The sequence below is a fragment of the Acomys russatus genome, chromosome 15 (assembly GCF_903995435.1).
Source record: "Acomys russatus chromosome 15, mAcoRus1.1, whole genome shotgun sequence".
Taxonomy (NCBI): domain Eukaryota; kingdom Metazoa; phylum Chordata; class Mammalia; order Rodentia; family Muridae; genus Acomys; species Acomys russatus.
Genome location: NC_067151.1, coordinates 56,801,907 through 57,090,264, shown reverse-complemented (window position 1 = coordinate 57,090,264; position 288,358 = coordinate 56,801,907). Strand labels below are relative to the sequence as shown.

The 288,358-nt window shown below is 45.3% G+C and overlaps 5 protein-coding genes across 5 annotated transcripts in view; 3 read left to right on the top strand and 2 right to left on the bottom strand.

The window, feature by feature from the left end:
• Mnd1 (meiotic nuclear divisions 1) overlaps window positions 1-7,178 on the top strand; it is a 57,623-nt gene extending 50,445 nt beyond the window's left edge. The window contains exon 8 of the mRNA XM_051156846.1: window positions 6,947-7,178. Coding sequence (XP_051012803.1) covers window positions 6,947-7,053 — 107 coding nt within the window. The 3' untranslated portion in view covers window positions 7,054-7,178. The remainder of the gene's footprint in view (window positions 1-6,946) is intronic.
• Window positions 7,179-47,683: 40,505 nt separating this feature from the next.
• Window positions 47,684-179,976, top strand: Tmem131l (transmembrane 131 like). Its single transcript, XM_051157365.1, has 35 exons — window positions 47,684-47,849; window positions 48,445-48,515; window positions 55,943-55,986; window positions 113,881-113,949; window positions 120,383-120,506; window positions 121,375-121,491; window positions 122,022-122,138; window positions 138,661-138,738; window positions 138,936-139,089; window positions 140,549-140,607; window positions 140,870-140,978; window positions 142,977-143,067; window positions 143,492-143,645; window positions 144,291-144,461; window positions 145,807-145,876; window positions 146,932-147,049; window positions 149,264-149,405; window positions 150,842-150,951; window positions 151,919-151,991; window positions 154,499-154,626; window positions 156,167-156,309; window positions 157,068-157,254; window positions 157,675-157,860; window positions 158,556-158,705; window positions 158,988-159,610; window positions 162,403-162,551; window positions 164,581-164,705; window positions 167,301-167,458; window positions 168,479-168,661; window positions 171,419-171,497; window positions 172,762-172,844; window positions 176,374-176,494; window positions 177,370-177,461; window positions 178,543-178,682; window positions 179,197-179,976. The coding sequence occupies exons 1-35, from the start codon at window positions 47,726-47,728 to the stop codon at window positions 179,470-179,472; spliced, it is 4,818 nt and encodes a 1,605-aa protein (XP_051013322.1). The 5' UTR covers window positions 47,684-47,725; the 3' UTR covers window positions 179,473-179,976.
• Window positions 179,977-224,259: 44,283 nt separating this feature from the next.
• On the top strand, window positions 224,260-230,366 carry Tlr2 (toll like receptor 2). Its single transcript, XM_051157364.1, has 2 exons — window positions 224,260-224,481; window positions 227,986-230,366. The coding sequence occupies exon 2, from the start codon at window positions 228,001-228,003 to the stop codon at window positions 230,353-230,355; it is 2,355 nt and encodes a 784-aa protein (XP_051013321.1). The 5' UTR covers window positions 224,260-224,481; window positions 227,986-228,000; the 3' UTR covers window positions 230,356-230,366.
• A 1,953-nt stretch (window positions 230,367-232,319) lies between these two features.
• On the bottom strand, window positions 232,320-251,397 carry Rnf175 (ring finger protein 175). Its single transcript, XM_051156917.1, is given in 7 exon segments — window positions 232,320-232,446; window positions 238,275-238,408; window positions 242,010-242,126; window positions 246,619-246,730; window positions 249,508-249,519; window positions 250,089-250,231; window positions 251,374-251,397. Coding segments are annotated over 7 exon segments (669 nt in total).
• Window positions 251,398-288,298: 36,901 nt separating this feature from the next.
• Sfrp2 (secreted frizzled related protein 2) overlaps window positions 288,299-288,358 on the bottom strand; it is an 8,026-nt gene continuing 7,966 nt past the window's right edge. Inside the window, exon 3 of the mRNA XM_051157363.1 lies at window positions 288,299-288,358. This exon is cut by the window's right edge and continues 818 nt beyond it. The gene's annotated coding sequence lies outside the window, so the exon portion shown is untranslated.

Below are 288,358 nucleotides of genomic sequence, written 5' to 3'. Positions count from 1 at the left end.
CGTAGCTGAAGTGCCATGTTGGTTTGCTTTTCTTTGGCCCTGAGGCAAGTGTATCTGAAGCCTGCAGTTTCGTGTGTTTGAACTTATCCTCCTGTTGGAGTTTCCCGGAGCCCTGAAGGTTTGTCTTCTTGGTAGTAAATATAGCTAATATGTTTTGAGGACTCTTTGCTGCTTTACTGTAATGAGTGTCTGGTGTCTCCTTACCTTATCTCTGTGATAATCCTCTGGGTAGATGTCATTACTGTCCCTCAGTTTGAAGAAGCAGCCAAGGCCCTAAGGAGTGCAGGGCCACACATGTATTGTGCCACAGGAATTAGGCCCCGCTTTCTCACTCTTCTTTTTGAGCCGGCTTCCTTTTTCTGATCTACACCAAAGATATTCTGCAAAAGTAGGAGTCAGTGGGCCACTGTGGCCCCAGGTGTGGTGGCGTCTGGCCGACAAGCTTGCACGTGGGAGGCTGAGGCAGGAAGACCATGAGTTTAAGGTCAGCCTAGGCTGCACAGTGAGTGTCAAGGCTCACTCTCCCACAAATGCGTTATGTATATCTTAAGTTTAGGAGAAAGTAATGATGGTTGTGATTTACATACAAGTATAATTAATAATATTAAACCTGCCAGAAAGTAGCACTGACGTTTCCCAGTATTTAATAATAAAATGGTGGTGACTATGCTTCTCTAACTAATGATAGCCTACTTCTGCCCCCTCCACCCCACCTCCCCACTGCCCCACCACCCCTCCCATCCCCCAATCCCCCACCCCCATGTTCTAGTCAGTGTCCTTGTGCTCCCTGGAGGATATACAGAGAGGGGAGAACTGTCAGGGCTGTCTCAGGTTGGCCTCTGGAGAGCAGGCATGTGTGCCAGGTTTTCTGCTGTTGGTCCAGGCCTGCATTTCACAGAAACGTTAAATCTCGTTTTCCCTTAACCTATTTTACATAAAACAAATAGGAAATATTAATGAAATTTTCTTTGGGTTCCTATAAAACCATTATCTGTCTGTCTGTCTGTCTATCTATCACACATCTATCTATCTATCTATCTATCTATCTATCTATCTATCTATCTATCTATCTATCATCACTGAGGTTTCCTAAACAAAATACTGCTTTAATGAAGAAAACTAAAGAGAAAAAGAGCAGACATTGAGTCAGGTGAACTATAAGGTAAGTGAGAAATGCATTGTGAGGCATGGTGACACATGTTTGTAACCCCAGCATTCACTAGTTGGAGGCAAGGGGATCAGGAGTTCAAGGCCAGTCTTGCCTATATAGTAAGTTCAAGTAGCCTAGGTCACTCACTAGTCTGCATAGGACCTTCTTTCCCAAAAATGCTAACAATAGTAACAGTGATAACACATGTGACATATAGGCTTGAGAAATATAAAATTTTGAGTGTGAAAATGAAGTAAGTGGCTTTATGGATTCAAGATGAGATGGGTCAGGGGAGTAATGCCACCAAACTGAGGATTAACTCTGACCTCCACACGTACACCATGACACACATATACTTACCTTCTCCGTAACATGCAACATTGTGTGTGTGTGTGTGTGTGTGTGTATGATTTTTCCTCCAGTAGTTTTCAAGGGAGCAGCACAGCAGACAGTAGGAAGAGCAGCTTATGCATGTGGCAGAGAGAAGCCACTCAGCGTCTCGTCTCATTTGCTCAGAGACCCTTTGAGCTTTTCTGAGCTTGTTCCTCATCTGGTCTGGGGATAATGCCTGCTCTCATTTTGAGGGGATATGTAAGCTCTTCAGCATGGTATTTTACACATGTACTCCTCTTTCTCTTGTTCCTCAAGAGAACTGTAAATTCCAGTTGTTAAGTAAGATACTATGCATTGTTTTCTAATTCATTATAAACTTCCTAACTATCATTTGAAAACTGTTAGAACTATTTTCCCTTTGTGGTTAGTTGCAAAAACAAAACAAACAAACAAATAAACAAACAAAAAATCCTGAGAGTTTGAAAATTTGTAGAATGTTTTATTGTTGTTGGGGTTTTTCTGTTTTGGTTTCTTTTGATTTTTTTTTTTTTTAATTTTTTTTTTTTTTTTTTTTTTTTAATGAGACAGGGTTTCTTTGTGTAGCTCCAGCTGTCCTGGAACTCACTTAGTAAACCAGGCTGACTTCAAACTCTGGAGCTCTGCCTGCCTCTGCCTCCTGGGGGCTAGAAGGGCTGTTTTGTTGATAAGAGAATTAACTATTCAGAGCTGTATTTCCCAGGCTCTGGATGTGGCCCAGCTAGCATACTGCTCAGTATATATAGAGTGGAGTTGAATCTGAGCACCAAATAAAACTCTGCGTGGTAGAGAACACCTCCAAGCCCAGCCCTCTGGAGATAGAGGCAGGAAGGTTAGAAGTTCAAGGTCATCTTACACTATACAGTCCATCCCATGTCAGCCTGGGCTAATGACCCTGTTTCAAAAATATTCCCACTGAAGGCAGCAGCTTACTCTTTATATAAATGTGTTAGGAAAAGATGAAGATAAGATACCTGAGAAAACTCCCTGATTTCAAAATGTTATTTATAGGAAAGATTATCATATTTTTAAGTATCAATTAAAGTCTGGTTTCTTTTTATCCAACAGTGTCCTTGAAATGTATCTAGAACTAAGACTCTCCCGACTAGCAAGATGGCTCAGTTGTTAAGAGCACTTACTACTCCTACAGAGGACTCAGTTTTAGTTCCCAGCACTTACACAGAAATTCATAAACCCCTACAGCACAGTTCCAAAGTATCCAACCCACTGTCCTGGCCTCCAACAGCTCCTGCTTGCTTATGGTATAAATATATGCATGCAAGCACAGACACATATACATAATACATACATTTTGTTTTATTTTGTTTTTTGCCACAGAGTTTCTTGGTGTAGCACTGGCTGTTCTTGAACTCACTCTGTAGACCAGGCTGGCCTTGAACTTAGAAATCTGCCTGCCTCTGCCTTCCTAGTACTGCAATTAAGTGTATGTGCCACCATTGCCCAGCTAAAAATAGAGTTTTTAAATCTTATTTTATTTTTAAAGATTTTTTTGGGAGTGCTGTGTGTGGATTCTGAAATAAAATTCACATAGTTGGCTAAATACAGAGTGACCTGCAGCTCAAAGAGCCATCTACCCTGCACTGGGAGGGGTTTATCTTCTGGCAGTGGGGGAAAACCTTGGTAAATGCTGAAAACATATTTTTTAAAAATATAATGTGTTCTGATTATGGTCTGCTCCCCCAAGTCCACCCAGATCGTCCCTACTTCCTCACTTACCCAAATCCATATTCTTTCTTTTCTCTCTCATTAGGATGTATAGAAACACCCTAAAAAACAAAATAAAATAAAATTACATAAAATAAAAATAAACTAGAATAGGACAAAACAAACAAACAGAAGAAAAAGAGCCAAAGACATGCCTCTAATCCCAGCACTTAGGGAGGCAGAGGCAGGGGATCTCTGTGAGTTTGAGGCCAGCTTGTTCTACAGTCCAGGACAGTCAAGACTACACAGAAGAACCCTGTCTTTGGGCAGGGGAAGGAGAGGGAGGGGGACGAAGAGCCAAAGAAAAGAATTCAAACTCATAGGCATAGAAATGCATTCACACAGACATCCAATAGAAACAAAACCAGAAACCAAAATCTGTAATAATTTTAAAAAGAATACCTATTGCCTAATGATTGATTAACTTTTAAAAGTAATTTATTCAGATTATATCCCAATTGTTATCCCCTCACTTGTATCTTCCTATTCTCCCCCAACCCCCACTTTCACCCTATTGCCCTCCCCTAGGCCTATGAGAGAAGGGGACCTCCTCTCGTACCCTATGATCACAGCCTATCAGGTCTCATCTGGATAGCCTGCTTCCCCTTTCTCTGAGTGCCACTAGGCCTCCCCATTAAGGGGAGGTGGTCAAATAGGGGACACCAGAGTTCATGTCAGAGTCAGTCCCCGCTCTCTACACAGCTGTGGAGAATGCACTGTCCGCTGGCTGGATCTGAACAGGGGTCTAGGTCTCCTGCATGCATTGTTCTTGGTTGGCACAGTAGTTTGTGTAGGCCCCGTGCGTCTAGATCCACTCTCTGGGTCCTTCTATTTCCCCATTCTCCCATACATCTCTCACCTAGAGTCCCAGTAGCAAGTCCCAGTATCTGTCCCAATCCCCCACTGAGTGAAGATTCTCAGAGGACATCCATGTTGGGCTAGTATCCAATTATAAGTGAGTATACACCATGTGTATGTTTCTGGGTCTGGGTTAACTCACCCAGGATGATCATTTCTAGTTCCATCCATTTGCCTGAAAATTTCAAGATATCCTTGTTTTTAATAGCTGAGTAGTATTCCATAGTGTAAATGTACCACAGTTTCTTTATCCATTCTTTGTGAGGCATCTAGGTTGTTTCCAGGATCTGGCTATTATGAATAAGGCTGCTATGTACATAGTTGAGTATTGCCTAATAATTTAACATTTCAATTTATAGAATGAGAGATTGCCCAAGGTTTTAAATATAGACCAACTGTCTCTTATTAATCTTTTGTGACACTTTGCATCTTATTTCACAAATTGCATCATAATAAATTCAAGTAGTAGAGATTTAGTTTTCTGTGCTAGGAGTCAAAAGTCATCTTAGTGCATGAGGTGAACAGACTTAGTGACAAAATCTTGCCCATCTTATTCCTATGTTGACACTGAGTGTGAAACCGTATGAATTGACAGGAATTCTGTAAATCTTAAGATTGTTTCTTTTAAAAGAATAATCTCTGTCCATTTATTAAATTATGCACAATAGGAAAATTACGTGATGGGAAATGCATTGTCAGGATTATATATGGCACTGTCTTAAGAAAGCCCAAGGAAGGCTGGACCATAGGCATTGCAGTGTGGCTTTGTTGGTGCTTTTGTCTTTGGATGTTTTCTTGTCCTTAGTGTGAACCAGGAGCTCTTTCTTCAGAGCTGCTGAATAACTTGCTTTGGTGCCTATTGTCTCCTTCCCTGACCCAGGGTCACAGCCTTGTCCCACAAGCCACCTCTAGTGTGTGTATGTCCCTGTTTCCTGAAAGTGCTTCCACATCCGTGGGGCCTGTCCTGGGAGGCATGTGATGCTGGGTCCTTTTTCTCTGATACACACACACTTTGGAATTGTTTGGAACTATGTTGTAATGTTTCTTCTGTGCCATCGTAAAGCACACATTCTCCACATTCGGTAGTATCTGTGTACACTGACATGTGTCGTCTGCCTCACCTCTGTACGTGCTCAGCCATAACTGGCCAGGCTTCGCTGGCTGCATACACAGATAAACCACACACAACCCAGCATGTCCTGGAGGGCCTCATGTTGTGTCTTAGTATCCTCACATCATGAAAAATATGTATTCACATTAGGTTGCTATGAGAATAGAGTTATTTAAATATTTGTTGGCTTTCTGTATATAACACGTTCATATAAAGAAGTGTTATTTTGTTAGATTATTGATTTTTTTAAAGATCTTCATTATATTTTTTAAAATATTTTATTAATTTATTCATATTACATCTCAATTATTATTCTCCCATTCCTCCCTCCCTCCTGCTTTCTCCCTACTCCCCTCCCCTATGACTGTGACTGAGGGGGACCTCCTCCTCCTGTATATGCTCATAGGGTATCAAGTCCCTTCTTGGTAGCCTGCTATCCTTCCTCTGGGTGCCACCAGGCCTCCTCATCAAGGGGACGTGGTCAAATATGGGACACCAGAGTCATTATATATTTTTTAAAAATTTAACCAAAGACTGCACTGCTCCGGGCCCTTCTCTCCAGCTGGGGTACAGCATGGTTTGTTCCACCTGAATTCCAGGTTTATATTTATTTGATTCTTGGAATTGCACTTCCATGGTCGGAGCCTGTGGAAGAAGCTCCAGCCTCCGGTGTTGATTTGCAGGATGGAAGACTACATACTACACGGTAGTTTCAACAACTAAAATGACCATTCTTACTAATCTGAAGGCCTAGGTCCTGTTTCCTCTGAGGCCACTCCGCCTTGCCCATGGCTGCCTCCCGCTAAGTCCTCCCAACTTCTTCCTCTGCCATCCCCGATCTCTCATTGTCTCCAAGTCATAAAGATGCCAATCAGATTTGGTTAGGTCTACCTTAATGACCTCCTTTTAACTCGGTCATCTTTTTAAAGATTCTGTCTCCAGAGCATTCTCAGGTAGTGGGTTAGTGGCTAGGAGGAGTAACGACATGAGCCAGCCCCAGCACTCAGGAACAGCTTGTTTTAATCTTTTACTCATTTTTTTTGCTACTAATGCAGTGTACTCTGACAGACTTGGAAAATGTGTGCCATTGTTCTTGTGTTTATGGAAAGCATTTTAATTATGAATATATACTACATGAGAAATACGTAGAATTGAGGTTGGGGAAGGCTATCATCCTTAAGCCCTGCTGTCTTTGCACAGGGTACCATCCTGCATCCCTTGCTGCCAAGCACTGATGCTGAGGAGCAGGACTTGATCTCCCTTTTGTTCCTGCCCTGAGATCCTTCACTGGAAATCTTTTTATACAACTTGAGGTTCCCCTTTGGGATAAATTCCTTTAAGTAGGTGCAACCCTTTTTTCAGTGGTACAATGCAAATTCCCTGTAGGGATGTCAAGGACACATCTGTTTCTATGTTATTTTAAGAGCAGCGCCCTTTCTACCCCTCTCACCCAGTTCCTCAGGCTGACCTGAGTGTCTGGAAGCCATTACTCTGAGGGGAGGAAGGACAGAGGCCTGGGAGAAAGTGCTTCCTCTGAGAGCAAGAGCAGCAGAAATGCTGAGGGGTGGAGCCTGGCCCCTGGTGGAAATGTCTGTGCTGTTTCTCTTTGGCAGCAGCATTCTTAAGTAGCTGAGCACCTCTAATGGAAGCAAAGCGAAAATAAAATGATTACATTAGAATGTTTTATGATTGCCTTCTTGATTCTCAAAAACATTTTTTATTTTTTTTTATAGATAACATATTTGCAATAAAATCCTGGGCCAAAAGAAAATTTGGGTTTGAAGAAAGTAAGATTGACAAAAACTTTGGAATTCCAGAAGACTTTGACTACATAGACTAAAATGTTTGGTGGTGATAGAGGAACTGTGTGCTTATGACTATGCCAAGTTTTAACCATCTAACTGATGGTACCAAATTACCATCTATCTGTTCACTGTTCACCAGTCTACAATTTTAAATAAAGTGTAAAATAAAGATATTCTTTGCCCTTTTTTGGTAACTGTATTCCACAGTGCTCACTAAAAGCAGAGCAAGCAAAGCCACCCACCCCATTCAAGTCAGGTTACACAGGGTTCTTCAAGAGCAAAGTCACAACATGATGGAATTTCTAAGTTCCATTCAAACACTACATACTGAATTTATTTGAATGCCCTGTCACAAAGACAGATTAAAACGTGTGGGTGCGTGCGTGCGTGTGCGGGGGATGGGGATGGGGGCGCTAGCTTTAAAACTAAAGGGTTGTTTCATTGTATCTATATACTTAGTGGAAATATGTGTGATTGACATTCAGTCTGCTGCGTCACCTTTGTAAATTGCAAACTAGAAAGTACAGCAATTTAGCTAGACGTTGTGGGACACCTCTTTAATCCGAGCACTTGGCAGGCAAAGGCAGGCGGATCGCTGTGAGTTCGAGGCCAGCCTGGTCTACAAAGTGAGTCCAGGACAGCCAGGACTATACAAAGAAACCCTGTCTTGAAAAACCAAAGAAAGAAAGAAAGAACAGCAACTTGTTCCTTCAATTTAGAATTATGTTACAGTTCCTCAGACATGGAGACTACTTTGTTCTAATGTTTGTACCTTTCTCCTGGAAAGAACAAGCCCATGGCCCAGTGTCTTGACTCCTTCACAAGATGTGAGCGCTCCCTTCAGGCCTATTAAAAAAAAAGAAAGAAAAGAAAAAGTTTAGTCATTTGTAGTATTTGCAGACACTACAAAATGAAAGATAAAAACCAGTATGGCCAGGCCCACTACCCATGCCTTAGTATCGCTACGCTATCCAACTCTGGCATTCTTTTCAGTTACTTGAGTAAAGTGCGCCATATGTCTGAAATGACCCAAATGACATGCAGGCCATGTGCTACTGAATCCAGCCTTTGTATTTTCAGGAGTTGCTCTGGGCCTATTTAATCCCTTCCTGGCTGTGAGCAGTGCAAATTGGTCCATCTTTCTTTGTTCTTGGGACCAGTTTATGTTGCTAGGGCAACAGATCTTCTCACTGGATGAAGAACCTGATGTGTGAAATAGAAACACAGAGCTTAGCATAGCCCCTCATGCTTTCAGTCATAGCACGTGGGATACTGAGGCAGGGTTTCTGGGTACAAAATGCCTACAATACTAACCGTGGAATTCTTAAGAGTTTCCAGAACTAACTTACCATTTATTGCTTCCTTGTTTAAACTGTATATATGTTTTTTTTTAAGGCCTTTTTCTCATAATCACTGAGGTAATGTCTGAAAGTAGTTAAATTGTGAATGAGTGATTATGGCACTCCCCTCAGCCAATAATGCGCTGGTAAATGTTTAGTGGCTCTGGAAGGGGCATGCCACTGATACAGTGTTGGTGGGCTATAAATACATGGTTAGGTGGTTTGTACTGCCAATGTGATGCTAATACAGAAATCCCTACTCAAGAGTGGTATGTTCTCAGGTGGTTTCCAGAAGTTTAAAAAATATTTTATTCATATTTGACCACCTCCCCTTGGTGGGGAGGCCTGGTGGCACTCAAAGAAAGAATAAGCAGGCTTCCAAGATGAGACTTGATAGCCTATGACCATATAGTGGGGGAGGAGGTCCCCCTCGGTCATAGACCTAGGGGAGGGGAATAGGGTGAAAGTGGGAGGAAGGGAGGAACAGGAGGACACAAGTGATGGGATAACAATTGAGATGTAATCTGAATAAATTAATTAAATTGAAAATAACATTTTTTTTTTTTATGGGAGCAGGCAGTGCATGCCTCACCCTTACATGTAGAGGTCAAGGACAACTGTGAGGAATTGATTCCCACCTTTTGTCTGCCTTGTTGAGTCAGTCTCTCTGGTTGCTTCTGTCTCTCTGTGTATTTCAGGCTAGCTGAGAGCCTCCCGTTCACGCCACTGTATCTGTCCCCCACCTTGCCAAAGACTGCAGGGTTGCAGCCACATGCCACCACAGCCAGCGTTTTTTGGTTTGCTTTTTAAATGAGCTCTGGGGATTGAGCTTAGGCTTGTGTAGCAAGTGCTTCTATGGGCTAAGCGATCTCACCAGCTGTTTTCGAGGGTCTATTTTTGAGACAGGTTCTTACATAGCCCATCTGTTCTCAATTGACGTAGCCAAGGATACCTCGAACTCCTGGTCCTCTTGCCTCAGCCTCATGAGTGTTGAGATTCCAGGCATATATTCTGCCTCATGTGATATTTCCACCCTTCAGATACAGTAGACACAAATAACCTAAAGAACAGAAGTACTAATAAAATGTAGGAAAATAATTCGGAAATAGTCAATTTTCAGTTTTGATTACCCTTTCATAAATACAATAAAGTCTGTTCTAGACGTTATGCCTGATCTTCATGATGGCTGTTTGAAAGCCAGAACTATAGAACAGCCGGCTCCTCTGCTGCAGCACATCACTGCTGTTCATCTGTAGGACACTTGGGCTTTCACTGTTGTGTAGAACTGGAAATGCTGATAAGACCAGACCCATGGGTCCAGGCACCCTATAGGTAATTTGATAGTCTTAGGCTGCTTTTTTTTTTTTTTTTTTTTGTCTCAACTGAAGATGTGTGAGCTACATCTTGAGTTGACCTGCAGTCCTATGGCATGTAATCTAGAACCTAACCCAACTGAGCACCTCACACAGCAGTTGGGAATCTGAGAGCTACCTGGCCAATCTCCTTGTTATCTTGTATATCTTTCAAATAACATCTGTTCGAATTCTAAGAGAATCTAAAAGGAATCTCCTGACAAGTCTCATCGTTGTCCCAGGTCAGGTCACGTTACTGAAATGATCTTTGGAAGTTAGACAGGGACCAGGGCACTCTGCTAACTAAAGTGTATATGAGTTTCCTTGTTTGTCATGTCACTGGTGGAATATAAGTTCTTGGTCTGCCACAGGTAGATGCTGTCACCCCTAACTCTAATCACATTAAGAAACTGAAAAATTGGCACAATTGGTAGACCCAGTAGCAGTGCTCAGCACCATGTGGGGAGCTGTGGCTGAGCCAAGTGTCCGGTGTGTGCTGAAGCTGTCAAAGATTGACAGATGGCTGAGCCTTGTTCAGAGTGATGCATGTACTCCCTCCACAGACCAGCATCCACAACATTTCTGTGCCAGGAGGAAATGGCCCACTTAGTGAATGTATGCATAATATGCTTACCCAGGATTGGCTTCCGAACAAATGAGAAGGATATGACCTAGGTCAGGTAAGGTGCTGTGTTCTTCTCGGGTACTAAGGTTGAGTTTCAGGGTTGACTTAAGTTGGTAAACAATCACCCTGAAAGGTAAATTCAAAGTACACTTTGACTGTCTTTTAAATTTTTTTTTAGTTATGAATATAAATGGGAAATGAAGATGAGTAGCTTATAAAGCCAAAAATATTTGCTATTTGGCCCCTTAGAAAAAGCTTGCTTGTTTCCAAAAAAGTCAACCCCTGGCAGCATGTGTAGACTAAATATGATCCACAAAATGGATTTAGTTTACCCAGCTATACTCTGTGTATGTGTGTAGCCTAGTATCTTTCTCTATCTTTGTCTCCCTATCATCCCACTTTTCTGCCTCACAGGGCTGAGGTTACAGATGGGTGTTGGGGATCTGAACTCAGGTCCACATGCATGCAGATTAAGTACTCTATAACCACTGGCGCATGTCTTTAGCCCCTATTTTAAATTTAAATTAGCTGCTAACTATGTAGTGTCTCATTAAAATTGAGACTTTTTTTCAAATTGAATGATTTAATAATCCTACCGGTATCAAACCAGAAGAGGATAATGGAACTGACTTCAAGATGCTGAGGTAGTGAGTTCATTCTCCTGAGGAGCCACGTGCACCCTCCCCCACAGTTTATTCTTCTGAACTTGGCAAACTGACTTGCAATTGGATGTTAGTTTCATGTCCAGAAAGAAGTCTTGTTGGCATTTTGCATTAAGTTTGTAAATCAGAAAGAGAACCAAGTATCTAAGGAAAAAAGGAGGCAGGGCTATTTTTGTGTTTCTTCAAGCTTTCTTCTGTGTTCTTTCAGTATTTTTGTCATTTTTTTTTCCTTCACATGTTTCTATGTTCCTTAAGGGATTTGGGACATTTAATTATTTGTTTCTACTGACAGGAAGCTTTCTCTTGTATTTTATCTTTTAGCTGGCATTATTTATATACCTTAAGGTGATTGTTTTTACATATTAATCTAATTTTATTAATTTCTTGGTGGTAAGTATGGAACTTGGGAGTGTAAGGCAAGTGCTGGCATTTATAAGCTGCACCTCAAGCCCCTGTGTGTAAGTTCATGCTTGCTGCCCTAGTCTTTATCTAGCACTATACCTAAATATAGCACTCAGGGTAATTTATAAAGAAGAGTGTTTTATTTCGCTCATGGTTGTAGAGACTGGGAAGAGGCACAGTGCCAGCATCAGCTTGGTATCTGAGAAGGCCTTCCCCACCCCCCTTTGGGGTTTTGTTTTGTTTTCTTTTTTCTGAAACAAGAGTCTTAATATGGACCTTTGGCTACCTTGGAACTTACTATATAGACCAGGTTGGCCTCAAACTCACAGAGATCTGCCTGCCTACACCTCCTAAGTGCTGGGATTAAAGGCGTGCAGCATGCCCAGCTCCAAGGTGAGGCCTTCTTGCTGCATATAGAGGTATGAGTTCAGATGACAGTTGGATGCTGTGCCCACTGAGCAAATGTGATGCACAGGTCCATGGCCAGTTTTCTAGTACTGGGTATTTCTTCCTGTGGAATGGGCCTTAAATCCAAACATAAAATGGTTGGTTACTCCTATGCCATCTGTGCCGTTATTGCACCTATCTTGCCATATTGGTTAATTCACAAGGCTCACAGCTGGATAAGAATGCTAATGCCCTCCCCCCACCATCCCTCTACCCTGGCCAGCTAAGCAGCCTGCATAGCACCTTCTAGTACTGTGAAAGCTAGCCAGCAGGAAGGAAGCTTCCTGGTCAGTACCAAGTTGATTTCTCCATGTCTTATAACCATAGAAGAACATTTCTGAAGTATTTTTGTTTATTTATGTTTTGAGTATTTTTTTTAGACAGAATGCCTGTTGAGTTTATCAAAGGCTTTTCTGCATTTCTGTCTGGAAAATGTTACGATCTTCTTAAATCTACAGAGGTAAAATGATAGTAATATGTTTCTTACCGTGCAGCCATCCGTACTTCCCTGACATAAAATTTTGTTGGCTGCAGAGAATTGTTTTCTTAATAGGGTGTTGAGTATATTTACAATGTTCTTGTGAAATATCTTTTATAAATTTAGTACCCATGTTATATTTGCTTCCTAAAAGATATTTGGACGTTTTATCATTTCATGTGTTCCAGAACAGTTTATGCAACATCAGGAACATTTTGTCTCTGAAATATTCAACTATAATTCTAAAACAACAAAAACAAAAGTTATGTCACTCCATGTGTATTGCTCATACTGTTTGTCTTCCACTTAACACATGGTAGACATCTCCACATGTGAGCCCACAGTTGCATTCTAGTGTGTCTTATGAAGATGTAATGTAAACTTGTTGAACCAAGATTGGTGGACATTTGGTTTTCGTGTTATTTCAGACTACATTAAAAGAACATTTCTAAACATATCTCTTGACACATTTGTGGGAACTCTGAGGATGAATTCCTTGGCCAAAAAAAAGTTTCTATTCACAAAGAATTAATTTTCTAAAAAGAGCATGAGAAAGACAAGGCAGAGATGAATACTATAGAAAAGATGAGGAAGGGCTGTGACTTTGAGGCCTTGAACATCTCCACAGAAAAACCACCTCCAAGTAGTTTATTTCTAAGTAATTGATTTTGTTTAAAATATTTGTTTAAAATTATCTGTGAACAATACAGCATTTTATTTAGTTTTCTTTAGTGGAATAGTAAATTTATTATTTTCCTTGGTCATTAGGCTGAAGATTGGCACTCAAAAGTCAAAGCCTAAGTGTTTTCTGAAAATACACTAAAGTGCACCTCTTCCCACCATGGAGACTGCATTTGATGCAGAAAGGCTGAATTATTTTGCAAGCCTGAACTTGGAAGGCATCGTGTTTCTCATAACATTTTGAAAAGTAACTATGGGAACTTTTAAATCATTTAAGTTGAACAGATGTACATTTTTCGGTCCAGTTGTGGTTGTTAGCATGTTTAAGTAACTTGTCCTTTGCCTGTGTTGTTTCCAGTTCTGGTGAACTCTGGACACCCACATCTGACTGGCTTGACCTTGCTTACTGAGTTTCCATTACAACTATTTGCTTTCATTTTTAGGTCTACTAGAACAAATATTTTGCCTCTACAAATAACTCCAGTAAAGTCACTTTGCATCTACAGGGTTGAAATGGCCTGTGTTCGTTTGTTTTTGTTTTTTTAACAGACCAAAAAAAAAAAAAAAGCATATTATATGGCAGTGTTTTTCTTAATGGATCCAGAAAAGTTGTCTTCTTTTTGGAACTGTGTCAACATTTCCTGTAGTATGGCTTCAGGGAACACAGTGTCCAGATGCCACAGTTATTTTGCTTAACCATAATCAAGTGTTCAAAGAGGCGCTCCAATTTCTCCGGCAGATGGGCGTCAGGAGTGGAGTGCAGTGTTGGCTATACTATAAGATTGTTCTAGGAATGAGCCTGGAATATTGGCACTGAATGTAATCTCAAGAGACAGACGGCTCTCTCAGCACTCAACAGAAGCTCCCTGAGGGCATGTTGAGTTTTCATCCCTTTCATCCAGGTAGGCCCAGAGGGCCTCCCCCAGTATTTGACATGTAAGAGTCACATGATAGTTTCCAGCCTCAAATGGCCTCTCACTGTTGCTTATCAGTGATTTTACTGTTAAGTTATAATTGGCCTGGAACCAGGAGACTATAAGGCAGCTGTTATTTTTCAGGCAGCTTTTCCTCAGTCAAATGTTTGCCAGTCGGGCCTCCTCCTGTCTCAACCATACTTTGCTGGATTTGCTCTCTTAGAATTTGTTGTTGTTGCTTTAACTTGAGCGCTTCCTGCATAATTGGACTTCCTAATCTTCTTAGCACAGTTATACTCTACTTTCCTATTTATACTAAACTCCTCCGTTGCTGATGGTCTGCCTGCTGGGTGCTGGGGATGACACTTCAGCGGCTCTCCTCTCCCCGTGCCTGGCTCCTGGGAATTGCCTGAGTTTTCTCACCACCTCTCCCCAGTGTTGCACTAATCTCCATTTTTCCAGACGGGAAAAATGCCATGCCTCCTTTACGTCCTGTTGCCTTAAGGACAGTGAAGTTGTTCAGGTCGTTCCCCGCACTTGTTATCCACATGGTTTTTATGCTTTTTTTCTTCACTATTCAATGTGTTTGACATTCATTTAATGCCTTATCTTTGTCGAACATTGCATTGGATGCTGGAGACACAAGGGTAAATGAGCAGGCACAAAAGCAGCGTGAGCAGCGTGACGTACAAAGGGGGCTGCTGAGCTCGCTCAGTAGGCAAAGGCACCTCCCACCAAGCCTACTTAGCTGAGTTTGGTCCCTGGAACCCACATGGTGGAAAGAGAGAACCAACAACCCCTGACAGTTGTCCTCTGACCTCCGTGTGTGTACTGTCGCCTGTTGTGCCCACACATGGATGTCCACAATAAATAGGTGTTTTTTAAAAGTTTAAAGTATGAAGGAAGCCGAGGAGAGCTTGGTAATGGTATTACTGAATGGGAGCAAAACTTATGCATAGCACTAGGGGCGCTTAAGGGTCTGGACCGCTAGACACAGCACTACCTCCGAGCAAGAACTCCTTTGGAAGTTAGTCCCTGTTCTGGGCCCCAGTACTTGATACTTCTTTAGAAAAACTATAACTTTTATTTTTATTTCATTTATTTTTAAATTTCATATGTAAACTGCATATCATTTCCCCTTGTCTTCACCAATTCCTATGTCCCTCTCCTCCCTCTTAAAGCTATGGCCTATATTTAAAAATTGTTATGGTGTATGCATATATATCGTATTATGTATAATATATAAAATGCACATATGTTATATATGTGTTATAATGGGTTTTATATATAATATATTTATGACTATAATATATATTAATAATATGTAATTTATATTACAATATAATTAATAGAATACAAATATAGTTATTAATATAAATGTATAATTATAAATATAGTAATGAGTGATAAATCTATAACATATTAATTGTATAATATACTATTAAGTATATGTTATATATACACATATACTTAAATATATATTTTATGTAACTTTAGGCAAATATAAAATATGATTACCTATGGGTTTGTCAAACATCTTTAGTGTTATCCTTCTTCCTTCCCTCTTCCTCTGTGTTGTCCTAACCCCCCTCCCAATAAAGCCCCCTCCACTTCTCCACCGTCATGTCACCGGCTTTTCCCTTCCCAAGCCCACCATGCCCACAGTTCCTTTAGTCTTTTTTGGTTTCTGTGGTTGCTCCATGTTGTACACTCACATCTGAGGAGTGATAGGAGCCCCAGGCGAGAAAGCATGTGACATTTGTCTCTCTGGCTCTGGGTTTCCTCATCCAATATGATATTTCCTGGACCCATCCATTCACCTCAGATTTTTATGATTTCCTTTTTCTTTACCACTGAATAGTATTCCAGAGTGTATGTGTGCCACATTTCATTACCAGTTGAGGGACATTTAGCCTGTTTGTATTTCCTGGCTTGTGAGTGGAGCAGCAGTGACACAGCTGAGCAAGTATCTGTGGACTCAGATGTTGAGTCCTTTGTGCATATGCCAGGGAGTATTGTAGGTGGGTCATATGGTAGGCTTACTTTTAGTTTTTTGAGAATTCTCCACACTGATTGCTGGAGTCTCTGTTCCACCAAAATGAATGAGGCCCCTTTTCCCCACATCCTCTCCAGAATTCATTGTGGAAGCCACACCTTTTAAATAAGCATAAGAATTTTAAATAACAAAATAGATATACTTAAAGTAAGTTATTATTGCTCAAGATCTCCACAGGCCAAATACTATGTTTTAATAAAGGTACATCACATATGTGCACATACGTGCATAGTAATAGTTACTAGCTTATGGACAGGAAAAACTAGAAGGTTGCCGAAAATTACTGGCAGGGTTTGTGACAGGGAGCGATTTTCCCCTTTGGACATTGTTTGTCTGGAAGCAGAGTTACAGTGCAGAGAGTCTAGAGATGCTTGCCCTTCCGACCCCAGCTTTCCCATGCCCCCCTTCTCTGCAGTGCTAAGCAGTTAAGCTAGTTCCGTCTCTTCCTAAGGAGTCGTTAGTATGCTGGTGTTGTGTTCTGTGCAGGCCGACCTTCTGTTGACAGCCACCCTTAAAGGCACACTCTAGTCCGGTGTCCTTTGAGGAGCCCTCTGCAGTAGTGCCCAATCCCATGACCTGCCTGAGGCTGTCGTCTGGGAGGAGCCATCCTTAAATTGCTTTGCGTGTTGCAGTTGGGGATATCCTGTATCCATTAGATTTCTAGACCCTTCATCCTCAGGTTGTTGCATAGAAGGCCCTCATGCTCTTGAGTCTGTGATGTGGTGAGGGCTGTCGGATGGAGAACCACGCGGTGAGCTCCTCTGCTCCCTGGGACGTTCCTCAAGGCTGGGAAGCAAGTAGAGTTGGGCTAAGTTCTGGCTCCCGAGTATGAGTTTAGGTTAGTTACTTAACACCCCCAAGCCTTCATGTTCTCCCCGTTAAATGTTCTTCAAAATGGTTTCAGAGACAGTGAGAGCATTTGGAGAGTTAGGCAAAATAATGTGAACCCAACAACTGACGCTGTTCCCTAGCCCAGGCAGCGTGCTCAGCAGAAAGCACTCCTGTTCTGAACAGAGCAAGTTCTTGTTGGAAGAAAAGAAATCCCCATCACTGAAGAATACCGTGGCAGAGGTTACCATCAAGGAAGTGCCACCCCTGGGGCTGAACTCTCCCTCCTCTACACTCCTGCCAACCTCAGCACTCCTCTTGGAATCAGCCCAAGGGAAGAAGGGCCCAGAAAGTGTACTGTGGAAGCTGGAAACCCATTTTCTTACAGAAAAGCATTGTTCTGCCTGCTGGCTACCTTCATAAAATCACTTACAGGCTCTTTTGGCCATATCTGGAGATCAAAACCACCACGTCTAAAATTGTCTCTATGGGAAACTATGTTCCCAGCTCCTAACGACAGACTTAGAAATGAACTATTGGAATGCATCTTGTTTGGGGACAGACTGTGGGTCAGCATTTGTGACTCATTGTCAGTGAAAGAGAAATGGCATTTATTGCACTGTCTCTGAAACCTATAGCACACACATTTCTCTGAGGTTATCAAGGGTCTAAAGTTATTTAAAATAGCAACCATGTATAACTAACACATTATTCTGACGTCCGGAATCTTATATTTCAGCTATTAACCCAGCAACTAAGATGCACTTACTAGTGCTCTTTAGACGTCTTCAGAATTTACTATTTTTAAGGAAGGTAGAGCTCTGTGCTTTTGCATGTTCCTCTGTTGGTTATATAACTGCAGGCTGAAACCCTGTCCCCCACCCCTTCCCTGCTCCAAGGCTTCTCTGCCCATGTTTGGTAACTGTTTCACAGCAGATTCTGATACGGAAGCAAGCCAGCAGAACCCTTATTCGGATGGGCTGAAAGCTGAGCGGCTCAAGACATAAGAGCTAAGACTCTCCTGCAGGGGATGTAGCTGGGCAGTATGATGCTTGGCTGGCATGGGCGAGGTCCTGGGCTCCATTCCCAGCCCGGCAAAAAGAGATGTCTCCTGTGCAGTGAGTCTGCGGATGCTACCTAGATCCTCACAAGTGGGTCTGGATCAGAATTGTTGAGGTTGTTCTAGATGAGGTTGAAGAGCCACCAATACCCCTCATCCGTTGCCTCGTTTTAAATTGCTCTAGGTCCCAAGAAAACATTTTTCTAAATGCCTTCTTTTCGTTTTGTGTGATGATCATGAAAAGCATCAGGCATGCCTTTCCTTCTTTCCTCATTCTTCCCTTTTTATTATTTATTTATTTATTTATTTATTTATTTATTTATTTATTTTATTCTTCCCTTTCTTAAATCCTTGTAATTATGACCAGAGCAACTTTCAGGTCCTCTTGGCAGTCTTAGCCTAGGCTTACATTCAGCTGAGCTATGCTTTAAATTAGTCTCCCTGGGATGGAGAAGATAAACCGCAGACATAGGTAGCAGGCATGAATCCCCTTTCCGCCGCCATGGCTGCATCCACACCCATTCTCAGCATTATTTAAGAGCTCACAGTAAAGCATGGGAAGACCTTTCCTACCAGAATTTGCCCTCCTTGAAGGGACAGCTGCAGTTTTCCCAGAACTGTGGAAACTGAGCAACTGAAACATTTCTACAAATGAAATTCTTGGTCCACATATGCACACACACAGACACACACAGATACACATATACTTGTCCATGTGTGCACACACACGTACACACAAATACAAGTCTCTAGCCATTTATGAAATGCCTACTTTACATCAGTCACAAAGATGAGCAGCAGAGTCCTAAAGATGATCTTTGTGCAAAGACAGACACTGGAGTGGCAGTTCCGGATCAGGACATGCTGTAATAAAGATTTATAGATGATGCTGAGGGATCCAGGACAAAGGCAGTCAATGGCCAGGGCATTTCAGACCGCCTCACAGAACAAGGAAGTCAGGGTTGGTTCTTAAAGAGAAGGTACTCACAGAATACCATGTTATTCTTTATAAGTACGTATTATTATTCATTAGCTTCAAATAAACATCAGAATAAAGGCTGAGGGGGTCCTCTGCAATGGGGCTGACAGTGCTGGGAAAGCCATAGATTGAGAGTCCCTGAGGAGGCAGCCTGAGGACCTCACAGGTTCCCTGTTTAGCATGTCAGTGTGGAGAGAAATCTGGTCCTTCCATTCATTCTTTCATTCAGTGAGGACATATTGACAATCAAGGTCTCAAAAAGAGTATGCCTTCCTTTGGAAGACACTGAATAAATGCCCTCCGTAGCAATTGTAATAGGTATTATGGAGGGCACTGGAAAGGTTTCACTGAGGGCTGTGGATTGGAGTGGCAGTTGGAAGTAGTTTGCGTGGGGGGTGGGGGGACTGCGGGGGCGTGTCATTTAATTTGAAACATAATACAGCCAATGTCATGAGCACTAGTGATGGTTTCCCATGGGAAAAAAAGCCTGGTTGTGAAAGGAAGAGAATGTCAGAGCCCCATGCCCATGGCAGGAAATAGGTTGTAGGTAGGACCAGAGTGGTAGAGCTCTCGAAAGTTTTAGAAACTTTAGTAGGTCTGGGACTTGGGAGGTAAAACAGATTCCATGATTTGGGTCTGGAGATTTGGTTTGTAGAGTGCCTGCTTTCTTTGCACACATAAGCCCTGGGCTCAGTCCTATCTCCAAAAAGAGCTGAGCATGATGGTACATGCCTGTAATGCCAGCACCGGGGACAGGGACACGGGAGAACCAAACATTCAAGGTCATCTTCAGCTGCATAGCGACACTGGGGGGATCAGCCTGTCCTACATGAAACCTGTCCCGGGGGAGGAGAGAGAGGAGGGGAGCAACAGAGACAGATACACACACAGAGCCAGTAGTTAAGTAAAATAATTAACATTTTCAGACTTCCTGTGGGATGGAGGTCAGGTAGGTGATGAGCTAACTGACAGTTATAGATCATGCAGTTCTGGCTGGGATTAAGTTCAGTGATGCCATTAAATTTTTAAATGTCACTCTGTCTGTAGAATGGTTGTCAGTAAGCTTTGTAAACCTTATTAAAGTGTTTTATGGGAAGGGGAGTAGCTCAGTGCTTGCCTATGGTCCACAGTGCTCTGGATTTGCTCTCAAGTACCCATAGACTGGGTGTGGTACACCACACCTGTAATCCCAGGATTTAGGAAGATGAGACAGGAGAATCAGAAGCTCAGGGTCATCCTCAACTGTTAGTTCAGTGCAGCTAGCAGTGTCTGAGGCTGAAGTCTGTGATTGCTTCACCCTATCAACTTTGTCCCTGTGTGAGGGCAGCACATCACGGTAGGAGCACACTGAAGAGCACTTAGCCCATTACCAGGATCAAATGAGAGGTCGAGAGTGAGCCCGGAGTCCTGCAGCTCCCTTTAAGAGTACACTTTTGATGATCCTAAAGCTCCTACGGGGTCTTACCCCTTCAAGGTTGTCCCACTTACCAATAATATCTACCTTGGTACCAGCCCATTAACATCCGGACCTTTGAGGGACATTTAAGATAAAAGCCATGGGAGGGTTCTGGTATGGATGAAGTTGGTGGGGCCAAGATTGGAAGAGGGTATTAGTTGAGTTTATTGTAATCATCCGGGTAAGAGGTGATGGGAGCTTGGAGCAGGCCAAGGAGGAGGTGCACAAAGACCAACACAGTGGCAAAGACTTCCTGTGGGATGGAGGTTGGGTAGGTGATGAGCTAGCTGACAGTTACAGGTCATGCAGTTCTGGCTTGAAGTAAGTTCAGTGATGCTGTTAACTTTTAGTACAGTTGAATGAAAGTGCCATTTAAAATTCGGAAGAAAAATAATAGGAACAATTCTAAAAGCCCTTTTTATTGGTGTTTTGTGAGACAATATCTTTAGTGCTGAAGGCTTCTGTTTTGTTCATTCATTCATTCATTCGTTCATTTGTTTATTCCTGGTGGAGCTGGAGGGGGACTCCAGGGCCCTGGAACTGTGAGGAGAGCATTCCACTACTGATGACGTCCCAAACCATTTTCATTTTTCCTCTCTTCCCTGAGAATTTGTACTGAAAGCCAACATCTCCAAGACCCCACTTTCCCTCCTCAAGACAGAGCAGCCTCGGAGGGACCTGCACAAGTTACTGGACATTTTTTTTTATCACCTTCAATTTCATCATGATACATATACCATACTCAGAGTCCTTCATTTTCCCACTGACCCATTTGGTAAGCCTTTCTTTGCTTGGTTTGTATAACTAATTGAGTCTGTTCTGAGTAGGCAGCAGAAAAAGTTATGTTAGGTACTGATGTACACATACACATGCTTATACACACACACACACACACACACATGCACACACACACATGCACACATGCACACACCTGCATGCAACCTGCCTATTGCAGGTATCCATTTCCAGAGAACTACCAGGGCATTCCTCATGAAGTAAGTCCTCCTTGGCATGGTGCTTATCACTAGGGAAATGTCAGCTGTTGCTACTATTTTTAAAATCCTTTATGTTAAGAAAGAAAGAAAGAAAGAAAGAAAGAAAGAAAGAAAGAAAAAAAGAAAGAAGAAGAAAGAAAGAAAGAAAGAAAGAAAGAAAGAAAGAAAATGGGTCCAAACAGATAGTGGGTACAAAGCTTCTTTGAACTAAGTTCATGTCTGAATATATATTCATATCTTCAAAGCAGATTCCTTTTCAGAGTATCACCTGGAGTGCCAGGTTATAAGAGAACTGGGAATCCACCAGTGACTGGGACTCTAAGGGCTGTCACAGCCATAGTCCCGTGTGCCATCATTAGAAAGTCAGCTAGAGAGACAGAGTCTGGAATGATAGCTAGAATGCAAGCAGGTGATTGTAGGTCCACTCAGGAGCCAAACCAAACCAAACCAACCCAACCCAACCCAACTCAAACCAAACCAACCCAACCCAACCCAACCCAAACCAACCCAACCCAACCCAAACCAAACCAACCCAACCCAACCCAACCCAAACCAAACCAAACCAAACCAAACCACAGTTTTGCGTCTTCTGTTAATGGTGGTAATTCCTTCTGCTTTCACTTTCTTGGTCATTAAAATTGGAAAGCAAGACCCAGACTAGAACCTGGCTGGTGATCCAAGACCACATGAGGATTTTTTTTCTTTTTTCTTTCCTTTTCTTCCTTCCCTTTATTTTTTATTTATTTTATTTTATTTTATTTATTTATTTATTTATTTATTTATTTTGAGACAGAGTCACTATTTGACCAGGCTGACTTTGAACTCAGAAATCCACCTGCCTCTGCCACCATACCTAGTTGGGAAACTCTAATCTGGTAAGGTATACACGTTGTATACACTTTGGGATGTGGATGTGTGTGATACGGGTTTGTCACGCTAGAGCTCCAGAATGAAAATCTGAAGAAATGAGCCTAAGTGCCAAGGCCAGAGTCCCCCGAACAGTCGCCTGAGGTGGCATTTGAAGCTGGCAGAAGATGGGATTTTCTTTTTATTTATTAATTTTGTGTTTTTATAATGGTTTTGTTTCTGGTGCTAGACATGGAGCCTAGGGCCTGATTTGTGTTAGGCAAGCCCTCCATGCCTAGCCTATTGGCTGGATTTGTTCATGATAGGGGGCTTATTATTATTATTATTATTATTATTATTATTATTATTATTATTATTATTATTATTATTAATGATTTTATTTCTTCTTAAATCTGTGTATGGGGTGGGGTGTGGGAACACAAGGAGTCCTGGGATGCTAGAAGAAGGCATTAGATATCCCACCGCTGGGAACCAAACTCTGGTCCTCAGCAAGAGCAGGAGCCCTCTGAAAGGATGAGCCATTCTCCAGCGTGTTTGTTCGGTGTGCGGAGATGGGGTCTTGTTATGTATCTCTGCCCGGATACTTGCTCTGTAGCCCAAGGTGGCCTGGAACGTACAGCAACCCTGCTTCCTTCCAGCCCTGCGGCACGGAGATTACAAGTCTGTCCCACCACCGTGTCCTACAAGCTTGCAGTGATGAAGGCCATGCTGGAATTTTTAGCCCTTTAGAGGCAGCTTACCCAATCCATGGGCTGTGGCTCAGAACATCAGTGGGCGCTAAAGCTGTCCCTATAAACTTTTCCTTGAGAAGCCAGAGGTGGCAGTGAACAGGTCACACTGGCCAGTGGATAGACCTGACGCCCCCTTGCTCAAGGTCTCCGTGGTGCAGTTGTACCAGAGTTAGCCACCCAGGGCTGGGAGAACGAAGCTGAACACTGAGAATGGAGGTTAGAGTTGTTTGGTACAGAAACAGCTTGCCAGCACCCCACGGGAAACGGGACCCACAGAGAAACCAGCATGAGCAGGAGACGGGAAAGAACCCGGAAGTGTTGGGGGAAAATAAACGGGGGCGGGGAGAGGAAGAGGAGAAAGCCTTCGCAGCCCTTGGGGATTTCTGATGCCAGCGGAAGTAAAAGCCGCAGAAGCAGAAAGAGGAACAGGGCCTCAGAAGGCGGTATTTCCCAGTGTCCACTCCAATCCCCTCCCCCCAAGGAGCAACCACATTAGGAAAACGAATGAGAGGAAACGTCCAGGTTGTTCTTGAGACCTGACTTTGAGGCAGGATGCAACATTCTGTTTAATAGAGTGTTGCCTGGGTCAGAACGACTGGAGAAATTCCTAATCCAGAACGTGGGCCTTCAGAATTCAGGGGGACCTGGACCTTCTATCCAACTTTAAAGCTAATACTTGGGGGGGGGGGGTGGAAATGTGGGGAATTGAAAACCTTTCATATCATGTTTGTGAGGAAGGGGAGGAGAATAGAAGAGGAGGAAAGCAACATCAAAACTAAGTCTTCTAGCCGGGCGTGGTGGTACACGCACTCGGAAGGCAGAGTCAGATGGATCGCTGCGAGTTCAAGGCCAGCCTGGTCTACAAAGCGAGTCCAGGACAGCCAAGGCTATACAGAGAGACCCTGTCTCGAAAAACAAAAACAACAACAAAACCCAAACAAGCAAACAAAACAAAAACTGAGTCTTCTAGGAAGTTATTTTATCAAGAACTTAATTCATGCTCAAGGCGAGTCATAAAAACAAACGGTGCGCCTCCACCTGCAGCTGGCAGCTTGCAGCCGGAAGCTGGAGCATGGGAAAGTCGCTGTCAAGTTCCCAGCTGCTAGTTAAAAGCTACGCACTAAATAAAAGCTCATGCAAATGAGTCGTGCCCCATTTGGGGAAACAAGCATAGATTAAGACTGTCATCAGCCAAGAGTCCACACTTTGTAAAATGTCTTAAATTGTGGTAAAATATGCAGAGCATAAAATGTATCCCCTTGACTATTCTACAGGGTACAACCAATGGCATCAGTTATAGTCACATTGTTGTGCAGCCACTGCCACCATCCAGTCTTCAGAAACAGTTGCATTTTCTCCAGCTGAAGCTTGGTGCTCATTTAAAATAGCTCCCCGGGCCCAGGGTGGTGGCTGAGCAGTTAAGGACACTTGTTGCTCTTTTGGGGACAGGGATTCAAGTTCCTAGCACCCACCTGGTAGTTCACAAGTACCTTAACACTCTGTTTTGGTTTGGTTTTTCGAGATAAGGTTTTTCTGTGTATTCTTGGCTGTCCTGGGGCTCACTTTGTAGACCAGGTTGGCCGCAAACTCACAGCAATCCTCCTGCATCCACCTCCCCAGTGAGTGCTGGGATTAAAGGCATGTGCCACCATGCCCGGCTACTTTAACATTCCTAACTCCAGTACCATGGGATCCATTGACCTCTTCTGACCTCTGTGGGCCCCAGGCACACATGTGGCAGTTATACATACATGTAAGCAAAACATGCACCCACATAAAATAATAAACTAAACTAAATATTAAGATTAAGGACATCTAGACATTCCCGCCTCCCCATCCCTCCCTACTCCCCCCCCCCCCCACTGGTGGCCTTTCTGCTTTCTGTATCTGTGAATTCGCTAAATCCCTTCCATTAATGGCATCATGTGCTACGTGTTCTTTGGAACTGGCTAATTTAGCATACAAGTCACCTATGCTACAGCATGTGTCAGCCTTTCCTTTTTTTTTTTTTTTTTCCCTTCCTTTTTTATTTTTTATTTTTTGTTTTTTTTTTTCGAGACAGGGTTTCTCTGTGTAGCCCTGGCTGTCCTAGACTCACTTTGTAGACCAGGATGGCCTCAAACTCACAGAGAGTCACCTGCCTCTGCCTCCCGAGTGCTGAGATTAAAGGTATGTGCCACCATGCCCGGCCAGCCTTTCCATTTTAAGGCAGAATGAGACTGTACTTTTTGAAGGAAGCGCATGATATAAAAATCTTTCTTTTAGAGATGCTCTGTCTCACACCCTCTCCTCGCTACGCTTAGGGATCATTGTGCACGAGCGGTTGGAGAGATTAAAGAAGCTGTGACTGTGGGATTCCAAGGTAGCGGTGTTTCCAGACAGAACAGGGCAGTTGTGGCAACGTGCACAAGACTGCCACCAACTCATGCCAGACAGCACCCCGACGCTGAGAGGGAGGTGGGCAAATGTCTACTCCTGCTCCAGGACTTGTTGGCAGTTGATAGCTGCTGTGAGGGAGAGAGTCATCTTTCTTTGAAGGTGAGGCCCTTTGGTAGGTCATGCTCTGGAGGATGGTGCTACCCCTAAGAGCATGTGGGCAGCACAAGTAGAAGCTGAAACGTCTAACAAAGAAAAACGAGGAAGACACAGAGTTGGGGGGGTAGGTCAGCGGTTGATCTGGAAGGAGTTGGGTAAGCGGGTGAATATGATCTAAATACACTGTATGAAAATTTCAAAGAATTAATTAAAAATGTGTGACTTTGTATACTGCTTCATGCATTAGCCAAGTGCAGGCGATTGCTGTGAATTCAAGGCCAGCCTGACCCACGGTGTGAGATTCTACCTCAAAAAATGTTTTTAAACTCAAAGCATATGTGTCCGTGCCATGTTTTAATTGTCAGAGCAGTGAGCTGGCGTGGTGGGGTTCACTAAATTGCAAAGGTGGCTGGAGGCCGATTTCAGTGTATCGTGGTTCACAGCCCTCTTCGCTTTCTGGATTGGGTCGTTTTCCTGGTTTTCCTTTTTTGTCTTATTGTTTGAGATGAAGCTTCCCAGTGTTGCCCAAGCTGGTTTTGAGCATTCTGGGCTCAAGCTGTCTGCCTAGGTCAGTTTTCTGCGTACCTGGAACTACAGGCATGTTGGACTAGACCTGGTTAGAGAGGGGCTTTTTAAGTCTCAGTGACAAAACACAAAATCCAGACACTTTTCTTTGCTAGTAAGTGAGACGGGCACCTTTGTCCTGCCTGTCCAACAACAGGGTTATGCTTCTTCCCAGCCTGGAGTGAAGCTCTGTGTGGAGGCAGTCAAGAGATAGTTATTGGTCACCAGTATTTGTGTGTGCGTCTGCTCCTGACTTCCGGTCTGAAAGCTTTCTTCTAGGACTTGGTGTCACTCAGTCGTAGAATGGCTACCTAGCACACGCAGGGGCCTAGCTTCCATCTCCAACACTCAGTCCAATTTCTACAATTTCCATTTCTCCTTTTAGTAGCCCTTTGCTTTTCAGGAAAACCAAGAATATTACCAGAGACTTTAGAGAAGCCGTGGGATAGTATAGTTTAAGTGCTTTGAAATAAGAATTTTTCTACAAATGACATTACTTAACATTTAGAAATATGTTAACTGTAGTTTTCTTTCATTTTGTGTGTGTGTATGTGTGTGTGTGTGTGTGTGTGTGTAACTTTTTGTACTCCTAGTTACTTGGAAGGCTGAGGCAGGTGGCTCGTGAGTTTGAGGTCAGCCTGGGCTACATAACCCTGTTCCTCAAAAACAATTTATGGTGCTTCAGATGGCTCAGTAGCTAAGACTGAGTACTGCTCTTGCAAGAGGACCTGAGTTGGGTTCCCAGCACCCACATATTCTATGTATTTACAATAGGTAGATCTATGTATCTGAATATATAGCTCAATTATAGAACATATACTTAACATGGGATAGGTCCTATCTTATATCTCCAGTATGAAGATACAGTATAAAAATATTTACCATTTGCCGGGCGGTGGTGGCGCACGCCTTTAATCCCAGCCCTTGGGAGGCAGAGGTAGGCAGATTGCTGTGAGTTTGAGGCCAACCTGGTCTACAAATTGAGTCCAGGACAGTCAAGGCTACACAGAGACACCCTGTCTCCAAAAACAAACAAACAAAAAATTACCATTTGCTAGTCGACTGCTGGTGGTCAAAGAACATTTTTTTGAAACTTCAAAATATTTTAATGCTCACAAAGATTCTTCTTTGCTTTTTATATGTCTTATTCAAAGGGTAGTCCTTAGGAACCCTTTGCCTATCAATTTCCAATTTCCAATTTACTTTGAGACTCTACAGGAACATATCCAGACATGTGTGTGTGTGGCCAGTCTCTGCTCTTCTGTGATCTCTTACCCTCTCAGGGTCATGCTTGATTCTGCACTTCCGTTCGCTCAGCTAAGTGACTTCCGTTCTGCTGTGAAGAGACACCTTCGTTGTCGCCCACACAGTTGCCACAGTAGTTCTCACAGGGTTTCTCTCAACCCACCCAGAGTTATTTATATCATCACTTTAGCTTTGAAATCTGGTAGCTGCGTCTGTAAACTACTTAAAACAAAACTCACCCAGGGTTTCCCAGAAGAGGCTCTGGATTAGAGTCATCGGTGTGAGAAGCACATAGGTTCTGGATGGGCTGCCAGCTTCACTCTCACTCTCCCTGCGTTCCCACTCTTAGCCTCTATCACCTTAGCCAGAGATAAAATCGTCTTAAAAATTAGTTTAGGTTAAGGGTAACAGTTCTTCCATGGTTCTTTATGGTTCCCATAGTATGGCACTGTGGTTAAGGGTGGAGGCCTCTTAAGCTACATTTTCCAGAGAAAATTCAACTTCACATTCCTGAGTGATTGTTGCATATCCTGTTAGGTGGTTGGTTTGCCTATTTGTTCAGAAGTGTTGCCCAAAGTATACATGAAAACTACATGGAAGCAAAGGCACATGAGCAGCTCAAGAGTAAGGAGAGCATCAGGACCGTCTTACTATTTCACGATGCTCATGCCTTCTCCCTACGGGATCACTTACATAGGGGTCCTTACAGCTCAGTGGTAAGGCATTTGCCTAGCATAAGCAAAGCCCTGAGTTCCATCCCCAACACCAGAAAAAATGAAAATTGAAAAGGGCAAAGAAGAGGAAGGGAAGGCAGTAAAAAGAGCAAACAAGTCTACCTGAAGGGCACATGGGTGAGAGGGTAGTGAACTCTGCCTTAGATGAGCATTGACTACTTTGAAAGCTACAGAAGGTTCCAGCAGGTGAGAACACCTGGGCCTCACAGCACTCACCACCTGTGGAATTGTGAAATCTGCACTTACGTATCTAGCTTTATCGCTGTGCTGTTCTCGGGCCAGTAGTTAGGGACATTTAATGTAGCTCGTGGCTGTGTTTCTCTTAAGTGTGATTGTTTTGCATTGTGAGTAACAGTAAATGGGAAAGAAATGGGCAAGTTACTGCGTGTAGACAGATCAGCACAGCAAAAAGATGGAATTGGCATGTTTAGTGCATTTTCAGGGAAGGCAATTCATTCCTGGTGTTTGAGGGGGCTGCAGAGAGGGCTAGGAATAGACCAATGCTAGAACTGTGGCCAAGAATCGGTGTAGAAAGCCTTATAGGCTCTGCTGAGAATTCGGACTGTCTGCTGAGGTCCCAGGGATACCTCCAACATGGAAGATCAGCCTGTATTTTAGAGGGATCTCCAGCATCAGCATCCAAAAAGAGATGCTGGAGGTTCCCGTTGGCTGTTCTGTGAGCGGAAAGAGGAAGGCCAGATACTGAAGAGAAAACTCAGTATTGTTATTAGAATTCAGAGGGTGGAAAGAGTTGAAGATCATCAGGTCTCTACTTTGGCCTTGAACATTGTGCACAAAACCAAGATATGAGGACTAAGAAGAGAAGCAGGCCGTGGGAAGGAGTTGTTAAAACAATTCTGAGCGTTGTGAGCTTGAGGAGCTTCCCCCTCCCAGGGAGAGCCATTGTGTTTGCTGTGAGATCAAGCCCTGAAGAGAACTTGGAGTCAGAGGAAGAGTTTGAGTGAGATCCTCAGAGCCATTTCATCAGCTAAGAGACATAGAGAGATGACATAACAGAGAAGAGACATGAGGGTGGGAACTGGGGGATTCTGTGGTGGTTTGAGTGAGGATGGTCCCTACAGGCTTATATATTTGAATGCTTGGTCCCCAGTTAGTGGAACTGTTTGCGAAGGATTTGGAAATGTGGCCTTGTTGGAGAAGGTGTGTCACTGGGCGTGGCCTTTGAGGTTTCTAAAGCCCATGCCAGGCCTAGAGTCTCTGTCTCTATCTCTCTCTTTCTAAACCTTGTAGATCAGATATAAGCTCTCACCCACTGCTCCAGCACCATCTCTGCTTGCCTTCTGCCATGGTGGTCATGAACTCACTCCGAACTGTAAACACGCCCCAGTTAAATGCTTCCTTTTATGAGTTGCCTTGGTGGTGGAGTCTCTATACAGCAATAGAACAGTAGCTAAGATGGGTTCCTTTTCCCCTTTCAAATGTTCAGTGCCTTCTTTCCTCTTAAAAAAATATCCAAACACACCAGGCCCTCGTAAGCGGAGATGACACCATTTGAGAGGTCCTTCGTCTTCTGGAACTGTAAGAGCTAAGCTGGCACTAGTGAGTTCAGGAGTGTTTCTCTGGGAGTTGACACACGTGGCTTAAGTAATACAAACACTTGTAGAATCAGCTCACCTGGGCATTCACTAGCAGGCCTTGAAATGTCTGCACAAGTCCTCGGCACAGGGGCCGGCGCAACATGGAACAAAGGAAATGCTTGCCTCAGCATCCAACCATGGCCATCGCGAAATCCGGTCACTGTTAACAGAGGATGCTGTGATGCCAGTAATCTAGGTAGTTTCTAGTGGTGACAGAGGAGGAGAAGCAAGGCTGGAGACAGCACAGCTGGAGTGTGACACTGGTGAAGTCTGGGTTCATTCAGGCTGGGGGAGCCAGGTAGGAATTCATTCATGTTCTTGGTGAAGAGGAAGGGGTGAGGAGTCAGGAGCTGTGAGTCAGGACTTGGCTCAGTCAGTAGAGCAATAGCTATGCAAAGTAAGGATGCGAGTGTGGATGCCAGCACCTATGTGGCAGCCAGGAATGTCTGTGTGCATCTGTAACCTCAGCCCGGGGAGGCAGACACAGGCACATGTCTGGAGTGTGATGGCCAGTGAGCCTGGCTGAATCCAAGAGGTCTAGGTTCAGTGAGAGACCCTTTCTCAGAATAAAGAAAAAGTGCAGAGTGATAAAGGACATTCAGTGTCAGCCTCTGGCTTCCACATGCGTGCACACTCACACCCCTCCATGCAGAAGTACACACACACACACACACACACACACGAACACATAGCACACATATACACAGCATGCAGAAGACACTCACACATACATGAACACATAGCACATTTATATACCAGCATGCACAAGTATACACATACGCACACTTGAACATGTAGCACATATATCAGGTATAACCACATGCATAAGTACACACACACACACACACACACACATGAACACACAACACACACTTCTGCAGGTACACCCCCATGCACAAGTACACACACACACACACACACATGAACACACAACACACACTTCTGCAGGTACACCCCCATGCAGAAGTACACACACACACACATGAACACACAACACACACTTCTGCAGGTACACCCCCATGCACAAGTACACATACACACACACATGAACACACAACACACACTTCTGCAGGTACACCCCCATGCACAAGTACACACATACACATATGAACATATAACACACAGATACCCCCGTCTCTCATTAAAAGTTGATGAATATGAAACCTTAATGAAAAGCAATGACGGAGAAAACCAAATCAACATTGAATATCGTTTTGTTTCAATAAAGCATTATAGACAATTCTTTAAAGAGAATATCACAATTATTTTCCTGTGTATATGTTTAGGATGGGCTTTCTGGAGGAGGTGGGGCAGAAGCAATGGAAAAACTTCAAATGGGCAGAGGAAGAAGGGGCAAAGATGGTTAAAGACGGGGAGGAAAGGGGGCCACAAAAGAGCAAGCTTGTCTGCAAAGTGGAGTCATCATTGGAATGACAGTGAGCATTTTACCAAATTGGCCATTAAACAAACAAACAAACAAACAAACAACAAAAACCCCTAGAGTTGCACATTGAATTTTATCATGCCCTCAGTTGATGGTGAATCCGTTCTTTGGGCCACTCAGGCCACAGACCTTAGAGTCAGTCTTGGCTGCCCCATCTTTCACTTGCCAGGTCTTTTTTTCTCTTATTGATCTTTAACAGGTTTTTTTTAAATTGCTGTTTATTATCGTGTGTGTGACTTGTGTTTCTGTGTATGATATGGAAGTGGGTGTGGGTGTGCCACAGCACTAAGTAGGGGTGAGAATACAATATGGAATCCATTCTCTTTCCACTTTTACGTGAGTTGCCAGTATCGAATTTAGTTCAGCAGGCTTTCATGCCATCTCACTGGGCATATAGTTTGGAAAATCTTTTTTTATCTCCTTTTAGATCATATTTGGAGCCCGACTGCCTCTCAGCAGCTCCCCTGCTAATGCCTGGTACGAGCCGCTGCAGCCTCTGGCCTGGTTTGCTCCACGGGCCTCCTCGCTGTGCTTCTGTTCCACCTTTGCTGTTCCCCACCTGCCTTCAACAGCAGCACACCAGCCAGACGGGTCCTCACTGAGTGTACATCAGATCACGTCACTCTGTTAAAACCCTGTTGTGGCTCCTCAAATTATAGCAGAGTAAAGGGCACAGCATGTGCTGTGGCCTCTGAGGTGACACCCCTCCCTCCACCTATCCCTCTCTGATCCCCTCTCCAGGCCTGCCCCCTTTCACTGCTCTGTCCCTCACTCTGCCTGCTGAAGTTTCAAGGCCTGTTGAGAGTGCTCTTTCCTCAGAGAGCTGTGGGGTAAAATTTGCCCACATGCTGTCTTTTTTTTTTGAGACAGGGTTTTTCTGTGTTATCTTGGCTGTCATAGACTCACTTTGTAGACCAGGCTGGCCTCGAACTCACAGGGATCCGCCTGCCTCTGCTGGGATTAAAGGCGTGCACCACCACACCCGGCCCCCATGTGCTGTTTCTTTTTTTAAATGAAGCCTGCCTTTGCCTCACTGCTTATACTTGTGTCTGTCCGTACTTAGCGCTTCCACGGCACCACCCAGTAGCGCTCTCCTACAAGGAAGATCACCTCTACTTGGCACGCAAGACTGTTGAGTGTTCTAACCTCACAGCTACAGACCTCCCTCCTTCCAGAGAATCCAACATCCTGGCCTGGGACTCACTCAAGTCCATAACTCCTTCTAGTCAGCGTGTCCTGGCAAACACTGAGCACAGTATCTACTATGGCCTGAATGTAAGAGCGCGTTTCTCAAGAGGGACTTTCTTTAGGTAGACTTACATCTTGCCATTTAAGAAGATTCTACTTTCAGTGTTATAGAAACTTGACTTTTCAAGAAATGAAAACATCTATTAAGCAGAGTTAATTGTTCTCTTCTGTTTTCTAATCTTGTGCGTGGCCTCCTCCACTCTGACTGAATGACGCCTTTTGAAAAATACACAAGGTTGTGTTTCGTTCATTATGACCGTGTGTATTCTCTGTCATTTTCATCCCCTAAAGTACTGATTTAGCAAATAAATAAATAAATAAATAAATAAAAAATCGAAGCAACCTGCCTATAGATGCTCATTAAAATCTTAACTTTTTCATTTTGTGGCTAAGCATCTTGGCTTGGGCTCTCCGGGAAGCCACTCTGCTGGTGGACTATGATGCAGCCCTGGTCACCAAGCCACCGAAGGCCAGTAGATTTACGGCCTGTTATCAAACACTTCTTTCACATGGGTTTGGGCCAGTATGCAGTTAGCCACATATGTTTGTTTATTAGCTGGCACTAGCTAATAAAATTGGGGAAAACAAGACCAAGCCACTGTCACTCCAGCTCTTTTACATATGGAATGAGATTTAATTTGAAAATATGCAGAACTCATTTCTATAAAGCTTTGGCAGTTTACCCTCTGGCATTAGCCAATTTATTGAGAATCATTAATTACCACCCTATGTTCCATGTGTGCATATGTGGCTGTTTCTTAGGAGCTAATGAGGAAGTGTTGCATCAAATGCATGGATTTTATATTTCTTAAAAAATGCCAAGGGCAGGTTTTTAAATCTTCTAATCAGAAGAAATGAGCATAGGAATATGTTATTTAATTAGCTCAACACAGCCATTCCATAATGTCTACATATTTTGAACTGTGTGTACCATAAATGCATATTATTTTTATTTGACTATTTAAAGATGTTAATTAAAAAAGAAGGCGTTACATGTTCAGCCTGTTAAGAAACAATGTAGACCTTGTCAGGTGCGAATTTTTCTTGGGATGCAGAAGTGCAATCACAGGGCTGATGACTTCTGAAGGGACGAGGTCACCTTCCCTGTTGTCTTCAAGACATCCCCAATGCCACTGGCTGATGTCCCCTCTCTTTTTCCATTGCCCGTTCTCAGTGGTCCCCAAAACGGAAGTCCAGTTCTCCCGTGGTTATTGACCTACAGACTTTACTGTAGGCAAGAGATAAGTGAACGGTAAACTCAGGTTGAGAAGCTGAGCTAGCAGGGAGCTGAGGACATGTGACTCTTTTATCTGTGCTAGGAATTCGTTCATGGATTAATTGCTGAGACTGTTTATACAGCATTTGAAACGCTAGACTTTCTACTCCCAGGAGATCCCGGTCAGACTGTTTATGTCTCTCACCAGTTGAGCGAGAGTCACTTTATTATTTTAAATGGTCCCTCCCATCTCATCCCATTTCCTGATAACCAACCTTCACCAAGAGACTGGAACAGACAGCAGCAACTAGCCATTGGCGAGAGTGGGGTTTTTAAGCTACCGCCCCCTTCTCCTTCCACGTAGAGAGACTTTTAGAAGCTGTTTTGTGTTTGCAGGGGAAAACCATAAGAGGCGGGCATGTAGGATGAACGGACTCAGCCTTACACCAAATTAAAGGGAAGGCACGCTCTGTTTCTCCGTTACAGTTCACTGTCCCAGAGCTTTGGGTGTTTGGAATGCAGCCTATGCCCTGTTGGCAGGAATTTGGAATCAATTTACAGTGTGTGAGATGCTAACACATGTTCTGGATCAGGGGCAGGGAATGTTCCGGAGCTGTAACTCTGTCTTCCCATTAGCACAGAGTCTTGCAAACTTGAAGCTGGAGGGGGGCCTAAAAACACTAGGCTCAGTGTGCATGTGTCTGCTTATAAACACAACACAAACACAGACCCAGGACGAATAAATTGAGGTCATCAGAAAAGATTAAAAAAAAAAAATCCCAACAACCCACCTTTATCAAATAGATCACCTGGCGTTTAGTAGGGACGCTACTTTTTTTTTTGAACTAGAAATATAGCTGTGTGCACATTCGCATGTGTGTCTAGTGTTACAGAGATGTTTAACAACAGCTGGAGAGCACATCTGAGACTCAGTGGTGGCGAGAAGAAATCCAGCGGAAAGCGTCCATTTTAATAAGGCACAAAAAGCACATGTACGAGGCATAGACAGTGTAAGCTGAAACTTGATACCCGCGAGGCATGAGGTAGAAGCTGAGTCTTGGCTCTAGGAGGTAAACATTCAAGTAATATGCAAGTGCGTGTAAGCGCACGCAGGAGGGAGGCATCGTTCAGCAGCCTTTGTGAAACCCAGTGCCAAGGCTCGGCAAACAACATGCAATGCCATTCTTCGAAAGATGGAATTTGCACATAATGATCAGAAAGAATTATTTAAATCTTTAAACTTGTAGCGTTCTGGACCCTTGTAATGAACGTCTTGTGCTTTCACTTTATGTAGGTACACATAGGCCTTCTCTGATGATTGTCTTGACTGAATGAATGAATCCATGACCATATGACTTTAAATATCCAGACTATAAAAATCATTGCGTGAATCATAATTGGTTTGGTGTTTTTAAAACATTTCACTAATTCACAACACAATTGACAAGTGAGTCTGAATTATGTATCACCAACATTTTGCCAACAAGAATCTGATTAATTTGACAGTTAAGCTTAGTTGTTTTGGGGTTAAGATGTTTTTATGTCTAGATAGATGTTTTAAGTTGATAAAGATGGGATATGATAGATATTGGTTTACATTCAGAAATTTAGACTCACCAAGATAGGAAAGATACTTTCTTCAAGGTTGCTAAATACAGATAGCCAAAACACTATGAATGTAACATTTATGTAATTCTTGATTGTTTCATGGTTCTTCTTGATGTAGGTAGTTTATTGTGTATATATATAATAATATAAATGTATACGTAAAAAATAATAAAAAAGAAAAAAAGAATTTGATTAAATAAATGGTCAAAAAGCATAGATTCAATTAGAAGAAAGACTATTTTATCATTTCTTATTTGAATTTAGAACTATAAGAGTTTATGAACTGAGTCAGGCTTGGGCTGAGGCAAGGAGATTACGTGAGTCTAGGAATTTGAGGTCAGCATGAGCAACACAGGAAACATAGTCTCAAAAACTGAAGAAACAAACAAACAAACAAAAAACACAAAACAAAACAACAACAAAAAATAAAAACTGAAGAAACAGAGACGAGGCTGTAGCACAGCGATAGCTCTCGATCCATGGTACTGAAAAGGAGGAAGGCTTGCCTGATGTGCTCAAGGCCGTGGGGTCCATCCCCCGCACCACACAAACCAGGTGTAATTTAGAAGGTGGAGGCAGAAAATCAGGAGTTCAAGGTTATCCTTGGCTAGATAGTGAGTTTGGAGAAAACCTGGAGTACATGAGAACCTGTCTTTTAAAAAGGGTGGGGGAGTTTATAAAACCCATCTCTTGATTTGAGTATGTTGTCAAAGAATGCCTTGGCTAGCTTTGCAGTCTCATACAGAGTGACACTCTAGTGTGTTAGTCACTTTTTTGTGTTGTGACAAAATGCTTGAGAAAATGACTTAAGGGAAGACATGTTTTTTTTTTTTTTTTAATTTTTTTTATATGAATGTTCTTTCTGCATGTACACCTGCACACCAGAGGAGGGCATTAGAGGGTACAGGTGGTTGTGAGCCACCATGTGGTTGCTGGGAATTGAACTCAGGACCTCTGGATGAGTAGACAGTGCTCTTAACCGCTGAGCCATCTCTCCAGCCCCAAGACATGATTATTTTGGGATGGTTTTGGAAGTTTAGGCTCAATGTCCCTGAGCTCTTGTTTGTCATGAGGCAGAGCCTGATGGAGTGAGTGTAGTACAGTATGACAGAGATGGCATGGCAGAGCAGGTGCCATCACCTCCCGGCACCCTGGAAAGCAGAGAGAGATAGAGAGAGAGAGAGACTGAGGGACTGAGAACAATGTATAGTCTCCGAGGACCTGATCCTTTCAACTAGGCCCCATCTCTTAAGTTTCCACCATAGTCTATGAATCTATGACCTCATCAATGAATTAATCTATGCATGAGGTCAGAGCCATCATGATCCAATCATTTCCCAAGAGGCCGACCTCTGGACACTGCTGCATTGTGGACCAAGCCTTGAACATAAGCATTTTGGCGGCAGGTGCGGGGGGGGGGGGGGTATTTGGGACCATACCATAATACCTTCAGAGTGAGCATTACAAAGCATTTTCCAACCAGCAAAATGCTTCTACACACCTTATCCATCCAAACCCTGCCTACCTGTTCCCCCTTTACTTAAGCTGTCGTGGCTGTGGTCAGAAGTGTCCGGTCTTAATATGTGAGCATCAGTTTCCCAGAGGCCTGACTTCATCACACCAACTTCCCTGACAGCTAGGGCCATCCTAGCCATTCCCAGTCCAGACCCCCGCTCCTTTTGAACTGCTGACCTGTGCACCAATTTCCTGCTATAGGTGTCTGGACTGACCTGCTCATTAGGAGAGCAGAGAAATTCAATTATTCTTTTTCTCCACGTAAGTGTGCCACACCTTGCCCACTTTCTTCCTGATGATCCCTCTCCCAAGCCTTCCAGTTTATCTCCCTCAACCATGCATTCCTTTGCAAAAGGAAAAAAAAAAAAACATTATGGTGTGTGTGTGTGTGTGTGTGTGTGTACATGTGCGTGTGCAGGTGTGCTGAAGCACACCTGTGGAAGTCAGAGGACACTTGTCAGAGGCTACTTCTTGTGCTATGTGAGTCCTAGGTCTGAACTCCTGTCCTCAGACTCAGCAGTAAGCGCCTTTACCTTGAGGTATCTCACTGGACTTCCTGCAAAGGTAACACCTTAGACCATCTGATAGAAAACTGAATGCAGAATTGCTCAGTTCTGCCTAGGGTTTTGAGTAGTAGATTGTGTTTAGATAAACACCCTCACCCATGTTCACCCTCCTAGATGGAGCCCAGTTCTCTTTTCCTCCTTCACAAACTGCTCATTCTGCCTAAAGTCAGACCTCTTCCTCTCCACATTACCTCTTCCTGTCTACAGTATTAAAATATAGACATGTGAGTGTATATATGTATATTGTCATCAAATGCTTTCTCACTGAGGCTGTCAACGTGTTCTTTGTTTTTTTGGTTTTTGTTTTGTTTTGTTTTCTACTTTGGGGCTTTGCTTGGGATGTTTCCAGTTTGATCTCTTACAAATGTCTTGTAAAATATATTTAAATTATTTTCTCTAAATTTCTAATAACTACTATTGTGTCAAGGGTATGGCCATTTTTAGGGCTTTTCTTCAAGGAAAAGGACCATCTCGAATTGTCTGTGGAACTATAGGAATGGAGTTCTTCAAATCCCTCCCAGTACAACATTCCACAATATTTCACCTTATTTTCTGCTGTTATGAACCTAATCCCTATAAAGTGACACTGTTGAGACTGGAACGATTGACAATTGTCATGAGTTAAACCTTGGGGTTTGGTCCCCAGCACCAAAACTAAATAAGATAAAATAAAATGCTACTGCAGCTGTCTTGATTTGCATGACCAAGTCAGGCAATATAAAAATATAAATATAAAAATATAAAAATATTCAGGGAGTAGAGAATATTAGTTAGTGGGTAAAAGTGATTAACGTGCCACCGTGGTGACCTAAGTTCCATTCCTAGAACCCACTTAAAAAGCTGGATGTGGGTGGCACATATCTGTAATCCCAGCATTTCTATGATGGAGTCAGGAGATTCAACCTGAAGAGGCAGAGGCTGCAAGATAGACTCTGCTGCTGCTGCATCATCAGCATCATATCATCATCATCATCATCATCATCATCATCATCATCATCATCATCATCATCATCCAGCTGATCCAAAAAGCTGTCCTGTGATCCCACATGAGCACCTCCTAATACATACTCTTTCTTCTCTGTCTGTCTGTCTGTCTGTCTGTCTTTGCCTGTCTGTCTTCTCTGTCTCTCTGTCTGCCTCTGACTCTAGCTCTTTTCTCTCACATACACAGGTAAATCTTTAAAAAGAATTCAGGACTCAGATAATCTTCAATATATAGTAAAAATTTCAGGATGGGTAGAGTAAGTCATTCCATCCTATCTATTGGGAAGACTTGGAAGGGGCATGTGGGACCTTTAACTGCTGTTTGGCAATACTGTCACTGCGGTAATGTTCATACACATTTCCTCACCCGCTATAATTGCCAATATTTCTTGGCTAATTAATCAGCCTTCAAGCTTCAACCCAGTATACCACTTCCAGCTTAAAGTGCTCACGCCGAATGAGGGCCCTAGGGAGGGGGAGGGGGCTGTAGCCAGCAAGAATGGGAGCCAAAGTCCCCTGAGCCCTAGACAGTGCTCCTTTCCCCACATCCCGTGCTTTCCACTGCCCTCTGGACATGCAGATGTGTCAGGAATGCAGCTGTGATGCTGGAGTCCTCCCCCACAGCCTGCCCCCAGCAGCCCAGCAGCCAGGTTGCTGAGGTTCCTCCTCCTGCTGTTTCCGACTCTGCCCCTTGGCTCTGAGCCACTGTTCCCAAGACTCTCTTCAGGAGCTGGGCTCTAGTTTGTGATGCTTCCTGCTGTTCCCTCCCCGCTACTGCTGTCAGTGGAGTTGCCTCGGGCTGAGTCTCTGCACGCCTTGTTTGGCTACCTTGTTCTTTCTAGGCTGAAAGGCTGTTTCTCCATGCACTGGCCACAGGCAGCCATGAGGATTGAGTCAGTTGGAATCACTTTGCTGTGCAGGTGAAGGCCCTCAGTAGTCATGATCTGAGGGGTACGTGTTTAAAAGGGTGTGGAGTCAGATGCCATATTCTTTCCTTCTATGAGAGTGTCCTTCTCAGTAACTGAATGGGAAATCCTATCATATCTATAAGGGCATATTTTATATTACTTTTTAGACAGACAGACAGACACACACACACACATAAGAGAGAGAGAGAGAGAGAGAGAGAGAGAGAGAGAGAGAGAGAGAGAGAGAGAGAGAGAGAGAGAAGAGAGAGAGAAGAGAGAGAGGGAGAGAGAGAGGGGCGGGGGACGAGGTACTTGCACTGGATTTAGCCTATTGTAGCAGAATGCCTTGGTGTGTTAGTCACGGGCTAGATTGCCTGGGTTTGAATTTTGCCTCTGCTATTTAGTTCCACAACAGAGGGAGGGTCTCTTGATCTCTGCCTAGGTGAGCGTTTGTTTCTTTCATTGGCAGGGTTAATTTGTTGTTGCTTTATTTTATATAGGCGTATACTATGTGCCCAACCTGTTTCTTACATCTCTTTGTTTAGAGTTGGGGAGGTGCTCTGATGCCCAGGTTGGTCTTCGACCTCTGGCATGGTCCTCCCCTAGCTTCCTTTAGCAGGAACTACAGGCCTGTGCCACCGTGTCTGGCTCTTCCTGTTCTTTAAGTTTTGAAAAGAGACACTGATCATAGGAAAACGGGCAGATCCAACCTTACCTAAGTTGTCCCATTCTCAGTCAGTGGTAAGCAGTTGAATATGTGCTCGGAGGCAGAGTAAGGAAGCCTTATCCAGGCAAGGGTGACTGTGACTTAACTGTGTCAGATGGGAGAAGTGAGGCATCTGTGAAGGCCTGGTGTTGAAGTCGACTTGGTGACAGCCTTTTATGAGCCATCATTTTTGTTTTTTTTCTGCAGTGCTCATCTAAATGTTCTGGCTTTGCCTTATTCATGCCCCCTGCCTTTTTTTTTTTTTTAGATTTTTATTAACATTGCCAAGTGACACTAGACTGGCTTGCCATGAACCAAGGGGCGGCAGGGGTGGGGTGGGGTGGGGTGGCGGTGAGAAACAGATCCTCTCTATCACTCCCCCTTCATAATGTGTGGCTACTCTACGCCAGATCAGCAGGTTGTTATTTGAACTTTATGTGTGAGCCCAACATGACTGTAATTGGAAGGCACGCCGATCCAGGAAGCTGTGAGGTTGCTCGACATGGTAAATTCTGAAGCAGTAAAGATTGATGGATTTTAAAAGCTCAGGTTTCTGCTTTTCAAGCTATCAGGTTAGGATGGAAAAACCACTCAAGGATAGAAGTGGAAAGGACCGCAGAGGCTGTATCATTTTATGACTTTGTTTTTAAGAGGCCATGGAGGTGAAGTGTCTTGTAGGCTGTAAAGCATATTACAGGGAGATTATTCAAATGGGTTAAGTCAGAGAGATGGGCATTTAGTTCTGGAAGCTGCTATATGCTACATAGTGAGCTTGAGCTCCTGCAGCTGGGGTTACAGGCTTAACTCATACAGTACAACATGCCTACTTCAGCTAAATGGAAAGAAGAAACCCACAACCTCTGTTCCTCAATATAATACTGCTTCTGGAACCTTGGAACAGTCAATGACCGGAAACTGGCTCTATGGTTCTGACACTCTCTTAAAAAATGGGCCAAGAAAAAAAAAAGTGTGCTACATTTCTGGTGCCGTAATGTCGTTTGTTTGGTATCTCCAGTTACATGCTTTTTGTTGTTGCTGGTGGTGTTGTTCTTGAGTTTGAACCAGGAGCCCCAAGAATGTCAAGGCAAATGCTTAAAGACCATGGCTCAGCAGTGGTCATAAACCTTCTGTTCACTTGAGGATGTTAAGGAGAACTGCCCCAGTGTCCAAAAGGATGGATTAAGAGCTTGTTTTGAATTCTAGCTTTGCTGACTTATGACTGAGCAATCGCACCTTGCTTGTCTGTGTGTGGAGGCACAGGTTAGCATCTCTTCCCATTCCTTTGAGGCAGTATTAGGGGGCACACGTTAGAGAAGTGGTCAGGTCGTTAGGGTTCTTATGACTGGAATAGGAAATGCCCCCATAGGTTGCTGGCTTGGTCCCCAGCCACTGCTGCTGTTTGGGGGAGGTGGTAGAATTTTTAGGAGCTGAAGCCTAGCCTCTCTAGTTGTCCTCACCTGTCACAGTGGTGAGAAAAGCCACTAACGTAAAGGGGGGGGGGCCCTCATGAATGGGATTAGTGCCTTGTAAAAAGACCTCAGAGGGCTCCTTGCCGCTTCTATGGCAGGAAGACATTAAATACAGAGCATTTAGGAACCAGGAATTGGGCCAGACACTAGATCCATGCTAACTTCAGACTCTTCCCTTCAGAACTATGGGGAATCAATCTGGGCCATTTTTAAGCCACCCAGTCTAGAATATTTTGATATAGCATTCCTGAATGCACTAAGACATTGTGTATCTATTTCCCCATGTGTAAAATAGTAATGGTGTCAGGACCTGTATCCTATGGGGTTATGGGAAGGATGGAATGAGTCACATACAAAGAACTTAGGGCAGGGCTTGGTGCATGACAGGTGTCGTATGAGCATTTCTAACATCGTTCCTCGAAGCGCCAGTTGAGTTGCCATACTTTAACGACAGTTCTCAGCCTGTGGATCTCAAGTCCTTTGGGGGTGGGGGTCACAGGTCAGGTATCCTGCACATCAGATATTTATATTACTATTCATAACAGTAGCAAATTACAGTTGTGAAGAAGCAACAAAGTAATTTTATGGTTGGGGGGTCACTACAACATGAGGAACTACACTAAAGGGTCACAGCATTATGAAGGTTGAGAACCACTCTCAAAAATGTAAATGGTGACGGAGGTGAACAATTAGGTAGCATTCCCAGTGGAGGGCTACGCCTCACGTTGTAGTTTACGTAGGATCTTGAGTACTAGTCTTCCTAAGAGCATGTTACCAAGACACTGCCTCCGTCCTCTTGCTGCTCTCGGACAGTTTATCTAATTCCAGCATCAAGGGAGAAAAACAAGTGGGGATGGCAGTGTGGGGATCTATACAGCTTGATTCCCCAAGTAGACAGTTTGCATCATAACGTGAACGTCATTAAGTTAATATATTTTCTACCTTATAGGGATAAGTGTCTCAGTAGACCATGAGCCAGCATGCATAAAAGTCCCTAGAGGGACGAGGTCTGTATGTTCAGAAAGTTGTATGGAGAATCAAAAGAAATATATGGCAGATTTTTACTGAGTTTTACATTGTAATTTACCAGAGGAATGGCATGTGGGTGGGCCATTTTGTAGCTAGCTGCAGTTCACTCCACAAGGTTAACAGCTGTAGCTGGGGGTTCATAGGGTTTTCTAAATCTACTACAAATATCCTATGTCAAGTAGAATTAAAACCTGATGTTTAAAAAGGTTTCTAATTTATATTCTTGTCTCTTTGTTGTCAGGAGACAGGATGGTGAGACGAGTAAGAGGTAGTTTGAAGAGGAGTTAGTTGTTTCCCCTCCCAGCCTTAGTTCTAAATAAAAATAAGGGTCACAGTGCTAGTCCCATCAGACTCTTAGGAAGTGTATAAGACATGTCGACACCGTGAGTTTCCAGCAGAAAGAAGCACCCCTGCCAGCCATAGTTCCTGTCAGTGAGTCTGTAAATGAGGTGCTATGGTGGTTTGAAGAGGTTTGGCGCCCCCAGACTCATGTGTGTGAATGTTTGGCCATAGGGAGTGGCACTATTAGGAGGTGTGGCATTCTTAGAGGAAGTGTGTCACTTTGGAGGTGGAGCTTTGAGGTCTTAAATGCTCAAGCTCCACCCAGTGTGGGTTTCAGTCTCCCCCTGGCTGCCAGCCTGCATGCTGCATGCTTCCTACTATAATGAGACTAGACTAAATCCCCGACACGGGAAACCAGCCCCAGTTCAATGTTACCCTTTTTAAGAGTTGCCAGAGTCATGATATTTCTTCAACAGCAATAAAACTGTCACTAGGACAGATGCTCTGCTTGCTTCAGGCATCCTTGAACTAGGGCTCAGTGTGGCTAACATCAGCCCCTCTGCCTTGGGCACTCCAAGCACAAGCAAATGCAGCAGCACTCCACGAGTGACGGATTGCAATAGTCAGATGTGGCCATTAGGACAAAGGGGTTTCAGTAGAGAAAACAGAAGGCGGCAAGGGCTGTTGAAATGGCTCCACGGGCACAGGGGCTTGGTTCCAGGCCCGATAACCTGTGTTTGGTTCTTGGGCACCCACATGATGGGAAAGAGAACTGGCTCCTGGATGTGCGTGTGAGTTCAAGGCCAGGCTGATCCAAAGAGTGAGTTCCAGGACAGCCAGGTATAGAGTAAAAAAAAAAAAGCATAATAAAAAAAGATTAAAAGACGACAGAAGGTACAAAGGCTCAAAAAGATGGCTCAGTACCAGTGGGCATGTGGAACATGCAGACCACGGAGATGAAGAGCACATGGGTTGTTGTAAAAGTCAGGAGGTGGGCACGGAAAGATGTCTCATAGTTCTTGTAGGAAAACTGTTCTCTAATACAAATTCCGTTCCCTACTGCAGAAAACTGCTGGGGAGCTTTGCGCATAACCCGAGCTCTGTTTTTTTTAAGTGGCCATTCTGGATCTGGTACAATTGAGATGTAAGGAACATGGAAGCTGAGAGACCAGTAAAGGGGCATAGAGGCACCCGCGTGAGAGAGCGGGGAGCGTGTCCTGGGCTAGCAGCGACGGTGGAAACGCAAGGTTTGGGAAATGTTCTGCAAGTGGACACAGGGGTTTTTTGTTTTTTTGTTTTGCATATATTTAAAGGATATGAAGGAAAGGAGAATTATATAAATATGACTCCTGGCTTTTGGCACAAGGAATTAGGTAGATGATGAAACCATTAACTAGAACTTAAGACTAGGACGTAATCAGTTTGGATAGACGGAATTAAGAATTTGAGAGATTGTTAGGTTTGAGATGCTTATAATACAGTAAGCTATTGATGACAAGCAGGCAGTTGCATTAAGAGTGGAACTTCCAGATAGGCTAAAAATTTGAGACTCATCTCCATATAGACAGTAGTGACACGGGGCAGTATGAGTCCATTCAGAGAGGGTATAAAGGGTACAGGGACCACAGCCTAAGACCCTTGCTTTGAGGTTGGGCATGGGAGGAAGAGGCTGCCGAGAAAACTGTATCAAGTCTTAGTTCGATTCTTACTGCTATCACAGACTACTCCAGACTGGGTAATTTATAAAGAAAGAATTCCTAAAAAAAACAAAAACAAAAACAAAAAAACCCAAAAAAAACAGAAACCTGGGAAATCCAATATGCCTACTTGGTGCATCTGGTGAGGACCTTCTTGTAGGACAGCCTGAGAAAGGAGAGAATTATTAATAATTGTCCACACTGGAGGCTTCAGGGGGTGAGATGGGGTGAAGTTAGTGGTAGCCAGTGTGTTAATGAGGTGGCTCAGCAGGTAAAGGCAATTGCCTCTAAACATTATAGCCTAGAGTTCAAGTCCTGGTACCTGCTTGGTAGAAAGAAGGACATCCTAGGCTAGCCTTTAACGTGGGCCTCCCCCCACATACACTCACGTAGACATATGCAAATAATAAATGTAAAAATGATTCTTAAAAAAAAGTCATAACAGCAGCGTTTGCACCTCAGGAATATAGGACTATCGCGTCTCCGCCTTTTGGCCAAGGTCGAGTGTGGGAATATAGGATCACAAATTTCTACCCTGCGCATAGGCATTTCCTATCCAAAGCTGAAGATTATATCCCGGCGGTGGTGATGGCTTAGTGAAACTCTCTGTCTTGTTTCCTTAGGGTGAAGCTGAAAACTTCTGGAGAGATGGGCCAGCAGAAGGTGGCTGCATGTACAGGAATTACTCTGATGTCTGAGTAACAGTGCCAATAAACAGGTAATTCATGCATTTAAAGTATTAGGTATAGTATGGCACGCCTCCACACTGGGAATAAATCACAGTATGATTTCTAGCATTTATTGAACACCTAATGCCAGATTTTTGCCATGCCTTGTCTCATTTTATCTTCGTGGTCCTCTCTCACTTGGCCTGTCTAATCGTCTCTAGATTAGGAGGTTGGGCTTACCACCTGAGTCAATTTTATGTAGGGCGTGTTGAGATGTAATAGGTGTGTAGACTTGTTTTTCATCTGTACTTAATTAAAAGTACGTTAAAAAGCATTAATATCGTGGATATTTTGAAATAACAATCGGTATCATTATTGTAGTCTCGTGGTACTGGGGAGTACAGCCAGGGTCTTGTGGATGGGGCAAGGGCTGGCCACTGAGCTACATCCCCAGCCTTCTTTTCCTTTTTAATTTTGAGGCAAAATCTCCTAAACTTGCCTCCATGGTCTTTTCATGACCTCCTTTGCCTCCAGGATGGCTTTGAGAGTGTTCTGTTCTGTTCTCCTGCCAGAATCTAGTAGCCAGAATTTATAGGCCTCAGCTACCAGGCAGAGCTGAGTGTGAGTTCTTTGTTGTTGTTGTTGTTATTATTATTATTATTATTTGCTTTTTGCCTTTAGCTTATGGTGTAGATTTAACTGAAGAGAAAAAAACCCTCAAAGTTAAATAAATAGAAAGATTTTCCTTAAATTCTCAGCTCTAACCGTCTGTGACTCTTATCTACTCATTGACAAGGGGATAGCAGAAACAGGTGTCATCTTTGGAGAACAGTTTTTCTTCAAAACATGGAAGCCACTTAACGGGGCCATAACTTTCCTTTGTTCATGAGTCAGCATGAAGCACGCCTCCAGAGGAGGCCAAGTGGGTCAGATTTATCTAAGACGACAGCTGTGTGGTCCTGCATCCTTCTCCAGCTGCATGGCGCTGCAGATAGATGCTTCTGGCACAGTGAGCAACACTCAACCACCCACTTTGTAAAGACCTCAACCTGACGCCACCAGGCTGCTAACCCCACCTCCCCAAACCTCTGGTAGGAGAATAAATGGGAGCAGATGGCCTACAGCAATATTCTCAGCCTTTTACGTAATTCTCATCGATAGTGCGGGACTTCATTAGTAAAGAAAGGTAAAATAACTTAAAAATTGGTGGAGTTTTACATCATGATTTTTAAATTAAACCTGTTAACTGACAATGCTTACTGTTTTCGCAGTATGAGAAGATTTAAGATTAATGTACAGTAAATAAATAGGCCTGTAAGGGAACTTCCCATTAGAAACAAACTGAGAACACCTAATGTGGGCTATGTAAGTGTTGGCTTTGTGGTGCTGTGTGTGACTTGAACCCAGAGCCTCCCCTGTGCTAACCAGGAACACCTTCAACTCAGTTCATGTTCTTTTTTTGTGTGTGTTATTTTGTTTTGTTTTTGAGGCTCTTTAACACAGTGAGGGAATGTCAGAGTCTAAGGGACAAATATAAACAGAGACGTGAAATAAAGAGGGTCACAGGGGATCTTTGCTAGGGACGGTCCCAGGCAATCCAAAAAAAAAAGTAAGAAATTGGATTTGCTCAAGTTGGGCAAAGCAACGTGACTTTTTCATGTGGACATTTGCTTTTATCAGATGTCAAGTATGGCAAAGAAATCAGGTAGTTTAACCTCGGTCAGAGTTAGGTCCAGGCAGCACGATTGGGTCCATAGTCTTGTATTACTACCAAGAGAGCATCCGTCATTCAGTTTATCTGACCTGCTATGTGCCCACGTTTTTTCCATAGTCTAGACTGGAAGGCTCCAGAAGCAATTAAACAGACGATCAATGTAAGCAGACAGGTGTTCACCATCACTTCCTGCAGCTCACACTCTCTGAATTTCATATGAGCTACATTTGCTGCACACAGCAATCAACTTAAAAAAAAAAAAAAAGGCAAAAAATACATTTCCAGGTAAGACTCACACTACTAATTAAATTTGGAAACCGGCAGGCGACCAAGCCCTCCACTTCAACTACGTTTAGTAAGGGGCTGGCTTACTTTTGCAGACTGATTCTGAAGGTGGGTACATCTGCAGGGTCTAACCTACGACGAAGCTCTCCCACCTGTCACGACTTGGACAGTCTCCACAGAGGGCGCGGAACGCATAACCGCCACGCGGCGCTGAGGTCAGCCTCTCGGGTGTTGGGAGAGCTTTTTATTCTAAATTACAGACCTCGCAGCCACCGGATATCCTTACTGTATAACTGGCAGTAGCTATGTGGCTGCACTCGCGTTTCCTGACAACCACAGCATTATTTCCGCTAATATCCTGTTCAAGGCCTCGCTCTGGGCTACAATTCATTGCCAGGACCCCTCCCCACCCCCCCGCGCTACTGCCCCTCCCCCTCACTGCGGCCCGGTGTCACCAACAAAGAGAACCCCTTGAAAGTTCACGAGAACACCCTCTCCTCGTGGGCCGCGAGTCCCGGCCCCTCGAGTGGAGCGCTGGGGGCGGGGGGGGGCCCTCGGGCACGTGCTGCGCGCCGAGAGCGTTCGCATTGTCCTCGTCCCTCCGCTCAGCGCCGCGTTCCATCCCCTTCTATCTGCCGAGCACACGCACTCCGGGGGCAAGCGGTGCGCCGGCGCTGAGCAGCAGGCCAACAGCTGCGGGGGCGGGGCCAACAGCGGGGGGCGGGGCCGGGGCGCGGGGGCGGGCCCGGGGCGCGGCTAGGCGGCCGCGGCGCCAGCAAGCGAGAGAAGGAGATCGCTGCGAGCGCGGCGAGCACCAGCATGGCGGGGCTCCGGCGCCCGCAGTCCGGCGCCTACCGCCGCACGGCCGCTGCCGTGAACCTTCTGCTGGGCGTCTTCCAGGTCCTGCTGTCCTGCTGCCGTCCGGGAGGGGCTCAGGGACAAGGTCAGCCCGTCGTCGAGGCTGGCTGTCCTCGCCGCCCCGCCCCCCCTTTCTTTAAGGGAACTGTTGAAATCTGTGAGCGTTTGCGGAGGAAGGGGACCCGAGAGGCTGGGGAAGACCGGTTGCTGCAGCCCAGCGACCGCAGCGTTCCTCTCGGCGGCCCTAGGCCGGGCCAGGAGCGGGCAGCGTGGGGCTCGGGGACCGCTAGCCGCGCGCGTCCCGGAGCCTTTGTGCGCGGGCCCCTGCGCCCCGGGCGCATCCCCCGCTTTGTGTGGCGCGCGGGTGCCTCGCCGCGCCCGGCTTCCTGCAGCTTTGTTTCCCCCAGCCCGGTGGCCCGGGGGTCGCTGTGCCTGGTGCGGCGGCCTCGCCCCGTGGTCGGGACCAAGCCCTCACGCCCTCTCCTCTTTGAGCGACCCTAGGGCCGCCGGCTGGGCATTGTATTTGCATCCTCGGTTCACCCCTCCGGTAGCCTCCCCCTGTGAGAGGAGAAGGAGACTTGTTTGGGGGCAGGCGGGTGGCACGGGGGACGGGGAAGGAAACAGGAAGCGTTTCTTTTCCGTGCATTACAAATGCGATGTGTTTTTTGGTGTCCGTGCAGCGATTGAGCCCTTGCCGAACGTGGTGGAGCTGTGGCAGGCAGAAGAAGGGGAACTCCTGCTGCCCACTCAGGTGAGGAGGACCAGGTGACAGGGCGGGGGTGTGCTAGGGAGGAGAGGCCTGGAGGTTGCCGGCCTTCCCCCAGTGGCACAGGAGCACTCCGGTCACTTTGCAAGGCAAATAAACGGTCGTGCGGAGCCCGAACACCTGGCAACGGTGGCCCTTCGGCCTCCTCCCGCGCCATGTGACAGGGTGTGTGAGTCAGGCCCGCCGCAAGTTCAGAAGGTGGGTGCTCAGGCCACCGCAGGAGCGTTGTGTGTCGCACAGCCTTGCGCCTGGCTAGTGGCGGGTTCCTTGGCTTGCTAGTGGTCCAGGGTGGGCGGAGGACTTGTTTGTGGGTCTACACTGCTGTCTCTAAGCATTCGGGTGTGGTGTGGATGGCAAGTGGCTGGAGGGACAATGGGAATATTGATTTCATAAATGTTAGTGAGCGGTACTTGCTATTAGCCTAAGTAGCTTTGGGATGAAGAAGTAGTGACTTTAAAGGAGTGTAATCTTGGATTCTCTCCAAGTGTCTTTAATTCCTGTTAGAATACACCCACTTAAGAACCTGAATTTCTAGTTTTTCACCCCCCCTTCCCCGCGATGATACAATGATTACATGTGGAAAAATAATTGCTAACGTTTTATTGGGAATCTGTAGCGTAGAGGGCTTCAGGCTGCAACGGATGTGGCACTGCAAAGCTTTTGTCTTCAATTGAATGTTTCATTGACTTGCAAAAGGTACCCATTTAAACATAATTTGCATGACTGTTTTTCAACAGCATCACAGTAGAGACCCAAAATGCATTTTTGGGGGGGGGGCGGTGTATGTGTGTTGAATGATAAGAGAGCATTAGCTTGCCTGTGGTACATTTCAAAGTGTTTATTACTTCCCTGCCCGGGCTGGTGGCAGCATTAAAATCTAGATGTTGAAGTCTACCTTCCCTGCAGTCCCAGGCCTGCCGTTCCTCCGCTTAAGGGCTGGCCTCGAGATATGTGGAGTATTCATTTTGACCAGGGCTAATGAATAGCAGCTTACAGGCAGAGAGGTGGTTTGTTTATTTATTTATTTATTTATTTATAAGATAATTTCCCAGCTCTTTCCTGAAGGCTGACAGGCTGCAGGAGAAGCTGAGAAGCAGCCTTTCTCCTAAAAGTGTATTCCCACATGGGTTTTTAACCCTTGATCCTAAATAATACATCTGTGTTTGAAAAGAGAGGAAGTTAAAAACAAAAACAAAAACAGCAAAACAAAGCAAAACCAACAGAGTCAGAATCATCTGTGACTGAGAACCTACACTTGGCACTTGGTGTGTTTACTTTAAATTGTCATATTTGTGAATATCAGCTGCTCAGCAGTTGAGGCATGAGTGACCTTTGACCCAGAGAATTTCTTCACTGTGCCCTGTGCCTGTAGTATGCCAAATGCCATTCCTGGTCCCTACTCCTTGGATGCCAGTGACACTTTCACCACCATCCTTTTGTTGTCCCTCTCCCCACTCTGCGTGCTTGTTGTTGTTTTAAAATAAGTTCTTGCCATGTTGCCTCAGATTCCTCCACTTGAGCCATCCTCTCTGTTTCATTCCTGCGTTAGCTGGAGTTATAGGAACGCATGTCTTCCATTGGACCTTGATCCAACCACCAGTTTTACCAAATGAGAGTGTCTCAAAGTATCTAGGGCAGCAGAATTTGCAGGCCAAGATACAGGGTTGTGCCTTTGCATTTGGGTTCAACTAAAGCCTTTATGTCTGAACAGGGTAGTGATGGGGAGGCCAAAGCAAACAGGAAAATAAATTATAGACAATACCTGTTTCTGCCTCTGTGAAAGATACATTGTTTGTGCTCAGGAGTAGAAATGTCAAGGCCTATGGTGACGCTAATTACTTCGTTTATAGGCTCAAAAGTAATTTTATAAAATGGTTAGTTTCTGGCTTGATTTTATTTACTTGCATAGTGCGGTTTGTTCTGATTAAAAAAAAAAAAAAAGGGTAGGGTTGAGAATGTGTCATTCCAGAAGTCTCGCCATAGAGACCGATAGCCAAGGTATTCTAGCCAGTGCTGTGGCGAAAGTGAAACTGGAGCTCACAATAGTTTTCCGCACATAGCATCTCTGTATGCATGCCCTTTAGATACTGTCCCACTGCGCACATGCTGCCTGGGCAGGGAGGAGGGCGTGTGTGTGCCTTAGATACAGACTGTTCTAAAGGAGTTCTTTCAAAGAACTTAGAATTATTTTCAAAAGGTTTTCTTGTGGATGTCACAAGAGTCTGTGGAGAATACTTATTGTGTCATGTACATTTTATACCTTCCATTCAGGAAGACTAGAAAATGGCTTTGGAACCTAAAAGTTGTAGACCAAAGGTTTGAAATTGGAACATCAAGATATCATGTTCAATGAACAATAGAAATTCCCAATATTGATTATTTACAGTTACTTATTTGGACTTTTTTTTTTGTTTTGTTTTGTTTTGTTTTTAAATGAGACTCTTAACTGATAAAGAAGTTCTTACTTTCATTCATAAAAGAAAAAAAAAAAGTGAAGTCAGCCAGAGGTGGTGCAGGCCTTTAATCCTAGCACTTGGGAGGCAGAGGCAGGTAGCTCTCTATCAGTTCAGGGCCAGCCTGGCCTACAGAGGGAGTTCCAGGACAGTGGGGGCTTCACAGAGAAATTCTGTCCCCCCCCAAAACCTCAACTATTCAACAAAAACAAATCAAATCAACCAAACAGACTAAATGTTACAAGCTGCCAGACCCTCTTTGTCTCTTAAGTGTCTAGGTATGAATTCTGGTGAGTCCCACTCAACCTGTTAAACTCATCCTTTTATTTGTTGCTAAAGATTGAACCCAGGGGCTGGAGAGATGGCTCAGAGGTTTAAGAGCACCAGCTGCTTTTCTGAAGGTCCCGAGTTCAATTCCCAGCAACCACTTGGTGACTTACAAACACCTGTAATGAGATCTGGTGCCTTCTTGTGGTGGGCAGGCACACATGTGTGTAGAATACTGTATAAATAATAAATCTTTAAAAAAAAAAAAAAAAAAGATTGAACCCAGGACCTTCCATGTGCTAAACACATGTTCTAGTCACTGGGCTGTATCTGGACCCAGCATACCTCTCTTTTTTTGTTACCAGTTTTCTCATCTGTAGAGTCGGATTTCAGAGGAGTTCCAGGTTGCTTGTCGTCTTGGTGGTTTCTCGGCCAACTCATAAGCTTGGTCATGGAAAACATAAACACTTTCCCTTGCTGAAGGGGCTGAACCAGCGCAGATAACTCAGTATGATAGGCTGTGTGGTGAAGCTGATACTGATGTGTGTGTGTGTGTGTGTGTGTGTGTGTGCGCGCGCGTGTGCGTGCGTGTGTGTGTGTGTGTGTGTGTGTGTGTGTGTGTGTGTGTGTGTGAGAGATCCAGAGCCTTGTGCATGTTAGGCAAATGATAGCAACGAATTAGATCTCCCAGCCCTATTTATATATTTTTGTTATGTAGTCTCCTGTGGTATAGTAACACTAAAATTTATTTATCACTCATAATGAGAGGAAAGAGAAACCCATTTGGTTTTAATGTTAGACTTACAGGTCCGCCTGCCCCCTCACTGTCCAGCACACTGAATCCAAAGTGATGTTGATGGTCCAGAGACCACAGAGGTCTGGTCTTCTCATTAGCTGCCTAGTGGTAGCTGCCTTTGTGTAAGGTGACAGACTTTGTGCACCTTACTGATCCATGTAATGGAGGGTGACAGTCCCTTACCCTGCTCTGGCCTTTGGGCCTCCTGCAGTCTGACCTTGTCTCTTTCTCCTCTCACTCCTCTGGGACTCACCCTCTAGCCTGGGTCCGGGCCCACTGAGTCCAGTATGTTGTCTGTGGTGTGAGCCATGGCACACAGGCACCTCATGCCTGGGTCCTTTGTGAGGCTTGGATTGCTGTGCGGTGGCCATCATCTCTTCCTTTCTGAATTTCTTGTGGTGTTTTGATAACCATGTGTGCCATGGTGTCCCTCCTGGGCTTCCATACAAGAGTCTGATTGCTGACGTTCAAGGGTTCTGCTGTGGCCACAGTATTTCTTATGTAGTGGGCATTCAGTCGTCACACGTGGCGCCTTTGGAGGAGAGGCAATTGTCATATCTGGCCCTGCTTCTTATTTGTTGCCGAAGATACTCAGTCCTGAAGATGGCAGATGAAATGCCTAAGTGTTCACTGGCCTGCTATTGTGAGAACCACATTTGCTGCTGATTTCAGCAAGAGTCCCCCAGCCTTCATGGATTTACTCATGACTGTGCAGAGTGGAGATGGAGATGGTTGGGCTGGCATGGGCCTTGGTGGGCCTGGCTTGGGGCTCTGATGCCCACCCATGTAGTCATTGGCACCACACAAGTGAATGTCCCTAACTTAGGGATAAAGAATAAAACTTTGTCTTTAAAAATACCATGTCTTGTTGATCCACCCCACCCCCACCCCTGCCCCCTTAATTCTGAGGGGGTGGCTAATAGAAATTGGCAGAAAGTGAAACCAGAAATGGTACAGTGAACACGTGTTTGTTTGTTTGTTTAATCCCAGGTATAGTGTTAGGTAATAGCATGCAACTCCGAATCAGTGAATCATTAACTAGCATTTGGAAAACTTTTTGTCAGAGAGGTTTATTTTTGGCCTTGACAACACTGAAAAATAAGCATCATTTAAGCGCTGTGTTCTTCACTCATAACTGTACCCTGTAGAGTGTAAAGAGTTTTGCCTGGATTTATAGCTAAAGACAGCGAAGTACAGTGCAACTAAATAAATCACCTGCTGCGGTGAGGGAGTCTTCGCAGGGGAGGATTTGAACCTGGGACATGTTTAGCTCCAGAGCCTGCGCTTTTGGCCATGATGATGTATTTCAGTGCCACCGGACCAGCACTGTGGTAGTAGTGGCAAAGTGCCTGTGTTGGAGGGAAATAACTTGTTCTATGAGCTAGAGAAAGTTGCTTAGAAGTTTTCAGAGACCCCGAGAGCTATTAGCATCTCAGAGACAGCTGGGTTGTACTGCGCCTGCTGGCTGAGTGCTGTTTCAGGTGCAGGTGGTGATGCAGTAAACTGAAACCCCTGCCCCTGACGCCCGTGGCCTCAGAATGGGGCATATGGATGATGAGTGAGACGCAGAAGAAGCACGTGGTGGTGATGCCGTCCGTTTGAAGAGCGTGTGTGTTGTATGCAGACCGGAAGAGACAGTGATGGGGATGTTTGTTTTGCTTGAAGAGGTTCGTGTCTTTTTTGAAAAGATACGTGAGCTGGTCCTTGCAAGCAGCCTGGGGTTGAAAAAGCTGGTGCAAGGGCCCTGGGGCATCGGAACAGGTAGGAATAAAAAGGATTGGATCTTATTCTTTGAGGGCTTGGTTTTACTGAGCAGATAAAGCTAGTAATGCCTGGGTCAGTCTTCAAGTGCTGAAACTAAGAACGGAGAGGAGGGCAGTGTCTCCCAGAAGGCTCACTTAAGGCCTAAGGCAGAAGGGGCCCAACCCTGAGTATTACATGGTGGACAATGTAGTTCAGTTTCTACTGTGACATTTTAAATTGCAACCAAGAGCCTGCTAATCTCGGGGGGGGGGTCATGGGGGCATGGGTGTGTCAGGGTCAGTGCTGTGCTGGGTGGATCCTTCCTAAAAGTGCTTGGAGTATATCTCATGAACACTAGGGAGCTCTGGGAGCATTTTCCGTTTAACAGGGTCTCACTGTTAGCCCAGACTAGTCTGGAAACTCTCTACCCTCTTGTCACAGCTTTTGGGTCAGTCATCCTCAGGCTCCTTGTAGGGTACTGAGCAGGGACTCTTAGGAGGGGTCTACTGTGGGGGGTGTGGCTAGGAGTGATGTGGAGGAAGATTGATATTGATTGTGTTGGTGTTTGCAGGATAGACTGGAGGCAAGCTCCATAGCGTAGCAAAAAGCCCTGGAATGGTATGGTAGTACAGGCCATTACATTGATGGTGGCCTAGTGGGCAGGATAGAGGATGGACAGAGCTGGATTTCTTGTTGGAGGTGGAGGGAGGGGAGCAGTAAAGGGTTTACCTAGGGGTTAAGCACTGTGATGGTGCCCTCAGCAGAAGGCGGGCTGGCTTTAAAAAACAAACCCAGAAGCTTCTCTGCAGGCACTTCTGACACTGGCCTGTCTGTGTTCGCTGGGGAGCGGAGCATGAGACTGTGGAAGTAGTAAGCAGTGTGGCCTGGCTGCAGAGTCACTGTTGGGACTGGCTGCTAGCTTGGTGCAGTGCAGAGCAAAGCTTGCCTAGGAGGCTGGAGGCTTGGCCTTGGAGACAGATGGGCATGGGCGCAATGTCTGCAGAGTGACTGAGTGAGAGGTGGGGCAGCCCCTCTTGACAAGCAGTCTTGGCCTTGTGATTTCAGTGTGGGTTAACATGCTGCTGCACTTGTTTTAAAGGCTTTATTTACTTTTACTTATGTATAGATGTTGGCGCCTGATGAGATCCAGGAGGCTAGAAGTTACAGGTGGTTATGAGCTGCCTCGTGCGCCGGTGCTGGGTCCTCTGGAAGAGCAGTAATGGCTCTTGACCACTGAGCCATCCCTCCAGACCCAACATGCTGACGTTGTAGTGCAGAGGACCTAGGACTAAGAAGCAATACCTGGGTGGGGCTGGAGGGTAGAGGATCAGCTACACTAGGCCAGAAAGGAGGAGCTAGTAAGTTGGGGCACCAGATGCTCCAAGGAAGGATAATGCCACTGCAGGGAGCCTGGGGGGGACACTGGCTGCTTACTGGCCTTGCCTTTGTTCAGTGTCCGCCCCGCAGATGTTTCAGTTGCCTTTTCCTCCTGCCATACATGGAAAAACTTTTAAGAATGGTGTTTACTTAGTTTACAAAATCAGCAGCCTTTTTATTGATGTCAAAGTATATCTCATACTCATTAACAGCATTCTGAGCTAAACAATGTCTTTTGTCTTCAGTGAAATTACTATTTATTATTTATTTGTTCTGGAGACAAGGTCTCACTATGCAGTCTTGCTGGCCTCAAATTCACTCTGTATACTATGCTGGCCTTAAAAAACTGTGTTTTTAAACCAGTAGGTTATTTACTTAACTTACATACTGAAGTAAGAGACCACTTTGTGTCAGTTTATGGCTTTGTATTGCCAATTATAACATCATTTTTAAAAAAAGGATTTTGTTTTTGTTTGTGTCTGTGTGTCTGTATGTGAGTATGTACGGTGCCCTCATAGGCCAGGAGAGGGCATTGGATTCCCAGGAGGTAGGGTTACAGGTTCTTGTGAGTTGTCCGACATGGGTGCTGGGCACCAAACTTGGGCCCCCTGGAAGAGCAGTGAGCACTTGTAACCACCGATCCATGCCAGCAGTGCCCAGCACACGACCACTGTAAATCTCTGTTGACTGTTGTGCCGGTCACTGCAGCTCACCATCCCACTGTTGGTGATTGTGTTTCTTTGAAACGGTTGTTAATGGATGTTCTTTTACCACAGGGTGATTCTGAAGAGGATATGGAGGAGCCCCCTCAAGGACAGAGGTAAGGAGAGTGGGAGCAGGTCACTGCCCGCCAGGCACGCTGCCTCCCTGGAAGTGTCTCTGTATATGTGTTTAATATTATCTATAATGTGCCTTTCTCTGACCTCTTTGACCTCCATCTAGTATACATTCTTTCGTCATTAATCTGGTTTTGTTTTAAAATGGTACAGAAGACTGTTGCCAGTGTTCCCTTGTTTACCGTGCCCCAGCCTTGCTTTTCCCGTGGTATATTTATGCTTTCTTTCTTGTTCAGAAACATCTGTTGAGGTCACACTCTGTGCTCAGTGCTGAACAGAACACACAAAACAAGACCTGTATTGCCTTGTATTGTGTATAGTGTGGCAGTCAGTGATAAGAATGCGGGGTCGGTAGCTGGGTAGTGGTGGCGCACACCTTTAATCCCTGCATTCAGGAGGCAGAGGCAGGCAGATCTCTGAGTTTGAGGCCAGCCTGGTCTACAGAGCGACTATCAGGACAGCCAGGACTACATAGAGAGAGCCTGTCTCAAACAACCCCCCAACCCAATTAGGTTCTTTTCCCTGCCATTGTGTGTGTGTGTGTTTTAATTCTTATTTATCTATTTAGTTTAGTGTATTGCTGAAGATGAAACCCTGGACCGTGTGCATGTTACACACACCACCCTTTTCTTCCTAATTAGGACTAGTTTTAGTTTGTTCTTCTTCTGGAGACAGGATCTCATGTCGTCTGGGCAGTCCAGACCTTGCTCTGTAGCTGGCCTCCAACTGCGCATGCCTCTGCACACTGGGTGCTGGAGTTAGATGTGTGCACCGTCACACCCAGCTTGGGCAGTTTCTCTCTGTCGGTTTTCTTTCTACAAGTCACATTTGTCCCTTTACTCATTAATTGTGTGCGTGAGACAGACAGACAGCCTGCGCCCACGCCCTGTGGAATGTTCGTGGAGGTTAGAGGACGTGAGGGCGTGTTCTCTGCTGCCACTGCGTGGGGGCTGGGGTTGAACTCAAGTTGTTGTGAGTGAAAGCAAGGGCCGAGCCATTTGGCAAGCCCTCTTGTCAGTTTTCCATTGGCTTAAAGGTATTGGATGGCACATGTATGTATATATCAGTATGTGCACTCTAATGTGTATGTAGTCTGTATATTTGCTTATAAAGAGTGAATTAGTTTCACTAAGTGTAGTATTCACATTTATTGCTTGCAGGATGCTCCATTTTCTGTTTCATTTATTTCCTTTAAAAAATGCTTGCTACCTCCTAGCACTTGGGAGCCAGTGGCAAGCCAGTCTTTGTGAGTTCAAGGCCAGCCAGGGCCACATAGAGAGAAGACTGTATCTCAAAACAAAGCAAAACAAAATCAGGAAAACAATGGTTGCTCCCTACACTTCTTGGTAATGACTGCATTGAGCTGTAGTTCATTTTCTGTATGGCTTACCCATTTAAAGTTGTAGCGTGTTCCCAGTTGTACAGTCCTCACAGCTTTAGAATGTCTCTGTTTTCTCCAGGACGCCTTCCCCTTCAGTGTCAGCCTCTGCCTTCAGGCTCAGTAGCTCGTGGCTCACAGTTGGATCAGCCTGGACTTCATTTTGCTGGGGGCACTTATTCCAATATTTCACTGTTATTTTTGTCCCCAGCTGCTTTGCTTTTAACCCACTTTCTGGCTGTTTTTCTTTTGTTCAATTTCTTTGTTCGGCTTTTTGGGCTTGAGATTTTTTTTTTTTTCCTGATGTGTGGTGATTATTATGACGCCGGTAGAAGGCTCCTGTTAGTATCCATTTCTAGAAATGCAGATTCTGGAGTTGTCAGAGTTACCTCAGTGCGGTGTCACATGATGGCTAAATTAGTCGCCCACCCATTTATGAACTGTTTATTGACTATCAACTGCAGAATTGTCATTGTTCAGTTGATTTCTTAAAAGTTTCTTCATACCACTTTAATATCTTGTGACTTTAAAATAAATACGTGAATTGGGCATGGGAGCATTTGCCTATGACCCTAGCACTTGAGTGGTAGAAACAGGAGGATCAGGAGTTCGGGGTCACCCTTGGCTCCCTCCCTGAGGATCTCATGAACGACACAGAGCCACATCCTATAGAACCAAAGCCGAAATTAAAATACACAGAGACTTGCTTTTGAATAGACAAAAGATTCACAAGAAGGTTACAGAGACACAGAGAGGCGGCTTCCATAATTATTACCTTCTTCTAACACTCAGGTACATTTATGACTGAAGCCAACACTGGTATCTTACTATGAACCAAGTTCTGGACTTTATTTGGTCGTCATTAGTGTTTTTCTAATATCCTTTTCAGGGCCGAGTCATCAGCGCTGTTCAGCGGCTTTGCAGATTGTCTGCAGGTCTTCCTCGCGGGGCTTTGGCTCTTCTCTGTTACTCAGCCTCGTACATTAGTACAAGGGCATGAATATCTATGCTTTGTTTGAATCCAGTACATTCTTTTTTTATAGACAACATTCCAAAGTTCCTCACCTGCTAAAGGGCCTCTTTGCTTCTGAGTGTGAGCAGGTGTGTGGATTTGCCTCTTCTCACTCACTTATTTAGTAACTCATGTGAGTATTCATGCTCCTGGGTACAGCCCAGCACTGGGTTTCCCTTCTGTTTTAATGCCACTCATCCTTAATCATAACTATGAAGTTATTAGTATCACTTTACACCTTTTAATAGCTTTTTTTTTTTTTAATCACCTTAAGAATTGCACCGCAGTACCAACTTTTAGTGACAGATGGGCTTGGAGTCAATTAAGCTGTCACTATCAGTTCAACAAAACCATCCATTTCTGTCTAGATACCCTGGAGTAGCTACTATTAGAACAGCTGGAGACTAGAGAAAACAAACTGGAGCATAAGCCAGTCTGCTTCATGAGAGAGCGTGGTTGGCACCACCACGCATCACTAGAGAGAATCTAGGTGCTGCACCGCCAAGGCTGCCTGACGGGGGGCCTGACCAGGGTCTTGCTCATTCTGGAGTGTGAGGCCCCCAGAGCAGCTTGCCTGTTACCTCACACTGCAGCTGAGGAAGCCGGCAGTGTAATTGGCCGCGGTGAAGACTTTGTTTGTGTTATCTTGACTTCATCTTCCGTGGAAGCTCTGTAATTGTATTTGGTGGCACGCCAGGAGAGCACTATCTGAAACCTTTCTCCCTTCTCCCCTCCCCTTCCCTCCTTTTCTCCTGGGTGTTCTCCGATAGCAGCAGTAATCTACTCCTGTGCCCAGAAGTGAAGAGTGCTCTGGGACATTCCTGACAGAGTGACCGCAGCGCTCACCTGAGTGAATGCCCTCTGGGAAGCTGGGCTGGCTCCCTAAATGCACGTCTCCCTGACAAGCCTTTTTGGAGCACAGTAGTATTTGATAGGAGCCGAACCATTTAAGAATCCTAAAGAATGAATAATGTTGTTATTTTAGTTTAAAAATGATGATAGAAATCACAGGCACTTCCTGGCTGGAGACTGTGTCTGTGGATAGCTCTACTCTACCACTGAACTGTATGCTCTACTGAAACAGTTTAGAGTCAGTCAGTTAAAGGTGGATCCTGAGAGTCGGACACCAGAAGACTCCTGCTGACCTCTCCACAGCTGAGATGTGCAGTCGTTGGCAGAAGCGACTGCATCCTTTGAGTCTGGAGGAGATCCCTCAGCCCCAAGGCCTGCTGGGAAGGGAGCTACTTTTCACTGTTCTCTGTTCTCCTTCAGAGAACTGGAAAAAGGTTTGCCATTTGAGTCTTACTTGTTATCCAGGGTTCCATTGTGGGCATTCCTTTCCTCTTGCTCTGACATCTCCTTAGGTGACCTCCCCTGCTGTCTTTTTGTATTTCTTCTCTATGAGAAAAGACAATTTCCAATCCCTTTCCCACTTTCTCTCCTTCCCTCTTTCTTGATCACTCCCCCACTCACCTTGCGTTTGTCAAATGCTTACATTGTCACCAAGTTTCACCCCAGCCATTAAACCTTTGCCTTGTTCTAATATGCATGCATGCGTGCGCACGTGCGTGTGTGTGCACACACACACATATGCACGCATGCACGCACATACACACACGTGCACACAGGTATATGTATATATGGCAAACAGATTGTACCTTCTGCCCAGAAGTCTCACCTAATGTCTACTGATAGCTCTCTGTAGTCTTTAGGCGCTTCAAAGCTAGTGTGTCCGGAACTGAGCTCCTGGGCTTCTCCTTCGGCTCTTCCTCCAGCTTCGGGCCCTGGGTGAAAAGAACACCCTGGTCTAATGGTAATGTCAGCATGCTATAGACAGCAAGGCACAGGGTGACTGACGGCTTCTTTTACTCCTTTCCTTCCCTCTCAGGACCAGCAGTCTTGGATGTGTGGCTCCACTTCAGAGAGTCTGCTGCCTCTCTCCAGCCAGCTCTTCCCATCCCAGTGATGTATTGGCTCCCGCTTGCGATCAGCCTTTTTTCGGCCAATTACTGCTGGGTAGAGTGCAGACTCCCATGCAGGCACAGAAAGTCATTTGTGGTTGAGGGTCTTGTCCGTCTTTTCCATCTTTCCCTGATGTTCTTATTTCCTTTCAGCCACATGGCTATGTGTCCTCTCTGCAATTTCCTTCCTTCCTTCCTGCCTTCCTTCCTTCCTCCCTCTTTTCCTCCTTCTTTCCCTCCCTCCCTTCCCTTCCTCCCTCCGCTCTGGCTGCCTTCCGGAACCCTGCTGTATATAGCATGCTGACACTAGTATTAGGCCAGAATGCTTGCTCCTTGTGGAAATTACCTTTGTGGTACCCGAGGTCCAGTCTGATACTCCTATTGATTCTTCAGTTCCAGGCTCAGTAACTCACCCAAGGAAAGGCTGCTAGATGCAGTCTTGCGTGATCATGCTTTTCACTATTAGTCTTTTAGCTCGATTCCATGTGTTTAATGTATTCTCCACGTCTAAGCCTCAGCCAGTCATTGCTGTTAAAGCCACAACTGTTATATCAGTGGCACAGGTTGTGGCTTTAAATTGAGCTACTGCAATTGTCACGTATTTCAAGAGACTGTCCACCAGGTCTCTGCCAATGTCAGGTCCTTGGTGCTTTATCTAGGGTCAGGGCACAGAGAGTGGTGCAAAATGAGTGAATTTAGCTATGGTCATCCTGGCTTTGATAAATATGAGGATTTTCTTTGACTCCAATCAGCCTTGTCATTTAGGTTTTCTTAATACAATACAGGCTTTTAACAGGGTTTGTGCCATCTATTAAAACTATTCTCTAAGCGCAAAACCTTTTCAAATATTTTTAAAATTTATGTTGTGTAATTTTTAGCAACGTTTTCATCATTTATATAATTATTCCTCTTTAATTGAAATAAATTACTAAAACAATGTGCTGGAACCAGCAGCCCTTCATTTGATGTTTTTAGCTATTTAAATACATCTTTCCACAGATTCTTGCAGTGGCTAGTTTGGTATGCATTTGCCATGTCATAATTTTTTAATCCCTAAAGAATTAAATGTTAGTCTATAATAAAAATAAGGAAGCCACTTCATTAAATGTCAGTAGCCTCTGGAACGAGCAAGTAGGACTGTGGCATAAGCGGTTGGGTTCGTGTAGATGTGGTGAGCTGTCCAGGTCCAGTCAGAGACAGACTGCCCCTTCCTCCCCACGCCTTTAGAGAGATGATTTATCTCAAGACTAAAGGGCGTTCCATTTGCGCCTCTGTGGCAGGCTGGTTATTTATTACCACAGGACACACTGTTCAGCTTCAAAACCACTTTACAGAGCCCATTTAGCAGATGGGCACTCTGTAGCGAGAGCCAGGCTGAGAGAGAGGCACAGCCCAGGAAGACATGCCCGTGGAAGGGAGAGCCTCCGCCAAGTCCCTTTGAGGCAAGAGCCAGGGCCCAGCTGGGAGTCAGGCAGACACTGGGTTTTAAGCCTTGGGAACCGGATGTCAATGTCTTCAGGAAATCTCATCTCTGGGAAGGGCTGGACTGATGTTCTGGGTACCGGGCTGCTGTTATGCAGTGGGCATCTGAATGGCTCTACATCATGTTACGGGGTCCAAGGGGCTGTGAGGACTGAAGGCACCGCTGACGCACCGCTGATGACATCACAGCGACAGCACTGATTAATTCTGCAAAGGTGTTCTAGGCTGCTTTTGCTTAAGATAGTAGCACAGCCTGGGATTTCTGTACTTAAAATAATTTCCCAAGGCAGTATTCTCTGTCTAGGAACACCAATATTAAGATAATGGGGGCTCCTGGGAGCTCGCTACTCTTTTATTTATTTATTTTTTTAAAGATTTATTTATTTATTATTATGTATACAGTACTCTGTTTGCATGTACTTGCAGAAGAGGGCACCAGATAACATTACAGATGGTTGTGAGCCACCATGTGGTTGCTGTGAATTGAACTCAGGACCTTTGGAAGAGCAGGCGGCGCTCTTAACCACTGCGCCATCTCTCCAGCCCTCGCTACTCTTTTAAATGAATTGTCATCAAATTATTAGTTTGCTGTTCAGAGTTTTGCACATGTGAAATTTGAGTCTAGAGCATTAGTGTCTGTCCCCCACCCCCACCCCGGCCCCCACCACAAACATACGCCATAGGAGAAGAATGTTGTCACAAATAATTGCTGTGGTAGTCTAGACAGTATTTCACAGATGCTGTGGTTAAGAGCTCTGGCTGCTCCTCCTGAGGACCTGGGTTTGATTCCCAGGAGCCATACAGTGTCTTAGAATCATCTTTAAGTCCAGTTCCAGGGGACCCCGAGCCCTTCTTCTTGCCTCTGCAGGTACCAGGTAACCACTTGTGCATAGACACATGTAGACAAGACAGCCATACACATACAACTAAGGAAAAATTATTGAGAAATTTCAGTTACAGATCGTTCCTATTCTGGAGAAGGTGGCCATACCTACTTCTTGCTGTCCCCTTCTCTACGGTGAACCTCCTTCAGTCTGTTTAGAGCCTTTCCTGCTTTTCACCTCTCTCTCATCTCTGTGTTTTGTTCAGAGAGAATGGCTCTGTGTGATGTGCTGCTGCCAGACTGTTCTCTTGCAGGGAGCTGATGGGCCCTCGTGAGATGCTCTGAGGTGCCACCACTGCAGTTGCAGGTAGTCAGCAGAATGTGACAGCTTTAGTGACAGCTCTGCCATCATGTGTGGTCTCTGAATAGACCAGATGCAGTGTGTGTAGTAGATAGCTCATGTCATTCTTCCTACACTACTGACTCAACTTGGAAAGTCAGTCTGCATTGCCGTTAAATGGCTGTCCAGGGGATAGTGAGTGAAGACAGGTGTGTGTGTGGACTGGGACTTTTTGGTGAAGTCTTCTAAAACAAACAAATAAAAAACAGGCCATGCTAAACCCAAGTAATCTATTAACATTGGATGTAAGTAATTGCCCTGGTAATGTATCATGTGGTTTACAGACTGTTGTCAGATTTGGTGTCCATAGGTAGCCAGGTGGATATGTGGTGATATTATTTTACAGATGAGGAAAGATGTTCACAATTGTAAAATAAGGTTACAGAGCTACGAAAGCACAGAATTACACAAGTGTCCTCTTTCTGTGTATGCTTGTCTGCTCTGGTGTTGAATGCAAAGGAAAATAGGTCAGGAAGCATCTTCCCACTTGGGTATACTGACAGTGTGCTCCTGTGGGGTGAAACCACATCCAGGATTGAGTTGTGGAAGTGATTTTGTTCTTCAGATAGTTCTAGAAGAACCCCTGGAAAATACGAACCTTCTCTTCGGATCGTCTCAGAGGTGGATCTTTTAACACGTGCTGGATCTGAACTTTAATTTTACAGTCTTGCTAAACTGTAATCCTCCATGAACATTCTGCTGTGTCCTTTTGAAATAATCTGGAAAATTTAAACATGCATAGTGGCACACCAGGACTGGGCAAACCACGTGCCACCGTGGTGCGTGCGGATGAGTTGTCCTGTTGGCTTGCTTTGCTTTATGGTTATTTTCAGCAGCAAGGAACAGAAAACCCTGACTCAACGAGCTCCAACAATAAAGGAAGCGTCATGTCACCTAACCAGAAGCCAGGGCAGGGTGGCTCTGGGTTGGTTCACTCAGCAGGTTTCTTTCTACCTGCTGGTTTTGCTGTGCTCAGTAGACTCACATTTGCAGGCCTCATCCGGAAGGGCAGGTTAAAATAACCTCCATCTGGCGCCTCTTTCTCAGTAGCACCCTTAGGCATTTCTCCTTGTATCTCCGAGGTCACAGATGGATCTGTGCCCATCATGACTCCTTACAGGCCTAGGCAGTGGGGAAACTGCTTGATTTACCTCAAATCAGGGGTTAATCTCGAGGGTGTTGTGGTCATTGACCACAACCAGGGCTTTGCCCAAGTTGGGCCAGGGGCCTGGGCAGTGGGAAGCCGGCAGCAACGTTGCCTTACCAAGGGAGGGACTGGGGCCAAGTGTCGAGTGAGCTACCGACTCAGCATTACCTGGGAACTTGCTAGACAGCTGAGTTCTCAGACCCCACCCAGGTCTACTGAGTCAGAAGCTCCAGGGGAGAGGCCCAGCCATCTGTGGTAAGGAGCCCTCTGGGTGATTCTGATGCAGGCTCCAGCTTGAAGCGTGTTGGTCCAGGGTGAGACGTCTAAGGCATCGCATTTCAAAATTACTTTTGTTGACAATTAAATAATGAGAAGCAGAGGTGATCTCGCAGGGTCAAGCAGTAGGTAGAAATTGGGAGATGGTGGTTGTTATTCAGTCTTGCCTGTCATCACTGGCCCTGGGTTTTACCAGATCAAGAATGCGTACATGTTCTCGTCATACGATCTCCAGTGTGAGCCTTGAGTGAGCCTGGTGTTCAGCATGCCTTGGCATACTGGTGAGCAGGGGGGTTACGCTACGGCCCTGTAGCTTCCAGCTCAGAGCTGGGAACCTCTCTCAAGCAGTCCACTTATTATAAAGGAGGTGTATCTGGCAGAAAGCACTGGCCCGATAACAAAAAGGCTGTTATTGGGAGGGAGTGGCCACTCATAGTACAGGGCAATGTGTATGTCCAGGCTGTTTCCTGTGGTGTACGGCAAGGATGAAGGGATGAATTAGGGAGGATGGGGCCGGGGAAGGATATCAATTAGGTAAAAATTGCAAGTGTTCTTAGAACTCAGAGGAACCGGGATGGCTCAAATCAATACAGGAACCACTCAGACTAAAGGGGACATCCATGTTCCCCCATCATCTGCATCTCTCTCCTCCCCCCAACCCCACCCAATGACTCAGGGTGTCAGGAACTTGGATGGTACTGGGGCAGGCTGGGGCCCAAAGGAGGCAGCTGGGAGCTATAGAGGAGCAATAAAACTGGGACAAGGCTTGTCTTGTGTAGTTATGTGGGAGAGGGGACTCCCCAACTAAACCATAGAGTGGGGATTCCCTGAGGTCCTTCTGCAGTACTGTAGGAATGTTTATTTGCCAGCTGAGGAAGCTGGGTAGAGTAGGGTAAGAGTAGGAACCAAGTTTGAGTGTGGGGTCTTGTTTTTCTAGGGCTGACGTCAAAGTACCACAACCTGGTGCTTGGAACAATAGCAGTGTATTCTATCTGGGTGTGGAGATCAGTCTTGGTTCGGGCGCTGACAGGGCTCTGTTCTTCTGAGACACTCAGGGGTCCTTCTTTGCATCAGCTGCCTGGCAGCTGCATCACTGCGCTCTCTGCCTTTGTCCCTAGGTGTCTGTTGTTCTTGGAGGATGACCACACAGTTTAACTCTGTAGGCAACAATAACTTATGAGACCTTGTGAGAATTCCCTCCCCGCCACCCCCCCCCCCCCTGCCACCCCCAGCTCACAGGAAATAATCATTTGGTACTGGCTTACGCTCACACAGCCAGGCTGCACAGTTTCACATCAGCTGCACAGGCATTCCTGAGGATTTTCTTGGCAAAAAGTGAATGGATCTTCTTTCTAAATTCTTTGCGTATTTGTAGGAGCGTATGCAAAGGAAATGGCAACAAATTGTGAGCGCTGAGAAGTTCTGTGTGTGTGTGTCAATTGTGAGAAATTACGTGGGAAGATTCAGGAAAAAGTATTTGAAGAGCAAGTAGGCAAATCCTTGAACTCAAATCATGCTTCTTTAACTAGAGTTTAGAAAGACAGGACTGCAGACGAAGCTGTGGGTTGTGTGTGCTGAGGTGTGAGTGAAAGATCTTCAGCCCATCCCCTTAGTTACCTGCCCGTGGAGGCCTGCTGGCCCTGTGGATCCTGTGGGCCATTCCTAGACGTGGCTGAGGATCCTTTTGTTGTTTTCTGGAAATGTTTGAATCCTAGAGGTGAGTCTCTGCTTTCATGCATTTTAATGACAATTACCCAAGGGTGTTACCTCAATGTCCATAGTGAAGAGCTGCTATCTATCTAGAGTTTAAACCCTTAGCCTGGAATCTGTTTTTAGGTGGATAAATGCCACATCCAAATTGCCTGTTAGTTGGACTTTCATGTAACTTAATTAGCAGCTTTGTGTTTGGGGAGAAGCCTATCTCTGATCCTGAAATTGGTTCCGGGTGGGGTGGTATAACTCCTGGGTAATTAGGTGCCTTCACAGCGCCTGCTTTAGTCATTAGAGGCCATGGGCATTTGGAGGAAGAACTGTGTGTGAGAGGTGGAGAAAGCACTTGGCCTCTCGTCCTTAATCTTTTAATCCATTCAACCTGGGTTGTAAAGTGAGGCTTCATTTTAATTAGAAAGTATATTTAGGTGGCTTGGAAGGGGATTCATTAACTCACCACATTTGGGGTTTAGTTGGTGGGGATCCTATCCCTAATTGCCTGCTTAGGCTCAGGTGAAGGCATCCTGGGCATGGAGGCTCAGAGCCCAAGTTCTTTGAGTCTCAGGGCAAACCAAAAGTCTAGGTTAAGAACTGAGCCTAAAGCCCAGGCAGAAGCCAGGCGAAGTGAGTTTAGTTTAGGGATGTGTCCTGGATCATGCCTTTGTAGACTTCGGAGCTATGATGCTAGCCTGTGGATTAGGGTTTGTGGCAGATTGGGTGCCAGTAGCTTGGACTCATGAGTTTAAGGCCTGCTCACCTAAATACTATTTACATTTTCTTTGTATTTCCTCTTTGGGACTGGGAGAGAATGGAGAAGGGAAAAAGCTTTGCAATAGACTCAGCATCTGTGACTCTCAGCAGAGGGAAGTGCAGAAGTACATTAGGGAACTGTGGAGCGGAGGAAAGGCCGTGTGGAGGGGATCTCGGTTTCAGGGAAGGAAAGGCCGTGTGGAGGGGATCTCGGTTTCAGGGGGGTTTGGCCACACATGCCCTTTCGAGATTCTGACCAGGTAGGTGGTGATTGTGGTCTCGGTCTAGGGATGTGAAGTCCCCAGTGTTTCTTGAATTGTTTTCTCTGTGACCCTCCTCCCCCACTCTTTCTTTTTTTGTCCCTCTGATTATTCATGTGAAGCCTGGCGTGGTGGCACACACCTGTATCCCAGCACTCGGAGAGGCAGCGGCAGGCAGATCTCAGGACAGCCAAGGGTACACATAGCCTGTCTCGAAACCAAATACATAAATAAATACAATGAAGATTTATTCGTGTGGCCAGTAAAAAGAACTTTTATTCACATAAACATGTTTATGGACAGCATGGGATGCGTTGTCATATTAGTTATCGCATTCTCGTTTGTGTAGTTTTAACACCATTGTGTAATGAAAGCCCTCAGCACACTTACTATAGTCTGTGTATTGATTTTTAGTGGTACCTTTGTATAGTATGATTTTACTTTAATTATCATTTTTTGATGTGAGGATTGAACTTATGTGTACTGCTGTGCTTTCGAGCCCTGATTATTATTATCTTTTTTTTTTTTTTTTAACAGAAAGTTACTTAGGCTATGTTACTTTTCTAGCCTGGTTTGGAGATTTTTAAAAAGAGACATAATAAACATAATAATAACAGTAATAATAAACACCGAGCACTGTGTTTCAGGCCCTGGGCGAAACAGTACATAAACATTGGCAGGTCTTTTCCTTGTCGACACTTTGGAGAAAGGTACTGCGGGCTACTTGTGGCAGCACATCAGCATACTTCACTTCCTTTGGAAACAGGAAATTATCCTGCTGGATTAGCAGACTTTAGCATACCTGGAGGAGTGGCCCCCAGCGCAAGTGGCCTGAACCCCAACCTGCACTGGTGCCCTTCCAGAGGCACGCTCTTCTTACGTAAGCAAAGGCCTCATGGTCAGAGTGGGCTGAATCTGTTCCCTTTCCACAGTTTGAAATTTTATTTATTTTTTATTTTGTATTTTTTAAGGAAAAAAAAAAATGGCCTAGAGTGGCATTGAACTCGCTGTGTAGTTAACTGTGACCTGGAACTTCTGATCTTCCTTGTCTGCCTCTGCAGTACTGGGATTGCAGGCATGGACCACCATGCTTCGTGGGGGCATTTTCACTATAACGAGGAGCACATACTCCTTTTGTAACTCACCAAAAGTTGTTTTTAAATTAAAATATTAAAGATCTGCCCCCGCTCTTGGTATCCTGGTTCTCCTGAGTGTTTTTCCTCGCCAGATTCTCATAGCCTCAGAAAGCAGATGGCTCAGTGAGGGGAAAAGCAGCTTGCCATCTATATTATTTTCTGTTGCTATGATGAGATAGTATGAACAAAAGCAACTTACAGGAAGGAGTTTATCTTGGCTTATTTAATTTGGGTTCCAGAGGGAGAGTTCACAGTGGTAGGAGCTTCGCTTCTCCCCGCAGATGCAGAGGCTTAGGGCTGAGACTGAAGTGCGGTGAGGAAGCCATCAGACTGCGTCCCTCGTGTGTGCAGACATTAATGACAATGTAAATGGTGTGAGCATCGCTCCTCCAGCTTCCTGCCTTCTCTATCCTAAGATGAGGGAAAAAAGCATGCTATCACTTATCTGCACTTATCCCAACGTTGCTAATGACATAAAGTGGGAAAATGCAGGGTTAAGTTACAGAAACTTTGACTCGGTATAAAAGGACAGGTGGGGTTGTTCTGTTCGTTTGCTTATTTTTCTAAGTATAACTTAGCTCTGGGTTGCAAGTTAAAATGTCTGTGATGGTGATGGTGACTTATGTCTAGCTTGTAGGTGCTGCACTGTGATTAAATGCATTAAAATGTTTGTATCTCTTTAGTTCATCTTCAGATTACAATAGAAGTTTGGGTCTTGAGATGACGCAGCAGGTAAAGGCATTTGCTACCAAGTCGAACCAGCTGAATAGGTTTCCGGGTTCCACATTGGCAAAAGGAGAGAACTGACCCCTGAAAGTTGTCCTCTGACCCTCACATTCACATGGTTTCTGTCTTATCTGCCACCCTCTAAACTCCACTTTTCTCTCTTTCTCCCTCTCTCTCTCTCTCTCTTTCTCTCTCTCTCACACACACATACACACACACACACAAACAAACAAACACAAACACACACAGAGTAAATTTAACAGAAATTTTTTTTTGAGACAGGGTTTCTCTGCATAACAGCCCTGGCTGACCTAGAACCTGCTTTATTGACAGGCTGTCCTCAAGCTCATAAGGGATCCTCCTGCCTCTGCCTCCCAAGTGCTGGGATTAAAGGCGAGTGCCACCATGCTCAGCCTGATGTAACAAAAGTTTTTTTTAAAAAGTAGTTTATTAAAACTAGAATTTTAGTTAATCCTTATTCAAGTTTTTATACTTTCCATCAATGAATTTTTAATTAGATTTGCAACAAGTACTTCGAATCCTTGGGTTAACAAGTGTCTCAAGATTTTTTTTGTGTGTGTGCTGCTGTTGTTGTTTTTTCGAGGCAGGGTTTCTCTGAGTAGCCATGGCAGTTTTGGACTCACTTTGTAGACCAGGTTGGCCTTGAACTCACAGGGATCCACCTGCTTCTGGCTCCTGAGTGCTGGGATTAAAGGCGTGTGCTACCACACCTGGCTCAAGATGGTGTTTTAAGTCTCTCAAATCAGTCAAATCTATTTTCTCAAGAAAACAGGCATTAGAAGGCTGTATGAGGAAGGGGGGGTCTAACTCAATAGTGGGTGCTTGCTAGCTTGTGTGATGCTCTGGCTTTGGTCTCCCGCACTGCAGAAACAACCAAAAGAAAGTCTAATGGAGATATCGTCTGTGTTGCATGGTTGTTAGAAAGCCCCTGAAGCATATTGGCCAAATTAGTAAGTTCTCTGTGTTCAAGCAATACGTGTAGCTTTGCGAGAACAAATGACTGTGGCTGCTCTAAAGTAAGGAGCACTGGTGAGTTGAGCTTTTGTTTAGTCCTTTTTACTTACAACCGTTCTGGCTTTGTCATACATGGTCCTGGTCATAGGACAGAAGTGGGGACCAAGGCTGGTGAGTTGTGAAGTAGTAAGTTGGTGAGAGCCATCGCCTGAACGCTACTGACACTTGACAAGAGAAAGAGGGAGCAGAAAGTAGAAACTGAGGCAGGGCCAGGATGCTTTCTCCCGGGAGCTCTGTGGCGTGGGCTGGCCTGTGGTCCAGGTGGATGTGACTGACTGACTGAAGCAGGACGTTGCTTTCCGGCCCCAAGGTAGAGGAGCGGCACAGTGGCTTAGGCTTACTAGTACTCAGGACTACCTGGCCTTGACTCTGACATCTGCTTGTCAGCTGGTGACAGTCTGCTAAAGCTTTGTATGCCTTTGTTTCCCTTTCTCTAAAACAAGGCCACTGCTGTGTTTCTGTGGAGTTTGTGGCTGGCAGTGCATGGTACAGTGTGGGAACTTGAGAGAGGCTCCTCCTGTGGACCTCTGCATGGAAGTAGAATGAGTTTATAGCACTGTACTTAGAATAGGAGCTATCCGCTTCATAGATAGGCCAAAGATTAGCAAATGTATTATAGACAAGGTTAGAGTAAAATACTCAAACAGGAAGTATGTTCATAATAATGAATCTTTTCAGGAAAAAAATTACCCTTGCAACCTGGAAGACTTTATTCTGACGTGTTCAATATTTTTGCTCACTGTGTTCCGCAGTAAGATACATTTTAATTTCTTCTTGTGTTTGCACATGCATGTAGATTCATGCATGCCATAGCATGCTTGTGGAGGTCAGAGGTCAACTTGTAGACGTTTGTTCTCTCCTTCCATCATGTGCCCTGTCAGGCTTGGTAGAAAGTGCCTATACCCACCAAGCAATCTCACTGCCTCTCAACCAGCCCACACCTCCCTCCCGCCAGGATGCCTTGACTTAGAGAACACTTGGTAGCAGGAGAACCGAATAGAAAGGTAACTGCCTAAATTTAACCTTCATCAAGTTCCCTTTGGCCTGAATCTGTGGTCCAGTGAAAGTCCTTCTTGCTAGGCTGCCCTTTCCCAGTTGTAGACTTGGTAAAGGCTGCCTTGCCTCAGGAAGGAGAAGTTGTCTTCTAGCAAAAGAGTGATGCTGGAAGGACACTTAATGGAAGGCATTTGGGGCTGTTGATCAGGAGGAGTCTAAGAGTTGACAGCAGCTAGTGGGACCAGGGAGATGAGATGTGTGCTTAAAGTCCGGGGTGCAGGGACCCTCCCACCAGAGTGTCTTGTCAGGTGTCTCTTGGCTTCAGTCTGGGGAGGTGAGAGTGTCTGGGAAGAACAGTTGCTGTCTACAACAAAACCTTGAAGCTCTCTTGGGGGTTAATAAGGATGTGGCTGTACCCCTGCTTTGGGAGTGCATATCAGCCCTAGATGGCAGAGAAATCTGAAGATAATTCCTCGAGTGCCAGCAAGGCTGTAGAGTGGCACGCTAGCTCCACTTCAGGGAGGGTAACGGAATGAGAAGGTTTAAGACAGTCCCACTCTTAGTCACGCACCAGACTAGATGAGACTAGATTTAATGGATAAGAATTCTTTAGAAAGGTCTCACATTATACTTGCCCACAAGTGGTACCTTAGAAACTTGCCCTAAACTAGCATAGGAAAACAAGTCCAAACATTTTAAATACCCAAATGCTTTATTTAAACTAAATTCTATCCAGAAGCTTAAGCATACAACAGATAAATAAGGGCTGTTCTGTTACAGTCGGGAAGGGAGGCACACTGAGGCAAAAAGGTACTTGTCGCTCAGGAACTGCCTCTTCTCTCTGTGTTATTCTGTGACTTGATGGTACCCAACCCCTCCGCGGCCACACAGATGGGTCTCAGTAGGCTCAGCGAGCCCCGTCTGCAGGGGGGAGAAGCTGTCTGCAGCTCACAGGTAGATGGGAACTGGATGATGGCTCAGCCCCTGCCTGCTTTTGTGCTGTGCTTTCCACTCTACAATATTTTGCCTGCATTGGCAAATGTTTTTCAAAAGCAGAAATACTTAAATGTTACCCACTTTTAACTCAGAGAACATTTAAAAAAATGTACATTGTACATTGACCATCCAAATAGGTTTATGTCCCTAGGTTCAGCTCTTACGGTGTCCTTAAACCTTTTGAGAGTACAGCTCTCATGTGAGCAGTTTGTCATTTTTTGATCCGTCAGTTCTCAGCACAGCTCCCTTCCAGTTGCCTGCCCCCTGTTAGTCTGGAGGAGGGGGGGGGGGCAGGAGACCAAGGGTGGAAGTGTGAGCAGCTGTGGGCTGCCCTGTGCTGGATGCCCCTTGCTTTCAGCCTTCCATCTACTCCCCTTGGGCACAGAGGCAGGGAGGGGCCCTCCCTGCTGACCGGTAGCGTCTCCTCATAGTGTACTTTGGCAGAAGGCAGCAGCTGCTGTTGAGTGGCCAGGAGGTTCACCAAGGCCAGCTTCCCAAGCTCCTGCTGCCTCCCACCCCCACTCGTGCCCATCTCACGATTTAACATGATCCTGTAGCGTGAGTTTTCATAGACTGGTTCACAGAACTACTTTTCTTTTTGCAAGGTGCGGGAACAGAGGCTACCCAGTCCTTTGCACTGTATTTGTGGCTGCTACCTGGGGACGTAGGGAAGGAGGGGCTGAGCAAATGTGTTCCCCACTTGTAGTCTATAGTGTGAACAGCAAGGATGGGCTCCTGTGGCTCTTGGGGCCCCTGAGTGTCCTCACTCTGAGAAAAGCTGGACTTAACTCTTTGTCGTCAACCTTTCCCAGCGTTGTAGGCTTGGAAGCCAGTCCTTAGGACAGAATTTCAGTGTGGGTTAGGCCTGAGCCAACCAGTCAAGGACTGGAAGACTGTACCTTGTGTCTTGTGAGCACTGCAGCAGGTGGTGAGCTCCTGGCAGGCTCTGTTGCTCAGCTGTCAGCATGCAGAACTCACAGTCATCCTGAGGGGTTGGGATATTGCCCAGCCTCTCTGCCTGTGGCTACTGACCTGCAACAGCACTAGATGTGGCTACAGCAAGGCTTTAGCACATCCTCTCCAATGTGTCTTGTCAATCCTCTGCCAGTGAAGACATAAGTCTCGCTGTGACTTCCTGCATTACTGTACCGTCAGCTTCAGTTGGGTGCCTTTATAGGATGGGAAAGTTGCTGCACTATGCTGACTTGGATGAAAAATGTCCCCCATAGTCTCTGGCATTAAATAATCGGTCCCCAGTTGGTGGCACTGTTTGGGGAGGCTGAAGATGTGTGGCTTTGCTGGAGGAAATATGTCTGTCCCTAGAGGCAGGCTTTGAGATGCAGCCATTTGCAATTTGCTCCGTGCTTCGTGCTTGCAGTTCTAGATGTGAACCCTCAGCTTCCTGCAGCCATGCCCTTGCTCGGGCATCCTGGATTCTGACCCTGGCAGTCTTAGGTGCCTTGGCCGTGGTGCTTTATTGCCTCAGTAGAGAAGCAACTGATCCAGTCTCTGAGGCTGGCTCTCCCTGACTGAGCCTCTCTCATTGTCAAGGATGCCCTGTGAGTCAGAGCTCACATTTGTTGTTTGGGCTTTCCAGCCTTGGCCGCAGTCTCTGGCTGAAGGGCAGTTCGTGCTCTGCCAGAGGGCTTGCCATGCTGGGCTAATTTGGACAGTTACTAGGTCTCTTGTATTGGTTGGTTTAATTGTATTTTTAACTTTCCCACACTAAATCTTTCCTCCCTCTTTCCCTCTAATGTTTGTTTGGTAAAAACTGCTTGGTTTTGTGTGTGTGTGTGTGTGTGTGTGTGTGTGTGTGTGTGTGTGTGTGTGTGTTTGTGTTTGTTGTTATTGCTTTGTTTTTGTTTCAGTTTTCAACTGAAAAGTTGAAGTTTGGCCAGAAGTGTTAGAGCAGCACTAAACAGTGCCATGTGTAGAGAATCCGTTTTGTTTTCTTTTTGTCTTTCTTCTCTCTTTCTCTCTCTCTTTTTATTTTTTATTTTTGGGTTTGGGCATTATTTGGGGTTAGACATTTATTATAGTGAAATCTGAGACTTCATTGGTGCCAGCTGTCTTTTCATTTTTTTTTAATTTAAATTCAATTTTAATTTAAAATTACACATGTATTTTTGCATGGGTGTGTAAGTATGTGGGTGTTACTTGCCTTGGTGCATCTGTGGAGGTCAGAGGACAGCTTCTTCACCATGTGGGTGACTGACTGGGATGAGACTGAGCTCAGTTCCTCAGGCTCCGTGACGAGCACCTTTACCAGATGGGCCATCTCCCCTGCCTCGTGTTAGTTTTTATGGCCAAACAAACTAAAAATCACCAAGCAGACATAATAATCTTAGGCTTTCTTTCTATTTTTTCCCACAGAATAAGTTCTTTTTCATAATATATTCTTAGGTAGTTGAATGCATTAAAAAGAAAGTATTTGTGCCAGACCTGGTGGTGCACACCTTGATCCCAGCACATGAGAGGCAGAGGCAGAGATGGGCAAATCTCTGTGAGATCTAGGTTACCTTGGTCTATGTATAGTGAGTTTCAGAGCAGTCAAAGCTACATAGTGAGACCTTGTCTCAAAAAAAAAAAAAAAAAAAAAAAAAAAGAAGAAGAAGAAGAAAAAGAAAAGAAAGAATTTGCCTTGGAACTATCTTAGCCTGTAGAGACCAAAGAAACACAAACAGACATCACCCCTAACACACACACAGTTTTCGTTTTCTTTCATGGAAAAATTGATATCAAATGACCAGTGACTTAATTTCCTTTCTCCAAATCCTATGTAATGACAGGACAGACTTTAAAAAAGACGCTTCTGTGACAGAACCCATGGGGAAGAGCCTGTTAATGGAGCATTTCAGATCACTCTGGGTGACAGGAGCCGGGTGCAGAGCCTTAGGGATACAGCTCAGGGGTAGAGCGGTTTCCTGTCATGCGTAAGGACCAGGTTCCTTCCTATTGTGCCTCGCTGCTCATCTCCCAAAGTATAGGGTGGAGACAGACTGATGAAGGAAGCAGGGAGGGGCTGAAGCACGGGAGTATTAGTTGAGGGTGCTCTATATGTCTGTGCGGTGGGTTGAAAGACTCCCATCCAGCATGTGGTGATACTAGGCTCAAAGTGTTGTTTGTTTGTTTGTTTTTATGGGGAGGGGTTACTGATAAAAATACATCTGGGACATCAGATTGACTACTCTGAAGGCTATGACACTTACAATGTCCACCTCACAGGGATTTTGCAATTATTAAAGTAAAAACTCTGTGTGTATGTGTATGTGTGTGTGTATACACATTTATACACACACATATACATATCCCCTATTGTATTTTTGGCCCATCGTAAGGGCTAGTTGTGTGTGTGTGTGTATGTGTGTGCATGTGTGTGCACATGGAATTACAACTGCTGCATTAGCTGTCACTGCTGCACTAAGATGCTACATTAAGCATGCCACTGAGGTTTGGGATTGATTTCATGATAAAAAACACAGAGGTATAAGCACTGAAGAAGTTTACCACTAGACTGCTTATTCTCACAGCAGCCTCCTGTGGTCAACAAGGTTGCAGCTTAATTTGTCTTGAAGTCTAAAGAGGTCAGGTCTCCAGAGGGAGAAAAGAGCTGGAGTAGGATTTACCCCGTACCCTTTTCCAGAGAGTAGCTCCAGTGGTGGCGGCAGGGAGAGACAGAAGTGGGATGGGGCACCCACGAGTGTGCATGCGCATGCACGCCTTCCCTAACAGTCGTAAGGTTGTGTCTGACTTCTGCGGTAGGCTAGAAGAGAGCTTTCCTTTTGCTAAGTGTCTAGCTATAAATATCTTTCTAAATTTGGGCACAGTGGCTCATGCCTGTAATTTTAATGCCCAAGAGGCTGAGGCAGGAGGATTGCCTCAAGTTTGAGGGCAGCCTGGGCAACAGAATAAGATTCTGTGTAAAAGTATGAAAGCTGGACAGCACTTAGAACGCTGAGGCTGGCAAGCCTCAGGGCCAGCCTAGGCACATAGTAAGAGCCAGGGTAGCCGGGACTACTAAGGAGTGACGCTCTGTCTCAGAAAACAAAACACAACAAAAGCAAAAGCAAGCAAGCAGGCTTCTCTTTGTGACATGAAAGGGAAAGTGGCTGGGTTTGGTGCCTAGCATTTTCTTTGTTGTAGTGAGTCTATATATCAGCATTGCCTTTGTCACAATGAGCCTCTACTCACTCACACACCCAATGTACACTTCTAGAATGCTAACTCTTTAGGCCCTAACACCAAGGATCACTGACTTACTACCTACAGTTTTGTTGACAAAGGAGTTTTTATTTGGCATTAAACTCCCAACACTTTTAGTATAGTTTAATGCACACTTAAAAGGGTTCTGTTGAAAAAGTTAAGCTTAGGATTACTTTCAAAGAGACGTGTAGATAAAAAGAAAACTAGAAGTGACTGAGTCCACCTCTGGAGGTCAATGTTAGTGACAGCAGCTGGCAGGGGATAGTTTAGATGGCTCTGGCAAGTCCACCAACTTCTGGTGTCATAGCGTGCTTTTTAAAGCCTACTTCAGAAGTGCTGTGCATCTGATGGTTTCCTGGAAAATCTATACCTTTCTTTAAGAGGACAGCCGACAGTCCATTCCTTTTCCCTATTCCTAGATGGGGGCTTTCTAGAAAGAAGTTTCATTTTGCTGGGCAGTTTTTTTCCTTGATTCTTGCTTTTCCTGACCATGTTTATTTTTGTTGACCCAAATACTTGAGATCTATTTTTACATGCAAAACTTAGATGCCTGGAGGCTAATCTTAATATAAAGTAAAGCGTGCAGGAAAACAAGAGACGTGGAGTTGCAGCTTCTCCCTGGAGCTGGGAGAGCCTTTGCTCATTCAAGAAGCTTCTTAAGAACCTTAGCACTTGGCAGGTGCATGCTCACTGCACTTGTTGCTGTAACTTCTTGCTTAATTCATGTTCTTTCTTACTCAACGTTCAGAGATTTGCCTCTTCTTTCTTGTCTCTGGGTCACAGCATAGTTTTAAAATTGCCTGTAAACCAGGACAGGAGTACCAGTTTGAGTAGAAGAAGGCTAAATTTACGCTGCGTAAAGTGAGTATTAAGATGAAGCAAGGGCCTGGGGAGATGGCTCAGTGGATGAGGGGCCTGCCTGGGAGCCTGAGGACTGGGGTGCAGACCTCCAGAACCCCACATAAAGGCTGGATGTGCACGGGAGCTACCTGGAATCCATGCCGAGAGGCAATGCCTGTACAAGCCAGCTCGACTAGCTGGAACTGGTGGGCTCTGCTTGAGACTGTGCCTCAGGAACTATAATGTCAAGTGACCGAGGAAGATACTCAGAGTGGACCTTGGGGGCCTCTGTATACATTCACACGCATGCGCCCCCACACACAGCATGCATGAAAAAATACAATGAAAAACTAAGCAAAACGAGTAGGTTGCCTATGAGTTACTCTCATTTTCCAATTAGTAGTTATTTGTAATGACTTCTCTTTAAAGCACCATGGCTTTGGAAAACATGTTGGATGGAAATAAAATTGGATGGATGGAGGTATCCATGATTAGGAAGAAGTACTGGGTATACCGTAAATTGATTTGTTTGATTCTATTTTGTGCCTGAAGCTAGTTAAGACACCGGATGGGGCCCTGAAGCCTGCTAGAGATGTGACTGGGGCAAATGGTTTCCCATCACTTCAGGCAAAACAAGGCTGCTTACTGTCTTTCCTGGTAGCCTTATTGTGAGACTGTACTACGATTCTGGTTGTGACTTTGCTTTTAAAATGACTAAGGATCAGGAAAATGGGGTTACTTTACATAAAAATCGTAGCTAAGGCAATTTAAAAGCTCACTATTCTGATTTCTTCAACATATAATAAAACCGTTGCTTTTAACCATCGTAAAACACTAGGTGTCTTTTTTTCTCAGCAAAAGGAATCTCAGTCTGTTCGAGTTGCAATTATTTTGTTCATTGGTTAGACTGGGTTTTAATTTAGATTTTTCTTATAAATGATTTTTTTCTCCACTTAATCTACAGAACCAGCAGAATACTATACTTCTCTTAAGTAGGTTTTGAGACTTGCTTCACCAAGAGCCGCCTTCATATTTAGTGAAACGTAGGCTACCTGAGGGGTAGAGTGCTTGGCTTTTTTACAGGGTCTCATTTGCCGTGCAGGTGGGTGCCTGCACCTGAACCCCAACTTGTTTTTCCAGAGTGACCAGCCTTCAAGAGCCCATCTTGAAATAGTCACCCTCTGAGATACTGGCCTCAGGACTTAGATATGCCTTTTAAGGGAAAGCGATTTACCTCTTAACACAGACTGAAGGGGAAAAGAAAATTGTTGTGATTCTGTTTGCATTCTTACCTTCTGTAGAGGTGCACTCTAGATTCAGAAAATGGGAGGTGACGTCATGTAAGCACAGAGAAGTTCTCATTAAACGGGGCTTGAGAGGAGCTGGGGACTTGCTGGAAATCCGGGGCGGACCCAGAGTTCATTGCATGAAGAGTGCTTGGGCACAGCAGAGGGTCGAGCACGGGGATGTGGTTGTAGATTTTGGGAGCTTGACTTATTTCCTGTGACATTAAAACCTTTCCATGAAGTCAAAAGCAAAAATCAGAATTTTGTTAAAGTAGAAGACAGAGGAGAACAATTTACATATTAGCAGACTTGAAGGAGAGAGAGAGGAAAGAGTGGGGTGGCACTAATGCCAAAAAATGTTCTGCAAGTCCAGTAATATACTTTTAGAAGAACCCACCAAATCTTGGGAAGATTATCACTTCTGAAATATAGTTCTGTAAAATATGAGCGTTCACAGATGAGAAAAAAATGCCTTCTCAAAAGACTCCTGTAAAAAATTGAGTGTTTTTTAAGGGCAAGAGAATTAGATCGTCATCATATTTCTCGAAGTGACATACAGAGCGAGGCACAGGGGTGTACCAAGGATTTTATATTGAGCCAAAGTGTTCTTCACTTATCAAGACCAGAAAACAGCCTGTGCAAATGTGGGTATTCAGTGTCTTTGAACCCTTTATAGCAAGTGTGTAAGAGAGCGGATGTGTTACCTTCCCATTGCAGAAACACACCTGAGTGAGCACTAACAGAGCTCACAGTTCTGGAGGAGTTAGTGTGACAAGGGCGCATATCATGGCAGGAGCACATCGTAGACGAGGAGGCTGATCCCTCATGGCAACTGAAAGGGAAGAGGAAGAGGAAGGGGCTGGGTCCCAGTGCTGTCAGTAGCGGCGAATGGGGAAACTAATTGAAGATGGTTTTTACCTCTTTTGTTGCTTGGTGCTTCTCAGAATCTTTCACTGCATGTGCTTGCTGTGTTTGGACTGTTTTCTGCGCTGTGAGTCTTGACTTTCTAAAAGAAAGTACGAAACAAAATAAAGGCATAAGAACCATCAAACCATGTCATCTAGACTCTTGGTGTGAAGATGTAGCCTATGACTTCACTTCCGTCACTTAATGAGATGCTGCTGTGCTGGGTGATATCCTTATATGTATCTTCCCATAACATGCTTTGTAATTGTACACCATATCGCCCACTGATAAGATTGGTTATTATGATATTTTTGAAGGTTTGCTTGAATTGTGATGTGTAAATAATGTTTTGCTTTTTTTTTTTTTTTTTAAAGTCTAAAAAGATGGCATAGATTCCTACAACATTTGATACAATCTCTGATGCTTTTTGTTAAAATGTCCTGGGCTTTGGGTGTAGTTTAGTGTGCTTGCTTATGGCTTTAACCCCCAGTGCAGGAGGGGAGAAGAGGAGGGAGGAGAGGGTGGGGAAAAAAGAAATAAAACCAGTTAACCTGGATGAGGCTAAAAATTAGAATAGTGTATCACCCTACCACAATAGAAAGTAGGTTTTATGCTCGAGTATTGATCAGTTTAGTGGGTTCCAACTCTCACCCACTCCTCAGAATCCCCTAGGAAGCAGTACTGAAGCAGCCATGGGCTGTCACCGTTGGAAACTCATAGCTTTGCAGTAGCTTTTGTAGTAGAACGGCAGCCACTTACGGTGCCTTTATTTTGATCTTGGTTCTTGGAATATGATCTGTCAGGAAAGGGAATACAGTGTTGATTTCATAGAAGGCCCAGTTAAAGCTCAGCTTGTGAAATGAAATGGGATGAAAACATTTTCACTTACTCATTGGTTTTTGTGGTGCTGGTGATGGAACCCAGGGCTTCCACGGTAAGCGTGTGCGTTACCACTGGACAGTATGTATGCAGAACAATTGCTTTCTATTAGAGTTGGATAATTTAAGAGAGGCTTCCTCCTCCTCCATCTCTGTCATTTCTATTTGCTTTTGAACTCAAGGTCTGTTATTCTGGTGACTTAGAGCTGTGGCCTTCAAGCTGGAGGCTGTACCACTGCAGATATTTGAAGCCTTGAGGGGACACCCAGGCATCTGTCATTTAGGGGAATCCGTGGCTGACACCTAGACCGTGGGTGCTCTTAGTCCTGTTGACCTTGTTGAGATGTCTATGGCCTACAGGCATGCTGGTTGCTCCCCACCTCCTTTTCCAGGATGACCCTCTTCCAAGGGCGCACACTTTTAGCTCGCCGCTAATGGCCAGGGCACAAGTGCAGAAGTGTAATACTTTGCAGCTGCCAAGAACGTGAGTGACTCTTAATGATCTGGGAAAGTAGCGCTTTGCAAATAAGTTTTTTGTTCTTGGCTTTCAAGAACACAGAAAGTGGCTTAATTGCATGGTCAGCTGATTTTTAAAACCCGTGAATGCATTTTACTTGAAGGAAATATCCTTTCCCATTTTCATCTGCCTAGGTCACATCTGTAAGAACTAGACAGAACAGTAGAGTTCTAAATCTAATGTCATTCCAGCCATTAATCAGTTTCTACTGAGAATGACCAAACTAGGACATGTACCACCTGTTTCACCACAGTGCACGTATCCAACCACATCTTGACTGACTTTGATGGTATTACACCTCAGATTTCATCCATTTGCAGATCCTTATTGCAGAGAAATAGGATAGGGTAGACTTCTACCATAGAAATGATAGTATGGAGGACTGTGTGGAAAGTCATTGGAAAGATGAAGTCAAAGAGAGGCAGTTAGGCACCGTTCCTGGCTCTTACTGAGCTCTTCCGTTTATTTCTCTGAATAGACGCTGTATGGGAAGTGGCCGTGGCTTTCCCTCCACAGTGAATGCACTGAGTGAGGAACAGTTTGACTTACAACTCAGAATGTACAGTGCTACAGGAAATACATTCATTGCAACAATAAAGACAAGGACAATGGAGTTTAGAATGTTAACTTAAAAATGTTGAAGGAGTGCATAGGCCCCCCTCTTCCATTGTTTTTGGTATTATACAGACAAGATTATAAGGAACCTTGGCAAAGGCTATCATGAAGGCAGGAGGAGAAGGAAGGTGGTGAGTGTGTATGTGTATTTTCCTTAGTTAAAAGGGGATCTGATGGGACATCTTAACGCTCTAGTTTTTTGTTTTTGTTTTTTAACAAGTAAGGCCTAATTGCTCAGCTTTGAATGGATCTGAAATCTCTGCTCTAAGATCATTTCTGCTGCCTCATCCCTCATCCCTGGGCCTTCTCCAGGCTGTTCTTGACATCAGGAAGTCTGCCTTCGCCTTCACCTTTTAGGCCAAGTGTGGTGGTGTGCACCTTTAATCACAACTCTTGGGAGACAGAGGCAGGTGGCTCCGAGTTCCGGGACATCTGATGGACCTAGTTATTCTAGGCATGCAGGCTGTTGCCATGGTCACAGGTGTTGATTTGACCCACCTGGGCCCTTTTTCATCTTCAGCTGGTTTTCTTTTTCTTCTACTGGTTTGTGTAGGCTTCGGTCTCTCTATTTTCTGTCCTTCATCGCTCCCAATTACCAAAAATTCTATTCGCTTTCCCATCCCTTCATTTTCTTTCCTCAGCCTTTCCATTTGTCCAGTCAAATCTGTAATCTTTTCCAAAAGGATAGAATTTACTGGCTTTTCTATGTCATTAGCCTTTCTTCTAATCCTTCTAAGCATGAAATATTGTAATAAAAGGACAACGAAAAAACAGAGAATCCCCTCTAAGTATAAGGCAGGAAAGAGTTTTGCAACGGCAGTAGAGACTTTGCTGATACCCTGAAACAGCATTTCTGTACCTTCGAATTCTGAATCTTCCCTCATACCATTAGGGACTGTGGAATCCATCGGGCCCCACTTTGGGCGCCAGATGGGTTTGGATATCATAGAATCATAGGGATTGGTGATGGACAAAGGAAAGTACTAGATTCCAGGGGCAGGGTGAGTAGTGGTCAGGAAACTGGCCTAACCTGGCTGGGTCACTAGCAGGCTGGATGTTTTGTTGGTCTGATGTCAGTGTTAGCCTGAGGGGAAAGAAACTGATGTTTGTCTTTCCGGAGCACCTTTGCATATTGCCTAAAGAAAGCTGGGAGGCCTGGCCTATGATAAGTTTGTTTGCTTTGGCCCAGGGCCTGTGCTGAGTAGGATAGTAGCTTCCATTTATGATTTCTGTTCTTGGTAGTTTTGAAAAGACAACCCAAAGATCTTTATCACATGAGGATGCTCAGCTTGAGCTAGAGTGGAGAAGGTTAGCTGGCTGTTTCGTCCTGGGGCAGGCAAGGTGTTCTGGAAGCAGGCTCGTATTCTCATTCCCTGCTGAGTCTACTAGTTCTGTTTCAGGGATGTGTAGTGCTGCACACATTGCCATACTGCGAAGATATTTAAAGATACATGTAACTCTTGGCAATATTGGTCTCCATGCAACAGTGTCTTCCTACTTAACCTCAGCTCCAGTTCCTCTGCCCCCATCTGAACCATGGCCAGACTCCAGAAGGAGAACATGACAGTGGTGATGTGATGCTTCCAGAGCAGGTGGTCTAAACATCATGAGGAATTCAGGGACACCCTTGTGAAACCAATGTGTCCTTAGGCATCTTAGCAAAATGTCACCTCCGTCTGACTGTCATACGGCACAAAGCTCCCAGTTCTGACAAGAATTACGGTAAAAACTCTGTCTTCATTTACTCTTTGTTCCCGAGAAGACTTACAGCATCGTCAGATGATAACAGTTTATTGAATGTGAAATGCTTATTCTCATAATCTGTTTTAAGGTAACCGATCAAGTCTCTGTCTGACTCTGTAGCTGGTTGTGTTCTTTCCCTGCCTGCTGCACTGTGGGGAATCGAACTCAGGTCCCCGTGCATGCTAGGCAAGTGCTGTACACTGAGCTGCACTTGAGACCCCATTTCTGTCACCTCCACTGTTAGGGATTTTAAGTTGATTTCTTTAAGCAGCCGTTTTTTGGGATACCATTTTCCCCAGATACTACGTGGCACGGCCTTTGGTTTCATTTAACTTTGGTTTGAGTTCTCGCTTAGCCTCTTGCCCTGGATGCCCTTGGCTGCGTATCTGCAAGCTTTGATCTCCTCCTGCAAATTGAGATTTATGGTCCCTTTTCTGGAGGCTGTTGGAAGGCTTACAGGACTCCCAGTGCTCCTGACTCTTGCAGAGGCTTTCATGAGTGACCTGCTGCGCTCCTCTGGGACCTCAGTTGCTTTTTATTTGGCATGTGTCTCAGCTGAAGAGAATTGTTTTTCAGGTGATGAGAAACCAGCCAAGAATGTATGGTGGTATTAGCGGAAGGCCCTGTTTAATTTTCTAAAATGGAAATAGTTTTGTTTTTTTTTTTCTTTTCTTTTCGTATAAAGGTTACAATCATAGTAGTTTTGTTGTTGTTTTGTGTGTTTGGTTTGGTTTATTGTGAATCTCTGGAAGGCCCCAGATTCTTAGGCTGTCCTTTTGTCTCTGATTCCCAAGTGGCTGGGATTATAGGTGTGCACCAGCTTGCCTGGCTCCATAGGATTTAATAGGTAATTACTGAGTCCTTGTTTCTTCTCATTCTTTAAAACTTGACCAATGTTCTCTTGTTTTACCGTTCCCCTAAGACTGGGAGCTAGGCTCTATTGAGGTGGGTAGCACGGCTGTTGCCCTTGCTTTGGGTTTCCATTTTGAAAGTGAGTCTTGTTGTATAGTTCAAGTTGGCCCTGAGCTTATACAGTCTTCTCGTCTCAGCTCCGTGACCTTGCTTTGTAATGAGATTCTGAAGTTAGTGCTCACCCAAGCATGCTTAGCAGTTAAGTTTTAGAAAACACTAAAATATAAATAAAATGAGCACTGTCGTAAAATACACAGATGACCACTGAGGTTTTAAAAAGCTTTTACTGACTTTTTTTGGTGTCTGTTTAGGGGCATGTGTGCCATGGCACCCATGTGGAGGTCAGAGGACAACTTGCAGTCACTGCATGTGTCTGAGGGCTAAACTCAGGCTGCCAACTTGGCAGCAAGACCCTTTACCCATTGAGCCACCTTGCCCTCTCATGTCTGAATTCTTAATAAAAATAGCTTTATTTATGTGTTTTTGCAGTGGTTGGTATGAAAAATCAAAGCCAGTGCTTGGCAAGTGAGCTGCACTCGGAGCCTAGGGGTTTCTTTTGTTGTTTAGGTATTTATCTCATTATTTTATGTGTATGTATGTGGGCCTGAGTGTATGTTTGGGCACCATGTGCCTCAGAGGCCAGAAGAGGCTGTCAAATCCCCTGGAACTGGAGTTATAGGCAGTTTTGAGCCATCTTATATGGGCGTTCAGAACCAGACCCAGGTCCTCTGCAAGAGCAGCATATGCTCTTAGTCCCCTCCCTTTCTTGTTTGAAGGACTCTTTGTAGCACAGGCTGGCCTTAGACTTTACACAAAGCCGAGTCTGGCCTCGAATTTCAGATTTTTTTTTTTATTCCATCTCCCAAGTGTTGGGACTTACAGAGGTGTGCCACCATGCCCAGTTTGAGTCACATTTTTTCCTGATTAGTTATTTTGAACTTCTCTTCATGTGTTTCTTGGCCATTTGTGCGTGTTATTTGGAACATCCTTTGGCATTTAAAAAATCGGGTTAAGTGTTTTTTGTTGTTGATGATGCATATACCATAAGGTTTTAATGTTTCCTGCCAGAGTCGCTTTGTATTAATGCAATATGCTATACTTTCTTTCTCTCTGTGGTATGTTTTTCCCTGTTGGGGATTAAACTCAGGACTTCAAGTACATTAAACATATGGTCTACCACAGAGCCATGCTTTCATGCCTCTACTTCATGTTTTTAAATGGATTCTATAGAATCTTGTAAGCTACTTTTTAACGTTAGTATGCTGTAGCCATCTTTCCAGGCCCATATATTATTATATCATCTTTTACAACTACTTTGTAGTTCTTTATATGAATGCAGTATAATATAAAATCTTACTTATTTGAGACAGATTTTCTTGGTGTAGCTTTGGCTATCCTAGAACTCACGCTGTAGACTAGGCTGGCCTTGAGCTCACAGAGATCCACCTTACTTTGTCTCCTGAGTGCTGGGATTAAAGGCATGTGCCACCACCTCCCAGCTTAAAATTGAATTCTTTATATATGAGCTTTATTTGATTTTTCTTGTTTTCTTAGATTTTATGTTTTGGTGCCAGAGCTTTATTCCTGCCCCACAGATGCTGTACCACTGAGTCCCACCCCTGACTGTACAGAGACTGATCTGAAAGGAGAAAGAGAAGCTCCGCCCTACATATTTGGGAGGCCATACATCTCTAGGAGGCTGGGATTGCGATCACTAGACTGACGCGCAGCATCTTGTCAAATGCCCCCACAAAAACTGTTTCCGTGTGCACTGCCCTGCCTATGCCTTGGTCATTAGTCTCCCCACCATCTTCCCCACACTGGCTAGTAGAGTAGGATTTTTTTTTTTTTTTTGGTCTATTTTTTAAAAAAATTCAATCTAGGGCTGGAGAGATGGCTCAGAGGTTAAGAGCACTGACTGCTCTTCCAGAGGTCCTGAGTTCAATTCCTAGCAACCACATGGTGGCTCACAGCCATCTATAATGAGATCTGGTGCCCACTTCTGGTGTACAGGTATACATGAAGACAGAGCAATTGCATACATAATCAATCAATCAAAAATCTCTTATAAAAAATTCAATCTAAAAGGTCTAGTTAGGCACTGTATGCTTCTTTTAATTTGCATTTTTTATTAAAATTAAGCTGGTGGAAGTAGGTTATTTCCTTTGTTGAACATGTTATCCCTGTGTTGGGAATTACTTCCTGTGCCATGAGGATGTTTCCTGTGCTGAGAGATTATTCCCTGTGCTAAACATGGAGGCTTTCCTGCCTCTTCCACACACAAACACCTCCTCTTGCCACCTCTTCCCACAGGTTCCTTCTAAGGCCATGGGAGGCTTCCTAGGGACACTGACATGGCTGTACTTCTCACTCCCCACCTCTGTAAGCTTACCCAGCCTAGGACACGGTGCCGAATACAGTATTGAGTGGGACAGAGGCCACCTGTTAAGTGTCATTAGCACTTTTAGCATTTAGACTAGGGGCCCGTTGTTTCATCTGTGGCTTAGTTCCTACAAGGCTCATGAAAGTACAGCAGCAGTGGGAGACATATTCTGAAGGTTTTAAGTCATGACCAGCCATGTGTGTATACTGTGTGTTGGTGCAGTCTCCGTGTGCGTGTACTGTGTGTTGGTGCAGTCTCCGTGTGCGTGTACTGTGTGTTGGTGCAGTCCTCCTGCGTTCTCAAACTGTTGGCCAGAAGTAGAAAAGCCTAGTTTGGTTAGTTCCTGTGTTGACCCAGCAGAGTTACTTAATTTCCTAAAGCTCCTTTCCTAACTAGCCGTGTGGTCACCTCCTTTTATTATATTTATAAGTGTTCTCTGTGGCTTGAAAATTTGTCCAGTGTGGGTGGGGTGCCCTCCATGTGATTTGTGTATTAGTTTTCTGATTTTATTGTGAGCAAACATTTTACAGCCCATAAATCTAATGACCTTTGGTGGGACAGACAATTTCTGCCTTGCTTTTTGTGAGAATGGAGACCTGGAGAAAAGAGGTGCGAGTGTGTGGGGCTTTCATGCACTCCAGTGGACAGATGGGGTCAGGGCTAGCCAGGGCTGGCCTCTGCAAGGCTCCCCCGGCACCACGGAGGCCAGCCCCACGGCTGTGGCACTGAGCAATTTGGAGAGGAGGCTCAGAAGACAGTGTCCGGGCATAATAGAATGCAGTGGGAACCAGTGGTAATACGCACATCAAGGGTAGATATACAGAGAAGATACAGCACGGGAAAGGCGGGGCCCAGTGTGGGACTCTGTGAAAACGAGCAGACATGGTTAGCTGAGGAACTGTTCGTGGAATGGCCAAGTTTGAAAGCACACTAAAGCACCATCTTTATGATTGCTGCTTTGCTTCTGTTCTGTCATCCTGAAGAGCAAATGGGTGTGGGGTAGAACCTGCATGATGCTGCAGGGGAGGGATGCTGGAGAATGACTCTCGCGCGCAGACAGGAAACAGTGGCTAAGTTAATGAGAACTAGAAGGTATACAGCAGTTTCAAAGAGACCGTGGCGGACTTTTGTAGTTAACTTGTCTGTAGGGAGTCAGTAGCTCTGTCTTGGTCTCAGGACATCTTTCCAGGGTCCCTGGGGGGTACCCTCACCATACGTCAGCCTTCTCAGAGTCTGGGGACCATGGGAGTAGTGAGGGACCTTACTCTCTGGTTTACTTGGCTCTATTTCTATATTTTTTAAAACATGGCTTATCCTTTTCTTTGGCTTTGATTGTTTTGAGCCAAGTTTTTTTGTTCTGTAGCTCAGGCTGTCCTGGAGTGTAACATGAAGGCCCGGCAAGTCTCAGGCACGGAGCGAGTGATCCCCCTGCTTCGGCCTCTGGAGTGCTGTGGTTACAGGCGTGCAGCACCACGCACAAGCAGCTCTCTGTCTCCCACGAGCGGCCTGTAGTCTGTGCTTGCATCCTTTTTCTCCCCACTTTCTCAGCGGGCAGAGTGCACATGCCGATGACCTGTTTGGGTGGTGGTCGACTGCATACGCTTGCCTTGGGAAAATGGAAGGTCAAAGGTGAATGAGAAAGTAATGGTAGAAGTCTGAGCTTTGACAACTGGATGGCAACGGTCTGATGTCATGTGCTGCAAAGTGTTCTCTGGGTTTCTTGCCGGAGTTCCGCCTTCAATAGAAGCTGCCAAAAATGACCTAGTGGCATAGTGTGCTTCTATTTTCTGTTAAGGACATCAAAATGCCACTCGAATCCCAATGGGTAGTTCTGTTCATTTTACCCTGTGCAGGTACTGAGAGGCTTTACTTAGACTTTATAACCAATATCAATAGAAGAAATAAAAGGGAACCACGGGCAAATGTAGCCTGGAAGCAGGTATAGGCATTTAGTACTGTGAATTTAGCAAGTTTTAGAGACTGGGATGAACGAAAACGGGGCCGGAAGGCAGGAGGGTAAATGGCTACGGCCCATGTATATTGAACTGCATATCAGGCTTGAAGTGAGATCTGATGACAAAGGCGTGTTGTCCTTTCAAACCCTGGGAACTCTTACAAGCACTTCAAGTGTGCGCTGTGGGCAGGTCAGAAACTTGTGGATGCTTTAGAGAAATAAGGAAGTTAGCTAGCCCCCCACTCCCCACCCCCAGGGAATTTACACATTTCTACACTTGAAAGCAAAAACTACCAGGGAGAAGCCCTGACCTTCATGCTGGGTGAATGCTACTGGCTGTGGTCAGGTCAGGGGAAACACTTGGCTGAAATTCTCATGAGAACCTGCAGCCAGGACCTGTGTGAGCTCAGGGAGCTAGTCTGCTTCTTCATCTGGCCTAGCTTTGGGAGTAGGGTGTGCTAGAGTGTTTGAGTAAGCACCACCTTTCTCAGGCCAATTTTACAATCCAAGATTTGCATTAAGAGTGACTTAAATATGCATTAAAAATAAGCTCAGGTTGAAAGCTCAGATTTCATGCATTTTAAAAATAGATACCTAGCCTTTAAATATCTGTTGCATACGGTAAGTAGCAAATTGGGAAGGCCCAGGGGACTTGAGGGAAAATTTGAATAACACCCTCATGGGAGACTAGGACAGGCCAGCTGTGAGCTCTTTAGGCCCCTCTTTCCCCCTGACAGGGTTTCAGCTTGGAGCAGCTCTGTTAAGGGACAGGTTCATAGGTGTGCCAGTGACTCTTGACTGTAGTGGGTTGACAGTGAAATCTGAGGCGTTGTTTTGCCTTGAGGGAGTTAATAAGAAGTGAGTACCCTGTCCTAAGCCCTTGTAGCTTCCGCTTTTCAGTTGGGACCTCTGGATCTGGCTGTTAAACCATTCTTCACGTCCCACAAAGCAGGTGTTCAGCATGTCTGTTTTATGGGGAAGGATAGGAGGCTTGCAGCCCACCCTAGGCACCCAGGCCTTTGAATGTGTAATCTAGGGAGGGGTGGTCATGGCGACTCCATGCTAGGGAGCAATGCTACCCACAGGTTGGCAGTGTATCAACCCAAGCCACTTCCTAGATCTGTGATCCTCGGCTCCTATGATGAGGACAGGTCCTCCCCGTGTAGGCTCGCCTTGTAGTCTTTGGAGGAGTGGGGTGGTAATAACACGGTCAGATGACGTGTGCTTTGGACACGTTGAATTGTAGCTGCTTCTCTAGGGAACTTTCTAGGCATTGATCTAACAGACAGGGCACTTTCAGATACATGCTTGCCTTATATATGGAAACCAGTCTCTTATTTTGTATCTTTAAAAAAATGTTTATTTGGGCCTGGTGTGGTGGCTCACGCCTTTAATCCTAGCAGAGGCAGGCGGATTGATGTGAGTTCGAGGCCAGCCTGGTCTACAAAGTGAGCCCAAGGCTACACAGAGAAACCCTTTCTCGAAAAACGAAACAAAACAAAAAGTTTGTTTGTTTTATCTATGTGTATGTGCCATGGCATATATGTGGAGGTCAGAGGGCAGCTTCTCTCACTCTACCATGTGGGGTTCAGGGATCAAACACATGGCCTCAGGCCTTGCTTGCCCCAAGCACCTTTACAAGCCCCTCACTTTTTCTTTTTTTACTTATGTTGCACATATGCTAAGCAAGTCAGTGTTCTGCCATACTGTTGAGTATATGGTTATCTTCTAGTTTAGATAAGAGGTATCTGTTAAGGCTGCTCTTTATTTCTAGTTGTAAAATGTCTAGACTATCAATGTACCATTCGAACCACTTTAAGTGTATAGTTTGGTATCGATGACTAGACTGTTTGTTAGACATCTACGTTACCGTCCCTTTCTAGAATTGTTTCTATCTTGCAAAGCTAAAATTCTGTGCCCATTACACAATAATGACTGCACAATGTGGTGACACTTCATCTGTAATCCTGGCACCTCAGAGCCTAAGGCCTGTTCAGGTCCAGGCTAAGGCAGCCTGGGCTACTTAGGGAGCCTGTCTCAAAACAACAGCAATTAAAGCAACCATGCAGCCCAGCTACTCCCCCATTCTCTGTGCTGTCGGCCTCTGGCAACCACCATCCTTCTGTCTCTGCGATTTGACTCTTCTAAGGACCTCGTGGGGGTGGACTCACACAGACGTGTGCTTTTGGGACTGGCTTATTTTACCTAGCATGTCTTTAAGCATTATTGATTGTGTGTTTGTTGTTGATGATCATTTTAAAATATTTTGTTATTGAAGTAGAAACCTGTTTGATTTGTGGTCTTTCAATAGTATGGGGAACAACAGAGAGATTCCCTAGCCCACATGTCTGCTAAATAGCTCTTGCTGTTTAGAATGTGTTCTTCTCCAGGGATTTCATTTTAGAGTAGTGTAGTGGAGAGTAAAGTCCCACGCACAGTGGTAGGTCTGGTTTCTTCAGGCACAAAGAAGGCCATTGAGCGTGAGCTTTTCAACAGTGAGAGGTGACATCTGCGTCTGCAGGGCAGAAGTGGAAGAGCTAAGGAGAGGTGTGGAGTGAAGTGAGAACCTCAGCTGCCCTTCATGAACTGGGACCTTCCCATCTTTGAAAGCCTGCTTTGTGGGTTTTGAGTTCCTGTTTTATGCTCTTTTAGTTGAAACTTTCTAAGTTCATAAGTGGGGATGGAGAACCAGCTTTCATTAGGTATGAGTGTGAGGGGACATCTTAGTGCCATTGCTTTCTTCCAAGGCAGGTGTGTCGGGGGAGTTGTAGGTTTAATTCCCCGGGAACCACACCCAGGCTGGAAGTGAAGGAGGCCACGGCCAGCCCTCTGCATATCAGGCAGCCCACTCAGGGCCTCTTCCTGGAAGTCTGCCCTCCCAGCCCCCTGCTGCTTACTCTGCCCAGTGCTCCTCTTAGTTGCTGCTAGTCAGAGGGAGTTCTGCAAGAGCCAGGGCCCACTGGCACCTAGTATTTTGTAGCCTGGTGCTGTAGTAGATGTTTCTTAGGCTGAGTGAGTAAATGGCAGTCTGCCCAGAATGTGGCCGTTCCCATGCTCTTCTATACCACAGTCCTCACTCCAACTTTGAACACTGGGTGTGCTTCAGGCCCTACCTTGATTTACCTTTCTAGTGGAAGTAGGGGAGATGCCTGCTTCTTCCCACCAGCATGTGGGTTCCCCCAGTCCACTCTGACCTGTCATATAGCTGTTCATCATGTGGCTCTGTTCATCTTGTGACACTTCTGCTCTGTTGCTCTCAGTACTAAAAACCACTTAGATTGCAGGGCTGCCTATAGTTTCAACTTTTGTGCCAGTAGCATGCTATGTTAAGATGTGACCTGAACTTTGGCTATGAATATGATTATCAAACATTCTGTCAGGCACTGACAAACCCTGTGGCTACCAACTGCCTGGCTTATGCTAAAGTATTGGTTAAATTGAGGAGTTTCGTACTGTCTGGCCCCTTGCAGTCTGTGGCATGAGGTATTTATTTTCTATAAAATGTAAGCCTTATTCTCAGCTTACTGAAAGCTCTTAGCGAGGGGGAACAGTTGCTTAAGAATGGCATGGGATGGGTGACAAGCATAACGGACTTTAACATTTGAAAGAGAATAGTTCTTCCTTCAGGCACGTCCATCCTGAGGCTAACAGGCTGTGCATGACCAAGAGTAGCTATGAATGTAGCCCAGCCACAAAACATAAACTTACTTAAAGCATAATACGATTCTCTTTTGCAACTTGATTTTAGTTTTGTGACTTGATTATATAGCTTTTGATCATGGTCCCGTTTCGGTGTCAAAGGAAGGGTTGGACGTGGCTGGTAGAGGAAACAACTCTATGAAGCTCAGACCTGAGGTAAGACAAAAGGGAAGTCTCTGAGGAAGAACTGCAGTGTTGGCATATGCGTGCACTGATGGCTATCGTCCTTTGGCTGGTGCTTAAATGGGTGCACTCCTGAGAAACTCTCAAAAAGGAGGCCACTTGCTCCTAACTGGCTTCCAGTGTCAGAGTTGAATTTTCATATGTTCACTAATTTCTATTGATAGGATTATAGAGGAAAGTCTGCGGGCAGACTTTAAAGGGCTTGGGCATGTAGCCCAGTGGTAGTGACCAAGCATACCCTTTCTGTCTGTCTGTCTTTTTCTCTTTCTCTCTTTCTTTCTCTCTCTCTCTCTCTTTTCTTTCTTCCTTCCTTTCTTTCTTTCTTTCTTTCTTTCTTTCTTTCTTTCTTTCTTTCTTTCTGTTTTTCAAGACAGGGTTTCTCTGGGTTGCCTTGTTTGTCCTGGACTCACTTTGTAGACCGGGCTGGCCTTGAACTCACAGGCATACCCTTTCTTGTCTGAGGAGATTTTGTGAAGAAGTTCAGTTTCCCACTAGTGCCTTGGATTGCTGGGTATGAGTCTGGGGCTTGGTTTTCAGCTCTGCTCATTAACTAGATCCCTGACTTTTGGGCCAGAGCTTTCGGGTTTGCATTTCCTGGCCTGGAGAAGAAGAGATTTACTTCTGTGATCTCTTAAGGTTGCTTCTGCCATAAAACCCCAGGGTCATAGGTTGAGTATGATTTTCAGCTGTGCCCCAGCCTTTGTGCAGCATAGTCATTGCCGTTATTTATTTGTTGCTGTTGGCTAGCATGCCACTCTTCCATTATAACATGGTTGCCATAAGAAGAGACAGCGACAGCTTTATGCTATAGCCCTAGGAGTGTGCCGTGGAGGAAAAGTGAGGGATGCTTTTAATGCCTTCTTAACACAGCTGCTGCCCTAGTCTTACCCATTCTCACTTATTAATTGGTTCCCCACTGAGCTTTTCTCTGAGGCAGTGGTCCTCAGACACTGAAGTACAGGAAGGTGAGGTCAGGCCTGGTGAGCCTGGGGCTTCTGAGTTAGGGATGGCTGGCGTGGCTCTGAGATTGCATGCAGACCAACACTGCTTTCTGGACTAAGGTGTTTTCTGTGGCTCGCTGTCTGTCGTTTACTTAGCCCTAGTTCTGGATGCTTAGCATGATCTGAGGGCTTGTCCTTACTGCTGCTGTTGGACTGAGGTTATAAGGTGAGGAATACCCCTCTTCCCTTAGCCCCCTGCTCCCTCCCTCTTGAGGCGGCTGAGGCTTGTACACAGTTGTTGTACTGTGACCTGCACTGTAACCCAAGTTGCTGTAAGAGGCTGAGGAAATGTGGTGTGAGCCATGGACTTGGCGGCAAAAGCTGTGGTGATGGTTACTGTTGATCCTCGTGCTCTGGGCTCTGGGTACTTTTGTCTTTGTGTCCCTTTTGTGGGGACAGGGCCCTAGACACTGTAGCACTCAGTGTTAGATGAGAGGTTATCTGCCTCTTCCGGAAAGGTCAAACAAAGGCCCCTTTTGTCAGGTCAGGTCACACTCTTCCAGGTTGCACCTGTGACGTAACGAGCATAGATAGGACTTGTGACTGAGACAGCAGGAAGTGAATCTCATAAGGTGAAGAGAAGGAAATCTTGCTGTGGTTGTAGGAGAATTCACTCCCACCTCTGCTCCCTGTCATCCGTTAAAACTGGGCAGATCAAAACAGGCCCACCCTTACAAGCTCTTCACTTTAATGCCTATTTTTTGATATTTTCAGAATATTTTCACAACTTCTGCCCAGTGAATTAGAACCGGGTCCTCTTCTGTTTGAGGAAGCAAGGCTGAGGGAAAGTAGCGGATGTGGCCCTGCTAATCTCAAGCTCTTGGCCCCACTGTTGAGGCTTATGCTGTGATACTGGGGTCTGGCTGTGACCTCTGCTCGAACATTGCTCTCACGTGCCTCCGTGGACCACCTTGCCTCAGTTTCTTTTTTTGAAGAGCCCCCTGTTTTTCTCTGTTTTGAGAGGCTTCTTTAATCTTGGTCTCTGACACTCACGTCTTAGTCTTTGGCTGTGATGAAAGACACTGTCCACCCAGCCCTTGACAGCATCCACCCTGGAGAGCTGCACAGATACTGATGGGGTTTTCAGCTGGGAATGGAATGATGTGGCCTCGGCCTGGCTCCAGCACTTGGCATCAGATCGCGTGGACTGGGCTGCGGCTTGCCTCTGGGTGGGGGACTTAGGGGTGAAATGGGAGCGCGCTGAGAGGGGAGAGCAAGCATAGGAAGGCAGGGCAGAGCAGGGCTATGAGTGAGCGTCCAGCAGCTGGCAGCGATGGACTCTGTGGGATGCGAACATTGATGCTCGATGCATCATTTTTCAGTTACTAGAAAAACTATGTGGCATGTTTTAAAATAGAATGAGCAGGCTGGTCTCGGTAATGCCCATAAGCCATTTCACTGAGGGAAAGTGGGGCAGTGAACATGGCAAAACAGTAATAGATGATAGACACTGCTAGGGCTTAAAGACAGTAAAGAGGAAAGTATTTACTTCTGAACGTGAGGAAATAGCTTTCTCACTTTTCTCTTAATGGTTCTCTTACTTTCTTTAGAGTAACGGTCTCGCTATTACAGCACCCCTGCCTGATCCTGTCACACGTGTGTGTCAAGCTGTCAGGCACAGCAGCTATCATGCAGCTCAGGCTCAGAGTTCCCGAGACAAATGGACATGGAATGGGGGCTTCCCACCACCCCCGCTGTGTGGGCTGGAGATAGAGACTCGAGGTCAGGAAAGGGCCACCAGCAGGGGTGTCATTTCCAACTGTATGTGTTGTGGGTCACAGCAGGCTTCAGATTTTTGCACTGTTCCTGGAAGCCAGCTGTCCTGTAGAGTCTGGCCTGGGAAGGACAGACATCCAGTCTGCTGTCCAGAGGGGCAAAAGAGCACTCAACAGTTGCTGCTTCTGAAATTGTCTTCATGTTTAATTTTGTCTTTGTTCTTGGGAGACATGACACTTAACCCTGTGACTGTGAACTTGGACTTTAATCTAGAAGATGGAACTGTGCTTTCCCATGTACAGGCACCTGGCCTTGCAGTAGTGAAAGAGATGATTGGTTACGTTGACTTTTCTGTTTAAGAAACTTGAACATAACATGCTTTTGAAGTGTAGTGGGTGGAGTGGAATTCTCGTACAAAAGAAGTGAAAGTAAACTTTCCACATAAGCTGGTGGGTTCTGTGGGTGTACCTCTTTTGCCTTCGGCATAGCTAGAAGAGAAAATGTAACTCACTGTGTGTGTTTCCACTTGCTGAGAGTGAGTGTGTAAAGAAAGAAGACCTGTGTGGACTGACTTAGAAGCAGGCACTGCGGCTACGAAAGGGAGTGAGTTGAAAGGCATGAAAAACCAAAGAGGAAAGAAAACTAAATTCCCAGTGGGAATTTTAAAGTCAAACACAAGTATAAAACCAGATCTGCGTGATAGTTCCTTCCAGGAGGGAGTAAGCTAAGGAACTTAGGGGCAGCCACGTGCGATCCACGCTTGAGCTCTCTAGTCTGAATCCTTGCGTCATTTGCTTCAAAGATTTTCCCTTACTTCCTCCTACCCCTTCCACAGAACCTGTGGGGGGCTCTCAGTGACATGCGCCCACGTTTTGAAATCACTCTTGTGTGTTGTCTTAAGTAATATGTGACTGCAGGCGTGGAGTCTGGGTTGTCTCACATGGTGCACACATGTCCCTCTCAGGAGAACTCATTCTTGCTTCAAAAACAGCGTCAGTATTTCAACTCTAACTAGCTCCCAATCAGTATTTGTGTCCAATGTTTCATTTGCAGAATGTAAGATTCTTGCTGTTTCTCATTCATCTTCCTTAGATCTTCGCTGCCTTCCCTCCCCCCTGAGAAAACACACTCCATGTGGCTTAAGAACTCTGTTTAAATCTTCTATTCATTCACTGCCAAGAAAATGCTGCTTGGGTGTTGACAGATTTTAATAATAGGATTAAAAAAAAAAATGTCCAGCATAGGGAGACATTAATTCTATCAGCTCGGTTGTTTTAAACAGGGGAAATCACAGGGATTGGAAAGTGACAACTTATTGGAGAAGTTTGTAAAGATGCAGACACACTGCGTTCTGAGGAGAATCAGAGAGACAATCGAGAAGATGCTGTCAGATAGCGCTTGAGCCCGAGTTAGTGTTTCTTCGTAGGAAGAGAAATAAAAGAAAGCCCAGAGGGAGTAATGGATGGAGAAAAACTGCTTAACAAGCAAATGCCTACAGGGTCTGCATTCTTCTTGAGGCTGCTGGCAGGCTGGAACTGGGTTCTGGTGACTTCTTTAAAAGGAATTTAATAGAGTAGGTTCTGATGTATACAGGGTCGGGGACTCTGGACAGCTGACACAGGACCAGAAGTAGAGGTACCTGGTCTTTGAGTGAAAGTGAGGGCAGGATCACTTCTAGGTGGTTGAAAAGAAGGTTTTAATTGTAGGTATGAGGGAAAGAAGAGCCAGAGACATCTGGAAGGGTCCAGACTGAACAGGTTGTGAGAGGAGGTGGAGAGGGGGACAAAGGGGAACAGGAGAGGAAGAAGAACCAAGAGAAGTGTGGCCAAAAAGGCTGGGTTCTATAGCAACCAGGAGGTGGGGGAAGGGAAGCAAAGCTGGGGGTGGGGCTGGAGAGGGTTAGGCTGGGGGCTAGGGTGGGAGTGCTGAGAGGTACTTGTCGTACTGGGAGAGTCTGGCAGCCACCATCTGTTTTGATATGTGAAATAGGCACACACAGATCGCTGTTTGTCTTGAGTTTCTTTGGGATCTAAGTCTTGGGATGACTGCGCCCTCAGTACCAGGGTGTAGGATGGATACCTTCCAAACATTTGAGAGGCACCAGCCACTGTAGTCCTGGGCCAGTTCCTTATGATTCTGGAAATCTGTCTTGGAAGCTCAGCATAGACTCTGTTTTTGTGAACACATCAGTGACCTTGTACATACTGAATTCTCTGGATTAAATCTGTTTCTATTCCAGATAGCTAGCTTGTTTGCATGCAACCCCTTTCAGAGTGAAGACTATTGAAGTGGGAAAGAGCGTCATTGCAAGCATCTTAAGTGAGGATGGATGGATGGTTGGCAGACTGTAGAAGCTGGATGCTTTGAAAAAGGAATCCATCTGTCGCTCCCGGATTTACACAGTCTTAGTTCAGTTTTCCTAATGCGCATCGTGGAATTGCTTAGTGAGACACAGAGTTCCAGACTTCATCCCCAGAGGTTCTGATTTGGGGGACCTGGTGTTAGTTACCCTTCTGATTGTGACAAAATTCCCGAGAACATTGGCTAAGGGAGGAAAGATGAATTGGGCTCAAGGCGTCAGTGATTTCAGTCTCTGGTCCAAGCTCCAAGTCCTATGGCATGGAAGGACACAGTGGAGTAAAGCCGCTCACGTGATTGGCAGCTGGGAAGCAGAAAGGGGGAAGGGTGTGGACAGCAGTGACCCACGTCCTAATAGTCCACCAGCTGTAAACCGGTCAAGGGACTAACCCTCATGACACGTTTGTCTCTCAAAGCCTGTTAGCTAGCAACTGACTTTTAATACATGAGCCTTTAATGAAGGTAAAGTTCATACCCAAATCAGGTTTCTCTGGCTGTTCTGAGGGATGGCCAGATTGGATGCTGTGGGCTGCATGTTTTAAGGGATTCCACTACAGAGAACTGACGTTCCTTGAGTTAAAGTAGTTAAATCTGTCACCACTGCCAACCGGGCACAATACTTCCGGTCGAGAGTGTGCAGGAGAATGAGAATGGACTCGTCTGTAGTGAGAATTAAAAATGTCACTGAAGGCTAGTGAGGCGACTCTGCATGAAAGGATTTGTCCTGCAAGCCTGGCAACCCGAGTTCAGTCCGAGGAACCCACGCAAATTGGAAGCAGAGGACCAACTCCACAAAGCCACCTTTGACCTCCACACATACTTTGTGCCATAGGTGTGCCATCCCATTGGACACAATAATAAATAAGTAAATACTTTAAAATGCCAGTTTGTTGTGCATTTCATTATACATTTTATTGTATAATTATTTTATTATATAAGTTAGCACTGGTGTATTTTAATTACCTCTGTTCTAGCCAAGGGAGGCATGCAGTGGAAGGTCTGTAAGACAGGAACTGCTTCCTGAGCGATTCAGTGGAGCCCGGGGAACTGCGCAGTGGTGCGTTGGCTGAGCTGTGGAGGCTGGCTAGCTGCAGGGCCCCAGGCCTTGCCGTGGGCTCTGGGGCAGTCCTCTCCCCACCTGGCTTCCTAAGGGTACATGCTAACAGATTACAAAGGACAGCACCTATGTTCTGTCTTAGTCGCACCTGCTTGATTAAAACTGATGAGCCCTTCATGATGGAGTCCTTGTCACAGCAGGGGTTGCATGCCAAATGGGTCTCTACTGAAGGGCAAGGCTGTTGGCTCTGTGCAGCTGCCAGGCGCTGGAGATTAAGCGGGGTGGTTTTGCACTGGGATAATAGGCAGGAATTAGCTGCAGCTCACAGAGTGCTGCATAATCATGAGAAATGTGAAGGGTGTTAATCAGACGCATCTGCATAGGGCGGTTTCATTGTATACAAGAGGAGGGCGAGTGTGCTTCTGCACACACAGATGCAAGGTCTGTAGGGCAAGGCTGGCTGTGTGTGTGAGAAGCTGCATCTGCCACAAGGGCTATTCTTTCCCACACCGGAGGCAGAGTGATTGAGTTGGGTGGCTGCTGTGCAGACATACTGTGACTTCTCTCTTCTTCTTCTGTCTTAACACTGTATTGAGATAATTCACATGCCATACACAGTGCAACTTGGCACTTTGCATTTGATTTTTAAGCATATTTTTAGGGTTGTATAGGCACTATTACAGTCTGTTTAGATTTTTGCCCCTCCTAAAAGAAGCTGTTGGCATGTGTACGAGGCCAGAAGAGGGTATTGGAACTCCTGGAGCTGGAGTTTTAGGCTGTTGTGACTTGCCCTGTGTGAGTGCTGGGAACTAGGCCCGGGAGCTAGAGCCAGAGCAACAGGCACCCTTAACCACTGACCCATCTCTCCAGCCCTTGTTTATAGTTTTAAGTATTCTTTCTCTCCTTTTTCTTTTTAGTGGAAACACTTCATCTTGGGGCTTTTCAAAAGACACATTGCTCGGAAAGCAATTGTTTCATAAAGTCACTGATGATTTTAATATTATAGAGTCCCTATTTTACTGACTTTTGGACCCACCCTCATGACTTACATTGTAGCTACTGGCTTCATATACCTAACCCTAAGTTGGGACCATCTCAGTTTCAGATGGGTTTACTCATGTGCCTTAAGCACTGGAGTTCACTTGTTCTGGCATCCTGAGATTAGAGGCTTGATGCATGAGGACGTAGTTACACAGCTCTTGCCACCTCATTGGCCGCAGTCTCTTACTTCCGAAGGGACTAGGTACGCGGGCACCTTAGCAGCGTGAGCCTGTGAACTAAATACTGGGCCTCCACCCAGCTTGCCTATGGGTTTGTGTAACTGGCTTTTCATCATCACTCTGGGATTGTAAATTATGAATGATTGATTCACAAAATGAGACCAGGAGAACTCGTAGGGTTGTGCAGTAACTTGTGTTGCTGCTGATCTGGTGGGTTAGATCCCCCACGAATCTGTTGGTTGTGAACTAGTCACAGTCATGCACCCCAAGAATAAAAGAGGGGATGACTCTTACCCTACAAAACGAGTTGAGGGAGGGAGTGTACAGTAGTGACCACAATGTGTGACCAACCGTTCCCTGGTTGGATGAGATGCATCATCCCCTCTCCATGCGGGCCATGGAGGCGTGCAAAGGGGTGTGCAAGCCACTCACTGGTTCAGCCTGCAGTGCATTCAATGAATTACCAACGCAGACACAAATGATCTCACTCTCCATTCATAAGTCTCATAAAAGGCCACTGGAGCGTGCTGTCGTGGGACCGTCCTTTGCACTCAGGAGCGCCTTGCTTTTCCTTAATCTATATAGTCTACATTTGCTGTGCGCTCTCCTTGTCTCCTTCTCTTATTTGCCATGGGCACCAGACAAAGGAACCTGGAAGGTGCTGGCTCAGGGCAGCTTCGATCCATAGTCCCTATGCTAATGAGCCAAGAGAGCCTCCTTCACGATCAGAGAGCCTGTATCAGGTGGATTTGAGCCAGGACTGTACTTGGGTGCAACTTTCTGAAAGCATTTTCAAAACCAAGGATTAGCCACACTGTCCAGAGTCACCTGTCACTCCAACTTCAGCTGTGCACCTCAGGGTTGCGGCATTTGTAATCATCTGAGTCATTCCAATGTTGTATATCCTTGCCATGATTAGAGTGTGCGTGGGTGTGTGCACATGTGCGTGGGTGTGGGGGGGTGAGTGTGGAACCTATGTCTTGCACATACTAGGCAAGTGCGTTACCACAGAGCTACATTACAAACTCAGTCTTGACATTTTGAAAAAGTTGAATAAGAAATATCAGTTGCCTGTCATTGGTTTTTAGAAACACATTTTTATTCATTTTGTACATTAGATTTACTAAAGGGGGGGGGTTAAGGTTGGAATGGTAAACACTTTTCATGTGTGTTGTTCTTGACATGTTAGGATGAGACCATTTCATACTGGAAAGTGAAAAAAATATTTTGAGGCTGGAGCTGTGATTTTATAAGGCCATGTCACCATTTGGAACACTTGTCTCTTACTCAGCTCACGTTGCCCTCGGAGCGACTGTTCAGAGCACTGAGGACACACCAGTTTGCCCTCTGCGCGCCTGTTCTGAGCACTGAGGACACACCAGTTTGCCCTCAGAGCGACTGTTCTGAGCACTGAGGACACACCAGTTTGTGTAGGTCTTTGCAGCCTGACAATGGGAAGTGGAGCAGCAGTGACCTTGAGCAGACGCAGTGAACCTCAGGGACGCTGGAGGCGCAGTGTGGACTGGGAAAGTAGAGGCCAGAGTGTGGGTTGTGGGCCACACCTGTGGGTACAGGCATCTTTTCAAAGAGTTAAAGAAGGGAGGACATTTGCCATGAGATTATCCGAGTGGAGGGTTCCTGGGAGAGGGACAGCTGCAGCCAAAGCCGCAGTGCCGGGCCTTGTGTGTAGCCGTAGTGTTCTCAGGGCAGACCGTGGACCGAGGAGGTGAGGGGACTGAGCTGGGTGAGGGCCCTGGTGGACTGTGGCATGGATTTCATGGAAGGCCCCTCAAAACAGGGGTTATCTTGGGGATGCAGAGTGGTACATTGACCAGGTTCAAAGTGGGTTTTAGAGGGCTGTACCATCAGAGTCGAACAAGCCCTAGGGAAAGCAGCAACCAGTACCAACTTGCTGACCGGCTGCATTGAGTGGTGGTAAGGCCCTGGGAAGGTTCTGCCTAAGGTTTGAAATCAGATACAGGTTCAGGTGGGATGGATGTGGCATTAGTGTCAGGGGTGACTACAGGGTAGGACCCTTTGTGAGGAGGTGGCTGAAGCAGCCTGGTCTTAGCTGTCCATCTATGGGATGAGTAGGCTGGGCCTGCTAACTTGCTGAGAGCCTGGGTGTTAGCGGTGAGAAAAGCCTAAAAACTGATTAGTCAGAGACCTGAGGTGGTAAGACCGAGAGGACTGGGCCCCCATGTACACACAGGGAAGGGACAGCCAGGAGCCAGGGAAGAGCACCCTGAGGAGAGAGCAGGAATTGGGTCCTGCTGGGTGCTCTGGAAGGAAGAGGACCCGAAAGGCGGGAGTGTGCTGTGTGAATCCACGCAAGGGAATAAGGGCAGGCTGTACTTAGGAAGTTTGTACTTTCTATTCCCCCCAAAGTTTTCAAAAGACATGCCGGTCTGAATATAATATAATATAATATAATATAATATAATATATATATATATATATATATATATATATATATATATATATATATATATTTTTTTTTTTTTTTTTTTTTTTTTATGTTTTGGACACAGAAGCACGTCGCAGGAAGCACAGTCACAGTTTTTAGGAAATTGGAGGAAAGGGAAATGTAACTATGTTCCACTCACTCCAGCATTGCTAAGAGTAATCTGGCAACTTCTGTCTCATTTTCCCTTCATGTGTTTCTGCTTTTGTTTTTGTTTCTCATTGTGATCAAGTTGTACACAGCAGTTTTTGCCTCCTCACAGTAGCACCTTTCCCTTTCTCTCCCCTCCCCTCCCCTCCGCTCCCTTCCCCATCCCCGTTGTCAGTTGCTATTGTAGTCCTCTCTCTTGCTGGAGAGTAACGGAGGGATCTAGTCACATCCTACTGGCTGCTGGATTTCTCCAGCTGCCCGGGTTGCCTTTGTGGGTATGGGGGCTGGCCTGCTGTGAGGGGGGGGGGAGCAAGAGCAAGTGGGGCCTGCCTCCTAGGGATGGGGACTAGCAGGCCATTCTTTCTTTTACAGCCTCTACAGCAATTACACTTCAGCCCTCAAGGATTTGAAAGAAAAAAATTACAATTTAAAAGGAAAACTCTGGGTGCCCGATTTGCATATGAGTGGCAGCTGTATAATTAAGAACAATTAAATTCCCTGGCTGAATTGAAAGGGAGGCCCCAGCCACTGTTGCTGGGTCCCTGTGGAGCACAGTCTGTAGCTGTCAGTTCCCTGGAATTCAGCTGGCAGAGTGTTGCCCTCTTCCAAGACTCTCCTTGTAGTCAGTGGAATTCTGGAGTAGAGGCTTGGTAGCTCTCCCCACTTGTCTGTCTCCTCTGTCTTCCCTTCCTCACAGGTAAGGGCCGACACACCACCTGACCATTGGCTTTCTTCCTTCTGTGGCCAGATAGGTCTTCTTTTGCTGAAGGTCTGGTCACAAGACCTTTAGTCAGTTTCTGCACATTTCTCACTAGCCCCAAGCTCCCTGCCTGGGATTCACTGATACTACTGGCCTGGGAATTTAGTTCTGTTTTTTTCACCCACTGTGGTGTGTCCCATGGACATTTTCCTCCCAGTATTTCCAAGGAAGCAAGGCACAGTTTTCTAGGTTATTTCTCTTCCGGTTTTACAAGACTTTGTATGTAGAATAAGGATGCAACTGCTTCCTGTTCACTGTCCCAGGTGAAGGAGGTACTGGATGCCAATAAGCCCAGCTTATGAGCAGTCTCTGAAAGGTAGACTCAGCTGTGCACTTACTGATGAAGCTGCCTTAGTTAGACGCTGTGATGACCAAGGCAGCTTTTGGAAGAAAGAGTTTGGGGGAGTTACTTACAGTTTTACAGGATGAGTCTGTGGCCGTCACACCAAGGGTTCTGACAGTAGGCAGACAGGCATGGCACTGGAGCATACATGTGTTCCGTAAACAGGAGGAGGGGAGTGGGGAAGGGAGGCGGGGGGGGGGGGGGATGGTGAGAGGGGGGAGGGCAGTGGGGAGGCAAGGAGAGGAGAGAGCATGCTAACTGGGTCCAACTCAAGGCCCAGCCCCTCAGTGACGCACTTCCCCAGTAAGGCCACACTTCCTAATTGTTTCCAAACAGTTCCACCATCTGAGAACCAGACATTCAAATATATGAGTCTGTGGGGGCCCCTCGCATTCGAGCCTCCACGAGGCTCCCTTCTAGGACTTTGTGTCTATAAATCCTTTGCAGTCTCTTCTCTCTGTGGTGTGACATGCCAGTCAAGGGTAGCTTTCTACTCTTTACTCCCTAAAGTGTCTCACAGAGGTTCTTGCGTTTGGCGGAAGTGAGGCAGAACCCTGATTCTCAGCCAGTGTATGCAGGCGCTCAGCACTTTACCAGAGCTGTGGATGGCCACAAGCATAGTCAGTGCAAGGCAGCACAGACCATCTTTCTCTTCTTACAGGTTTGGGTTATGTTTGCATTAATGCAACTGAAAAGCTCAGGGTCTGGAGACCATGAAAGTCCGGAATGGCCACATCTCTCTGGTGGCAGGCAGATGCTGTAACTGGAGTTTGCATAGGCCCAGTGCCTTTGTGTAGTGGCTTCTGGCAGTTTCTGTCATTAGAAAAGGACAAGAAGTTGCCTCAGTTGCAATTAAGTGTCTTGGTCACATCTCCCATGAGAGACACAGAGCTACACAGTTGGGGCTTCGGGGGGTCAGCGTCCCCTCTGCACACAGACTACTGTGGCTTCTTTCCTCCTCTGATATTTATGGTGTGTCATTGCATAGGGAAGAAGCCATGGCATTCCTGGAAGCCTCCCTCAGCTTCCAGCCTGATTCCTAGAATGTAGATCACCGGCTGCACCCGCATTTAGAGGAACCGTGGACATGTACCCAGCTAGGACCCCATTATGTGGCAGAAGGAGAGTCTGGATGATGTGAGAGACCCAGAGAACAGTCTGTCACAGGCTCTGGTCACCATTGTATGGCCAAGGGGACATTGCTTTAACATAACAACTTTCTGAATTAACCTCCTATCCCCACTATTTTGTATTAAGGAATACTTTTCTTCTGGGCACATTCTAGACCCGATTCTGTACTCTTTGAGTTTTGTATGGGAGAAAATTGCCTTTAAGCCATTCTGACAGTAGGGTTATTGCGTAGACGTGACGTTGGCGGTAAGTCAGGCTGTGTGGGCGAGTGTGTGACTGGTGTTCACTGGGCAGCGCACATTCCTGCCGCATCCCTACCTATTTATTCACTGGTTGGTCTGAGGTTTAATCACGGCCTGAACACTCCAGCTGCACGCATAGCTGTGCCCTTCATTACTTGTTAAAACATTACTTTCAGAGTATATATGTATTTTTTTCCTGCAGAAAGGAGTTGAACTTACTGTGACCATATTGTGCAAATAATTCATAGAAATAAGAATTGGCCCCAGCAGAGTGAGACTTCGAGCAGCATTTTTGCATTGTGCAACACTGTCATAATTGCTGTAAAGCCATGAGGCTGCTTCGTTCACTACGGTCAAGCAGACCGTGAGGACCGCCCTTCAAGAAGCAGTTAGAAAGCTTAGAAGTGTTCACTAGATTCCTCAGGCAGTGCTACTATCACTCTGTATAATTGACTCAACGTGATTTTGATAATTTCCTCATGTTGGGTAAGATCCTAATGCAGGTAGGTAGACGAAGTAAACATCCATGGCCTTCTAGTCCTGTATTATTATAAAAACAAGTCCAGCGATCAGATTGATTCAGGAGCTTTTAGGTGTTCTTTTTAAGAGAGGCAGGCTCACTGTTGCCTTTTCATCCCGGTGATAAATGTTCACAGTGATCTGCCCATAGGGAGATTGTTTCAGAGGTTTCATCCCATGGCCTGGCCTCTCTGGTCTGGGGTCTCTGGGACATCAGTACAAGGTGATGACAGAGTTCCAAAACCTTTCACTTCTGGCCACGCTTCCTGTGGCGGGCGGGTGGGGGGGGGGGTGCGGGGGAGAGGGGAGGATGGCTCTAGAGAGGGAGAAGAAGGCAGTGGAGTCCCAGCGTCTCCTCAGCGCCAGGCCTCCTGTTTCCTAAACCCTATTTCTTGCCCCTTTAAATTCTGCCACTTCCCAGTGGAGCCATAGGCTACAGACTATGCCTTTGGAGGACTTACCCAAACCATAGCGGTCACCTTCAAGGAGCTGTAAGTAGTAAAATTTATAAGGATACTTTGGGGACTGACTGTGGCTCCTCTAGTTCATGGATGCATTGCTTGCCTTTACTTAAGAAGGAAAACAAAAAACAAAACAAAACAAAACAAAAAAACAAAAAACAAAAAACAAAAACCAAAAAGCCCTGTTCTTAGTCTCCTCACTTTTCTTGCTCTCTGTGGGAGTTTGTGCACTGTCTCCTTTGCTATGTGTAAGATTATGGCTGCAGACATCTAATACTAAATTATGCTTTGTGCTACCTAGAACCCAGAGTTCTAAGGAAAGGCAAAATGGATTTGGTATTTTGCACATTGTGAAATCATAATTCAAAATATTTTAAGATGATAGGTAGAATGTTGCCTCTTAGAGAAATCTGGAGCAGGAGGGAAATGTGCTCCTAATTGCTGCACTGTTCTTTGACAGGCTTTTACAGTCCATGTGGCTACTGGAGTTCTTTACAGCATGCAGAATGTGCTGTGACTAATGTGTTAATATAATGGCATATTTTGAAGTTTTTTTGAATTGCAAATACAGCGCTTTTTGAAAATAAAGCCCTGACAGTGTGAATGAAGAAAAGGGGACTTAAGTGGTGTTGAAGTATGAAATCCCGGGAGACGCCCTCAGAACCACTTGCTTATGGAATTAAGGAAGCTTACAGAAACGGGGTGCCCGTATGGCATCCCTGTGGGCACGTAGGCAGGCCGCTTAGCAAGGTGAGCGTCTCACACACCAAGTTCACTGCCATCTTGGGTTCCACCTGGAGGTGCTGGCAACTGCCCCTCCAAGAGGCGGTTCTGGTGCAGATGGGAGGTCAAGCCAGGAGCCCCACAGAAGAGTGTAGGCCACAGATAAACAGGGCTTGGGAAGTGAATTAGTTAAACCTCGGAACCTAGAGCTGGCTGGCTTAAGCAAAAAAGGAAATTTAGTGAAAAGATGCTGGCAGCTGACAGAGTCTCTGGGAAGAATTAAGAATAGGCGAGGGGAGCACAAACCAGAGGACGAGTGCCAGAGAGAGGAACCTGCTGGGGACATCGACACCTTTGGCCCTGACACAGCTGTGTTATTGCTACTGTGGTTGCCTAAGGGGCAGACTCTGCCTTCCGTACTTTTCTTTTTGTCGCTTCAGTGCCTTATGGCCTACCTCAGGTGAGTCAGTCTGGTCAGATCTTGATCATGTGACAGTATCCTATCTGCTCAGAAACTGTAGAGCAGAAAGTCTACAAATGCTGTCAGGATGGTACTGAATGACCACCAAGTAACAAGTGTCTTTGTGACGAATCAACAAAGTCTTAGAGATGGCAGACCTAGTGTTTGTGACGAATCAGCAAAGTCTTAGAGATGGCAGACCTAATGTTTGTGACGAATTAACATAGTCTTAGAGGTGGCAGACCTAGTGGGTGTGTAGGAACCCTTGGCCAGAGTAAGAGAATGCAGAGGAAGAGCCTTATTCAGTCTTGCGCAGAGATGCACAGAGACAGGAGCTTGAGAGGGGAGAGACGGTGCTGCAGCTGCTACAGCAGGAGGGACTACAGGAGCAGTTTCCTAGAAACCCAGGGAGGGCTGCTCCAGAGGTGGCAGCCAGCAGAGCCATCAAGGAGCTCAGCCCTTGACTTCACAGCTTGTGGGTCACTGGTGCCCTTAGCAGGAGAGCAGGGTGGCTTGGTGATAACAAGGAAAGGGCAGGCCATGGAGCCAGGCTCCCCAGTGTACGTTCACATCCCATCTCTTTCCCTGGAGCAGGAGGGCTTTGGTAGGTTGTTGAAGCCCTCCAGTCATTTCCTCAAGTGTGAAATTGGAATGTGTGCCAGCCAACTTTCTGTTACTGTGGAAAATACCTGAGATTGGCTCATGGTTTTAGAGGTTCCTGCCAGTGACCAGGTGGGGTTATTGCTTGTATGTCTCTTTGGACATTCTGGATGTCAGTGGTGGGGAACATATAGAGAACAAACTGGCCATGACCCACAGACGACGGCTGCCTTCAAGGACATATTCTCAGTGACTGAACCCCTGCTACTAGGCTTCACCCAACAACTCCACCACCTCTCAGCAGTGTCACTCTGTGGGCAAAGATGTTAGCACATGGGCGTGTGGGAGGTTGAGGACCCTAACTGTAGCAGATGACGAGTGTCCACACAGGGGAGTACAATTACGTGTGATAAAGTGCGGGGCCAGCATCTGGTGCTCAGCTGCTGTCATTGTTCGTCAACACTTAGACTGTGAGGGGCAAGAGGGCTTAGAGAAACATGGGAGGTCAGGGGGCTTAAGTGACCAGGGCACAGCTCTCTTCATTTGTATGTGTAGGAGAGAAAAGACAGGGTAATGCTGAAAATTTCCCAGAGAGGGCAGGAGCCCAGGATCCATCTGGAAATAGTAGCTGGCTAGTGAGTTAGCCTTTGACAGAGGAATTCTCTCTGTGGAAGTTATAGATGTGAGGATTTTCATCAGCAGTTGTGGGGACACATTAGTGGAGGTCATTTGTCATGGCTTTAGGAATGCCTGGCTGCCAATACATTGGGGCTGCCTTCAAACCCAAGCCTTTTTTATTTTTGTATTCATTTTTTAATCCCTGAGTGTATCCAGCAGACCCAGGTTGCGCTCTCAAGCACTTTACTCACTGATGTTCTCTCCATGTATCAAGGCTTTGACCGTGAGACCTGAGGCTTTCTACAGTAAAAGAAACTAAGAAACCATGTTCTGCCAAAAGACCTGTTTCCCCACCGTGGGGTTCTAACATGGAGGGAAAGCCAGGTGATTACAAGCGCTGCATTAATGCTGTCTTCTGGAATCTAGATGGGAATGTTATTTTTTCATGGAATAATTTGTTCCTTCTTTTTGATGCATTTGCTTTGTGAAAGATGGATGGGCCATCTTTCTTGGTCATCCCTACTTCTCATTCTTATACATTGGCCAAAGCCATTGCTTGGCTTTTTTTTTTTTTTTTTTTTTTTTTTTTTTTTAAATTTTTATTAATTTTGTGTGCTCTCTAGGTATTGGAAAGTCTGTTAAAAGGTAGCAGCTTGGTAGATGGTAAGGCTTTGAGAGCCACTGGCGGAAGTAGGGCATTGAGGAATGTGGAGACCAGGTGCCGTCCCTGCGGCTTCTTCCTGTGGGCAGTCACTGTTGTGTCAGAAAGAGAAGGCCATCCTTGGAAACAGTGCCCCATCTCAGGTGAGTGGCCAGCCGTAGGAGGAAAGCGTGGCTGGCTCTATCTGCTGGAGCACCTGAGGACCTGGCCAATACCCCCAGTGGTTCCACAGAGCTTTCCTGTGAGCCACCACGAGGTGCTGGACCATCTCTGCTCCGCTGTCACCCACTTTTCTCCCACTCACCTCTTCCTGCTTCTGTACTTTTCTCAGTTTTTAGATCTTTGCTGACAGCCAGCTCTTCTGGATGTGGCCTCCATCCAGTGTCCAGCTGTGGGAGCTGTCCGTTGAGGTCCATCTCATACAGTCCCGTTCTTTGAAAGCTTTGCTGGAGCTGGGCCTGGAACTCAGTAATAGAGTACCAGCCCAGCATGCGTGGGGGCCAGGATTCCAGCTCAGTTAAAAAGAAAAAGAAACTTTGGCTGTTTTTAATTTTTTTTTTTCCAGGAAAGTAACCTCATAGTTTGCCTGTTGGCATACTCACACACTGTGGGCTATGGCCTGAGGGTGGCATATTTCTTAGGCTGCATGCCTGTCCCAGTGCTGCTAGGGTTGGGGCCAGACTCACTGGCCCTGCTGTTCCCTCTGGAAAGGTGGAGTATCGTGTTTGATCAGCTGACAAGCCATCTGAACAGCCAGAACAGATGGTTATAGTTGATTCATTTCCATGTCTAAGCTGCAGGGCTGTTGTTTTTAAAAGGGTACATGTGACATCAACACCTAGGGCGGCTTTTTCTAGGAGTAAAGAGTCTAGGTTTCTGCACGGTTCTGAGATTGTCAGCTGTCTCCAGTACAGTCCATTAATTTTGCAGAGGAGGAAACTGAGTCCTGCGCTGTGGGATCCTGTGGCAGGTGTGCCAGGCTTGTGTCATTTCTGATCAAATGTCTTTTCTCTTGGACTAACCACCTTTTCAAGCTTCTCTTAATTTACTTTTGTTTTATTTGGCTTTATTTTATATGAGTAGAGAAAAATCCGGCCAAAGTTTAGAAAAAAGAGAAAGACAAAATAATTTGGATCATTTAGACTAAGTTAGACCTTTAGGAAAAAAGTATGAGATACCCTGATTTGGGACATTTAAATAGTGATAGACTTTTTAAAAGTGTGAGATGCCTTGATCTGTGTCATTTAGATGAAATAGACCTTAAAAAATGTGTGATGACTTGATTTGGGTCTTTTAGACTGAGATAGACACTATTTTAAAAGTGTGGGATGACTTGATTTAGGTCATTAGACAGAGATAGACCTTAAAATACTGTGGGATGCCTTGCAGCTGCTGAAAAGGTTCTGTTTTCTGCACATGGTGTGCATCTTTAAAATAAGGACTTAAACACCAGGTCTGTAGATCAGAAGCAAAGCATGCTGTTAGCCTGCACACAGCTCTGGGTTCATTCTCAGCCCCCATCATCCAGGAAGGACCAAGCATGTGAGGAGCAGGTGGTCCATAACAAGAACTCCTGTTCTTTGTGGCGTTACCACCTGGGTTTCCATCCCTGTCCCTGTCCCTGTCCCAGAAGCAGAACAGCCCCTGTGCTGTCCTCTTTTAATAAAAAGTGTGTCTTAAAGACACAGTTGGAGTACGTGGTTGCCTTTCACAAGATGCATGCACTCACTTTGTGTCATATGGGACTCTCCTAGAATAAGAGAGGCCAGGGGAGACTTGCCATTCCAGGATGATGGGTAAGATAATGCTGGCTTGTGAAAGAACAGAGCTGAGAAGATGGCTCATTGTTCATTTACCATAGCCTCTGAGGCTTATTTCTTTTGAGGGTGTTGGTTTGGAGATGACTTTGGCATTTCAACCACAGTATTAAGTTCTTAGCACTGATAATTTGAGGATATATTTTGATGTCCATCTATGACTAAAGCCTGACAACTAGCTACTTACCTTTTCTCCTTAGCTCTGCACCACAATAGTGAACGTAACAGTTCTCTGTGGCTCCTAGAAGTCCGGGACTTTCCCCACCAGCTACCCATGGGCAGTTCTGCAGGAGACACCAGCTGGCGTCCTGTAGTCTAGTTCAGTTCTTACACTGTCTCTGGTCGGACCCTGCAGCCCAAGACTACAGCCTCCAGGCCTCCTCCCCACTTGAAGTGCCAAGCCACAAGCCCTAGTTGTTTCGCCCACACTTCTGACCCACAGGTTGTAGGCAAGGTTCTCATGACCTGCCAGGTTTTTGATACATTGGATAGAGCAACTCACAGAGGCCAGAGAAACTTAGGTTCACTGTTGTATATAAAGGGTATGACAGGACCCGCCTGAATCAAGGCATAAGGGAGGCAGGCAGGCAGATGTCGCGCCCCCCGCCCCCCATGGGCTGAGCTGTGGTGTCTCCATGCATGCGCATAGGTGCAGATAAGCTGGGTGGAGAGCCCAGCAAGGCCTATCTGTTCACTCTCCTCACCAAGTGTAGCCCAGCTTTCTCCACACTACCTGTAAGACCCCTCAGGATGAGGGAGGTCTCATCCTAAAAAAGGACAGGTCAGAGAATGTCTTAACACAGGGAAGAGTTGGTTTCTAAGAATTTCTGTGACTTTAGGGGGGAAAATCACTGATGGGATTTTGTTTTTTCTACTTAAAGTTAGAGAAATTTGGGTGTATTTCTGCTGTATTACTTTATGTTGGTTCCCCAGATGCCTGATTTTTGTTTTGCTTTTTGTTAAGCATATGAAGTTTCTGTGTTTTGGGATTTGAAAGTCTGTTATGTGGGAGATAGTCCAAGTCTGTGTTTTGTTTGTTCTATTCATAGGCAGTCACTATGAATAGAAAGTCACTATCACTCCATTGGGATCTCTCCATCCAGAGGCCAGCATGGACACTGAGCCCAGTGGCCTCTCCATTTGTTCCCCCTTTTCTTTTTCATTAGATGAATGTCATCCTCTTTGTAATATGACCCTGTAGTCATTACATAAGCCATGTTCAGGCATGAAGCAAAGGCCTTGTCCTCTCACTTTATCTTCACAACAACTGTAAGCTAAATACTGCTGTTTCCTGAATTTTTTTTTTAGATAATAAAGCGGGCATTAACAAATTAAGGTAGTGGCCCACTCAGGACAGGAAAGCAATGGCTGTGGGTGTGGGACCACACTTGTTAGACCTCCACAACCCAGGCTGTGCGTCAACAGGCTAGGCATAGTTAGTTCCCTGGGTAGGTCACTTGATGCCTTAAATAGGATAGTGTTCTTCTCTCTTCCAGTTGCCACTGGTCTGAGTGAGAATTTTGGCTCCGTGTCTTTGTGCTTTGTGACCTTGGGAGTTGATGAAATCTTTTTGACTTCATCTGTCCATTTGGAAACCCGTGGACAGGTGCAAAACCTAATGACCAGCCCAGTTCTCGGCGCCCTGAACAGGAAGGAACTGCTCTTCATTGTTAATGCAGCACGTGTCTGTACCTCTTGAAGGGCTGCTTGTGGGTCTCCTGGAATGCTAAGCCTTGGCCAGCTTGGTGTAGAGTAGGTACCCACCGTGGACCTCTGAGGCTTTCACTTCTGTTCTGCAGGCAGCTTGTAGTCTTACTTATGAGCAAGTCAGAGCACTGATGCTGGTCCTTGGGGTCTGGCGGACTCCATTAGGTAGCACATCTCTTCTGCATCCATTCTACTGGGTGGACAAGTTAGGGAGACGAGACCAAAGTGTCACATTGATTATTGACACAGCTGGTGTTGGAGACTCAGGCATCTCTAACCGAGAAAGGACATTTTCAAAGGAAGAGTTAGAGGAGGAAGGGCGTTTGATGGATGCAGGGAGAAGGAGAAAGAAAAGACTGCACCTGGAGTTGTGAGTGAGGACCATGGTGCTGGTTCTCCATCCCCTCCACAGATTGTACTCTCAGGAAAAATCAAACCCTGGCAACAAGATCTTCTAGAGGTCACAAAACTTACTAACTGGCAGAATTAAAGTCCAGATGACCAAGGCGGGACCAGCTTTTAGGGGGAGGAAAAAGAATGGCAAGATTCTGTTACAGAAAGCTATTCTGAGTCTCTATGCAAGCATGCTCACTTAAGGAGCGTCTCCTGTTAAACACCTCCGCGTTATGTAACTTGCAAATCGCCGGCTGCCTATCTGTCTGTCTAACTTATCTAAGTGTTTATATATTTTGTAATATCTATTATATTTTTCATTTACATGTGTTTGGTTTGCTTTTCTATTGAGTTGATCTATAGAAATTAACTTTTAAAGTTTATTTTATTTTATGTGTATACGTGTTTTACTTGTATGTATGCATGTATATGTAGCATGTGTGTGCTTGGTGCCCAAAGAAGTCAGAAGGGCAGTCAGGTCTACCGGAACTGGAGTTAAAGATGGTTGTGTGTTGATAGGTAGGTGCTGGGAACTGAGCCTGCATCCTCTGCAAGAACAGCAAGTGCCCTTAACTTCTGAGCCATCCCTTCAGCTCTGTGACTTTTCAAGGGAAATTAGATCACAATAATGAGCAACAACTGCTCAAAATGTGACTTGGCTATGTAAGATGTAACGATTCTTATTCTTAAAAGTATATGTCACAAATGATGGTTCGTATCTGTAGTCCTAGCACATAGGGGCTGAGACAAGATTTGAGACCAGCCTGAGCTGCAGAGTGAGTTCAAGCCTAGCCTGGCCTACAGAGTGAGCCTTCATCTCAGGAACCAACAAAACTAAATGAATAAATCCAGACCTGCTTGGAGATTATGCCTACCTTCAGGAGTTGGCCTGGCTGTGACACACTGGCTTTTCCCTGCTAACTATTGGCCCAGTGAATTTAGGGGCCATAGTTTCCTTAGACCTAAGATACATAGCCCTTTCTTTATTCGGGGCATATGAAGATAGGCCCATTACCTGATTTCATGCAGAAAGAAGCCTACTAATCATTAACTGGGGCTCCATTTATGTTGCCGTCCTGCTAACAAGATCTGTACATTTGATAACCATTGTACTAACTGTAAAGAATGTTGTAAATTTTTGGAACTCTACTTCAATTTATAAGAGAGTACACTTATATCTCATGAATTTAGAGTCACTGGCCTAAGTACATGATTGCAGCATCCAAAATTTAAAACTACAACAATTAATGTCTCTTCTTTTGTCTTCCAGCTTCTCAGAGAAACTGTTTATTGGGAAAGGCTTACATTTTCAGCCGTCAGTTCTAGATTTTGGAATACAGTAAGTTTTCTATTACAACTAAACTCATCTTATTTGTATTAATTATCAATATATCTTTTAGAAATGCATTTTTAATTATATGTGCATGTGTTGGGAGGTGTGGGTATGTGCATATGAGTGCAGATGCCCACAGAGGCCAGAAGAGGATGACGGATCCCTTGGAGCAGGAGTTACAGGCAGCTGTGAGCTGCCCAGTGAGGATTCTGGGAGCTGAGCCCCAGTTCTCTGCAAGAGCAGCTTGAGCTGATAACCTGGTAGTCCTGCCCTCCCTGCGTTTTATATGGTGATATATACATAATGCCATATTCTAAGCAGGTTAATAATGTAAAAGGAGCCGGGCAAGGTGGCGCCTTTAATCTCAGCACTAAGGAGGCAGAGGCAGGCGGATCACTGTGAGTTCGAGGCCAGCCTGGTCTACAGCCAAGGCTACACAGAGAAACCTTGTCAATAATAATAATAATAATAATAATAATAATAATAATAATAATAGTGGTAGTGGTGGTGGTAGTAGTAGTAATGTGAAAGGATGCCAATCCTGAGACTTGTTAGAAGAGTATCTTCATGAGAAAGAGAGAGAGAGAGAGAGAGAGTGTGTGTGTGTGTGTGTGTGTGTGTGTGTGTGTGTGTGTGTGTAAACCTTGTTTTAAGCCCTTTCCTAATTGTCTGTTGTTTGTTTTGCTGTGCTGAAGATTGAAGTTAGGACCTTGTTGTCCATGCCAGGCATATGTTTTTATGTTTTAATACTGAGGTGTACCATCGGCCTTGCTTAGTTACTTAAAGATGTGCTTAACTCTGTTTGGTAGTGGCTAGACTTCAGCAAGAAGTCAGTGTTAAGCCTTTGTTTTTCTAGAACACGTTGAATTACTTTATAATAGAAAAATTGAATATTGATGGTTTCTGAATTCTTTTAGGTCAGATGCAATTGTTTCTCTTTCTTGCTGTACCTTAAGGCTGGAAGGTATACTGTATTGTTAGTTACTGAGGTCAGCTGTGGACATTTAGGTAGAGAAGGTGAGATTAGCTACAAGGAGACTCACAGTGTTAAGAACCATGAAATGAAGAAGCCCAGGCGTTGAGATTGCACGTGGAAGAGGAGGAGGAGGCTGGAAAGGAGGCAGCTTCGAGCTCTTGTCTGGGATGCTGTTCCAAGTGTAAAATCTGTTATTCAGTCCTTGTCTGTAGAGGGTGGTGGCCAGGAAAAAATGCGCCTTCAAATTAGCTTTCTCAAAGCTCCGTTTGGGCTCCCAGGGCCTCTTCTGTGCACTTTAGGAAGAGCTTTTGTGAGTTCAGGGAAGGCTGGGCAAAGTGACTTGGTGGTGAAGGGAGCGCCAGGGCCAGTGGGATCCAGCACCTCTGTGCACTCTCCTACCAGGCCTCTCATTTCCTTCTCTATTCTTGAAGGTTAGACCAACAAGGAAGGGCTGATTTGGAAATGAAATGTCTTGTTGAGCTTTTTTAAAGGAGATTTGTCTAAAATTTCTAAAAGGAGGAAGAGAAAAAATTAAGGTAGTTGCTGACTTTACAAGATTCTAGATGTCTGAATTAATTACTTAATTATTTAATTACTAACAAGGTTTTGCACTGTAGCCCTGGCTAGCTTGAAAAGTCACAGAGCTCTCCTCTGCCTCCTGAGTGTTAGGACTAAAGGCTTTTGCTTGTAAAGGCCCGGACTAGTTCGTATTGAATTACTTTTTTTTTTCTTAAGATGAAGAAATTTTTTAAAGACTGAATTTATAATCATTTAACTGATAATATAAATGATTTATAATCTCACTAGCTTCAAGTCTGAGAGAATAGTTTGCACAAGTTTTTCCCCCTTGAGGAAAGTGAGTGTGTGTGTGTGCGCGCGCAGCACTATTTTAGAGACTGTATTTTAGATTGGTAGGTATAATGAAATGGATCATGGTGAATGGAACCAGCATAGAAATAAAAAACATCCAGGGTTAGGGTCCTGACTGTCATTTACTCTTCTGCATCATACAGTCCTGCCATTTGGGAGCTGGAGAGATGGCTCAGGGGTCAAGAGCACTTGCTACTTTTTCATGGGCTCAGTTCCCAGCACACAAATGATGACAGTTCACAGTTGCCTGTAATGCTAGGCCCAGGGGAGCAGACCATCTTTTCTGGCCAGGCACTAGCCAGGCGTGTGATGCGCATACATACATGCATACATACAGGCAGACATGCAGGCAGACACTCATAGACATAAAATTAAAGTATTTTTAAAAATTCGACAGTTGGTGAGTGTGTCGTTATTAGCCACATGCATTAATTGCTGGTTCTGCTGTCTACAAACCATATTGAATGATTATGTAAAGGGCTTTGGTTTGAAAGGGTTACTGATTTATAGACTTGAAATGCCTTTAGATGATTCAGCTACGCTGTGTTAGTACTTTACAGTTTTCAGTGTGTGGTTGTGTTTTATGTCATTTGAGTTGAGTTGCTTTGTTGTTTTGTTGGAGATAAGGTCTCACTCACTAAGTGGCCCTAGCTAGCCTGGACCTCAAGTAGACAAGGCTGGCCTCAAGCTTGTGGTAAACCTCGTGGCTCTGCCTCTGGAATTCTGGAATTCTGGACGTGCAGTACCTGACCCTTCATCATTTGAGTTTCCTTGAACCCTGCAGCGATAACCTAGGCAGGCATTGTCTGAGCACGCACATCTCAATTTTAAATGTCTCTGTACTTGAGCACGGGACACAGAAGTCTACACATGTGTTGCTTGAGCAGTGCAGTTTGCCCAGGGTCACATTACAACAGAGGGGGGGTGTGAAACCCAGCTGTCACTCATCATGCTAGCTTTTATGGTAGTAAATTGCAGACTGTCTGGGCTGGAGAGATGGCTCAGCCATTAAAGTCTAGGCTCACAACCAAAATGCAGACTGTCATTTTCTTAAAGTTAAAAAAAACACCCTGTGAGCATATACAGGGGGAGGAGGTCCCCCTCAGTTACAGTCATAGGGGAGGGGAGTAGGGGGAAAGCAGGAGGGAGGGAGGAATGGGAGGATACAAGGGATGGGATAACAATTGAGATGTAATATGAATAAATTAATAAAATATGTTTTTAAAAGGCAAAAAAAAAAAAAAAACAAAACAAAACAAAAACTCCCCAAGACTGAACTTTAGTTTTATTTATAACACACTTTAAAAAGGCACTTGTGATTTCCTTGTTTCCACCCACCTGGCTGCTTTATCATTATTAGACCAGAACAGGAGCCGATTCCCTCGCTTCCCTGGTCCAGCATTTGCCCTTGTTACTTTGGTGTCAGCCTCAGGCGACAACATACTCTCTCCAAGCTTCAGTTTCCATTTCAGATACAGAATCAGGATCTTGTTACTACTTTGTGTTTCTTCTGCTCCCTGGGAGCTTACCCTGAGGGTTAAAATTCTGCTGGTTCGAAGACTAGAAGTGTTAATCATTCATAAATTTTCATCATTCTTTTGTCATATTAAATTAATAGATTATCTTCCAGTTGTCACTACCGAAGGAAATTCATACCCTTTTAACACATGTAAAAATAGAATATTGAAAAGTAGGATAAAAATAGCCAGTGGTAAGGAGGCTTCTGTGTCAGCTGGGATTCTGGTGATTGCAGCCACCCTGCTGTGGAGAGCACTGCCATCTCTCCTTAATGTCTTTCCCTGTGTTCTTGGAAACCAGAACACTTGTGTTCACGTATGTGAATAATATGTAAAGAATTGGAAGACAAGTTTACATGGCTTGTGGATTGGTTGGTGCCTTTTGCTTAAGGCCACTGAAGTCTTCATTCATTTATGGCAAGAAAGGCAGATCTGAGCCCTTATGTTTCTAGTAGGGTTTTGTTGTTTGTGTGTTTTGGTTGTTCTCTGTGTAGCCCTAGCTGTCCTGGAGCTTGCTCTATAGAACAAGTTGGTCTTGAACTCAGAGATCCACCTGCCTCTGCCTTTTAATTGCTAGGATTGAAGGCATGCGCCGCCATACCTGGCAGTAAAAGATTTTTTAAATTGAATTATTTGGGGGCTAGAGTGGTAGCTCAGCAGGTGAGAGTGCTCGCTGCTCTTCCAGAGACCACAAGTTCAGTTTCAGCACCCATATTGGGCATCTCGCAACCACCGTTAACTCCAGCTCCAGGAGATCTGACACTCCTGTTTGAAATCTGTGGGTATCCGCCCCTGCCCCCGTTCCCCCATCCCAATTCATACACTTGTGACATACACTCACTCAGATGCATATACATACGTATAAGTGAAAAAGTAAATTAAAATTTAGACACCAGGAGAAACAAGGTTTTAATCACACTGATGTGTGTTTTATAAGTGGAGGTCCTAAAATACTTATTATTTAAAATACATATCAGATATATTAAAATCTTTCATTAAGATAACTGTTTAGAAAAGTCACCATGAGAGTTGGGACAAAATGTCCAAACACTGAACGGCAGTCACACGGTGTTTCTTATGAGAGAAACAACATGCATATATTGTTCTTGCTTAAGTGAACTTTTCCCTTTTTGAGGCAGAGTAACCCAGGCTGGTCTTGTCCTCAGTCTCACAATCCTGCTAGAATAAACAGCACATCTTTATTACTAGAAAAAATGGAACAAGGTCTAAGAAATACAAGCATAACACACGAGGATCTTGCTTAAGTTGGACTGTAGGTTTCCTTGGGGGCCATACTAATAACACCTGCAGATCTGGGTAGCTGCAGAAAGGAGTGGAGTGCAGTCCAGCAGGCTCTGCTGCAGCCCGATTGAGCTGGGGAAGTCAGTGATGGACAGCAGGAGTCAGAATGAAATGATCGGACCCATTGCAGACGGGTGGGCTGGAGGCCCCTCCTGTGCTCCATAGTCTCCTCGCTAGGCCGCCAGCCAAAGCCTTGATGTGACGGCATCTCCATTAGATCATTACTGGGTGGTTGGCAGGAGGTTTTCAAGCTGTGTGCAAAGCCTTCTGCCTGTACAGGTTTTTGTTTTCCTTTTAAGACAGGATTTCCCTCTGTCCCTCAGGCCTGAAACTTGTGATTTCCCCAGCGTCAGCCTCCCAAATGCTCTCCCAGCCACTGTATTGAGCTCCATGGAACCCCCCACCCTCACCCCCACCCCGGCCTTTCCTTTCTTCCCACTTAAACATATCATAAATTATTTACCAAAAAGTTCAGAATGAAGGTATTCTTGTCCCAATTTTGAGAGTAAATTAAAATAGGCATTAAGGAAGGGATGTGGGTTTCTGTGACCAGTGCCCATGTTAGCTTGTTCCAAGGCTCCGAACACCACACGGTTTGATTCCCTCATGTTGTTCTTCTGCCCAGAGTTGTCATCTCCATACACTAACGAGTCCTGTGACAAAGGGGAAGTTCCCCTGATACTCCTTGGATACGTGCCACCATTTAATTTCAGTGATAACCTTTTGTGCACACACTTTTCAGCTTAGGAGGGCAGGCTCAGAGCAGCTCTTAGGTGGTGAATGCAATTTCTCATCTAAATAGATCTTGATTTGAATTAGAAACCCTAGATACATTAGTACATGCCAGAGTATGTTTGGTTTTTATAAACAAACAAACATGAAAGCACTTAATAACCCAGATATGCCGAATTCTTACAACATAGAAACAGATGGGGTGCTAGTTAAGAGCACTAGCTGCTCTTCCAGGGGACCCGGGTTCAGTTCCCAGCACCCCCATGACAGTTCACAACTGTTTGTAACCCTAGTTCCAGGGGGCCTGACACTCTCACACACACATGCATGGAGGCAGAACACCAGTGCACATCAAAATAAACAAATAAATATTTTTGTTTTTAAAACTGTTATGTATTAAACGTTTTATTTCCAATAAGATTTGATAATTGTTTTGAGAACTTTTCTCTCCAGAAGGGGTAGGAATTCAGTATCCTACTAAAGTCCCAGTGATAAAGCAAAGTATGATTTCACCAAAGGGGACCCAGTGAGTGTCTTGGCTTTGCTTACAGACCACGGATGAAGAGCTACTGACAAGAGCATGGGTAGCCCAAGCAGCTTCACCGAGAAGTCCTTACCCAGCATGCACTCCAGCTCCCCAGGGCTGTGTAGACAGTGCCTCCTCCCTTCAGGTCTCCAAAGACAGTATACTCCAGCCCCTGCCCATGGTCACGTGCAAGTGTAAAGAATAATTTCCCCAGCCCCTCCTTCACGAGGGAATGCCAGCTGTCAACAAGCCAGCTGTAATCTTTTGCCACCAGACACAGCTGAACTGAGGGTGATGGAGGCTTCTGGCCCTGAGGCTAGGACTGTCCACCCTGTTTCCTTTTTAACTTTACAGTGGACATGGATAGCTCTCTGGGGTTAGGTATGTATAGCCTAAGAGCTGTAGCTCAGTGGGGCACATGGCACCCCGGGGTCAGCCCTTAGCATAAGTGCATGCGTGTGAATATGTGTGACACTGGTAACCACAAGCACCTTGCCTCTCCACCTCCCCAACCAGGTTCCTGGGGCGCCCTGCAGCGAAGCTTCTCCATGCCTACAACCCCAGCAGGGACAGTGAGGTTGTGGTGAACTCAGTGTTCACAGCTGCTCGACATTTTCACGTGCCACCTGTCCACTGCAGGGTGAGTGTTGGTGACTGCTTCTCTTTCTGCTCCTATCCCCCTCTTTCCGGCCCATGTTTGCATTTCCTAGCTCTCTGTTTGCTCTACGTGTACTGTTTGATCCATTTTCATAATTTTGGTGGCTCTGGGTATTTACTGGGGAAACATGTTTTTAAAAGCTGTAGTAATGTCTGTGTGTTTAGCATGGCTTTATCATGGCTGAGAAGGCTCACATAATTGCTCTTAAGGTTGTCATGGATGCTGAGGCTTCTGAGCCTCGTGCTGGGTTTAGAGTTGTACCTTCTCAGACTTTGTCAGTCAGAGCTCCTTGTGGATGCGGCTTCTGCTGTAGTTAGCTCGTGTGGCGGCAGTGCTGCAGCCTCTAGTCCTCTGTCGTCTTCTGCTCACCTCGAACGTCACTAAGCTCTTAGCTATTTTGATTATTATGTCTGCTTGATGTCAAGAACTTTTCACAAACTACTGAGACCAAGGCAATGTTAACGGAGAGCCCTTCTATTTTTGGTTTACACGGATAAACACTGCCTGGGTTCGAGTAAGATCTTGGCATATGTAATAGTAAATCTATACAACTGTGCATCATCCTCCATACTTAAATAGAAACAGCTACCTGAGATAAAGACAAGTGAACCCTTGGAGAGAGTAGAGAGGGAAGACACAGGACTCCAGTCTGGAGTGGGAGAACTGGGCAGTTATTTGCCCTGAGTTGGCAGCTGTTCTCGTGGTGACACAGATGATCAGTTTGGAGAGGCTCAGGACTTCGTGATGTTGGTGGAGGGGACAGGATGTGCAGGGAACTGTTTGCAGAAGCAGTCAAAAGGAAAATCCGTGCGCACTGTTCCAGATGGCTAACGAGGTGCTTTCCTTTCAGGTCGTTCCAGCGATGGGGAAAACTTCCTTCAGAATTATTTTCTTACCTACCGAGGAAGGGAGTATTGAAAGCTCTTTATTTATTAATACCTCCTCACACGGAGTCCTTTCCTATCATGTAAGTAGCTTGTCCTTTGAAGTGTGTTAGAACGAAGCAAAAACTATGTGCCATGCGGTTTTTTAGAATAAAACCTAGTAGGCTCTTCTCTCAGACAGGTGTGAGGGCTGCTCCAAGGGCCTCTCTGACACTTCTGCCTGCCTCCTCTTGCAGGAGTTATTTGTGGTCAGGAGACACTGCCATGTGTATGGCCATCCATCCCTGGGGAGTTCCCTGCAACATCACTGTTCAAGTCAAGATACTGGGAAGGGTGCATGTGCTGGTGTTCGGAGAACAGGGACCTTAACCCAAGTATGGTACCCGGGGCAGCCTAAACATTCAAGCACCAGAATCTGTTGTTTGTGCTTAATTCTCACCAGGTTCCACTAAACACGTTGGTCCCACATCAGAAGAGGTGTCCCTGACAGGAGTTTTACTTATAAGGAACATTTAGGGTTTTCGTAGCTGATGTTGGATGTGCTGGTCAGCACTGTGTGCAGACAAGGCATTCTCACACTGACAGACCGCGTGTCTCTTTCGCTTTCCTGCAGGTATCTGGAGTGGGCGCTCGCAGAGTCTCTACCGAAGGGTCTGTGGAGCCGCTGCCGAACGCGTACTTCCTGCTTCCGCAGGTCCAGAGTATTCAGCTTTCACAGACACAGGCACAGGTCATTTTAATAGAGCTGCTTTGAACTAACTTGTAGAATATGCACAGCCGCATCTGTTTTACGTGGTCAGTCAGGGCCTGGCTATTTTGAGAAGTCTTCAACTATGGAAATAATACATGCGTTTAAAGTGTCAGTGAAATCCTTGCCCTTTTTTTCCCTTTCTTTCTCCCTCCTCCCTTTTCTTCCTTCCTTCTTTCCTTTCTTTCATTTCTGTCCTGTGTGTGTACGTGTGTGCGTGTGTGTGTGTGTGTGTACATGTATTTGCCTGAATCCAGGGCCTCGTTCATGCTCGGCAAGTGTTCTTCTGCTGAGCTGTAGCCAATTCTACATACTTAATAACAGCCTAGAGCCGCCATGCCACAGTTTTCTGCCTCTATTGCTGCCATATAAAATGGTTGTTTCTTTACTGTTAAGCACTGGGGCTGTGTGCTCATGTTTCTTTACTTTCCATTTTGCTCATCCATTTCCTTGGCTATAATTTCACAGTGAAGCTGTAGTCATGGACAGACCATGAGCTGTTTTACAGGCCTTGTTAAATCTTACTGGCTGCTCTTCAGGAAGACAGGAAGACCCATTCTAGAGCCACCAGCCGTGACAGACTTTCCAAGATGTTTACCCCCCCCCCCCTTCCTCTTCCTGCTTCTTGTCCTGCCTGGTCATGGCTTAGAGAGGGAAGCACTTGGTTTTTTGGTGTTTGAGACAGGGGCTTACTCTGTACCTCTGGCTGGCCTGGAACTTGCTATGTAGACCGGCCTGGTTGCAAATTTGCAGAGATTTGCCTGCCTCTGTCTCCCGAGTTCTGGGATTAAGGATGTGTACAACCGCACCCTGCAGAAGGAACACTGTTTCATGTTTTAATAATTCTATATAATTGAAAACTCTTTTCATGCACATGTCGCTAGCAGCTTACAGAGCTTTGGTCCATAGCTGCCTTTTTTACAAACTACAAATCATTTCCTGCTTAAAACCCTTCAGTGTGTTCCTTCGGGTGTTACAAACTTACACCCATTCCTCAGTGCTGCCCTTACCCTGTGCAACCTTGCATGCGGAGCCCGAAACCAGGGCCTTGTGTATGAAAGGCAGACACTGTGCTCCTGAGGGGCCGCCTCCAGCCCTGGCTCTGGATCGGCAGTCCTATTGCACACCACCTTCTTCTCACCTGTTAAGCTAGTCCCCCCTGGTGGCTTATGTGTGCCATTTGCCCTCACCGCATGTCCTCTGCAGCTGCAGTTTCCCCAGGCCTCCCCTCCTCATCTGTAGTTTGTCCTTACTGAACCTCTCTCAGTTCAGGGGGTTTCTATGGTAGCTGTCCTCTCTTCCCAGCCTGGCTCCGGGTCTTTGTTAGGATGTAGCAGAACTACTTTCCTTCCCTTCCAAGCACACATGTCATGAGTTGGAGAGGTGGCACAGTGGTTAAGAGCTGATTTCAAACTCTCAGTACCCACACAGAGAGCCAGGCATGTATGTCCCTGTGCCTGTAACCACGGTATGGTGGGGATAGTGACAGGAGGATCACTGGGGCTTGCTGGCTACCATATAGCTCCAGGTTCCTTAAGAGACCCCGTCACAACTAAAAAACAAAACGATGCAGGGTACCTGGCATCATCCTCTGACATACATACAACACCTGTGTGCACAGACATGTTCTCCTACAGCACGCACATGCACATGCACACGTGCACGCTACATAATATGATCACATCTGAACTTTGCTCCACTCTCCATGAAAGCAGTGAGGGCTGATCCAGTTTTCCAGGAGGCTCCCTTCGCCTCACCAGGTGGCTGTGGCTGAGACCTCTCTGAGTTGTCAGTAGGCTTCGTGGCTTTCCTCACTGGGCAGTTTTCTGTCCCTGCCCTAGGCCTGCCCTGGTGATAAGTGACTTGGCTTTTCTTGATCCCTGTTTCTGCTCTAGCAGATACAGGTTTGAGCATCTTGATCCCAAAAATGTGAAATAGAAGATGTTCAAAAATCTCACACTGTCTGGGTATGGACATAGGATGTTCCCAGTAGGAAATTTCACACATGATCTCACATAATCATTTACACTTAAAACACATACACACTAAAAAATTGTATATATGAGGTCCATTATGTAATGTGTACACGAAGTATAACTAAATTTCATGTTTAAACTTGAGTACCTTCCCTAATGCATTGCATTATGTATATGCAAATATCCCAGAAATAAAAAATGGCCTAAATGTTTCTGGCTATGCACATTTGGGAAAAGGGAATTTTAACCTATGGTTTACTTTCTGCCATTTTTTCTTTTGTACATTTTAGCTTATTTTAATAGTTTTACTGGTGTATAAGTGACACTGTAAAATCTATCCATTGAAAGATGACAGCTAAGTGTGGTTAGCATAGTCACAGAATTGTGGATGGCCATTACTTGCTTCAGGCACTGGTAGCTGTATGTGAGGGGTTAGTAACTAAACTGTCCAAACGGCTGCTCCATTATAAGGGAGGACTTTTATTATGAGTAAGAGAGAGAGCATCCAGAAGCACCTGGAAGGTTCCAGAGCAGAGGGAAAAGAAAGACTGGACATGGCCAGGTCTGTGTCAAGGGAAGAAAGAACAGTGACAAGAATAGTGGGGACAAGGAGAGGCAGAGAATAGTGGGCAGAGGTGTAAAGAGACCCGGGATCTGAGGTTTGAGGGGCCAGGAGGCTGATGTGTGGCTTTGAAATGTATGACAGGTGCTTGGGAATGGGGACTGAGGGAGCCTGGAAGCCAGCATGGACTTTGATATGCTGATAGCCACCACAGGGATGTGTCAATGGAGAGCATGTGTCCCCTTCTGCCAGAGTCAAGGGAAACACTCATTTGGGGCACTGGGAATGTGGTTCATAAATTCCTGAAGAACACTGGCTTTTCTCTGCCAGAAATCCTTCTGTACTCCAGCTTGAGATCATTTCTGCATGTACGCACTGCCTGAGACCTAGCAGTGGCCACGCCCCATGGTTTGTCTCTGGATTGGTCTCTTCTGCACACTTCACATCAAGTGGTGCTTTGTGATTGGCATCGGTCCCTTAACACGGACTCAGGTTTCGTCGACACCTTTCCTTTCCTTGTATTGCTGAAGAGCATGTCGGGGCACCATCACCCTGCGTGTACCTTCAGTTCCTGTGGGTGGTTAGTGTTTTGGCTGTTATGAATATTGTTACTGTAGGCAGTTGTTTGTAAGTGTGTGTGGAATAGTATTTTTCGTTCTCTTGGATCTTACTTTCTATTACTTTCATTACTGTGATGAGTCTGAGCCAAAAGCAACTTGGGGAAGAAAGGGTTTATTTCATCTTACAGCTTGCATCACGAAGGGAAGTTGAGGCAGGAGCACAAGGCAGGAAACTAGAGGCAGGAACTGAAGCAGAGACCATGCTGCTCACTGGCTTGTTCTTCATGGCTTGTATAGCTTGCCTTCGTATGCAAGCCAGGACCAGCCCAAGGGCAGCACTGATAATAGTGGCTCGAGCCTTCCCACATCAATCATTAATCAAGCAAATTCCCCCACAGACTTGCCCACAGGCCCATCTGATTAGGGCACCTTCTTAATTAAGGTTCCCTCTTCCCAGATGGCTCTAGGTTATGTCAAGTTGACAAAAAAAAAAAAAAAAAAAAAAAACCCTAACCAACACAGATACAGACCTAGGAGAGTAACTTGTTAAGTAATATATTTTAGGAGCTGTCAAAACCTTTTGAAAGTGCTTACATCACTTTATAGTGCCACTAGCAATGTTCATCAGCTTTGCCAAAGCTTCGTATCTGTCATCTGATCTCTTTTTAAAGCAGCCACTCTGATGTTGCGCCAAGTCATTTGATTTGCATTTCCATAATGGCTAAACCGAAGAGCATCTTTTTGAACGCACTCGTGTATTATTTGTGAAGAAGTCTCTGTTTATGTAGCTTGCCCTCCCTTTAAATACTTGAGGTATTTTGTCTGGCATGGGGTAGGATGGGGGTGCATGCATGCCATGGTGGAGGTCAGAGGACAGCTTCGTTAAGCTGTTCTCTCCTTGCCCTGTGTGGGTTTGGGGTTTTCAACTCAGCCTCCAAGTGTTGGTCTATCTGACTGTTCCCTCCTCTTTTTTAATTTTCACTTTTAAATAGCTTTTTAAATGTAGATCAGAATGACTTTGGAAACTCTACGTAGCCAAAGATGACCTAGAACCTCCCACCCTATTTTCCCTCCTGAGCACTGGAGTCACGTGTGTGCACCATGCCCATGTGTATGATGCTAAGAGCAAACCAGAGGCTTTCTGCATGCTAGACACCTGAGCTACATCCCTCTTTCTTCCTTTTTCTCATTTTAAATTGTGTTGTCATTTCTTTGTGAGAAGTATAAGCTCTCTGTCCTGGAGGTTTGACTTTTATTTAATTAAGTTCATGATTTGTAAATAGTTTTTCCCACTCTGTAGATTGTGGTCGTTCCCCCTCCCCCCTTATTTGTTTGTTTTTCGAGACAGGGTTTCTCTGTGTTGTAGCCCTGGCTGTCCTGGAACTCACTATATAGACCAGGCAGGTGATTTGCCTGCCTCTGCCTCCCTGAGTGCTAGGATTAAAGGCATGTGCCACCATTCTGGGAGTCTTCTGTTGAGAGTATTCTTTGAAGTACAAAAGACAGATTTTGATAAAGTCCTGTTTGTCTGATTTTTCCCTTTGGTTAGTTATATTTTTAGTATCCTACTTAAAGATTATCCAAGATAATGCAGTTCCTCTGTCCATGACCAGTCTGACTTCAGTCTTGTGACTGGTGTGAGGAAGATGCCCATGGTCCTGGGGCTCCCATCCCATCTTCTGAAAGGCAGTGCTCCCACACCAAGTGACCCTCGTCCATTGTCAGCCTTGTCATCATTCCTCCTCTTTGAGTTGTGGGGTTTCTCCTTCACTTTTGTTTATACGGAGATTTATGGCTTAAGTCAGCCTCTTTTGGACATTGCTCTGTCCACAGTCAGTCTGTCCATCCATCAGTCAACAGATACTTCTTGAGTGTTCCAGTAAATAATTAGGCTGTGAACAAAGTACAGTACCTTTACTCTCTCTCTTTTTTTGTTTTGTTTGTTTTTTGAGACTCACTTTGTAGACCAGGCTGGCCTTGAACTCACAGAGATGGGTCTGCCTCTGCCTCCCAAGTGCTGGGATTAAAGGTGTGTGCCACCACCACCTGGCCAGTACCCCACTCTTGTGCTGAATGGATTTCGAAGTTTGTAGACAAAACTGGTCATTTGTCAGAGAGTGGCACTTAGGGCTAGCGCAGACATCTGAAAGTGTTTCCCAGAAGTTCCATATTTCACTTTCTCTTATCTCAGCCAGGGTTAGGAAAAGAAAATTCTTAAGATCTTTTTAAAGCTCTTATTATATACTTGAAAGTAAAATCCTACAGAATGTAAACCTAGGAAAGATTTATGGGATCTCTAAGGATGTATCCCTACTGTGATATCTCCGCACTGAAGCTGTTTGCTTGTGTGCACATATGCTCCTCGTGGACCCGTTGTTGCCAGCTCATGTCAAAAGGAAAACATCATTTTAAATACTGTCTGCGTGGGATTTCTACTTCTGCTAATGTTGCTCTCCCAGGGTGGAAGGTCGTGTGTAGGAGGTCATAATTTCCTCCAAGGGGTTCCAGGTGGCCAGGACTCAAGGCACAATTGTGGCCTTTTTCATTTTTTTATTTTTTATTTCCTGGTAGCAGGCTGGAAAGCATGTCATGCACAGCTGAAGAGTGAGATGTCTAGACAGAAGTGAGCACATCATGAACTTAAAAAAAAAAATGCCTCTTCAGGTAACTTCAGTTTGTTTAAGGAGAAAATGAGATGTTAAGAAAAGAAGTAGAGTTATTTTACATGGCTCAATTAAGTCATATAAAAACTGGGACCAAGATGATAGAATGACTGAAAAATGCTTTCCGGCGAAACAGGAGATTCATAGAAATGTTGTTTTTTGTGTATGTGGCCTGAGGTGGGGTGTGTCTCTTTGGTAATGTGATCACCTGTGGCTTATAGGCAGAAGTACAAGCTCCCTTAGCTTTGTTAAAACGCAAGGCTGTCCCTAGCCAGGCCACTTTCTCCATGCTTGGCGTGCCTGCCTCTTCCTTCTGAGCTTCTCATCCTCCTCAGAGCAGGCCTTCCCCTTTCTGCCACATCCTCCTCCCCGCCCCCACCCAGCCCTATTGTAATACTCTGCTTCCTGCTCTTCCTGGGGGCACTCCTTGACAGGGCCCAGTTTGTCATTTTTGGAATGTCCACATCAACTCACTGGGTAGTGCATTGAAGGCCCCTGAGTTTTAAATAGATAGGTGAGTCAATGGCAATTTGAGCCGCGATCCCCAAATAGCACATGTAGCGGTCGCTCCATCCAAGCTTTGCAGAGCTTCACCGTCTCACCACACCCATACACACCCCCACCCCACCCCACCCCCTGGGGCTGACCTTCAGCACACTTACCAACACAGCCGGAGACTTGGCCTTATTTTAGAAATTGTTGAAAGGACTTAGAGTTTAAATTACTCGGTTGGAGTCAAGATTAGATTAAGATTGCAAATGACAACTGAGCATGCTTTAATTTTTTTCGCCAGATGTAGTAACTGTCATAATGATTTTCCTCTGTATTGAATTATTTCATGATATAGGAAAGAAAAATGCCAATAAAAATTTTTGCAGCATTTTTATTAATGGCAACAAAATAGAGAACAGTTTAAGACTCCACAGTGGAAAAAGGATTTGGCCAATTGAATTGTCAGCTTAGCAGCATATTCCAGCTCCTTCCAGTCTGATTAGGAGGTCCAGGTGGAAATACTTGACAAGCAGGAAATGCCCAAGGTTGACTGTGCTCTCACAGTGTAGCTGCGTGGTGGGTAGACTGCTAGCTGACCAAAAGGCAACACTTTTGTGTATGTCTTAGCTTGGTTTTTATTGATGTGATAAATTCCATGGCCAAAAGCAACTTGGGGAGAAGAGGGTTTTTTTTTTGGCTTATATATCCCAAGACCACTGAGGGAAACCCAGGTAGGAACCTGGAGGCAGGAACTGATGTGGAGGTCGTGTAGGGGTGCGGCTTATTGGCTTGCTCAGCCTGTTTTCTTATGCCATCCAGGACCACCTGCTCAGAGATCCCGCTGCCCCCAGTGAGCTGAGCCCTTCCTATCAATTATTCGTCAAACATATGCCTTACAGACTTGCCTACAGGCCGGTGTGATGGTTTCCTTATTCCAGATATTCCTGGGTAGCTTGTGTCAGGTTGATAAGAAACTAACCAGCACAGTATATCTTGCAATTCTGAATAATTAATATATGATTTCATTATTACCTTTCCCTTTCCTTCTTCCAACCCCTTTCATGGTCTCTTTTTCAAGTTTAAGACCTCGTTTTTCTCTAATTATTACGGTTATATATGTATAAATATCACATGACTATATAAGTGCGATCTGCTGAGCCTGTTTAATGTAGCTTGAATGTGTGGTCCCAGAGCTGACCACCTGGTATTGGATAACCAATCATGGGTTCATCCCTGGGGAAGCCTGATTCTCCGCCTCTCAGCGGTTACTAATTGCCTATAGCTGTTTGTTCAGGGATTGCTCCCATGAAAAAATATTTTTTAAAATGTTTTCTTTAATGCCTTCTTGAATCCAGGCTACTCACACACGGAGAATGTCTTATTGATTTATTTGGTCAAAACATTTTTTGAAACGTGTTGTCCCAGTAACCATTTGTGTGAAAGGCTAAAAAGAACTTAAATTTTTGGAATTACTATAAAACAATGATTGTCTAAAGTGACATTAAAATATGGGAAGCCTAGAGAAGTTATAATTAAAGTGAATTTATAGTATATAGTTGTACTGTGCACACACACTTGTGCATGGTAACACACTATTGTCTAAAAAGAATGTTTTCAAGATATTTTGTGTTTGCAGAAATTATGAATTTGCACAAAAACATGGGAAACAAAACTAGAGAAGTGAGAAGTAGAGCTTGGAGTTGAGGGAGGGTGAATTTAACCGGTGTTTGCTGGATGTGTGTGTGTGAAAATACCACACTGAACACTGCTGATAAGTGCTATGCGAGGAGCATATGCTAGTGTGCTATGTAATGATATGCTAGTAAAAAAAATACTACAAAGCACAGCCATATTTGGCAAAGGTCACCAATATTAATACCTGTTGTCATCTGTAATTTTCTAGTTTGTGTGTGGATGAGGGATAGCTCCCCACCAGTGACCACGTTGCTGCACTCTGTGGTAAAGACACTTTTTTGGGATGCGTGCTGTCTAACACCCCTCTGACCAGGAGTTACTAGCCTTTCAGAACTGGCGCCGCCTTTGCTGTCGGAGCTTGATGTCAAGCCTCGTGCCTGCCAGGAGCAGGTGCTGGAGCCCCATGGGAAGATGGCCAAGGAGCTGCTGTCGCATAGCTACCTTCATGGGTGCTGATCCCTGTCAGTTTAGTATGACAGTCAGTGGTGGAAGTGCTAAAGCCAGTGTGGGGAACAAGACTTGAGAAGGAATATTTTTCACTCACACTTGGACAAAGGAGAAATGGAAAGGGCACATTTTTCTTTTTTAAAAAATGTATTGCAAAATTTAATCTAGGATATGGAGGGGGAACATCGAAAATAGGGAAAGTCTACAGGCCCCATAGTGGTCCTGGTCTCCTGACTGTCCACATGATTAGTTGAGTGGAGTGAGCAGTTTCCTGAAACACTTCTGCAGTTTAGATAAGGCATGTTTATGTGTTTTCCTCTACCAGATTATAAGCTATATCAAGCTTTATGTTCTAACTAATAAATGACACAGTCTGGAAATACATACACACACAAACACACACACACACACACACACACACACACACACACACGATGTATCAATTGCATTTATCAGCAGCATTCAGTGTAGTATATTGATGAAATGGTAACTGAACTAATTATTAGATAATTAAATTACCTTAAAAGGAAATTATAAGCTGTTTGTGAAATTATGGCCTACAGTTATTATTTTTTTTTTTTTATTTCAAATATTCGTTGTATTAGAATATGGTAGAAACTTCTGTTAGAAGACTTCCAGCTGTCTCGTTGGCACCGTTTCCTGACTAGTTCTGAACCTCGTGCATGTGAGGAGTCAGGAGATAGAAAGCTAGGTATGGTTGAGCCAGACATGGAGGAGGATGCCTTTATCCCAGCACTCAGAAGACAGAACTCTTGAGTTCTGGCCAGATCCTACCTCAAAAGCGGGGAGTTGAGGGAGCCAGGGGAGCCAGTACTTCAGCCATGGAGAGCCTGAGGTTAAGAGTTGAGGCCAACCTGGGCTACACAGTGAACCTCCTGTCTCAAACAAAGTCAAAGAAAAACAAAAGAAGAATTAGGGGGAAAAAAAAACTCCTTAGCACACATGACTGAGGCATGCTCGCCCTTAGGGTGAACTACTCTCTCTGACCACAAGTCAGGCCACCTGGGCTACTGGAGGGCAATTTGCAGCTGAAGGGGACTCACTCACCCTGTCACAGAGAAGGGGAAGCTGCCTGGTACCCTTGCCGCACAGCAGCCTAGCTCGTTGCTCATAGCGAGGAACCATTGTGCCTCCTGAGAGGGCAGGAGAGCTGGGGAAGGGATTCTCGTAAAACTCCCCCAGTTTTATAGTCTTGGACCAGGTGACATTTACAGAGCTAGAGGAAACCAGCCCATGAACTCCCACCTTCCTGTGCCTGGGTCTTGTTTTTTTTTTTGGGGGGGGGGTTGTTGTTGTTGTTGTTTTGTTTGTTTCTGTTTTTGTTTTTTTAATATATTTTATTAATTTATTCATATTACATCTCAATTGTTACCCCATCCCTTGTATCCTCCCATTCCTCCCTCTCTCCCATTTTCCCCTTACTCCCCTCCCCTATGTCTGTGACTGAGGGGGACCTCCTCCTCCTGTGTATGCTCATAGGGTATCAAGTCTCTTCTTGGTAGCCTGCTATCCTTCCTCTGGGTGCCACCAGGCCTCCCCATCCAGGGGACGTAGTCAAATATGGGGCACCAGAGTTTGTGTGAAAGTCAGTCCCTACTCTCCACTCAGCTGTGGAGAATGTCCTGTCCATTGGCTAGATCTGGGTAGGGGTTCGAAGTTAACTGGATTTATTGTCCTTGGCTAGTGCCATAGTTTGGGTATGACCCCTGGGCCCAGATCTGCCTATCATAATGTTCTTCTTGTAGGTTTCTAGGATCCTCTGGATCCTTCTATTTCCCCATTCTCCCATGCTTCTCTCACCTAGAGTCCCAATAGGATGTCCTCCCCTCTGTCCCACTTTCCTGGTAAGTGAAGACGTGTGTGTGTGTGTCTGTGTGTCTGTGTGTGTGTGTGTGTCTGGGTCTGGGTCTGGGTCTTTATATTAGAAAAACCCACTAGGTAGGCTGAAAAGGGGCACTATGCCCAAGCTTGAATGCTCTTTTGCTTGTCCTACCCCATCCGTAGTCCTCAGCTATGATTTCGAGGCTAGCTTGTGAGTTTTTCCTTAGTGAGGTCGCACCATAGCACTAAGACACTCCTCCGAGGGCTAGCCTGCCCTATCCAGTGTTGGGTGGCACTAGTGGAGAAGGAGAACCCCAGCCCTGGCTGCCTGCACGGTGGTCATGGTTCTGTGCAGGTGGCCTCAGGTCAGCTAACCTCCTTGTGACTCAGTTTTGGCTTTTTGTTTTGTTTTATTATTGTTTTTCAAGACAAGGTTTCTCTGTGTAACCTTGACTGTCCTGTAGACCAGGCTGGCCTTGAACTCACAGCGATCTGTCTGCCTCTGCTTCCCAAGTGCTGGGCTTAAAGGCGTGCGCCATCACTGCCAGGCTCCTTGTGCCTCAGTTTATCCATTAAGTGGAATAGCTCTTCCTGGTAGAATCAAATCGCTACTGAATATATCAAGCCATGTAAAGAGCTTAGAACCAGTTCCTAACACACAGGTAAAATCTGTTTGTCAGGACTTTAAAACAGGCTTCCAATATAAACCTTCTATTATGAAACTCTCAAGGAAAACTTTCAAATTCAGATTCAGTCTTCTGGCAAGGCATGGAAGTTTAAGGCTACAGACCCGTATCAGATTATATTGGTCTGGGTTCATAGACAAAGAATTTGAAGTCCTTCCTTATTGTCTTTGTCTTGTCCAGAGAGCTTCCCCATGCTTGTGGGCAGCTGGGGAACCTTTGCTGGCTACATCCAAGGCTCCCTCTGGTGAGAGTTGAGGCCAACCTGGTCTATACAGTGAACCTCCTGTCTCAAACAGGAGTGGCCGTCCCAGGATCCCTGTGCTGACAAATGTTTCAGTCCTAAGGTTCTCCTGAGCCTCTCTTACGTCCTAGTAAGATAGATCCCCAGGAATATCAGAGCATTAGTCTTACAGGCACTGGAAGTAGAAGACATGCTCCTCCCTGCTCTCTGGACAGCCAGCCTGAGCATATTTATTCCCAGTGTCTCTCGTGTGTCCAAGATGGGGAGGATGGAGACAGCATCTTGTCATCACTGGGGTTTTTTTTTTCAAGCCCAAAGCCTTTACACATACTGCTCGGTGGGTGGACATGACTGTTGGTGAGGAGGCTTGTTGAGTACTGTGGAGTTGAGAGGAGCCACCTATCAAGGAGGTGGCTTCCGAGGCACTGGCCCCTCCTTCAGTGCTCGGCGCAGCAGCTACCTTTGGTTTCTGCCCCACAGCTTTGTGGGTCTGCTTATTCCTGCGATATTCAACTGAATGGTGTCCAGACTCCATGAGTCCCCAGGCTAAGATGTGGGGTGCACTGGACTCACGTCACCTCCCACTGTTGACCCGGGAGGCTTCAGATCTATTTCTTAGGGACGGTTTCCCATCTATACCACTTATTTGCAGCCAGAGAGCTGCCCTCAGCCGATTCCTGAGGGGGCCCAAGAGCCCAGAGGAGGGCGTCATCAGCCTTCGGCTCTGTTCCTTCTCAGGTTGGAGGGAACTTCTCATGTGGGACAGGAAGTGCTTTGCTGCCCATGCTCTTGCCCTGACCCCCACCCCCACCTCCGCACCCCCTACCCCCATGATGAGCAAGGCTGTCACGTGGCTTTCACTTTCAGTAGCAGGTAAGTGTGCTTACTTCACAAGCCTAGGATCTGGGGTCAAATCCCCAGCATCACAAAGACCTGTAGCCCTCTGCTCTACCTGGGTGGACAGGCGCACTGCTTGCTGGCAGCCAGCCTTGCTCCAGATTCAGTGTGTGACTGATTCACAGGGATAAGGCAGAGAGTGAGAGAGCAGGTTACCTGCTGTCTGTCCTCTGGTTTCCACACGTGTGCCCCAGGCCTGCATACATGTGTCTTCCCCCAACTTTTAAATAAAGAAGAAGAGGAAAGACTGACTTTGCCTCTTGTTTTCAGCCCATGAACACATGGCTCCCAACATGTTGAGCCTGTGTCAAGACAAGGCAGTATATCATGGTGTGTGTGTGTGTGTGTGTGTGTGTGTGTGTGTGTGTGTGTGTGTTAGGACAAGACAGCTGTTTACCTTGTGGTGGCCAGGAAGTAAAGGGGTAGGCAGTGGTGCCAGAAACCCCTTCAAATGGGAAGGGGCCAATTGTTTGCACAATGTAGGCCACTTGCATGTCCATTGATCCACCTCATTACCTAAAGATGACCTCACTCTAAATTGCTTGCATCTGTTCTTCAAGGTTTCTGGCAAATTTGTGTGTTGGGGAGGGGGGTGGTGGACGGCAGGACGAGGCAGTAAATGTGTGTGTCCCCCATCCCCTCTAGGTTCTAAACTAATTGTTACATTAGATGAAAAGAATTTGAAGTATTTTTGGAACAAAAATATTTTCCTTAGAAACCAAAGGAGTGAGGAAGAGGAGTCCCCTCTTCGCAGCTTTAATGTGGGAAAGCCACTGTGGAATTAAATTAAGGAAGCACATTAACTGTGAGTGAATAAATAGGAGGCAACCGCCTCTCTCCCCTCCTCTGTGCTCACTCTGCCCACAGTGAATTCAGTGACTCTCTCCTAAGGGTGGACGTGGGGTCCTAGAGTAATGCGGCAGGGGGCTGGGGCTTGACCTTGTAATTTGTAGATTAACCTCCTTTCTTTAAGCCAAAACAAAACAAACAAATTCCAGGCTGCTGTAAGTTTGTGCTCATGTTTTGTGAGTGTATCTGGCAACATAAGTAAGGTTTTGGGGGCCTTTGGGATGTTTTGGTTTGATTGGTTGGTTGGTTGGTTGGTTTTTCCTCCATCAGAGGATAGAAGCTAGGGGTGCAGTTGAAACAGAATTACCGTTTAGTATCAGGGAGAAGCAGTTGTGCTGCTTCTGTTAATTCAGCTGAATCTGTCCATCAAACATTGAATGATAGTTGGTCATAGCGTCTGGGTGAGAGCTGTGTGCCAGGAGCAGTACACCAGGATAGCTCTCATTTTCTACAAGGCCACTGCTGCGCAGACCTGGTTGTAACAGCCTCATGTGTCTGGGCTGCCAACTGGAAAACCTCATGGCTTGTACAGAACTTATGTTCCTACTGATAGGCATGTTGGCACAAAAGATGTAGTACTTGAAGCTGTGACAGTGCCTGAGAAAAACAGCTTGTAAGGTTGGGGCTTTCAAGTGCCTTGCTCTTGTGGCCTGGGTGACTGCAGTGAGAAGTCTCCTGTCCTCGCTTTGTCATCAGGGGGCTGTCAGAGTGACTTAGGGCTTTACTGCTTTGTTTTCTGTTTTGTTGCACAGTCTCAGAACTTCACAGTTGCTCCTGGATGTCTCACGGAGTGGACGGAGTTGACTTCAGTTCCCAGTTCCGTGCACTCCTTTTGACCACAAAACCACAGGCTCTGTATCCAAGGGGTTAAAACCATTTCTGCTTTCTTGAGTATGGTATCTTGGGATGGCTTTTAAAATCTTATATGTGTGCTGGTGAAGTTCTGGCCTGTGATGTACAGAGGAAGAGTAAGCTCAATGTATCCTGGTTTCTTGCACAAAGTACTGGTTTGCCAAAAGAGCTCCTCCCACTAGCTGCCTCCAGGACCTCTGATAAGTCATTGACCCCTCCAAGCTACATTTCCCCCACGTCTAAAGAGAATACCACCATATTCTTTTTTAAGAAAAGACTGAAGATATGTTATGCACAGTGGGAAGTTTCAAACATAGAGAATTAATTGTTTGTTGGTGTTGTTGGTTTTCTTAACTGCCCAGGTACTTTGGATTAGGAGGGGACAGTTGTCCCGTTTTGCTGGCTCTTTTAGGTTCTTTCAGGGGAATTTGCAATACTTTCATTGTGGTTGTTTCAGTTGTTTGCATTTTGGTAATAGTTAATTGTTAATTAACAATTGTTGATTGTTAGTTGTTAATTGTTAAGGTTAAGGTTGCAATAATTTTGTTCTTTTGGGAAAGCGGTGTCAGCTTTTCAACTCCCCCTTGGCAAATCCACAGGTCACCAGTGGTGTGGACATACATACTTCAGCTCCCCCTTGTGGATTTCTGAGATACAGTTTGAGTCTCCCAAGATCAGAGAATCTGAAATCCAGACTGCTCTAAAATCTGAAAAAATTTGAGGCCCAACAGGACACCACAAGTGTGATAGTTTAATGTACAGTTTTTTTTCCACTGGCAAAATTACATTAGAAATAACGTGTGAAAATATGTCCAGGCTACATGTGTAAAGTGTATGAAACATAAGTGAATTTTGTGTTTAGACACAACTCCCACTCTCAAAGAGCTAATGATGTATGTGGAAATAGTCCAGAGCAAAAGACTTTTTTCAAGCCTCTAGAGTAAAAACTACTTGATCCTTAGTGATTTCTTTGGCTATGCTTCTGCTGGGCACATGCATCTTGCTTAAACTGGCTGACTATGAAAATCATCTATGCAGAAATTTAGCAAGAATAACAGAACATTAGCTTTTCAATCCCACCAGGTCACTGTGTTCTTAATTAAGTTTAAGTTGTCATCCATTCAGAGAAATGTTATAGGGAAGAAAACTCTTTTTAAATTAAAAGGAAAATTTTCTATAAATGCGTACACTTTCCGAATATGTCAACAATGTTTTTCCCATTAGAATGGAGAATTTCAGGTCAAAAGTGCACCCCACATAGCAAGTTTTAATTTTTTGATTTATAGGTTTTGCTTCTTCCCTCTAGGTTGCTGCCTAGTTCAAGTTTTCTCAGCTCAGTGGTATCTGTGACCACACACCCTCTGCTAGCTCATCAGCCATGTATCAAGTGGCTGCTTTGGTAGAAGCATGGAATTTGGTGCTTATGGTCTGCTGGAGAGGATAGACCTTGGCTGGATTGTTAGAGTGGGAGTGAAGTCATAGGTGGCCATGTGTGAGTGATGGGTGGTTACTCAGATAAGGCTTCTGAGGGTATGTAAGCTGAGGCATGAAGTGTAAAATAGACAGACAATAAATGTAACGATGATGACAGAGATCTCATGCCAGAGAACACCTCAATACAGGCCAAGGTCCTGAGATTTGCTACGTTCCTTGACTTGTGTCTGCAGACCCATCCCCAGCCTGGACAGCTGTGTTCTTCCTAGACTGGGTTGCTCGCTTCCTTTTCTTGAAGTTCTGTCAAAAATGGCTGAGATCTTTGAACTTTGAACTTCCTTATACTTTTGTCTTCCATCCATAGTTCTCACATGTTAACAGTGGCAGGCAGTGAACATTTGCACATCTATTTTTGAGGTTTCTGTCAGACTCTAGGGGTAGTGGCTTCTAGTGGTATGAAAGAAGGCATACATTAAAAAACAAAACAAGGCTGGCGGTGGTGGCACATGCCTTTAGTCCCAGCACTTGGAAGCAGAGGCAGGCGGATCTCTAGAGTTCGAGGCCGGCCTGGTGGTCTATAGAGAGAGTTCTAGAACAGCCACAGCTACACAGAGAAACTGTGTCTTGGAAAAACAAAACATCAGTAAGTTGACTGGGTATAGTAGTGCATACTCTAATCTTAGCATTCAGGACAGTGAGGCAGGAGGATCACGGGTTTACGGACAGCTAGGGCTATGCTGTGAGACTTTGTTTCAAAACCAAACGGGCATGGGCTGGAGAGATGGCTTGATGGCTAAGAACAATTGTTGCTTTTGCAGAGGACCTCAGTTTAGTTCCCAGCACCCACATAGGGAGGTTCACAATGGCCTGTAACTCCAGTTCCAAGGCATCTAATGCCCTGTCCTGGTCTACTCAGACACTAACACTCATAAGGTATACATGCACACACACACTCACACATGCACGTATATTAAAAGGAAAATAAGCCAAAAGCAGTAAGTTGGTTATTGCTAGGTAAATCACTTTAAGATAAAAGTATGCTTCTTTGTTTAAACCAGATGTTAAACAGACCCAAGGCGGTATCCATATGTATACTTGGGACATTCGTACCTGCTTCCAGCCTTGCTAGGAGTCTTCATTTATTACTTCCTTTAGAATGTAAGCCTAGCGACAGCAGAATATATTTCCAGTACGCCATAACACATAGCACTTAGTAGCTGCTCAGAGTTTGTTGAGTAATGACTGTTCCTGGTAAAGCCGGCTTATGCTCTCAGCCTCCCTTTAAGTTCTTCTCCCTCTTTCTTTCAGGCAGAGACCACTAATACTAGCCTCCTGCGGGTGCAACTGGAATGCAGTTTACACAATAAAGTGTGTCAGCAATTAAAGGTAAAACAGTAGTTAGCAGATCTCTGTTTTCTTTCCTGCTTCTTAAAAATCAAAATGAAAACAGTGGTGCATTCTCACCATAAACATGCCGTTGCCTTAGGTACTGCTCTTTTTGAAAACTATGCAGTCACGAAGTTCAGATTTTTTGTGTGTGTCGTTTTTGAATGTCTCTTCTTTGCCCACGCCTTCCATCTCAGAGTTGCTATGTGGGATCCGATGATGCCTTACACTTGAAGATGAGCATAATTGTAGCAGTGGAAAACTCCTCCAAGCAGCCCGAGGAGAACACTCAAGCCCTGTTGGATCACCTCTCTATCGTTTATGTAGCTACCGCTGACCCTGGGGCCGCAGGTACGGTGGGGGCTTTCCGGTTTCTGTTGTGGGCCTGTGGCTCAGTGGCGTGGGCACTGGGCCCTGGCTCCTCTCCATCTAGCTCTGCCAAAAAAATTATAGCTGTAAAGCCTTTTTCGTGCAGCACGACTAGGTTTCCCTGAACCGTTATTCAATTTTATCAAAGAGTCAAGACTTTGGGTAGCTTGCCCCAGGAACTGGGTCTCAGTCTGCAGCTCCTCTGGCGGTGTTATTTCAGGGAAGTTAGGTGACCACAGCAAGCTGTTTTGAGTTTCCTTGGGAATAGTTTTTCTTGGCATTTTGCAGATAATAAGCAAATGAAATGGGCATGACCGCCTACAGTAAACATTCACAAAGGGTTTGGAGTCGTAACTCCAGAGTTACTGAGTTGCGGGAGCTCAGTTGACCTGACCATGCTGTGTCGTATTCTTAGTAGCTGAGAGCTGGCTGTTTCTGGATGTTTGACAACTTGGAGGAGAATTCCTCCTTAGGAACATGTATCCTCCTTACTAGAAAGAACCTATTTTGACAGTGCAACATTTGAAGAACACTTGTAGGAAATACATTCTAGCTGATTGATGTGTGAGACACATAGTATGGGATCGTGTTATGTATTGGTTATAACAGCTGCGTTGGCATGTGAGTTTAAATTTATTCCTCACTCAGAGAAGGAATAACACAGTGAGATAGAGAAGCGTAGTTATTTATTGGCTGTCAGCAGTGTGGTGTGTCTAGTACTCTCTCCTTCCTGGCCAGCCACCAATCTCATGCTGGCTGAGCCGATAGCATCCCTAACGCATCCCTGAGCTCCACGGTTTTCATTGTCAGGCAAGTGTCAATTAGTTCCCATTTTAGAACTAGACATGGCGGCAGTGGACAGAACTGCCCCTGCCCCATGGTTTGTAGGTTGCTAGGTTTTGTGATGGCCAGGTGGGCACCCAGGCTGAGAAGACCCCTGTTACCCCATAGGGAGCACATTTGGATGATGGAGAAAGGGGAGCCTGCCTTCCGAAATGCCAGCGTTTAATTGCTCCCCAGTGTGTTGGGTTAAGTAAGGAAAACACAAAGCTGCCTAGATGGCTGGAGAGCATAGCTTTGCTTGAAGCTGTCTAGGTGGTTGCTGTCATTCAGATAGAGCACATGTCCATGTCTGTCCTGTGTGTTCTTCAGCACCCGAGAACCTACAAGTTCAGGCCAAGTTTGTTTTGTTTAATAAGGCTTGCTCTTCCTATGACGTAAAGGCCTATCCCATGTCCAAGAAGCTCTGGCTTTGATCCCCAACACTAAACTCTTGCATGTACCCCAGAAGGTGGGAAAAAAAATGGATCTTCCATTCAATTTCAGTGTTGTAGAAACGTTTTCACCTTTTTAAGAACTGTATACTGCATATTACTGTGTTGAGTCGAGGAGATTCTGTGGCTCTTTGTTTTAACCTCACTGCTCTGATTCTTTTGGACAGATGAATCTGCAGTAAATATGTATGTATTGCATTCAGGAAACAGCCTTATTTGGATACAGGTAATTGCTGAAGCTTGTACATACAGTAATTTGAGATTACAAGTGTGCGTTTTGCTGCAGGTCCTTAGGGAGTCCCAGGAGCAGAGGCCTTCATGTCTACTTTCTTTTAATGTCATGTAAACCCGCTCTCCCTGGCTTTCACACCCTGTTTACGTGGCAGTTGTCAGCGCCCCTATCTGCTGTTGCCAGTTTTACTCAGGGCTGTTTTACGCTACTCTCCTGCTTGAGAGGAGTAAGTTGGGTTTATTCCTTGTTGTTGCAGGACATACATCATTCCTCACAGGAAAACGCCCTGTCTCTGCTGTTTGAGCCGGTACTGCTACCTACGTCCACAACAAACTTCACAAAAATTGCTTCGTTTACTTGCAAAGGTACTCACTTAAGCAGCTGGGCTACTCCTGTTGCTCAGGTTTTGTTTTTTTTTTTTCCCCCTGTTGGCAGCTTCCTTCAGTGTAGTTCCAGCTACAGGTGGGGCACAGTTTAGAGAAACCGTGTAGGTCTGGTCCCTGTAAACCACAGCCTTCAGTGTGATCTCAAATTGTCGTGGATGCCACCTGTGTTTTCTGTGCCTGTGGGATTCTGGGTTTCACGCTCCACTTGGTGGCGTGCAGTTCAGTATGTGTATTCTGTTGCTTTCACAGGGAGCAGAGTCCCCTGTTCAGTTTACTTGGTAGAATGCGACAGTGAATGTCTGTAGTGAGTTTAAAATCTAGTCCTGTGTTCAGATTTTCACTTACAGTTAAAAGGTGCTCTTTAAAAGAATCCCCATGGAGCTGAGTCAGGAAAACATACCCAGACTCACTCATATTTAAAGAACTCACTCCATTTTTTTTAATGAGCTTTATTTTTTTTTAATTTTTTTATTAATTTATTCATATTACATCTCAATGGTTATCCCATCCCTTGTATCCTCCCATTCCTCCCTCCCTCCCATTTTCCCCTTACTCCCCTCCCCTATGACTGTGACTGAGGGGGACTTCCCCCTTTATGTGCTCATAGGGTATCAAGTCTCTTCTCAGTCCATTTAAAGCAACAAGTGAGATATAATTTATTACAGAGACCAATAAGGATTTTAAAGGGGTGTTAGAATTATGTTTTTATAATGAAGAAAGGAAACCTTTTAGCTAAGAGTTGACACAGGCTGTTGAGAAGGAAGCTGATTAATCTTTATAGAAATTTAAGATACTTCAGTCCTTAATTGTAGTTTAGTGATTGTGCCCTCTAGATATTTGTGTTCTCAAAACTCTACCTAAGGCGGGCATGGTGGCATGCGTCTGTGGTCAGTGACTGTGGTAGTGGAGACTGGAGGATTGGAGGCCAGCTGTCGCACCACTGTCTCAAAAGCTTGAAGTGTCTACACAGAAACGCCACTTGACAGTAGAAAGCCTAGGAGCCCACTGACAGACTCAGCTGAGTCTGTGTGCCCTGCAGCTGCTAGGAGACCCCAGACACACACTGCAAGTGGAATGTGGACATTAGGTGTTGAAAATGCCTGTAAGGAAGCACTGGTTTTGGCTGTCTGAGATCACTGAGAAGTGGGGTAAAGGTAGATTCACTTTAATGGTTTTTTAATAAATGTTTGTACTTAGTTTGGAAGCACGTGTACTTTAAATAGAAGCAGTTTCAGTGTGTGAGTTAAGAATTCAACAGTAGCCAGGTGTGGTGCTGTATGCCTGTAATCCCAGCACTCAGGAGGCAGAGGCAGGCAGATGGATGTGAGTTCGAGGCCAGTCTGGTTTACAAAGAGAGTTCCAGAACACCCTTACACAGAGAAACAACACAGAACAAGAAAGAAAGAAAGAAAGAAAGAAAGAAAGAAAGAAAGAAAGAAAGAAAGAGAAAGAGAAAAGAAAAAAGAATTGAACAGCAGTGATTTAATGTCATGATCTGGATCAAAACAAGCCTGGAAATACTGTTTGTGTAAGCAAGCTTCTACACTGTTCACCAGGATTTTCCCTGGGCCACTTGGATTTCTTCCCCTCCCATTCCTCCACATTCTCCTCTTTCCTCCACCCAGTGAGCTGCTTTCTTGTCTCTGGCAGAGCTAAGAGCCTCCTCTTATTGATAGTGAGGACAGATCTTTGTAAAGGAAAAGCTTCAAAGTACTGACTCCTGACTTTTTATTCTCCCTGAAAGAACTGAGAGGCTGGTTTACAGAGGTGGAGGGGAGAGTGTACATAGTGTATTCCAGGTGACTATTAGCAGCCAGCTAGGAAGAAAGGTGGGAGCCAAAAGGAGCCATGTACTAGTCTAATGGAGGCAGCAAAGGCAACCAAAAATGTATAAACAGACTCATTTTTGTTCAGGTTTAACAAAAAGAAAGATACTAATGCTTATGCCTCATGCTTAATTCTTTGTACCCACAGTAGGTACCTCATGTGACAGTGGAATTGTGGGTGTGAGGAAGAGAAAAGACACCCCAGCAATAAAAGCATGCCTCTCCTCTCCTGTGCTTCAGGGGTAGGTTTGCTCTGGCTTTTCCTGAACTACAGTGTTTTTGTTGTTGTTTTATCATCTAGTGTGCTTTAAAAGTGTGACCGTAGTTACTGCGTTATTCTTTCTGGAATGTTACTGCTTTGCATTAGCCTATCCAACACAGAAGGCTTTTGTAGCAAAATGGAGAAGTGGGGCTAAATAATTGAGTTTGGGGTGGGGCAATTGTCCCTCTGGTATTTTCTGAGTTGTATTTGGATCCTAGTTTTGCCCTGGTCATGGCCCCGTCAGTTCCGCCTCACCTGTATTGCTCTGTGGGTGACCAGGAGGATGAGGGAGATGCTGTCGATAGTCATGTTTTCTGCTCCTATTTCCTCATTTGCAGGCTCTGTGGAGGACGGACAGCTGTGCTACACACAGGGATAGTCACGTGCATGTCTTCTGTTCACAGGTATTTCAGCGTGGATGCCTCGACGGCCCAATTTCACATAGAGAGTCTCGAGAATGCAACAGGAGTATGGTCAATATGGTACCGCAGCCGTTTTGACCGTAGCATTGTAATAAAAGATGTGTTTGTTTCCAAGGAGGCCAAGCACATTTTAAAGGTATTCTAGCCCAGCTTAAGTTTGTCTAGTATCGTGCTATGAAGTCAATACCTATAACACCTAATTTTTTTTAAAGATTTTTATTATTATTATTATTATTATTATTATTATTATTATTATTATTATTATTATTATTATTATTATTATATAGGGTTCTGCCTGCATGTACACCTTCGGGCCAGAAGAAGGAATCAGATCACTTTTATAGATAGTTGTGAACCACCATGTGGTTCCTGGGAATTGAACTTAAGACCTTTGGAAGAGCAGACGGCGCTCTTAACCTCTGAGCCATCTCTCCAGTCCTATAACACCTAATTTTGACTTATGGTTTTTAAAGCAAATACAGTTTCTTTTTAACATTTCAGAGTTACTCGATAGCTATCTGTACTTTCCCTCTTTGAAAGTAAACGTATGATTAAATAGATGGTTTTTACAAAGTACGTCAAGATATCTGCTATGACATTAAAAACTGGGTATTGAAAAATAAACTTTGTTTAAAATCATAAATATTTGACTTTTGATCTGGAACAAATGGAATAAAATTCTAATTTCCAGACTTTAGAACAAATTTAGCACTATACTGTAACAGTTTCAGTCATAACAAGTGCTAGGAAGTAACCTCTCTCTTGCTTGTGTTCCTTTTAGGTTCTGAGTTTCCCTGGCCCTTTATTTCTACCTCCAGGCTGTTGGAATATATTTTCTTTGAAACTTGCTGTTAAAGGCATTGCCCTAAATCTGCTCACCAATGTATTTCTGACTACAAGCACCGGTGCCATTTTTGCACTACCTCTGCAGATTTTCTCGGCCCCAGCCAAGGTATTGTGTATACCTCCATGCGATGTAGTGTCATTTAGCAGTTACAGTTGCCTTCTGTCCCTGTGTGCTGTTTAACTTTAATGAATTCAGATAAGTTTATGTTCTTTAAGGCTGTCTAAGAAATTTAAGGGCATCACCAAGCCAATCATAGGCGGTAGGCATGTTTAGATGTGGCAGTACTGATTTAGAAGGGCCATTTCTCAAGGAATAGTCATTACTTAATAAAATAAATCATCACCAGCAGATCAGTTTCACTTGTCCTTTTGCTGCTGAGGAGCAAACGCAGGGTCCTGTATCGCCAGGCAGAGGCTCTGCGTTTGAGCGACGTCCTTAGGTCCCATCCCCAAAAGCTGGGAAGTCACGTGTGCTTACTGCAGGGAGCAGCACAGTTTAACTTTTAATACTTGTTTGCAAAGATTATTCAGTGTTTTAAATCGGCTTCTTTTACATGGCTATCGCTTGCTCATAATCATTGGATTTTCTTAGGGGGTCCAGTCTAAAGTCTAAAAGGTTTTATAAGAGAATTCTTCCTAAAATCTGGGCAAATTGTGTTCAGTTTAGATTATTTTAAGCATGTCTCATTTTTCCTTAATGTTTATTTTTGTTTAGTTATTGCTTCCTTTTGAGCCAAGCTATTCTGTATAACACTGAGTTCTGGTTCTTCACAATGAGACATTCATGCAACCATCTTTATGATTTTTTTCTCACTTATTAATGTCGATGCTTCATAGGTGGAAATGCCTCACACTTAGCTGAGTGTGATGATAGGGCTTTACACACCAAAATCAGTGAGAGTATGAGGCTCATCCACTTGGCCATATTTTGTGCAGGAGGGATTTCTTTAAAAATACCCTTTTCCAACCAAGAGATACCTATAAAAACAGTGATTGAGGGGGTTAACCAGAGGCAGCACAAACACCCCTAGACCTGTAGGCGGGGTAGCTGCAAATGACTAGAGCTCAGTGTACCCTGCCTAGAAAATCAGCGTTAGAGACACATGAGATACAGAACTGCCACAACTGTTCTGAGTCTAATTCATATGGCCGCTTGGTGTCTTGTGGGCCAACAGTTATAGAGTAATCATTGGCGGTTGTACAGAAGCCACCATAAGTTGTTACGTCGACATCGGTGATTGTCTGGAAGTCACTCTCGCCGCCCTGTGTGGCTCAGCCCAGATCCCTCTGAGCTGATAAAGGAACAAAGAGCTTGCTTCTCAGTGGTTTGGCTTCTGGTTAAAGGGGAGACCGCTGAGGGAGAGGCTGCTGTCCGCTTCCTGAGTTCGTGTTTAGGACTTTAATGCCGAGTGTTGTGTTTTAAGTTATTCATATGTTACTTTTCAATCTAGGAAGGGAGTCTGGGGTTTGAAGTGATAGCACATTGTGGCATGCATTATTTCATGGGAAAAACAAAACCAGGTAAGTATTTTGCTTTAGGATTTCTGTAGCACTTGAGTTGGGGCGGGGCGGTGGAAAGCAGTGACAGAAATTAGCGTTTGTAGATGGGATTGATTAATAACTACTTCTGTTAAAGTGATTGCGTCATGCTCTGTATTGAGAGAGCACAGTCATTGGCAGAGTGACCTGAAATCGTGGGCCATCCTCTACACCCAGACAGGGCGCTTGTAGGAACGAGAATGTCCTCCTTTTCTTGTGTAGTTTGTGCTTTTGTGAGTGATTAGAAAATAATTTCGTTTGATCATGGCAGCTTTATCACCAGGAAAAACGGTAAAATTGGGATTCCTGTATAAAAGCGGATAGAAGGTAGAATCATTGGGAATCATCTGCAGGCTTAGGCCGTAGGGCCGTATAAATGAGCAGGTGCTAAGTGCGCTGTGAGGCAGAAGGCCTTGGTAGTGATTTTGGAAGTTGTTCCGGGGCGTTGCTGTTTGCTTTATTCTTTATTTTTGTGTTTTGATTTAGTGAGATTTCTGATGGAAGGGAACTTTTATATCACAGACTTAGCTTTGGGAGAACCGCTTTTTCTTTCTAGCACTCCTGTTAGTAGAGGCCGGACAGGGCAGATGTACAGAGGCGAAGTAACGCCTGCTATAGGGCACCCACCCCCGGTCATGCCCTCTTTTTGACCGTCACTGTTTGTCCTCCATATCCCCACCTACATAGTACCCTGAAAGATGTGCTGGCAAAGGCTGTGTCCATGGAAGCAGCTCTGCACGTTAGCTACACCGCTGTTAAAAATGTTGCAAGCAAAGCTTTAATTTGTCTCAGGCTGTATCATGTGCCATGCGTCTTTTACGTTGTTACCTTCCACATGATTCGCTTTAGTTTTATTTTTACATGTTTGTTTAATTTGGTGTGCCATTGATTTAGAGGGGCTTTCGGAGGAAAGCAACAGAATTTGTCCACTCCACAGCCTTCTTAGTTTGTGAAGTTTGATGGTCAGCCCTTGGCATTATTGACTAGCTTAATTGTACTTTGTAAATCTAAATTCTTGAACATGATCTGACTTTCAGAAAATCCTAATTGGGATAGAAGCCTTTCTCTGGATCGGTCTACCTGGGACATGGATTCTGACCTTGCAAATAAGCTGTATGAAAGATGGAAGAAATATAAACATGGCGATGTGTGCAGGTGTGTTCTTGGAGTGCCTGCTTTGTGGTACATTATGCTCTGGACGTATTTGTTAGTGATTGTAAAACTTCACACCTCAGAAACGCTGACAGGGCAGAGTGCAGTGAATGCTTCTCAGTGTTTGCTCAATCACAGTTTGCTCATTAGGTGTTCAAATTTTGCCCTTCTTGCTGTTATTTCTGTTTCCATGCATATGCAAATGTTCTCTTGCCATTTTTGGCTGAGTTGATTGAGAGTAAGCAGTGAATTTCATTCTTGAGCCCTCAGTGCTTTATTGGGAAAATCTTTGCTAGGCGTCGCACTGAGGCTCTCATTACTTCATTAGAAAATGACTGGAGAGTGTCCTCTTCAATGTCACATTCCCACTGCAACCAGCAAATTGAAAATAATATATCATATGTAGTCCACACTAAAGGTTCCATAGTTGGCCTACAATGCCTGTTACCTTTGTTTTAATTGAGGGCCGTTCAGGGTGTATCCTCTTGACCTGTTTCTGCAGTCTATAGAGTAGAACCCCATCTGTCTTCAGTGTTTATCATGTTGACACAGTTTGAGTCCAGGCCAGTTGTCTTCTAGGAAATCCCACACTGTGGGCTCCTTTTCTCCCCTAATTGGTTTCTCAAGTCTACATCTGTTGAAACTTGTTTTTAAACTCTATTTTCCTTGGGGTATTGCAGCCTCTACCTCCCTTCCACTAGCGCCTTAACCTTGGGCATGAGAAAGAAGGTTAGTGTGGAGAGGCCCCTACTTCTCCCGGCTGTCCAGGGTCAGTCGGTTCTCTTGGTGCAGTACCAATGTTCGTCAACAGTAAACGCAGCAAGCAGTCTCCTCCAGGCTGCTGCATTGAAATGTTTCTTTCTGTCTGCCACACCATCCATCTTTGGTCTTCAAACTGCCACATGCTTCACTTTCTCTCTCCAGGCTCTTGTATTTATCCTCCTCAGAGTCCTGGGCTATACCCCTCTCCCTGCCACACAGGGCAGGCAGTTACCAGCTGGCAAAGACCACGCCCCACAGGAGGCAATTATCAGCTGTGGACATACTAAAGCCCAAACTAAAAACCCACACTTGGGATTAAAATATGGACACATTTATATAACATAACTGAGTTTACAGAGAAACCAAGACTTCTATTGCATACATCCATTTCAACAAGAATACTGATTCCATGCTGATGTGTTTGTGTGACTGCGTCACATCAGGAGCCCACATGGATGTCACTTTTGTCCCATGGTTAGCATGGTTCAGTTGAATCATTTGGTTTAGGTGATGTGTGACAGATTACCCACCTTGGAGATGTTTATCCTTTGATAAGTCAGTAGTCTGGTCATATAAATTTGCTGATTCTTAGGACTTTCACACCATACTTGTAGTGTCCGTGGATGAGGCTTCCTCAGTTAGACTAGTGACTGTAATGGCTGAGGGTTACCTTGTGTGGCCCCTGTTTGTTACCACGTGCTGTGCTTTTAAAGCTCATGCTGAGCATCACCACAGTTTCCAGTTCGTGTGTGTACTGTATTCCTGTCATTACTATGTCCATTTCTGTGTGTGGGCGTATGTGTGAGAGCATGGGTATACACACCTGTTCACATAGGCAGGACCCTGAGAAGGATGTGCTGTCCTCTGGCTTTTTCTGCCTCTTCCCCTTGAGACAATCTCTTGCTGAACTTGGAGTTCACCATTTTTAGCTAGGCTAGCCTGTACTTGCAGCCATGCCCAGCTGCCTTTGTAGCTGCTGGGAATGGTCCTCACACCCAGCCAGCACTCTTACTGAACCTGCTCCCCAGCCCCAGAATTACTAGTTTTGATGACAAATTCCTTATTTACTGTATGTGTCCTTCAGGGTTGCTTGGGTGTCTTTTTGATGCGGTGTCAAAATTGAGTCATTCTCTGGACACTTGCTTACTTTCCAGTAAGATAGGTATTTTTTGTTTGAATGTGTGTGCTTATGTGTACACACGTATGTGTTTAGTGTCAGACACTGAACTTGGGGACTCTGACATATAAACCCTGTTCAGCCTCAGGACAACATCAGCAAACCTCTGTGACTAGTCATACACTTTGTTTTTCCAAATTCTACCAAAAGCCATTTCCCCAAGAGCCCCCGTTTTTTTTAGAGGGAGTGATATTTAGTATTTCCATATTTTTTAATGTTGAGGTTGTTTTTCATAAACATTTATTATTACTATTCTTTTTTCTTTGTCCATTATCCAGGAGAAATGTTTTGGGAATGACTCAGTTTGCCTTTGCAAAGAAACCCAAGGAGTCAGAGCCGTTTGTTTCCTTTTTGCCTCGTCTGGTCCTGGAGCCTGGCCTCGTGTTGAACTTCAGTGCCACTGCGCTCAGGAACACTGTGGTAAGGAGAGTATGGCTTGCGCTCCTTTGTTGGCGACAGCCAAGCCTGGGGCTTTTTGAGTACCGGGGTATTTTATACCTGGTGATTTGTTTTTAGAAGACATTAGTTGAAATTCACATACAAACGTCATTAGGGTATTGAGTAGGGGTGTGTCACAGTGACAAGAAGAGAGACTTAGTTCACAGCCCTTGAACACAGAGGTGTCAGTTGGCTATGAACTGCATAAATAAGTGTTTGAGGTGGCAGTGGGGAGACTCTTGGTTCGTACTGGCTGAAACAAGTTTCTGTGTCACAGAGAGATCCTCAGCAGAAGGGAATCTTGGGACAGCCAGATAGCTCTGTGATGCCACCAGCGACCCAGACACTGTGTGACTGTTGACCCAACTTTAGTGCGTTGGCTTTCTTCCTCATGGATTTGTCCCACTTGGTCTGGGTGGCAGGAAAAGGCAAATGAAACAAACTAAGGACACTGCACCTTGCGCTCACTGAGCCATTTAAGCTCCTATTTTTGCTTAAAGACTTGTAACTTTCAAGACTAGTACCAGGAACTCCCAACTGCCCCTTACAGGATTCATTACCTTTTTATATTTGTTTATTTGCATATTTGTTTATTTATTTGTATGTGCACTACTGTGCAGTAAACATCAGAGGACTACTTTCAGGAGTCAATTCTCTTTTTCCTCTTGTGGGTTCTAGGTATTATAGTTAGTTCATGAAGCGTGGCGGCAAGCATCTTTAACCCTGAGTCCTCTTGGTCATTCCTTCTCTCCCTTGACAAACGTATCGTTTTTTGAACCATTGAATATTAGACATTGGGCTGCCGTTCCCCTAACTGACGACTGTGTGAGTTATTTAAGAACAAGGGGGCTGGAGAGATGGCTCAGAGGTGAAGAGCACTGACTGCTCTTCCAGAGGTCCTGAGTTCAAATCCCAGCAACCACATGGTGGCTCACAACCATCTATAATGTGATCTAATGCCTTCTTCTGGCCTGCAGGTGTACATGCAGGCAGAGCACTATATAATAAATTTTAAAAATCTTTAAAAAAAAAAAAAAGAACAAGGGCATTTGCTTATATAACCAAAATATAAAATGTAACATTTATCATGATGTTGTTACCTAATCCACATTCTTGTAGGCGAGGCTTTCCTTTATCCCCCTTGGCCTCAGATGCAACCCAGGAGTGAGTGCACTGTCCTCGGGTCTGCTTTAATCTTCTAGCCTGTCTGTTCTTTCATGGTATCGCCCACCCCACCTCGACACCAAGGTTGAGCATGTGCTAAGCTCCCACGTGGGTGTGTTTGGAAATCTTCAGGCCATTAACTTAGTAAGCTGTGCGGTGACTCCTGGTGAGATTGAGGGTTGCTGTCTTGGCAAGAATGTCTTGGGAGGGCCCTATGTTCTTTGCCTTGTTAACTCTCCTGTCCTTCAATCTAGGTGAAATACTTTGTGGTGAGGAACCCGTCCCCTCGGCCAGTCTCTCTGCAGCTCCTGCCTCTCTCCCTATACCCGAAGCCTGAAGCCGCAGTGCGCCTGCTGCACAAATGGTAGGGAGAAACACTCAAAGCCCTGCACCTCTCTCCCCAGCTCTGTGTGGTGACACACATGTGAGCCCTCAACCTGAGTACCGGAGCCTAGTCCCTTGATGCGTGTGGCTTGATGGAGACCTTGGCATTGTTTTGTGTGGCATTGTCACTGCGCCTGGTCTGTCAGCCCAGTGGAACATTCTCTTCCTGAATTGAAGGAACTATCACAGATTTTCATGTATATGTAATTATGGTGCTCTTTGGTCGCTCAAGAAGTGAATTTAAAGACAGGTACAGTGGTGCCTGCCTGTAATCCTACCATTTGGGAGTCTGAGGTGGGAAGAGTGTGAGTTTGAAGCTAGCCTGGGCAACATAGCGGTTCGCCTACCCCTGGATCAAGGAGTGGGTTGAGCGTAGCGTTAGGCAGCATGAGCTGGGAAGCATTAACTCTGCCTCCGACACCTCGCCCTGACGGTGTTGTGGATGTTCTTGGAGTGGCCCTCTTCTTCGTTAGGAAGCTGTGTTGCAAACTTGATCTTGGGACGTCTCAGCCTTTGCCCTACTGACGCTTCAGAGCAGATGCTGCCTTTTAGAGGAAGCAGTGGCCAAACAGTCCTGGAGCTGTCAGCGCTTTCACTGGTTTCTGCTCACTTTCACCTGAGGCCAACAAGATTTCCCCAGGGGCCTATAGCTGCCATTGGTTGAGAGCAGCTTACTCTCACGCACCGTAGTAAGCCACCTGGAGGCAAATACTGTACTTCCTATGTCAATAAATCTCTCTTGCTGTGTCTCTTTGTATTATGGGCAGCCTAACTCATCCATTGAGGACTAATTACCTACTGCCTGTAGGTGGGTGTGGAGAGGACTGAGGTAGAATGGCCATCCATAGGATGAGTGTGGAAAAGAGTGTATGAACATATACGTATTATTCTTTATTGGCTGATCTCAATGCTCTTTTGAACATTGGAGGTTTCTGTTTTGTTTTTAGGTTTGGCACAGATATGCAGATGATTAATTTCACAACTGGTGAATTCCAGCTCACCAAAGCTTGTCCTTACCAGGTAGGAGGTCATCTTCAGACATTGAAAATGCTGACTTGCTAGCTGCAGAAACAGTTTGCCTTACCACCTGGTGTTCTGGTGTCTAGATGTTCTGTGTTGGCTCTTGTTTTCCTTCTCTGGCCACGAAGCATTCCTAACAGGGTTGGTTGGTTTGTTTTTTAATTACGTAGTGCCATAGGGTTAGTTTAGCCTATGCATCATTTTAACCTAATGGATTAGATTCATGTACAAGGAAAAATAGCAACTGAATCCAAGCTAAATAAAAAAACAAAACAAAATAGATAAACAAAAAATACAGCTGGAGATGTAAATATGAATTTATAATTCTCTTAGGATCCCTTGGCCTCTTCATGTTCCTTTTTAGCACATCTCAGGGAAAAGCAGATACATTTAGAAACGTTTTCATGCGTGCCAGGTGTGGTAGCACATGCTTTTATTCCCAGCATTCAGGAGGTAGATCTCTGATGCAGAGTTCAAGGCCAGCCTACTTCTACATAGTGAGTTCTAGGACAGCCAGGGATGGGGGGGGGGGGGGCGGAAATCTTCTCTGAAAAAACAAGAAAGCAAACAAAAAGTTTTCTCATGTCTTAGTGAATTGAAAAGTTACCAGATTCCTGTGATACTCAGGTCCTCCATTGAAAAGGTTTCTTTAAGGTTCTTAGGCCTCTGGGCAGTCATGATGCCTTCAACACTTTGGAGCAGGAGTCAAACTGTCATATGATGAGGTCCTTGTGTGCCAGTGGCCATAGCAGCTTCATTTCTTAGTCTCCATTTAGTGGTAGAGGATTTGTCTCTTATGTTCAGAACCAAAGTTAAAGCAGCTATAAAAAGAATGTGCGCAGACTTACACAGTGGCCTCCACTAGTGCCCCTCTAAACACTTGATACAGTCTGAATGGAAGAGCAGGAAGAAGGCCACAGATAGCCAGAAGTTTCAACCAGAGTGAATCAAAGCAGGTTTTTAATTTTAAGTACACTTGCAGTAGAGACGTTTTTACAATGATGGACAAACCATCACCTAGAGGGGCAGAGCCTTTTACCACAGCGTCACTTGTTCTCCCTAGTAACCCTGCCCCCATCTGCTCCTCTGCATGGAGATAATTAGTTCAAAATACTGAGAAATTATTTGCTTATATTTTAGTAAGTCAAGAACTCTTTTTCATGGGGCTGGAGTTAAGAGCACTTGTTCCCTCTTGTAGAGAACCCAGGCTTGGTTCCGAGTAGCTGCGTGGCGGCTCACATTCTGATAACCGCAGTCCAGGGGATTGCAGTGGCTTTATCTGAGCTCCATAGGTGCTTGCACGCAAGCGGTGCACATACGGAGAAGAGGGCAAATATATACGCACATAAATAAAAATAATGTTTAACAAAGCTTAAAACTTTTCATGTGAAAAGGGGACTCTGGCATTGTGATTTTGTTGACTTGCTTGTAGAAGTATAGTTTAGTTTTATTTTGTTAAGATGTCTGGAACTATGTGGTGTAGCCCTTAATTCATTTACCTTTATGATTTGGGGCAGTTGTTTCGTCTCATCTTTAACCTTCATAACAAAACTTGAAGATTCAATAAGGTTCATAAAATCGATTGCCTGCCTGATGTTTTATGTGGCTTAAATAACTCAGTGCCTGGCATATAAAAGCCACTCACTAGGCTGTTGCTGCTGTTGATATTAATATGGGTGTTCTGTGTTTATATTATATTCATAAAGCAAGATTTTGTCTTGCAGAGTTTATCATTTTAATGGAATTGAATGCAGTTTCATCACTATTTGTTCTCCCAGGAGCACAGGAAATGCAGAAAGGCTTGAAGATAAAACAGAAAAGAGAAATGTTAGCATGCAGATTTTATATTATGCCCATCAAAAACTACTTACTTTTCATGAGTTAGACAAAATGCTTTCATTTTAAAATCTTGCCTGTAAGTGCTAAAACAACAGTATTTATTCAGAGAAATACTAGAGGGGATAAAGGCAACTGTGAATAAATACTGGCCTCTCTTTTAGCTAGAGAAACTAGAAAAAGATGGTTTCTGTAAAACTTAAGTTCACTGTTAAAGACAGTTTGTGCTTGTCTGATATGGCTGCGATCTCGTTCAGTTGCTACTGAGTTGAGCAGAGAAGTCTGTTTTCTCATTACTGTTTCATAATCAAAGCGTTTGCTATAGAAGGCGTCTAACTCCAACTCCTGTCTAAGCCAGGAGGCAAGTCCACACTGCAGTGCCCTGCTAGGCTGCCCTGCAGTCACTACCAAAGTTTCTTAAATGAGGCCTAGGAAATATTTGCCAGCTTGCATGCTTCAGAACAGACAAGTGCAGAAAGACTGAGAGAATGGATGAAGCTCGGCGCAGTAGCACGTGCCTTGCATCCCACCCACAGCACTAACACAAGGAGGGGAAACAAAACAGGCTGGTGAGGATGGATGTGGTGGAGCCTGTGACTGGGGTGTGCTCACTGGCTGGAAACCCACTCTGCTGGTTGAGGTGCTTGAATGGTGTGCTCTGTGACCCCCAGGGTGAACCGTCTGAGGAGTCCAGGTTTGGTGCGCTCCACCTCCACTTGCAGCCGCTGGAAATGAGAAGGATTGGCGTTGCGTTCACACCAGCGGACTATGGAAGAGTCACCTCCCTCATTCTGATCCGGTAGGTGTGTCCAGGTCACAGAGTCACTCTGTTTCTGTCTCAATGGGAGGTGACTCTTCTCAGAATATAGTGATGGGACTGTGTTGTAGGTCAGGAAGAGGCAGGGGCTGAAGAGAGGGACCCTCACTTAGTCCCTGTGCTTCAGTCACGTCCCTCCCTAGTATGCTAGTGTCTCCAGAAGGGAGGTGAATTTCACTCAGCATCTGGTGGGATATGGTCCTGAAAGGCAGAGCATGCCCACACATGTTTACTTCTTGTCCTTAGCAATAAAGATAATTGCAGCCCTGCTGTAGACTTTCCCATGAGTAGATCTGGACTTCCCACTGCTTGTGCTCTGTAGCCCCAAGGCCAATGGAAAAGGAACCTCACTGGGCGGCCACTGCTCATTTCTTCTTGGATGACAGTTCCTGCTTGCTGCCTTAAGCAGGAGAACTGCATTTCACTCTTCACTTTCTCCATCCTGTAGTCTTTATGAGAGTCTTCTTGGGAAAGCTACAGTATAGACCTGAATTGAAGCTCTCTGTACTGGTGAGCCTAACCCAAATCAAAGTTGAATAAGTCACACTTTCCGTTTTCAAGTGTCAGGTCAATTGCACAGAGTTCCCTGGAGGCTTCCTTTAACATGCCAGTGTTGGTTCTTCCATAGCTGAATGAGACTGAAAAGGAAATGTGCTGAAATAAAATGCAGAGGCCTTGTGCTCCTAAGCCTTCACCCAAGATTCCCCATTCCTGTTGAGGGTTCGGACAGTATATAAGTAAACGTTGCTTCCCCAGACTTAAAGGCTTTTATAGTGATTCGGTTGCTTGTCATGGTTTCTTTATTGATAGAGAATTTTTCTGTAAGTTACTCGTTTATCGTTTAAAGCCTTTTACATTGCTAACCAGGCTTCAGAGATATAAACATATTTCTGTACACTTTGCATAATTAGAAACCTAGATAAATTCCCTCTGTGGTGCTGTCAGCGTGATGCTGGGAATTCAGGCTTGTGTGCATCCTTTTAACTTTCCACAATAAAAGATGAGCACTAGTCTGCACTACCGCATTAACAAGAATCTGGCTAGTTATATGTAATTTGTGGGATCATATTTTGAGTATTTGACTAAAAAAACCAGAGTTCTAATTCTAGGGCCATCCCACCCATAAGTCAGTATTTCTTCTCATCACAATGAAAACTTCTTAATTCACTGTATAAATAAGTTTTGTCATTTTGTCAATTTTGTTAGCATCTGGGTCTGCTGCTTCATTTCTTGGTGTGTGGCCATCACCCTAGCCTGGTTATTAGAAAACTAAACTTGCATTAGTGGCAGGCAGTTGGAGAGTGACAGTCACTCATCCCTTCTGCTCCCAGTTGGCTTGAACAGTCTGGACTAGCATGCGTTTCCTGGAGGCACCTTAGGAGATGCCACACTTTAAAGAGATTGTTGCTGGGTAAGTCTGCAGCATGTAACACTTAAGTGTAGCTTCTGTGTCTCAGGCTGTGTTTTAGGACTGTGTTGACTTAGGCCTGGGGTGATGCTGCTGTGCTTCCCTTCACTGTAGGAACAATTTGACTGTCATCGACATGGTTGGTGTGGAAGGATTCGGAGCACAAGAGCTCTTGAAAGTGGGCGGAAGACTTCCTGGAGCAGGAGGGTCACTCCGATTCAAGGTGCCTGAGTCGACCCTGATGGACTGCCGTCGACGTGAGTTCACGGACTTGGCACCTGTAGCATAGTCATTTTCATTCATTTAGTAACTTAGGGTCTTCTTGAGTGATTGAATTAAGGATCGATACAGAAACCATAGACCTCGTTAAAATAATTCTCTGTATGTAGATACGACGGAGTTAGTAACTTTATAGTTACATTTTAAGTTGTTGACTCTTTCCCAAAGCCCCCCATATAAAATACACTCTCATTATTTCTGAAGGTTCGATATTACATATGAGCTGTGTCTAGTAGCTGATGATTTAGAACAAAAATGTGTGTAAAACCTGGCGTGGTGGGACACACCTATAATGCCAGGGCTTAGGAGGCAGTGTCAGGAAGATCAGAGGTTTAAGCAAGTTTGAGGCCAGCCTGGGATACCTGAGACCCTGTCTTTTTTCCCCCATCCCTGGTTCAATATAAATGAAAGTTCCAGGGCCACAGGGCCCAGGATACCGTGCAGTAAATCCAAACTGTTTGGCTCCAAGAAGAATAAGACATTGGAGTTTCGCCTCTGGTGGATGAAGAAAGATTCTTCATATGAGAAGAATCTGGACTTGAGTATTTTTATTGTTTCCTCCTCATATAGAAAAATCTAGAGATGATGGGATTAGACATTATTCTACAAACAAGGTAGCAATCAGCCTGTGAGCGATGTTCAACTTTTCACATCTTTATAATGTTTTGACTTGGTAAATTATTGAAGCTAGTTTTGAAGTTTATGTCCACTAAACAAAATAACTTGGTCTCAGTAGAACTGAAGGACAGTAAGCAGATTTTATCTATTACGAAGAACTTCAAGGTTGAGAACATTGGACCTCTTCCTGTAAGGGTGACATCCCTGAAAATCAACGGGTATAACTGCCAGGGTTATGGGTTTGAAGTGCTGGACTGCCATCCGTTTTCACTGAACCCAAACACGTCCCGGGACATCAGTATCGTGTAAGTGCTGGAGTCATTTAATTCCAGTTCATGGTGCACTGCTGGGGACATACCCAGCTCATCAGGAAGGCATCTTAGGCTACCACATAAGTGTTTGGGTGTTTTAAATTCTTAAAACGTTTTGGCTGCATGTGTGTGTATGATGTGAGTGCTTGGTACCCAAGGAAGCTGCACAAAGGTGCCTGATCCATTGGAACTAGAGTTAGAGACACTGTGAGCTGCCATGTGGGTGCTGGGCATGGAGCCCAGGTCTTCTGGAAGAGCAGCTAGTGCTGCTAACCACTGAGCCGTCTCCCCAGTCCTGGCTTCTATTCTTATTTTGCTTCTTTGTAGTGAGAATTAAAACCAGTAAATAATCATAAGATGAGCTACTTCCCCCTAAAATCACAAACAATCATAAAGATGAGCCGCTTTCCCCAGGTTTACTCCAGACTTTACCTCTTCCTGGATCATCCGTGAGCTGACTCTGGTCACCGCAGCAGACCTAGAGTTCCACTTCACACTCAACGTGACCCTCCCTCATCACATGCTGCCCTTGTGTGCAGAGGTGGTTCCGGGCCCCAGCTGGGAGGAGTCCTTCTGGAGGCTCACTGTCTTCTTCGTCAGGTACACTTCCCCCTCTTCTCAGGCACAGAGGTAAAGTCCCGGTGCAGACTTATTTGAAAACTCAGATTGCCTGAGCGTGAGACGGAGTGGGGATTTTTATTGCTTTGAGTCCTCTGGCATATGATGGGAGACAAGGCACAGCAGAAAGTGTGGCAAAACTTTAGGAAACTGCCTCGGAGGGCTGTAGACTAAGGTGTAATGCATGGTTGTGTTCCACGTGGTTCACTGGCAGCACAGTAGCAGTCTTACCAGCTCAGCCCAATGGCTGTTTGACATTATAAGACCACAATGACGCTTAAACAGTCATGTCAGCCTTATGAATGTGAACATTTAAAAACCACTGAGTGGTTTTTTTTAACCTGTGAGAAGCATCAGAAATTAATCATACATTTAATGAACTGTATTACCAGGTCTGCAGCTTTCTATTGTTTGTTCATCTACTATATGCTTCCATAACAGAAAAAAAATGTCTTTTCGGGGGGTTACTGTTTTGGTTTTCTGTTGTCTTGCTTTTTGTTTTTTTGAGGTAGTCTCATTTTGTTGCCCATACTGGACTCAAGCGATATCCCCCCCCCCCCCACTTTGACTTCAGAATAGCTGGGACTGAGGCTCTGTTGTACTGTCTGGTTTTTTACTGGGTCTTCTTAGCGCTGTTCAGAGCTGTACAGTAAAGAACGGCCCTGTGTTCTCCCCAGTTTGTCCCTGTTGGGTGTGATTTTAATAGCCTTCCAACAAGCACAGTACATTTTGATGGAATTCATGAAAACCAGACAGAGGCAAAATGGCAGCTCGTCCTCGCAGCAGAATGGTGGTCCAGTGGACGTGATCAGCTCCCATTCTCACAAGTAAGAGGCATCCCTCCCTGTGTGCAGGGTGGGCTCGGACGGCTTGTTTCTGAATCCTCTCAAGGTACTAGAGATTTTGTCTTTATCAAACCTTTGTAGGATGTATGAACACCCTCTTTGGGTGAGGGCTTGACTCCTTGGTGGCCTCGCCAGTAGAAAACTCATGGGGCTTTGAAAGATGGGGAATCATGGCACCAGTTGCTCCCACCGTGTGCCTTAGAGACAGAAGTGAAGCCTCCTTTACTTTGCATTTGTGCTAAATGTGTTTCTTCTTATATTCAGAAGCAACTGCAAGAACTTCCTCGACACATACAGCCCATCAGATAAAGGCAGAGGGAAGAGCTGCCTTCCAGTGGGCCCAGCCCTGAGCAGGCTCCAGAACGCTGCCAAGAGGAGCCCGGCCAGCTACGGTCACTCTCAGAAGAAACACAAGTGCTCCTTCTACTACAGCAAACAGAAACCCAGTGCGCCCGCGGCCAGCAACGCCAGCGTTCCCACTGAGGGGAAGCCGACTCTCACCCTGGCAAGCTCCTCGTCTGCTGCCAAGGAGGACATGTGCACTGACGGCATGAGCGAGAGCTGGGTCAGCCTCAAATATGCCAGTGGCATGAATGTCAACTTGCAGAAGAATTTAACCCTTCCCAAAAATGTACTGAGCAAAGAGGACGACTCACTGAAACCCACAGTCGTCACTAGTTCTTCTTCAGAATGTAGTATGAAGGAGGGAACCCAGACGTGTATGTTTCCTAAGGAAACTGACAAGGAAACTTCAGAAGACGTGGCTGAGCTGAAGGAGCAAGAGCCATGTTCACAGAAGGCTTCTAAGAAGTCACCTGAAAGTCCTCTGCCCAAAACCCCACCCCAATACCCGCACTCAGACTTGCCAGAAGTTTCCAGGAAACACGGTAATCTTGGCCACCTCCTTCATAGTTGTTGTCTTCTGGTCTCTTGCCTGTTCCGAGTAAGATTTGGTCTCAGCTGTAACCTTCTGAGCCATTTTGTGCTTTCCCCTCCCCCTTCCTCTCCCTCTCCCGCTCTTTCTCTCTCTCTCTCTCTTTTCTTGAGATTCTTACACTGTGGTACAATCCAGCCTTGTCTGACTCACCTCAGGACTCTTCCTCAGCATCCCAAGTCACGGGGACACAGGGGAAAGCCACAGTACCCAACTGTGATCTGCCAGTTTAGTTGTGGGAGCTGAGTGAGTTGGTGCACAATTTTAGGAACAGCATAAATATTGCAATTCAAAATATGGAGTTTTGTGGGGGTTGATCTAGAGCTATCGTGTGTTCAGGTGTTAACTGCTTGCCTCCCCCTCCTGAGAGTCTAATTATTTTATGATCAGACTATCAAGTACCTCAAATGTTGCTGTGTAACCTTGCCTCCAAAATTTTGCTTGACTGGCTAAATAAAAGGCCTACACACCTAGGCAGGGCAGAGGTGAGAGGCGGAGCTAAGGTTTGAGAGCTTGGAGGACAGAGGGATCATGGGAAGGAGAGGTAGGAGAGGAGGAGAAGGAAGCCAAACAGATGCCACGGGAGAGAACCGTGTGGCTGGGAGGAATCCTCTCTGTTGGAGAGTAGCGGCCCAGATGAAAAGCCAAGCAAGTATTTATGGGATTGTGGAGGGAAGTAGCCAGACAGGAATGATTAAGGCAGATGGCCTGGGATGGGGGCTGGGAGGTAACAAGGTGGCCTGTGGGTGTGGGTGGGCTATATTCTGCCCAGCCTCATGTGAAATAAGGATTATTTAAAATTCTATCAGGTGTCTGTGTCTTTTATTCTTTAATAGCGGGTTAAATAAAACCACCACAATAATTACAGACTTTTAACAATGAACCTTATTAGCCATTTTTATTTTCTACAACAGAGTTGTAACACAAAGCACCTGTTTTGTAGCCTGCTACAGCTAAGAGTTTCAAGTTTTAGAATGAGGTGAGGTGTTACTATTATGTAATGTCATTGGGAAGACGCTGATACATTTTTAATTATTTGTTCTCGGCTTCGAGCTTTTGGTGAAAAAGTAGTCACCGGGTGCAGGGTTTCTAACTAAACAGATCTGTACCCAACCACCTACCTACCGTCTTTCCTTCCTTTTCTTGGTTTTTCGAGACTGAGTTTCTCTATGTAGCCCTGGCTATCCTGGAACTGGCTCTGTAGACCAGGCTGGCTTCAAATTCAGAAATCTACCTGCCTCTGCCTCCCAAGTGCTGGGATTAAAGGCGTGCACCACCACACCTGGTTACACCAACTTGACTAATGGCTGCAGCATCTCTTGCTCCCTGGCTTGGCTTTTTTAACAGCATCTTTTGGTTAAAGAAAGACAGATGCTCTCATGTGACAGATGCTGTTGAAAGAGGAAGTCATCAGCATACCCTAGCCTGATGCCTGCAGACTCTGTCAGAAGGACCAGTACCACCTCTATCTGTTGGAAAATCTCAATTGTCTTCATTTATTTATTTTAGGCAGGGTCTTATTAGGTAGCCCCTGGCTGGCCTGGAACTCACTTTGTAGACCAAGCTGGCACAGACTCACAGAGGTTACTCACTGAGTTCCTGAAATTAAAGGTGTGTGCTGCCATACCAGTCTGGCTTTGATCCTGGCAATTAGCTGCTAGTACTCCCTGGCCAGCGTCATGTTACTGCAGGGAAGCGTCTCGTAAACAGTGAGCTTGCAGAGAAAGCTTTCCTGAGGGCAAGGTTCTGGAGGTTCTGTCCTGAGCCAGGTGGCCTCTTGTCTTAGCTTCTGATTGGAGTTCAGCTGGCAAAGTAGGAAGCCTGCATCAGAGTAACACACGAACTTCATGAGCCAGGAAACAGAAGGGTATGTGTAGGGGGAGGAGACCAAGGTCTCAACACCCACCATGAGGGTTTAGCAGTCCCAAGACCTGAGAACCTCCCAGGAGGCCTGCCTCCTAAAGGTCTGCTGCACCTCCCAACAGTGCCAGCCTGGGGACCAAGGACCATGTTCAAAGCACACAAAGCTCATTAGTGATCACTTGTCTATACTGAAGTGAAGGTATCGAAAGGCTCGAAACTAATTCTAAAGAGCTTTATGCATTTGGCACAGTCCTCAAATGGAATTTTACTATTGCAGAAAGAGTGTTCTGGTGTAAAAGATAGTTGGGGTTTTCTGAGAGGATTTTAATCTCACTTAAAAACATTGTCTTAACTAATGTAAGTGTTGGGTTTGGCAGTGTTAAATGTAGCCCTAATACACAGTTTTCTGTTCATCCATTGGTGGAAAGCAGGTTTCCACATTTGGGCTATTGTGAATAATGACAGTAATGTTAGTGGCCTACCCCCACTTTAACATCTTTTAAAGATTGTAGAACTTTTATAAAAGTATATTTTCTTTTTTTTAATTATTTATTATGTATACAATGTTGTATCTACATGTACAACTGCACACCAGAAGAGAACACCAGATCTCATTATAGATGGTTGTGGACCACCATGTGGTTGCTGGGAATTGAACTCAGGACCTCTGGAAGAGCAGCCAGTGTTCTTAACTTCTGAGCCATCTCTGCAGCCCAAAAGAATATTTTCACTTGCAAATAAAGCAGATTTCTGGAGAAGCATGGTTATAAAAAAAATGTGCCTAAATCTCATTAAACTAAATGAGATGACAAAGAAAAACATTTAGCTATTAAGAATATGAATGGAAAAATACTAGAACCTGAATCTTTTTATTTACTCAAGGAACTAACCAGCAAGTGCCTGTCAAGAGTGAAGTGGACAGCTTTGAGACTGTGAAAGGGGTTGACACCAAGCTGTCTTCAATAAAGAAGACTCAGAAAGCATCCCCAGAAGACACATGTTCTGAGAGGCAGGACACGCCTTCAGCAGAGGTCAGCATTCCCTTTTCTCTGTCCTATTAAAAAGAGCATAGCACGGGCTTCCGGCCGAGAATACAGCTGTTGTCTCTGAGAAGTATGTTTCTTTCTCTGTAGATGATAGCCGAAGTTGGATGTGTTTGTTTAGAAAGCTTTATCTTCTGATTATGTGGGTGATAGTAAAATGATTTGTAGTGAGCCCAGGTAGCTTTTAGTTTCAGGGAGGGGGACTAATCTTAAACAGTGGGATAGTTCCCAGTGACAGTAGTAGACAGAGCTAGACCAGAACCTGTTCCTTCTGGTTAGTACTGACATCTCCTTTTCAAAGCAGTCTTGATGAATCGCTTATCTTTCCCCATCCTGCGTCTATTATCATCTTTTCTCTAAAAGATCAGAAACTGTTATTACTGTAATAGACGAAGCCTTTCCTGCAGTAAGGGCAGGGTTCAGTGCTGAGATGAAAATGGTCTGCTATGTGGGTCTGGGAAAGTTGACGCATAATAACAGACGTCGGCACATTGTACATAATTCATGAAACTTGAGGCATAACGAGTTGGCAGGGCAAGAAAAGCATGAGACATAGACTTAATCTTCTTCAGCCTCCTCTGTGGGAGCATGTGATGCTAGGAACACTGGTGCAGTGCCTGTGAGAGAGCCAAAGTATGGAGAGACTGTGTTGTCCAGTCAGGTTGACATGCACACACAGAGGTAAGAGCAGACATTTTAAAAGGAAAATGAACTTGTGAACTTGTCTTGAGAAAATGAAGTAATGGAAATCCACCAAACTGAAAGGAGAATTAAAGATTCGGGGTTGCAGAAACTGCTAAAGGCCTTTAGTGACATCAGCTCACTTTATGTCCAGAACTGAGAATAAGCAGCAGCAATAAACTGAAGCCAGATTGAAAATACTAAAAAAATTAACAGTAAAAATACAGGAATATCTAAAAATATATAGAAGGTGGCGCTGATGAAAGGCAGATGAAAATAATTTTTACCTGTGATCATTACTGGTAGAGGGCAATCTTACGTCGGGGTCTGTGTGTCTGTCTGTCCCTGTGGGACTGGGCATCAAACCCAGAACCTACCCACCCACAGTCTTAACCTTTCTGTCGTTGTTGGTTTGTTGGTTTGTTTTTGGAAACAGTGTCTCTCTACATAGCTCTGACTGTACTGAAACTCACTATGTAGACCAGAATGGCCCCAACTGTGATCCTTCTGCCTCTGCCTCTTGAGTGCTGGGATTAAAGGCGTGTGCCACAATGTCTTGCCTGGAAGAGATCTTTTGTGTGTTTGTGTTTGTGTGTGTGTGTGTGTTTTATTGTATATGTTATATATGTAATATATATTAGCTATATTATGCTGAAAATGTTAGAAAGGTAGTAGTTCCTTTGGTTTTACTTTGGTTACTTAAAAAAAAATGAGATTCTTGACCTTACTGTTTGATTTAAAAGTGATTCACTGTCTTTGTGTCACATATATTCCCATGACCTGTTCTGTCACCCTTGTGTGTGTGTGGGTTCGTGGGGAACTCTTCAGAAGGACGGTTTGTGAAGGAGTCACACCGTGAGCCTGGCTGTTTCAGAGCGGCCGCTCTGATGCTTTCTTTAAGCTTTATATAACAAACGTGACTCTTGTTTAAATTAAATGGAAGTAATACAAAATTAGTATACCACAGGCATTCCAAAGTAGGTTGAGAAAGGCACAGGCATTTGCATCATGACTGGCACTGGGACACAGGGTCCTGGGAAGCCCTGGAGGAGGTAGCGCCTTGAATCAGTTGCAGTGCACAGAACTATTAAGGTAGGCCTCGCGCACTGCGGACCCTCCAAGAGGACCCGTAAAGGCTCTGACATGGGAGCGTCTAGGGCAGGAAAGGGAGGAAGTGAAAACAAAGCAGAGACTGAAAAGGCATCATGTCTCACCAGAGTTGTAATGCTCTGGTTGCAGAGAGAGTTGGTCCTCAAAAGTTAAACAAAGGCAGTCACAGTTCATCTTTAGTAGACATGGTCTCTTGAGACATGAGTGTTTCCTTTTTCCTCTTCAGCAGGAAGATCCTTACAGGAAGAGGAAGCTTCAGGAGAAAAGAGAAGGAAGCACACAAACTCTCAATTGGAATAAAAGCCGAACATGTAGAAAAAACAAGAAAAGGGGTTCTTCCCAGGCCTCCAGGTATGCCGCCTCTGCAGCCCTGACTAGGCCAACCCAGATTTCCGTCTCACCTCGATCTCGCATTTCTGTGAGCTCTGTAGACAGGATAGCACAGTGCCGAGTGTTCAGACTGACGTGAACATGACGAATCAGCGTGATTTCTCATTGTAATTTCACTCCTTAAAAAATATTGTAACATGACCTCTTAAGACTTTTATTTTTATCTGTCCCTTATAAAATGCTAAAAACCATGGGGAATTTTAGAGAAAAGACCTAAGCTGCCCCTGTAACACGGGTCCTACGAACGTGGGCACTGTGCCTTGGAAGCCTGCTGCTTACAGACAACTGTTTTCTCAGGCTTGTATTTCTTTATCTGCGAGATTAGCAACCTAAACAGTCCTGTGGAAGCTCAGCGTTGCTGAGGTTGCGGAGGTAATCCCTAAATCTAGTGTACTGTAAGTTGCTTGACTTGAAGATTTTTAAACCAGAGCAGCGGTCTGTATGTTCATTTTGACTCCTTATTCAGCAAAGATGGCTGGTCTGGTGTTTCGTCTTAGACTCCCAGTACGCTACACACGTGGTGGAGCCGCTTGCGGACAGTCTTTCTTTCCAGTTCTCCGGGTCCCCATTGGCTGGAGGATGCCCCCTTGCAGTGCCCCAGTTTTCTATGGAAAACTCTATTCCAAGATCCCAACACGTGTCCTCAGTGCTCCCTGAGTACCAGGAAAACCAAGCCAGGAGCCCTCTCTTCCCCATGCAGGCTTAGCATCTTGAGTCCTGGCATCTGGACAGCACCACCTTGTGAGCTTGGTTTGGTGTTTCAACCTGCTAATGTTATGGTCTTCTAGCTCTTCCACCTTAGAGTGGGCATGAGGGTCCCCTCTGCTGTAGTTGAGCATTCTGTGGGCTCAGAGCACCCAGGATGGCCGCCACCCAGCTCAGCACTGAAGGAGGGGGCTGCCACCCAGCTCAGAGCTCATGATTCAGCACTGTCATAGCTCCTCAGAGGTCCCATCCTGGAAGACAGTCAGGTGGCAGTTGTGGCTGGCTGGCAGGCTGGCTCTGCTCTATCCCTCACTCACAGAGAGCAGTCAGCGTGGTGAAAATAGCCATGCTACATATGCCACACCCTCTACGGATAGTTATCTGCATAACGGAAAGGAAACATCGGCCCTTTTGCATTCTGCTATATGTATTTTCATAAACATGGTTGACTCAGATCACTTTAAAGTATAATGTTTTCCTAAATAGGAGCATATAGAAAGATAAGAGTCCTACTTCGCCAAGTAATCTCTTTTTCCTTTGTTTAAAAGTAACTTGTAAGTTACTCATAATTGAGAGCATGAGAGGCATAGGCAGATGTGGCTGGGCTGTTTCTGCGTACCTCTTCAGCCCACATATTTTCTGCCTTGATCAGAAAGCAGTGACATCCTGCTCTTCATCTCCCATGTCACACAGGCACTGCCATGGCCCATGCACAGAACCATCCCATTACTCAAAATTGCTTCTATATTTGTATAGGAGCAGTAAAAAAACTTAATGGTGTGTATGCACACGTGTGGGTTTGTGGCAGGAGTACATTTAATGTTGGTGTGTGTGCACACGTGTGGGTGTGTGGTGGGAGTACATTTAATGTGGGTGTGTGTGCACACGTGTGGGTGTGTGGTGGGAGTACATTTAATGTGGGTGTGTGTGCACACGTGTGGAGTCCAGAGGCTGATGTTGAGTATCTTCCTCAATCACTCACCTTATATTTTGAGACAGTTTCTCACTGAGCCTGGAGCTGATGAGTAGTTTATCTGCCTGGCCAGGGACCCTGGGAATTCTGCTGTCTCTGCCACTTCAGCTCTGTCTTTCCAGGCTGCTGTGTCTGGCTTTTTACATGTGTGTTAGGGATGGAATTCTGATCCTTGGGCTTGCATATAGACTGAGCCCTTTATCAAGTGAACACTCTTCCCAGCCCGTGCAGTTCTGTTATTTCTACTTAGAAAATTATGTTGTAATTGTTTCCTTGAGGACCTTGTGGCCCTTTAGTAGAGGTGTGGTTCAATTTACGAACTTTTTGGGGGAAGGGGAAGAGCATTATCCTTTGTAGGCGCTGCACTCCACAGCAGTGTGCCGAATATGGTAATTGCTAAGCAAATGTTTGCAAATGAGGAAGAATGTATTTAAAGGAACACTCAGACCTCCCACCAGATACTAAGCAGCTCGTTCACCCGGTGAAAATCCAGGAAAACAGGCCAGGAGCCCTGGCTCTGCTCCTGAACTGCAAGGTGATCTTGAGTCACACTGTGGAATCTGTTTTTCTCTATATAAAATATGAAATAGATTAAATATCTCTAAATTCATTCTAACTCAAAATGGCAACCTCTTATTGGGTTGCAGAAATGCAAAGCATTTAGCCTATGGCTTTTTTGTGCTAAACATGGTCCTACCCCTGAGCCACACTTCGGCCTCCCACATTTTCAGGGGCCTTTCTTGCTCCTCATCCTCCTACTAGACTCAGAGAGGGGGCCCCAGCTTGTCCCACATTGTGACTTTCACCTGACATATCTCAAGTAGAACGTATTTTTGTGTAGTGAGAAAGAGGTGTGACTCCTCTTGTGGCTCCCCCAGGCCTCCTGACCAGAGTGAACTGAAGCTTGTGTGCAGCGACTTCGAGAGGCCGGAGCCGAGCAGTGACGTCAGAAGCTGGTGTGCCCAGGACAGCACTGGGGAGACGTGTAAAGCTGGCATGGAAATTGCGGGCAGCTCCCCTGTACGGAGAGAGGAGGGTATGTAGCACAGAACTGTGATTGGTCTCCTTGTATCTGTCCTTTGAAAGTCTCGAGTTCTGAGAAATACCCCAGCTGTCACTTTACAGGCCACATAGCTGTTGGCAACTGCACAAGAAACTTGTCAAGGTTAGGTCAGAGCCTGAGCATGGCTGCTGTCCCCTGAGGTCTGTCCATTCCCAACTGTCATTGTGCATACCACTGAAGGAACAGGGCCAGTGTGTACAGGCCATAGGCAAGGGCCCCTTGGAGAAAAGGCAGAGCCAGGTGAGTTGGGGTGTCCAACTTTTGAACTGGTGTTTTCTGCATAGTGCTATAATTTCTGGATCAGACTGCTGGTCCCAGGAGTGGAAGTGTGGGGATACCAGTGCCAGAGCCAACAAGGCAGGGGCCACTGAAGGTGGGAATCGAAGTATAATCTGTGATCCAGTCCACGCCGACATACCACACACTAGCTCCTGTGTGCACACTGGATGGACACCAAGGCAGCAGCTTCCATCCCTTTTCATTGGTAATCTCCAGGAAAGATGAGTGTCACTCTTCAGGCTTAACTGGACCTTCTTCCCACACATAATTATCAGCAGTGCTTTGAAACCTTTAATGAACATCTTGATAAAGAGAGGCATTATAAGCCTCTCATCTATTCAGTCGTATAGACACGATTTTCTTGGTAGAATTTTTGTTTGTTATTTCTAGAAGCATTTGCATGTAATTCAGTCAGTTTTGCAGTTTGAGGTTCACGTCCCATGTGCCTGCTAGGCAAGTGCTCCTCTACTGAGTTCTTCAGAGCCCTGGAGCCATTCTTAGATGAAGGTTCTACTTGATCCTGCTGTCCGTCCACATGCAGCACAGCCTCAGCCCTTGCCCTGCTGTTCTGGGGCCGTGATTTTACTAACTGAGCAGAGGTGGTGGCTGTGAGCATCCCCTGGCCTTCTTATCCCCCTTCTCCACTTGCTGCCAATGGCACTAGGAGGATGGGACCTGCCTTGGTGCAGCACGGCCCCTCTTCTGCCTCTCCAGACAGTTACTACCAGAAGTCTGAGAAGAAGTGCGCAGACAAGTTTTGCTCGGACTCCAGCTCTGACTGTGGCAGCTCCTCAGGCAGTGTGCGGGCCAGCCGGGGCAGCTGGGGCAGCTGGAGCAGCAGCAGCTCTGACTGCGACAGGAAGCCAGTGGTGGATGCACAGCACTTCCTGCAGCCTGGTGAGTCCTTAGGGCCCTTGAGGTACCTTGCAGAGGACAGCAGGTGGGCTGTGGCTTTCAGGCTCATCTTGCCTCAGGCTGTCTACTTCCCTCTCCTCTTCCTCCTCCTCCTCCTTCCTCCTGGTCACCATGTTGCTGGTACTGTCTCATTTCTATCTTGAAACACTTCAGAGACTTGTACATTTGTCCATCTTTTATTGTGCTAAGCAGTTTTACAGAATTGGTTGTTTTTAAAACCATTTTTTACATGTATAGAGTGGTGTACATTCACACTGTACAGCCATCACCGCAATCCACTACCAGAATTTTCCACCTGACTGAGTCTGAACCCATTGAATTGTAACTCCCATTTCTCCCTGAGCCTCTGCTCACCTTCTTTAGTTCTCTGCCCCTAAGAATTTAATTGCTTGGGTATCTCACATAATTAAATCTTGACTGATGGTAGACATGTGTGATTGTCTTACGTGGAATGTATGGTTGTAGATTGTATATGCTTGTTGTATGGAACTGGATGGTTGTGACCATGTGTGATGGTCTTATGTAGAGCAGAAGTGATTTTGGATCACGCATGATCATTTCTGTGGGTCAGATGTCATTATCTTTTGGTGAATGGTTTATTCACCCAGTGTGATATCTCCGTGGGCTCAGCCACCCTGCAGAAAATGTCACTAGTGACATTCCATTATGCATGTTTTGTTTGTTTGTTGGATATGCTCATCAGTGGTTAGTCCAGTCTGATGCTTTTACCTTTTGGCTGTTGTGAATAAGAATATTGCTGTTATCAGCACTTTTCCACCCTTATCTTTGAGAATTTAGTGACGGGAGAGGTTAGAGTCATGACTGTATTCCTGTCTTCCAGAATTAGCGATCTTTTTTCTACATTGCATTTATGTTTTTGTTGTTGTTGTTACATTTATTTGTTATTACATACGTGTGGGCGTAGCTGTGTTTGGGTGTTTGCATGCGCGCGCGTGCGCACACATACACACACACACACACCATATTATACATGTGGCGGTCAGAGAACAACTTGTAGAAGTTGCCTCTCTCCTTCTACCCTGTGGGCCCCAAGGATTAGACTGTGGTATGACAGACAGCAAGTACCTTTTCTCACACACGCACATGCACACATGCACACATGCACACACTTTTTAAAGGGAGGAAGCCTTTGCTTATTTACCCACTTATCTCAAGGGCCTCACTATCATGAGTACTTTTAATGCTGTTTTTGTGTTATGCTCATAATTTCATTAGAAACACGGGGAATTGTTTGTTCTTAGTTTGAATAAATGAAACACTAGCTCCAAATAGCATTCTGGTTTTCGTGTTTTTTTAATAGTCCTGTGTCAGCAACTCATTCTCTTGAGTTGTTCTCAACACAGCAAAGGGGCAGCAGACTCAGTAAAGCTCAGTCTGTGTTGCCTCATGTGTGCAGGAATGCTGGCCTTCCAGAAGCCCAGGCCACTTGCCACCTATCTCCTGCCTTCCTGGTAGACAGGTGTGGTGACCCGGCCCTGGACAGAAGCCCAGCACCAGCACTCAGAGAGGCTGTTAGTGGGGATCACGACTTTCAAACCAGAGGATGAGACTCTGTCTCAAAAACTTAAAACAGAATAAAACAAAAATACAGGGGTGTGGGATGGCTCAGTGGCTTAGCATGTACAATACTTAAGGTTCAAATCCAAATTCAAATACCAAAAAGGCAGAGACAGTTGTGAGACACCAGTCCTAGAGAAAGCCCACTTGTGGCTCCGCCCCGGGCCTCAGCATCCTTTCTGTTTCCCTCCTTGCTCCCCACCTGCCTCTTCATTGCTTTCCAATGCTCCTAAGGTTTCAGTGCCGCAGATAAGGATTGGATGTCTGTTTGGTAAATAGGGTTTTTCTCTACCTCCATGAACAGACCAGCCCCTTCCTTGGAGTCTTAGTCTCATAGAAACACAGACTAGCTAAGGGTTAGGCTTTTGACATTGGGGATTTTCATGGCTGGAAGCAGCTCGCTTTTCACATACTAATTTTGTACTCTGTTTACTGTAGGACTATGAGTTTGCCAAGCGGCACACACATGGGACTTGAAATAAAACTTAACTTCAAGAAAACACAGAAAGATTTAGGAAGGAAGGGTGACTCTTAAAGAACTGTAGGAATATTAATGGTATTACTGTACAGAGATGCAGTGCAGTCTTTATGTTGTGTCTGAAGGTTATAGCACGGCAGGAAAACATCCGTGACCTTGGGTCCCCACCACCCACATAAAAGCCAGGGTGGTGATGCCCTGGAGGACAGGGCTCTGACAGGCCCTTGGAGCTCATGGCTTTAGCTCTGTGTTTATGAGCAGACCCTGTCTCAAAAGCCAAGATAGAAAATGACAGAAGAGAGCCAGGCATGGTGGCACACGCCTTTAATCTCAGCACTTGGGAGGCAGAGGCAGGTGGATCCCTGTGAGTTCGAGGCCAACTTGGTCTACAAAGGGAGTCCAAGACAGCCAAAGCTACACAGAGAAACCCTGTCTCAAAAAATAAAAAAAGACAGAAGACACCCAACATTGACCTCTGGTACCTACCTGCATGTGAACATACACCTTTACACACACATGCAAAATATACAATTAAAAGAACGAGTGGGTATGTGACTATCGGTTTAAAATGAGAAATAAATCACTCGTTAGGGGCTAATACGGACACTGTCTGCACCTGGACACAGAGTGCGCACAGTCGGCTTGAGAAGATGTCCTCTGATCCTGTGCTGCTTTTCATGCAGGAGACCGTGTTTCCCCACTGGATCTCCCTTCAGAAGCTTGTGTTCCCGTGAGCCTCTCTCAGCACATCTGTAGCCCCATGTGAGTACTGAGGGGCCTCGCTGCCTCACTGTCAGGTTTCTTTCTGTCAGTGAGGTGCTTCGTGGTACATCATTCTATAGGCTGAAATAGGAACGCCTTTTAAAGACCCAAGTAAACAAAATCTGATGGTATTATTAACTCAGACAAGTAATCGTGATCCCAGCTCATGTGAAGATTCTCTGCTGTTGTGTCTTCTCAAGGACGTGACCACACTGGGAAATCTGTCATCTCTGTAAGCAGAAAGGGGAGCCATCTCCACTGGCCTAGGACTTGAATTCAGTCTGCACACCGATAGTTCAGAAAGCCTTCAAGAGCCTGGTAGACACATTGACAGTTCCTTTGTATGCTTCTGTTTTCAGCATTGGATTTTAAAAAAAAGAGTTGCCCTTCGGTCTCTGTAGGCAGTATGTTCTAGAACCTACACACACTCCCAGGTCTACAGATGCTCAGGTCCCTCACGTAATGTGGATAGTAACATGTGCCTGTGATCCTGGCACTCAGAAGACTGAGGCAGAAGGATTGCCATGAATTTGAATAGCTTGGGCTTTGTAGTACTAAAGACTAGACTGGTTTAGCTAGTACTATGTGGCAAAATGTTGTCTCGGATAACAACAAAGTGACAATATTTTCATAGAACTATTTGTGCCAGTCCTCTCATATACATTTAATCATCTCTACATTACTTAAAGTGCTAATGCAGTACAGATGCTCTGTAAATAGGTGTCAAATTGCCCTTTTTAGGGAATAATGGCAAGAGAGAAGTGTAGCTTTTCAGTACAGACTTGGCCTTTGGGAGTCTGATTCCACAGGGCTTGCTCGGCAGCTTCCTCCAGGTGTTTTCAGGCCACCATGTGGAACCCATGATGACCGAGGGCCAGCTGTGCCTTTCATAGTGCGAGGACAAAGGATATGGCTTGGGTAGGGCGCCAGGTTCCCTGGATGCTTTGTGAGAGGGCAGGCATATGAGTGTGTGAAGGTTTGGCTGACACAGGGAAGCTCCCTGTGCACTGTGTGTCAGAGGCAGAAAGCCATCCAGCAGTGAAGACTGCTTTCTCTATGAAGGCAGGCCGGAAGCTGCAGCTGAGCCCTCGGCGATCCAGTTGATTTGTCATAGTATCCCTCAGCTCTGGCCCGGCCTTGTGCGTCTTTAACACCTGTGTGTTTCTGAAGGGACTTCAGTGAAATGCAAATGAGATTTTGTTATGGAGTTTTTTGATTTCCCTATGCTTTGAAGTCATGCTTTCTTGTCCTCCCTTTGCCACAGAGATGTGAGTGGCCTGTCTCCGTTCCCAGAGCCCTCCTGTCCTGGTCTTCCTGCTGCACCTGTAGCTGCTGGAGAAGAGAAAGGTGAGGCTCACTCTGACAGGCATCAACCAGGGGCTGCGCTGGGCGCTGGAGAAGCCACCTCAGGTGGGGCCTCTCCCCAGCCTTGTCCGCAGGCCTTAGGAAGGCACTGCTCTGTGGAGGGACAGCAGCCATCCCAGCCAGCCAGCCCTCCTCATTGTAACACCCTCAGCAGACAGGACCCAGGCGGCCCTGGGACATCCTGAGGCTCCCGCTGCACTGAGCTCACTCCCTCAGTCAGACATAACAGAAGGCAAGAGAGGGTGTGGCCCGAGAGGAGCAAGGCTGAGGTGGGAACCAGCCAGGACAGTGGACTTCCTGTCCTCACCTGGCTGCCTTCTCCCCGAGCCCACCATATGGGAGCACATTAACTGGGCTCCAGGAGCCTGGGTGAGCAACCTGGCTCCTGAACCAGGACTAAGGCTGCCCACACCTCCTGCCAGTGGGTAAAACACTGGCCCCAGACAGTGGACCCTGAGGTGGTGAGAAGGTACCCCTGCTTCCTCCTGGGGTCTCCAGTGAGGAGCCTCTTTCTCCTCCACCATCAGATCTTCCGTTCTCCCTTTCTTAGCTTCTATCTCTGTCTTCTCTCTGGTCCCGTTTTATTCTGGGGCTTCTTCCAAATCAGGGTCAGGAATCATAGTGTGACGTGCCTGGACATTACTCTTCATGGAAGCACTAGCTTTGGCATGCATATTTGTTTCTGTGCATAGAAATTTATAAATGCTGCATGAGGGAGGTGGAAAGTTCCAGGTCAGCTGGAGCACACAGCAAGGCAGAAGCTGTTCTACCCATTGGAGAGTTAGGAGGATAGCTGAAGGCTCTGTGCATCTTGCAAATGTATTCTGAACTTGTCAGATCATTAATGAAAACAGACTGTTTGTGAATTGGGTCCAGTCAGTAATCCATACAACACAAATGTTTCCAATGAAAGAAAATGAAAAATTCAGTCATTTCTACTTTGCCAGGACAAGGTTTGGTTCTACTGTCATGTCTGTGAGCTAATAGAGGGCAGGGTTTGATTTGCTCCAGGGAACAGTTAGAAACAACAAATTCCAGATACCCAGGCCAGCAGAGCTCAGTAGAGGAGCACCCGCCTGGTAAGCACAAGGCTCTGGGTTCCATCCCCACCACCAAAAGCTGCATCTCCATTACTGTGTGCTATGCTGCCTTTGCTTTGTCTGTTAGAGTTTTCATGAGAACTGGTGTTCCAGTCAGGCGTTAACATGTTTCAGATGTCATACCTGGCACCCACTGACAATCTACAATTGCTTTTAAAAAAAATTATGTCTTGCGCTCCTTGGCTATGTTTTAAAGTCCTAAAGAAATCAGTTGTCTCCTCCTCTGCTGTGTACAGGCATCGCTCTGCTCACTTCGCTCGCCCTCGCCTCTCCACTTTTGTCCCTGTCCCACAGAAATGTCTTGTCCCTTGGGAGCCATTTCCTTGACTTCTGTATGTGGCTGCCTTCACCTTGCAAAGCTCATGGTGAGGTTGCTAGTCCTGCCCAGCCTCCCCTCTTCAGGGAAGCCAGTATTCCCAGCTCCCTCATTCCTCATGGCTCACAGTGGCATCTGCTGTCCCTACTGGTCTAATTGCCTTCTGCCTCGTTCTGGTTGATCCTGCTTCCTTCTTCTACAAACGAGAGAGCCTATTCCACACCTTCTAAGTCGCCCTCACCCACACTGGCCCACTGTGGGAGGCCATGTGCTTCTCTGCTGGGAGTGGCCTTCCATTCCCTCCTCCTCCATCCGGTCAGTCCACAAGTGTGCTGTGTCCCCTCCCATCCTTAGCCCCCAGAATAGCCATGCTCTGCCTCTGGGTGCCCTTCTCTGCCTGCTGCTGGGTTTCTTGACGCCTGTCCCAGAGGCCTCCTTAAAGACCATGTTGGTGGATGGCAGTGTCCCCTGTCCTTCTCAACCTCACTTTGCCAGCACCACACCCCTAAAGCAGGAGTCAGGTCCCTGGCATTTCCACATTGCCCTATCCTTGTGTCTTCAGTCCCCACACAGGCCTGTTTCAGCTGTGGGTCCCTGATCCAGTTCCTCATCACCCCACAGTGACCTTGGCTCTTCAGAGCCTGAGGCTTGGTGCCGGTCCCTCAGTCAGCTCCTCCGCCGGTCTCCTCCACATTTAAAACTTGAAGCCTCACCTTAAATTCCCACATCTCTCAGGTTTCTGTCTTCAGCTTGGGCCTCTCTCAGGGCCATGAACCCACCTTACAGCCAACTTCTGGTTTAACTCCTTTTCTTGGGGTTCTAGTGTGAGCCAAGTGCTCAGCTTTCCCTTCCTTCTTCCTAAGTGCCTAGACAGACCCCAAACCTCCAAGTCATCCTGGGCCCTTTCTGTGTGTCTCACACATGACCTACCTTTTTACTCTGGTCACCCTCCCCTTCTTCATCTGTAGAGTCTGGCACCTCGCTCCCCACTTCCTCCCTGACTGCCCTGCCTTACTTAACACTTGCCTTATCAGTCACTTCCTCACAGGGGTCCTGCTTCGGCCTTCCCCCTTTTACCACATGCCATTATGTGTTAAGCATAAATGGGATCACATGACTGTCAGGGCTGGGAAGCCCCTGAGATTTTTGTGCTACCTGAAAACAAGACTCACAGTAGAGCGAGAGGCATGAGCCTCATCCTGTCCGTCCTTCCTCAGTCGCTCCAGAGGTAGCACAGACCCAAACAGGCCCCTGGGTTTAGGGAAGCCAAGCCTTACTAATGGACGGGATGCATTGTCGTCCAGGGCCGGCCATGTGTTGTTGATGCCCTGTGTGGTGTGGCCACGCCCGCTATTGGCAGGCAGCGATGATCCCATAAGTACAATACTTCCTTCTGCCAGTTATGAGAGCTAGACATGTTTAATGCAGTGCAGAGAAGGCCCAACAGCAAAGTGCAATCCTCCTAAACTGCAGTTTGTGTGACAGAATGGAACAGGTTTTCCCAGAGGGATGATCACCTTTCTGTCTCAGACACTGGGCTGTGCCGGCTGCACCAGTACAGGCTTCTGTGCGTCCGTTTCCCTTAGTGCCAAGTGGCCTGAGCAGCCCCAGAAAGACACCTGGACAAGGGGGATGTAAATGTGGCAGGAGACGAACCTTGAACCTCGGGAACCCAAGTCTGTCCCGTAGCAGACCTGTGGCTCTGCTGGAGGCCTGCGTTCCAAAGTGTTGGCTTAGCATATGTCTGTGGAAAGATGGTCCAGTATCGCCCTCAGTATTTCTGCTGGCTAACCATGCAAAACGGGCATGCCCGTGGGAACTCGTGCCCAGCACTCACACTACTACTCACCGTCCAGGGCTTTCCCTCCAAAGCATGGTGCCAATCCCAGCCTGCCTTGAGTCCCTCCCTCCTTCCCTTCACCATTCCGTCACTGGCTACCCTCTGTGGCGGCCCAGGCACGGAGGACTCATTCCCTACCCTCAGTCACATCTTTACCAGAAGGTTTCCTCAGAGAGGCCTGAGCCCCACACTTAAATTGCCACATGGACTCTGCCACTTAGGCTCTCACTTGAACATACCTCCTTGAACCCTCAGGTCTGTGTCAACCTGGAGGCCTGTGGCCTTCCCAGCCAGTGTGTCTGACCAGCAGCTTCAGCTGCCCTGTGGAGAACGGTGTGCCAGCTGCGTCACAGGAGCCCGCCTCCACCCCTGACAGGTAGGTCTCATAGCTCTGACACAATTCGGCCTGGCCTAAGGCAGGCCTGCAACAAGAGCTGGAGCTCAGGTCATCCTCACGGAGACAAGGCCTGTGCCTCAGAGCTGTGTGTTTTCTGCCCTCCAGAGTTACATTGCATGAAAAACAGACCAGCCACTGTGAGACATGAAATGAGAGCAGCAAAGCAGGCAGCCCCACCAGACTTTGCTCTGTAGGTTGAAAGCATGATTTCATACATGGAACAAATCTGAAAATGCTCCTATTTCTCACTCCTTGGCAGATTGTCATTTTCCCATGGCTCATTCTTGAACACGTTTACAAATTAAACCAGTCAGGAGCCTGATTTAAAAAAAACAAAAAAACAAACAAAAACCACAATAGCAGCTGCTTCAATTTGCCACATAGTGTTGTATTATTCAGTCAGACATGGCAAACACCGGTGTCTGTTGTCAGAGCCTCCAGTCTGTAGTGGTCACAGTATCAGTGACAGTCTGTAGCAGTGAATTTTCCAAGCTTAATGCGGCTTGCGTTCTGAGGACACTTGATTGGCAGAGCCAACATGGTGAAGCCTTTCAGGTATGCACTGAGACCCTGGGGTGCCCCTCTCCATGGTGCTAATGCAGCTGCAGGCAGGTGCTGTGTCTTGTTAACAAGTGTGGTTAGGAAGGGCAGCCAAGTGGTGCCCTGCAGGTAGAATGTCATCGATAAGAAAGTAATCCTTTGACCCTGACTTGACAAAACCATGGTCGTTTATTTCCCTGAATTGGGGCTTTTCAGATGAGGACGCAGGGCAGTAGAGACAGTTCTTCTGTCTTTACGTGATCTCTTGGTGTCCTGTTTTTGAAACCGGACCTCGTTTCTGTTTGTTTCCGTAGCAGTTTCATTGACTGGAGTGCGTCGTGTGAAGGCCAGTTTCCTAGTGTGTACTGCCCGCTGGAACTGAACGATTACAATGCCTTTCCAGAAGGTAAGGCATCTGACCAATGCCAGTGGCACTCGTTCATTCTTAGAAGCCAAAGCAAGGGGATGTGCGCTTAATGTAGCAACTCACAGTGAGCTACGAGCCGACTGTGATGACCCTCCAGGGGGCTGCTCCTTAGGTCCACTTGTGTACACAGAAAGAAGCGATTGTGACTGACCCCCACCCCCGGCAGCCCTCAGTCTGGTATCTGGGGGCTGCTGTGTGTAACCTCATCCCATTTAGTCCTGTAAATTAGGAGGAACCGCGTCACTTCTGGGTCTAGTCTCATAGGACCGTAGTCTCTATAGCCCTAACAGGGCAGCTTTTCTAACTCTTCAGCGGCGCGTCTCCTGTGGGGCAGATTCATTCTTCAGCATGTCCTGACTTTCCCCAGAGGTGTGGGAAATCCTGCCGAGGGGGCAGGGGATGCGTCTACAGCAGGAATAGTGGGCACTGACAGGTGCTCAGTCTCAGATCATGTGCTGTAATAAGTAACTTAAGACTTGGAGAATTCCCTGGTCATCTGGAAAGTGCAGGAGACAAGTGGGCCAGGATTCCTCATGCTGCCACTGCCACTCCCAGCGAAGGTTAAGGAAGTCCTGAGTCCAGTGTTGATTCCTGGCACATGCATCTCAGCCATAAAACCACAAGAGGGCGCTTTGGCAACTTTCTGTCTAGGATTGAGGCTTTATGTCTCTATTTTCTTGGTGATATCTAGAACTACTTGGTTTACAATGACTATCAGACCATGTGGTCCACGCGCAGATCATTGCAGCTAGGAGCACTGCTAATTAACAAAATGGAACAGAACATAGTGGGGTGATATAGTCAAGAGAGCCTGAGACCCTGGGGTTCCATCCCCAAGCACTGAATGTGTTACGGGGGCTAAGAACAGGTAAGAATTTTGGCACTGTTCACTTCTTTTCAATGCTCTAAGTAAACTTTGTGCATTAGAAATATCCCCGTGAAATGAACAAGTGCAGACACGTTAACATGCAGACTAGACTCACATGTTAGGGCCAGTATAGTAAATCTGAGAAGGCTTTTCATCCACGAGTGAGCGTGCTGCTTCTCCCATTCCTCATAGAAAACATGAGTTACACCAGTGGCTTCCCCTGCTCCTCGAAAGTTCAGACCGACTTCACTGCCCACAGCGCTCCCTCCACCTGGAACACTCCAGCCAGCGTGCCCACAGCCTGGGGGCAAGCCAGTGTCGCCAACTCTTCGGTGAGTGTCACTCGTCTGGTTCGTCTTCAGTGCTTACTCCTGTAACTTGCTCCCATCAGCATGGAGTTCAGGTCGGGCAGAGCTGGTGAGATTCTATACACAAGCGTATTGGCCGCATCCTGCAGGATGTAATGTGCGGACAGATGGTGGGGACTCGAAGGCCGGGGCAGGAAGTCTGTGTCACAGGCCTTAGGTGCCCTCCACAGCCTTCCAGCTGAGCTGGAGGAGTTCCACAGGTCAGGCAGGATTGCCCATCACCGTCTCTTCTCATGTCCACAGCACATGTTTTTTTCATGTGAAAGGCATCTGGCTGATCCTTGAAACTGCAGGTAGACTGACTTAGTTAGATGACAGTTCCACAGTCTCCTCAAGCAACCCAGAATGTTAGGGACAGTTTAACAGCTCTCGGCTAACTGGGTGGACATGACGCCATGGCTGTATCCCCTGGGGTGTCCGTTCAGACTCGGGGTTGCATCTTGAAAGCCCCCTCTTTTTCTTCTTTATTCCACTTCAGTCCTACCTCACGAGCACCCGAAGTTTGTCTCCCATGTCTGGACTGTTTGGTTCCATCTGGGCCCCACAAAGTGACGTGTATGAAAACTGCTGCCCCGTCGTCAGTCCTCCCACAGAACATTCGACCCACGTGGAAAACCAGGTCGTGTGCAAGGAGTACTACCCGGGCTTTAACCCGTTTCGTGCCTACATGAACCTGGACATATGGACTAGCACGGCCAATCGCAGTGCAGACTTCCCCCTGTGCAGAGACTCCAGCTACTGCGGGAATGTGTGAGGGGTTGAGTTTCGAGCAGTGTGAATAAAGGGCCTTGTGTTTTGATTCCTAGCATAAACTGGTTGTTGGGATAGAGTTCAGCATTGGTGGATATTTTGGCACTTTTATATAAAAATAAATGTTTTGTTTGTTTGTTTTTGTTTTTAAATCTGGGTGCTTGTTTTCTGAACCCTCCGTGAGTTTTGGAGACTTGGCTTCTCTGGATCACAGTTTCCACCATTCAGGAAGTGGGTGGCTGTGGTTCTGTCCAAGCAGATCCCTGGGAACCTGCAGAGAGCGTGACTTAGTCCTTCATTCTCTGGAATTCAGTGCTTTTGAAGAGGACCTTGTGTGTAGTCTCTGCAACCAGTCAGATGAAGGCTGCCGAGGAAAGGCCACCTAGCAGGAAGTCACTCTCTGATGGAGGCTCTCCAGGAAAAGGTCCTGGTGCTATTTCCTGCTATCCTTTTGGTAACAGTTGTCCTTGGCACTCTGCTAGGCCAGTCAATGGTGGGCTTCCAGGAAGTGGGGCCCTTCCTTCCGGGAAGTGGGGATCTTCCTTCTGGGAAGTGGGGTTTTTCCTTCCGGGAAGTGGGCTCCCCTCAGCACTAGTACCTTGGGTAGTTGGGTGCTGGTGGTAGAGCAGTTGGTCACCGGTGTTAGAAGCCTGCTCTGAGGTGACAGTATGTATTGCTAAGTATAAACATTGAGAACATTTTCAACTTTGAATAAGTTTCTTATTTTTATATCCCCACTTTGTCTTTATTGGAGACTGAGGTTGGAATGCCTTTGAGTGGGGTGCTACAATTGTTGGTCCAATTTGCTCCTTTTACTGAGGGTGAGTGGGGAGCCCTGGAGGGAGACAGGTGGCATACAAGCTCAGGGCTGCCCTTTGGTAGGACTAAGCCTTCAGGGCTTTAGTTCCAGGTAGCCCCCTAGTCAGCATACCAGAATCCTGGCGTGGCTGAAGCAGGCCCTTCAGCACTGAGTAGTGTTAACTTGTTTTTTTTGTTTGTTTGTTTGTTTGTTTTTTGTTTTGTTTTTTTAGTTTTGCTTCTAGAGAAGGAGAGGCAAAGACTTAGATGCCTTGACAGCCATATGTCCCTGTCATTATTCCTACAAACCAAAGAGTAGAAACGTCACACCTGTTTACTGTCAGATAATAAACTGCGGTACATCCAGGTAACGGACCTCCACCCTGTCTTAAAAAGGAGTGGAACTGACCCATGCTGCAAAGGTGAGCTTTGAGAACATTGCGCTAACTGGAATAAGCCAGGCAAACACTGGCAGGGTCTGCCTATGAGGATGGAGAGTGATTGACAGCAGAACAGAAGCTGTTTGGGGGGAGGAGGGAGGGAGAAACTAGCATTGATTGGCCTAGAGCTGCTGTTCAGGATGACAAGTTCCGCAGGTGGATAATGGTTACACAGCACTGTGAACAAACAGCGCTGATGGGCTAAACACATACAGGTAAAATCGTTAAAAATGATGAATTTTGTGTTTTGTATATCCACTACAATAAGAGCATCCTGGGTTAGAGGAAGCGCCCCAGTGTGTTTTTCAGTAGCAGGTTCACAGAGTCTGAGACATGAGATGCTGTCCGTATTGTTTCCAGCTGCTTTTCTGATTTAGGTTTCTGAACTTGTTATCTCATTTCCCCACTAGGAAAGGGAGAAGACACGGTACATTTTTTTTTTTTTCTGTTCTAATATGCACACAAAATAAAATTTTTCACTTTTACTGGAATGTTCTTTAACCTTAAGACTGAAGTGAAGAAAGCAGAAGTTAATTTTCATTTTTTTTTTTTTCAATATGCACTAAGCAGCTTCTTTGGCCTGGGAGCTGCCTCATGCTGTGGACAGGACAGGCAAGCAGTCCCAGCAAATAACAGGATGCTGCCTCCCAGAAGCAGGGCAGGCTTGAAAACACGCAAAGATTATCTGAGACAGTCAGTACCCTGGTAAGAGATGTGCTAGCATGGCAGCAAAACCTCTGGTACATTTGAGGTAAAAACCTTTAACCACAAGAAAACTGGTATGTCACGTTCGGTGGACACACGTTTGCAGTGGGGCACAGTGAAAGCAAAAGCCTTGAGGAAGGTCGCTGGTGTAGCTGGCCTATTGGTCTGGGCGTCACACTACAAGGATATGGAAAGCCACCTTCATAAATGCCTTAGAAACCAAAAGAAGGGTGGGTTTCCCCTCTGCCTGCAGGAAGAAACCAACGTTTATTGGTTTGAAGACCATCCAGATGTTGGCTGCTGCGGCCCAAGTGAAGGGGGGAGACTAGGAGATGATGTGGAGTAGTGCTGAGGTCTGGGTCCGCATGGTGCAGCCACTGAAGAGAAAGAAAGGCCTGTAGCCACAGGGACCCAGTGCACATGAGCGGGTCTGTGGGTGTAGACCCAGCAACAGCAGGGGGAGCTCGAGGGTTGCGCCCCTGGAGGAGGCCGTCCGGCCTGCCTTCTCCCTGACCCGCCTGCCCTGACCACAGCTCACAGGGGACCTCTCCATCCCGTGTCTTCCTCTGTAAAATGAAAATAATAGCATATGTACTTCAGAGAGCTATGAGGGTTAACAGACTTCATTGAGGTGCACCAAGCCCCTCCGCTGCTGCTGCTGCTCCACTCGGTTGTTGCCATCCCTTGAAGGAGCCGAGGCAGGTTAAATACTAGGTCCTAGCTTTAGCAGAGGCATTTTTTTTTCTATAGTGAGTTATTATTTATATCCTCCTCCTTACCCCTCATATGTACCCTTCCCATGTTATGGAGCCTCCTTTAACTACAGTTGTTACATATACATAGAACAAATAAACATGTAAATACAAACTTTGGAGTCCCTCCAGTTCAGCAGTGCCTGCATGTATGTTTCTAGGCCTGACCACATGGTATTGGATAAGCAGGCAGGGTGCTGGTCCCTGGGAAAGACCGATTCTCCCGCTCTCAGTAGTTGCTCATAGCCCTTCATCGATGGGGGCACCGGGGGAGACTTCCCCCATCTGTTGGCATGACAACAGGTGTTGCAACTGCTCCTGTCTTCTGCCTGCCGAGATTTCATGGGTGAGGCTTCACTATGAAAGCTCACAGCCTCGCGGCGTACTTCCTGGTCCTCTGGCTTGTACAGTCACTCAGCGTGCTCTTCTGCGGTGCTCCCTGAGCCTTAGGTGTGGCCATTGTATTGTGGCTGTGTCGTTTGGGCTCAGGTACCCTGTGGTCCGTTGCTCTCTGCATTTTGACTTGAGTTTCTCTATAATGAGCTCCTGCTACAAAAGGAAGCTTTGATACGTGGTGAAAGCTAGGCATATCTTTAACTATAAAGGTAGGTGTTTAGAATGCAGTTTGCAACCATGCAGTAGCTTCTCCTCTGGGGCCTCGGACCTCCTCAGCCATTCCCAGCTGCGTAGGCTTACAGTGCTTGTGATGGGATTTCAGATCGGCCTGTCTTATACATTGGGTGTCTTAAGAACTGGCTTCCAAGGAAAAGAATGATATGCGTACCAAAAAAACTTCTGCATCCGTCCATTCATATTACAGCTAACCTTCAGAAAGACAAGATGTGATAATTAAAACACAAATACAGCAGTAGTTTATTTTATATGCACATGTTGGATATTTGGTTTGGGTTTTGATTTTATGGCTCCAGGGCTTGAAGTTAGTTAGTCACACTTGCCCTGAGCTGCAGCCCCAGACCTTTTGGATTTTTTAATTTTGAGATATGGTCTCACTAAATTGCTCAAATTGTCCTTAAATTTGTAATTCTCCTGCCTCATCCACTCAAATGGCTAAAATCTGTGTCACCACTGCTTGCTAAAATTGTCCATTTTAATTTGTTGCTAGGTATGCAGATGAGAGCTGTAGCTGCTAAGACGCTGATGGCTTTCCCTTGGTTTCTGGTTGAACACAACCAATCCAGCTTCTTCCCCATTTGGAAACGGCATTCCTGTTATTTAGACCCAAACATTAGCAAAATGGTCTCTGTAAGGGAATACAGAGACTGAGACTGAGACTTGGACAGGAAGTGGCCAGGGTCCTGCCTTCTGTAAGCTGTGTGTGCTGAGAGACTAAGAAGTCCACCGCTCTCAGGACTTGAGGATTTTCAGGCATCTGTCAGGGTGTTGTGCATGACCCTCAGACAAGGATTAGGTCTACTACTTGATTTTTAAAAAATATTTTATTAATTCATTCATATTACATCTCAATTGTTATCCCATCCCTTGTATCCTCCCATTCTTCCCTCCCTCCCACTTTCCCCCTACTCCCCTTCCCTATGACAGTGACTGAGGGAGACCTCCTCCCCCTGTATATGCTCATAGGGTATCAAGTCTCTTCTTGGTAGTCTGCTATCCTTCCTCTGAGTGCCACCAGGCCTCCCTGTCCAGGGGACATGGTCAAATATGGGGCACCAGAATTCATGTGAAAGTCAGTCCCTACTCTCCATTCAACTGTGGAGAATGTCCTGTCCACTATGAACGTCTTCACTTACCAGGAAAGTGGGACAGAAGGGAGGACATCCTATTGAAACTTTAGGTGAGAGAAGCATGGGAGGACGGGGAAATAGAAGGATCCAGAGGGTCCTAGAAACCTACAAGAAGAACATTATGTGGATCTGGGCCCAGGGGTCCTTCTCAAACTATGGCACCAGCCAAGGACAATACATGCAGTAAACTTCGAACACCTACCCAGATCTAGTCTACTTGATATTTTACAAAACTTACAGGTAAAATCTCAAGACTTCACTTAAGGCTTTTCCACTAAAATGGAGGCTTAGTGATGGTTCCTTAAAGTGGCATGTGTTGCTGGTGCACTTGGACAGGAATCCAGTTCAGCAGTAATCTTTCTGACATTCGTCAGTTTGGCCCATTTTCACTGCCCCGCATCTTCATGGCGATCTGTGCTGTGTCTAAAGCATCCTACACGCTGGCCTCTGATGAGTCCTAGGAACACAAGAGCAAGCTGATAGACCCATGGCCTCTCAGAACTTTGTTAGGGAAGCTTCCTGGGTCCTAAAGAGTCCACCCAGCATTGTTTCCATTGTCTGTCTGTCAATACTGTTCTGTACTTTTTGTTCAAAAACAAAAAGCAGGCAAGCAAGAAAAAAAACCCAAAGGAATATGTGTAAGAATATTCATATACAAGAAAAGAATTAATCTTTTCAGCTATTTCTAGCTATATTTTGTGTGTGTGTGTGTGTATGTGTGTGTGTGTGTGTGTTACCAGAGAAATATGGCCTATTAAAAGCTAATTACTTTTCTTACTTTAGTTTTCCTGAATATAATACATAAAGCATAGCCAACATCTGATGGGGAAAAAAATACCAAGTAGTGTATACCAATGGTTTCCAAAGATTCTCTTAAGTGTTGGCAGGCCTTCAGGAGGGCTATAACAGATCATCTCGATTATCACCTTGTTGGGGTCTAGAATTGACTAAGGCATAAGCTGGTGGAGTAAGTTATTTGAGCTTGAAGGAACTACCCAAAACGTAGGTGTTACCATGCGGTGGCAACCAGGTTTAAAAAAAGTGGGATAAAGGGCCAGTTTTGCTTTTTCCCTGTTTGCCTTCCCATCTAACTACTTTCCTTTGCTGGTGTCAGAACCTGTGTCCTCTGGGCCTCCAACACAGCCTGAAGACAGGCAGCTCTCCAGGCATCCTACAGGCTCTAGTTAGGCAGCCGAGCAATTTAGCCTGTGGACTGCACAGCTAACTCCTGCTTCTTAGCTCTCCAAGCGGAGTAGCCATTGTCGGCCTGCTCATCCGGTATGTACAAGCCAGCCAACAGCACTATTGACTCTGTGTCCATTCTGGGAACTCTGCTCCTCTGGAGAACACTTGGAATGCCAAGGTCTCTCTTACCCCTTTGGCGGTTCAGTTTGTTTCATGGGACGGAACTTGTAAAATAGTGAACCCCGATTTAAGTACTCTCAGGTGCTGGTACTGAGGTTGATTGGTTCTATGACTTTGGCAGAGATTTGTGGATGGTGCATCATGTTCCCGGGGTGGGGGAGGGCGGGAGTTGTGCACATGAGTGGGCTGGTGTACATGTGCACATAATATTTACATGGGGAGACCGGGGTTGGATGTTCAGTCACTCTCCACCTTTTAATTTTTATTTTTATTTATTTTTTATTTTTTTGAGACAATGTCTCATTGATCCTGGAGCTTGCTGATTTTGGCTAGGATGGCTGGCCAACAGGCACCAGGGACCCATCTGTCTCTGCCTCCTTGACACTAGGATTACAGCAAATGCAGCAGGCTTTTTTATGTGGGTGTTGAGGCTGGGCATCTAATTCAGAAACTTATGCCCGCACAGTAAGGACTTTACTGAACGAGCCACCTCCCCAGCCTTTTCTTTTTCTTTTTTCTTAACTTTAAAAAAAGTCTGTATCTGAGGCAGTATGTAGGAGAAGCTTGTTCATAGTAGCTCAAGGTGCCATTTGTTTCTTTTAGACAGCTTGATTGAAAATACCTTTCTAATTTCAAAAGAGGATGGCAGTTTAGAATATGCATTAGTTTTTTTTTTTTTTTTTTAATATTACTGTTAAATATCCCCCACAAAACATTGTGCTTTCTTTGTAGTTTTGTAGGCCCAAATTCAAACCTGGATCGCAGAGGAGTAAAATCAAAGCATCAACAGTGTAAGTGACAGTGCAGTAAAGCCACCAAACGTGACCACTCCGTGGGTAGAGAGAAAGATTTATTGGTGATGGAATTGCCAAGGGGTGTGGGGGCCAGAGAGAAGCAAAATGGCAGAAAAGCAAGTGGGTTTTATTTGGCAGGTAGCAGGGTGAGGCCTTTGAGCTGATTGATACAGGCTGTTGAGATTGCCCCTGAAGTAGCTGACCTTCAGGATTGGAGTAAGGAAGTTTCTGGAGAACAGAAGCCGGCCTTAGGACAATTTAGCAGATTGAAAAACAATGAGGGTTGATTCATCTATGATGAAGAAGGTCCCCAGCTCTGGCCATGCTGGGCCAGACCGTGTCCTCCTCCAGGACCAGTGTGAGACTTGTCTGCCCTCCCATATGGCACGTAGTCTGCTTGGTGGTGGCCACAAAGCACAGAGGAGTTGTGATGCAGAAGAGGTTCCAGGCTCCAAAGTGTGGAAGGAGTGAGCGGCTCTGGCACTGATGCCTTGGTGCTGCAGCATAGACAGGGAAGACTGCGCGTGTGGCCTGGTTCTCTGCAGGGATGGCAGGAAGTGTCCCTTGAGAGAGGCTATGATGATGGCTCAGTGGTAAAAGAGCTTGCGGTGCAAGCCTGATGACCCGAATTTGGTCCCCAGAAACCACATCAAGATTAGGAATATGGACCACCGAGATGCCTCAGTGACTAAGGCCACATGATTTCAAGCTCAGTGTCTTGACTTTAATTTCTGGGACTCTGGTGGTAGAGGAAGAGAACCGAATCCTGTGGGTTATCCTCTGATCTCTACACATGTGCCATGGCATGTCTGCCCGTGTGCTCACATGAACACATGCACGCATTGTGATACACACACACACACTAAATGTAATAAAAATGTTAAGTAGGATGTCGTGCTATGCATCTATAATCCCTACAGCAAGATGGAAGGGTGGAGACAGGAGAATCAGCCAGAAGCTAGCTAGGAAGCAACAGAAAGAACAGACAGTGCTGCCACAACAAGGTAGAAAGAGAACTGAATCGCCAAAGTTGTTTTCTGACCTTCACGGGTGTGGCATGGCCTGTACACATACACACACACACACATGCACACATACATGGCCTGTACACACACATACACACACACACACACACACACACACACACACACACACACACACCAGCGTTTTCCTAAAACATAGGCCTTGGGGAAAAATGTAGGTTCTAACTATACTACAAAGTCTCCAAAATTCGCTGTGCCAGGCGTGGTGTGTTCCTCTGTAATGCCAGCACTCAGAAGGTTGAGGCAGGAGAATTTTAAGTTCAAGGCCAGCCTGAATAAAGTAGTGAAGCTGTGTCTCAGCGAGAAGGAAAAGGAAAAAAAAAAAAAAAAAAAAAAACCAAACCAACAACAACAACAAAATAGCTGTAAGAGAGAGCCATAGGTGATGTTAGAAGTTGACAAGGCATCCTCAAGGTGCACAGCTGGGGTGGAGTGTATTGTGAGCAGGATTCCAAGCGAGTCCTGCTTGCTTTTGTGTGTGTGTGTGTGTGTGTGTGTGTGTGTGTGTGTGTGTGTGTGTGTGTGTGTGTGCGTTTATCCCCTCCTTTATGGGGGACAGAGTCTTTATTATAGGCACGTTTACAGCTACTACCTCCCTCCATTCCCTCAAAGTTTTAATTAAATCTTAGGGGAGTTTTATTTAACAATGGTGAAAAGTATCTTAAAAACAAATTTTAAAGTCCTCATAAAGTGCACATCATGCTGTAAAGCACATGGTTTAAAGGACGAGGGAAAGTGCCACTTGGGTGTGTGCACGTTACCCAATGAAGTCCCATAAACTTAGGTATGTAGTAATGACTTGGCTGGGATTAAAGGCATGCAGCAAGGTCTTTAAACAGAGTACAGCCAGCATACAAAATGCGTGCAATCTAATTACAGTTAATCAAAAGGATGGACAAGCTGAATAATACGGCTTTGTCAGATGCATCCGCCATGATTCTTTTGCAAACTCCAGTTCTATATCCAAAGTGATTTCTTCGTGACCTAGATATTTGAACATGTTCTTTGCAGTGCTGGGAATCGAACCCCAAGGCCTTGTGCATTCTAGGCAAATGCACTCCTGATGAGCTCTGTGAGCTATATCCCCATTTCTCTGACATTTGAACAATTCAGTCCTCCTGCTGGAGTAAGACGATAATAATATAAAATATACTTGGATTTCAGTGAATTATTTGTTTTAACATCTTCAGTAACTTACATGTGTATATGTAGATATGTATGGCATATGTGCTTATGTACATAAATAAAGGCGTACATATTTGCAAACGTATGGCTATATGTGTGTACAAGTGTACGTGCATGTGTCTGTGGAGGGCGAATGTTGAGATAGGTGTCTTCTTCAGCCTCGGTTGCTTTCCAGTTTATTTGCTGAGGCAGGACCGCTCAGTTGAGCCCAGAGCTCACTGATCTGGCTAGGCTAGCTAGCCAGCTTGTTGTAGGGATCTCTCATGCCAGCTTCCCAAGCCCTGAGATTACAGGCAGGCTGCCACACCTGCCTGGCATTTACATGGGTCCTGGGGATCCGAACTCAGTTCTTTATGCTTGCTATCAAGCAGTTTACCTGCTGAGCTGAGTCCCCAGCCCCACTTATTGACCAATTATTGACAAAGAAAATCTGTTACATTTAGGAGAGAGAAAGAGAGGGAGAACTGCAAACACCTTTGCTTGTGCTTTCATCTGACTATAGTGAAATGCAGATGACAGATGTCTCAGGGGGAAAGAGGGCTTGACATGCAAACCTGATGAAATGAGTTCAGTGCCCAGACCCCACACAATGGTGGAAGAGAAAACTGACTCCACAAAGTTGTCCTCTGACCTCATCATGCAAGCTCCCACATTATCCCCTCACACAAACACTAAACATCCTAAAAGCAACTGAAGGGGCAGACCTGCCACTGTGACCCTGGGATTGAACTGGTTACAACAGTAGTGTGAGATATGGTCATTCAGCTGGCAGCTCAGGCTTGAAACAACTTCCTTCTACAGAACAACCACAGGGCTGGGTCAAGCCAGATTCAAGTCCAGCACGTAGAGTCATGGTGCCGCTGCCAAACATTAGCCAGCGGCTCCTCGTGTTTCTTTTATCTCACATTTTGAAAATCCACTGGACCAAATACCAGGCCCGCACAATGGATTCTTCGGTTCTTGTCGGTAGCATGCTTTTGTGTTGGTGAAACATTACCAAAGACTATGTTGTTTGTAATAAATAGCACTTGGGAGCCTGGGAAGTCCAGGTCACAGTGCTGGCTGCTGGGTGAAAGTCTCCTGGCTGTGTCTCCATGTCACATGGTAAAAATAGAAAGACATAACTGTGGGAGAGATAACCCCCTGCTGGGAGTGTTTTTAATTATCCTGTTTGGGGTCTAGGGTGGGTGTTTCTAGATTCTTGGCCTGTCTCATCCACACCCAAAGAATTGAAAAGAAGGGCTCACATGAATTTGCAAAGAGGCAAGATAATTTTCTTTTGTTTACTTTCAGAGCAGAGCAGTAGGAGAGAGTGAAGAGACATACGCTGTTTAGACTGACTGCAGCCCTGGAGGGTGAGAGTACTCAGTGCCCCGGGGTCATAGTCTGGTGACTCTATGAGATCTGAAGGAACTAGTGACTGGCGATGCCATTTGGATGGTTCTCTATTTTGATGGACACACTAGGTCATATTCATCTTTTTTCCTACTGCACAGTTGTGGGCGTGTTTGTTTTATCTATTTTATTTGGGTTCTTATATCTACCACCCTTCTCCACCCCAATCCCTTCCAATACCCCAACACCAGGTAGGGGAGACAGATGGTTAGTAGGAGAGTGGGCACTGAGATCTTTTTAGACTTCCTGTTTATTGAGTCCCTTGGAGCAAGTCTCATCCTTCGTCTCATCAGGGTATCTCCAATTTCTTCTTATTGTCTCTTTTCTCATGACCATTTGACAAACCAGCAACAGCCTCAGCAGGAACCAGCAGGAGGGACAGCCCCACCGCCTTTCTTGATGCTCTGCTCTTTTTATACCATCTCCAGCGTCCCCAGAATTAAACTATCTTCAGCTGGCAGAATCACACCCCAGCCAGAGCCCACGCGAGGCAAATAGTCTGCTGCTGAGGAGAGTCGGAAGCAGCCCCATATCCCACACCTGGGATTAAAACACAACATGTTTACATAGCATAACTTAGTTTTTAAAGAAACCAAAATTCTCAACATACACAGTGCCTCCCCATAACATAATTGACTTTAACCATAGGCATACCCAATTATGCATACATATAAGATGGTAAATAGGAGATGCCCTTCTCCATTAAAATTCACTCGAAGGGTACAGTTTGCCTTACTGTGCGTGTACCCAAAGCCAGTTCAGGCTGGACTGACCCTTCTGTTCTTTGTCCATCACTCTGTACAAAGTCTCATATACCAGGACTACGTTTAAATAGAAATCACCTCAATTTGATTGTTGTTAGAGGCAGAGACACCACACCATCATTCGGAGCCTGATGCACAGGTAGTCCAGTGCAGGTTGGCATCCTAAGGGGCTCTGAGGCTGTTGGGTGCATTATTTAGAGAAGGGTGTGTACATAGTATGTGCAGGTGAAGGGACCAGGCTGCCAAGTGCATTGTTTCAAGGGGAGGCATTATGATGTGTAATCCCAAACCGAACATCACCATAACCCCAGGCTAACCTAGTTTCTACACTTGCCTGCCTCATGATGACATTGATCTATTGGAGACCCAGATTCTGAATACCTCCTATGGGGGCCCATCTTATACCCCTACACTGGAGGTCTCATTTTATCTCACAAATCACAGTACCAGGATATGATGCAATGGCAGATGAGTGCCCAGAGACACTTAGACAGTGGCCCAGTTCAGCTGTCCCCAGTGTGACTCCGCTTTTCAGGGCACTTGGCTCTTATGACGGTCGTCGCTACAAGAAGCCTGTCTGCCTGCCCCTGTAGGAGAAAGGCCTGGAGCTCAGCATGCTCTTCTGTGTTGTCGCCTACGTTCACTGCCCACAGGTCAGAACGGCCAAGCAACTCCACTCAAGGGAGAAAGGGGTGGGAAAATGAAAGCACGCACGTGTCCTGCCAGACAGGAGAGCCAGACATTGTGAAGATCCAGAAATGTTTAGTTTGCATGGTCTTGGAGATGGCTTCTTTAGCTGGAGAGAGATTTGGGGTTCTGAGCCTTAGGGCAACCTCCTACAGAACCCCTACAGTCCCAGGAGCAGTCTGGCTTGAAGCCCCCCCCACCCCCTCCTCTTTGGTTGTGTTTTGATAATTCCCAAAAGTAAGAATTCAGCCCCCAAGCCTTTATCTGAGTCACACCACTGCAACAGCTCATGTTGTCAGTGCAAAGCTAACTGGGCCTTACAAATACATACATACATACATACATACATACATAAATACCTGGTTTTAAAGCAGGAAAACAGCCTTTTACATAACAGAGACCAACGCATATTAACAAGTGCTCAGCATGTTAACAAGTGCTCCCAAGTGATTGTATTGCTGACAGCTGTGCAGCCACTGGCAAACTGAACTCAGTGGTTCAAGAAGAACTTGGTGATTGTCCTGGAGCTAGAACCCTGGCTCCCTGTAGGCAGTGACAGTGTCAACCCCACCTAGGTGGAGATGCAATAAAGCCAGACTCATCTGGTTAGTTCATGATTCCATGCACGGTTGGGTGAGAAAATGTTCAAAACAGCCACGGTGTAGCACTGTAGCTTTTGTACAGAGACAATGTCACAGGTAGGAAAAACTGCATCACCAATAGGTATCAGAAAAGCAAGCTGGGCTTGGAAGATATTAGAGTTGAAACGTTAAAGATGAGACCAGGTGAGCTTGGCATTCTAAACAAAGCAACATTTCTCCTACTCAACTATAGAAATGACACTGACACCTTGCTTACAGTGACCACTGGTCTCAGCTCTCCTTTTCCTCTGGGTTATCTCCTCTGCCCCACCCCACCCCACCCCACCCCCAATTGCTTCATTCACTCTTCGGTGACGTCACCCTTAAGCCCAATGGGGAATCTTTATCTACTTATAGATGAGTCAGGGAGGGTGTCTAGGCATTCATAGGGCCTCAAGTTCAATCCTCAGTACTGCTGGGGAAAAAAAAAAAAAAAAGAGAAAGAAAGTTGAAGTATCTTTAGCCTTTGTTCCACTAGTTTTAGGAAATACAGTTAACTAAGAGAAAAAAACTGCTAACCGCCTTTTTAAGCAGACCCCTCTAAAGCACATAGCATTTGGGGCACAGCCGTGAGCCACTCAACAACAGGGCTGTAACCTGAGAAATGCTGCTGCTGAAAGGCACTTCCACAAAGCAAGAGGGATTGTAATAACCAAGTAAAACAGAGGCACAAGCGAGAGACCTAGTAAACACCAGATGCACAAGGCTGCTGCTGCTATGACATGTGCGCTGTGTCGATGAGAACTGTAACTAACCCAAAACAAAGTTGGTGTGCTGTGCACAAATGCGTGTGCTGGATTTTCACACAACTGTGCAGTGGATTGGTCTCCACCATATGAGCAGCCGGTACTTTGGTCACATGGCTATACTGTCATGTCACTAGAAGACAGAGTTGAAGAGCCCTGTTGGGATCTTTGTCTTTAAAAATTACTTATTTTGAGTGTGCCTTGGGGGTGCACCCATGCCACAGTGTTTGTGTGGACACCAGAGGACAAGTTACTGGGATTGGTTCTCTCTTCCATGGACAGAGCTCACGTTGTTAGGCATGACAGCCAATGCCTTTGCCTGATGAACCATCTTGGCAGACCTCCATTACAGTCTTGAAAGGCCGTTTTATGATCGGATGTGACTCATTACTGACATCTGTGATCATGCAGCCATGTAGCATGTGACGCCGGTTGTGTGTTTTTACGTGCGCGCACATGCATACATGCTCTAAGCTTTTCCATATTATGTGAAAATGAGCTTTGTAGGATGGTGCCTTGCCTTTGGTGACTCCATTTATAAGCAGCTTTTGGTTCCATCTTGAAAAAGAGGAAGACTGTAGCCCTTGGGTGGACCCACAAACTACACAGTCACGCACCACCCAGCCAGCACAGACTGGTAAGTGACTTATTCCTGGGAGTAGAAAGAAGACGCCCTACAAATGTATTCTGGTGACTTGAAGCAACGAGAACATATGAGCCCCCAAACATCAGGCACACCAGACAGAGGAAAGGCTGCAATTCCCTTTCTGCAATTCCATAAAGTGATGACACCTAATACACCTGATGGCATGGCCCCACACCAATCCATCACTGGATGCCTGGCCTTTATGTCAAAGACTGACAAGCAGAGGACTCTCAACTGTCCCTGGAGCTTCAGGTCAGGGCCCCCACAGTTGACATGGCCTACCTATCTGTCCACCTTTTCACCTGAGTTGGTGAAAAGACAGGTTTAAGGCATAGTCCAGAACCTTCTCTCTGTTTGCTGTTCTTGGAGCCTGTTTCAGTCTTTCAACTTTCATCTGATTCGGACCCCAGTCTTGACCCCAGCAGCTCCAATAGCAGCTTCCTTTCTGCACTGATCTGGTTCGTTATCTTCTCAATACAGATCCACTCAGCCACTTCTGAAACGTTTTGGACTGTGTTGCCGCCTCTTAACTATGTATATGCATACAGGCATATAGATATATTTACTGTCTGCCATGTGATGTAAGACTTAGTGTTAGTAATCAAGATTGGAATGAAAGGATTTGCATTTGCTTTGGCCAGGCTATCAAGGTAGGCAGCGCTGTTTGTCAAACTACTGCGAGTGGAATGGCCGAACTGTGGGAAGACACGAACACGTTTGTGTTTCTGGCATAGTGTACTCAGGAAAGTGAGTTCAAAACCAAGGTGATCACACTCTTCTGCAGATGATTTTTCTCATATCATGTGGACAGCTAGGCTATTTCAGAATGCCCATTAGATACTTGGTCAGCACCTCACACTCAAAATGTCAGCACCAACCTCATCAGCTCTAACTTCCTCCTAACCAAAACCCAGGCCCAGCTTGTTTGCTTACTTATTTCTTGTGTCTTTCAAGTCCCTAGCTGGGACCTAGACACCTGACAGCCCAAATAAATAAGTCCAGACCTTGTTTCTGAGGTCTAGGAGTCAAGGCACATGACCGTAGTAACTCTTATAAAGAAAGCATTTAATTGGGGCTGACTTACAGGTTCAGAGGTTCAGTTCATTATTATCATGGCAAGAAACATGGCAGCTCACAGGCAGACCTGGTGCTGGAGAGGCAGCTTCGAGAGTTCTACATTGGGATCTGCAGGCAGCAGGGAGAGAGAGAGAGTGACAGTGGTCCTGGCTTGAACTTCTGAGACCTCAAATCCTCCCCTTCCCACCCCCACACTTCCTCCAACAAGGCCACACCTCCCATAGTGCTACTCCCTGTGAGTCAATGGGAGCCATTTTCATTCAATCCACCACACAGGGCTTCTGGGCTCCTCTCAAGGAAGTGGTAGAAGTGTCTTCCCAGGTTGAGGTCATCTAGACTTAGTAGGTGTGGCTGGGGGTAGGGGGATGGGATGAAGTTGCCTCCAAGCTCCATTGTGTGGCTGCTGTTAGCACTATTTGGCTTCTGGGTAGATACTGGCTGCAGGTCGCCTTCAGTGTGTTCAGCAGGCATTTCTTTTTCTAAATATTTATTTATTCACTGTACATCCTGATTGCAGCGCCCATCCTGTCCTCCCAGTTCCGCCATACACACCCCTCTTCCATTCTTCCCTCTCCCTCTCCTCAAAGAAGGGGCGGGGCTCCCCCCATGGGTACCAACCTGCCCTGGCATATAAGTAGCTGCAGGACTAAATGCATCCTCTCCCGCTGAGGCCAGACAAGACAGCCAGCCCAGTTAGGGGAACGGGATCCAAAGGGAAGCATCAGAGTCAGAGAGGGCCCCTGCTCCATTTGTTGGGGGATCCACATGAAGACCAAGCTGCACATCTGCTCCATCTGTGTAGGGGCCCTAGGACCAGTCCAAGCATGCTATGGGGCAGCTGACAGCAGAGCAGCATGCATGTCCTTAGAGCAATCGATGGGAAAGGGAAGAGAGAGGGCAAGAGACGGTAGAGGAAACAAAGGAGGGCGACGTGGCCTTTCTTAGAGGTGACCCAGTCTTAGAAGGGACATGGCATTACTTTGCTACTCCTTTTCATGCAGAAGAAATTGCATAGTATGTGAAGGAGAACAAGAAGTGGGGCTCACGAGAAGCCCCTTCAGAGGACACCTACCACAGTGAACAAGGAAACAAGGCGCATGGAAGTGGGAGTGTGTAACACAGCAATTCCTGGTGTCTGTGTGTGTGTGTGTGTGTCTGTGTGTGTGTGTGTGTGTGTGAAATCGATATCAGGAATCTGGACAGAGGAGTAATAAGCTGTAGATGTTGAGGGACAATGCGGGGGGTGGGGGAGGATGGGGAACTTCACAATAACCTACTAAATGTTTTATGGTACCTGGAAGGGATGAGCTTAAAGACTCCAAACGCAAAGATAAGGCGGAAATGGTATTATACTGATTTGATCAGAACACACTGTATTTATTCGTGGAAACACCATGCTGGACCCCATAAAAACATATACTTATTAAATAGTAATCAAATGATTCTTAAAATGCTGAAAGAGACGGAAACTACCCTGATTTCACTATTCCACACTTTATAGATGCATTTGATTGCTATACCATGCTCCACTAGGATAATAATTTATATTTTAAAGAAAAAAAAAAAGTCCAGATCCTTTTTTCCAGAAAGAAAATGGGAATGAGACAAAGAACATCTGGGAGAGGAGACCTCTCTGGGGTGTGACGGGTAAGTGGAGAAGAGTGGTGAGGAAGGGCCCACCCAGGAAGGTCACTTCCTGTGCAGGCAACAGATGGGCCAAGTGGAATGGCTTGGAAGAAAAGGAGACATTGACGGCACAAGTGAGAGTGCGGAAGTGGGTGCCAGGGAAGGAAGTGGGTGCTGACAAGCACATGTGGTGCGCACTGGGTTTTTGAAATATTGAGTGACTTCCCTAAGACCACATAGAGTGTCAGAGACAATACAGATGAGGATTTGATCTTCGGTTTATCTAATGCTCAACCCATATTTAGACCACACCCGTGTCTGCAAAGTTGACTCTACTAGAAGGGCTGAGGCAACACTAGCTTGTATCTCACACATCTCAGCATATGAAACCTTCAGGCTAACACCAGGACAGTACTCGGGACATGGAGACAGTGAGTCATCCTGCAGTGACAATGTGACCATGAGGTCTCTGCTGTGATGTGACACTCTGGCTGACTAGTGGCCTTACATCAGCCTGGTGCGGACTCAGCTGTGTCTTTTGTTGCCGGGAGAATGAACTATGGCCAGCCCCACCTTGTAAAACACTTCTGTTCAGAGGCTTCTCTTTTTGCAGTTGTTTTTCTCCCGACATTGTTCCTGAGAGAAACCATAGTTCTGGGTTGGGAGAGATCTGGGCTTAGTCCCTATGGATCCTCAGTCACCAAAGGCTTAGGGGCACAGGTACAGGGCCCTTACTCACTTGGTCACCTCCCCGCATCCACTTTCACACTGTGTTTACACAAGATCGTTCAGCTCTTTCCTGAATTTTAATTTTGTACTATCTGTTTCCCAAGTGCTGGCTGGTGGGAGGGTCAGCTAGATGGCTTAGCAGGTAAAAGCAGGCAAGATGGCTCAGTAAGGGAAAAAGCTTGCCATGTAAATCTGATAGACTGAGTTTTAGCCCCAGAACCATGGGAGGAGAGAATGGACATCTGAAAATGATCTACCTTCTACTTACACACACACACACACACACACACACACACACACACACACATACACACACACACACACCATGTGAAAGGAGGGAATGGAGATCTGAAAATCATTACCTACCTTCTACTTATGCACATGTGCACAGACACACATACACACACACACACACACACAAACACACACACACACACACCATGTGAAAGGAGGGAATGGAGATCTGAAAATCATTACCTACCTTCTACTTATGCACATGTGCACAGACACACATACACACACACACACAAACACACACACACACACACACACACACACCATGTGAAAGGAGGGAATGGAGATCTGAAAATCATTACCTACCTTCTACTTATGCACATGTGCACAGACACACACACACACACACACACACACACACACACATACACACACACACACACCATGTGAAAGGAGGGAATGGAGATCTGAAAATCATTACCTACCTTCTACTTATGCACATGTGCACAGACACACATACACGCACACACGCACACACACACGCCATGCCATATATGCGTACACACGTGTGTGCATACTTCATCATTATCATCATCATCATCAAAGAGAGCATTTCTGAATAATGTCTCTCGAAGTCAAAGGCTAAATCAGTCAATGGCACAAGCTGAGCTACGGGCCCTTTTGTGTTTTGTCCACTTGACTACATCCTAGGGTGCCTCAAAGCAGAAGTTGACCACTGTAGTGATCTCTCTCCTGACAGTGGACAGCCATGTCTGAGCTCTGGCTTTGTTCCTGTTCCTTCCCTGCAGGATCGACGGACTCAGCTCTGCCTTTCAGCTCTGTATCTTGAACTGCTTAGAGGCCTCTGACTGTGGTAGGTCCTGTCCACTCTCCTTTCTGTGAAAAACTGTGCTTGTCTGTGGGTAGAATATACTCCTTACCCCTCTATCAGACTTAACTAGTTTGAAGCCGAGCAACAATATGCCAGCTTCCAACACCCTCTTCAATAGGCTCTGTATAACCAACTCCATTAGTCTATGACTCTTTCCATCCAAAGAAGCAGGTTCAGATCGAGGCGGATTTTTGAGCGTGGGACACAAAATAAGACAATCAAATGTCTACAGGCTACATCTCAACATGACAGGAGAATATCATTGTTCCTGTGGAGCTAGATTTGTAGGCACTTAGGATGCAAGAAAGACAGTCTCAGGGTTCATATTTGATAAGGCTAGACATTGTGTTGCAGTCACAGACTTCATGGGTAAGGACCCTGAGTATTTTCTCTATGAAGTGGTGAAAGTGAAACCCATGTTGCAGTGGTGACGTCAGGATGTTGGCAAGGCCAGGAGCATGGAGCATCTTCTAAGGAGACCTGTAGACACCAGTGAAACTGGCCCGAGAGAGAGTCGTGTCCTGAGAACAACAGGCCACAGCTGCAGGCTACTCAAGTCTGTGGGAGCTCAGATGATGTCACCACATGCCTTGGGTGATGGATAAGGAGCTTTTCCTGCTGGGTGTCTGTCCTACTTTGGCTCAATATTGTCTTGATATACTTGCATTTCTCTATTCTTACCCCACTTGGAAAGAAAATATTACTCTGTGTCATTATTTAGTGGAAAGAGGGAACTTTACCTTCTGTTTTATGGCAGGGGAGGCTCATAGCTAACAGTTTATCTTGAGTCTTAGAAAGGGCTTTTGAAAACATTGAAAGTGTTAACTCTGTGGTAACTTTTAACATTGGAATGACTGGGTTTTCATTGTGAGATGCCCATGAGTCTATGGGACAGGGTGGGATGAGTGGACCTTTCATTGTGAGATGCCCATGAGTCTATGGGACAGGGTGGGATGAGTGGACCTTTCATTGTGAGATGCCCATGAGTCTATGGGACAGGGTGGGATGAGTGGACCTTTCATTGTGAGATGCCCATGAGTCTATGGGGGCAGAGGTGGACTGTTATGATTTGAGTACAAAGTGTTTCCCACAGGCTTGTGCATTTATCACTTGCTCTCTAGTTAGCGGTGCTGTTCTGGGAGACTGAGACCTTCATGCTGTAGGGCCTTACTAGAAGATATAGGGCACTTGGGAAGGAATTTTGTGGTTGTACCTCAGTCCTGCTGCTGTCATGGCCTCTCAGCTTCCTGGGTGGCCGTGAGAGAAACTTCTACTGCAAGCTGCTGCCTTTATGGACCAAGCCATTCTCCCATGCCCTCTTCATCATGACGGGTCATGAACCAAAAACAAACAAACAAACAAAAAACAACAACAACAAAAAAAAAAAAACCCTCTCCTCTCTAAGCTATTTCTCTCAAAGAGTTTTTGTCACAACAATGAGCAAAATAACTGATACACCCAACCAAGTTTCAACCACAGAGTAAAGGAGCTATAATGCAGAAGACAGAGTATTGTGATAATCCATTCCTGAAAGATCAGCTATGGTGGCAGTAGCGCTTCACTCCTGCACTCCAGGATTGGGAGACAGAGCTCGGAGGATTGCTTGGTCTACACAGTGAGTTTCAGGGCAGCATAGCCTACAGAGTGTGACACTTCCTCAAATTGCAAAGCAAACAAGAGCAAAAGAGCGGCTATGAATGTCCTTTCCTGAGTGTGGAGTCATCTCACACTTCTGTCTCAACACCCAGTTATAGCTTTCCAATGACACTGAAGTGCCATAGCCCCCAAAGGGGCCATTCTTTCTTCTTTCACCTCCTTATTTCCAACTACTGGCCTTACAGCCTCCTTGCCGTCTCGTATATACACTATGGATGTTCTGGCCAACAAGTCTTTGTGAGTTCTGTTTTCTCCAAAGCATCCCTTTTCTAGGAATCCATGTGACACATCCTGTATTCTGAGTGCTACCTATTACTTTATCAGGGGACTTTCCTGATCGTGGCCACATTGAGACCCTACGTCCTTGCATATTGTTGCTTTAGACAGTGAATTGGGGTAGAAGTCACATCTGTCACTTCTAGGTTGAAGCATGAAGTAGAAGAACCAGCACCATTGCCCTGGTGCTGGTTAGGGTTTTTTTGGTTTGTTTGTTTTTGTTTTTCTGTCAACATACACTAGAGTCATCTGGGAAGAAGGAATCTTAGCTAACTGAGTTTTCCTCTATCAGATTATAGGCAAGTCTGTTGGACATTTTCTTGATTTATGATTGATATAGGAAGACTGAGTCTATTGTGGCAGGTGCCTGGGCAGGTGGTCCTGGATGATATAAGAAAAAGAGCTGAACAAGCCACGGGGAGCAAACCAATAAGTATCAGTACTTCATGGCCTCTGTTCCCACTCCTGACTCCATTTTTGTTGCTGGCTTTGGAGAAGCAGCTTTCAAGCAAGTCAGTCATTTTGGAGAAATCTGGACGATGAGAAGACTGCAGAGCTAAAGCTACCTCGGTCAAGGAATGAAGCCCTTCACCCACTGCCTCAGAGAATGCGTGGTGCTCTAAACTAAGGGCTTTCTGTGTGTACTTCCTCTATTTAGCCCTGGATGAGAACACAGCACAGCCAGTAGCAGGATAGCAGCCTGATGAGGCTTGAGTTGAGAATCCAGCTGAGCCATGGTCACTATGGTGGTCTCCCACGTCTCTGACTAGAGTGAACCCTGTAAGAAAACATTGTGTGCTTCTACGGTCCCAGAACCTTGTGTTGGAAGATGTTTTGTTCACTGTGTATTCAAATGCTGATTTCTGTACCCAGAGATCTGGCTGCAGTCTTCTTAAGACTGATTTCAAGGCTGAGTGGTGGTGGTGCATGTCTTTAATCCCAGCACTCAGGAGGCAGAGGCAGGAGGATCACTGTGACTTCAAGGCCAGCCTGGTCTACAATGCAAGTCCAGGATAGTCAAGGCTACACAGAGAAACCCTGTCTCAAAAAAAACAAAAACAAAAACAAAAAACAACAACAACAAAGACTGTTTTCATGGTGTCCTTGATTTCTTGGATGTTTTGTGTCAGGAATTTTTTTAGATTTGCATTTTCTTTAGTGGCTGCATCAAATTCTTCTAGTGTATCGTCTATGCCTGAGATTCTTTCCTCTATCTCTTGTATTCTGTTGTTGATGTTTACCTCAATAATTCCTATTTTCATCTCTAAGTTCTCTCCATGATTTCCTCAATTTGTGCTTTTTTTCTTGTTTCCATTTTCATCTTCAGATCTTGAATTATTTTATTTATTCCCTTCACCTGATTGCTTGCATTTTCCTGAATTTCTTCCAGTGATTTATTCATTTCCTTTCTGTAGGCCTCTGTCATGGGCCCCCTAAGGGCCTCGATCTGTTTGTCTCTTCTTGTATTTCTTTACAGATTTTATTCGTTTCCTCATTATCATCTTCATAAGGATATATATGAGATAATTTTCTTGTGTTTCAATTGTGTTAGGGTGTCCAGGGCTGATTGCTTTGGGATAACTGGGTTCTGGAGATACCACATTACTTTGGTTTTGTTGTTTGTGCTTTTATGCTGGCCTTTAGCCATATGTCTGTCTCTGGCATTGTGTGGTAGATTCTGATGCCCTTCACTGGCCTTGGTAAATGAGTGGCTATAGGCTGAGACCCAGCACCTATGGGGACCAGGGAAACCCTTCCATGGATCAGCCAGGCGACCTGAGGTCAGACCTGGGAACTTATCCTGAACCAGATGGGTGACCTGAGGCCAGATCTATCTCTGTTCCACACTATGGTATCTCCTCTTGGCAGAGAGACTCTGCCACTGATGTTTTATGGTCCACAGTTCATTTTAAGGCACTGAGCACGGTGTGCTGTGTGCTGTGTGCTGTGCACTGGATGTGTGCTGGAGACTAAGCCTGTGTCTGTGTGGACCTGGGGACTTCCTGTGGATATGCTGGGTGACCTGAGGTCAGATCCACTTGTGTGTCACACCATGGGGTCTCTTCTGGGCTGAGATACCCAGACACTGATATTTTGTGGCCCACAGCTCATTCGTTCTGAGACATTAAGTGCAGTGAGCTGTACACGGGCATGTCGCTAGGGGCCAGAGACCATACAAAAGCTTGCAGGGTCCGAGGGACTTTTCTGTGGATTAGCCGGGTGACCAGAATCTACATCATGTGTTCCCCTATCACCTGGGAAATACTAGCACAGGTGTTTTGGAGCCCACAGATTGGTCCTTCGGTTGCTGTGGAGTCACTGCTGTCATGCTGGTCAGACACAGTGTGTGATACACACCGCCATCTTGGATCCTCAAGTGAACCGCTGCTCTTGAGGGAACAAATCTGTACCCACAACAGTGCAGAAGAGCAGAAGAAATGAACCTGTTCCCTGAAGCCCATCTGTGAGGGCTCTAATCCCATCCCTGCAGGGTTCTACCCTCATGACTTAATCACTTCTCTCTTACTACTTTTGCCTTGGAAATGAACTTTCAGAGTATGAATTCTTGGGGCACTCCTGCCTGTTTGCCTTCACTCTTGTTGGCAAGCTCATCTACCCTGTTGCTGAAGTCCTTCACTAATGCTAGACCCAGCTTCCAGTGTACACTTTCCAGGAATCTTCTAGGCCTTCAGTATCAGATTGGGACCGATGAGACATCTATGGTGGTGAACTGGTTAACTACTGGATTCCCAGATATTCAGCGTGAGATAGTCTCTGTTGGACCAGACCATAGCATCATGTATGCCCATGTAATAAATTCCCTTTTAATATATATTCATTCCATTACTTATATTCCTTTAAAGAACCCCAGCAAACACAGATTGCACTTGGCAAAGAGGAATGAAGGCTGCAGGTGGAATTAAGGATACTTGCCAATTGAGTTAGAGATAGGGCATTATTCTGGTTTATCTGAGGACGTACAGGTAAGAGGGGGAGGCCAGAAGGGTCTGAGTTGGAGAAGACTTGAAGGATTATGCTGCTGGCTTTAGAAACCGGAAGAAGCAAGAAATGCTCATGGCTTCTAATGCTCAAGGAAGGTGGCAAGCTTCCTGTCGGTTCAGGCCTACAGTCTCCAGACAACAGACACCACTGCTTTATCTTCATATTAGCCAAGGAGGCAGATTCTGCATGTCTGACTTCCTGAATTATATGATAATGACCTTGTGTGGTCTTTCAAGTCACCAGGTTTGTGGTAAGCAGTGATAGCCGTGATCGATTGGAGACTTAACTTCCATACTCTTTGGCCAGCCTGCTTGTCAGCTTCGTGGTTGACACTAGGCAAGTGTCACCCACCAACAATAGCAGAAGCCAAGGGATCAGCATTTGGATGGGTTGAACTCATTCTGTCAGAGCAATGCGGAAAAGCCATGTGGTATCTGCATACACAGTGGCTTGTGTCATAGGAAAAGAACCCGGAGGTAGGCAGATCTTGAATGCCTGAAGGGCTACAGCTGATGTCTGTGGTTTAACTGAATGGCTTCAACTTCAGATGATGTGGAAATGCCCCACCATAAACATTCTAGTTTTTACTTCTGGTGCCATTTCCAATAGATTACATGAGGCATGCAATGCTTTACTTTAAGATGGGCTTTGTGTTCTTCTCGCCCCCCCCCCCCAAGACAGGGTTTCTCTGTGTAGCCTTGGCTGTCCTGGACTCACTTTGTAGACCAGGCTGGTCTTGAACTCACAGCGATCCACCTGCCTCTGCCTCCTGTGTGCTAGGATTATAGGCATGCTTTATGTTGTCAGCATGACTAAGCTAAACCAGACCGAGCTATGGTGTTCAGGAGACTAGGTGCATTAATGCATTTTTCACTTGGTATTTTCATCTTGTGACAGGTATGTTGGGGCACACCATCATTGTCAATCAAAGAATACAGTCTGTCTTCTGCCCTGGTGGGGGACAGTATCTCTTCCAAAGCCAATTGCTAGGTGAACACTGTCAAACAGGAACCCAAAATAATGGTCTCTAAAGCTGTCCCAAGTCAGGCCTATTATTGTGTAGATATGGAAATATCTAACTACAAGGGGAATTGAGAAATATTGCTCTTGTTTTCAGCTGGGCTCATTGTCCAAGGTTTTATTTTTCAGTAGCTGCAATATTGGGAGTCAAACAAGCAACAGCATATAGTGTAGAGCTTTTGCTTACTCACACATTCAGGAGATTAGTTAGGGTATAGCTCCAAAGAAACAGGAGAGAGGTAAAGAGAGACCAGCGGCCGCCGGCCAGACGCGCAAAGGCGGGAGACACAGCCATAACAGGAAGCCACATAAGAACTACTCCCCTGCTTCACACAGGCAGACACAGACGGAGACACAGAGCAGGGACGCAACACACACGCACAGAGACACACACACGCACACACACTCACACACACCACACACGCACAGAGACACACAGACACGCACACGACACGCACACAGGCACAGGACGCCACACACGGCACAGAGCACACAGACACGCACACACAGGCACAGAGACACACAGACCACCACACACACGCACATGACCACACGCACAGAGACACACAGACACGCACACACACGCACATAGACACACACGCACACACACGCACACAGACACGCAACACAGCATAGACACACACACGCACACACACGCACAGAGACACACAGACACGCATACACACGCAGAGACACATACACACACACACGCACACAACACGCAACACAGGCACATAGACACACAGACACGCACACACACGCACACACGCACACACAGGCACATATCACACAACACGCACACACACAGACACGCACACACAGGCAGACACACAGACACGCACACACACGCACACAACACACAGACACGCACACACACGCACAGACACACACACGCACAGATACACACACACCACACACCACGCACGAGACACACATCACAGATGACACACAGACACACCACACACACGCAGAGACACACAGACACGCACACACACTCACATAGACACACACACTCACACACACTCACATAGACACACTACACTCACACACACTCACATACACACATACACGCACACACACTCACTCAACACTCACATATACACACATACACTCACACACACTCACATATACACACACACTCACACACACTCAACATATACACACATACCTCACACACAGTCACATATACACACATACACTCACACACACTCACATATACATACATACACTCACACACACTCACATATACACACATACACTCACACACACTCACATATACACACACACTCACACACACTCACATATACACACATACACTCACACACACTCACATATACACACATACACTCACACACACTCACATATACACACATACACTCACACACACTCACATATACACACATACACTCACACACACTCACATATACACACACACTCACACACACTCACATATACACACATACACTCACACACACTCACATATACACACATACACTCACACACACTCACATATACATACATACACTCACACACAGTCACATATACACACATACACTCACACACACTCACATATACACACACTCACACACACTCACATATACACACATACACTCACACACACTCACATATACACACACACACACTCACATATACACATACTCACATGCACAGATAGAATCACATATACACACTCTCATATACACACATACACTCACACACACTCACATATACACACACACACACTCACATATACACATACTCACATGCACAGATAGAATCACATATACACACTCTCATATACACACATACACTCACACACACTCACATATACACACACACTCACACACACTCACATATACACACACTCACATATACACATACTCACATGCACAGATAGAATCACATATACACACTCTCATATACACACATACACTTGGACCCACACACTCATACACACTCATACATATACACGCACGCATACACATATAATCACATATGCACATGCACTCATATGTATATACACACATATACACATGCTTATGCATGTATGTGTGCACACACACATGTGGTACACACACACACACACACAGTCCTATGTGGAATAGTGTTTAAATATGAAGCTAACTCAGTTACAGATGTAAATGGCTTGACTTGGACCAAAGGAAAGCAGAGTGCCAGAGTGCGATCTGCTCCCCTGCGAAGTGGAAGCCTTCAGCATTCCATCAACTCTAACTGGCTCACTCACCTGTCAGTCATCCTTTAGTGCTTTTTGTGGTTTTTAGTTTCACTAAAGTACGACTGATGAAACTGCCATATGTTTAACGGTGTTAGGAGAAGCGTTGATGCTCATATATGCTGTACAATGGCGCCCAGCATCAAGATAACAAACATTCTGTTGCTCCTCACAGTGAGCCACAGGTGTGGGGAGCATTGTGATCTCTTAGCACGCTGGAAGCATTCAATTCGGCACTTTTAACTAAGGTTGCCATGAAGTGTAGGGATTTATCCACCTGATGATTGTCAGTCTGTACCCTCTGACCAGCCTCATCACACACGTCCCACATGCCTCAGACACTTCCGCTTCCTTTCCGAGTCTCTTCTTAAGACTTCACACCTGGGATCATGTATTGTAGTCTGTTTTGTGAGTGCAGCTTATTTCACTGAACATAAAATATTCTAGGTATACCAATATTGTTTCAAATGGCAGTGTTTCTTCTTTTTAATGCTGCAGAATACCAATTTGCACAAATAGCACCCTCTTTTATTCACTCAGCAGCAGGCAGGCTGGTTCCATATCTCAGCTACTGTGAGTACACTAATAACTACAGTAAACTGGGGGTGCAGACTTCTCTTCGGTGTACTGCTTTCATTTCACTTAAATAAATACCCCGTAGTGGAATTTGGGGCTCAGCTACTTTTAGCTTTATGAGAAAGCGTCATAGAGTTTTCTGTCACAACTGCGCTGATGTACTCTCTCCTCAACAGCGTGTAAGCCTTCCTTCTCTCTGGCCAGTGCTAGCCACCTTCCAACATTCTGACAGTAGCCACAGCTACTTGATAACGCATTGTGGTTTTGATTTGCATTTCCTTTATGATTAGCCCTGCTAATCATGCTTTTGAACACCTGTGTTGTATTTCTATGATTTCTTTAGGGGAATGTCAATCTACTTGCTTTATTAATTTTTTTTTTTTAGATTAAAATTTTTTTTCATGTGCATGTATATGGGTTTGTGCACGTGAGTGTTGGTGCCTACAGAGGGTGTTAGGGGGCATTGGATTCCATGGAGGTGGAATTGCAGGTAGTTGTGATCTGTCCGATATAGGAACTGGGGACCAAACCATGGTCTTCTGCAAGTGCGGCAGGTGCCCTTAAACTCTGAGCAGTCTTTCTAGGCCTGCTTTGCCCATGTTTAAGATCCAGTTTGTCTGTTATTATTACATGAGATACCTCTGCACATTAACCTTTATTGGACGCGTGGTTTGCAAATATTCTCCCAGCTGTCACTCATCCTCTCACTGCTTGGCTGTATTCCGTGCCATGAGGAAGAGAATGCTTTTTTATTTTCTTGAGAGAATCTCTCCATAGCTCAGGCTGACTTCAACCTTCTGCTGGGATGCCCAGCACACACCATCACGCCTCATTTGAAATGCAGGGCAAGCTCAGTATGAGCTCTCCTTAGGTAGGAAAGAAACACTTTGGAAATTCAGTGGCTCTGTCAGAAGGAAGGCAATGCTGACGGCCAGACACTGTGATGGACACTCCGCTTTCCTGGATCTTCAGCCTCTGTGAACTGTGTTCAGTTGAGAATAGAGGAGTTAGCCCAAGACTGATGTGTGACCCCTTAGAACCTACTTCCCCTTTAGTCAGACAAGATCACTTCAGTCACACCATGTTTTTACCATAGCGTATCATTCAATCAACCCCCCTTTCATTGCTGAGAAACTTAGGACTACAGAATTTTAAGTGGCCTAGAGTTCTGTGTCCATGCATGTGCCTGTATGTGTTGAGACCATGTTAAATCTTCTTTTATAGAAAAGTGTAGTGTTTTAAAAATACTTATTTTTCATTATTTGTGTGTATGTATGTATGTGTGTGTTTGTGTCTAGGCACCTGTGTGGAGGTCAGAGAGTGATTTGCTCGGGTAGGTTCACTCCTTCCACCAAGTGGGGCTTGTAGATCAATCAACCTTAGGTCATTGGGCTCGGTGGCAAGTGACAATCTCTTTTATCCTCTAAACCATCTCACTAGCCCATCTTGCAATAAATTTTAAATATACAATACAGTTGAAAGCACTACTCTCTTTTGACAAGAGTTAATTATTATTCAAATGAACCATGAACATGAATGATATACTTTATTTTCTCACACACGCACACACACACACACACACACACACACACACACACACACACACACACACGGGAGGGGTGGAGCTTCTTTTTGGTATCTCCATCTCTATGTGTGTGCTTCCCAAGGGCAAAGCCCTGACTTCCCTATTGTCACCTCCCTTCCCCCCCCCACCCCCCCCCCAGCTACCTAATCCTGGCTCCTAAGAGGGTACAAACAAACTCTCACAGCACCTCTCTGGTGGCCTGGGGCCTGCAGTTCTCCTGGCATTCCTCTGCAGGAATGCCCTTTGGAACTAGCTTGGGGTTGGGGTAGGGCAGGTGGAGACGTGAGCCCAGGCATTGGGGGAGGGCTCAATCAGACCGGAAACTCAGGGTTCACAGCCTGCCACTTTTGTTTCCTAAAACTGAAACCTGTGTGAAGGGATTATGCAACAGCGACCTTTCAGCTCCCTTACTCACTGGCACCCTGGGCAGGGCCTGGTGAGGCCAATCCTGTGATGGCTCCTGAGGCAGCTAGTCTTGTCTTGTTATGCAAGTTTCTGAAGGAGTGCCAGAACTTTCTCAGCTGACTTCAGCTAGTCCTCATCCTTGGAAAACCCTGGGAATCCCCTGCTTCTTCCCAGCCAAGGGCTGGGCTCCTCTTCTCTGGGAGAGAAGTTGTCATTTGCTGTTGGGCTGCCAGTCCTGGCCTGGAGCCCTCTTTTAGCAGAGGCAAAACTACTACCACAGATGAGCTTGGACCAACTGTCGCCGCATTCACTTGTATACCTCCTCCATTTTCCTGGACTCTGTTTTTCTGCCTATGTTATTTTTCCGGGGCCGTTCTAGCTGTTTTTCTGGGGAGTGACATTCCTGCTCTCTCTGAGTCATCAACACTGGCTTTTCATGAGAGAAAGGGGCCGGTTACTTGGTGGAAGAAAATAACTTGCCCTAACCATGTAAAATGTAAATGACTGAAGGTCTGATTATAGTCACGTTTCTCTTGTTTGTTGTGGTTTTGGACAGACTGTCATATAGCCTAGGCTGGCTTCAAACTCCTGACCTTCCCATCTTCATTTCCCAAGTGCTGGGCTTCCATGTGTGAGCTACTTTCAATGACACAATTCTGTAAGCAACCTTTGGCTAGTTTGTTCTTTCCAGGTCCCTCAAGTAATAGCTGTTGAGGAAGTCGGTTTCCTCAAGAGTCAAACGACGGGACAGTTCTGGTCCACTGTTTGCTCTGCATCATAGATGCCCTCAGAGAAAGAGCAGTGGAGAATTGACTGCACAGGGTGGAGAGGGAAGAGAGAGGAAGAAGGAGAAGGGGGCAGGGGAGGGAGGGATAGAGACTGGGGGATGGGGGGAGAGATTGTTCCCTGGTAATTTTCCTGGCAATCAGTATATGTTCTTAGAAACAAAAGCTTTTTAGGAAAAGTGGGTCAAAATTTAATCTAGCTGTCTCCATCCATTCACATTGTTACTTTTTAAAAATAGTTTTTATCCTTTGCCAACATAGCTTTGGAGCACTGCAATTTCATAAGTCTAGATGTTCTTCTGCCAGCTGACCTACAGTTCCCTTTCTAACTCAGCCCATAACTATGTACTTTATGCCATACTACTACTACTATTGTTATTATTATTGTTATTATTATTATTATTATTATTATTATTATTATTATTATTAATAGTAGTAGCAGCAGCAGCACTCTTCTGCCTTGTGTTTCTACATGCATATGGGTAGGTAGTTTTGATTTTCTACCCTGTTTTCCACAAAGTAAGCATATTATTTGGCTGTTCTTAGCAGTCCAACTTGTAACCAGCTCTTACAAACACCAGGCACCATTTGTGCCCGGACCACATTTTTCCCAGCTCTGATGACTTGATCCAGATTTCACAGCTAGCAAGATAGCTCAGAGGCTGCATTTCAGTGCTCTTCATGTGGCCAGATGCTCCTCCAGAGCTCCCTCTGGACTATTATTTTTCATAGCAGAGTCATAGTGTTCAAACGAAGCAGAGGTGGAACTCAGCCCTTTTGCACCCGGGACATGCTCAGGGCTGGTGAAGTGGTCTTGCTGGGAATTGCCACACTTAGCAAATTTTGATATCTGCTCAGAGAAGGTAAATGTAAACAAAGCTTGATACCCTGATGTTCCCATCCTTTTTATCCTAATCTTTCAACAATTTGACTAGACTGACTAGATGAACTGCAAACTAGAGATGAAACTAATTTAAATTGTAAAGCCTTTCTTGAAAACACTAGAGTGTTCGTTTGGTCCTGGGGCCTTGTATTGTGGACAAGAACGAGTTCTACTTCCCAGATGTGAAAACCAAGTTTTGTGATCTATCTGCCCAGTCACACAGCCTGTAGATGGAACCGTCACAATTTAAGCTTGAGTCTGCCTAACAGAGCTTACCCTTCTGGTTCGTGCTTCATTGCCCCAGCAATCAATGCGGTGGAGGCTGGGTTATTGGCAGGGCTGGGAGTGGGACATCATTCTGGGACCCAGTAGTCAGCTGACACAGCTCTGGATTTGAGGCATGTGGGCCACTGCTGAAGGCTGCCCAGGGTCCAGGGACTGATTTAAATCAGTGATTAGTCTCTCAAGATATTCAGTCACACTATGAACCCCGAGATTGTATACTGGAAAAACCTGTTTCGAGTTGTGGTGTGGCTCTGCCCTAGCACACACCTTTAATCCAAGAGCTTTCTGTACACAGGATTAAAGTCAACCATAGGTCAAGAGGGGGAGCAAGCAACCAGCTGACAGTAAGTGGACATAAGTAAACACAGGCTGGAGGGACATGGAGATGAAGGGTATGTAAGACAGTGTGGAGAAGGGTTTTTTTCCCCCCGTTTTGGTTGGTGATGAAGACAGAAGGTCAGCTGGGTGCTTTCTCTGCCTCTCTGAGCTAGTAGGTTCTCACCCTTCCTTGGTAAAATTGAATGACTGGGATTTTGTTTTAAAAGCAACATTTAGCTTTAATTCCCTTAGTGACAAAGTAAAGGGCATACATCTTAGATCTGCAATGAAAGCTACAACCTGCAGGCCAAGGATGATGATGACAACTTACCATTACTGAGCTCCTTCTGTTCAGCATTTTGATTGAGCTATTATACATAGCTTGCTTTAGGCAGCGAGAAAACCCATCTGTTATTGGAGCAGAATATCATACTTGAGCCATGATTTAATTATCATTCGCCTCCATCTTAGACCTAAAATCATAAATGACATTGTTTCAGGCAGGCTTTATTTGGCTCGGAATGTTCATGTGTGGCAATTGCAGCTGAATTGTGCAAAATCTGTTGGGCAACAGTCCTGTAAGGAGAACTTACAGCAAAATGGGAAGACACGTACACATCATAAAAACTCCGGCCTCTTGTACTACCTGCATGTGTGGCTATGGACCACTGATTGAGTAGGTTATGGAGGTTGGGAGGTTGGTCTCAGGACAGCCAGTGATGTACACAATCGGATGGAACAGCCCAATCCCAGCTGTTACTTGGTAAGTTTCTAAACTCTCTGAGCATCTGTTGGCTAAAAAGAAGATAATACCCCTCTTATAAAATTGTTTAATAATGGCCTAAGAGAAAAAGAAAAAAAAGCAAAACAGATTTTAGCTCAAGATGGGGTCTCAGTGGAATTTACTCTCCACTTCTCCATTCCCATTATGTGATATCTCTCTCTCTCTCTCTCTCTCTCTCTCTCTCTCTCTCTCTCTCTCTCTCTCTCTCCCCCCTCCCTCCTTCCCTGCCTACCACAGTAAATACACTGGATATATATATATACACACACAGGACACACACACATATATACAGCAAGTACACTGGGATACATACATACATACATACATGCATATATACATGCATATACACATATATAAAACATCTATTATGCACAAAGTTACTAGGGTTAGTAGTGAGGAGATCTATATTGCTGTTTGTGGCACAGTGTATAGTCACACAAGCATCAAGCACTGAAGAGAAAAACCACTTGTGTAAGTTGAAGAGTAAGGAAAGGGGAAACCTAAGGGAGGATCCAGAGCTGTCTATGCATGTGGAGCTGGTGGAGGCTGTGTCAGGGGTGGTGATGACGTAGAGCTGCTGCTGCTAGTAGCACTGGTCCAGATGGTGGTGGCCATGGTGGAGAGATGGCAGTGGAGGTAATGGAGGTGGTGGTGACAGTGGAGTGCATAGAAGTGAAGTTGACAGAGGTGATGACAGTAATGGGGTTGATGGAATTGTCGTGGTGAGAGTGTTGGTGATAGTAACAGGGCACATAAAGATGGTAGGCATGGTAGACTTGGTGCTGATGATGTTTGAGAGAATGGTTGGAGATGATGGAGGTGGTGTGTGTGTGTGTGTAGGGGTTTAAGGTATGCACTATAAGGAGTGCATGTGGCCGAGGTGGAGTTGTAGGAAATATATGAGGTGGGCGGAGAGAGCAAGCACACATGGGTCATAATCAAAGAGTCCTGGCAGCACCTAGGTCAGGATAGGGGGTGCTGATGCTCCTAGAAGGACTCCCGTCTTTTACTGAGACAGGAAAGAAAGGAAGGGTGTGGCCGGTTCCTAAGTGAGAACTGAAATGATTTCTTGGAATGGCTTTGAGCTTTTCTGGGATGCAAAGGAAAAGTTCCCAGAGGGGATAAAGGAGGCAGAGCCTGCCTGTGGCTGAAGGGGTGTGGACCAAGCCTGACATGCCCTGTGGAGAAGGCAGGGGTGTCTGAAGAAACACAGTCAAGTGCTTGGGTGAGTCAAAGAAAGCAGGCAGCAGGGGACTTCCAGCTTTGGGGTTTTGTCAAACAGAAAAAATAGGGACATAAGAGAGAGAGAGAGCTCAGCAATGCTCAGATTTTGAAGTGACAAGTTGATGTGTAAGTAGTGTCTGAGCTTCATTGGGCAGCTCACCCAGCACTCCAGGGGCAGTTAGCATCCGTGCTCAGATCTCTCATGGCTGCACCCAAGCTGCTTTTTCCCCTTATAAGAAGGGGACAGCTGAATGTGGTGGTGCACGCCTTTAATCCCAGCACTTGGGAGGCAGAGGCAGGCGGATCACTGTGAGTTTGAGACCAGCCTGGTCTACAAATCGAGTCTAGGACAGCCAAGGCTACACAGAGAAACCCTGTCTTGAAAAAAAGAAGGGGACAAGATTCTTGTTGTGCTTCAATTAGAAGGGTTGGGGCAGGTATGACTCTCCATCTGATACGGAGAGACTCGGAAACCCAAGGATGTAGAGACCCACCTATGAGCTTCATCAACCGCTTGCCTGAGAAGAAAGAAATTAGCAAGTGGGTTAAGGAAGAAGAAAAGATTGACAGGGGCTAGGGAGGTTTAACTCATAGTATCTGGACACATTTGTATCCACGTTGTAGAAAGGAGTCTGTATGTATGTGGTATTAATAGCTTACCAATAATACACTATAAACTGCTTGCTTGTTCTAACGCAGTGCCTACCGGAGGAGTGCGTGGCTGATACTGGCAGATACTAACCAGACTCAACATTCCAAAGGAACGCCTGAGCCTAAGTGTCCAGAGATAGGTACGTGCAAGGGGTGGTCAGGAGCATGAGAGACATAGATTTCCCATGTCTCATGAACATAGCTGGCCACCCCAGTAGAGGTTGAGACTGAACTCTGATTGGATACCTTTGTTCCTTTCCCTGTAGACCAGTGGTTCTCAACCTGTGGGTAGCGACCCCTTGGGCAAATCTCTGTCTTTATAAATATCTACATTATGATTCATAACGGTAGCAAAATTATAGCATAATACTAACAAAATAACCTTATGGTTGTGGTTACCACAACACGAGGGACTGTATTGACTGTACTGAGAAGGTTGAGAGTCATTGCTGGAGAGCCTGCTGGCTGGAGGTGATGGGTGGTTAGGTGTTTTGTTTCTCAGGTTTTAAGCTGCTGCCTTCTGCTAGCCCTCCGAATAAAGTATAACCCACCCTTGTGATCTATGGGCTGCGTTTGTCTCACTTCCCTGGAAACCCAGTGGCAGTTAATGATTGTGGGTGCAGGGGACATTTTCTTCAGTAGTGTGGCTGCTGGACAGTTGCCCATGTGCCTGTCAATGACCTCTTGCACCTGTAACCCTAGAGTTTGGGAGGCTAAAGTAGTGAGTTTGAGGCCAGCCTGGGCTTTTCGGTGAGGCTGTGTCTCTAAGCCAAGGACGACGATGAAGGCCTTTTCCCAAATCAAGGGCAGAGAAGCCGTTCTTGTGTGTGCTCACGTTTTCTTTTTTGACATTGACTCTGGCCAGCATTCTTTTTACTGTGTTTGTTTTGTGTGTAAGCATATTCCAAGAATTTCATACCAAGTCTAAAACTTACTCCCAAGACCCTCCAGAACAAGGTCTGAAAGTAAAGAGTCAGGGTCTGTGATCATGCTTGCTGGAGAAGGGTGCTCTACAGAGGTACACTTGTGTCAACCCTGCCCCCCATTGATCAGACTGTCCACTCCCCTCCCAGTGACCACACTGTCTATTCCCTCCCAGTGATCACATTGTCTATACCACGCCCCTCAAGTGATCAGACTGCCCACCCCTGTGGAAGTGTACTTGATGTGGGAGCATTGATAAACCTATGGCCTGTAATACCCGTAACTGGGCTCTGTCTGGAAAAGTGAGCCTTCAAATGTCCAAGTGTTTCTCCCACTATAGAATCTGTTGTTCACATGCATTAAAATTGCTTTGTTTGGGGTCTGGTGTCTTGGCTCTACCAGCAAAGATGCTTGTCACTAAGCCTAATGACCTGAGCTCAGTCCCTGACACCCACACAGTGGAAGTAGCAACTGATTCTTACATGTTGTCTTCTGCTCTCTACAAATGTGTCATGGTGTGCACATGCATGTGTGTATACACACACACACACACATGCACACAACATATAATGTTTTAAATTAAAATTTGTTTCAAGATAGCAGACCAAAACAACATAGCCTGCATGTAGCAATACTTTTCTTTGTGTCACATGGATAGACCATTTACTTCAAGGCTAGTTCCTACAAGCAGTACTGGGACCCCTGAAGCATAGGAGGACTTACATGTGCTCTCCACCCCACCCACCAAACTCACTTGAAGAAAAAGGGGATTTGCCTCCTGTTAGCTTGTGATGACTAAGTGCGTCATGGAGCGCTGTGGAACACGTGACTGTCTCTCCATGACGTGGGTGCCGGTAAGGCTCTGACATGTAGATGAGGAGAATCTGACACGCGTTATGGAAAAACCTTAAATACAGCATCTCACACCCTCAGGGCAAGACAGGGAAGAGATCCTAGAAAATGATGTCACAGTTGATTGCTTGCCACTAATTCACAGCCACAGATGTATAGAAGCCTGGACATAAAAACAAGGCCCAGTTGACTGAGCAGCAAACTGCATAAGCTTGTGAGGGCATCTCTAACATAAAGGCGGATGTGTGGGCAGGAGAGATGGCTCAGTGAGTGAAGCTTGTTGTGGCTGCAGAGGCCCAGAGGTCAGTTCCTAGCACACATTTTGGGCAGCTCACAACCTCTTCTAACTCCAATACCAGGGAATTTGACACCCTCTTCTGGCTTCCATAGGCACTGCACTTACCTGCACATGCGTGCACACAGACACAGACGTACACATAAACAAAAATTAAAGACAGTGAAAGAAGAGAGATTGTTTTTTTTTTTTTTTTCCATTTCAGTCTGTCTTCTCTTGCCTTTTAACTTCTGAGCCGTACAGTGTCAGGGAAGATTTCCTGTTTTTGTTTTTGTTTTTATTTTTTACTTCTTTTCTGCACAGCTATTGTTGCTGTGTGTCGTGTGTATCCTAGTGTGTGCAAGTTATGTGCTGAGAATTCCTGTACTGCTAAGATCCTAGGCTGATAGTCAACCTGGTGCAAGGTGGCAGGAAGCCACCCTTTGAAGGAAACCGATCTCTGAAGAGTTACTCCTAACAGTGGTGAGTGATAAGAGTACGGGGGCATGGACAGGGGCACATTGTGCTCCACACTGTTGAAAGGAGTCTGCAGTGTGCGTTATCAATGGCTTAGCGGGTACACACCGTTAATGGCGTGCTTGTTCCAAGTCAGCTCTCTAGCTCGGGAGGTGCCTGTAGAAATGAATGTGGGGCGGCTGGTACCATGGGAATTAAGCTAACTAAGTATTCAAGAGGCTCCAGATGCCAGATGTCCACCGAGATGCAATGGAGAAGGAATAAGAGTGACAGGGAGAGAAACATAACATCACAAGTCTGAGGATCGTGACTGACAGGGACAGGTAATAGGTGTCGGGATCGGTGTTAGGACCCTGACTAAGAAACAAGTGGGCTGAGTGAGTCATTTTGAAGGGTAGACCAGTGTAAGCACTGACCACATCCTGCTGATGGCATGAAGCAGAAAGCGTACAGAGGTCAAGATCCCTGAAAGAAGCTGCCCAGGCTGAGACGATCTCAGGGAGAGAACGGCCAACGAGTCTAGGAGGTGACAGAGACAAAGAGGCACAGAACAGTGTGGGCAGCTGACAGGAGGCCATGCCTCAGAGGAACTGTTTTCTCACACCTGACTGAGGTGGAAACACCTGGTTAGGGAGGTGAGTTGTACCACTAACGCTGCTTTGTGCAGAATACCATGAGATCCATAGGAAAGATAGAGTTACCCTCACCGCACAAGATGATTTAATACAAATGATCTCTCGGTAATCTAAGCAGTCTGGGATTGCTGGGTGCCAGATATGTAGGCATAGCTGCTATACAGGAGCCCAGGACAGCAAGGGACACACCAGATTAGACAGGAGGCACTGGCCATGGCAGGTCCAGACCAGAGGACCGTATGCCGTTCCCAGGGGAGAGAAAGAATGCTGGCTAGCAGCTTGGTGTGAGGAGAAAAAAAGAGGCGTGGTGGGAACAGTTTACTTTAAGGAACCCACACTTAATTTTGTCTTTGCCTCCTTTCCAAAGTCCTTGAACATTTTTCTCTGTAGGAGAGAAAATTCGGGACTTTGCTTCAGCTTTATTTACCAGTTAATGTTGCAATTTCCTAAGTTGGACAGTTAGGAACTTGTTCTTCCTTCAGCTTTTCAGTTTTAATTACCTATTTGGAAACATCCCCAAATCTAAGTAACATTTAAAAAGAGACGCTGCCTTACATTTATTAGTATTTACAAACTTAGCAGGATGAGCTATCTTTTGTTTGCTCTCCCTCTTTGAGACAGACCTTGCTGTGTAGCCTAGTTAGACCTCCTGAAAGTGCCCATGCTTACTTACTGGGTCAATGTCACCCGATATGGCCCTGATAAGGAATTAAATCAGGCCAATTGGAGGGGCCACAGCAAAGAAGAGCCTTTGACAATTTTATTCAGAGCAATCAGACTTTTTCTACCTTTATCAGAAACAGAATACAACAGCACTGCCCAGGATCAATACAGCTGTAGTTGCCAGGATACAATGACATTTGCAAACTTTACAGGGCAGGCAAGAACAATTGTCCCGTCAGGATTCCACACTTCCTTGACTTCTCAGAGAATATACAGAGAAAAACAAAGTGACCCACACACTTCACTGCCTGAGGCAGTGTGTCTGTCTCTCAGGAACTGGAAGGCACATTGTGCCCTAGGAGCCATGGACTCTAACCTGAAAAAAGCTACGATGCATGCCTCTCAAGGCAGCTAGGCCAAGACAGCTCCATGGTTCCTTGCAACCCACAACTTGAATCCTCATGCCTCAGCCTCCTGAGTGCTTGCAACAGCCAGTCCTAGCACGAAGAACTTAATTAAACTTTTAAGCATTTTAAAGTTCATTTATATATGTACTATATGACATATTCTTTAAACGTGCTTCAGTTACATGAATCAAACTTTTTTCTGAGTTAATATAAATATAATGAACTTTAGTTCCTTGTAAATGTTTTAAGAAAAGATACAAATATTTCAACATATGCTTCTACAAAGGAAAAAAAAAAAAAAACCCACTAAGTATAACAAACTATAATTGTCCCTCGCAGTTCACAAGGGCTTCTTATCTAAAATGGCCTGGTATACATGTGTAAACTATGCTCCCAAATGCTTCAGGTCACCTCTAGATTACTTACAGCACCTAATGCAATGTAAATACTGTGTAAAGATCTGTATAGTGCTTGGGGGGGCGGGCTACAGACAAGGAAGGAGCCTGCGCATGCTCAGTGTGGACACAATTTTTCTGATTCTTTTTTAATGCAAGGGTAGGGTGAATTAGTGGAAGTAGAACCCAAGGATGCGGAGGGCTGACTGATCTGAAACAAATGTGCTGATCAAGTGTGGGATGGGGGTGAGGGGGGTGAGCACTACAGAGGAAACAGAATTTTCTGAAGCAGTGTTAGGCTACTGCAGAGTGTGCCCATGTGCCCCTTCATTCACATGCATTTGGCACAGTGGTTGGTATGTGTCAATTCAAGTTTTGCTTTTCTGGAAATCCTCTGGAAGTAAAAAGTATATTTTTGATTTGCAGTTAGTTGTATCTAATTCTACATATATAGGTGAGGGCTCTACAGGGATGTATGCATTTTAAATTGGAGTTTTAAGTCTGACTTTTACTCTAGTTAGCTAAAATTCTCTGAGATGTGACAAATCCTTTAAGGAAAAAAAAAGTCTCAAAGAATATTATATATGTGTGTATGAAATCATAAAACAATAGATATGTTAAAAATCAAATATGTAGGAAAAAGTATATAGCTGAGTGGCAGTGTTTGTCTAGTGTGCATGGGGACCTGGCTCAGCACAGAGGCAAGACAAAACAACAACAACAACAACAACAACAACAACAACACCCAAATTCATACCCCCATGCATCCCATAACATAAAATATGCAAATGCTCGTTACAGATCTTATAGAAACTTATTTTTGGGTCAAATACAATGGTCTATAAATTGCTCAGAGGACAACAACTTCTTAGCCATCGAGAGACACACATGCAGTAAACCATTCCATTCACATAACTTGGGGAACTCCTTCTTAGTTGCTCAATAACACTAGCCAAGAAGTTGGTGATGGTCTTGTCTGTGACTCTGACTGGTGCACACTGCACTCTAGTTACACGTAATAGTTAGGAGCTAAACCTAAGCAAAACAGGAAGCCACACAGGTCATGTGTCGTGGTTTTGAATGACTCATCTTTCCCATCTGCATGCAGGCTGGCAGCCCTGCTTACTTTTCATATTTTTCTGCTTGGTGTTTAGATAGGGATACCAAATGGTCAGATTTTAGGGGGTGGGGGAAGGGGTCCTTTTGAAATGAGGACAGCTGCTAGATCACCAAACTAGTAAGTTGGTTAGGTCAAGAGACCACTGTTCAGTTCTGTCCCTTGCAGTTCCTGTGTCTGTCACCACTGTTTCAGGTGTCTACACTTTAGTCATCAGTGCCCAGTTTAAGCTCTGGGAAGGGGAGACAATGTATGACGCAAGGGGTGCTGGATAGATGCCTGTTGCATCCTGGAGGCTGGTGTACTTCCATTCGGAAGAGCAAAATCCATGCCCTGGGGATTTCCATCCAGCCACTCAGTGTGGATCTGGAAACTCCCTGTTACAGTAAAATGTATTGTTTCGGCCTAAGATGGCTAATAACTCTGACACAGTGTCTGAAACGTACTTTAAAGCTGCCAGCACTACGCTGGGCAGAATCTAAACTGACACAAATCTACTCCTAAACTAACATAAACAAACTACTCTAAACCTCATAACATATAAAACCCCGAACATTTGCCGCTATGGTGATCCTCCAGCCATTTTCTCTCCCTTTCCTGATCCACTCTCAACCTTCCTCCCCTCTCAACTGTCAAACTTATCTCTGCCCACTCTCCAGGAAGTCCCTCCTTCCACTTCCTATCCTTCTGCCCAGTTTATTGGCTAAACAGCACTTTATTGAAAGTTGTTACATCCACTCAAGACATTGCTACACAACCCCCCCCCTTTTTTTTTAATGGCTTAAAAGAATTTATTCAATGAATGAAAACTATTTGCCTTGTCTTTGGGAGTCTTCTATATTTGGTTCCAACCTAAAGGAGCTCTCCTCATTCATCATCTATGGACTGACCCTTCTAGTATAAGAAACTCAGGGTTATCTCCCCCCTCTCTCCCTCTCTCCCTCTCTCCTTCCTTTGCTTCCTCCCTCCCTCCATTCTTCTCTCCCTACCCCCTTCTCCCTCACTTCTCTCTCCTATCCTCTACTCTCCCTCTCTTCCTCCCCTCACTCTGTTTGTTTGTTTCTCTGTATTGTCTCAACTCTCTTCAACTTCATATTCCTGGAATGTAAGTCCTCTAAAAAGGAAAATAAAAACTATTGGTGCTGGGGTTTTAACTCCTGGACAGAGTATGTGTTTAGCACATGTGACATCTTTGCTCCAATCCCCAACACCAGAACTCGAAGCAAAGCAAAACAACAACAACAACCAAAATCTGACGGGACTTCTTTACACACTCTGTGTCTGAGTTAAGACAGATGCTTCTGAGTGCCCAGAAGCCTGAAATGCATGTAGACCTGTCACTTGGGTGAACATACAAAATAGTTTTAATCACCAAAATTTAGATAGTTTCCCAAATTTTCCAAAGTGAAAACTGCCATTCCTCTTATCAGATGAAAGGAAACAGAAGAAAACCTTACCATTGACTCAGTGCAAACCAACACTGAGACAGCCTGGGGCAGTGAGAACACCTCGAGTGACAGAACAGTAGCACTTGCAAATCAGTTGCTGGAGGAGGACCAGGGTGACTGGCACTGGGAACAGCAAGCTCAGCCCAGGCCCAGTGGAAGCTGCCAGACCAGCAGAGCTTAGCCCTGGAGGATTTTCCAGGGTGGCAGAACTTGAGATGTGCAGTTGGAAACTCACGGGTTAAAGTGTCAAGACCTACCGGACAGGTTATTTCTGACACATTCTTAAAGTTAGGCTTGGGATCTTCGTGCAGCTTTGATGGTTGAACACTGAAGTGTCCCCTTCAAAGGGATGCCTGGCCCTCACTAGATGCCTTGAATTTAGTACAAAATATCCAGACACTCTGAGGATATGGCTTGGTCTAGAAACACTGGCTCCCTTTGAACTGCACACATCTGCACTTGTTCTTTTACTGAACATGCACCAGTGGCGGGAAGGAGTGTGTGATGGTTAATCTTCATTGCCAATTTTATTTATTTAGAAGTGCATAGGGAACTCACTTCCGGGTATACCCTGAGGACATTTTGAGAGAGGCTTCACTGAAAAGAGAAGACCCACCCTGAACATGGGTAGCAGCAGCAGCAGCAGCAGCCTGTGGGATTCCAGACTGAATACAAAGAGAGGGGAACACAGCACCAGCACCCACCACTCTGCTCTTGCCTAAGGACGCGGCGTGATCAGCAGCCTCTGACTCCTGCTGGCCTACCTTCCTCATCATGGGTAGACTGTGTTCTCAAAACTGTGAGCCAAAAAGAAACCACCTGTCTTTAAGTCCCTTTGTCACAGCAGGTGAGGAAGGCCAGCCTGCGACATGGAACAGCATCCAGGCAAACTTAACTCAGTATTTCCCAGATGTCACACCACAATCTTTCACAGGGCCACAACTTGAAGATTCTGTCAGATGCTTAAAAACCAAAACCAAAACAAAACTTTCTCTAAGGAGCTAACCGTGGGGTGGGGCTTTGCCAGCATTTCCACACAATCTGGGTATGGCTCCGTTCCTAGAGGAAGCCTAGGTGTAGGCTTCTATTTTTCAAAAACCTACTTTATTTAGATTCTTAGCTGCTTCTACCTCCTTTCCAACCCACCAAACAGAAGTAGGAGAGAATGCACGAATGGGGTTAATAGCACCCTCCATAACCCCCCCCCCCCAACCTGGATTTCTTGGCTCCATTGGTCTCCTTGTGGAGCTCCTGACCCCTCCAGGTCCCTCTATTCCCCAGCTCTTCCATAAGACTCCCAGTTTTCCACCCTGAAGTTTGGCTGTGAGTCTCAGCATCTGCTTCGATCCCCTGCTAGGTGGAGCCTTTCAGAGGACCTCTGAGGTAGGCTCCCATCCTGTTCCTTCTCTTCAACTGCTTCCCATGTCTGATCTGTTTGTCCTTCTGAATGAGAATTGAGCGTCCTCCCTAGGCTCCTCCTTGTTATTCAGCTTCCTTAGGTCTGTGGATTATAGTGTGGCTGTCCTGTAATATCTGCTTATACGTGAGTATAAACCATGCACGTCTTTACGGGTCTGGGTTACCTCACTCAGGACGATCATTTCTAGTTCCATCCATTTGCCTGCAAATTTCAAGAGCTGCTTGTTTTTAATAGCTAAATAGCATTCCATTGTGCAAATGTACTACAGTTTCTTTATCCATACTTCGATTGAGGGACGTCTAGGTTGCTTCCAGATTCTGGCTATTACAAGTAAAGCTGCTAGGAACATAGTTGAGCAAATGTCCTTGTTGTATGGTGGAGCATCTTCTGGGTATATGCCCAGGAGAGGTGTAGCTGGGTCTTGAGGTAACACTATCCCCAATTTTCTGAGAAAGCACCAGATTGATTTCCAAAGTGGTTGCACAAGTTTGCACTCCACCAGCAATGGAGGAAGGGTTCCCCTTTTCCCACATGCCCACTAGCATGTGCTGTCACTTGAATTTTTGATCTTAGACATTCTTGTAGGTATAAGATGGAATCTTAGAGTTGTTTTGATTTGCATTTCCCTGATAACTAAAGACTTTGAACATTTCTTTAGGTGTTTCCCAGCCATTTGATGTTCCTCTGTTGAGAATTCTGTTTAGCTCTGTACTCCATTTTTAAATTGGATAATTTGATTTGGTGCTGTTTACTTTCTTGAGTTCTTTATGTATTTTGGATATTAGCCCTTTGTCAGATGTATAATATGAGAGTATATATAAGTGATGCCCAACATTCTACCAAGGAACTCCTACAGCTGATAAACACCTTCAGCAAAGTGGCTGGATACAAAATCAACTAAAACAAACAAACAAACAAAAACCAGTAGCCTTCCTTTATATAAAAGACAAAAAGGCTGAAAAAGAAATTAGAGAAACAGCACCCTTCACAATAGCCATGAAAAGCAGGGTATCTTGGTGTAACGCTAACCAAGCAAGCGAAACATGTATGAAAAATACTTCAAGTCTCTGAAGAAGATATCAGAAGATGGAAAGATCTCCCATGGTCATGGATCAGTAGGAGTAACAGTGGAATGGCCATTTTACAAAAAGCAAGCTACAGATTAAACGCAATTCCCATCAAAATGCCAGCACAATTCTCTACAGACCTCGAAAGAACTATTCTCAACTTCATATGGAAAAACAAAAATACCCAAATAGCTAAGACAATCCTATACAATAAAAGATCTTCTGGAAATATCTCCATCCCTGATCTCAAGCTGTACTGTAGAACAACAGTAATAAAAACTGCATGGTACTGACATAGAAACAGACAGGTGGATCAATGGAATCAAATTGAAGACCCAGAAATAAACCCAACCAATAAGCTATCTAAATGATTAAGGACAGGAGAGGAATTCAGCGTAGCCACATCAGGAAGGTGACTAAATAAAGAGGTCATGACACGCCCATCCTAAGTCCACCATCACAAGTTTAAGTCACAAGTTCAAATTTTTTTTTCATTTTTTTAATTAATTTATTCTTGTTACATCTCAATGTTTATCCCATCCCTTGTATCCTCCCATTCCTCCCCCCCTCCATTTTCCCATTATTCCCCTCCCCTATGACTGTTCCTGAGGGGGATTACCTCCCCCTATATATTCTCATAGGGTATCAAGTCTCTTCTTGGCTACCTGCTGTCCTTCCTCTGAGTGCCACCAGGTCTCCCCTCCAGGGGGACATGGTCAAATGTGAGGCACCATAGTACGTGAGAAAGTCATATCACACTCTCCATTCAACTGTGGAGAATATTCTGACCATTGGCTAGATCTGGGAAGGGGTTTAAAGTTTACCTCCTGTATTGTCCTTGGACAAGTTCAAATTTAGATATGGCAAGAAGTATCCATAAATAGGCCACCTTGGTCAAGACATTGTCCAGGCCTCCAGTCTTTCCTTCACGGTGATTTTACAAAAACTTCCGGTGTTTGCAACCCTTAACTTCACCCAACAGGAGACACTTGGAAGGAATTCCAATAACCAAAGGGAGAATGTGTCTCTTTAGAATAGCTTCTTCTGGCCAGAAACCTTACAGTAGGATGCTCAACTTTCATTTTGATTGCCCAGTCTCGGTGGTCACTTGGGGAATCCCACACGGAGCCTCTGGCCTTTCAGTTCTGTTTTCCCTGCCCTGTTGCTCCTGCCAACCTCTGGTGCCACGCTTGGCTCCCCGTGCAGACAGACCCCTGTGGGCGGCGCTTGTCTCAAGTTGGGCGGTGCTGCCGACCGGGAAGTTCAGGTTCTGGACTGGGGACATCCCCTTCCCGCACTTCCCTGTCCTCTCCGGCCAGGGACCCAAGTAGCCAGAGGGTGCGGGAGCTGCTGCTGGAGGTCTCCCAGGTAGGTCGGTCGTTCCCGCTGCGGGGTCTCTGCATTACTTCCTGACCAGGGCCAGGGACGACAGGGCGGCTGCTGTGGCTGCGCGGTGTAGGGACCCGGTTCCCACCGCGATGCACCTGCACCCCGGCGGTTCTGCTTTGGTGACAGAAGTTTCCAGCAGCAGCCCCTGCTTGATCTTTGGGGACAGATGTGTCCAGCTGTAGTCCCTGAAAGAAAAAGGGATACCCAGAGAGGAGAGGGGCACCGGTAGAGCTGCTGCCACTGTGGAGCCCGCGGCTGTGTGACTAGCGTCTTTGTAGCCTCCCTGGCCTCGGGGTGGCAGAGAGTAGCCCCTGTAGTGTCCCTGAGCCCTAGTACTCTCCTGGGGACGGTGGCGCTGTCCCAGCATTCCCGGAAAGGGCTACCCTCTCTTGTCCTCAGCCCTCTCTTGTCCTGGCTCGGAGGTTGGCGTAAAGGCATTCACTCGCAGGAGGTGTGTCCGCAATCACTGTTTCAGACTAGGAAAAGAAGTGGAAAAGATGTCGGCGCGCGAGAAGGTGCAGACTATTCTCTTCCAGCTGGGATTTTGCTTCTGCGTGTAGGGGCTTCACTGCTCCGCCTTCCTTCATCTCTGGAAATGAAGTTGCAGAGTTGCAGCTCTGGTTAGAACTTACTGAGAGAGTTCTTTGAATAAGGGGTCTCTGTGGATCCCCTTACGAAGCCGGCTCAGTTCCATAAAGGAGAAGCCCGTGTTTACATTTTAGATGTCAGGAAAAGGGTTTTCTGGTTTCAAAAGGAGAAATTATTTTGGGTGTAAAATGCTCAGCTTGCTGGATGATTTTGATCTGACTGGAAAGTCTTGCCTACGCTACCGAATCTTTAGCAAAGAACAAATGGTTTGCTATTTCCCACAAAGGGAAATAGCGAAAATCATGACTATTGGAAAATGTCTTATTTCACCACATTCGAAGTTTCTTTCTGTTCCAAGCAAAGAACACTTGCACCTTAAACTTTCAATTAATTTTTACAAAATTTGCCAGATGTTGACAATATATTTTGGAAGTTTCTAAGCTACCAGTTATTTTTTTAACTTCTAAATTTATAAGTAAAGTAACATTTAACTTGATAAATGCTCAATGAAAAACCACCTATAAGTTTAAAGTCAAGAGAGAATACAAAATTTAGAAAGTTCATAATGCAATGATTGGAAGCCTCAAAATATTAATTATATTGAATAAGATGACTTCATTTAAATGATCAGGTTAACAGTGTCAGAAAAGACGTCACATCTACAACCTAGATATTATCTGCTGGTTTATCTTTTTGAGATGGTCTCGTGCCTTATAGGCTGGCCTTGAACTCACCATGTGTCTGTGGAGGACCTTGAACTACTGCTCCTCCTGTCCCTACTTCTGGAGTGCTGGGGTCAGAGGCATGCACTGATGCGCCCTATTTATTCAGGGCTGTGGATCAAACAAAGTCTTCTATGCACACTAGCCAAGCACTCTACTGACAAAGGACATCCTAGGCCCATCACCAGCTGATTTCAAGAGATACATTTCATAAGGACACTAAAAATCGAAAGGGAAAATGCACACAACCAGTTATCAAAAGAAAGTTGCTGTGGATGGAGAGATGGATTATTGAAAGTAAAGAGCATTTGCTGCTCTCTCAAGGGACCTGGGTTCAGTTCCCAACACCCATCCAGTTATAGGGGGGGTCTCATGCCTTCTTTTGGCACTTCTGAGGGCACTGCATACACATGGTGCACATGTGTATATTCAGGCAAGACACTCACACATATACAGTAAAGTGCTGCTTGCCACCAGGCCTGATGACCTGAGTTCAATTTCTAGAATCCATATGGTAGAAATGAAGAACTGGCTTCCTCAAATGCTCCCTGACTTCCATGCTTGTGCTGCAGCACACGTGTGCCCCTCGCCCAACAACAAATAAGTGTAAAAAGTGTTTTGGAAAATTGTTGTGCTGCCTCACTGAGGGCACACAACAATGGCATGTGGCTGCACGGAACAGCTACAGGTATAGGTGTATACAGGTGTACAGGGGAAAAAAGCGTTGGATTCTCCCATGAAAGGGTACTCGCAAAGTCAACGAAACCCCTTTACTCACTTTCATCTAAGTAGCCCATCTGGCATTGGACACGGCTTTCTGGACCTACCTGTGCAGGAAGAGAAGGTTCTGATGGCCTGATGGCCCTCAACTCAGCAAACCGCTGGGTCCCTCTGCCTAGGCCTCCAAACATCCCTTTGGTATGGTAGTTGTAAGAGCAAGGCAGAGTCAGTGGGCACGAGATGGTCTTCTCGTCAGAAAATAGGCTGTTTCTAGACCTTCATTTGGTTCATGTGTCCAGTGAGAAAGGTGGCTGAGTCCTGTGTGATCATGAGCCAAGGGAGCAATGAGCCAAGGAAGAGCCAGGCTTGATGAGCATTAAAAACAGGAGCCACTGACTAGAAACCCACACGGCCACGTCTACTCATTTCTTTAACTACTTGCTTGTCCATTCCTCTGTGCCTTTCTTTGTTCTTTGTTGTTAAGTATAAACTAACCTCTGGAGGGCCTTTCTGTGACCTCGCTAGCCCCCTCTGGTAATTGAGGCAGAAGCCTATTGGTTTATTTAAACAAGCCATCAGCACAATAGCTGGGCAGGTATGATTTAAACTAATTTTCTAAGACAATCTGCCTACCTCCCAGTGGCACTCCTCAAGTTGCTAGCCAATATGTTGTCTGGGTTGGATCTGCTCCATCAGGCACGCCTCTCTCCTTCTTCTTTCTTCTTCTCTCCCTGCTTTTCCCAGTCTCATGGTCTTTACCTGAGACCCACCCCCAGCCTGGAACCAAAGTTTCACCTACCTTTATTCTGTCCAGTAGTTGGCAGTCAGCAACTTTATTAACCTACCAGAGATAAGTGGGGAGCAAAGTTTACACAACATCATTTGCAGCCAGATCTTGGGGCCCATAAATTAGCATTTGTATACATAGTACTAGACCCAGCCCCCAACAGTTTATTTTTCAACCCACCTTTATATTGAGCTCTGCTTTTTCTCTCATATGGTTGTGTTTTTAAAATTTCTTCATTGGCAGACAAAATCTGCTAGTGGCATTGTATATATCAGAAAATTAAATTTATTTATTATTATGTATACAGTACTTTGCCTGCATGTATACCTGCAGGCCAGAAAAGGGCATCAGATCACATTATAGATGCTTGTGAGCCAACATACGGTTGCTGGGAATTGAACTCAGGACCTCTGGAAAGAGTAGCCAGTGCTCTTAACCTCTGAGCCCTCTGTCCAGACTCAGAAAATTAATTTTTAATCCTCACTCATGCATTGCAATTTGCCTCTAAGTTATTTCTTGCACACACACACACACACACACACACACACACACACAGAGAGAGAGAGAGAGAGAGAGAGAGAGAGAGAGAGAGAGAGAGAACACAAGAGTAAAAATCATGACACGTCATCAGGCACACTCACTCACATGTGCTTCCTTTGCTTTAAGGTCAAATCTGGGAGGATGCTACCTACCCTTTGGAACTTCTGGACTGTGGTGGCCATGATAGGCCTCTTGAAGGAAGGCTGTTCTGCTCCAGAGCCCCTGTCATGTGCTGCTGCTGGTGTATGTGATGGCCGTTCTAGGTCTTTCACGTCTATACCCTCAGGACTCACAGCAGCTGTGAAGAGCCTTGACCTGTCTGACAACAAGATCACCTACATTGGCCATGGTGACCTGCGAGGGTGTGTGAACCTCCAGACTCTGATGCTGGAGTCCAGTGGAATCAACACAATAGAGGACGCCGCCTTTGATTCCCTGGGCAGTCTTGAACACTTGGACTTGTCCAATAATCACTTAACTAACTTGTCTTCCTCCTGGTTCAGGCCCCTTTCCTCTTTGAAATACTTAAACTTAATGGGAAATCCTTACAGGACACTGGGCGAAACGTCACTGTTTTCCAAGCTCACAAATTTACAAACCCTCAGGGTAGGAAATACTGTCGCCTTCAGTGGGATCAGGAGAATAGATTTTGTTGGGTTGACTTCTCTTGATGAACTTGAAGTTAAAGCACCAGGTCTCCAGAGCTATGAGCCCAACAGTCTAAGGTCGATTCAAGACCTCCGTCACCTGACCCTCCACCTGAGGGAGCATGCTTTCCTGCTGCAGGTTTTGGCTGATATTCTGAGTTCTGTGACATATTTGGAAGTGAGAGACACTAGCTTGAACAGCTTCCACTTTTCAGAACTGTCTGTAGATGAAACCACGTCCCCGATGAAAAAGCTAGCATTCCGAAATGCGGCTCTCACTGACAAAAGTTTTAATGAACTTCTGAAGCTGCTGCCTTACACTCCGGAACTGTCGGAGGTAGAATTTGACGACTGCACCCTCAATGGAGTTGGGGATTTCCACCCATCGGAGTCAGACGTGGTGAGGGAGCTAGGTAAAGTGCAAACGGTAACGATAAGGAGGTTGCACATCCCTAATTTCTACTTATTTTATGATCTGAGCACTGTATATTCCCTCCTGAAGAAAGTTAAGCGAATCACAGTAGAAAACAGTAAGGTTTTTCTGGTTCCTTGTTTGTTTTCCCAGCATTTGAAATCATTAGAATTCTTGGACCTCAGTGAAAATTTGATGGTTGAAGAATATTTGAAAAACTCAGCCTGTGAGGATGCCTGGCCTGCTCTGCAAACCTTAGTTTTGAGCCAGAATCACTTGAGATCAATAGAAAAAACAGGCGAGATTTTGTTGACTCTGAAAAACCTGACAGCGCTGGATATTAGCAGGAACAGTTTTCATCATATGCCGGACACTTGTCAGTGGCCACCGAAGATGCGTTTCCTGAACTTGTCTAGTGCAAGGATACAGGTCATAAAAGCATGCATTCCCCAGACACTGGAGGTGCTGGACGTTAGTAACAACAATCTCGATTCGTTTTCTTTGTATTTGCCTCGGCTCCAAGAGCTCTATATTTCTAGAAATAAGCTGAAGACGCTCCCGGATGCCTCCTTGTTCCCTGTGTTACTGGTCATGAAGATCAGAGAGAACGCAATAAGCACTTTCTCTAAAGACCAACTTGATTCTTTCCCCAAACTGGGGACTCTGGAAGCAGGAGACAACCACTTCGTCTGCTCCTGCGAGTTTCTGTCCTTCACACTGGAGAGGCCAGCTGTGGCCCAGGTCTTGGTTGACTGGCCAGACAGCTACCTGTGTGACTCTCCTCCCCGCCTGCAAGGCCAGAGGGTTCAGGACGCCCGGCCTTCAGTCTTGGAGTGCCACCAGGCTGCCGTAGTGTGTGGCATCTGCCTCGCCCTTCTCGTGTTGATCCTGCTCGTGTGTGGCCTGTGCCACCATTTCCATGGGCTATGGTACCTGCGAATGATGTGGGCGTGGCTTCAGGCCAAGAGGAAGCCCAAGAGAGCTCCTTGCAGGGACGTTTGCTATGACGCCTTTGTTTCCTACAGCGAGCAGGATTCCTACTGGGTGGAGAACCTCATGGTCCAGCAGCTGGAAAACTCTGACCCGCCCTTCAAGCTGTGTCTCCACAAGCGGGACTTCGTTCCTGGTAAGTGGATCATCGACAACATCATCGACTCCATCGAAAAGAGCCACAAAACCGTGTTCGTGCTTTCTGAGAACTTCGTCCGGAGCGAGTGGTGCAAGTACGAACTGGACTTCTCCCACTTCAGGCTCTTCGATGAGAGCAACGATGCGGCCATCCTGGTTTTGCTGGAGCGCATTGAGAAAAAAGCCGTCCCCCAGCGCTTCTGCAAACTGCGCAAGATAATGAACACCAAGACCTACCTGGAGTGGCCCTTGGATGAAGCCCAGCAGGAGATGTTTTGGGCAAATCTGAGAACTGCAATAAAGTCCTAGGTTCTCCACCCAGCTCCTGTCTTGTCTTTTTTTTTTTTTTTTTTAAATATAATTTAAATAATTTATTCAGATTACATCTCAATTGTTATCCCCTCACTTGTATCTTCCTGCCCCCCTCCCTCCCTCTTTCATCCTATTCCTCTCCCCCAGGTCTGTGACAGAAGGGGACCTCCTCCCCCCACCATATGATCACAGCCTATCAGGTCTCATCCTGATAGCCTGCTTACTCTTCCTCTGTGTGCCCACCAGGCCTCCCCACCAAGGGGAAGTGGTCAAACACGAGGCACCAGAGTTTCTGTCAGACTCAGTCCCTGCTCTCCACACCACTGTGGAGAATGTGCTGTTCATTGGCTAGGTCTGAATAGGGGTCAGGGTTTACTAGATGCATTGTCCTTGGTTGGTACAGTAGTTTGAGCAGATCCCCCCTGGGTCCAGATCCATCAGCCTTGATGGTCTTCTTATAGGTTTCTAGATCCTTCTAGAATCCTCTGGATCCTCTGGATCCTTCTATTTCCCCATTCTCTGATACCTCTCTCACCTGGAGTCCTAATAGGAAGTCCCAGTGTCTACCCCTATCTCCTGCTAAGTAAAGTCTCTCAGGGGACATCTCTGTTGGGCTAGTGTCCAATTATAAGTGAGTATATACCATGTGTATCTTTCTGGGCCTGGGTTAACTCACTCAGGATGATCGTTCCTAGTTCCATCCATTTGCCTGCAAACTTCAGGATTTCCTTGTTTTTAATAAATAGAGGAAGAAGGGGATCCAGCTACCAACACCCCATTCAAGAGCATACCCAACATGAACTTGCTTCCTTCCAATAGGTCCCACCCACTTCCTAAAGATCCCACCACCTCCCAAAAGTCCAAAGTTTCTTCAGAGACTCAAGATAAACTCATAATTATGAGCTCCTGAAAACCAAAACACAAGATACATACTTCTAAGATGCAATAGTATACACATCGCCACTCCCAGAGAGAACACACAGAGACATAGTGAGACAAACCTGGACCAAATCGTAGCTGGGCAAGCACCAAGCCATGCAGCTTCATCTGCCTGCCATCTGGGGCACGTGGCAGCAGCATCTGAGATGCAACAGGCTTGGTGGCCCTGCCCCTGTGCCCCTGCCTCTTGCAGGAAATACAGTCCTGGGGCCAGCTCCACTTGATGCCTACAACTTTTCCTGTCAGCAATCATAGGTTTTCACTGCAACTTATACCACACCCACAGTGCTTCACGCACAGGCCTCTCAGGGCTTCCCGGCAGAGGCTCCAACCCAGCTACGTATTAGCCCACCTCGTCTGTTTTCATGTTTTGTTGTGTTTCTGCAGACTTGGCGAAAGATGCGATCACCAATTATTCTCGTGTTCTGAATGCCTACAAAGCAAGCGTCATAGACAGGATACCATATTCTGCCACCAGGTTAGCAAGTATCCAAGCCCCTTGGAGTATGACTGCAGCAGTCCCGATGCCTGAAGCTCCTTGGGCTGCTCTTTCTCAGTAGAGTGCCCAGATGACCTCCGTCTTAGTGAGAGTCCTTTAGTTTTACGTCATGGAGCCTTCAATGGGTGAGTCTTGCCCTTGAGGTACGTTTCTTATTTAACCAATACAAAGTGTGTGCTTTCATCTTTATTGTACTAACCTCTTTAGCAGCTGTCATGTTTTTCCTATAGACATGCTTTGCTCACAGCGCAAAGCGTTGCCCACACTCTTTTCCTTGCCACATGGCAAATCTTTCAAATTCGCTCTGCTTTTTCCTTGTCTTTCTTGCTATACATTTGGCTAACCACTGAAAGCAGTAAAGTGTTCTCAGCCTGTGTGTTGTACATGTAAGCAAAAGATTTAAAAAAAAAAATCATTATATACCTAGAGATTTCTTATGACTATGACTCAAAATTTAACTCCACCTGCAGTAATCCGAAGACAGATACCACTGCCTTTACTGTTTGTAGGATTTGATAATGCATCAAGTGTTAATGCAATATTCTTTGCTCAGAGTTCTCCACTGATTCCCAGCAACTTTATCTTGTGCTGGGAACCGCATGTGAAAGGGAGCGAACCTCCTTTGACTGCTGTAGCCGCCGTATGTGCTTCTGTGCAGAAAGCACACTGACTGGATGCAGGCATTAAGCCTTCATTCTACATGCACTCTATTGAGACGCACTAAGGCAACAGGTTATTCAGATATCAATAACAGCTAGTAGATATATTCAAACCAGAAATCAGTGTAAGGACTCCATTTTTTTTTTTCAGAAATAAAACTAAGTTTTAGTGCTTTGTAACTGTGATGCAAGCCCAAGAATGTTGCTTTGCTACACAGGCTGTTGCCTTTGCTCTTGGTCGCCTGCCAGAACATGGTAGTAAAATCCTGTTGCTGCAGACACCATGTGTTTGAGTCATAGGACACAGAGAAATGGAGCTAGTGCTGACCTTGAGGCTTGCTCTTCACCTCTCAGCTCTTCAGCTCTCACAGCACCAGAAGGTGCCATGCATCCTGTTGGGTAAGAGAAGTTATCATTCGTCTCACCCAGCTGGGAACCTGACAGGCTCAGTAGCAACCGGCCTGACAAGATACGCCATTGGTGAAAGTAGCATGAATGTTTTATAACTGCTGCCTGATAGTATTTAAGGCCTGTTCCACAAGAAGTCCCATGCCTGGTACTGTCAACTGAGCTAAGAACCTGTGGCTGAGTAGGTCATGGGCTCTAGGAGAGAACTAACTACCACCACCTTTTTTTTTGAGACAGGGTTTCTCTGTGTAGCCCGGCTGTCCTGGACTAGCTTTGTAGACCAGCCTGGCCTCAATCTCACAGTGATCTACCTGCCTCTGCCTCCCACGTGCTGGGATTAAAGGTGTGTGCCATCATGCCTGGCTTAACTATTATTATTGAACTAACTGGCCATGGTATTAAACTGCGCCCTAAATACTTACCTTTACATCCATAGGTTAGCACGGCTCTACCTTTGTTGGCGAACCTTCTTTTTGCAGCAGGTACTGATTGATAGACTCACAGCCTGGTCAAAGTAGTAGGGAGTCCTCATCTGTAGACCGGACCATCTGAGTTACACCCCTTCACCACAAGGCTCAGGGGTCATCATGGAAGAGGAAGCAGACAGACTGGAAGAGTCAGAAGTAGTAACAGGAATGCTGTGAAACAGTTCCTTGTGGTCACGACAGCCATGCTGCACATGTGAGCTCAGAGTGGCTATGGCAGCAAACACAAGACCCGCACATGGTTCAGCCAGCTGAAATCCCAGCACAGACTGGGCATGGTCTCACAAAGCCCCACCCATGGATCCATCCGTTTCCCTTGGATGCAGTCTCTGATAGGTTGCCCATGTTCTAGGAGATGGCCCACGCCCGTGCACACGCTGGCAGCATTGAGTGGATGTTGTGGATTGAAAAAGGGAAGAGAACATGACCTTGGAAGGGAAAGTAGTGGAGAGATCATGGGATGCATGAGGGTGGGAGGTGGAGAGGGGAGTGGGGAGAAGATTTGGTCAAAACATATATATGAAATTTTCAAACAATAAAAAGATCATTTTCTTTCTTTAATCCGTGCATATGCCTAGCATATAATGCATACACTGGTTGTCTGATTATTAAGATATTTGCCATGTAGAGAAACACTAGAACCAAGTCTAGTAGTTTGAACAGTGAAGCAATTGTAATACTGAGGCATTTGGTAGTTTGAAGAAGAAAGTTCCCAACAAGAAGGAAAGTGAGTTACTTTGATAATGAAACACTGATGGTCACACTGCCAGTTTGTGAAAGGCAAGAAAAGCGGGAAGATAGGAATGAAGGGATATGTAACAATAGGGATATAATGTGAATAAATTATAATAGTTTTTTTAAATAAAAAATAAATTATAATAAGTAAAAAAGAAGAAAAACAATGGATGTAGTTCCGTCTGTTTCATAAAAGTGAAAATGCCTAAAGAATTGTAGAGTAAGTATCTACCAGTCTGCAGACAGTGTTGGCTGTTTAAGTGACCCCCAATTTCGGGTGGATTAACTTTAGGAGTAGTAGCAGTTGCTTTTGTACAGCTGTGATAAGACACCATGACCGGGGCAACTGTAGTAGCACTTGCTTTTGTACGGCTGTAATAGGTCACCATGACCAGGACAACTGTAGTAGCAGCTGCTTTTGTATGGTTGTGGTAAGACACCATGATCACTGTAGTAGCAGTTGCTTTTGAATGGCTGTGATAAGACACCATGACCAGGACAGCTGCTAGAAGGAGGGTTTATCTGGGCTTGTGGTTCCAGAGCTTAAGAGTCCATCATCACCATCATGATGAGCAGATGGCAAATCACCAGTGGCTACTAAGAACAGCAAGCTGAGAGCTCATATCTTGAGCCACAAGCATGAAGTAGGGAATAGGGCAAGTCTTTAAACTCTTAAAGATGCTTCCAGCATCAGACTTCCTCCAGCAATGCCACCCTTCCTAAGCATCCCAATCAGCACCATCAACAGGGGACCAGGCATTTAAACATTGAGCCCAGGGACGGGCATTCTCATTCAAACTCCCACAGGTCTAGCGCATCCTTCCTGGGTCAACTCATCCCAATTGGTCCTATGTATTCTGTTAACTGAAATCCTTCTGCCACTTTAACTTAACTGTCTCGACAAATACTTGTGAAGGTTTCTACTTGCTGGGCGCTGCTTGAAGGGCTGTGGATGTAGTAAGTGATGAAACAGATGAAACTTGGCTGCATGGAGCGCAAGATGAGCAAAAGTGTATGGCATTTGATTTTAGATACTGGTAAGTGCTCTGAAGAAGGGACCATCAGGTACCAAAAAAGAATCGTGCTGCCCATCCATGTGTGTATGTGTGTGTACAGGTGTGCGTAAACAGAGAAGTGCTTCCTTCTTCTTTAGTTTGGCCCTTGGGCAGGTTGAATTTGATTGGCAGTACTGGGGGCGGGTCCCAGTATTGTAGATTAGGGAAAACTGTTAACTGCAACTACTGATTGATTCACAGTCATTGGTCTGAATGTGGTCTGGGGGCCAAGAGCACATGGTTTTCTGGCCAGCCTGATACTCATCCATGTGGACAGTAACAATGTAGAACATCCCTCCCTAAGAAACAGAGGACCATGGAGGTGGGACCCTGGCAAGGTCATCGATCCAAGTCCTCCAGACCAGCTCTCCATGCAACTAAGAGTTTCCACTATTTTATCTTCTTGGAATCTTGGACATTTTTTTGCAATGTGCTTGGGTTAGTATAAAGTGGTGAATTAGAAGAATTGTGAACTCAGAAACACACACAGGCAGCCTTTTATTTAAGAAGGCTGGCATGGAGCCACACCCTTCAGAGGGGTCAGAGCTCTGGAGTCATGGAGCCAGCATCCGACACCCCCATCTCCTGGGCTGTGCTCCTTCATCTTCAACATTGTACTGGAAGCTGCATACTGGCAGAGCTGCTGCAGAGAGAGACGCAGGCAGTAGTAGATCCTGGATCATGGTGACTCACGTTGGCACACTCCTCACTAGTGTGACTCATGCTAAAGTGGGCCATGAATAACGCTCCCCGCAAAGCATATTTAAAGGTGACTACATTTTAGATTACAGATGCACACATGTACAGCAATCCCTAAGGGCTTTTTTAAGGTGGAGAGAGAAAATATTTCCATTTGAAAATGGCAGAGGGGGCTCTGTTCCAACATTTGAAGAAGTAAATCATACTTAAAACTAGGGCCAGACTTGGAAATTTTCTAAGAATGATAGTTTAGGTGTGTGTGTGTGTGTGTGTGTGTGTGTGTGTGTGTGTGTGTGTGTGTGTGTGTGTGTATCACAATAAGAAAAAAAACCCACATGGTAGAATTCCATATGGTATATCTCTGCGTTTCTTCCCTTAAATTTTTAGGGCTTAAATGTTGAAGAAAGGCTCCTATTACATTTGAGATGCATTTGGACCGGTTTCTGACTCTTAGCACTGAATCAGTGGCAAGTGTCCAGATTAAACAGGACTGAATCATTGGCCATGCATATTGAAGGCGTTAGGTGTTATTGACTGGATTGGGTGGGAAGCTGTGGCAAAGGGCTCACCTCACCAGAGCTTTGATCTGACTGGGAGTACGGAGGCAGTGCTGTAAGATCAATGCTGTAATGTAAAGATGAACAATGCTTTGTTGTATTCTTAAGAACAAATGAAAATATGGACTGCTGGCCAACCCAAACATTACTGCTGTCTGTAACCATAGGCTCCAACAGCAGGGGCTGGCTTTGTTCAAGGGTTCTAAGATAGCATTTTCTAGTTGAGGCTATTCTCACGGAAATTTTGTTCATAGGTCCAAACTTATCCATAGAGTTTTTTGGTTGTTGTTTTTTTGTTTGTTTGTTTTGGTTTTGTTTTGTTTTGTTTTTCGAGACAATCTCTCTCTGTGTTAGCCTCAGCTGTCCTGGACTCGCTTTGTTTTGTTTTTTGGTTTTTCAAGACAGGGTTTCTCTGTGTGGCCTTGACTGTCCTGGACTCGCTTTGTAGACCAGGCTGGCCTCGAACTCACAGCAATCTGCCTGCCTCAGCCTCCCGAGTGCTGGGATTAAAGGCGTGCGCCACCACGCCCAGCACCATAGAGGTTTGACTGTAAAATATCCTTCATGGGCTCATGGTTTTTTTTGGATACTTGATGCCACGGTGGTGGCACCATATTGGAAGGCTGTAGAATCCTGAAGAGGTGAGGGTTCCTGGTGGAAGAACGCCACTGGGCATGGATCACGGAAGGTTGTAAGGCCACCATTGGTCCCAGCCTTGCCTTCTGTATTATGGTCAGCCATGGTATGGACAGCACCCACCACTTGCTCCTGCCACCATACCTGCCCAGCCATGATGAACCAAAACCCTCTGAAACTGTGAACTGGAATCAGTCTTTTTCCTCCTCAGGTTATTTCTGTGATGGATCTTGCTCATGGCTATGTGAAGGTGACTAATACAGATTCCTACCATTCCAGACCCTCCAGCTACCAGAGAGTTGGCGGAGCAGGACCCCATAGGTAGAAGCGCTGAGTGGTCCAAAAACGAAGATGCCAAATGCCAGCCCATCCTCCTGTGATCTAATGCGTCCGGCTGCCTTATGGTGCCTTCCGATTTAAAGGCCCCTGACTAGAAAACTTCACAAGAGGCTTGGTTTTCATCTTCACTAGTCTGTTGCCACAAGGGGACTCCTTGTAGATTATTTCTAGTCGAAGTGAGCTTTGTATGTGTTGTTCTGCCTATAGTTAGACACCGGGCTCTAATGAGCAGTCCTGCATGCTCCCTGCATCTGGTACTCTCTCTCCACAGGGTTTTATAGTGCTGGGATGAATCCAAAGTCTCCTGCATCCTAAACACGTACCTTGGCATCGAGTGATACCCCAACACTATACGTGGCTCTTCCTCCCCCCCCCCCCCTTAGCCCACTTCTGTCTTCCCTCCTTTTTGTTCATATGCTCACTTGTGGCTTCTAGCAGCTTCTTTAGGCAGCACCCTGCTCAAAGGCAGTAGCCTTCCTGCCCATGTGGGATGAACAGCCTTCTTTAAGAAAAATACCGGTGCGGAGGCGCACGCCTTTAATCCCAGCACTCAGGAGGCAGAGGCAGGCGGATCGCTGTGAGTTCGAGGCCTGCCTACTCTACAAAGAGGGTCTAGGATAGCCAAGGCTACACAGAGAAACCCTGTCTCGAAACAAAACAAAACAAAACAAAACAACCTCCCCACCCAAAACAAAAAAAAAAAAAAAAAAAAAAGAAAAATATTATAAAGGAGGAGGCTCATCTTAATCAACAATTCAACAGGATCATCAGAAAGTCCCAAGAAGAGACAGGGCCAGAGGACAAAGGGCTGGGGCTTGAGGGTGGGAAATGGGAACAGAGGGCAAGGACCGCAAGCCGAAAGCTCTGGGAAAGCCAAGAAGGCCTTCTGTGGAAAGGATACATACGTGTGGCTACGTGACAACTGGAAGGTGTTTTCAATGAGCCCGTCTTCGTCAAGTGCAACAACAATCTTCTGCCCACAAACTGCACAGATGTCGCTGATCAGGCTCCTGGTGGGGATCTGGCTGACACTGTAGAGCTACCTGGGAAAGGAAAAAAACCCTGTTGGAGAGGAGTGCGTTCGCCTTTGAGGGCACACAGGACAGACACTGCAGGCACTGCACCAGACAGTCCTTGGGACCTGGGGTCTTCATTGCTTCTGAACTGATATGGTATCTAAGAAGCTTTTTCCTGTAGGGACAATGCTCAGAGTTGCTGAGCATCCATGGTAGGGTCCATCCACACATCAAGCTCCACATTTACTCTGCCTCAGAGCAGCAGCTATTGTCCACAGTGGTGAGTCTGAACCTCAGGGGCAGCTGTTGAGCTTAGCCAGACCTTGGACCTTCCCTCTCAGTTTCCTCCTGGAGATTCTGGTTCAGAAACCTGGAGCAAACCTAAGCATCCATTTCCTTTTCTTGAAATTCCCACGTTATTATCTGCGCACTGATCAACCCCTGAAAATAACACATGGGAAGCCTTCATTTTCCAGTGAGGTGAAAAATAATTATTTTTGAACATAACATTTATAATAGTTTCAGGTTAAAAGAAAACATTCAGAGATGGTACAAAGGGGGCCACACTTGGCTTTGCCTGTTGTTATTAAGAGATCTATCAAGGGACATGGCAGATGAGTCTGGGGGCCTAAGCCACCCGAGGGCAGCCTGACTAACTCAGGGGCAAGTGTCAGGGCCCCTACCTGGAGGCAGGCTTCCTTCTCTGGGGCTCTGGCTTGTGTTTTCCAGTCCTTTCCTTAGAAAACGACTACACTATGGAGGCAGTTCTCACTTAGTCCCCATAAAAAAAAGTCTTCACGTCATCCCACTTTTCCTTTTCTTCATCCTATCCATATTCTAATTATCTATACATCTGAAAATCTATACATCTATTATCATGTATACCGTGCTCTGCTTGCATGTACACCTGCAGGCCAGTAGAGGGCATCAGATCACATTATAGATGGTTGTGAGCCACCATGTGGTTGCTGGGAATTGAACTCAGGCCTTTGGAAGAGAAGGCAGTACCCTTAACCTCTGAGCCATCTCTCTAGCCCCTGGTTTGTTTTCTTGTAGAGTGGCGTGAGAAATCAGGATCTGGGTACTAGGGTGCCATTGCTTCCAGGATCTCTTAGCTAAGAGAATGAGGAAATGTCTATGTATATAGTAACTGTGTCCATACACATGCTTATTAATATTTTTGTATGTATTTGTTTGCGTCTATATGAAACAAACCAGGAATTCATCCTGGTAGCTCCACTTCTCCCTTGTTGTTAATACGGTGTATCTTGGCCATTGCTCCTTGGTTATCTGTACTCTCATTCTGACAAGGAGATTCCACTATCAACTATCCATTTAGTTAGTGGCCCCATTCCAGAATGCACACTTAGAGCCATCAGATTTATCAATGTATAGCTCTGGCGAGGGTGACCCTATTTTACTGAGAGTACACTGCTGTGTGCAGCCCTCTCTCTGCTTTTAGATCTATATTCTCCACTCAGTTTAAAGTCAGCAAACACACACACACACACACACACACACACACACACACACATGTACATTTGCAATACAGCCAGATTCCTTCTATCACACTATTTTTTTTTAATCTTGGGATTAATTATCTGACCTCCTAAATAGTTTTTTTTTTAAAGTTTGCACGCATGAAGATACATTCCTTCTGCCATGTAGTTCTGTGGATTTTTGAAAACACAATGTCATGGGTGCATCAGTCCCGTGCTCCACTGTGTCAACCCTCCCAGTCCCTCAGCCCCTGGCAGGCACTGGTCTGCTTAGCATCTTTATACTTGTGCCTTTTTAAAGTGTCATGTGACTGGGCTCAGATCGCGTGTAGCCTCTTTGGAGTGGCTTCTCTCACTCAGGAATGTGCATGCAAGGCCCATCCATTTGTGGGTGGCCTAATAGCTTTCTACTTTTTCTTTAGGGTTGTTTTGGTTTTGTTTTGTTTTGTTTTTAAACAAAGCAGACACACTGACTCTATCCCTAGCCATTCTAACTTACCCGATCTGCTGTGAGGTCCAAATACTGGCTTGGGAATACAGGTTTGTTCCTCTCTCAGCTCACTTGCAAATACATGTGCAAGTGTGTGCCTTTGTGGGTACACAAGAGCACCCGTACATATATACCGTTTCCTGGTGCCTATAAAACAGTGTTTTTCTAAAATAGGTTTTGGAGCTAGAATGAAGACGGAGGACGATGATAACATTTAGGACTGTGGGGTGCGATCAGGTAAGAAGTCTGGAGAGCTGGGCATCATGACTCTTCTCTTCCTCTCATGTTCAGAAACAAGCACAAGAGGCATCGATGATGCTATTTGTTAGAGACAGGACGTCCGGGTGGTGTTGGAACTGGGAGTGAAAATGTTGCTTCCTGTACACACCTTGACCATTATGAAAAGTGAAGTTTTCTGCGTTTGTCCCCTAGGCAATGCACGAGAGAGGGACCGCAAAAGCGTGGCATTCCAGCTTCTCACCTTGGAAGTCGGGCTGCAGGCTCTAGAAGGTACAGTTGAGCTCAGGGCGTCAGGGAGGACATCAGGTGCAAAGGAAGTCAAATTTATGCTTGTTTAAGTCCTGACCCACAAAGGAGGGAAGAAGAGCCCAGAACCTCGCCGTCTGCTATTTACACACCTTCCCCACTTCAGACTGGATGTGCACAAGACACAGAGGGAGCAGGACAGGAACTCCCAGGGACGTGCGGCCCTTGTTTGTGACTGTTCAGAGACGCACACTTGCCAGACACAGGTGAATGCTCTCAATAGCTTGATCTAGAAGCCACCTGGCCAGGAGCTATGTCTATTCTGAATTTTAATTTTGAGAGTGTTAAAAACTATTTGAAGTTTTAAAAAAATCTAGTCATCAATGTATAGTCAAAGCACAGTTATCACTCTTTTTAAATTTTACTTCCTCATATGCTGCATAATGGTGACTAATCTTTATGACAAGATCACCCTGTTACTGCTGATTCTAAAGTGTTCTATATATCATCAAATATGATTTTCTTACATGCCTGAGAAGGCAATTCAGGGCTTTACATATGTTAGTCTTGAGCTATAGCCTATCCTCTTAAATACTACTTTTATGCTATTAGATGAAGTTCTAGTTTAAAAAAAAAAAAAACGTGGTTTTTGTTATGACTCATCTTTATTTAATTCCTTAAACGCTGGCAATTAGAGTGTTGTAGATATGTTAACTAACGTTTTATTTTTACAAAATAGCATATTTCTCAATATTTCTATGTAAAGAATGTATTTTTTACCATTTAAAAATTAGTGTGTGTGTGTGTGTGTGTGTGTGTGTGTGTGTATGGTGATGGGGTAGATGGGCACATGGCTTATGTATGAAAGACAAAAGACAATTTCCGGAAGCTAATTCTCCGCTTCCACCATCTAGATTCCTGATAGTGAACTCATGTCATTAGTCTCAGCAGGAAATGCCTTTATCCACTGAACCATCTTGTTGGCCCCAGGTATGTATTAACAATGAACAGCTTTTGACAGAATGAGGCTCCAGGGAACACCGAGTCTGGAGGACCATGACAGTATCAAAGGGAATGATGGTAACACATAAGATGGCGCTGCTTCTTCCCCCGTCATAAATGGTCTCAAACAAAGAAAACGCCACTTACCCCTATAGTAGATGCCTTGTAGTCTGAGAAGATCTCAGCAAAGTCTCAACCCATTATCCCATAGTAAAGGCCATAGAACAAGGATCTAATCTTCAAATCCATGGAATCTATTTGATTCTATGGGAAAAAACAACGTAGAAGGAAGTAAGGGTGTGGTGCTTGGGTTGGGTACGGGAGGGCTGGAGGTCAGGAAATAGTATTGCCATATATCTAACAGAGCTTTGTGGCTGTGCATTTGTTCAATAACTTGGTTTATTGTTTTCTTTTTAAAACTAGAGACTGTATGGGACTGGAGCAATGGCTCAGTGATTAAGACCACTGGCTGCCCTTCCAGAAGTCCTGAGTTTAATTCCCAGAAACCACATGGTGGCTCACACCTATTTATAATGAGATCTGATGCCTTCTTCTGGCATGCAGGTAGAGCACTCATATGCATAAAATAAATAAATAAAACTTTAAAAATGTTTTTAAAAACCCCTAGAGACTATGAAGTTCTCTTCCTCAAACTGTAGCACTCATTGCTGGTGCACAAAGGAATTCCTGATGAGTCTCCTTTGCCCTTGGATGATGTTGTGCCCCGAACCCATCATGGCTGAATGACTTCTTGGACTGGACTGAGTCCTATGTATGGTGTGGGTTTTCCTATGCATGCACACATATGTATCTATTATAAAGTTTAATTTACAAATTAAGCAGAGTAAGAAGTTAAAAAAAATCAACAACGAAATAATGAACTCAGCGTAGTAAGTATCTGCACTTTGAGAATAGCGTTTATGAAAGCCTGGTTCCTTGAACACAAGTATGGAGCTTTGATGAGAGAGAGGTGATCTAACAACTCAGTTGGCTACGTGGTGGTGGCTAACAGACGGGGGCGGGGGGGGGGGGGGAGGAGGGCCCGGCACACCATACACATGGGTCTGGACAAAGGATGACCTAGGCAAGATGGAGCACAGAGGTGAAGGATTTCATAGGCTGCTGAGCTGAGAATGGCATGAAAGTCAAGGTTACTATGTACTTACAGAATTTTCTGCTTAAGGTATTGAATCTTGTAGCTTTATGAGTAGCCAAAGCCACTTAAAATGACACTGCAGATGACGCTGGACTGCTAGTGTCATGAAATGCTTCTTTGTAGTTCAGTGCTTAAGCCAGCCTGCTCTAACCAGTTCCAAAGTTCGGTTGGATGTTAGAAATATAAAGGCCTGGGAAAATTATAAAAACTGCCTGCATCCCAGTTACAACAGCATCTCGGGATGGAGTCATGGGTCCCAGGATGGCAGCAGTGGAGTGACAATTGTTGATGGTCCCTTGATCGCAGTTAAGGGCAGTTAAGAGTATTAACCATTAGATAAATCATTTCTAGAACTAAACATAGATTAGAAGCACCTGGGGTGGCTTTCTGACATACTGATGCACGGGGTCTCCCTCAAATGCTCCTGAGCTTACGCTGTGCTGCGGTTGTGAAAGAAGCCTCACCGAGGCAGCTGTCAGGTACATCAAAGGCTGAGGAGCTCTGCCATAGACTCTGGGCTCCATTGAATGTTTCAAATATTCCAACTTGCCTAAAAAAGTGTCTGAAATAAACAGCATTCCTTTTTCAAATGCAAAAGCATGGAGACTAGACAGACAACACCTAATTGACAAAAATGAAGCTTAGACCTTTAGACTTTTTCCCCCCAATGCTGTAGCTGCCACAGCAACAAAACCTTGGTTCTACAAGTTGAGTTATCTTTCAAATGCACTATTATTCCCTGTGACAGTCTCCTCCCATATCTTGAAATACCTTAAAAACAAACAAACAAACAAAACGTCCCGTACAATTAGCCCTAACCTTGATTCATGAACCTCAACCCTGCCATATTTGGTGTTCCTCCAATGCCAGCGGTGGACCCTGGGCTTCATTGAGTCAAGGAAGAGAGTGGGGAGTAGAGAAAATCTGTTCAGGCTACTATTTCAGGAGCTGTTATCTGATTATTTTTAATATTTATTTATTTGTTTGTTTGCTTTCATTTGTTTGTTGAGATAGTGGTTCATTATGCTGCCCAAGCTGACCTAGAATTCATTTTCCCCCTTTCTCTGGGTTAATTTTTTGTAAAGGAATTTCATACATAAGCACTATTTTAATATAATTTCCACCCCACACTCTTTCCCTTCTCTAACTCCTCCTATGTCCCCCTAACTCCCTTTCAAACTCGAGCTCTCTTCTTTAATTCTTATTGTGGACTTGGACATGTGCCAAGTTCATGGAGCGTCACTCATACATATTTCTGGTTCCTCACTTGGGGCTGGATAACCTATCACGGACTCAATTGTGGGAGAGGACTGCTTCTCTCTCTCAGTAGCCATTGGTGGCCTGTAGTTCTTCATGTGGGAGTAGAGCCTTGTGAGACTTCCCCCATCTGTGTTGACATATCACCTGGTGTCATTACGTCAGTCATGTTTAGGGGACAATATAGTTGAGATTTCATGGGTGCAGCTCCCTGCCATATAGAGAAGACAGCATCCCAAGTTGACCTCTGCTTCTTGCAGTCGTTCCGCCCCCTCTTCTAAGATGTTCCTGAGCTTAGGTGTGGTGTTGCACTGGAGATGCAGGAATGGGGCTGTATACCCTACAGTCACGTGCTTTCTGTATTTTGACCAGTTGTAGCTTTCTGTAATAGTCTCCATCAGCTGCAAAAGTCTTCTTTGATGAACAATGAGAGCTCCACGGATCAGGCAAGACTAGTGCATGAGCTCTGTGTGACCAGAGCTAGGCCAGGTCTAGAGTTCGCAGTCCCCCTGCCTCAGGATCCCAAGTGCTGGCATTATAAGTACTTGTTACCATGCCTAGCTTTCTGCTCATTAATTTAAGGATGACAAAGTACAGACTTTTCATATTTAGAAAAAGAAAGATGCCCTCCCTCTCTCTGTGTATGTGTGTATTATATGAAATGGAAATTCCAAAGCAGATGGATATTCATTCTTTCAGGACTTACCCAATATATTTATAAGGATTAGGGCAATGGGGGGAAACTATCTTCCCTCCACATGCAGAGCAATATGTATCATTGTATTGATTAAAACCAGGGCAACAAACTCACAGCTTCATACAGAAGAATCTTAGTAGTATGTTTACCATCATTACCAGTGAAGAGCTAGTCCCCTCCAAATCTGAAGGGCTAAGTTCTTGGCATGCCTTCTTGTAGGAAACAAACTTCATAGATAAAGGTCCAAAAATCCTAAGCAGTAATAGTTTTCGAGCGACTACCCTCTCAAATGTTCTGTGAAAATCCTTTCAAATGTTTCTACAGCCACAAAAACGAAGCACTATAGATGTGTGATAACAAATAAAAATGTAGTTCTGCAACTTTCTAGATCTTAACCTAGCAGTATTGTGTTGGCACAGTTACCTCTTCTGCTCTGCTAGCAATGTTAGGCACTCTCTCTGGAAGGCCTATGAAACACTTATAAAATGGGATTGCTATGCAGCCAAAGGAAGTGCCCATGGCAACACAGGGCTGATTGTTCATCCACTTACCTTGCTATTTTATGACTCAAGGGTTGCCAGTTTCTGTTTTTTTAATTTTTGTTATGGCCCCAGAGACTTGGAGTGACTTCAGTATGAGGGATATTCTGAGGAATTTTTATTTGAGCTGTTTTCCATAGCTGTGTGATTCCTCTTAAAATCCCCGTTCCCCAGCACAGGCCTGGTCCGTGGCCTCATTAATTCCTGAGCCACCTTCTTAATGGAGAAGCAGCTCTGACTACAGATCATGATTGCCTACCCTACCCTAGTTATTTTCTCACAAGACTCTAGCCTTTTCCTTCTGTTTCAGCTTCTAAGCACCCACTCTCCTCCGCTGGAGACCCATGATGCTAAGTGGGAGTACAGCTCCAAACACGCAATCGGGAACTGCGTAATGACATTTCTGTAGTGATGGGCCTTATATGGAACAGTGACCCCTTAACATTTTATCGTAGTTTGAAGGGTTGTACAATAATGACAACGCCTAACACAAGTCTCGGCGCGTACCATCCCGACCGAGCGATCCAAGCCTGCGGTTTTACATTTTCTAGCAGCTGCGTTCAAAAGTAAACAAGAATAGGTGGTGACATTTATCCTACCAATGTACTTAAAGCACATCCCTTTCAACATGTAATCAATACAAATTCTTAGTCTCGTTGTGCTGCCTTTGAAATCCAGTGTGCATTTCGCACATAAGGCACATCTTGTTTCACAGTTGAAGTGCTTACTCATCATATAAGCCAGTGGATTTGGCAATGGTCAACTCAAGATCTTTAAAGGGGCTCAGAACACTAAGACTTCGTGGAAAGGGAACACATAATTTAACCAGTTATTCTACACCGCTGGAGCCCCACTTTCAATGGAGATCATCTCAGTTTGCAGGTGAATTATAGATTCCCTTTAAAGCTCTCGGTTTTTGAAAAGGTTTTATTTTATAGGGTGTCCTTTCTTGCTTTTCTCTTGGGTCCTCCAATAAGGCTACACATCAGGATCTACTATGGAAAAATGGTACATGGATCATGGCAGGGCCAAGTGCTTCCTGGTGAGAAGGACATGGCAGGTGAGTGACTCAGGCAACTGCGTAGAGGCATTAGTAAGTGGAGATGCTTACTTGAGTATTCGATTGAATCCACATATAGTAAACATGATGGCCAAATAACCCACGACGCCAAGTGTATAGCTGATCTTGTAGATTAGAAGAAAGCATTTGGAGACCAGTCTGTGGGAACAGAAATTGGAGGCAGCATAGAGTATGAAATTAAGCACTCTCTGTCTTTCCAGACACTGTTTAAATAAAATCTTTCTATACTGATGTTTGTTCTTTGAGTACAGGGTCTCGGTATGCAGCCAGGGTAGCCTCGGACTTGAGATCTCCTTCCTTAGCTTCTGAAGTGTGGGGAACTACCCTGCTTGCCCTGGTTGTGCTCATGACTTTGACTTTTCTGCTCATTGCAACCCTACTATCTTCCCTAGCTTGCTTCCTGTTGGAAGCAATGTATCACACACATAATTAAAATCATGATATTAATAAATCAAGCTTTCATTACTATATTAAACGATGCTTTCTTTCTTTATCTTTTAGGGGGAAAGTGCACTGCTGTGGCCAGCAAGACGTTTTATTTCATTGAGTTAGATCTAATTCAAAAGGATTATTTGAATCCTCATGGGTTGTGGGCAAGTCCGAGAACTGTGTTGTTTACATAATTTTTTTTTATGATGAATGTCTTTCCACATTCAAGAAACATACAAGAGCACATATCCTGGCAACTCCTACTCCAGTGCACGTATGCCCATGGAGGGGCAGGCAGTGGTAGAGTCTGTAGAGCTGTCACTTACATGCCTGCACAGACTGGCTTGCATTTCCATGAGGCTGTGGTGTCTCTGAAGAAGGCAGAAGAAGGCGGTAGGGTCTTTCTGTTGAGAAAAAGACCCTAATAAGTTATTCTGATCTGCCTGTGCTGAGCAAATTACATCCCTGCAAGAGCAACCAGTTCAAAGTGGAGGATTATGCTACAAAAGTGATGCTGCTGGACCAAAAGGCTCCTCTTGGCCCAGCCCCAGCCCTGGATAGCACCAGACAGTAGGTTCCATAAACAGCACACATATTCAGGGTCTCTCTTAGGCTCAGGCCTGTGTAGGAGATTTTCCTGGCTAACAGCATTTTGAATTGCAAGGCCACTTTGTGTCAAGTGGCTTTCAGAAATAAAGGAAGCTACAGCACGCTGTTGAAGGTGGAACTTGGCAGACTGTCATCTTTGGATTGAGCCTGACTTGGCACCATAGACCTTGGTCCATTTCCTTGGCAGTTCTTCCCATGACTGCCTTATTTGCAAAGGGATGATGATGGGGCTGGCTCCACACACTGACCTGGGAAATATATGGTATAATGCATTTGTGTTTAATAGACTAGGCACATGAAGCCCCCAGCATAGCACATCAGTGTCAGGTCTGTAAGATCATCCCATCGCCCATCTGCCTGCTTATTGGGCTGCATACTTCAGGAAGAGTAGAACCCGGAGCTTCCTGGCTGCTGGAAATTACTCTAGGAAAAGGACCGTGTTCCTGCCCCAGGGCAGCCTCCATGTGAAACCTCTCCCCTACTGTCATTCCGTGGCATGTAAGTATCCAGTCAACACAGTTTGGAACTGTGCTGTGTTCAAAAACGCATCCATCCCGGCATGCACGTATGCTTTCATCTTTAGCAAAGAGTAAAACTGAAGGTACACCAAATAATTGCTTAAAATTAAACGTTATGATTTGTCATTAGTGGATGTTTGATTCACACATGTATTTTATATACCCATATAATCTGGGGTCATGCAAAAATTTTTTTTGGTGAAGGCATTTAAGAAGTTCTGCTTTTAGAATACAGTGAAAACATGGCTTTTGGGCAGCACTTGGCTTATATAGAGCCTTGTGCAGGCAGAAGCTGAAAAGGATTGCTGTAGCCATGGGTCGTAGATGGCACGGTACCCTGGCCACCTGAGATATATGGGCCATGGAGACTAGCAAAGCACATTTGGGTAATTCCTCTAGTTGAAGTGTTTCTGCACTGAGTGAGCAGGTTTGCTTAGGAGCCTGCATTGAACTGGGAAATTCATTATGCAGTGGGAAAGCAAACTGTTCGCATGGCAAGCGAACTACTTGTTTTTTTTTTTTAATTAATTAATTAATTAATTTTTTGAGCAAACTGCTTGTGCCGCTTGTATTCAAGGGAGGAACCCAAGTACATTTGGGTTCTGAGACTCAAAGCACTCTGACAAATCTTAACTACCTTACAACGTTTTGTAGTCAGGAGAAAGGGCACATGCGTCCACTTTTGATTGACTTTTAAGGGTTTTGTAAGACCCCTATTTGGCTTGTCGAAATTGCCTCCTGACACTACTCCCAAGCTCTTCTCAATGGGGAATTAGGTTAACTATCTGCGAACTTGCATAATGTTGCTGTTTTGTTGTTGTTTTTGTTGTTTTGTTTTGTTTTTCTGAGACAGGCTGATCTGGGACTGTGTAGTCCAGGCTGGCCTAAAACTCATGATCCTCCTCAAGAGAAAATGTCACATTTATCATCATGTTTATTTAAACATTCCTCCCTGTATACTTCTCCCTTTCCAAGCTAAAAGGGAAAAACCTACTGTTTTATCTTTCTTAGTGTTTAACAGGAGAAAGCCAAATCCACAAACAGAGAAATGCTCATGAAAATATTTCCCTGAGGCTTATGATTCTTTTTCCTTTTTAACAGGGTACAGCTTTGCCACCGTCTCATGACCACTGCGCACTACACACGCCCTCCTTTCCTTGGGGCAGCTGTGAGGATTTGCACCCCACTCACCAGTCAAGAGAGCAAGAGTGAGCCTTGTGGGGGGCGGGGATCTGGCTCCCGCAAAATGAGGCCTTTGCGGGGGATGGGGTGGGAGGGGGGCGGTGGCCATGGAATAGCGTAACTCTCAGAAGGATGACAGCCACCCTACGATGCTGAAACCCCACTAGGTAGGTGCGCCTCGGTATTTTTCTGACGTGTGGCATAACTAGCAAGGGAATAGAACGGAATGCTGAGCTAAAAATAAACATGTAAATAGTGCTCTAGAGATTTTTTTTTTAAAGTGGTTTCACTTCCTTTTTTCGTTGCCTCTGTCAACTAAAGTCTGCAAATATGAACTCTGCAGGAGGCAGGTCTGAATCGCCATTGCACAGGGTATGGGAGTTAGCAGTGTGATAGCCAGTGTCTAGATTGGCAAAGATTAAAAAAAGGATTAATAGATCTTCGGAAACCTGCAGACACTCCGCGAAAGGGGGAAATCAGATATATCTTTTAATGTTTACAAGTCCGAGATGAAGCCAGCCATGGTAGGACAAGCCTATAAAATATTTACAAGATCATTTACCCACTTAGGCCTTTGGTTCTATCATGTAAACTACGAGGAAAAAATAAACATATTAATTCTAGCACTGGGAGAGCCTTAGGCAGGGGGATTGTGGGTTTTTAGACATATATTCAGCATATATTGTGAATTCTTGTAAAAGGGAAATAAAAGGGGCTGTGAGGAAGCAGTGACCGGAATCCACACTGTGGGCATTTACCCCTAGTGTGGTTTCTGGGCGGCTCTGGAGAGAGTGTAACCAGTAAGAATGGAGACCATTGCCCACAGAGACAGAAGCCGCCACCAGCACAGCTTTAGCCTGAAGTACAAAGCGACAACCCACATCTGTAGCAAGGTCACCAGCTATCAGAGAAGTGAACAGAAAGTTTCCTTCCAAGACAGGGGCCCCTGAAAGGCACCTCAGTTTGCTGTGTGATGCTGGTGATTCCTGAGCTGGACCTCAGCCGTGCCACCTCCATCACACACTAAATGATTTGGGCCCTTTGTAAGAGTGGAAAGCCACCCCACCACCGTGCCTATTCTGAAACAATGGCTCACCGACCAGCTGTGCATTAGGTCTGCTGGTAAGTCATGGAGAGCTGGTGTAGTCACCTGAGAGATCACACCAACATGCTACAGAATGCTCGTGCCTTTCAACTGCCTGGGCCTCAACAGTGAAAGGTTTTAGGACCGGCAAGCATTACTACAGTTGTAAAACTACTTTAAAAAAAAAAAAAAAAAAAAAAAAAAGCACAGAGTGGGGACGTGGTGGCACACACCTTTAATCCCAGCACTTGGGAGGTAGAGGCAAGTGGATCGCTGTGAGTTCGAGGCCAACCTGGTTTACAAAATGAGTCTAGGACAGCCAAGGTTATACAGCGAACCCCTGTGTCAAAAAAAAAAAAAAGTACAGATGCCTGTGCTGCCTCCTTATCTTGTAGGGTGACATAGAGTTCAAACACAGCCTAGAGAGGAAAGCACTCTGAAACCACACGTGTTACGTGGAAACTGTCACTAACACAGACCGCCCCTGTGAAAGGGCGTGGAGGAAACAGTGGTCAGTGACTCACAGACTTCTGGGACGGCTACTTGGATCACCGTTGAGTCTATAGCTCAGCTTTCTCACCTCTATTACGCACTTCTTTCTTTTCTTTCTTCTTTCTCCTCTTTAGCTACTGACGCCCTTCTGGACAAAGCGTGGGATATGGACCCCACTCTTCCATTGTCCTCTGTGTTTTTACCACTGACCAGATTCCAAGGGGCCTTCAGAGTGGACTTTTAATCTGGCTCGGCCCAATTCACAACACAGGGTCAGACCAGACTAAGGTGATGGGCTGTAGGTCACTGGTTGCCCGGGTTTTTTTTTTTTTTTTTAGCAACAGCTGTACTTTCAGAGCTGGCCTATCGGCAAGTCAGTTCTCTTGTAAAAAGAAGACTTGGTAAAGTAAGGCCTTTGGCCTTTTAAAATTTACAGCATCAACCTCTTATCTATGCAGAATGGTTACCAAGGGCTGCCAACGAGTTTTCATCTCCGAGTGGAACGGCTCCGTTTAGGATGACCTCGTAGAACCACGCTGAGCATTCTGGTCCTGCATCCTGGCTTAGCAGTGAAGACCCCCTGCCTGTTCATTAAACTTCCAGAGAGGTAGGAAGAGCTGGTAGAATATATCACATATTTATTGTCCCGAGCACAAAAGAAGAGCTTAGGGGAAAATGTCTGCCATTTGTGGCTCCTTTAAATAAGGTCTCCGTCTTAATGGTCTGAAGGTGATAAACAAAACCACAGGACAAGTCAAGACTTCAAGATGTGAGAGAAAAAGCAAATAATGAGGAATTTCTCTGGCTTTTGATTCTCTTCCCCTCTTCAGCTTCAGAAACAGAATTGCTCCAAATTATTTTGCAGAAGTTGCTAACGTTGTATTCTTTCACAAGCACTTGAAAAAAAAATAGACATGCCTACAGAGCAAAAAATATCTGGAGAGTTTTGGTGAAAAAAATTCAGCTATCTATGCTTTTCAGAGAACACTTCAGAGAAGAGTAAATATTTTTTATTCTTGTTTAATTAGTCAGATGATTGCATCTTCCACTCTATTTGTGGGTACGGTCATTGTGTATGTATGTATGTGTTGGTGTGTGCAAATGGTGCATGTGTGTGCATGCATTGCATGTGTGTGTGAGTGTGTGAGTATATGCGGGTGTGTGTGTGTTTGTGTGAGTATATGCAGGTGCGTGTGTGTGTGTGTGTATGTGTGAGTATATGCGGGCGTGTGTGTGTGTGTGTGTGAGTGTGTGTGTATGGGGGAAAACAAGCCTTACTTTAGGAAATTGAACAGTTTTCACAAGAGCCAGTCATCACTTACAAGATAACTGAGATTCAAGATGCACAGATGTTAGTGCTCACCATGGCAACTGCGGAATTCTGATGTTAGCAATAACAATTGTCAACTCCTAAAAATATTGGTCATTTGTTATATATCATAAATGTTATATTTTCTGGTTTTTAAGGTCTATTACTTCTGCTGCTAAAAGAGATGGGCGTCTTTCAAAATCATCTGTTTTTGCTTGTTTGTATCTTTTCTTCATCTTTGTAAGAATTCATCTTTTACATTTACCCCATAAAAATGAAATTTATAAAAAATAAAACCCTTTTAAAGTATGTATTTTATTATTTTACATGCATGAGTGTTTTGCATGTCTGTGTGTGTGTGTGTGTGTGCGTGTGTGTGTGTGTGTGTGTACCACATGCATGCCTGGTGCCTTGGAGGTCAGAAGCAGCATTAGATCGCCTGGGACTGAAGTTACAGATGGTTTTGTGCCACCATATCAGTGCTGGGAGCCTGATCTGGGTCCTCTGTAAGGGCCACAAGTGGGCCCTACGGGCACCTGCACACAAGCACACTTAGGCCTTCTGCACATCTACACATAATTGAAAATAATAAAAACGAATCTTTAAAAATTAAGAAATCACTTCTAGAAGAGCTCAACTTTCTGTTTCTATAATACCTGGACTTAATCAGCCACAAATAACAATGTTCAGTGTAGGCATTATTCTTAAACCAGGCTTCAGACATCAGAGATGAAAGCAGAGCAAAAGCATTATCAAGGGCAAGCATGAAAAGTGCAAGTACTGGCTTTTAAACTGTCTTTAAACTGTACATCCAGAACCATATTTTCTCAAAGGAAAGGTAAAAACTTGGCATTATGAGTTGAATAATTGTGTGAGTTGTTTCAAAACGAGGGTCACATTTCATAGCGATTTAAAAGGTTCTTTATCAATTTCCAGACCAGTTAAAACTCCTCTTTTTAAATAGTTACTGCCACATATGAAATGTAGGAATGCCGTGCCTCGTAAATAAACACATGCACTAAGTGAGATCAAGGCACACACATGCAAAGAAGGGAACCTGGCATGTGGGAGACATTAACAATGCCAGAGGGGTCACCATCTGGGCACGTGAGGAGAACGCACATCTGCATTCCTGGCAGAGGGCAGCTAGAACATCTGGATCACATCACCCATGTTCTCCCCACCCACACATCACACAGCAAGAGGAATTTCCTGACAGATCAGATGTTGCCCAAAGGTAGCATTTTTTTTTCCCCTTGTTGTCATGCACGTAAGTGAATGTCAAAAGAATAAGAGGTCAAATCAAAGGTATATTTAATTTCATTTGGACATAACAATGAATGGGCTGAAAGTATTAAAGAAAAGAAGATGTGTGTTGCTCCTTTTCTTTGCACTGCAAGTCTCCAACTGTTTGCCACCATTTGTATGTGTGGACAGCATATGGGAAGGGCAGGAGGATACTCAGATGGAAGGAGGGAAACGCATGGAAGTAAATGACTCCAGGAAGCACTGGTGCTATCAGCACACTTGACAGGAAGTGTGGACATGAGCCTGAACAGGAAGAACGCATGAAATGCTGGCCTAGGATGGACCTTGAGAATGTCAGTTGCCCACATTTCTATCTTATAATCAACCCAGACCGCTGATTTTTTTGTCCTTTAAGTCTTAAAGAAGATCCTGCAATTGCATCTGTGTAGATCCTGTAACGGACCATACATAACTGTGGCTGCGTAGATCCTGTAAGGGTATTGTACACAGCTACGTCTGCGTTTGTATCTTGCCTGGTTTTCAAAAGATTTGAGCAGACACACGTACTATGAACTTGATTCAAACACAGCAAAAGTTTGATCGGCCATAAGTTATTTGTTTTTGTATTGAGGTAAGTTAATGGTGTGTCTGAACTCTGAATTCGGTATAGCTAGTTTTCAGGCCGTCTTCGTTTATGGAGTCATTGAAGGTTTCTTTTTCAAGGGATTCATCTCTCATTACTTCCTGATCATATGAACAATAGCTTCACATTTAAAGCAGCAGGGAGAGATAACAGAAAGAGGTCATGCTTTAATTAGGAGCTGTTAAAAAGAAATGGTTTAACCTTGAAGTCCTGCCAAGGTCTACTCTGTATCAAGATTGTCATCTTTGAGAAAAAAAAAAAAAAGATTACTGCCTGAAAGAGAAAAATGCCAGCTTTCAAATGGTTGGTCTACACTGTGCTGAAAATATAGGATAAAACCTTCTACAATTTAGTAGTATCCCAAGCAAAGTAGGAAACCCCCCTCTGCCCCCCACATCTATACTTTTGGTTTCACATAGGCCTGCTATTGGTGTTTTAGACTCTATTTGACAAGTAGGTGATTTTCTTTGCTTTTTTTTTTCTTTGTCCTGAATTCCGTGGCTCCTAAAGACTGCAGAGCATTAATCTGTCTGGTCTGGACAAATTAAATGACTGTGTGTGTGTGTGTGTGTGTGTGTGTGTGTGTGTGTGTGTGTGTGTTGTATAGCTCAGCATAGTCTAATTTGCTGACTCTGGCCTTAAATTCCTAATCCTTCTGCCTCTAGTTCTGTGTCACTGGGATTAAAGGCGTGAGCCACCATACATGGCCCAGAAAGTGTTCTGGCTTTGTGAATTGTCTGTCCCACTTAAGTACATAGCCCCAGGTATGCTTGAAAAAATGTGAAAATAATGATATCATCACAATATAAACAATATAAATTAATAATAGTGTCTTCTGCCTATACAGTTACTATGCGCATCAGCATAGGGTTTCAGACATGCCCTGCCTACTTCCTTCTCTTGAATAATATCTGTACATGTCTACGCAAACAGCAAGCAACACAGCTCCCACTGGCACATTCCTGCAGAACAGGGTCAGATTGCAACCACTGTCAACGAGGGAGCTGTCTTGTCAATTAGAGTTTTGTGCTCTTGCGCAGTCTCTGTCCGATCCCTTCGTCTTCAGACTCCACTAATTACCAACATGACTTTCTCACCAACTTCCTTCAGTGTTGTTTCCAACATCTGCGATTTACTCAGATCCTTTTGTTATAGTCTGCTTTCTTCTTAGAATTCCCACTCTTATATTTGACCTTTAAAAGTATCTCTCTATAAGGTCCACTTTCTGCGCCATACAGTTCTTTGGGTCTTGACAAATGAGGGTTTTGTATTCATGAATACAGTGTAACACAGATCAATTTTACTGCTCTTAAGAAAAAAAAAAAAAAAGCAACTCATTCCATGTGTTTATTTCTTGTCTTTCCTCTGAAGCACTCAGTGTTTTACTGAATAGGTTCATGTTTCTGCATATCCCATATAATTAGAACCATACAACGTGCAGCCGTTCTTCAGGGTTCCTCTGTGTCTTCCCATGATCTGGAAGCTTCTATTTTTTGTTGAGTAGTATTTCATTGCATAGATATATCAGTTAACTCATTTGTTCAGAGGTTCAAATGCACCTGGGTTGCTTCCAGTTGGGGATGATTATGGATAAAGAGGATATCTGTCTGTCTGTCTGTCTGTCTGTCTGTCTGTCTATCTGTCTGTCTATATATCTATCTATCATCTATCTATATCTATGTATCTATGATCTATCTATCATCTATCTATCCATCTGTTACACACACACACACACACACACACACACACACACAACCAGGTTTTTTAGTGAATGTAGGTTTAAAATTCAACTGAGTAAATACTTAGTGCTGATCATGTGGGAAGACCACGAGCAGCCTTTGTGGGAGACTACCAAAGAGCTCCAAAACCTCTGCCTTCCAATTTTGCCTTCTCAGCAATGAGAGCTCCTGCTCCTTCTGCTTTCTCAGGAGCATTTAACACTTGCAGTTTCTTGTGCTTCAGCTTTTAAAATAGCATTTGCATTTGCATGTGCATTTTGTTACCATCCCGGTTTCTGGTCCCCTGTGACATGAGAGAATGAGGATGCTGAGTGTCTTTGCACCTGCTCATTTGCCATCTTCATTTCTGTTTGGATAAGGTGTCCTTTCAGAAAGCGTGTTACCTTTTAAACATGTTGCTTTAATTTTCAAAAATTAAGTGTGTGTGTGTGTGTGTGTGTGTCTGTGTCTGTGTGCGCGCGCATGCGCCAATATGAGTTTATGTGCATGCATGCAGGAGCCCGCAGAGGCCAGAAGAGAGGGCGTTAGAATCCATGAAACTGGAGTCACAGGCAGTTGTGAGTCACCTGATTTGGGTAGGAACCAAAGCCAGGTCCTCTGCAGGAGCAGTAAATGGTCTTAATTGCAGAGCCACCTCTCAAGCCCCCAGTTAATTTGCTTTTTATAGTTAAAATTTAAGTATAATTTGGATTCAAGTTCATTTCCAAGTATGTGCCACTCTACATATTTTCTCTTAGTCTGAGGCCTGATTTGTATCTGGTTTTCATTTTCTTTATGGTATCTTTGACAGGATAAGTTAAAAAAATTTTTTTGACAAGATAGTTTTTAGGTTCCATAAAATAAAATTTCATTTTCATTCATAGGTCCCATTTTTTGACATCAGGCCTAAGAACTCATCACCAAACCCAAGTGTACCAAAATATTTTTCCTATGTTATCTTACAAATGCCAGGTATTTTATATTTATCTAACATATTTTGAATTTTATAGAAGTTATAGGGTTTGTATCCAGTTAACTTCTTTTTTCTTTTTTGCATATGGAAAGTTGAGTTGACCCATCAGCACTTATTGAAACTCCTAGCTCTTCTCCTTTGAACTGCCTTTGCCTTTGCCTCAGATGAGTTGACTGCCTTTGTGTGGTTCTCTTAGGGGACTGTCCCATCTGGCCAGTAATTGCCTGTTTATTCTTTTTGCTTACACCACACTGCTGATGACTGAAGGTTTATAGCAAGTCTTGAAGTTGGATAGCATCCATCCTGAGACCTCACTCTCCCTCAGTGTTGACTTGCTATTCTGGTTCTTTGAGCTTTCAATATAAACTGTGGAACTGTTTTGTGACAGTACACGGAACAGCTTGCTAGAATGTGCATTGGGCTTTTATTGATTCTGTAAGCCAAACCCGGAAGAATTATCATCCTAACAATATGTGACTTGAACATGAGACACCATTCTATTTATTTTAGAGCTTTTGGCTATCTTAATATAGATCTAGCACATGATTTCTTAGATTTATGCCTAAGTTTTCTTGGTGCTACCTGTGAATGGTAGACTTTGCCTGGGATCAACCCCATTCGCCTATCTCTATGATTTTAAAGTAGTGGGTCCCCATGTTCTCAATTCTCTGCCAAGTTCAATAGTTTTGATACTCAGTTTTCACAGGCTGCTGCTGTTGTAAGATGGGAGGGGTAGTTCTAAAGTTTTTATATGTTGCAGCAGACACTGACAGGTTTTTTTTCTCCATTTCTTTACAGTCTATTATCTTAAATATGGGGAAAATGAGGCTCACTGTGATTAAAGAAATGGCTAGGGTCTTCAGCTCCTAAGCAAGCCTGTGGTCTCTCCCTTCATCATCCTGCCTCCTACTCCAATGAGTGCACCTTTCAAAAGTAGCCCAGCGAACTGTTCTCCAAACGAACACGGTTGAGTAGAAGGGTGTGGCAATACGCACACAGGTCCATTGCTTTCAAGAAGAAATTCACCAAAATGCCCTAATGTAAAATGTACATCAGTGACCAGGGAGTCACTTCAGCTTCACACAAGTATCTGGAAAAGAATCCTTCCATTGGCAGACTGCTTTGGCAGCTCATATAGTTACAGATGTAAACATCTCAGATGGATGTGCTCTCTGTTCTGCACACTTAGAGTCAACGCAGGGCTCTGAACCATCCAGCCCCCATGCTAGAACTCCTTGTAGACACGTTTCTGAGCCACACCTCTGTGAGACAGGTCCTTAGACGTGTCTGCTGCACATGGCTTAGAGATATTTAAGGAGCTTGCTCTTGATGTGACAGTGAATGATTGGTGGGGCTGGATTCTAGCCTTATATCTGCAACCAATTAATTATACAGCTTTGGCCAACTTGTTTAAACTCTATGAACTATATTGTACAAAGTGGATTAAAAATTAAGTACCACTCCAGGTAACTGGATTAATGTTCAAAAGACTCTTGTCATGGCTATAATAGTAATTCAAGAGGTATATATTAGTGTTATTATTACAGTGATTATAATTATTATAAGGTGATTATTATAGCAATTATAATTATATATGCTGTTTAATGATATGCTACTAATATATTGGTGGAAGTTACAGCAGCAAATCATAGAAATAAACTTTATTATATGCCCGTTCATTATATTATGTTATAGGTGCTATTATCCTTTATTATATTATATTATAGATTTTGTAGATTATATGGACCTTTGTTATGTTTTATTGTAGATGGTATGGCCCTCTGTTATTCTATAGAAAAGAGCTAGAAATTTAAAATAATCTTATAAATGAGTTCGAGGCTCTCAGTTGCCCTTTGAGCTACTATGTGACCTCAGGTGTCCCTAGAAAATATTCGAAAGCTAGGCTCTCTCTGGATAGTTACTTCGGATATCAACTGTAGCCTCAAGATATTAACTAGAGTAATATACTCAGCCCTGGTTCTCCCAATATAGTTCATTTAACACATACTTTTAAAAAAGCAAAGTCTTAACAAGCTATGGGTGCTTCATAAGCACTTCCAGTTTCAGTGGTGACAGATGCCACCAAAATCAGGCTGTGTCCTGACAACTTGCTCTGGAGATTAATTTCCAAGAAAGGATGAAAATTACAGAGCACCCAGGCCTACGTGTAAGGAAGCCAGGCCTCACTACTGAATGCCCCCGTGGGTGACAGGACCAGAGGAGACATTCTGGGGAATGGCTACTTGACCTGCTCCTTTGGGACAATGTCATTAAGGGATTGGTGTCCTATTTAGTTTCTAAGCTAACCCAACAGAATATTGTCACAAAGAGACCTAGCTATGCGCTTGGTCACTGTCAGAACCCCCAGCTTTGTGAAGAGTAAAACAGGACTGCCTTTAGAGAGGCAACACTCTCAGCCCTCTGGTAATCTTCAGGGTGACCTTTAGAACGGCAGAGCCCCTTGGACTTGTGACAAAATAGGAGAGCCATGTGACAGGAGTCAGAAATTACAACCTTAGGGAGTGAGAGTGGTACGATTGAGAGGGTGTGGGGGTCATCCGAAAGCACAACACCTCAAGTGTCCAAGTCAGCAAAGTGCACAACAGAAAACAACTTTAGAGATGCGGCTGCCAGCAGACGTCAAAGCTTGCGAAGCCCACCTGGACTCGATGTGTCCTTATAAACCAGGGAGGACCAGACGGACACAAGTCTTTAGAGAGAAGCTGATGGCTGCTCAGGCTTACCCGTGTCATTACCCCAGTAAGAGCTCCACACTTACTGATGCAATGGAGTAGATTCTCAGAGCCGACACGGGAGCAGGTTCTTTTTTAAACACAAGGACAGAGTCCTTGACGTTCGCCACCCCAAAGCACAATGAACAGAATTGTATCAGGGAGCAAGGCAACAGCCTATGGGCTCATGTGGCATTGGTTTCTCTTTAAGGGGAGGGAGCTAACTGTGCAAAATGACGACAGAGGCAAAACCACCCTATACTTTCTAACTCAGAGATAATTTTCAATTACGGAGAAAAGATAGAGAGATGGCTCAGCGGTGCAGAGCATAATTTGTTGTTTTTACAGAGCACCCAGGTTAGGTTGGTAGCACCCACATGGCAGCTCACAACCATTTGTAGCTCCCGGTACCAGGGGATACGATGAGGTATTTTACTCATAGGAATGTACATACATACATGCAGGAAAACATTCAGACACATAAAATAAATCTTTAAAAATAAAAAGACAAAGAAATGGAGCACTGAGTAATTTCTTAGGTCTTCAGGCTCCTGTTTGCACGAGGACTCAGAAGTTCCAACTTGGGCTTTTCCATTTGTACAGAGTGGGCTGTTGGGAGACACACTTACAGTTCTCCCGTGAGGCAGGCACTGGATAACTAGGGATATGTGATTCTAGGGTTATCTGTTTAAAATGTATGCAAGTGCAATGTAAGGGGTGTTTTTTTGTTGTCTAAGAAGGCTTTTGTGGTTATATTTCATTTATTCTTGGGATGTTGTTTACAGAGGCATGCAGTGTACTTATCACATCTGTCCCGATCTTCCGTCAACTCTGTTGAGTCTCCTCCCACACCCCCCCCCCCCACCTCATGTCCATCATTAAAAAGAAGCCAAGACCAAACCCCACCGAGTCCAATTAGTGCTGCCCATATTCTCAGGGGTGTAAAGCCATTCATGGGTACCTTGCTAGGGTCCAAGGAGGAGGGCTTTTTTTTTTTTTAAATTGACAGGATAACGGTGATGCACAATTTTGATGGATTTGCTTAAAAAGCAAAAATAAAACAAAATTCTCTTCTCTCCTTAAAATATTAGAAAGCCCTCAAACTTAAATAGTATACTATACTGAAAATTCCTCTAAACCCTGGAGTACATAGGAAATAATGTTTATGATGGAACAATAAAATAAAACATTGGTCTGAGACAAACCTTTATCTTTCACAGGCAAGCCTTTTATAACAGGCAGCGCAAGGCTCATAGAGCTCCCACAGAGGACTTGTTCCCCTTGCACTGCTTCTGCATTGAGGCCACGTTGGGATGTTAACCAGGGATTTTCTAAGTGTGGTCTCAGGAACATCAGCATTAGTAACACCTGAGAACTTGGTTCCAATTGAATCAGCAACTCCGGCAGTGGAGGCTTGCTTCTGATCGGACCAAGCCATCCAGGGAGCCCTGCCTGAGGACTGTGAAGGTAAGCTCTCTCAGGCCACAGGGATGGCAGGGTTCAGTGGACACGATCCACTGAGATTGGTCTTCAGAGGGATGCCCTGATCTGGGTTGCATATTTCCAAGGAGATGCAAACCTTTTGTGGTAAGATGACGGCCACATTCATTAGTATCATTTGCCTCTAACGAAACAGTATGACACAGCTTAAACGTTTGCTTTCTGCCACCCTAAACCTCATTTTCTAGGCTTTTGGCAGAGGTTGACCATGAACAAAGGGGAACATGGTAGTTAAGCAAGGCCTTCACACTAAAGGCCATAGTGACCGTTAGGCTAGGTCACTTGTGTCACAGAAGCTGGCCTGCATGGTGGAAGTTTACTAGCGTTCCTGGGTTCTTTCCATTGGACACAAGGAGCAGTCCCGCTCCCTTCATACTGTCCCCTCAAGCCAAGTCTTGACAATCAGAAGCCTTCCCAGACGCAGCCAGAAATCACTGCAGAGCAAAAGCACACTTGGCTGGGAGACACTGACCTAAGTTAAAACAGCCCTAATCCATAGTGGCCACAAGGAAGAAGGTGGCAGCCAGATGGCCAGGGAACTTACGTGCAGGAACAGCTGTACCTCTCTCTCCATTGCACCAGCATCACCTGGACTGTGATCAGGGCAGAGGAGAAGCTCAAGATCATCTCTCCACGTGCCTGGCCTAGTGACCCTGGTGCATCCGGAGCACTTTCTCCTGATTCAGGCAGCAACGGACAGACGGACAGACGGGGGCATGAAAAAGGTCCCAGTCATCGCATATCCGGCAAAACATTAACACCACCTTGGCTCGCAGGAAAACGAGAATTTCAGATGTAGGTGGGTAAGCTTTGATCGCAGAGTTTCTCTTGGTTTCTTCTTTTCTTTTGGAATTGGAGGACGGGGCAGCAAAACCAATTCCCTGAGTCCTTTGCTTTCATGTGTGACTTTGACCTCCGTCTCTTCATTTCAGAGGCCAAGAAGGTGGAGATGACTTAGGTTCCAGTTGGTTCTAAATCAACCACTTCCATTGTCTCATAACCCCGGGAAAGTCACCTGTCTGCAATAATTCCTCAGTAAGTGGTGCTTCAGATAAGGCTGTGAAAGAGCTTGTGAGTTGACTTCAAAAAGCGGCCCTGCACATAAATGGTGTCAAGGGTGACGGTCTCAACTGACAGGCAGCAGATAGCTCTAGAGAACACTGCACAAACTGTTACATTAACATAACCATTATAGGGAGAACAACAGGCCGAAGGGTTTTCCTGGACAAGCACAAGCATTCAGATGATAAATGGATTTCAGTTTTTAGCTGGACACTTAGTTTTGCACCTTGATGGATAGAATAAGCAATATACCATCTGATAAGTGACCATGAAGAGGCTCTAGAGCAAGTTTTCTTAACCTGTGGGCTCAGGGGTCACAGATCAGATATCCTGCACATCCGATATTTACATTACAGTTTGCAACAGCAGCAAAGTTACAGTTATGAAGTACAAACAGGATAATTTTATGATTAGGGGATCCCTACAACAGGAGGAACTGTATTAAAGGGTCACGGTGTTAGAGTGGCTGAAAGCCATTGATCTAGTGCAAGTATTAGGATCATTAGGGACCTTTCAAAAGTTGTAGTGCCCAAGCTGTATCCCAGCTCCATTATGTGACAAACAGGGGGCATTGAGAGCTGAACCCCACATTAAAGGAGCACCCCTAGTTCTTCAGCCTGCTAGAACTCATGGATTGAAGGGATAACCCCCATCCCTTCCACTTGTCAGCCCAGCCTTGCCAGCACTTGGATCTTGGCCCTTCAGCCTCTAGAAATACCAGGAAAAGGTATTTTATTTATGGTAGCCCTAGCAAAGTAATCAAGATTTCCAGGATAGAAACTTATTTTTAAACATTTAGTCATGGTAAGTTTCTTTTTAATGATTATGTAAAACTGCATTTTAGTGGGATACTGTGTGATATTTACACACTTGTATAGGGTGTGTAGTGTTTAAAGTATCAGCCATTTAAAAAAAAATCTTCATATGATTTAAGGGTGGTCAAGACTGGGAACCACTGGTCTAAAAACACTGAGACTTGTGTGGGGGGGAGGCAGAGAGACAGGGAGAGCTTGAGAGGGAGAGGAGGGTAAGAGAGGTAGGGAGTGGGAAGGAGGAGAGAAGAGGAAGGAGAAAGAGAGAAAGGAGAGAGGAAGGGGAAAAAGGGAAGGAAGGAGAGAGGGAGGGGGAGGGAGGGAGGGAAAAAGACAGAGGGGGGGAGGGAGAAGGCAAGACAGCATGTCTCAGTTGCGATGGGACCCCCCCACCCCTGCCCCCACCCCCCCACCCCCCCCGGTCACAGAATCTTCTGAAGATACTTTTCCACTTCTGGCTGGTTACCACATGCAGTTAGCTAGTGTTGCACTTAGAAGCCCATGACCTTGTAAAGGTTCTCGCTGGATATGCTGTCTGTTTGAGGTGTCTGCTTTTCCAGCATCTCTACATGGCCTGAAAGTATCCAGCGCTTCAGGAAAGGGCTCCATCTAAACCCCAGGGGTGCCCCCTGCTGGGGAAGACATAGAAATGAGCTTTCTGCGATAATGATGCCTGCTGGAATTGGGCTTGGAGAGATGTCCTTAGGATGTCAGGACTGGAAGGGATACAGATGGACTAAGCACCTGTCATTTATCAAGCGAGGAAGCTGGCATGGACTCGGGGAAGTAACATGAACACGCTTACATGGATCTGTTGGAAGCTGATCTCACAAGACAAGGATGATTTTTTTTTTTTTTTTAAGCTTATAAGAAATTCACTCACTCCCTAGAAGAAATGGAAGCAAAGAAAGAGAAAGGACAGGGGTCTAAGAACTCATGTCTTTCGTCTTTTACAGACCTAAGTCCAAAATGAGCATTAAGTATTCCGTGAAATAAATGGACTTTCCACATAGGCCATGTGAGTGGACACGTGAGTTCATCTTCAACCTAAAATGGAACTCCCATAAATAGAAAACAAAATCTGCCTTCTGATAGCAATCCATTGTGTATGTGTGTGTGTTCACACACCCCACGGTAAACCCCCATATATATGTAATGAAAATGCATCTCAAGTGGGTTAACCTATATGGAAGTACTTTCAAGAGCATAAATTAGTATACACATGTAATAAGCATTTCCTATTTTGAATAGAAAAACATTCATAATTGATTACTGTAATGCAAGAAAGGGAGGGGCTTTCGTTTTTTATTTCTTTCATGTGGTGCTCACAGTACCCAATGGCCCCACTGTAGGTCCCCAAACACAGAGAAAACAGAGCTTAAAGAAAACCAGATGTCTTGCTTGCCTAAAATAAACGTGAACTTCCTAGTGCCATATTTTAAGAAACACACAAATCTAACTTGGTGGTACTGCATGGATCACATCGGAGAAGGCACATAAAACCCACACTCCTTGGCTCTAAAGTGTCTGCGTTCCATACACACATGCTCTCCTACCCCCACTCCATCTACAAATACAATGATGACTCCATTCAGCCTCTCCAACTGTTAGGAGGAGAATCTCATTGTGAATAAAAACAGCCATAAAAATACTAATAACTCTTTCTCACGTACTCTGGTGCCTCACATTTGACCATGTCCCCTGGAGGGGGAGACCTGGTGGCACTCAGAGGAAGGACAGCAGGTTGCCAAGAAGAGACTTGATACCCTATGAGCATATACAGGGGGAGGTAATCCCCCTCAGGAACAGTCATAGGGGAGGGGAATAAGGGGAAAATGGGGGCGGGGAGGAATGGGAGGATACAAGGGATGGGATAAACATTGAGATGTAACAAGAATAAATTAATAAAAAAAAATTTTTAAAAACTAATAACTTACTTCCATGCATCATCTGTGGAAAGCTTGGAGAGCTGGAATGCAGAAAAGGATGCATTAAAATATATTTTCTCAACATGTATTTTGAAACATTACATGAGAAATACAAACTAGGAAAAAAAATGGTCCCCAGCTCTGTAGTCACTTAGGATGAGAGTAATTATAAAATAATTTGCTTACAGGATGAAAACAAAACAAACAAACAGAAAACACCAGCCATCAGATCGCCATTAATAAATATTTGATTCTTTTCCCTAGGTTGGAAAGCCACATGTGTCTCCATTCCTGTACTTTTGTTTTGGCAAATCAGTCAAAAGTTTAGCGTGGCCTCCCATGAGCAGTGCCCCTTTAGCCTATAAATCTAGTACGCCTAAAAACCATCTGGCTGGCGGTGTCTGGAATAACTCCAGTGAGCAAATGCCAGCACTGATCCCAAGGCTTTAGAGTCAGAGCTGCCTAGAAGTCGTGTTTGTTTGGAGTACTGGTCTACCTTCCAGGTAAGGCAGCATTACCGAGCAGGGCCTATATCCTTGCAATTGAACTGGTGAGCATAGACATTCCCAGAACAGAATCCTCCAAAGACTACCTTTAGTTAATCAAAACCTTCAAACCAATCAACAGAAAACCATAACCTTACAACAGCTTCCTAGACTGGTAGCATCAAAGGTATTGTTCAAAAGCTAAAGTCCTGGAAGACAGCAGAGAAGAGCAGGCAGACAGAGCTCAGTTACACAGATCTAGTGTCAGCCAGATGTTCTCCCCGGCACTTCCTTCAGATGCTGTAAGCGGTTCTGAGAGGTATCAGTTTGGGATTTCCAATTCAAACAGACTCTTATGTGAACACGTGCTTCTGGGCATGAGACATTCCCTGAGGAGGCAGAGCAAGGCTCTGGATGACTGTTAACATCTCTTAGGCAGGCTTGTCAGTGTTTTTCTAGATAATGCCAGGAACAAGGAAGTGGTTAGTGCACTGGCTGACATGGACATCTATCCTGTGGCTTCCACGGGTGGGTTCTAGATGGAGGTCACAGCAGCTGGTCTCAGGTGCCAAGTTCTAGAAACATGGAAACTTCCAAGTAATAGCAGGTACCTCTCGGCTGTTTGAATGAGAATGGCCCCATAGCCTCACGTTAGAATGTTTGCTTCCCAGTTGGTGGGCTATTTAGGAAATATTAGGAGGTATGACCTTGCTGGAGTAGGTATGACTTGCTGGTGGGGGTGTGTCACTGGGGATAGGCTTTGGGATTTCAGAAGCCTATTCCAGGCCCAGGCCATCACACTCTGCCTGCAACATGCAGCCACTGCTCCAGGGCCTGCTTGCGTGCTGCCATGCTTCCAGCCTCGATGGGCACGGACTCACCCTTTGAAATGGTAAGCAGGCCCCAGTTAAATGTTATTTTTTATATAGCATTGCTGCAGTGTCTCTTGACAGTAACTGAAACACAAGACTCCCTTTCTTTGATTAACCCCCCCCCCCCCTTTGCAGGTTCCTGTTTTGGAGGAGAAAACATCGGCTGGGTTTAGAGCCCAGAGATGCGTGACTGTGGCTATCCAGCACTGTGTACCAACAAACAGTGAGTTCTCAGTTCCCTGGATAATTACCTCGAGTGTATCACTGGCCCTGTGTCTATCTCAGTTTCCTCCTCATTTGATGCTGGAATGAAATCTATAACTGCCTGTGTGCACTTCATTGGAATAGCATGGGCCTAGGAGAGATACTGCATTTTTTTTTTTTTTTTAGGATGGAGCTTAACCAAGAGCCAATTACCTCAGCAGAAGTAGTGTCTAGAGGCCTCCTCTGCTTTTGCTATTAGAGAGCTTCAGGATAATTGTGCTTTATGTTAATACTAGATTCAAGCAGGCAGCCAAGGAATCAACAGGGGCGACAATCTATGTCCCTTTTACTAGTAATGGAGCCCTGGGCATAACTGTCATTAATCATCCTCTGACTCTGTCCTTTTGTTTTGTTTTAAATGGAGGGTGACAAGTTATTCTTCTGAAGCCTAGGGATGGTGAGGGTGCAGAATTGTACCTCAGACATCTTCAGTTAACTACCTGTGACGATGTCCTTAGGTGATATGATTTCAAAACTATTATTTCCTAACAAAAGGTGATGATGATGATATGACAATAACTCTCTTGGGGATACTTTTTTAAAAAGTTGTTATACTCCTTAATAGGACAACCTTTCCCACCCCACCGGAGTGGTACCTACTTTTGAGGCCATGTTTTCTGAGACGCTATTTGGTAAGCCTATTTCAAGGTCTTAAGAGTGTGGAAGTGATGTCAACATGGAAACTTGTCTGGAAGGGTGAGTGTATGAAAAGACTCAAGACTGAGGTGTGGACCACCAGACTCTGAAGTCCATGGTGCAGCCTTAGAGACCATCTGATACCTAGGTTGGCTTAGAGGCAGGCAGACAGATGATGGGACAGAGCAGTCCAGGGGTCGACCCAGGAGCCTATAACATGTGAGCTACTTTGAATTAGCTTAGGGGAAGAAAGGGATTGTGCAATTAACGGTGCAGGGGGAGCAGGTGAAGTCTTTGGAAAAAAGTAAGTTGGATCCATACATGTTCAGTCTGTATTTAAAAATAAACCCCATATGGATCAAATAATTAAAATGTAAGGATAAAATTCTTTTTTTTTTCTTTTTCTTTTTGAGACAGGGTTTCTCTGTGTAGCCTTGGCTGTCCTAGACTTGCTTTATAGACCAGGCTGTCCTCAAACTCATAGTGATCCGACTGCCTTTGTCTCCCGAGTGCTGGGATTAAAGGCGTGTGCCACCACACCCGCCAAGGATAAAACTCTTAAAAGCATTAGAACAAAATGTGGATAAACATTTTTATACATCTTGTGCTGGATAAGACATTTAGAAGCCCAACACTGATAAATAAAGCGAGGTAATTGATGGGTTCTAAGCGCATAAGAATCAAATCTATTACAGTTGCCTCCACTGAAAGAAAACTTGGAAAAGACCCCCAGCCTGAGAGGCAGAAAGTTAATAATCTCAAAGTAAAAAGGGCTTTGGAGTCTATATTTTAGAAGGGTACAGAATTCCAAAGGATGGAGTATATGAACAAGAAATTCACAAAAGAGACATAAACAGTTAATGTATATTTGTGGAAAGATGTTCAAATAATAGAGTCAAGTAAAAGCAAGGCTTTCCAGTGAAATATGTGTGCAGTTGCCTCGTCTCCTTCACACACAGCTGGGATGACATCAGAAAGACAAACTGGCATAGGTCTCCAAATATACGGAGAAGAGAAGGGAGTCCAGGCAAGAGTTAGAGGGCTGGAAAGCAGACGGACCCTGGGAAAATAACATGGAGACAAGACACTGAGGGAGACCAGCACAGGAAGTCATAAACATCTTCAGGGAGTTGGGGGCTGAGGGGTCCTAGGACTCCCGGGGCACCTGGGATTGATAGCAGCAGGTTCAGCTGGGAGTCATTCAAAGGCCCATGTGCTGGCACAATAGAAAGAACATAGCCCCTCCAGCCTCCAAGCCTAGCAGGCTGTGCAGCTCTGGGGTGGGCGGGCACATTTATAACGGTTAGGAGCTTGGTACATGAAGAACCTCTGTTGTGTGGCTGGCCTTGGCTTGCTGGACACAGACCTGACCACTTGACTCAGAATGTTGGTGAGCAGACACACACCCCTGTGTGGAAGACAAGAAGATTCCGTTCTGTGGAAACAGTCTGACCCGAGAGAAAGGACCTATGGCTGTGGACAGTCCTTGTTCACACTGAGAAAATGTCCAGCAAGCCAGCCGCCAGCACTGGCTGCCGACTGTGTTCTCTGCTGCAAGAAAGCATCGAAAGTCTTGCAGTGTGTGCATTAAGTGAACAGCCAAAGGTCATGCCTGTTGGAGACAGAAGGTTTCTCCACCCGTAATGACAAGAATCCCACGAAGACACATATACAATAAGATAAAGTGGCAGAAGCAGCTGGATGGAAAGACTGCATTTCAACTGAAAAACTCTCAGAGAATTTAAAATATTTTAAGAGAATAAACATAGGGCAGAAAATATAAGGGTATTAGAAGATTTGCCCAGGAGGGCCCACATCCAAATAGCAGTTTCTAGTAGATGACAGGAAAAACTTAAATTACACAAGAAAGTTAACAAAGCCTGAAAGCTTTTATTTATTTTTTATTTCCCAAAATGAAATACTTACCAAAAGGATGAAAAAAATCCACACACTTGTTTTTCCTTTGAACTCTATGGGATTTTAAAATAACACAGGTTACAAGAATAAAAAAATAAAAAAAAAATAAAATAAATTAAAAATAACACAGGTTGCTGATCCACGACATATTAAGAGGAAAGTATATGTCAAAAAATAACTCTGCCTAATACAAACCCAGTTCTGAATATGCATTTTTACCAGATGACACTTAGAATGTTTATAATGAGGCTCAAGAAAGCCCCATAGGGGCTGGAGAGATGGCTCGGTGGTTAAGAGCACTGCCTGCTCTTCCAAAGGACCTAGGTTCAATTCCCAGCACCCACATGGCAGCTCACAACTGTCTGTAACTCCAAAATCTGACACCCCCACACCAAGGCACATAAATTAAAATTAAATAAAATACTTAAAAAAAATAAAAGTTAAAAAAAAAAAAAAGAACACCCCATAGGTGGGAATGTATCTATGGTCAGGTGCTCTCCTTTTCTGCGTGTCGCCATGACATGTGTTCTTCATGAGCTATGCCATCTGGAAAGCCGTTTCCATCCCCCCATTTGTGGTCCGTCTGTCTGTTCTCTTCTTCCTATCTCTCTACCTCTTACCTTTTTTTTTTTTTTTTTTTTTTTGTAGCCTGCCAAGTGCCCTATTTGAACTTCAGATTCTTCTAACATACAGACCTCTACTCACCTGTCACTCCTGCTATGAACCAACCTGCCTCTGTGAGGACACTGCTTGCTCCCCTCCCCCCAGACACCCTATTTCACTGATTTTGCACCATAGACCCACATCCCACCTACCTGACTGTTGAAAGCAGAAACCCAGAGTCTCATTCTGGGTCCTACCGTGTTGTTGACCTGACTTCTAAGCCGGCTGGCTTTCCATCCTTTAGGACTGTTAACCATCTTCTCATTTATTGACTCACCCAATCAGCAACTAAGGCTTGCCTGTGCTGGGTTAACAGATGGCATATGATGACAAAAGAAGACAAGGAAAAAAGCTTCCTGGGTTACGAGGAAATGGCTGACTACAAACAAGCCATCAAAAGATACCAGATGTAGTAAGCTCTATGACGGATAAACAGAGTTTGCCATAGGGAATGCGTTGTCACCCTTGAGCTGGGATGGCTAGGGATAGTCCCGAGGACAAGACAGAGAAGGACAGTCCAAAGCCCACATCCCACTCCTCTGCTGCTTCAAAACTTAAGTGTGATGCCATTAGAAGTACACAAAGTACGGCATAGAAAGGGCTCCACATGCACTGAGAGAAGAGCAGGCTTCAGAAACAGCTGCACATAGTATCTACGTGTGGCACACTGCACACCCAATCAACACATCTGAAGAGATGCTGCTGCATTCCAAGGGCAGCTTAAAGGGTTGTGTTAGCCACAGTTCAGAGTGCCGTGGTGGGAAAGAGAAGGCAGCAGGGGCTTGAAGCCGCTGGTCACATCACATCCTTAGCCGGAGACTGACAGAAGATGTACTCGGCTTGCGTTTTTCTATTTATATCGCCCAGGACCCACTGCACAGGAAATGGTTCTTCTCATAGTTCAGGTGAGGCTCCCGTTATCAAATGACTTAGCTAAGACTATCCCCCACCGGACCATATGCCAGGGAATCCCAGATTCTGTCAAACCAACAATGAGCTCTACCATGTTGAGTCCCTGTTAAGGAACTCGTGCTATGGGGCATTTAAAAAAAAAAAAAAAAAATCAAAATCAAACAGACAAAAGGAGGTTGGGTTGCTCTAAAGTGCCAGACAGAAGTTGAGAGGGTGTTTCAGTCCTGTTAGCCTTCAGTGCACTTCTGAGGCCATGCACGTTGCCACACCCTGTAGCTACTTTTTTCATTATTGTAGAATATTTCAATGGCCGAGATAGCTACCAGGGCCATCTTACCTCCAAACTTCCTCCTCCCAAGAACTTCTCTTCGTCCTTACCATTTCTCCGCTCTTTTCTGAGACCTGCTTTATACTTTTCTATTTGCATTTTTCTTTTGCTTGGTCTTCAAAATGTAATCCCCCTTTTATAAGACAGCTTGCTGTCCTACCTGCACCCGCCGAATTCCATGAATGAAAAAGTCATGACTCCTATTTCTGTACAAGTGGTCCTTGCTTTATAAAAAGTGTTTGAAATGACTTGCGGGATTTGAAGAGTCTCACATGTACAGAAAGTGTTTTAACTGGCTCAATACACCATAGGGTCTGTGGTTGGTGTTAGCCTAGGAAAGATGGCTGGGCGCTGAGGTCATAGGCCATGATATGGGATACCACTGTTCACTTGGTTACTGACTTGTTCACTTAACAAATATATACTGAGGATTCACCTTTTGCCAGATTCAGTTCTGGATACTGGAAAGCCAGTAGCCAGCAAAGATGACCAGAGGTCACTTCTCTCGAAACCCGATGGCAGCTGATCGAGGGTCTCAGACAAACAAAGGCACAGTCAAACATGCTAGATAGGAAAAGAAAACGCAGCGAGGTTCAGAGCGGTGGGGTGTAGTCTTACATAGGCCTGTCAGTCACTGCCACGCCCCCAGCCTCCTCCAATCTTCCCCACGTCAGGAGCAGCCCCTTGCCGCTAGTCTTCCACTCTCATTTGGATACTTTTGTCCTTATTTTAAGGATGCGCACTCCAGAAGAAAAGGATCCAGCCTGAACATATAGCTCCAGGGCCAGCCACAGCAACAGAACGGTCCCACGGGCAAACATAAAAATAAGACTGGATTTCCAATACTCACCAATGGTAGGCAAGGACTAGCCCAGCAGAAGGCTAAGCCTGAGCACCAGCAACTCCCAGGGCATACACAAGGTTTAAATCAGAACCTTGGGGCAGAGCCCAGCAAGGTGTCCCTTAAGGAGGCATCTAGTAACTCAGATGCATTCTTAGATAGAGACCCTCAGGGCCTAAGGAGAAGCTGAGACACACACAACACCTCCCCTCTCCTTCAATATCAGGGTCTTTATCCTGGGCCAGTGGGGGCTGCAGCAAACAGGGAGGAGGAGGAGGAGTAAGAGGAGGAAGAGGAGGAAGAGGAGGAGGAGGAGGAAGAGGAGGAGGAGGAGGCAGCCTCCTTGGTGGGTGGGAACGGATCTGGAACAGCCTGGGAGAGAGAAGGAAAGGAAGGAAGAAGGCCTGGAGGAAAGAGAGAAAGAGAACATTTTCCAGAAGGTCCAGAGACCCTGCCTCCATTCTGGGCCGGGCCACATCCCTGTGGGCGGAGTCTTGGAGACCAGATGGCGCTAGGCGTTTGCGGGACAACATCTTCAGGACCCTAGCGGGATCCCTGGCCCGCGCCCTGCTGGTACCAGATACAGCTGCGGGATTGCCTTAAGCACGGCTGCCACCGTGCGCGCCGCTATGATCGCTGGATCCCCGCGGGAAGCGTGTGGCAGAGTCCGCGCGGGCCGCGCCCTCGGGTCATGCGTGGAAGCGGACCTGGTGGTGGCGGGGCGGGCGCCCTGCCCTTAGCTGGGTAACTTGGATCCCAGTGTCACCATGCATCTTCGCCAGCGCAGTGCGCCTCCCCTCTGCCTCAGGAAGCAAGGAAGCAAGGCAGGGACACTTTCTGCGAGTCCTTCTAGGTGATGGACCGTCCTGCACCCCGCCTCATACTCCCTGCTGTAACCAGAGGTGACTTGGCGCTGGAGGTGGGTCCTGAACAGGTAGGAAGAGGTGTGAGGCGTTCAGGACAAAAGGGTCAGAGCGGGCAAGGAGGGAGTGGGGGAGGGGAAGAGGGAGAGTAAAGGGAGAGGTGGTGGGAAGAGGGAGGAGGATATGGGGAGGGGAAAAGGCAGGGGAAGAGGGCGCGGAGAGGGAGGAAGAAAGAAGGAAGGGGCAGGGGAGGGAAAAGGGGAAGAGGAAGGAGAGGAGAGAAGGGAGGAAGGAAGGACAAGGAGAGGATAGTGGAAGAGTAAGGAGAGAAAGGGAAAAGAGTAAGGAAGAGAGGAGGCAGAAAAGGGAGAGAGAGGAGGAGGGAACAGAAGAGAAGAAGAGGAAAGAAGCGAAGGAAGCAAGAGGAGGCAGAAAGAAGTTTCCTTTTTAGCTCTCTTCTGGCAGAGGTGTCCATCAGAGGAACCAAGGCTGGGAGGCTGTGCACATGCTGAGCTTGGACCGCGTTCGGACCTCAGATCTTATTTCCTGGGCCCACTGTTGCTCCGCCTTCAGCATCTTCAAAGGTAACAAAGCCGAGGACTTCCACAAAGAAGAGTACTCAGAACTTGACGGTTCTGGGGGTGGTGTTCCAGAACCTGTGGGGTGCCTTGGGAAATCACTCAGAACTACCTTTGCCCTTCACCTTCAGAGGGCACCTTTCTCCCAACACCGAGAATAAATTTACTCAGACATGCAACGAAGAAGCAAGCACCCAGTTAAAACATCCAGTCTACAGAATGTGGCTTACCCCCATCGCTCTCAAGGTGTTACTTAGTGTTGATTAGCTGAGCACAAGGTCCGGAACAGGTAGGAAGAGGTGTGAGGCGCAACTGGGGAACTTCCTGCCTAGCAGGGGGTTAGGGTCAGATAAACATCCAAAGGCAGCTCGTGAGGGTCAGTGCGGGTCAGTGCGTGAGAGTCAGTGCGTGAGAGTCAGTGCGTGAGGGTCAGTGTGTGAGGGTCAGTGTGTGAGGGTCAGTGCGTGAGGGTCAGTGCGTGAGGGTCAGTGAGTGGGCTCACAGCCTAGCTCTATCAGAAAGGTCCTATTACTGGCCCCGCTCCCAGTTGTTCTGATGCGGGGGTCTTGCCTGGGGCGTGAGAATTTCTCCTTTTGACAAGGTTCCTGGTGATGGCTGCTGTAGGTTATTTCCGCCAGAGATTTCACTGGTGTGACCATGATGCTGTCTGGAGAGAAAGAAAGGAAAGGGGGCTGTGAAGGCCTGGAGGCTGGAGAAGTGCAGTGAACTGGAGGAGCCAAAGTAAAAACACTAGTTGATACCGAATGCTTGCTGTGTGCCAAGTGCTACTCCAGGTTGTTATATGTGTTAATTTACACACACACAGACGCACACACACACACACATACACACACACACACACTCCACACACAGTTGTATTCTTACCATCTCCACTTAGCTAAAGAATGGAGGAGCCAGGCACTGTGGCACACATCTGTAATCCCAGCACTGGGGAGGCAGAGGCAGGTGCATCTCGATGAGTTCGAGACCAGCCTGACCTACAAAGTGAGTCCAGGACAGCCAAGGCTACACAGAGAAACCTTGTCTCGAAAAACAAAACAACACAACAACAAAAGAATGGAGCTTCAGAAGCTCGTCAAAGTGTCTGTGGGCATACCTCAATGGGATAGCATCTACCCAGCATGCAAAGCCCTTGGGTTCTATTCCTAGTACTGGGAGAAAGCTCTTGACACTTTCAAGCTAATAGTTTGTACAGTAGCAATTTGGAGCCTGAGAAAACCGAATCCATTTCCTGGGCTCTTAACTACTCAAGACAGTAGCTGTGAGAGTCTATGTAAGTCATATTAAACAGTGTAGATTATGGCCTCAAGAGAATGGACAGTAATTTCCATTTCTAAGTGAGGGAATTGTTAACCATGTCTCTTGCCTCCAAGGATGGGAAGGAGGCATTAAGGCAGGGAGAACAATCAGAAATCATAATTTCTGCTACAGATAAGGCCTTCAAGGTGCCTGCCAGGATACGTGTTAGGGGGAGGGGATAGAAAGATCCCAGCCAAACCTGGAAGTTTAGGTGATAGGATCTCCAAGACATGACTAATCTTCAGTGATGAGGCCCTGGCCGTGGTGGTCAGTGCAGCTTAGCATTTATTTGGTTAGGTGCTGCACCCATTACTGAGATTGGATAAGGCAGATTTGGGGACCTGAGACCCATTTCAGCAGGTTACATCCTTGTCTTAGCTTCTGGCCTGCCTCTTAGGGGCAAAGGTCAATATTTTTAGTCAGTGCGGAATGTTCTCACATGTATCTGGATTTTCCTAACTTAGTCAAATAAACAAGACAATACGATGTTTCTAGATGAAAACAGAATTTTCTTTTCCTATAAAGTTCTGGCCAATTGTCATTATTGGAGTTCTGGCTCCCTGTGTCATAAAGGTCTAAATACTGCACTGAAGACATGGGGAGACACAAAGGTGGCATCTTCTTTTTGGTTTCACTACAACAGTTATATCAGAATAACCCCCCCCCCCCAAAACACACTTCCTATGGTACTTCTATGAACCTCAGTGCTATGGCTTGCAAAAACCTTAGTTGTCAATAACACAAGGGTTGGTATTGAGCTGATCTGACCTGATGTGAATTCACTAGATCATTGGGGTGACTCTCTCAGAAGGAATTAGTGTAATCCTTCCAGGATACTGGTTAATTTCCATAAGAGCCAGGGTGCCAGTTTGAATAAGAATGGCCCTCATAGGCTCATATATTTGAATGCTTAGTCACCAGGGAGTAGCACTATTTGAAAGGATTAGAAGAATTAGGAGGTGTGGCCTTGTTAGGGCAGGTGTGGCTTTCTCTCCAGCTTCCCCCTCTGCCCCACCCCCACCCCAAGGATCAGGGTATAGCTCTCAACTACCTCTCCAGCACCATGCCTGCCATACTCCCTGCCATGCTAATAATGAACTAAACTTCTGAAACGTTAAACAAGCAAAATGCTTTCTTTTATAGGAGTTGTCACCATCATGAGGTCTCTTCACAGCAATAGAACAGTGACTGGGACAACACGTTGTTATAAAAAGTAAGCCTTGCCCCTGAATCTCTCTCTGGTTTCCTGTTTCACTATTGTGATGTCGTCCACAGTTAAGGTCCTCACCAGAGGCTGAAACATATGACTGCCTTATCTTGGACTTTTGTTATAGATAGCCTCTTTTCTTCAAAAGTACTTAGCCTCTGGTATTTTGTTATACCAACAGAAAACAGTGATATTTAAGACTAATTTGCTCTCCACAGTTATGTGGAGAGTGGGGGCTGACTCTGACATGAACTCTGGTGCCCTATATTTGACCACCTCCTCTATGTGGGGAGGCCTGGTGGCACTCAAAGAAAGAATAAACAGGCTACCAAGATGAGACTTGATAGCATATGACCAAATAGCGGGGGAGGAGGTCCCCCTTGGTCTTAGATCAATGGGAGGGGAATAGAGTGAAAGCAGGAGGGAGGGAAGAAAGGGAGGATACAAGTGATGGGATAACAATTGAGTCATAATCCGAATAAATTAATAAAATAAAAAAGAAACATAATAAAAAATGTTACAGGAAAAAAAAAAAGACTAATTTGCAGTGTTGTTTCTAAATCAAAGAGCTTGTGGTAGACAGCATGTTAAATTCTGGACTAGATAAACAATCTTTCTGTTGCTTGGTGCTAATATACTTAAAATGCTAGCTTGTCTATGCATCCTCCTGTCATCCAGAGTGTGACTGTAATGATGTAATGGAAGGAATGAGTGAATGCAGTAGAGGTGTTGGAAAACACGGTGGGCATTAAGAATAGGTACAGGAACAGACAGGCAGACCGATACAACAGAATAGAAACATCCTTCATAGGCACATGTAGCTTTTGGAAATAAGTTTCATGAGCAGGGAAAGAATGGATTAGTAGATGACCTATCCATATGAGCAGTTACATCACAGCAGGGGTAGTAGATGACCTATCCATATGAGCATATTACAGCAAGGATAATAGATGACCTATTCAGATGAGCAGTTACATCAAAGCAAGGTTAGTAGATGACCTGTCCACGAGCAGTTATGTCACTGTAGATTAGTAGATGACCTATTTGTATGAATACTTACATCACAGCAAGGGAAAACACTATGGGAAAGTGAAAATTTAATGAGTGTGAGGATGTGGAGCTCTGGATCGGAAATGTTACAGTAAACATGTCTAAAGGACACGCACCTTACCTTTAAGTAAAGGGCTTAACCAGATGACTTAGTAGGTTAAGGCACATGGTTCCTAGCATGATGGCCTGAATGCAATCCCAGAGGTCTACAGGGTGGACTGAGAGACCTGACACACAGGTTGTCCCCTGACCCAGGATACGTGTCTCTGTCCTCTACTAAATAAACAAGTAAATGTAACAATGCTTTTTTTTTTCTTTAAAAGGCAAGCCATGTTCCAGAAGAACTTATTTCCACATAGCTATGTGACAAAAGTGCTAAAAGTCTGCACATAAACCTGTCGTCCAAGCTATGTAGATGGCTCAGGCAGGAGGATTGCAAGTTCAAGTCGCCCTGGGAAACAGAGTGAGTTCACATCAGCCTGCTTGACTTTCTGAGACCCTGCATGAAAACAGAAAGAGGTATGGGGTGTAGCTGAGCTCAGGAGTAAATCACTCCCTTCCTTAACACGTGTGGGCTCAAGCTCTCTCTCTCTCTGTCTTTCTGTCTCTCTCTGTCTCTGTCTCTCTCTGTCTCCTCTCTCTCTTTCTCTCTCTGTATATACATCCCAAAATATCAAAACCAAAAGCAAATATATATATATATATATCTTCCAAAAAATAAAGACCAAAAGCAAGTATAGTTTAAAGAGAAGTCCAAGTCAGCAGGAGATGGAGCGGACACAAGCCAGTTGGAAGAAATGAAACGTTTTGTAATTTCAAGGGACCAGTTGCGTTTGCACATAAATTTGTACTGCTCATGAAAAACACTTCAGAGGTTCCATGTAGAAATTACACTCCTTCAGCCTTCCTACTCTTTCCCTGCCCATTCATTAATCTTCCCCTTTCTCCTGGCTTCCTAGGGTCAATCCATCTGCTTTGAGCTGATGGGCCCCTTGGTGGCTAGATCTTGCAAAAACTCCTTTGTGTTGTTTTACAAATGAATTTTCCTTCCATCTATTCCTTTCTTTTTTTCCTTTTTCACAGTGACACAAAATATGTAACTTATTAGCTTTAAGGTAATAAGCATGCTAATTAAGTGGATCCAAATGAGCCAGGTGCAGTATTGGGCACTTGGAAAAGCAAAGGTAAAGTCCAGACACCTGGTGGGGCTATGCCTCTGTGAACAGTAGGTTTGGTGTCCATGGGGATGGGAGTGGGATGGGGGTGGGGTGGGATGGGGGTGGGGTGGGGGGGCAGGTGGAGCAATGAAATCTCCCTGTTTTCCAGGCAGTGAGAGTTGAAATAACTAGTCTGGTCTCAGTTACCAGTGTGGAAAAGGCACGTGGGGTTCTGCACTCTGATTCTTGGGGGGCCAGGGGCCAGCTTGTATTTTTGTGGGATCAATCCACGATGGGGAAACTGAAGCCAGGCTCCAGTTTAGGCAAAGGACCAGCTGTGAAGCCTTGACCAGGCTGAGCCCTCTACTCTGCTGTCCCCCCAGGCTGCTTTGCCGATACCATATTTTCTTCACGTGTAAACATTGCACCCCTTAAGCATTGCCAGGATCCCTTCAAGTTAGTCTGAGCCCAACTACCTTGTCCTTTACTGTAGCCCCAGTGTTTCTGGGCTCTAAACCTGACTGTACAGACCCATTTGGTGCCCCTTTGAGGAAGTCTGTTTTTGTTTAAATATTGGGAACCAGTGAAAGGGAAAGATACTCAACTTTATCGTTTATTTCATTCTTTAGTTATTGGTATTGTGACACTACTGATTGCTATTTTCGCCCCCAGCTAAAATGGACAGGTCTTGGCCATCTTATAGCTGTGTGTGTGTGTGTGTGTGTACACGCCCATGCCCCTGTGTGCCCCTGCATGCTCCCCTGTAGCCCTAATAATTGTCATTTATAGCCTTGCATCTATGGGGAAAAATGCACTCTGCCTTTCAAACCACAGCCTCGCAAATGCGCTTTTGGAACACAGTCTGTTTGTAAGCTGAGGCTGACAGTATTAAACAAACAGCTCTTGGCCCAGGGCAGCACCACAACCAAATGACATGTGGTTTAAGGTTCATCTAAAAGCCAGTTCATTTAAATAATGCTTGCTAGACCCAGGGCTCTCAAGTCCTCCGGTTTCTGGGTAGTTTAGAGTGGAGGGCAGCCGCGTCTCCACAGTGATGAGGGTGGGTGTGGTGTGCCCGCTCCCTAGGAGAAATGCCACATTCCTGCTTTTAATGGCTTGCCCTGCAGGTTTTTTAGGACCAAGCCTCTTCTGAGGGCAAGCTTTTCAGTTCTGCTGAACAATTGATCTTGAGAAAGAGGAACCCCTTTAAAAGAGCAGCCCGCAGTTTCAAGCCTGGAAGTTCAGCCAGGGTCATTCTGGTTTATTGAGTGCAGGGGCCCCTCGGTGGGAGGGAAAACCACATTTCGGCTCTCCCTGGGGCTCCTGTTCCTGCTCTCACCCTCTTTTCTTCTTGCCAGTGCCTTTAACGTGTCTCCTCTTTACTAAGTTAGAAGCCAGACGGCCCTTTCCAGGCAAGCTAGTCCGTTGACCTAGCCAACAAAGAAGTTCATCTTTCTCAGATACTCACAGTTTGCCCAGGCAGTGGGTAAGCCTAGGCTAGCTTATGTGTCTGATATCAGCTTGTCTGTGGAATCATGCCCCCCTCCCCTGTGGTAGCTGTCACCAGTTCACAGAAAGATCAAAGGAGTAGGTAGCAACATCCAGGCTGTCCCAGCTGCCTGGCCCCAAGGCTGTGGTGTGAGGTCCTATATTTAGGACTTGCCAGCATGGCTCTAGTACTTCAGGTTAATTGCCAAAATCATACCACAGAGCCATTCCACCCAAGTCATGTTATTATAAAAGAGATACAAGAATATTCTTAAACTAGGCCAGCTATAGACTCTCCAATAGGAGGCCACCATTAATTTTGACTTCTAACACACATGCCTGGCTTGATCTCTGCTTCGTATCCATGACAATAGCTGAAAATTATTATTATTATTATTATTATTATTATTATCATCATCATCATCATCATCATCATCATCATCATCATCATTAATATCATTAATTTCACACCAGGCTAGAGCCAGGGCTTCCTGTGTGCTGGCTAGCTCTCTGCCACCGAGCCCCTTCCCTGTTCCAGGTAACTGAAACTTTTTGTAGTGTCTCTACTTCTAATGATTCCCAGACACCCCACCCCCGACCTGATGCTTGCAGACCATTCTCGCTCTCTTCTCTTTTGAGGTTGTGGAAGTCCTACCCCTCGTCCCAGGGCCTGGCTGCCTCTGTCCCTCACTGGTCTGTCTCAAACCCCGTTGGCAATACAACTCTCTGGACCCTTTGCTCTCCTGGTCTTTTGCATCCAATTCAATTCCAGATTGTTCAGTATTCAAGGTGCTGGTATGTCGACTAATTCCCTTCGTGCTTGAGGGGGGCATTCCAAGACATAGTGGATTCCTGGAACTGTGGGTAGCACCAAACCATTAACTGAGGGAGTTAGTGAGGGACTAGCAGCTGGGTAGTGCATAAGGAGGGACACAGTGGACAAAGGGTGGTGGTGGTGGTGGTGGTGGTTATGTCCTTAGCAAGACATCGCCACAGAAGATTTCATTGTGCTTGCTACCCAGATAGTGAATGATTTTAAACTGGTGACTTGTCTATCTCTAGATTTTCCCATGTAATGTTTTAAGGACACAATTGACTACAGGCGATTTATACTAATCAAAGCAAAACCACGAATGTGTGTGTGTGTGTGTGTGTGTGTCTGTGTGTGTGTGTGTGAGAGAAAGAGAGAGAGAGAATGGAGAATGGGGTGGGGGTGGGGGTGGGGGTAGGGGTGAGGTGGGGGTGGGGAGAGGGAGGGAGAGAGGAAGAGTCCAAACCGCTGAAGACTGGAGACTGCCTTCACTCCATTTGTAGCCAAATCAAATTGGTGCCAGCTTTGCTCCAGCCCTCTCCCTGGCATTTGGAGGGAAAGGAAGGACAGATGGTCCCTCCCTGCCCATCACCTGCAGAAGGTCCCCTTAGGAAAGAGGGCTTGTTACTGTGGCCACAGCCTTTTCAGATCTACCCATTCCAGAACCACTGAGAACTGCACAGGGTTATGGACCGCCAATAAGAAAAGAGGCTGCCAATGCGCCCTCAGCACAGTTCCATGCAGTGCCGAATGAGGACCTGCTGCTACTATTGAACAGTGAGCATGCTCTACACATCTGTGTGAGCAAGTTCTCATTTTACAGGAGACTGTTCATGTTTTGTAATGGGCATGTGCTATAGCCATGTGCCATGTAGAACCATGGTCTAGTTAACGGTGGTTTCTGTACTATTATGGTCCCAAAAGACTCTGTGACCTACTGGTATCAGACTGTCTTCGTTTGTGAGGGATAAACACATCAATAAGAGCCCCTCGTGATGGATTTCTCAAAACTCATTCCTGCCCCTAAATGGCACGTGACTGTGCTTCCTAGTCTATAGTGTGTTAATTAGGATGTGTGCTTTTTGTCATCACTTGGAGGTGCTCTGACATGGTTGGGAGAAGGAAGTCAACATGAAGGGCAAAGCCCAGGCCTGTCCTGTTTTACTTGCTTTCCTAGCCCTATAGAAAATGATCGTCACTTTCTGTGTTTTGCCAGAGGACAAATGGGAAGATAAAGGTAGGGATGGTGATCTGGTATTTGACAGTAGTGAATCCTACAGGAGTCCACCAGAGGTCTGTAATTTAGGACAGGAAGATGTTCCAGGAGCAATATTGATGGTTGAGGCAGCGGGATTTATCGACAAGCAGCTGGGCTTTATTCAAGTCTCAATTGCAACGTGATTTCCAACCGTGGGACACCTGGCTTTATAAATAGTGCCACTTTTACACTGTATGATCTGTCCGTCCGTGGTTCTTATAGATTCACACACTGGATTGCTCCCCACCATGGACTCCAAGATGCTTTCATTGACCCCAGAAGAAACCCAAAGTTCATTAGCAGTCTCACTTTACTCCCTCCCTGGCCTATCACGTGGTGAACACCAATGTCCCTTCCATTTCCATGGCTTGTCTATAATGAACATTACATATAAATGCAGCCCTATATTGTGTGGGCCTTTGCCTCGTGTCTGCTGCTGTGCTTCCAATGTCCGTACAGTTACTACACATCAGCACCTCATTCCTCTTTGTGGATGAATAATATTCTATTTCAGAAACGCAGCCCATTCTGTTCATAAAGCTAGAACTTTGAAGTTGTTTATACTTTGGATCTAGTGTGGATAATGATGCTGCGGACAGTTGTGAGCAAGCACTCTTTGGGAACATAGACTTCCATTCTCTTGACTCCATATCAACCCACACAGCTGATGATTCACACAGTAGCTGTATGCTTAGAATTCTGTCAAACCATTTAACAAAATGGCTGCGTTTTACAGTTCTTCCTGTAATGTATGAGAAATTTCACATCCTCACTCGATGACTATCTGGCCTTTTCATGTCAGCTATTCTGGTGGGTATGAAGCAGTGTGGCTTTGGCCTTTATCTCTGTATCCTTTTGTAGCTTTGTTGCTCATTTCAGAGTCTTTGAAGACATGTTGTCTTGGGCCTTTGACTGATCCTTTGTATTTTCCCTAATTCTGTTGTCTATATTTTTTCCCAGGAAACTGTGAAATGCATGTACTTTTACATATATCTCTGTTTTCTCTTACTGCTTTTGACCCTGGTGCTGTAGTTATTGCTTGTTGCTTAATCCAAGGCCGTGGATGCTCCAGTGTCTTCCAAGAGTCTGCGGTTAGATCTGAGTTTCTGTTAGACATGATGTAAGGCTAGGACCCATCTTCTCTGTTTTGTGTTGCTTTGTCTGTTTGTATGCAGATAACCACTTATTTATTACGAAACTATTACTTCCCCCATTGAATTATATTTTGCTATGATTATAAATATTTATTTCTAGATACTTGATTCTGTTGATCTCTGAGCAGGTCTGAGAAACTGTCTTAACCATTGAAGGATTGTATTAGATTTTGGAACATTAAATTTGAAAGTGTGAGCCATCCAGCTTTGTTCTCTGGCTACATTATTGCAGATGTTCCTAACCTGTGTCTATTCGTAAGAATTTTTATAGAGACGGCTGGGGTAGCGACAGAGATTGACGTGGATTTGTAGACTAGTTTGAGGAATGTTGCAATATATAATATTAAAGTTTCCAATCCACGGACATTGGGTGCCTTCCCTTTAATGTAGTTCTTTTTACATTTCCTTTCTGTGGTTTTGTTTTGGCTTTTAGTGTGAAAGTGTTGAATTCCATTCGTAAGATTCCATTTCTGATTCTTATTTTTAATATGGCATACTACATTTCCGAGACTTCCAGACATGGTCGCTACCATTTAGAAAAGGAAGGTGACTTCTGTGGTTAGATGACACCATGGAGTAGTCTTTGAGTCAGATAGTCCCCAAAGGAACAGTGCTGTGCTAGTCAGCCTTCTCATTGCCGTGACAAAATGCCTGACACAAACAAGTTAAAAGGAAAAAAGGTTTGTGTTTGCTCTTGGTTTTAGAGGGCTTGACCTGTCCTGGTGGGGAGGACATGGTGGTGTAGAGCAGTTCACATCCTGGGAGCCAGGAAGCAGGGAAAGGAAGACACCAAGCAAGATGCAGCCCTCAAGACAACTTCCCTATGACGTATTACTGCTTTCCTTCAACTAGGTTTTATCTCATACCTCTCACCATTTCCTAATACTGCCATCATATTATGTACCCATCAAGGGCTAGGGCAGAGTCAACGTGATGTCACTCTCTCCAAGATGCCCAGAATTGTGCTTTCCTAATGCACTTAACACACATGCGTTTGTTTCTCCATCCTCCAGTCAAGTTAGCAGCTGCAATTAGCTGCCACAGGCAGTGTAGTCTCTCTTAACTGTCTTAATAGATGGCATGCCAGTGTGACTCACTGTTTCTGTCTCTGTAAGCATGTTTATGAATGATCCAAAACTCAACCTAAGCCAAACATTATTCATTCGCCTCTGGTTAACTATTCACAGCGTCTCGGAAGGCCACATATTGATTGTGTGTGCACCTCTCTTTTTCACTGGGGTCTGAATCCTCTTGGAAAGTCCACCCCTGGGTCACCAGAATCTGGTGTAATTCCTCTAGAACAAAGTTGGAGTAGGGCAGAATTGCCGCATTCGTGCCTAGGCCCGTACCTGGCTTGTGGATACACACTTGGTGTATATTTATTGATCAGTAAACCACTGTCAAATAACCCGGGGGTCAGCAAATATTTGCTGAGTTAACAAATGTGTTTCCTAGACAGAAATTCCACTGCTCAGTCCTTCAGACTTAGTAACTGCATAAAGGAAACAGAGGGTGAAGGGTAGTCACTGGGGGCTTATGCCTGCATTTGCGTTTTAGCGCTGATATACCCTCCATCTAAGAACATTGAAAACCTCTGACGTAGTGTTGTCTGATGAGGAACCAGGGAATGGGAGGTGGAAAGTAGTTTTGGGTGCCTGAGCCTTTTGTGCTATGAATTTCAGCCTACAGAACTGTGTTTATAAGCACTGCTTTTATCCTCTGTGGAGCTGGGTAACGCTACTCAAAGAACTCTTAAGTTTGTTTTTATAGACCAAATCCTATCTTGAGCTATTTATTAAAGGGGAAAGCAGTGAGTGGCCCAGGGATATACAATTTTAATATCTTTTAGCTTTTCTGTTTAGGGCAATCCTCTACTTTAGACATTTGAGCTTCTCCGTGAGTCACAAGTCGTTTTAAGGAGCTCAGAAGCCCAAAGCTCTCCCTGTTTCCGTTCATAGATGTGCGTTCATGTTTCCATCTGCCTACAAGAGAAACCTGGTAGTTGAAGTACTGAAGACCACAGTCACAAACCTTTCAAGAATAAATAAGCTATGTTTGTTAGAGCAAAATAAAACAACGATAAAACCCAGCGCAAGCCTACCGGCCCTACTCCAAGCACACCTTAGTGTTTGTGCCTACATCAAAGATAGGAGCGAGTAGTGGGCACAGCTGGACAGTCCACACAGGAAGACATACATGGCAAAAAGCTAGAGTGGCTGAGGGAGACTCTGTCAGGCATCAACATACTTTCTAGAGCCCGAGGTTGTGTATCCCATTACATTTAATGTCTGGCTTGTTTGGAGAATGAACATTCAGATAGTTTTACTTCTTCCAACTTTGTTTGCTTGTTGGTTTTGACATGCTCTAATGTAGCCCAGGCTGACTTTGAACTTACTACGTAGCTGACACTTTGACCTTCTGATTGCCCAACCTCTACCAGCACCTGGGAGTGCTGACATTGTATTCGCTGCCATTGCACCTCTGTTTTTTTTGCAAGTGGTTTCTTTATGCTACCTCTGCTGAACTGTGTCTATCCCCACTCTGATGAGTTTTGATGAAGTGAATCTTTTATTTACAATTTGCTTCCTTTGTCTTTTCCTCATTTTTGTCTCCCGCCCCCCTCCCCCAGCCTTGAGTCTCCCAGTTTAACTGTTTGACCCTGGGTGCTGTAGAGGGCATGAGGTCCTCATGATCACTGATAATACTAGGGGAACCAGAGTGTTAAATATGCATGCTTTTTTCATCAGTGGAAATGGTTTCTGCCTGGAAAGCTGGGGATGGATGTGGTTAATAACTTGGTGGTCTTTGCTACCTTCAGGACCAGGCCTCATCTAAATCCTCCAGACTGTTATGCTTATCCCAGACTCTTCCCAGACCCCTGAGCACTGTTTCTCCATCAATAGAATCCATTCTATAGAAGAGGTCGCAGGTACTTTGCAAAGGAGTTCTAATACAGCTGTGCCTCAAACTTTATTGTGGTAATTGTCTGAAGGAGACTTTCCCCAAAGCTGTACTGTGTTTTAAATATATTAAAAATAAATGGCTCAGATCAGACTGTAGACATTTGAGCCAACACTGAGTAAGTCACGCTGAACCGGATTTCCCTTCTTGCCTGATGGTGATTGTTACTCTGCCAGCCAGGAGTGTTTGTAGAGACAACACCCCCAACCCGCCCCCTGCCAACAAAATTCCCATCCTGTTCTCTCACTCCCTCTCCTCCCCCCCCCCCCCCCCCCCCCCCCCCCGTCAGCCTTTATAGAGACCCACGGGATTTGCCTTGAGTTTGAGGATCTGATGAGAAGCCGAACCAAATGGCAGTGCAGGGAAAAATGGAAGGGACCGGCTAAACCGTGCAAGCCAGGGCGGTGGACCCCATTAGCTGTGGAGGGAGAAGAGCCTGAGGTGCTGGAGAGAGATGGCCAGGGATGGAAGGCAAGAGGCTCGTCAGCTGGATTGATAAAGCGCTGTTAGATGAAGGCCTCACATGATGACCATTAAAAATGTCAGACTTGGGGCTGGAGTGATGACTCAGTGGTTAAGAGCGTGTGCTGTACCTGCGGACGACTAAAGTTCTCTTTCCAGGACCCACTTTGGGTGGCTCACAAATGCCTGTAACTCCAGCATCAGGGTATCTGACGCCATCTTCTGGACTTGCCAGGCATTGCAGTCTTGTGTAGACACATATGCACACACACCACACATACACACATATACACACGTTCAGACCATCTACAAACACACATATACCACACACACACACCATAGGACATACTTGTACACATTCACACACATACACTAAAAAAAATTAAGATAAAAGCAAGTCTTTTAGAAAGTCAGAGTAGACAGGAACTGCTGTGTTCACATTACCCATGCGCCCTCTCCAGATGAGTTGCCAGTTTTACAGATATAATCTTTCAGTTAATTGTTTTCTTCGTTTCTTTACACGATCTCCATAAGGAGTGAAAACTAGTGCCCGTGCCCTCTGTACCTAAAGCATGCCTGGCACACTATCAAAGGATACTTGCTCACTGGGTACTGTGCAAAGGCAAGTGTCCTGTTTCCAGAGTTCATCCCAACATTGAACACATTACAGGATCTGCTTCCCACGGGCTTGAGTGGGTTAGGAGTGCTGCTGCCTGGTCTCTGGGCCTCAGTTTCACGTGCTGGATAGAACTTCTAAGTAAGCTTTATAAGAAAACAATGAGGCATATGGCTAGACACTGCTAAGGTCTGCTTGTGTCCTCCGAAGGTCACTGTAAGGTTAAATCCCCAGTGAGTTGGTATTAGGAGACGGAGCCTTTGCAGTGACCTTCTGGTGGCAGAAGTGAAACTGCTGTTCTGTTTAACAAGGTCCCGGGAGGTTTGCTTTTCCTTTTGCCATATTAGGAGACAGTGAGAAGGAACCGTGTACGAGGCAGAGAGGCTTCACCAGACACTGAATCTGCAGCTCCTTGGCCTTAGCCTTTCAGTCTGCCAGAGCTGTGAGCAATAAATTTCCACTGGGATTAATTGCCCAGTCTAAGCTGTTTTGCCACAGTGGCCTCCATGGATTAGGACAGACCTTTATGTCTGTCTGCCTGTCTGTCTGACTCTTTCTTACCCTGTTTTTCAGCATTCTCCCTCTTTGTCTTGACTCCCAGGGGATGGTCTCCAAATCACAGCTTTCTGTACCTCAGGGTCAGAGCTTAAAAACTGAAGAGATTGAGCCGGGCGGTCGTGGCGCATGCCTTTAATCCCAGCACTCGGGAGGCAAAGGAAGGTGGATCGCTGTGAGTTCGAGGCCAGCCTGGTCTACAAAGTGAGTCCAGGACAGCCAGGACTACAGAGAGAGAGAGAGAGAGAGAGAGAGAGAGAGAGAGAGAGAGAGAGAGAGAGAGAGAGAGAGAGAGAGACCGAGACCCTGTCTTGAAAAACCAAACAAAAACAAAACAAAACAAAAACCCCAAAACCAAAAAACAAAACAAGAATGAAGAGATTGCCACGCTCACAATGGCTGCTCTTTCCCGCTCTAAGACTCTCCAGCGCAGGGCTGTGAAGCCTGCAACCCTTCAGCTTAGAGTCCCCCTCCGCTTTCCCTGAAAGAGCCTTCAAGTCTCTGCTGTCTGCAGCAGCGGCAGCGGCGAAATCTGGCTGAAATGCGAGATACATGCTAACTTGCGGGGAGACAATCCCTAAAATACTGCAGCAGCTGATAACTTTAACCTGCTGGAGGAAGGACTGGGCCTCCTGAGAAGAAAAGGACAGAGGTCCCTCACAGGTGTTTGTGTGTGTGTGTGTGTGTGTGTGTGTGTGTGTGTGGTCAAAGGAGACGTGACAGAAGAGAAAGAAGAGGCACAACAGGATTAAAGTTTATATACAAAGAATATAATGTTTATCTGAAATATTTACAGTGTTGGTTAAAGCAACATTTTTACAACTTTTCCAGGTCAGCTACTACGTATATTACAGGTAGGCTACAAATGATTCAATTTGCAAAAATGGAAAAGTGGAGTAAAAACAAAATGTTTTAAACGAAGCTTAAAATACTCAAGTCAATTTATACTCTGTGTTCACTTCGCCCTTTATTTGAAGGCATCATGCAATGAGCAACGGTTGCTGTGCTCTCCAAAATGGCAGTCTTGCAGCTGGGGTGCATGTAATAGTCGAGGTGAATGAGGGTGTAAAACACGCAATGAAATGTTTTAAGACTTAGACTTGGAGTCTCGGGCTGCAGTTAAGGAAGA

Excerpts from the sequence above, each read along its gene's own strand:
- Tmem131l (XM_051157365.1), top strand. The coding sequence starts at position 47,726 with ATGGCGGGGCTCCGGCGCCCGCAGTCCGGCGCCTACCGCCGCACGGCC. Across the intron at positions 121,492-122,021 it reads ACGGAGTCCTTTCCTATCAT|GTATCTGGAGTGGGCGCTCG; the intron begins GTAAGTAGCTTG and ends GCTTTCCTGCAG. Across the intron at positions 157,255-157,674 it reads TCCCGGGACATCAGTATCGT|GTTTACTCCAGACTTTACCT; the intron begins GTAAGTGCTGGA and ends CGCTTTCCCCAG.
- Tlr2 (XM_051157364.1), top strand. The coding sequence starts at position 228,001 with ATGCTACCTACCCTTTGGAACTTCTGGACTGTGGTGGCCATGATAGGC.